This window comes from Morchella sextelata, assembly GCF_020137385.1.
Source record: "Morchella sextelata strain SCLS chromosome Unknown scls_1, whole genome shotgun sequence".
In the NCBI taxonomy this organism is placed as follows: Eukaryota; Fungi; Ascomycota; class Pezizomycetes; order Pezizales; family Morchellaceae; genus Morchella; species Morchella sextelata.
The window spans coordinates 1,733,581-1,936,548 of record NW_025408616.1 but is presented as its reverse complement, the minus strand read 5'-3'; the positions used below and the strand labels follow the sequence as shown (position 1 = coordinate 1,936,548).

The 202,968-nt window shown below is 45.5% G+C and overlaps 55 protein-coding genes across 55 annotated transcripts; 34 read left to right on the top strand and 21 right to left on the bottom strand.

Moving 5' to 3' along the window:
• Positions 1 to 736: 736 nt before the first annotated feature.
• Positions 737 to 1,743, top strand: H6S33_000485 (uncharacterized protein; the record flags this gene model as incomplete). The annotated part of the gene is made up of 3 exons (XM_044831867.1): positions 737 to 778; positions 846 to 1,578; positions 1,658 to 1,743. The coding sequence occupies 3 exons, from the start codon at positions 737 to 739 to the stop codon at positions 1,741 to 1,743; spliced, it is 861 nt and encodes a 286-aa protein (XP_044700044.1).
• A 1,297-nt stretch (positions 1,744 to 3,040) lies between these two features.
• H6S33_000484 (uncharacterized protein) lies at positions 3,041 to 4,145 on the bottom strand (the record flags this gene model as incomplete). The annotated part of the gene is made up of 5 exons (XM_044831866.1): positions 3,041 to 3,219; positions 3,282 to 3,691; positions 3,782 to 3,920; positions 3,986 to 4,037; positions 4,098 to 4,145. 5 exons carry the CDS (start codon positions 4,143 to 4,145, stop codon positions 3,041 to 3,043), a joined length of 828 nt encoding a protein of 275 aa, XP_044700043.1.
• A 170-nt stretch (positions 4,146 to 4,315) lies between these two features.
• On the top strand, positions 4,316 to 5,333 carry H6S33_000483 (uncharacterized protein; the record flags this gene model as incomplete). Its single annotated transcript, XM_044831865.1, has 2 exons — positions 4,316 to 4,732; positions 4,818 to 5,333. The coding sequence occupies 2 exons, from the start codon at positions 4,316 to 4,318 to the stop codon at positions 5,331 to 5,333; spliced, it is 933 nt and encodes a 310-aa protein (XP_044700042.1).
• A 1,453-nt stretch (positions 5,334 to 6,786) lies between these two features.
• On the top strand, positions 6,787 to 7,506 carry H6S33_000482 (uncharacterized protein; the record flags this gene model as incomplete). Its single annotated transcript, XM_044831864.1, has 3 exons — positions 6,787 to 6,798; positions 6,884 to 7,175; positions 7,313 to 7,506. The coding sequence occupies 3 exons, from the start codon at positions 6,787 to 6,789 to the stop codon at positions 7,504 to 7,506; spliced, it is 498 nt and encodes a 165-aa protein (XP_044700041.1).
• Positions 7,507 to 9,860: 2,354 nt separating this feature from the next.
• H6S33_000481 (uncharacterized protein) lies at positions 9,861 to 14,040 on the bottom strand (the record flags this gene model as incomplete). Its single annotated transcript, XM_044831863.1, has 5 exons — positions 9,861 to 10,139; positions 10,196 to 11,235; positions 11,300 to 13,613; positions 13,678 to 13,824; positions 13,879 to 14,040. 5 exons carry the CDS (start codon positions 14,038 to 14,040, stop codon positions 9,861 to 9,863), a joined length of 3,942 nt encoding a protein of 1,313 aa, XP_044700040.1.
• A 2,347-nt stretch (positions 14,041 to 16,387) lies between these two features.
• Positions 16,388 to 16,999, top strand: H6S33_000480 (uncharacterized protein; the record flags this gene model as incomplete). The annotated part of the gene is made up of 1 exon (XM_044831862.1): positions 16,388 to 16,999. One exon carries the CDS (start codon positions 16,388 to 16,390, stop codon positions 16,997 to 16,999), a length of 612 nt encoding a protein of 203 aa, XP_044700039.1.
• A 1,340-nt stretch (positions 17,000 to 18,339) lies between these two features.
• On the top strand, positions 18,340 to 20,792 carry H6S33_000479 (uncharacterized protein; the record flags this gene model as incomplete). Its single annotated transcript, XM_044831860.1, has 3 exons — positions 18,340 to 18,514; positions 18,603 to 18,714; positions 18,767 to 20,792. The coding sequence occupies 3 exons, from the start codon at positions 18,340 to 18,342 to the stop codon at positions 20,790 to 20,792; spliced, it is 2,313 nt and encodes a 770-aa protein (XP_044700038.1).
• Positions 20,793 to 21,478: 686 nt separating this feature from the next.
• Positions 21,479 to 22,518, bottom strand: H6S33_000478 (uncharacterized protein; the record flags this gene model as incomplete). Its single annotated transcript, XM_044831859.1, has 2 exons — positions 21,479 to 22,389; positions 22,461 to 22,518. The coding sequence occupies 2 exons, from the start codon at positions 22,516 to 22,518 to the stop codon at positions 21,479 to 21,481; spliced, it is 969 nt and encodes a 322-aa protein (XP_044700037.1).
• Positions 22,519 to 22,740: 222 nt separating this feature from the next.
• Positions 22,741 to 24,398, top strand: H6S33_000477 (uncharacterized protein; the record flags this gene model as incomplete). Its single annotated transcript, XM_044831858.1, has 3 exons — positions 22,741 to 23,015; positions 23,075 to 23,132; positions 23,202 to 24,398. 3 exons carry the CDS (start codon positions 22,741 to 22,743, stop codon positions 24,396 to 24,398), a joined length of 1,530 nt encoding a protein of 509 aa, XP_044700036.1.
• Positions 24,399 to 25,109: 711 nt separating this feature from the next.
• Positions 25,110 to 26,278, top strand: H6S33_000476 (uncharacterized protein; the record flags this gene model as incomplete). Its single annotated transcript, XM_044831857.1, has 5 exons — positions 25,110 to 25,296; positions 25,365 to 25,398; positions 25,469 to 26,017; positions 26,095 to 26,161; positions 26,222 to 26,278. 5 exons carry the CDS (start codon positions 25,110 to 25,112, stop codon positions 26,276 to 26,278), a joined length of 894 nt encoding a protein of 297 aa, XP_044700035.1.
• A 1,320-nt stretch (positions 26,279 to 27,598) lies between these two features.
• On the top strand, positions 27,599 to 32,541 carry H6S33_000475 (uncharacterized protein; the record flags this gene model as incomplete). Its single annotated transcript, XM_044831856.1, has 8 exons — positions 27,599 to 27,648; positions 27,712 to 27,778; positions 27,846 to 27,958; positions 28,050 to 28,454; positions 28,505 to 30,204; positions 30,262 to 30,372; positions 31,148 to 31,782; positions 31,858 to 32,541. 8 exons carry the CDS (start codon positions 27,599 to 27,601, stop codon positions 32,539 to 32,541), a joined length of 3,765 nt encoding a protein of 1,254 aa, XP_044700034.1.
• Positions 32,542 to 37,513: 4,972 nt separating this feature from the next.
• On the top strand, positions 37,514 to 40,798 carry H6S33_000474 (uncharacterized protein; the record flags this gene model as incomplete). Its single annotated transcript, XM_044831855.1, has 3 exons — positions 37,514 to 37,930; positions 38,020 to 38,321; positions 38,452 to 40,798. The coding sequence occupies 3 exons, from the start codon at positions 37,514 to 37,516 to the stop codon at positions 40,796 to 40,798; spliced, it is 3,066 nt and encodes a 1,021-aa protein (XP_044700033.1).
• A 4,550-nt stretch (positions 40,799 to 45,348) lies between these two features.
• Positions 45,349 to 48,959, top strand: H6S33_000473 (uncharacterized protein; the record flags this gene model as incomplete). The annotated part of the gene is made up of 5 exons (XM_044831854.1): positions 45,349 to 45,394; positions 45,485 to 47,783; positions 47,906 to 48,305; positions 48,362 to 48,695; positions 48,757 to 48,959. 5 exons carry the CDS (start codon positions 45,349 to 45,351, stop codon positions 48,957 to 48,959), a joined length of 3,282 nt encoding a protein of 1,093 aa, XP_044700032.1.
• Positions 48,960 to 50,315: 1,356 nt separating this feature from the next.
• H6S33_000472 (uncharacterized protein) lies at positions 50,316 to 51,431 on the top strand (the record flags this gene model as incomplete). Its single annotated transcript, XM_044831853.1, has 1 exon — positions 50,316 to 51,431. One exon carries the CDS (start codon positions 50,316 to 50,318, stop codon positions 51,429 to 51,431), a length of 1,116 nt encoding a protein of 371 aa, XP_044700031.1.
• Positions 51,432 to 52,745: 1,314 nt separating this feature from the next.
• On the bottom strand, positions 52,746 to 53,039 carry H6S33_000471 (uncharacterized protein; the record flags this gene model as incomplete). The annotated part of the gene is made up of 1 exon (XM_044831852.1): positions 52,746 to 53,039. The coding sequence occupies one exon, from the start codon at positions 53,037 to 53,039 to the stop codon at positions 52,746 to 52,748; it is 294 nt and encodes a 97-aa protein (XP_044700030.1).
• Positions 53,040 to 54,046: 1,007 nt separating this feature from the next.
• On the top strand, positions 54,047 to 55,310 carry H6S33_000470 (uncharacterized protein; the record flags this gene model as incomplete). Its single annotated transcript, XM_044831851.1, has 6 exons — positions 54,047 to 54,071; positions 54,135 to 54,199; positions 54,276 to 54,717; positions 54,784 to 54,853; positions 54,916 to 55,001; positions 55,069 to 55,310. The coding sequence occupies 6 exons, from the start codon at positions 54,047 to 54,049 to the stop codon at positions 55,308 to 55,310; spliced, it is 930 nt and encodes a 309-aa protein (XP_044700029.1).
• A 1,588-nt stretch (positions 55,311 to 56,898) lies between these two features.
• On the top strand, positions 56,899 to 58,086 carry H6S33_000469 (uncharacterized protein; the record flags this gene model as incomplete). The annotated part of the gene is made up of 1 exon (XM_044831849.1): positions 56,899 to 58,086. The coding sequence occupies one exon, from the start codon at positions 56,899 to 56,901 to the stop codon at positions 58,084 to 58,086; it is 1,188 nt and encodes a 395-aa protein (XP_044700028.1).
• Positions 58,087 to 59,561: 1,475 nt separating this feature from the next.
• H6S33_000468 (uncharacterized protein) lies at positions 59,562 to 60,634 on the top strand (the record flags this gene model as incomplete). Its single annotated transcript, XM_044831848.1, has 3 exons — positions 59,562 to 59,594; positions 59,719 to 60,133; positions 60,195 to 60,634. The coding sequence occupies 3 exons, from the start codon at positions 59,562 to 59,564 to the stop codon at positions 60,632 to 60,634; spliced, it is 888 nt and encodes a 295-aa protein (XP_044700027.1).
• A 1,688-nt stretch (positions 60,635 to 62,322) lies between these two features.
• On the bottom strand, positions 62,323 to 63,363 carry H6S33_000467 (uncharacterized protein; the record flags this gene model as incomplete). The annotated part of the gene is made up of 3 exons (XM_044831847.1): positions 62,323 to 62,616; positions 62,680 to 62,982; positions 63,037 to 63,363. 3 exons carry the CDS (start codon positions 63,361 to 63,363, stop codon positions 62,323 to 62,325), a joined length of 924 nt encoding a protein of 307 aa, XP_044700026.1.
• A 572-nt stretch (positions 63,364 to 63,935) lies between these two features.
• On the bottom strand, positions 63,936 to 65,140 carry H6S33_000466 (uncharacterized protein; the record flags this gene model as incomplete). Its single annotated transcript, XM_044831846.1, has 4 exons — positions 63,936 to 64,008; positions 64,078 to 64,102; positions 64,217 to 64,706; positions 64,826 to 65,140. The coding sequence occupies 4 exons, from the start codon at positions 65,138 to 65,140 to the stop codon at positions 63,936 to 63,938; spliced, it is 903 nt and encodes a 300-aa protein (XP_044700025.1).
• Positions 65,141 to 67,372: 2,232 nt separating this feature from the next.
• H6S33_000465 (uncharacterized protein) lies at positions 67,373 to 68,054 on the top strand (the record flags this gene model as incomplete). The annotated part of the gene is made up of 4 exons (XM_044831845.1): positions 67,373 to 67,378; positions 67,545 to 67,585; positions 67,661 to 67,944; positions 68,017 to 68,054. The coding sequence occupies 4 exons, from the start codon at positions 67,373 to 67,375 to the stop codon at positions 68,052 to 68,054; spliced, it is 369 nt and encodes a 122-aa protein (XP_044700024.1).
• A 363-nt stretch (positions 68,055 to 68,417) lies between these two features.
• Positions 68,418 to 69,752, top strand: H6S33_000464 (uncharacterized protein; the record flags this gene model as incomplete). Its single annotated transcript, XM_044831844.1, has 5 exons — positions 68,418 to 68,576; positions 68,786 to 68,910; positions 68,964 to 69,441; positions 69,496 to 69,623; positions 69,677 to 69,752. The coding sequence occupies 5 exons, from the start codon at positions 68,418 to 68,420 to the stop codon at positions 69,750 to 69,752; spliced, it is 966 nt and encodes a 321-aa protein (XP_044700023.1).
• Positions 69,753 to 70,703: 951 nt separating this feature from the next.
• Positions 70,704 to 72,627, bottom strand: H6S33_000463 (uncharacterized protein; the record flags this gene model as incomplete). The annotated part of the gene is made up of 10 exons (XM_044831843.1): positions 70,704 to 71,171; positions 71,242 to 71,319; positions 71,391 to 71,584; positions 71,657 to 71,710; positions 71,790 to 71,818; positions 71,900 to 71,960; positions 72,049 to 72,187; positions 72,257 to 72,291; positions 72,359 to 72,441; positions 72,515 to 72,627. The coding sequence occupies 10 exons, from the start codon at positions 72,625 to 72,627 to the stop codon at positions 70,704 to 70,706; spliced, it is 1,254 nt and encodes a 417-aa protein (XP_044700022.1).
• Positions 72,628 to 73,275: 648 nt separating this feature from the next.
• On the top strand, positions 73,276 to 74,026 carry H6S33_000462 (uncharacterized protein; the record flags this gene model as incomplete). The annotated part of the gene is made up of 3 exons (XM_044831842.1): positions 73,276 to 73,441; positions 73,515 to 73,843; positions 73,910 to 74,026. 3 exons carry the CDS (start codon positions 73,276 to 73,278, stop codon positions 74,024 to 74,026), a joined length of 612 nt encoding a protein of 203 aa, XP_044700021.1.
• Positions 74,027 to 75,587: 1,561 nt separating this feature from the next.
• Positions 75,588 to 76,988, bottom strand: H6S33_000461 (uncharacterized protein; the record flags this gene model as incomplete). Its single annotated transcript, XM_044831841.1, has 1 exon — positions 75,588 to 76,988. One exon carries the CDS (start codon positions 76,986 to 76,988, stop codon positions 75,588 to 75,590), a length of 1,401 nt encoding a protein of 466 aa, XP_044700020.1.
• Positions 76,989 to 78,188: 1,200 nt separating this feature from the next.
• On the bottom strand, positions 78,189 to 82,266 carry H6S33_000460 (uncharacterized protein; the record flags this gene model as incomplete). Its single annotated transcript, XM_044831840.1, has 3 exons — positions 78,189 to 80,241; positions 80,300 to 82,182; positions 82,249 to 82,266. The coding sequence occupies 3 exons, from the start codon at positions 82,264 to 82,266 to the stop codon at positions 78,189 to 78,191; spliced, it is 3,954 nt and encodes a 1,317-aa protein (XP_044700019.1).
• Positions 82,267 to 89,587: 7,321 nt separating this feature from the next.
• On the top strand, positions 89,588 to 92,338 carry H6S33_000459 (uncharacterized protein; the record flags this gene model as incomplete). The annotated part of the gene is made up of 6 exons (XM_044831838.1): positions 89,588 to 89,670; positions 89,745 to 89,815; positions 89,894 to 90,645; positions 90,703 to 90,944; positions 91,017 to 91,699; positions 91,755 to 92,338. 6 exons carry the CDS (start codon positions 89,588 to 89,590, stop codon positions 92,336 to 92,338), a joined length of 2,415 nt encoding a protein of 804 aa, XP_044700018.1.
• Positions 92,339 to 92,589: 251 nt separating this feature from the next.
• Positions 92,590 to 94,440, bottom strand: H6S33_000458 (uncharacterized protein; the record flags this gene model as incomplete). The annotated part of the gene is made up of 6 exons (XM_044831837.1): positions 92,590 to 92,941; positions 93,017 to 93,353; positions 93,407 to 93,866; positions 93,921 to 94,189; positions 94,252 to 94,282; positions 94,348 to 94,440. The coding sequence occupies 6 exons, from the start codon at positions 94,438 to 94,440 to the stop codon at positions 92,590 to 92,592; spliced, it is 1,542 nt and encodes a 513-aa protein (XP_044700017.1).
• A 3,731-nt stretch (positions 94,441 to 98,171) lies between these two features.
• On the bottom strand, positions 98,172 to 101,082 carry H6S33_000457 (uncharacterized protein; the record flags this gene model as incomplete). Its single annotated transcript, XM_044831836.1, has 5 exons — positions 98,172 to 99,424; positions 99,482 to 99,973; positions 100,030 to 100,088; positions 100,153 to 100,999; positions 101,052 to 101,082. 5 exons carry the CDS (start codon positions 101,080 to 101,082, stop codon positions 98,172 to 98,174), a joined length of 2,682 nt encoding a protein of 893 aa, XP_044700016.1.
• A 626-nt stretch (positions 101,083 to 101,708) lies between these two features.
• H6S33_000456 (uncharacterized protein) lies at positions 101,709 to 102,779 on the bottom strand (the record flags this gene model as incomplete). Its single annotated transcript, XM_044831835.1, has 3 exons — positions 101,709 to 101,990; positions 102,063 to 102,577; positions 102,650 to 102,779. 3 exons carry the CDS (start codon positions 102,777 to 102,779, stop codon positions 101,709 to 101,711), a joined length of 927 nt encoding a protein of 308 aa, XP_044700015.1.
• Positions 102,780 to 105,553: 2,774 nt separating this feature from the next.
• On the bottom strand, positions 105,554 to 106,215 carry H6S33_000455 (uncharacterized protein; the record flags this gene model as incomplete). The annotated part of the gene is made up of 2 exons (XM_044831834.1): positions 105,554 to 106,112; positions 106,208 to 106,215. 2 exons carry the CDS (start codon positions 106,213 to 106,215, stop codon positions 105,554 to 105,556), a joined length of 567 nt encoding a protein of 188 aa, XP_044700014.1.
• Positions 106,216 to 108,363: 2,148 nt separating this feature from the next.
• Positions 108,364 to 110,095, bottom strand: H6S33_000454 (uncharacterized protein; the record flags this gene model as incomplete). The annotated part of the gene is made up of 3 exons (XM_044831833.1): positions 108,364 to 108,955; positions 109,161 to 109,475; positions 109,662 to 110,095. The coding sequence occupies 3 exons, from the start codon at positions 110,093 to 110,095 to the stop codon at positions 108,364 to 108,366; spliced, it is 1,341 nt and encodes a 446-aa protein (XP_044700013.1).
• A 904-nt stretch (positions 110,096 to 110,999) lies between these two features.
• Positions 111,000 to 113,614, bottom strand: H6S33_000453 (uncharacterized protein; the record flags this gene model as incomplete). The annotated part of the gene is made up of 7 exons (XM_044831832.1): positions 111,000 to 111,827; positions 111,891 to 112,140; positions 112,203 to 112,359; positions 112,458 to 112,827; positions 112,920 to 113,287; positions 113,355 to 113,466; positions 113,519 to 113,614. 7 exons carry the CDS (start codon positions 113,612 to 113,614, stop codon positions 111,000 to 111,002), a joined length of 2,181 nt encoding a protein of 726 aa, XP_044700012.1.
• Positions 113,615 to 114,720: 1,106 nt separating this feature from the next.
• H6S33_000452 (uncharacterized protein) lies at positions 114,721 to 116,332 on the top strand (the record flags this gene model as incomplete). Its single annotated transcript, XM_044831831.1, has 2 exons — positions 114,721 to 115,258; positions 115,311 to 116,332. 2 exons carry the CDS (start codon positions 114,721 to 114,723, stop codon positions 116,330 to 116,332), a joined length of 1,560 nt encoding a protein of 519 aa, XP_044700011.1.
• A 3,049-nt stretch (positions 116,333 to 119,381) lies between these two features.
• Positions 119,382 to 120,466, bottom strand: H6S33_000451 (uncharacterized protein; the record flags this gene model as incomplete). Its single annotated transcript, XM_044831830.1, has 9 exons — positions 119,382 to 119,390; positions 119,450 to 119,542; positions 119,591 to 119,596; positions 119,855 to 119,931; positions 120,008 to 120,020; positions 120,073 to 120,091; positions 120,159 to 120,230; positions 120,295 to 120,324; positions 120,456 to 120,466. 9 exons carry the CDS (start codon positions 120,464 to 120,466, stop codon positions 119,382 to 119,384), a joined length of 330 nt encoding a protein of 109 aa, XP_044700010.1.
• Positions 120,467 to 122,383: 1,917 nt separating this feature from the next.
• Positions 122,384 to 124,060, bottom strand: H6S33_000450 (uncharacterized protein; the record flags this gene model as incomplete). Its single annotated transcript, XM_044831829.1, has 3 exons — positions 122,384 to 123,519; positions 123,577 to 123,750; positions 123,814 to 124,060. The coding sequence occupies 3 exons, from the start codon at positions 124,058 to 124,060 to the stop codon at positions 122,384 to 122,386; spliced, it is 1,557 nt and encodes a 518-aa protein (XP_044700009.1).
• A 5,935-nt stretch (positions 124,061 to 129,995) lies between these two features.
• Positions 129,996 to 130,253, top strand: H6S33_000449 (uncharacterized protein; the record flags this gene model as incomplete). The annotated part of the gene is made up of 1 exon (XM_044831827.1): positions 129,996 to 130,253. One exon carries the CDS (start codon positions 129,996 to 129,998, stop codon positions 130,251 to 130,253), a length of 258 nt encoding a protein of 85 aa, XP_044700008.1.
• Positions 130,254 to 132,951: 2,698 nt separating this feature from the next.
• H6S33_000448 (uncharacterized protein) lies at positions 132,952 to 133,311 on the top strand (the record flags this gene model as incomplete). Its single annotated transcript, XM_044831826.1, has 3 exons — positions 132,952 to 133,024; positions 133,088 to 133,194; positions 133,270 to 133,311. The coding sequence occupies 3 exons, from the start codon at positions 132,952 to 132,954 to the stop codon at positions 133,309 to 133,311; spliced, it is 222 nt and encodes a 73-aa protein (XP_044700007.1).
• Positions 133,312 to 138,146: 4,835 nt separating this feature from the next.
• Positions 138,147 to 140,993, bottom strand: H6S33_000447 (uncharacterized protein; the record flags this gene model as incomplete). The annotated part of the gene is made up of 6 exons (XM_044831825.1): positions 138,147 to 139,383; positions 139,441 to 139,867; positions 139,921 to 140,214; positions 140,273 to 140,509; positions 140,576 to 140,737; positions 140,792 to 140,993. The coding sequence occupies 6 exons, from the start codon at positions 140,991 to 140,993 to the stop codon at positions 138,147 to 138,149; spliced, it is 2,559 nt and encodes an 852-aa protein (XP_044700006.1).
• Positions 140,994 to 144,709: 3,716 nt separating this feature from the next.
• On the bottom strand, positions 144,710 to 148,964 carry H6S33_000446 (uncharacterized protein; the record flags this gene model as incomplete). Its single annotated transcript, XM_044831824.1, has 6 exons — positions 144,710 to 145,384; positions 145,438 to 145,736; positions 145,821 to 146,313; positions 146,369 to 146,484; positions 146,542 to 147,089; positions 147,169 to 148,964. 6 exons carry the CDS (start codon positions 148,962 to 148,964, stop codon positions 144,710 to 144,712), a joined length of 3,927 nt encoding a protein of 1,308 aa, XP_044700005.1.
• Positions 148,965 to 151,106: 2,142 nt separating this feature from the next.
• On the bottom strand, positions 151,107 to 151,960 carry H6S33_000445 (uncharacterized protein; the record flags this gene model as incomplete). The annotated part of the gene is made up of 3 exons (XM_044831823.1): positions 151,107 to 151,559; positions 151,626 to 151,810; positions 151,894 to 151,960. The coding sequence occupies 3 exons, from the start codon at positions 151,958 to 151,960 to the stop codon at positions 151,107 to 151,109; spliced, it is 705 nt and encodes a 234-aa protein (XP_044700004.1).
• Positions 151,961 to 155,729: 3,769 nt separating this feature from the next.
• H6S33_000444 (uncharacterized protein) lies at positions 155,730 to 158,255 on the top strand (the record flags this gene model as incomplete). Its single annotated transcript, XM_044831822.1, has 4 exons — positions 155,730 to 156,043; positions 156,138 to 156,798; positions 156,851 to 157,172; positions 157,360 to 158,255. The coding sequence occupies 4 exons, from the start codon at positions 155,730 to 155,732 to the stop codon at positions 158,253 to 158,255; spliced, it is 2,193 nt and encodes a 730-aa protein (XP_044700003.1).
• A 2,382-nt stretch (positions 158,256 to 160,637) lies between these two features.
• H6S33_000443 (uncharacterized protein) lies at positions 160,638 to 161,237 on the top strand (the record flags this gene model as incomplete). The annotated part of the gene is made up of 1 exon (XM_044831821.1): positions 160,638 to 161,237. The coding sequence occupies one exon, from the start codon at positions 160,638 to 160,640 to the stop codon at positions 161,235 to 161,237; it is 600 nt and encodes a 199-aa protein (XP_044700002.1).
• Positions 161,238 to 162,102: 865 nt separating this feature from the next.
• Positions 162,103 to 163,742, top strand: H6S33_000442 (uncharacterized protein; the record flags this gene model as incomplete). Its single annotated transcript, XM_044831820.1, has 6 exons — positions 162,103 to 162,223; positions 162,291 to 162,490; positions 162,544 to 162,711; positions 162,765 to 163,242; positions 163,310 to 163,361; positions 163,412 to 163,742. The coding sequence occupies 6 exons, from the start codon at positions 162,103 to 162,105 to the stop codon at positions 163,740 to 163,742; spliced, it is 1,350 nt and encodes a 449-aa protein (XP_044700001.1).
• Positions 163,743 to 164,359: 617 nt separating this feature from the next.
• Positions 164,360 to 165,950, top strand: H6S33_000441 (uncharacterized protein; the record flags this gene model as incomplete). The annotated part of the gene is made up of 4 exons (XM_044831819.1): positions 164,360 to 164,441; positions 164,522 to 164,674; positions 164,744 to 165,364; positions 165,421 to 165,950. The coding sequence occupies 4 exons, from the start codon at positions 164,360 to 164,362 to the stop codon at positions 165,948 to 165,950; spliced, it is 1,386 nt and encodes a 461-aa protein (XP_044700000.1).
• A 332-nt stretch (positions 165,951 to 166,282) lies between these two features.
• Positions 166,283 to 169,809, bottom strand: H6S33_000440 (uncharacterized protein; the record flags this gene model as incomplete). The annotated part of the gene is made up of 22 exons (XM_044831818.1): positions 166,283 to 166,390; positions 166,452 to 166,496; positions 166,550 to 166,646; positions 166,699 to 166,745; positions 166,799 to 167,037; positions 167,089 to 167,230; positions 167,298 to 167,339; positions 167,400 to 167,429; positions 167,497 to 167,556; positions 167,610 to 167,694; positions 167,769 to 167,853; positions 167,909 to 167,946; positions 168,011 to 168,122; positions 168,193 to 168,537; positions 168,592 to 168,704; positions 168,772 to 168,865; positions 168,932 to 169,033; positions 169,126 to 169,160; positions 169,221 to 169,262; positions 169,480 to 169,509; positions 169,594 to 169,684; positions 169,737 to 169,809. 22 exons carry the CDS (start codon positions 169,807 to 169,809, stop codon positions 166,283 to 166,285), a joined length of 2,055 nt encoding a protein of 684 aa, XP_044699999.1.
• A 3,333-nt stretch (positions 169,810 to 173,142) lies between these two features.
• H6S33_000439 (uncharacterized protein) lies at positions 173,143 to 176,028 on the top strand (the record flags this gene model as incomplete). The annotated part of the gene is made up of 11 exons (XM_044831816.1): positions 173,143 to 173,292; positions 173,365 to 173,463; positions 173,538 to 173,564; positions 173,617 to 173,775; positions 173,831 to 174,027; positions 174,091 to 174,191; positions 174,251 to 174,629; positions 174,694 to 174,879; positions 174,938 to 175,189; positions 175,263 to 175,629; positions 175,687 to 176,028. The coding sequence occupies 11 exons, from the start codon at positions 173,143 to 173,145 to the stop codon at positions 176,026 to 176,028; spliced, it is 2,259 nt and encodes a 752-aa protein (XP_044699998.1).
• Positions 176,029 to 177,028: 1,000 nt separating this feature from the next.
• Positions 177,029 to 178,445, top strand: H6S33_000438 (uncharacterized protein; the record flags this gene model as incomplete). The annotated part of the gene is made up of 5 exons (XM_044831815.1): positions 177,029 to 177,180; positions 177,237 to 177,315; positions 177,460 to 178,068; positions 178,129 to 178,225; positions 178,303 to 178,445. 5 exons carry the CDS (start codon positions 177,029 to 177,031, stop codon positions 178,443 to 178,445), a joined length of 1,080 nt encoding a protein of 359 aa, XP_044699997.1.
• Positions 178,446 to 181,202: 2,757 nt separating this feature from the next.
• On the top strand, positions 181,203 to 182,793 carry H6S33_000437 (uncharacterized protein; the record flags this gene model as incomplete). The annotated part of the gene is made up of 3 exons (XM_044831814.1): positions 181,203 to 181,632; positions 181,687 to 182,397; positions 182,450 to 182,793. 3 exons carry the CDS (start codon positions 181,203 to 181,205, stop codon positions 182,791 to 182,793), a joined length of 1,485 nt encoding a protein of 494 aa, XP_044699996.1.
• An 880-nt stretch (positions 182,794 to 183,673) lies between these two features.
• H6S33_000436 (uncharacterized protein) lies at positions 183,674 to 184,857 on the top strand (the record flags this gene model as incomplete). The annotated part of the gene is made up of 2 exons (XM_044831813.1): positions 183,674 to 184,226; positions 184,286 to 184,857. The coding sequence occupies 2 exons, from the start codon at positions 183,674 to 183,676 to the stop codon at positions 184,855 to 184,857; spliced, it is 1,125 nt and encodes a 374-aa protein (XP_044699995.1).
• Positions 184,858 to 187,363: 2,506 nt separating this feature from the next.
• H6S33_000435 (uncharacterized protein) lies at positions 187,364 to 188,517 on the top strand (the record flags this gene model as incomplete). Its single annotated transcript, XM_044831812.1, has 4 exons — positions 187,364 to 187,377; positions 187,445 to 187,577; positions 187,640 to 188,251; positions 188,326 to 188,517. 4 exons carry the CDS (start codon positions 187,364 to 187,366, stop codon positions 188,515 to 188,517), a joined length of 951 nt encoding a protein of 316 aa, XP_044699994.1.
• Positions 188,518 to 188,981: 464 nt separating this feature from the next.
• Positions 188,982 to 190,118, top strand: H6S33_000434 (uncharacterized protein; the record flags this gene model as incomplete). The annotated part of the gene is made up of 1 exon (XM_044831811.1): positions 188,982 to 190,118. The coding sequence occupies one exon, from the start codon at positions 188,982 to 188,984 to the stop codon at positions 190,116 to 190,118; it is 1,137 nt and encodes a 378-aa protein (XP_044699993.1).
• A 386-nt stretch (positions 190,119 to 190,504) lies between these two features.
• On the top strand, positions 190,505 to 190,878 carry H6S33_000433 (uncharacterized protein; the record flags this gene model as incomplete). The annotated part of the gene is made up of 2 exons (XM_044831810.1): positions 190,505 to 190,532; positions 190,601 to 190,878. The coding sequence occupies 2 exons, from the start codon at positions 190,505 to 190,507 to the stop codon at positions 190,876 to 190,878; spliced, it is 306 nt and encodes a 101-aa protein (XP_044699992.1).
• Positions 190,879 to 192,246: 1,368 nt separating this feature from the next.
• H6S33_000432 (uncharacterized protein) lies at positions 192,247 to 193,223 on the top strand (the record flags this gene model as incomplete). The annotated part of the gene is made up of 5 exons (XM_044831809.1): positions 192,247 to 192,283; positions 192,345 to 192,392; positions 192,461 to 192,815; positions 192,892 to 193,047; positions 193,100 to 193,223. 5 exons carry the CDS (start codon positions 192,247 to 192,249, stop codon positions 193,221 to 193,223), a joined length of 720 nt encoding a protein of 239 aa, XP_044699991.1.
• Positions 193,224 to 197,079: 3,856 nt separating this feature from the next.
• Positions 197,080 to 197,784, top strand: H6S33_000431 (uncharacterized protein; the record flags this gene model as incomplete). The annotated part of the gene is made up of 1 exon (XM_044831808.1): positions 197,080 to 197,784. The coding sequence occupies one exon, from the start codon at positions 197,080 to 197,082 to the stop codon at positions 197,782 to 197,784; it is 705 nt and encodes a 234-aa protein (XP_044699990.1).
• Between the last annotated feature and the right edge of the window lie 5,184 nt (positions 197,785 to 202,968).

Here is a 202,968-nt window from a genome sequence, read left to right as displayed (position 1 = left end):
AGATTAGAAATCACGACCGAGAAATTGTTGGTATTTACCATAAGTAGCTCATGTATCCATGGAGAAGTTTAACACATATTCCAATCGTACAATGGAAAGCGAGTATGCTCATTCATGAGAGCATATGAATGAGCTATCGTCTACTTTGTGACTATTTAGAACCCTATCTATAGTTCTGAATAGCTACGAGGCCTTAAGGATCGACTCGGTGACTTTATTGAGACTTTTATACGCCAAGTAAGTAATCATATACTACTATCAATACCGCTGCCTACACCCGGAAGCAATTTCCACCCACAAAAATCATATCTCACCAGTTTTGCTATAGAGCCCACGACCGCACTAAACATAATGGATATCCGATATCGGTTGAAACTTCTCGAATAGAGATAAGAGGGGCAGTTTCAGGTCGTTTATAGATCTTGCTGCGCTGACATGGTTGGGTTAGATCTGGACAGTTATGGGTGATACAACTTGAGCCAACAAAGGCATTAGCGCGGTTACCCTCCTAGCGCCAAGAACACAACATTTTGGTGAAGCTTTCTTGATTCGGTTATTATCGCCATCACCACCATCACCAGCTTGAACCTCATCACAGTCTTGCAAGACCTGAAGAACCTGCATCCTCTTACTGCGATCCCGGTCTCTTTCTTTCGCTACCAAATTATCAGTCTAAGGAATTCGAAAAGGCTTAGTTTTTTTCACATCAGCCACAGCAAACCCCCACACCATAATCATGACATCAAGCGCTACAGAACTTAAGGAATATAAACTCCAGGTTGGTCTTCTCTTTCTCCCCATCCTCTTCACTGTTCGTCACAAAATCTCTAACTCTTGTCTTGTAGCTTGAATCTGTCCAAGCTGCCCTCAAGGCCGATCCTGACAATGCGGAACTCTCCGACCTTGTAGGTGAATTGGAGGGGATGGTAAATGCCCTTGCAGAGCAACTCGCCGAAGAACAAGCCCCCGCGCCGTCTGCTTACCCATCCTCTCCATACGGTAGTACCAACAATAGTAGCAGAAAGGACACGCCTGCAACTCCTGTTGAAGGGGGTGCGGGCTCGGGAAGTAGTATCTATGCAGTTGGTGATAACGTTCTGGCGCGATGGACGAGCGGTGATAACCAGCTATATCCAGCCAGGATTACGTCCGTGATGGGATCTAAACAGAATCCCGTTTACATCGTCAAATTTACGCAGTACAATGCCACGGAGACGCTTCACCCTCAGCACATCAAACCGGCCAATAACGCGAATAAAAAACGCAAACTCGAGAGCGAACCCGCAAGCAACGCGTCAACAACGCCCATTTCGACATCAAACGGCGCTATCATCTCGCAACCAGCAACGATAAATACAGAGCTTGCGGAGGCTAATAAGAGAAAGTCGACCGAAACGCTTGATGGTCCGACTAAGCCAGCAAAGGTCGGAAGGAAAATTGCACAGAACAAAGTCTTGGAGGATGGCAAGAAAAAATGGCAGAATTTTGCTCAAAAGGGGGTAAAGGGGAAGGTAGGAAAGGCGAAAAAGATTGGCGAAAGCAGCATGTTTAGGACCCCTGATGGAGTACACGGACGAGGTACATACGATTCCGATTGACACTATTCTCCCCCGGCAGACATTTGTTGAACTCTTGGCTAATATTTGGCGTTTTATAGTTGGTTTTACGGGATCTGGTCAACCCATGCGAAAAGATGCTACAAGAGGCAAACATATCTACCAGCAGGGCGAAGAAGAAGAGTAGCTAGAAGAGAGGTTCAGGGAGTATATTCGTGATGCTGCAGATTTCTCCGCATACCATATTCGAGCTGACACCTACTTTTTGATCGCTAATCATCTAATCCACAACACTATTGTCCACGCTCCGCCCATCTTACCAATCACGGCGGTAATCAGTTTGTATAGTTCTTCAAAGATCTCTCTTTTCTTCATTGCCCTCTGTACTCCTTGTTTCTTCTTTTCTCTGCATTTTTCTTTATGGTTGAATTGTTGCTAAGACGGGTTTCGGGAACTTTCAGTTTTTTGTTTCATATGGAATAATGGTGGGAGTTTTTACGAGAGAAAAATGAATATTTTACACCCATGGAATAACTTTGAAAAAAGAAAAGAGAAAGAAAGAAAAAAAACTCAATAACTTCCCCTCCCCTTCCCCCTTATCTTTTTACCTTTGCACAATTCTGAACAATTGCTAAGCTTTGAGTGGGAGCGACGAGTGGCGGGAGACAAGAAAGGAAAATAAATATCGATATTTTCGATCAGATCAACGGTTCGATCTGGCTATGCCCTCAAGCAGCTCATTCCGAATGGTTGGTTGGTTTTTTTTCCTTCCCTCCGTGATGTTCGTTATTTACTGGCCATTTAAAATTCTAGCATCGGGTTTTTGATTTATGGCCAGTTCAACGAATTGGGTGATAACTGAACGATTTGACCCTAGTGAGCAATGCTTGTCTCCTCGTAGGTATCTTGATATGCGTATGAGGGATTGTCAGCCGCCCCCTCTCTTTTACCACCTCAACTGGGCTGCAGTGTTAGTTAGATTAAGGTTTCCGGTAGAATAGAAATGAAGATATCACAATCCAAATGGCAACCCCATATTTTTATTGCAATAAACCATTGGTTCGGGGCAGATTTTTCCGACGACGCGCGGCTCGACTCGCCGGGTGATCCTGGGTGATATCTGCCAATTCTGTTTACACTGTATTTTCTGAACAGCTAACCGCCATGCGACTGCATTTGGACTCGGGTATCCGGTTCACGTCGATTGTGTACAAGCTGTAAGGGATGTCAAAGACCAAACTGTCGGGATTTTGCTATGACAGAATACTACCAGTACAGAGAGGGTCACATTTAACACCATTACATTACTGCACATTAAGATACGAGGTCTGCATGGTTCTGGAGATTTATGTCAGTAAACTTTGGCTTTTAAAAGAGCATCGACTTTAGCCCCAACTGTTATTACCGCAACGCCTTCCCAAGTGACAAATTTATCCATATGCGAGTGATGGGTTATGAATCTATATAAACTCCCACCGTTGCAATTAATCTTCCGCTGGTTCTTCCCAGTCTTGATCAACATCTTTTATCTGAGGTTCCTGAACCTCAGACCAACCCAGACAGTCGTCGATATAGCTGAGTGTAGCTTGAACGCTGTCTTCATTCTGACTCTCCAATTGAAGAAACTGGACCATTGAGAAGTCATCAATCAAGCTCACCACACCTATTCCCCGTTAGTGATGTGTTGATTAAAATGAAATTGAAGGAAGAGAAAGATTGGAATACATTCATTCAACCTGTGAAATTTTGGATTCGTCTCCGCATGAATATCCGTGGCCAAGATGGACGGATCCGGGTCCAAAAATCTTTTAAGCTCCCTCTTGCTGACCTGGTTCCTCACAAGGTCCATCTTCGAGAGAATGTTGATGTGAGGAATTTCCAGCATGATCATGCAACTCATCGCACTGAGCGTCCCAGCAAAAAACTTTGTCTTATCGATGACGAATGTGGACTCAAGGAGATACGCCGCGCAGAGGTTGAAAGACATGTGACCTGTGAGATGCTTGGCCAGGTTCGGCAGGATGGGGACGTGCGTGTAGAGTTCTATTTGGCCGGGACAGTCGAATATTGTGAGACTTTCTTCGCCGGTTTCACCGAGCTCTGATTCTAGCCAGTCGAGATTGTCCATGAGGAATCTGAAATGGTCGGTGCGGGTTAGAGAAGGGGCAAAAATAAGTTAAAATAATCTTTTGTAAAAGGGAGTGAAAGCTCGGGAGGGGACATACTCAAAACAGGCCATCAAGCCGCCGTTGGGACCAAGTCCCATCTCGTCCATTACATCCTCAAGAGATATAAGATCTTTGATGTCGACATCGGGTTCGTATTCAAACTCTTCAGCTGCGGGGTCCAAGTTGACGTAGATACCTGCAGAAAAGCGTTCGGATATTAGGGAATTGGGTTCCAATGGAAGCTTTAAAAGGCAAACATACATGACCGCTTGATGTTCTTGATGTGGGCGATAAGTGCAGCACAGAAAGTGGACTGCCGATAATGTTAGTTTCCCTATAAGATCTGCGGAAAGTACGAAAGAATACTATATACCTTTCCGCACCCAGCAGGGCCGATTACAAGGACTCCGTACCGACTCATAATGGGAATGACAGTTGTGGTTGGTTAATTCAAGCAATGGGTGGTCGCGGGGTTCCAGATTTGGCTTTAACTAAGTGTTGCGGCTCAAAATATTACAGTCCGATTTGAAATCATGACGGCGGCGATCACAGCTTGAATTTCTAACTTCAACCTCCAGCAAAGGTTCTGAAATGGCTCCCCCAACATCAACAACTCTGATTTCTCCTGCAGAGCTCTCATATCTTCGGTCCTCTCTTGCGCTTAATCCGCCTATTCGACCTGATGCGCGCTCACCAACACAGTTTCGCCCGCTAGTGGCAGAAATCGACATTCTTCCATCCACTAATGGCTCGGCGCGAATGATTTGGGGGGATGGGGGTGAATGCGTTGTCGGGGTCAAGGTCGAGGTTGAGCCCACGGAGCTCACTACAGACGGAAAGAGGAAGAATTGGGTCGAGATTGGCGTAGAGGTTCAAGGACAGAGGGACGATGATCCTTTGGGAGTGTTCTTGGGCATGACAGTTACAGAGAGTTTACTTACGCCCTCTTCTACGCTCACGGAGAGGTTGGCCATTACTAGCAGATTCCACTGGAAGATGTACATTGATGTTTGTCTTCTAATCCTGCGCCTTTTCTGTTTATATATATATATATATATGTTCTGGGTATTTACTGATTGAGTTTTGTGCGCAGATCCTGTTAATAACACCACCTCTTTCGCATCCAGGAACACTACTATCTCTTTCTACAAATCTCGCTCTTCGTTCAACCAGACTTCCGCGACTGACCTCAGAGGCGGATGAAGATCCTATATTTGACGATGATTGGGATGCCTCAGTTCCCCTATACCAGACCTCTAACCAACTCCCGCCTATCACTCTATTGGTATTGAGTGTGGGTGACAATATTTTCTTTGATCCGACCAAAGAAGAGCTTGCTGTTGCCGATTGTGTCCTTGCAGTTTCTTTGGCTACCAATTCAGCCAAGGATACCCCGAAAGTTATTGGCGTGCGAACACTTGAGTCTGGCAGTGGAGGGATAGTAACAACCGCTGGAGCAAAGGACGTTGGCAGCGGAGGTGCGGCCGTTGAAGCTACAAGCATGGGAGGTGTTAGAAGGACAGTTGTCAAGAAGATCATCAAGGGGAGCTTGAGCGTTGGAAAGGAGGTCTTTGGAAGTTTACAAGGCGTTGTGGATGCGAACCACTAGAACCGGGAATATCAAAAAAAGAATTCTGTATAATTAAAAGGTTCGGAGATTCGGTGATCATAAACATCGAGTGTTTGATCCAAATCTCATTTTACAATAATACATATCGGCTCTTTTCCCCGGTACTTTTTCGGGTCTCTTGGTTCGTTTCTGATTTTTATTATCCTACTCTCCCTTTCTCCTCTCGAGTATCGGGAATTTTTCAAATTGGGATAATTTGAGACTTTGACGATTTCCAACACGCCTTCCTGGGCGGTGGGTTTCGATTGGGTTGCAACCGGTGTTGACCCGAATGCTCAAAGCCACAAACCAAACATGGACGGGAAAGGTCAAAGACCTGGTGTTCTTTGACTGTTCGGCCCAGCTTCCAGAATACAGAAATAAGCCTTCCTTGCTGGCAAACTATCACGGACTGCATACTCTCCAACACAGGACTAACCTCGCTGTTTAAACTTACATGTAGATACAGTACCGTACCAGCACCTACCTGACATGACCTGCGTTGCTCCAGACTGGCATGCATATTGCTAATAATGAACATGAAACTAACCCAGATCGTCCACGTTTGCTCCTTTCATGGGACCGAAGATAGTCCAATGGTGTTTATGCGTGTCTCCATGACCTCTCCCCCTACCCTAAATGTTCCTTCCGTTATACCGAACTGCATATCCCAGTGCTTTTCGTTGGGATAGCAGGTAATCCGATACTCTACAGTGAAATATCGTGTCTTATGTATATTTTAGAAAAGGCAACAGCCCACAATATGGACCGTTAGGAACTGCAGGGTATATAACCACATGTATGCGGTTTGTTGGAATCCGGTATTGGTTGATGACTGTATCAATCATGACCAACGCCTTGCCTGAGAAACGCATGTATCGACGTTGAGATCTCTGAATCCGTCAGTTTCTCCAAAATGTAACACCCTGGGCTGTCCAAAAGTCTCGAAAGGTGCTGGTACATAATTGACCACATCCCTGACGGGCCTCTAGCGCTGCGTGGTCGAGGTAACACGGCAGATACCATCCAGACCCCAATAGCATGGCCAATCGAAATGCACGCGGGCCACCAGGGGGGGGGGGGGGTTGCCATTTGGGGGTGAAGCCTTAGCCAATCTCCAGGAAAATTTAGGGCCCATAATTGGACCTGTTTAGGATTGATGGATAGAGGGGGAAGGACGTCTTGGTATTGTAATTTTATCTTTGGTGGGCAAGACCCCTACCTGTCGGCCAGTGCGCTGAAGCAGCCCTCTCTTTGGTCCCTGGGGTGCCCGCGTATTTATCCTCACACACTCCCCCCAAGTTTTTCTCCTACATCACCTTCGATCTTCTTAAACCCAGAGCTTCCCTTGATAATTCTTTTCTTCCTTCATACTCTCCTTCAGCTCCCTTTAAAGACGACACTATACACCTTTGCTACTCCAGTACCTTTACACCCCCAACACATATTCAAGATGCCTGGTGTTGTAAGTATTCCTTATATCATTACTAGTTCACCCTCATCTCTCAGCTGAAGTGCGTAAGACTAATAGTACATGTGCCCTCAAACAGCCTCCTAATACTGTCGACCTCCTGAAGAAGTTCGGCCGTTCTCTGTTTAACCGCAAGAAGAAGAGCAAGACTCCCGTCGAAGAGACCACAGAGCACGGCGAGCAGTCAAGCCAGACCCCTTCAGCTGCCCATGACACCCCCGTCAACGTTCCAGCCGTCGCTGCTCCTCCTCCTCCTGCGGCCGAGAACGCCGCCGCCGCAGCTCCACAAATCGAGGAATCCCGAGAAGTAGCACCAACAGCTGCACCCGCCGCGGAGACCATAACCCCTGCGCCAGCGCCAGGTGTCGATGGTAAGACTTTGTTCTGCTGCGTCCGGTCTAAGAATCCCCTCCCCTTTTCTAGTCTCGTTTCTTAATAGAAAGAGTGCAGAAGAGTGGTAGTTGAGGATTACAATTATTACAGAGTGTTGACTTTGTTTGTTTGATAGTGCCAAAAGAAGCAGAGACCGTACTACCGTCGCAACCAACAGCCCCCCAGCTTGACGCACCCAAGAAGGAGGATCCTATTGGAGAAATCGATCTGCCTTCAACAGAGTACAAGAAGACCGATGAGGTTGCCGCTCCTGCCGCCGCTGCTACCGCCCCAGCTGTTGCCGCTGCCGCACCTCCTGCCGAGAAATAAGCTTCTCGCTTATGAAACCTGATCTACGATTAGCTTCCTTTTTTTTTGTCGTAAATCCATTTCAATTTGTTTTAGCGGCGGGTCTTTTTTAAGCTTCACTTTCCTTTTAGTACCATAACTTATCTCCTACGAGTTTTTTTTATAATGCATAATTTATTTTTTTCCTCGCTGCTTCTCTTTCTCTGTCTTTCTTTTTTGGGTTAATTGGGAGGGTGGGGATGGGGGCTTCGGGTTGGTTGTTTCTTGCGCGTGCAAACAGAGTGATTTGAACATTGCCTCTCTTATCGAGTCTCGGTATTTTCCATAACATGTTTTGCTTTTTGGGGCTTTTATCACATCTTCTCTTGGATGCGAGGGGATGAGGGGAGGGAGGGATGAGTTCGGGTCTTCTCTATGTAACTAGGAAATGGGATGGTGGGGTGGGTTGGTGGACGTGCACAACAAAAAGAAAATCAATGATATAGATGGATAAAAACCCTTATAAAAACCTTGTTCCTAAATATGTATATCGAATGGGAGCTTGTTCAAAATATGCGGATGAGGCCCGCCATCCCTGAGCACTGCAGTATTGTTTAATATACAGTCGCACCTCGCTATGTCGTTAGCGCGTTCGAGGAGCTCAGTCCGTACGAGATAGCAAATATACGAGACAGCAAATAATAATTCCCAAGCTGACAGGGGTATGGAATCAAAAAATCTTCATTTTTGGGTGGAATTTCATGCTGAATCTATCTAAATAACTGGAATTCGAACAGGTACCAAATTAGAGATAGATACAAGTATCAGTTGTTAAAATATCCTGAAATTCATATAAAGGTTATTGAGAGGTTTAACTCCTATAAATGAGAGATGGAGCGATCCTCTGAGCCTACTCTGAGCCCATGTACAGAGCAGTGCAGAATCCTCCTTAAGCTCACTTCTCTATTAGAATAGCTGCTCCCTCAACCCCCACTATAACTACTTCCAAGACCTAAAAATCCGAGATAGCAAATACTATTTGTATGGAGACAGGGGATATCTGTTCTCAATTTTCCGTACGATCCGAAAAGTGCCAAAATACGAGATAGCAAATAGGTTTTGGTGTGGAAAACAAGTAGCAGGCCAATTCGTACGAGACAGCAAGAGATCCGGGACATCGAGATACGACATAGCGAGGTGCGACTGTATGTGCACAATATGTCATGCACGCAACGCACACGGTGGGGTACATCTAGTCTACATCTCAATATATCGCACATTACCAACGCAGTAAATTCAAGTTATATTGAATCTGTCTTATGCTTAACCCCACTGCATGTAGATGGAGTGCGTACAGGACATTTACAGTATACGAAAAAACGGGTTGAAATCACTATTGTAAGACGACGAAATTTAGTGAAGAATACGGAATTAAACAATACCGTAGTAATGCCGTATTATTGGTATTGTAGAAAGAGTACAGTCGTTCACTGGGTACCGACGGACTACGAGCACTTACTTGAGATTCAACAAAAACAAAACAGCCAAGCTCTTTCCCATTGGCTTAAACTCCCTGTCCGTCAACACCCAGTGTCTGTCATCACCCAGCGAACCATAGTAAATGTACTTACATTTTGCGATCACAGCCAGCGATTCAAGGTACTCGCGCGGGTATCTGCTTAAGCTTTAGTTTATGTATGTGATTATCAGTATCTTCAGATCCATTTATATCATAAGGAGGGACTAAGTTTATTGACCTAGCTATCAATAACCATAGCATAGCTATCCATTGATATAATACCCTAAAGACGAGTTATATATTGATATGTTGAATACTTTATGCTAGATCACCAATTGTAGCGGACCGCTGTATATAGAACCTCGGCACATTTGGCAAGAAATACACAACGCACGTCAGATAACAATTACAAATTACATACCACCAAGCCTTTGTCACCAACACCAGAGAAAAGGTCCTTGTCAGATACTACCATCAATTGTCATTACTAACTCTCTAGACGCTAAAATTAAAAACAATTTGAAGATAGGTTGTGTTAAAAGCAGGTGTTGTAGCAGTTGTTAACCTCAAGTATACTGGATATTCAGAAGAATAACGAAGCCCACACTTGTATACAACAGGGTCCAAGAGCCTCCTGTCGTAGGGACAATTTAGTCCGCACATATCTCATGTGTGCCTATTCATGACTCCATAAAGTCAGGATACACCCATTTGCATAAAACAAAAACAAAAACAAAAACAAACGCCATAGCAATAACCCATCTTCGTTAGAAGTCCATAAAAAGTATGTATGTCAAGCAAGAGAAAAAATAATAATACAAAGTTAATGTCGCTCGCATCCAAAATGAACCAAAGTCATTGACTCAATCATAAATTGTTACTCCTCTTCAGAGCTGGAGTCGTATTCTGCTGGAACCAAATTTCGATAGGTTCTGCTTCTGAGATCCTCCTCCAGACCTCCAGGGCCATCATCTGGGAGATAGCCTTCGCCTCCAAAGAAGCTTAAGGCGACTGGTAGAAATATCAATGCATGAGTTGCCCCGATAACAACGAGTGCAAGCCACATGCGGAAATAGTATATCTCAAAGATCTTTGAGCGTGTGAAAGCAAGAACGCAGACCCCGATGAGCTTTGTAACAGTAATGCCAGAGAATACCTATAAACAGTCAGTCATTTTCTCAGTCAATAGTATAAAAGGGAAAAGCAACTTACGGAACCGCCGACATTGACCAAAGCACCCAAAGCTCTTGCATCTCTACCTCTAAATTTCGCCTTTGCTCTATCCACCACACTCCTGCTAGGGAACATGAAAGCCCTGGCGACGTGTGAACAAAACTCGACACCAATCCCAACACAAATAACCAAGTTTACCAAGCTAACCGCGTTCAAACTGACTCCCCAGACAGCCATGACACCTAGAATGTCCACGACAATCATGAGCACAGTCGCACTAACCACAAACCCCGTCTTTATGCTTCCCAGAAGTATCGTAGAAACCAGGAATATGCAGCCCAAAGCTGCCAGAAGTAAGCCGCCAGTCAAATTGACTATGGTCGAGTACTGGTCAAAAAATATGTAAAATTTCGAATAAGGAAAGACTTTAATTCCGGCATTTTTCGAGATAGTATCTGCGATTCTCCGGGCGGATGCATAGGCGTCAATAAAGTCCTGTTGACTTCTCAAGGGGGTGTGCGATGTCCTAAAATGAGTTGCATTGATGGTGGTCCTTTCATAATCAGGGACAATAGCATGAGAATAAGCTGCCTTTCCAGCCAAAGGACAATCCTCTCCAGTCGGTGCTTTGATCCAAACGTTGAGATAATCTAGGAATTCCTGGCCTTGTGGCATCCCAGAGAGGGTGATATTCCAGGCCGGGTCCCTATCCTCAAAACAAATTTTGCATTGTCGGTCGTTATCAAACTCTCCGCAAAGTTGCGAAGGGTCTCTCTTTTTCACCCTGCAACATTTCTCGAGAGACGGATTGAGCCAAAGAAAATAGTCATCAATCCAGCTCGCAGCGGGCTCAGCAATGTATGAGGTTTCTGGGCGTTTGCGTTCTTGTTCGAGAACGTTCGAGAGCGAGTAAGTATCACATGTGGAAAAACGTCCGCATAGGGCCTGCTGCTCGTGGGCTTGCGTAATGTTGTACTCTTGAGTGACAAAGTAGACCGGTGGACCAACACCAAGGTAATCATAAAGGTCGTTGAAATAGCCAATAAGATATGAATCAGTTGGTATAGCAATTCTTTGATCTGTAATACCGAAATGTTAGAGATTAAATAGGCTAATAGGATTAGTTAGGATCAAATGGCTTACCAAGGCCAAGCTCTATCTTGGGGAGGAGTGCCAAGCTTGCGGTAAATAACCCAAAAAACAACATCATGACACCCCACTTTGCCTTCCTTTGCAATAAGCCTGGGGCATATTTTTTTCGAATAAAGCCTTGCAGAATGCTCTCATCCACGGGGTAGGCTGACATCCTGATATCCCTCGTTGTCAACCCATTGGGATGCCCATTGTCTCTGTTTTCTCCGGGGACCTTGAAACAAGGAAAACAATCCATCCTTGAATCTTCGACTCTCTCCTGATTGAGGGCTAGGACCGCTACAAACATCGTCACTTGCAGTACGGCATTTATGAATACCGCACCTGCAGCATATATCGCGAAATTTCTTACTGCCGGCATCGTTACGATGGCTCCAAGAGCAAAGGCAATTGTCTCGCTCGATGCAGATAAAAGAATACTAGGCCCCATTCGCCCCATTGCTTTCCCCACCCGAACCTCTACAGATTCGCCGAGATGTGAATGATTGACTCGTTCGAATTCGTGGACGATTAGAAAGATATTGTCCACACCAACTGCCAGCACAAGGAATGGAATAACTTCTGCGATGATAAGCGTTACCTTAACACCCATTGCAGAGAACAATCCCACACTGGCAGAAACACTCATCAGGACGATAATTATGCCGAAAATCCCAAGAGTGAACTTGCTCTCGATTAGAATTTTGCTGGGTTGATTGAAAATACGAGTAATTGCAAAACCGGTGCTACCCAAAGCAAAACTCGCGTAGATAAACATTGCAATATAACTGATTACGACAATCTTTGCATCGGTATTGGTACTTTTGTTGAGTTCTTCTTCCAAACTGATTTCTGTTGAAAAGCTCAACCGCAGGCCCCTTTCTTTTGCTTCAGACTGTACTGCAATCAAAGTGCTTTTTAAGCTCCTTTCCCAATCCATGCTTCTTTCAAGCTCCTCGGATCCCTCCGGATGATTCTCCAAAACCCAAGTCACAATCATTGCTTTCGCTTCTGCAACATCCCCACTCTTTTCCCAGCCACCCAACAACAATTCTTTATTCAAAGGCTGGCCAAAATCTGGCAAACATTGACTTTGAACGGGTTGTGCTGTACACGATCTCAGATCTTTTTTCCAAGTCGCTTCTTTGAGATTCCAAAAGTCGTTCCCAAAATAACCTGTGATAGATTGAACAACACATCCGGAGTCGGTAGGTTTAAAACAAACGTCGTCCAGAGTAACACCGTAGGCCAGACTCTTCATCCGCCGGATACGGTTCTCCACGTCAAACCACCAACCTAACACATCGTAATCGAGAGTTGGTGACGGTCCAGCATCAGTGGTGTCGTTAACCAAAAATGCCTGCTGAGCTCGATAAAAAGGCCCAAAGTTGTCGTCAAAGAACTGTTTCTCCATAGCAGCCTCAGAGGTAGGGCTAACCCATAGTCTCACAGGATCATTCTCGACTGAAAAGTTCAGCCAGCCCAAGCTCAGTAGACCGACACATAGAACACTGATCACTATCGTCACTGTAGGGAAAGATGCACAAGTTTCCCCAAGTCTCGAGAAAAATTTATCGATGTAGGTATTGAGGAGGTACTCCCCTCTAGATCTTTCGATCATGCCTGCATCAACGACATCACCTTCATCTTCGTCATCGCTTGGAGCACTCTCTTGCAACAATCTCAATCTTTCGGCCCTTCTATCACGGTGTACCTTCCAAGCCGAATGTGCTGAATATCCACCGACTATGATCAACAGTAATAAAGAATATATGGTGATAACCGCAAAGCTGAGACATGGAATAATCCCAACCTTACAATCTTTCCCTGTTTGAACTTCCGGAAGCTCGGGGCAAACAGAAGGACAATCCACGCACGAACATCGGTACGATACATCTGTATCATTGCACCGCTTGGGAGAGTTATCCATCTGCTCCATAGGCGCGTTCATTTCATCGCCAGCAGGAAAGTTCATTTGGAACGGCGATCCGAACGGCTTTTCATCCCCAAGGAATGTCAAGAAAGCTTTGTAGTCCTTCGCACCGCCACCGATGAGGTCCATGACATAACCGTTGGTTGCAGAAAACTTGACATCTTTGCATGAATCGAAGAATCCACTTCCAAATTTCTCTGACACAAAATAATCCAACTCTGTGACGATTGTCTTTCCGCCTCTGAGTTCTTGAGTGGATGTGACATTCAAAAACAAAGATTGGTCAGGAGAGCAAGTGAATGTGCAAAAAAGGTCGAAGAAATTAGCCTTGCAAGCGGGACAAGCTGCTATGAGGTTTTCGGCTTTTTTGAGGTTGGAGGCGAGATTTTCAAGCTGTACCCCAAAGGTCAATGGACAACCTCCTTTGTATAGGAGCACCTTGAGAGGTCACACATACCTGATCTCCGTCACAACACACTGGTCCCTCGTTCCAAGTAGCTCCACAGATATCAACTAGCTGTTTTCTAACAGATGCTTCCGGTTCCTCAGCTGGCCCGTTATCTGGGCATGGCAATTGCCCACCAAAGAACGATTTCTTACCGCACTAAAGGTTACAGTCAGCAGTGGTTTCAAAAAAGAGAACTTAAAGTTGAAGTACCTGACCGCGCAGTGCACAAACACCGGCTTTGTGTACTTTGGTCACCGGTTCCGACACGGTCGCGGCAGTTGCGGCGGGAGCTAACGTCAATAACGAACAAAGAAACAGGGTGACCAGTAACAGCAGCGGTGGTATCCGAAGCATCGAAAGATGCCTCTTCATTTTGGTGGAATCTGTTGAGCAAACTTATGTGGACGTGATGGTTTTGGTGGCGGTAAATGGATGTTGTCACTGCGGGTGGTGGATGGCGGGTTGTCTCGGTAAGTTGTGGCTTCCGAGCAACCAGTGTGATGAGCGACGGGGAATCCAACAGGTCCACCACAGCTACAGCTACAGCTACAATACTGTAGTTTTTGACGAAATTTGGAGTCCCTTATCCCCTTACCTTGAAATAAGCGAAAAGAGTTGAGCTAAAAGAAAATGGAAGGAGTGAAGGAAGGAGGAAGGGAAGGAGGAGGAAGGGCAGGAGAAGGGGAGGAGAAGGAAGGAGATGAGGAACGCCCCGGGACCAGGCGAGTTGTGGGGAGAGGTACATACAAACAATGAGTAAGGAAAGAGGCTGAACGCAGGAGCAAGAAGCCTGTGTAAAGTACATGTACCTATGGGAGCTTCAACTTCGACTGCAGTGATCTGGATTTCCAGCTACCGGGGCCACGACTGTCTCTCACTCCTAGCCTTCAATTTTGATTTGCTCGCTCATTCACTGTTATGGTCATTAACAGTCGCCTATTTTGCCTACATGTATCTAGAGTAGACATCTATTAGAGTAGAGTTCCTAGATTGTGGATTGCTCTAGAGTACATACTTGTACCTACCTACATGTAGATATCTTCGTGTCACTCGCTCAATTATGTAGAGCACCTACTCTACTTCCTTGTCTGGTTGTTCAGGGGGATAATAAACCTGATGACGTGCGGCTGCAGGATTGGTGCAAGACCACTATGTCTTGGCAGGAGTTAAGAACGGCTGTGCAGCAGTCTACATGTAGTAACCTGAAGCTCTTTGCTCCAGCTTTGATGAAATACAACTCCTCATGACACCCATAAATGTACCACCTAAAATGACAAACATCGTAGTAGCATTCCATGCTTCCCAAACCATGTATCAAGTACGTATAGCTAAAAAAAAATTCCTATTCCATACAAATACCAAAAATAAAGAAACCAGATACCCCAAAGTTACATGAAATCAAAACACCGCGCTGTTGGCCATTCACATCAAAGTCATAAGATATCATCATTGAAGGGTCTACATGATGACACATGGAATACTAGATAATAAGAGTGAGTACATGTGTTTGCATCTAAATAGATAGGCGAGAATAGCTTACCAGCAGCACGAGTAACCATCACAATCAAGACATTTCTCTCCTGGTGGCTTTCCAACGCCACCAATTGATAAGATGCCACCGCCGGTAAGTGGGCTCTTTTCTCCAGTCCTGTCAACCAGTACGGTGGAAGATGAGGAAGTGCACATTGTAGTTTGATTAGTTGGAGGTGGTTGTAGAGCGGTTGGGAAATTACTGTTTAGTGTGTTCACATAGGTCCTTGATGTCAGTGATCATCTTCTTTGGAGCATTAGAGGAAAACGTAGGAGGAGGGAAACAAATAAACGAAGGCTGGGTTTTGAGCAGCAAAATGCCTCATCAATTGAGGATTCAATTTCTCAAGCTGCTCATTGCAAAAGTTCCCAATGGTTGTGACCCCATGCAAGGATCTCGTGAAGCAACATAGAAAGATAACAGAATCAATCAATAACTCACCTGAAAATTAGGTATAGATTTGATAGCGGCGTGAATGCTTTTCTTTGTTTGAATTAGTTGGATATCGGTGAGAATAGTGAGATTCAGAGACAGAAGAGGGAAGAAATACCAATTCTTGATCACATACTCGCGCGAGTAGAGCTTTCGATCAGCTAGGGCTATACCCCAAGATGACGTACACATGTTTGAGCCTAAGCCGACACAGCCGAGTTGTACTACTCTAGGATGTGGCTCGTGAGATCAAGAGTTGGCATTCGGCGCCTATCAACCACCTCATGAGACCGAATCCCAGTTATTCGCACAGCCAGCAGGGTGCGGCGTAATCGTATGGCCGATCATGCAAGAATCGTTGTCCAGGTTTATCGCAGTAACGGCATTCGGGGTACATACTACCGGCCCTTGCTTCGCGGGGCCGCATTAGGCCGCACGCCAGCCTACTAATGGGAGTATGTAAAGCATCTCAATACCCAAACTCAACACCGACTTTCCAGGTAGCTACATACATGTACTTTTAAACTACATACTTTTGGGCAACCTAAATTCTTTCCGCGACACCGATATGACTTCTCCACCAGTTGCCATCGTGGGTTGTACAGGATTAGTAGTGAGTTGACAGTCTTTATCGATCAACCATTTCATCAGGATCAAGCTCCCAGGTTCTAATGATTGGTCGTCAATGATTTATAGGGTTCTCATATCCTACAACAACTTATATCCTCTCCACAAACATTTACTGTAAACGCATTGATGCGTCGAGCCTATCCTCATCCTATCCATGACCCCGATTCGAAGCTCAAGGCTTTAATATCTACCGATACTTCAACATGGCCAGACACACTTGCCACAACTTCTAGCACTGCTCTTTTCTCGTCTCTCGGTAGCACTCGGGCGGACTCTGGTTCCCTCGAACTTCAACGCAAAATCGATGTCGATCTCAACGTAGCCGTCGCGCGCGCCGCGAAAGAATCTGGCGTCAAAACATATGTTCTCATTTCATCTATTGGCGCATCATCAGCATCACGGTTCCCCTATATACAGATGAAGGGGGAGTTAGAGGACGCAGTGATTGCTCTTGGATTCGAAAAAACCGTTATTCTAAGACCTGGGTTGATTGTTGGTGGTAGGGAAAAGACTAGAATGATGGAGCAGCCACTCCACCACATTGCAAATCTGCTTGGCGCTGTGTCTGGTGGAATGCTGAAGAACTCTTGGGCACAGGATGCAGACGTTATTGCGAGAGCTGCTATCAGAGCAGGAATGGAAGACGCAGTATGGGATGGAAAGGGGACAGAGAGCAATGGAAAGAAGTTTTGGGCAATGTCCCAAGCAGATATTGTGGCTTTAGGGAAGGAGCCATAAAGGCTCTAGGCTTTAAATCATGGAATACTTCTTGAAGTTGTTATGTTTATATTATCTCTGTCATATACCACTGTAGGGCATGTGTAAGATTTAATATTGAGTTGTCTTGCTTATTTACGTACTGATTAATATATCAGTGTCCAAGATTAAATCATATGGCGCTACCTACAAAATCAGCGCCGCTCATGGTCGTGACCCTATTCAGATATTATCTCGTTGTGGCTGGAATGCATACATGTAATAACAGATGAATTTACGTCGTGTGTCCCATACATATGTACATGTGCATTTAATTTTATGACCAATTACTCAGTCTAACTTCGGGAGAAACCTCATCCAAGACCCAGCAGCATGAACTGTCGTTGTCTTTACGTTGTCAATCACGCTACATCAGCGCCTGACCCCGCCGGCATATCTCAGCTTCGATAATGCTCTAGGTACATACTTGAACGTTGTGAAGGTCTTCTACGAGAACACGTTAAACATGTGGTGCATGAAACAATCGCTTATCAAAAAAATTCTGGTTGAACTGCTGGCAATGAGGTTCGTTGTCGGTCTTCTTTAGTAGTTGTACCACCTACTTTAGGGTGGGAGGAATGTATGTACCAGAGCGTTCACAGTGATCAGTAACAGTAACCGCATCCAGAGAGCGTGCAACCCTGTCACGGAGTGAGGGACCCTATTGATTGATAGAGCAAAAAAAATAAAATAATTAAGACTCACTACATGTACTTACTCACGACGACTCGCTCGCGGGAGCTGTCCACTCGTCCACGATCGAAAATTAGATTCATCCAATCAGCGCAATTTCCATATACCAACTGTCCACTTAGAATAAGAGTACTAGCTGTTGCTGCTGCGTTGCCGCTCCTGCTGCTCGTGCTTCTCCTCCACCTGGCAAGGCTCTCCACATCAACCTGCGCTTCTCTGTTGTCCATTTGCGCCCTCTGCCGTTGTCGCTGACTGCCTTATTTTATTCTCTTCTCTCTCCTCTCCTTCCCTCTCTTTCCCGCCCACTTTTCTCCTCTCCATCCTTTCCCCCTCGTCTCCATCTCCCGTATTCATCTCCCACCACCCATCTCCTCGTTTTCTATCATCTACGTGTTAGTTCATAGACCCTTACGAATTCACACCAACTGCTACTATCTCATTACCGTTGTTGCCACTAGCTGCCCAAATCTCCCACATATGATGGCCTCAGTAAGTTACACACAAGTACCCCGGCAACCCCCCACCCCATCTCCATATTGAATAGCCCCCACTCCTCTTTCAATCCTCTGTTCTACATATACAACTTTGCCCTCTCTCGCCCCAATTCAATTTTAGACAGTCCTCTTATTATGATCCAGGTCCCACCACAACTTCGCCCTCAATTCGGTGCACCTCCTCATCATCCACAATACGTGCCAAATGGCCAGGTGCCTGGAGCTCCCCCTCAGCCAGTACAGCTTCCACCGCAACAAAAGATCATTGAGAAGAGTGGAGTGCGGATCTTGTGCATTGCGGATGTTAGAGGTAATCTATACACTCCAATTCCTGACGTGCTACATTCAGTTGAGGTTATTGACGTTGTTCCTTTGTGATTTTTCTTCGTTTCTTGTAGGAAATCTCAGGTCTTTAAACGAACTTGCGAAGAAAGCCAATGCAGATCATATCATCCACACTGGTGATTTTGGGTTCTACGATAATAGCTCTTTAGAAAGAATTGCCGACAAGTCCGTTCTTTCGCTTCAACCTAAAATCTGTCGACACTGACATTTCATATAGAACGCTACGACATGTGGCTCAATATTCCCCCCTTCTCGACGAACGTCTTAAGAAGAGCATTCAGAGCCCCGGTGCAAGCCATGTACCTATCAAACAACTCGTCGGAGCTGAGCCGAACCCTCTTTCCGAACTTCCTCTATTCCTCTCAGGAACATATACCTTAGATGTTCCTGTTTACACGGTTTGGGGAGCATGTGAAGATGTTCGCGTTCTTGAAAAATTCCGATCAAACGAGTACAGAATCAACAATTTACATATCATTGACGAGGCCTCGTCGCGGCTTCTAGATGTTGGTGGTGTTAAGCTTCGGTTGTTGGGTCTGGGAGGTGCTGTTGTCATGCATAAGCTATTTGACATTGGAGAAGGGAAAACCACGATCGCCGGAGGACAGGGAACAATGTGGACCACTCTCTTACAGATGGGAGATCTGGTAGATACAGCGAACCGAGTTTACGACGCTGCAGAAACCCGAATTTTCATTACGCATGCCTCACCCGCCCGCGAGGGACTGCTAAACCAATTGTCAGTTACCCTCAAAGCGGATTTCTCAATTTCTGCTGGTTTGCATTTCCGTTACGGTAGCTCGTATAACGAATTCAGTGTCAACCCATCCTTAGATCATTATCGTGGAAAACTTGCTTCTTCTAAAGCATCTTTCAATGATGTATGGGAAACCGTCAAAAACGAGGTTCTTGCTGCTGTACAACAAAACACCGCCCAAAACAAGCTTCTGGAAAACGCATTAGCAATTGTGGATAAGATGCCGACAAGTTCAAACGGAGGTAGCCCATTTGGCGGCCCCCCAGCTAATGCTGCTCCTGGTGCTGGCCAGGTTGATGAGTCTGCATTCAAGAATATGTGGAACTTCAATCTGGCTGACGCAGCATTTGGCTGGCTGGTCTTGGAGGTTGAGAATGGAAGAATTGGAACCGAAATGCGAGCACAAGGTTTCAACTTTCATCATAGGGGAGGGAAACCTCAGTTACCGACTCAGCAGCAGCAGCAGCAGCCAAAGCCTACAATGGCACCAACTACTTCAGCGGCCCCGCCTAGCACAGATTCTGGTCCGGTGAACGTTAGCGTTCCTTCTATCCCAACTACCAACAATGCAAATGCGCCTATTAGCCCAGCAGTTCCACCTGTAGGTCCGAGAAAGCAGACCCAGAACCAAGGTGTGCAACAACCTGCAGTGCCCCCCCCAGTGCCGAAGCAACCGACTCCACCTCCCCCCCAGGAAGAGTCTCTAGTGGTAAAACCTGCAACCCCACGACCAGCACCAAGTGGTCCTGCTGCGGATAGGGTTCCTACTCCCTCGGTGGCTCCTGTTGCTCCCTTGCCAACAGCCGTACCAGCAGCCACACCAGCAGCCACACCAACAGCAGAGAAGACACCTACCAGTAACGGGACAAGTCCCGCATCAGTCCCCCCCGCACTACCGAAGGTCGACACTCCTGCAGCTTCAGCTCAAAATACGGCCCCCACCAGTTCTCAGTCGCCATTAGAAAAGACCAAGCAAACCGGTCTATACATTTCTGGAGTTCTCACCGAGACCGAGGCTCGCCAAACCTTCCCACCCGAAGATGAATGTCGTATTCTCCGCGTTGAAGAGAAAACCTCTAGGACCAGAAACCTTTTTAAGTTCTACCTCGTATATTTTGAAAGTATGGAAGTGACGAAGGAAATTCTTGACAAGTTACCCGAGGACTTGAAATCAGGGCCACCAGGTCAGCGCAACGGCAAGCCGTATGTGAAAATGATGCAGGATGAATTCACCCCTGGCGATCGCATATCAAGTGGCAACCGACCTGGTATGAACGATAGTAGGTGGGGTCGAGGACCGGCTGTTGGCGGAAATACTAGCGAAAGCGACAATAATATGGGGGGCGGCTATAGAGGCCGCGGAAACTTTGGTGGAAGGGGAAAATCTAGGGGAGGGTACGAAGGGACCAGAGTATCCAGAGGAAGGGGTAAGAGGGGTTTTCACAGTGGTGATGGAGGTAGCAGTGCCACAACACCTGCCGAATAGTAGGGCTTTCTTTTAGTCAAAGAAGTTCCGGAATTTGTTGGCGGGGAAGAGGTTCTGGACTGGTTGGAAGATATGGCGTGGTTAATAAATCTAAAAGGGCAAAAAGTTTTTTCTTATTTTTTTGTGTTCCATGAAAGAAGTCAGGTGAAGAGGAAATTATATGTTTTAGTGGTTGTTATTTAGCGTTTTGGCCCCCGTCTTAAATATCCCAATATCTTCTAAGCGCAAATTATCAAGAGTGAATACGCGCGTTTCTTACATTCTCTGATTTTACCTTTTCTCTCTTTTTAGCTGAGACGCCTTCAAGTTGCCAATCTACAACGTTCTGTGCTCGATTGGTATTTACTTTCTTAATTACATATAATGTAATTGTTTCAAGTTTAAGCATCGTTTCCAGTTTAAGCATCGTTTCAATCTCCTCCAACACCATGATAGCAACATATCAGATTTGGCGGTTTTATAAACTGGTTTTATACATTATGTGAAGATGATTATCTTAATGCGAGAAAATAGTGGTGAGGTTTCATCAAGACTACATGTATATATCTCTGGTGAATCGAGAGTTGTGTTAGTTCTTTCTTTACTCTTTCTGGTCACCTGAACTCTCTATGTCTTGATATTAATGAAGAATAAAGTATCCACCACTTAATTTTTTACATATTGTCCAGAAAGCCCCGAAAGAATGGCTATCGCAAGGCACCTCCGCCACCTAGATGCCTTCTCATTTCCAGAGCAGTTTTATACGGGGGTGCTGTTGGGGGTTGTATCGGATCTATACTCGATCTCTTTTGTCCATTCTCATCGACATCTGGTAGCTGGTTTGTCGCATCTGAATCGTATGCGCTTAGATCCCCACATGCTATAAATGGTGCTATGTACCGAACAACGTCCATTCCATCTTGTCCTACGCCCTCTTCCTCCCCATCTATGCTTTCTAATAAAACCTCTCGCACCCCATCCACGAGGTTTTGATCCTCCTGCACAGTTGTGGTTTTTATCTTCGGGAATGATGTCCCTAGCCCTAGAGGTGCTTCAAGTGATGGTTGGAAACCCTGTGGTGGCCTATATCCCTCACAGACCACGAAGGCTTCGATACTACTCCCGCGCGAGCTCCTTGGCTTTGCACATGTCACCCGATCGAAAAGGCATCGCAATTGCGCAAAAACGATAGCAACGTCGCGACCCCTGAATATCTTTGCTACAAATCCTCCTCCGGGAACGAGGACACATGTAGCAAGGTTGAGTGCAGCCAAAAGCAACTGTGATTGAATGTATTCGTCAAGGTCATGCAGCCCAGTTACATCTGGGGCTCCATCAGAGATGACCAGATCTGCAGGCTGGTTCTCCAAATGTGAGAGAAGAAGTGGAAGTGTGGAGGGATGAGTTATGTCCGCTTGAAGTGTTATAACACCCGGGAGGGGTGTCATGGGCTGTAAGTCCAGTGCGACAATAGTAGATGTTGGTGGGAGGGTGCGGGAGAGCACTTGAGACCAAGAACCAGGCGCAGCACAGAGGTCAACTACACGAGTAGCATTGGAAAAAAGATTGAACTGAGAGTTGAGCTGAAGGAGCTTGAAAGCGGAACGAGCACGCCAACCTGGTATTATAAAAGTCAGCGACCTTTCCACAAAAATTACTATAAAATTCGAGAAACAATATATCTCCTACCTTGCTCTTTTGCAAGGCGATAGTAAGAGTCGCGCTTATCTTTGCTGGATTTTCCCATTTTAGAGATCGATATCTTGGAATAATTATATAAGAAGTTGTGTGCATTTGGTGGGGTTAATTGCATAAAGCCAAAGAGCCCCACTGCCAAGCTTTGGGCCTCTACGCCAAGCTATACTAGCTAGAGTTGACGTTGACGATGAAAATAAAAATCTGGGATCGCGGAGGGTATGGAATAGAACAATCAGATAATATCGACAAGTTTACAGTCTCCTTCCTCATAATGCCACCCAAAAGAAAACAACCTTTCTTATCTGCCCTTCAGTATGGCCGTAAAAACCCTCGTCTGAATCCTCGTTTTCAGAAAAAAGACGAAAAAGAGTTAGATTTTCCGACCGACCTTTCCGACCCCTCGAGTCTCCCCCCACAAGCAATTGAGCTGGTTCGCAAAGTAGTTGAGGAGAAGATAGAACATGGAAAAAAATTGGTTTTTCGCGGCCTGAAGAAAGCTAAGGGTTTCGAAAAACAGAAACTTGTGAAACGACTAAAGATTGCTAGGTGAGTGAGGAGGTTTTCCTCTAAAGAGTGAAGAAACTGATTTAGACTGTTTATTATAGGGAAAAGAATGAAGACGCAACTGTTAAGAAACTTGAGCTGGAGTTCGAAGTTCTAAAGGTACACTTAAGTTCAATTCCACGCTTCTGAATACTGATAGAAGCAAATGCTAACTTTGTACTGATGCAGACGGAAGAAATCGACCTTAACTCTCTCGCCTCAAATCATATCTTAAAAACATTTTCAAAATACAAGCCTATATCAACATCTCCTTTGTTCCCTCCCTGGCTCGCACCACGGAAGGAATTAGAAGCTCAGCTGAACGATAAAGAAATAGCGAAAAGGAATATAATTGCAAGATTATACAACTCAAACGCTGTCAAAGAAGCAATGGCAATGGTGGTTGGAAATGTCAAGTCGGCGATAGGCATAAGCGAGGGTGGTATTAAGGGGAAGGGGAAGGTAACTGAAACAGAAACAAATGTGGGATCCGAGTCTGAAGAAGGTAGTGGGGAGACTGTTGAGACAGTTCGTCTTGTAAAGAGGATGAAAATCGACAATAAATCTACTGCCGAAGAGGAAAGCGAGAGTGAGGACGAGGAAGAAGAGTGGGGTGGGATTTTGAACTCTGAAGAATCAGTAGATGCAGAAATAGATTTGGATGCCTTTGCTGCCGATTTCATGGATAGGGTGGCAGGATCATCAGACGAAGATGAGGATCAAGGCCCATTACAACGGGGTACAGATGATGAATGGTCTGGCGAAGATGACGAAGATGACGAAGAAGACGAAGAAGACGACGAGGAATATCAGGGGGTACGAGCTCAGCACGCTAAACCAACCACTTCCAAATCGAAATCCGAATCCAAACCAAACCCAGACCCACATAATCAAACGCAAGAGGCCACCAATTTAAAGGTCAAGAAATCCGAAAAGCTGAAGCCTGTTGACTCGGTAAAGTCAACGTTTCTCCCTACCCTCATGTCCGGTTACATTTCTGGCTCTGATTCCGATATTGACGCCGACTATTACAAAGATAAAAACGGAAAGAAGAAGGGGCCGGCACAGCCGAAAGAGCGGAAGAACCGGATGGGTCAGCAAGCTAGAAGAGCCTTGTGGGAGAAGAAGTTTGGGCAAGGGGCGAATCATGTCAAAAAAGGAGAGGAAGAGAAAGGTAGGAAAAAAATCGAACAAAGGATCAAACAAGGAAGAGGGGAGGACGGAAGGAAGGAGGGGAGTACTGCAGAGAAGAAAGGGAAACCCACAGAAGTTGAAGGGCCCTTACATCCAAGTTGGGAGGCTGCCAGGAAAGCGAAGGAACAACAGGCAAAGGTACAAGAAGCAGTCAAGGGGAAACCAATGGGAAAGAAGATCGTGTTTGACTGATATCTTCAGTATTTGGCATGTTCTTATTTCATTTAATTTCTTCGTCATGTATTTGCTAGGTCTACATTCTGTTCATCTGGCAAACTATCACTCCGTTGTAACGTTAATCCAAATTTTAGCATAGTAAGTACATGTAATATTATTTCCCGTTTGCGTGAAGTTGAATTATTATTGTTGGCTTAAAAGTTATATTATTGGACTTGATGTACGCGTGATGGATTGAATTGATGCTACGATATCTCTATCAATGCACCAGTACCTACATAATATGTAGGTAAATTAATATAAGTACATCATCTAGAAACTGCATCTAATAATATAGTCAACTACCACTGGCACTAAAAAAAATATCTGAGAAAGAGACCACCGATATACGACAGAGTGAATTATGTACTAATGTTCTTACCTACATACTCTACGTGCACCTATAAGTATGTCCTGCAATATTTGATCGTTAATATGAAAGCAAAATATTCGCAATCTTCATAACTAACACGTGAATTGATCAAGAACCTTGCTAGACACGATTATGAAGTGCATAAGCTCCAGCTGCTCTTGGCATATCGAGTGACAACTTATGAGATTACTAAGCAAGAAGTGGTGACTTCCCAAGGTCCGCCGGTAAAGATCATCTACCCAATTCGCCGTCATCAACCCATCAAAACCACCTCCTTCGTTCCCGTTAACTTTCTGTCGGGGAACAAATTCGCCATGTCCGCTCGGACCAACTCCACATGCGCCGTTGTGCGTTCCCTTTCTAAGGCTGCCGTTGGTGGTAGCCGCTCCCCCGCCCTCCGGGGAGTTCTCCCCGCCACTACCCTTATGAGGACCTATTACTCTGGACAAAAGAGACCAGATGGTTCAGAACTTCCTAACGTTAGGAAAGCAGAAAGACTCCGTATGATTTACTATCTCATTGACTATTTAAACCCACCCAATTACTGACTGTGGTTATATCACGATTAGCGGTTGGACCTCTCTCAGCGCCAATTGTAAACCCGTAAGGCTACATACAAATCTCGCACTCGATAAAACAGTCATCAATGATACTGATACCTACTGCTCAACAGTGCTGAAAAGTATGCCTCTGCTGGCGAATCGCTGCACGCATATGGGCGTTATCTTATCTCGTGCTTGCCAAAGCACATTCAACAGTTTTCTGTCTGGAAAGACGAGCTTACAATTTATATTGCCCCAACATCTGTTCTTCCTGTGTTTACCTTCTTAAAGAATCACACTGCAGCCCAGTTCACTCAGGTTTCTGATATTACCGGTGTGGATTATCCTACAAGGAACTATCGTTTTGAGGTCGTGTACAACCTCCTGTCTGTACACCACAACTCTCGAATTCGCGTCAAGACTTATGCCGACGAAGCTACACCAGTTCCTTCAATTTGCAGTCTCTACGATGGTGCCAACTGGTATGAACGTGAGGCGTATGATTTGTTTGGCATTTTCTTCGTCGGACATCCGGATTTGAGGCGTATTATGACGGATTACGGTTTCGATGGACACCCTCTTAGGAAGGATTTCCCATTGACGGGATACACTGAACTGCGGTACGACGAGGAGAAGAAGCGAATCGTTGTAGAGCCCTTGGAGATGACACAAGCTTTCAGGTATGCTCTCATGACTTTTTTGATACTAGAGAAAGAGTTTTAGTAGGAATAAAGATTTGACAATGGTATGTATGTAGGAACTTCCAAGGTGGTAGTAGTGTTTGGGAGCAGGTTGGAAGTGGTCGTGATTATAAACCTGAGTCGGTATGTTTCTATGGGCACCCTTCCTACTTTCGGGGGGGCTTATTCTCATTTTCTGAGCAGTTCAAACTCCCGACACCAGCTCCGGAACCGGAGAGTAAAGGTGAACAGAAGAAATGATATTATTTTTGATCAGCTAAAGTTGTAGCAAATGAACAAACCCAAATAAACCAGCGTCTTCCAAGTTGGAGAAGATACCGCATATGTATATCTAATAAGTATATAGATATACCGATATGCAATGTGTTATTTAAAGGTTTTGATTGGCCAGGTTTGAGGGGTTTTCTTTTTCTCTATCAAATATGTTTGCCAGTAAGTAGATATTCTATCAAATATGTTGGAGTTAGTAGATATTCTATCAAATATGTTTGAGTCAGCCAGTAGATATTGGTTCCAACATAACTTGAGTCAACCAAATAGTATATCAGATATGTGCACAGGGCATCTTGGGGTTTCAGTGATCTTAAGCGTTGGTAAACTGATATTGTTTAAGCCATAACAGTTCCTACTCCGGCCAAAGGCCGGTAAATGCTTGTATATATATAAGGATATGAGTTTACTTCTCTGCTACTTACATAAATATGTACATGATAGACTTTACTATCTCGTTTTCTCATCTAATCTTGTAAATTTTTGCGGGTTCAAAGTCCTAGGCAAATAAACTACGATAAAATTTCGCTAGCGCTTTTTTTTTTTTTTTTTTTTTTGAATACTTCCCATTTTACCTATTATAAATCGCAGCCTTTTGACATATAATGAGTTTTTGTTTTTCATGGGCCTCGGGATCGTTCAGAAGTTCTTGTGATAGGATAATACTAGAGGCTCCTCATAACTATGTGTTAACCCAGAGATACCTTGTATGTACATGAAGGTTTTGGCTTGAAAGGTGTGCAGCTCACTCACAGAAATAATCCGAGCGAAAACGTAGCTATATTAAAGATTGCATGTACATGTAGGTACAGATATGCCGCGTTGAGGTTCTGCTGGCTATTCGTTACATAAACAGAGGCAAAACATCGTAAAGTATTCTGGCCCTTTCTTATAATGAGCCATGTATCTTACACGTGTGCCCACATGTAGGTACTAAAGTGTAGCGAAAAGTGATCAGAATCTGATAAGACAAATACACGTATTCACCGCAACATTCACTTATCAGATTCTGATCACTTACCCTCAACACCCCCGGTACATGTACGTATGTGACATTGTAAGCCAAGGCTGTTTTAATTGGAGGGCTTACATAAGTCATTCCTGCCACGGGATTCGTTAAACAACTTAGACACCAACTCCCACCTCATCTCTTTCCCACCATCAACCCTTACTGCTGATTATTCCACTCCACTTGTACAGCGTTCATAGATATTCTTCCACACCATCACATCATCCAAATACCTGTACTGCTTTGTTCTATCTATTCGCCTTTCTTGTTAACCCATATCAATGTCGAGAGTACAACAAGACACCTTCATCGACGACACCGAGGAGTTCTGGTACCGCACTACTCCTTCCCGCTACCCCTCCCCCACCTTCACTAACTAAAGCGAGATTTACAGTCCTCTTTGTGTCGAAGAGTTGGATATCCAAGACAAGAATTTTAAACCTTGTCCTTGTGGCTACCAGGTAAGGATTCCTAAAGTAACTCTTTTCTGCTTCCTGGTGGCATCAATACTCAAGTTCTTTCAATTAGATATGCCAGTTCTGTTTCAACAATATCAGGACGAACTTAAATGGCCTGTGCCCTGCTTGTAGACGAGCGTACAACGAAAAGACTATTGAATATAAACCCATTCCCAGTGAACAGTAGGTTCCATCTTTAGTGCGCTGATACGCTGAATTCCTGCAGCGCAAATTGGAATTCGTTACTGATTAAATATTTCTTGCGATTCTATAGAGTTAGGGCCGAGAAAGCAAAGAAGGATCGTCAACAGTCGGAGAAACGTAAATATGAAGCTCAGAAACGTGAAGCCGAGGCTCTGAATCGTGAACGTCTTCGAGGTCTCCGAGTTGTCCAGAAGAACCTCGTTTACGTTACAGGCCTAAATCCACGTATCCGTGAGGAGGACTTACTTCAAACGTTAAGAGGTGCACAATATTTTGGTCAATATGGCAAAATAATCAAGATCGTTGTGAATAAAAGGACGACGGCCCAGGATGGACAAGGGGGGGGTAGCAACAGTCCTGGCCCACAAGGACCGCCGCAAGGACTCGGAGTTTATGTCACATTTTCTAGGAAAGAAGATGCACATACCTGTATTGCGGCCGTAGATGGAAGTCAAAACGGTGACAGAACCTTGAGGTATTGTTTGTGTACATGATTTCCTAGACTTATGCTAACTTGCAGGGTAGAGCGACCTATGGAACTACGAAATACTGTTCTGCTTATCTTCGCGGCGAAGCTTGTCCTAATAAGAATTGCATGTTCTTACATGAGCCGGGAGAAGAGGCTGAATCTTTTGATCGCCAAGGGCTATCTGAATACAACACCCGTATGCATACAGCATCTACACGAGGACCAGCGCCACAGCAACAACCTCCAGTTGCAGCAGCGGCACCGCCCCACCCACCGCCTTTACACCAGCATAGCGCCCAAATGACCAGAATAAGCTCACACCAAGGGCGCTCCGGCACCCCTGATGGCGGAGAATCGTCTGCTTTACCATCAACAGCAAACTGGGCCAAGAATCCACCGACACCTGCAGTAAGGTCCGCCGTTCCTGTACCTCAGCAGCAAGTTATCTCTGCCACTGTATCAAAGGTTTCAACACCTAGTCCAAAGACCGCACCCGCAGCTCCAATGGTACAAAGTCGCAGCCAAGAGAGTGGGGAAAGTGCTACTAGCGGGGGTAAAGGTTCAACATCAACGACAACTACATCCAGTACTTCCAATAACGGGAAATCTCCCAATGTAGCTACAGATGTAGCTTCGGAATCAATTTCTTCACCTCCAAAGGCGCCTCCACCCCCTCCCGTAAATAAAACTGCACCGCCACCCCCACCGTCTAAATCAATTGAACCAGAGCCATCAGCAATGGATGAACATTTCCAACGGTTCTTGAGATGTCAAAAGGCCGCTGCTAATCCCAAATTCAAATTTGTATTCTCTACCAAATTTCTTAGTCCTGACGAATACCAAGATATCGAGAACATCCCGCCAATGTTTGATCGTCATGGTGGAAAGCGTAGGAGAGAAATTGCAGAAAAGATGAGAAGTCAGCAGGATCATGGCCACGAAGAGTCAGTGGAAGAGGTTTCACAACCCCAGCCACCTGTTGGTACCATGTCAGGGGCGCCAGGGCTACCTCTGAATGTAGCAGGGAGAGGAGCAACCCCACTACAAAGGGATCCTCTTGCATTGCTAAAGGAAACCGCAGCGAATCAGCAACAACAAGGGCTTGGTGCGTTTCAACAACAAGAGAACATCCAGCAGCAACTCCAACAGCAGCAGCAGCAACAGCAGCAGCAGCAACAAAATTCAATGAGGGTGCACACTCCAGGCGGTCTGCTTCATCAGCAACAACAAGCGTTTAATCCATTCCAAGCTGGTGCTGCCTCTTTAGGTGGCCCAGGACAACAATCACACTCTGGTTCTATGCACGCGCGCCAATCTTCGAGATATACATTTGCCAATGAGAATCCGGCCTCAGCGGTAACCTCCGTCAACCCTCGTGGCAATGCTGTCCATATGGCCGAACAAGTCCGTATGATGCCTCAACAGGCACAGCAACAACTACACAATCAACAGCTTGCTGCACAGTTCTACGGAGCAACAGGGGGGGCTCCAGGTCTTGGTGGCGGAATGTTGGGTGGAAACGTTCAACAACCGCCTCCAGGATTGAAGAGTGCTCCCACTCCACCTGCACCGGGAATGGGAATACCTATGGGGGCTTTACATGGTCTTGGTGGACAATTTAGCGGGTTGGGACTGGGCGGTCATCATGGAAAAAGCGAGAATTCGGAGGTGTTATTGAGGGAGTTTATGAGGGGAAGCGGTGCCAGTGGACTTGCCAATTCTGGAAGTGGGCTAGGAAGATCCGGAGATGGAAAACGTATGCTTTCTGCTTCACTACAGAGTGGGGGAAGGTATACTGATTTGCCAAATGCAGTCGATCTTGTTGATCCTAGTATTCTCCAAGCTAGGGTCGCCCAACCCCAACAGCAACAACACCAGTTACACCATCAAGGACTTCAAGCTGGAAACACCCAAGGGCAACAAGGTGCGTACAATCAGAGCATGTACTATGGAAATGTCGGCAGGTGGTAGGTAGTGGAATTATAGGGTTCTGCGCAGGTCTTCTTTCGAAGTGTCATGGATGCTCGCGGCAGCAGGCGGGCAGGCAGGGATACTATTACTATTTCTCATGTCCTGATTATATTTTGTGTTCTCTTTTCACTCGAGGCGTTCGTATTTGGGGAATGGGTTTCTCTTTTTTCTTTTATCCAGTTATTTTGACTGTGCTATTGATTTTGTGCAACCGTTTCTATAGGGGGTTCTCTTATTTCCAGTCCCTTGCTATCTCTTACTATTTCAAAAATTTTGTTTTGGATTCGGGGGGTTTGGATGCAGGACAAGGAAAGACCAAAACCAATCCTATTTATGGGTGGAAACTAAGCCTAATGGGCTGGAAACGGTGTTTGAAAAGTCTCTTGCGGGCCTACGCTTTTCGAAAGCTACCACTTCAGCACTGCATGTATGTCCATACCTTACCTTTAACATTTTGCGATTACATTGTTGGCTGCCGCTTCTCATGTATTTCATTTCTAGTATTTATGTTCTCTTCCTTTCATTTTGCAGTTAGAAGAATCAGAGAATCATGCAGTGTAGAATAGTCCTTGCCTGCCTGCCTCCTGTCATGGTTAAAGATATGTTAGGAAGATGATTATAGTTGATGATGAAGGCCCGTACAGAACCCGCCCACAATACCTAACTACCTATCGGCTTTCCATTCTTCAGATTTTCAAAACATAAATACTAAAATATCTGTACTGTAGGTTTCGGTCTCAATATCAGTACGGGTTTCTTCTCCCAGAACCAGTCTCAAACACCATCACGAAATTTGACCCCTGGAATCATCGGCGAGGAAGATTTCCCAGCCCTAGCACCCCCTAAAACAACGGCAATAACGAAACCAACTGTACCTGTAGCCATACCTGCCATCTCCATCCCATCGAAAAAAGTAGCCACGAGTAAGCAGACAACAAGCGTTGTCTCAAAAATTCCCACTTTGCCTTCTGCATGGAAAACAAAATCAGATGAGGAGGCGTCGATGTCGGGGTCCTCAGCAGCGTTACTGCCGGCTTCATCTAGTAAAAAAAGACTAGAGTTACCCAAGGTTGATACGTTTCCAACTATCATTGATGTTGTGAAAGACGAGACAGCACCGGGCCTGCCTACAGCCCCTCGCATGATCAGAATTCTCCCGACACAAGCTGGATTTAAAAGTGCAAACTCGGAGAGCGCAGTATCAGAAACAGCATCAGTATCTGGGATGTCAAGTAGACCTGTTTCCCCTCCATTACAACCCCAGCAACAACCCCAGAAGAAGAGCAAAAGCGCACTTAAAAGAGAACGCCGCAAGGAGGCCGAGGAGAAGGAACGTGAGCTGCAGCAAGAAAGATTGAAAAAAGTGGAGGAGGTCCATGCCCCTATCATTGGAAGAATGAAGAAGAAGGATAAGAAGCGTGCTGATGGAAGTATCGAGAGTCCTCCAAGCCCTCATGCGACGGAGAAGCTGGATGTCCCCCAGATGCCTATGCCGGAGAAGCGTGATACACCTACAAATTCTGCAGTCGGCACGGCTACTGCAACACCAGCGCAGACAGAACCCGAACAGCCCCCCGCGTCAAATAAGACTGTGGCTCAACTTCTTCAAGAGATCAACGATATTCACTTCGCTACTCTCGAAATGTTTAAACCAATAGTAGGCATCAGGTATGAGCTCCACGTAACGGCGGACGAACTCGCTCAGATCAAGACTCGCGATGATACCAGTTCCAAGTCCGAACCTCAGGGGCAACAGTTGAAGCATTCTGGAATAACGGGGATAAATCTCCGTGGAGGCGGTACAATTACGATGCACCAACTTGTTACCCCCGGTGGTAATGTCCTTACTGGCCTCACACAACAGCAAGAAGATCATTTTTTGAAACTGGAAGAAAGTCGAAAGCGTGAAAAAGCATGGGAGAGGTATCCTACAACCATGAAGGAGTGGAAATGGATGCCAAAAAATACATTACTGGCGGAGATGAAGGGGGGAGGCGAGGGAAAGGTAACTTTGGAGGAATTGAAGGAAAAGGTCATAGCAGCAAGAAAAGAAACAGAGGCTTTCGAGAAGAAACTCGAGAAGTTATTGAAAAGGAATAAGAAGCTGGTTGGCTTGGCTTAATCTACCTGCTAGCAAGGAGTAGAGTTTCTTTTGATTCTTCTACTGGCGTGAATGGTTAAAGCCACTTTTTCAATTATACCCCATTGTTTCTTAGTATTGAGTAAAGAGTTTTGAGGCTGTTCTAGCTCATCTGTTCATGGAGTAGTTAAATTCGAGTCTCGTATCCCGACGCCTACGTATACAGCATGTATGTACATACATGCGCTATGGTTGCGTGTACTGGTCATCAGTTTATATCGTTAACTAAAAAGTTTCGAGATACAGTGCATTAAAGCTCGAGATAATCAACGATATTTATACACAAAAGGGTTCCGGGTGGAGCTGATAAATACGATCAAGCAGAACAAACTATCGTGATTGATTTCCCGCATATGTTGTAGACTTTAATGGGGTGCTTAAAACGCAATTAAAGGTAGAGAATTAAACAAAAAAAAAATTAAAGCTAGATTTTGGTTTTTATGCATGCGTGGTGTTCCAGATATTATTCAATAGATTGACCCTAAAGCCCACGCACGGTGTTGCAAACCTCAGCCTCCTCCTGCCTGACTACATGTAGAAATACATATATTCCCCTCAATTCTTTATTTTTGCCCACGTGGCCACTCTAGCACCGGAATTTCAAATTTTAACCAACTATAATTACAGCGTAAGATTATAGATATCCTAAGAAACCAATATTATTGATCTAGCTATAGAGGTTTATAGTAACTCCATAAGGGAAGAAGTTGTGACTGTGGTTATTGCAAAGCCTAAGCTCATTTTATATGGGAGCCAATCAATTATAAAAGTACTTGTAGGTTACACAGATATAACGGAAGGCTTAGTCAGGGCAAATATACAAAGGGGTAATCGAGCTCGAGAGCGGAGCCATACTACTACTAGTCCTCCTGACCGCAAAATCTTAGTGATAGAAACCGGCTCTGAGATCACTGATATCATGATTACATGTATTTAGATACATGGGTCCTATCTGGTGTGATTTGCTACTCAATATGTGGTATGATACTAATACGTACCTACATGTAGCTAGCTGGCTTTAGGATTGGAGGCGACCCAAGCTGTGTTGCTGGGATACATGTACAGATTCCGGTAGAATTATTGCGAAAGTGGGTTCTCCGTGACCCGATAGTCCTATTGGCCCTTAAAAGATTTTTGCTACGAGCACTGGCCAACAAAATCCACTCTTTTAGCTCTGACTTTCGCAATAATTCTACCGGAAACTGTATGTACTCTAGTTCTCGGCAAACAAATCTATTGGCTGTTAGAAACGACATATGGACGATATTCGTTTTAAAATACATGTAGTTGACTCTTATGAGTCTTTGACGTACATACATCTATTAAGCTTGTTTGTTTGCAAGGTTGTAAGCCTACATACATACAGACCACTGGGAGTCACTCCATATCTGTGCCTCTACTAGGCAGCAAGCCCACAGCAGCGGGATAGAGTCAAAGCACTGCAGGCATTAATATATGCATGGTACTCGCAATATGCAACGTACATGTAGGCCATATGGACTTACATCCCGATGCTTTGGCTCTATCAAAAGAACCCCAATTTCGATTCTGGCAAATTCACAAAAATTATGTTTCTTTTATTTTTTTTCAATCCTTTTATTTACCATATTGGCCAAACTGCCGTGATATCGGGTTTCCTACAAAATCTGACCTGTCTTGATGACACAGAGTGGCATACTGATAGACATGCAGATTGATAACTACATACATATCTACTATGTACTAGGGTGTAGCGAAAAGTGATCAGAATCTGATAAGACAAATACACGTATTCACCGCAACATTCACTTATCAGATTCTGATCACTTACCCTCAACACCCGGTACTGGATTATGGTTTTTTCTGAAGTCCTTGCAGTCTGATTGGTTGCACAAACTGCGTAGCAACCGGCTAACCCCAGCAAAAATTGGGAGCGGGCAGTGAGACTGGCCGTGGCATTAACAGGATGGCAATATTGGAGGTGTCATTAACTGGAGCTGGCATTAATTGGAGGTGGCATTGGAATTGGCCATGGGAGATACACATCTACAGGTTGGCATTGGAGGTAGCATTGGAGGTGGCTAAGTGGAGGTGGCATGAGTCGAGATACCTCATTACTAAATGAAAGAACTGGATCACTACCGGAGGAGGTGGACATTTGCGGGAGCTGGCTGTGGTCAACGGGGTGGGAGCTGGCCATGAGTTGAGATGGCTAAGGGCGAAATTAATTAACTACTGGAGGTGGTCAAATACTACACGGAGGTGGGAGCTGGCCATTAATTAGCTACTGGAGGTGTCAAATACTACACGGAGGTAGGAGAGGTTCTCAGGTGGGAGGAGACCTCGCGGTCGCGAGGTGGGTCACTACTAGTGTATACATACATACTTGCTACGAGAATGAGTTTCCGCCACCACTTTTGTCCGCATTTTCACGTACACCGCCTGGACGTAAATCACCGTTGCGGAGCAAAACTACACCAAAACGCCAAAATCAGCCCTTTTCAAATAGCCCCCCCAGAACCCACCATTTTAAGATATAACTTATACCAATCAGTAAAGGATAACTTAATAGTTAGGAGAATCCTCTGGCAGTATTAATTCCATAAAAAAAATAAATAAAAAAAAAATAGCATGGATGGTAGAGCATTTTGTTCGGTTGTTCTCAGAAAATGTGCCAAGACCTCGAATTTGTATGGGGTCTTGGCAAAATTCGCCATATCCCAAAATTTGTAAATTCAAAGCCACATAACTTCCCACATATTTAGTGAGAAGAATTATAGCTCAGAATATATGTTCTTCTAAGGCGTACCTTCCTATCCTGAAAGTTTCATGGTGTTTAGATAAGAATTGGGGCTTAGGGAGGTGGCCAATTTTGGGTGTTCCGGCGGAAACTTATTCTCGCCGCAAGTACATATACTTAATTATATATTTATATAGAGCTTGCACTGAGAAAAAAAATGCGAAATGTAGAGTATCTACATATGTATTCATGAACGGAAATAAACACCGATCATTGATAAAATGCAGTGTATTTATAGATCTGGTACTATAGTTGATGACTTGGGCGGTTTAGGTTTATAATTGCCAGGATTTTCTTATCGATAGGTTGAAGATCCACTGGGTTGTATTCGACAGGATACCGATTTTGGTGGTGTAGTAGTTATTTCCCGGCCTTATCATGATCATGTAACTAGAACATGCGTATATACTTTATATAGTACGATATACAGTACCTTCCACCAAGTTGATACCGTATGTAGATCTAAAGCTCAAGGCTCATGTGGATAATATCTATTGAGCAGCCGGATTGTGTTCTAATCCTCGAGACATAATACATGTATCTTATTGATTAGGGCACTTACTCTTCGTACAATCCTATGAGATTAGGTATGTGGATAGGGTTACGGTCTCTGTTCCAACATGTCCCAGTGACGAATTACGTCTCGATCTCAATGTCCTGAGTCACGCGAGATTGTTTGGTTGCGTCTGCAACCTGCACCTGCTCGCATACCAGCAGCGGGTTCCTTTTTTCTCACTTGCCCACACCATCTTTTATTATCAATGAGCGTGCCGTTAATTTATGAAAAGCTGTAGAGTGGAGTTTTGAAGTGGGAAGCTCGAGAAGGTGGAATTTGATCCATACATATGTGGTATTGTATGTACAGCTGTTTTGTATGTATGTAGGTACATAGTGGAGGTGTGGTTGTTACACACACCTATTGTTCGATTGGTCCTTTGAGTCAAAGCCAAGGTTCGAAGCTACAATGTCTACATAATCTGCCCAAACATCAGAAAATCAAACCTGAGGACGTGTGATTAGTAGCTGCCATCGTATCGAGAACTTCGGCAAGGGGGTTTGCCAGGCTTGCAGGTGGCATATCCATTATCTTTTGTTACAGCAGGTACAAGCGTCTTCCATCCCTCCATCCCTCCATCCATCCATCCATCCTTCTTCCCTTTCTTCAGCAACAACACCACTGACTAGTTACGGGTACATACTGGGGACAACAGGCAACCGGTGCTGTACTCCTCTGTTCTAGTACTTTTGTGCAGAACTAGCACCAGCAGTGTTCCGCGATATCAAATCAAAGGCTCTGTATTTCAGGCGACTAAAAGATCCACGGAGCCAGTGTTGGACCTGTAAGTGCGTATTCCTTGCTCCCATTTAACTACCTGTATCTCACTGTTACTTTTGTATACCTTGTTGATGCTTTTCTGCCTACCTACTCTTTTACCCTATCTCGCATTTCACCAAATTTGTTGTGTACTTAACCCTTCCCCTTCGATCCAGTAGTATATTTCCTAGTTACTCCCCCATCGCCTGATATCTTATCCGCCTAGTTATCGATTATCCTTTGCGCGTTTTCATCGCTGTCGCTCTTGGGTTTTCGAGGTGATATTCATAACCTTATTCTGTTAGAAGGTTGCCCTGCCCTGTCCGTGCCTTCAGCTAAACAGCGTTTAGTTATCCAACCCCCCACATATTCACTTCCCGCGCCCCTTCACATCTCTCCGCCACCTTCAAGATTATACCAATTTCTGTTTGATTTATCTTTTTCTGGCGCTGGCTCGCCTTCACGGATAATTTGATTATCGCCTATCGACTTTGCTGAGTATTGTAGCCACATCACCCAGACCCCTTGCCCGCTAGCTAGCCACCAAGTATCAAGCGAGCGATACACTTAGCTCTATCGCTATCGAAGCTCACCTCCCCCGGAATTTCCTAAGAACACATCAAAAGCTGCGAAAAGAGAAAGGAGGATAGGGAGAGACCAAAAAGGGATTTAAGATACTCGAGAAAATACAGTGGATTAAATAAATGTGATGGCTGTCGCAGATCAGGATTTCATAGACAACCTTGACATCTTTGCTTAGCAGCATCACCCCCCACACCCATAAATATACATACAACAGCTTTCATCCTATCTCCCACCGAGTTATTCCCGTCGATCGATTACATAACGATCTTCTCGCCATGTACGGACACGAATCACCGCTCCCTTGGAGCACACCTCCTCGACGGAGAACAACTGCTGCAGGAGCAACAACCAACGACGACCCGGATTCATCATCAACAAGACGATTCTCCGCAGGGTTTACATATGCTGGAATGGATGGTTCTGGTTCAACTTCTTCTGGGGGGTTCACGAATATCGCTTCTGGGGGTGCTACAGGAGGACATACACGTTCCGGATCGCATGGTGGCTACTCATCGAATGTGCCAGGGGGGAGTGGTGGCGGTGGGGCACCCGCCGAGAGGACAAGCAGAGATAAAGCAAATCAGATAGTGCAGGCATATTTTGGGAAGGCCGCAATGGTAATTTTACACGCAAGAGTGGTCCTGCCCCCAACATTTTCACCAAAGAGTGGACAAAAGAAAGTCAACAGATGGGTATGGCAAAAATTTCATTTGTTTTATGCTTGTGAATCAGATATACCTAACGAAGAGAGGATATTCACTAATATTCTTGCCCGAGGTAGTTTAATATCGAGCTTGACGAGACGGACGCATTTCGAGAAATCCTCGAATTATGGCGTAAGGGGGATTGCTTTGAACCAAGACCTCCTCCAATGATAATAGAAACATACCTAGACGCAACAGATTTGACAGCAAACCAATCATTAGTAATTCTAGATGGCGAAGGAAAGAGATGGAACGTAAATGAAGCCCTTGATACAGCTGCAGCTGTGGCCGGAGTAAACAATACAGAATCGAGGAAGGCTGGGCGTGGTGGTGGATCGCGCCACGAAGTGATTATGGAGAGGTGGACCGTAGATTTGAGGTATGCCCTGGTTTTCCTTAAGTTCTTACCTTCAAAAGATACCAAGCCCTCATTTGTTCCCCTTTTCCTATGCTATCTTACGGGTTATACTTCGTTTGGGAAACTAACATTATCGTAATATTGCAATCAGCCCTCCATATGATATCGCTCATGCGCCAGAGCTTCCAGTGGTATATAAAAAGGGTATCATACTCTTCCGTGCATTGTATGCTTATGCAGGACTTATGCCGACCTGGAAGTTTCGACGGCGGTTGTCGAAGGTTAAACTCAATACCAGTACGTTGAAAGTAAACTGCAGAATAATTAATGGCAGCAATTATACCCGAGCCCCCAAGGAATGGGATTTATTACAGGTACCACTATATGAGGGCGATAAAGAAGTAACAGATACATATTCTTTCCCAAGGGTCGAAAGTCCAGCGGGGTGTTTTGATATATCTGTGGAATTTAGGAAAAATTGCGAGTTTAGGGTTGATGACTCCGAAGCCCTGCTGAGCTCGCATTTTATAAATCTTGATGAACACTATTTTCGGCCATCATTAACACAAAAGGCCCCTTCAGAACAACCTCTTGGTTACGCCTCTGTTGGGAAAGAAATGAATTCGTTGCCTTCAGCTAATACTCATCCACCACCAAGACCGGACTACAATCAAACATACGGAAGCTTATCCTCATTTCATCATCAGGGAGCAGTTCCTTCGGGCGCTAGCCCGATATCCGCTTTGAGAACTGCTGCAGAGCTAGCCGATAGGGCTTCAATGAATAGTTCGCCTATCGAACGACCTCCCACTGGGCTGCGGTCAATACAGTGTTCAAAGTCATCACTGCGAAGCTTTGAAGGTGTACAACGGCGACCTTCAGTATCTTTTATGCAGCCATTCAAATCACCTTCATTGTCGGCTTCGCCCGCAAATTCGGATCAGGTGGCATCCTCACCACGCACGTCGTTAAGTCGAATCATGACCCCAGTAGCTCCTAGCCATCGGCAGCGGCCAAGCCTGGGAACAATGTCGCCAACATTTAGGAATTCTCCTGGACTCCCCGACGGGACACCTAACCAAACACCTGTGCCTGTATCTTCTTTTCCCGGGTCATCTCCCCTTGCTCAAGGCCAGCCTATTACGCGTATTACAAGTAGTTTCGGCCAACGTCGGCCAAGGATTATTTCTGGAGCAAGCCGGACTGATGATGACAATACAAGCAGTGGGAAAGCTAGCTATAGCTCATCGGCTGCACCCGGATCAGGGCTTTATTTGGACGCTGGGGCTAACTCCACTATGGACGAGGACCTTCAAATAAGGGACTTTATGTCGATGCTGGCGGACGGCCAAAGACAAACACTCAAGAGTTTCCAGCCTAGTGGAATTGCTGGTGAAGGTTCAAGTAAAAGGGCAGGAAATGCTTTATCAAAGTTTCAGAAAATGAGAGACTCGCAAAGTGCTCTGGCAGAGTCAATGTCTTCGTCCCTGTTGCTGCAGCCTTCACTGGGTTCGCCCTCGACATCGAGCAGGCACTTGACGAATGTCCCAGTAATGGTGCCATCGACAGCACTCTCATCATCTTCATCTCCTGGAAAACCAATATCTCCACACACCCCACACACTCCACACACCCCGGCAATTCCATCCCGACTTAGTGAAGGTCTCACTGCACAGTATGATCAACGCCGACATCGTTCTCCGCGCCCGCCCCGGGGGGGGCAGCAAAACAATAGGGAGAGCGCTATTGGTGAAAGAAGACAGGAGATTGGCCAAGAGATGACTACGGCCTCTAAGACATCACCACTGGACATTCCCAATTCACCCCGTCCCTTCCCACGTAGATCAAACTCAATGTCTCAACCGCCCGAAGATGGCGGTGCTTCTCTCGACTTCGATCCGACTGTCGCATATGGTCCAAATCAGCGTCAGAGTGCTAGTTTAGGGAGTGTAAATATGGTCCCACTAAGTCTAAGTCGGCTATTAGATCTACAAAATGCATCTGAAACAGCTATTTCTGGCAGGGAAGACTCTGGAGAACTTTGTGATAATGGCAGCGATGATATTCTGGCATTTGGACCGCCTGGACCTCCATCTATAGATTCTGTTGAAGGGGAAAGGCCACGATTCCAGCAGAGGTATACAAGAGGAAGTACACCTTCCGGTCCTGGATCTTCTGGTCAAACCTCGCGTGGCAGATTAAGTCGGGGACAGCCCTCAGCTGGTTCATCTAGCCTGATAAGCGAACGTATCAACAGTGGGGCGCCTACTAGTCGGATGAACGGGCCGTCATCTATTGAAAGAAGAACGCCGAGCTATAATCAGGATGACGAATTGCTTTTTGACATGAGTGACATGACTGGTACTCATCAGTCAACAAGGAGGAGCTTAGAACAGGGGAGCGGGGGCAGAGATGTATCCGCAAGTTCTCCTGGTAGACGGGGAAGTCGTGGTGGTCTTGGTGGTAGTGGAGGTATGGGCAGAGGTGATTGGAGTTGATTCTCGTGAGGACCCTGAGGTCATTTTTTGAGCTATTTCAGCAGTGGTAGGAGGCTCGCATTATTATTTATGTTACTTGCTCTGCTTTTTCCTTTTTTCCCTTTTTCCTTTTTTCCTCCCCCCTTTTTTTATTGGTGTTCGCTTTCTTTCCATATTGTCTGTAGCCTTTTGTGCGGTGATTTCTCTTTATTGTTTGAAGCGCAGGCTTTGGATAGCGCTGTTGAATGGAGGGTTTATTGTTATTCGAAGATGTTATGTGAAGTTTTTTATGGGTTTTATTTTTATTTTTCGGCATTTTTTCTTTACGTCGGTCTAATGCTACTAACGTGGCGTTTATAACTGGGCCAGTCTAACCAATTTTCCTCCGGTTACATTCTTGCTTATCTCTTCTCATCATTTACTGTCTATAACAATTTTATATTCATATCTAGGATATTGGGGTTTGGAGTTTTTCATCTGGTTTTCTTGCACGTTATTTTGATCATACCCCCTCGAAGGATCTTATCCGTCAGCTATTTATGTTTTATACACCGAAATGCACTTGAGTCCGGCCTTTCTTCATTTTCATGTGGAGCATTCGGTTTTCGGGGGTTTTCTTCTCTTTTTTTACGAGGGAGAATTGTATCACAGGCATTACATAGACATAGCGTGGCATAAAGTACAATATACTGTCGGAGCTGCATGCAATGTACTCGATTTTACCATCGCATTTGTTTTATCAGCGAGGAGATATCAGAATATTCAATGGTATATAGTACGCACGTATATACAGTGGATCCAATAGGTATTGAAGCAATGCGAAGCTGGGACGGGTGAAAGCGCCGAATCCCCCCCGCCCCCTTTTCTCTTTCTTTTTTTTTTTAAAAAAAAAAAAGCTTGGTATTGTGGCGATTTCGGCAACGTGAGGTTGTGACACAATGCGGAAACGTTATCGGGGCTCACTGTCACTAGCGAGTGATGTTCTATGTTCATATATACATGTATGCAAGACCGAAACGAACAGGGGCGTTTGTTATGAAGTCATATGTGGTAGCCTGGTAGGCGTATGTAGACCTAGAAACAGGGCTAGCTACGTGCTCTGAAATGATAAAATCGACGATGGGAAGCTACTCTACACACGTATGCTAGAAGAAAGAAATGAGTAGCCACGTGGACCTCTCCCTCGAAGAGTACTTGTACCTACGGTTGTGCGTTTACTGGCATTTAGTAGTATACTACAAACAGTTCGGAGGTCACAAATCTTTAAGGCGGTGGTGGTGGTTGGCCAAGTTCTGGTAGGCCGGGCCTATAGGGCTGTATCGATCAATGACATATCCTAGGCTGATCTACAGATTAAACCCTACTAATCGTCCTAAATTTATTCTTATTGGTGCTTCCATCTTTCGCACGAGTGAGAAACTGTGATGATAATAAGCCCAATAGTATAAGGTGGGAAGTTATGTATATAATAACCTGGGAGTCTTTAACTTAGCATGGCGCATGCGCAGCGTACCGTCTTTTGGGTAAACATTCAGATGGAATATATGCTCTATGTAGAGCCGTGGCACATGCGGGCACTGAACCACGGATGAACATGGCTCTCTGTGTTGAGGTCCAGGGATAGGATGCGTGTAACTTGGGGGCTGGGAGGCTTTGGGGTATTGGGCGGCTTGATTCATGTGACTTCAGACACAACACTCCTTTTTTAACTATCCGCAGAGCCTCCCGGCAACATCACAAGCAGCTAATTATGCAGCTCTATGATATATATCCTTCAAAGGCTGAATCTTCGTCCGAACTTGAGCCAGATCTCATCACACACCTCGTTCCAACCCCCGATTTTTCCCGCTATACACCGAGGAACAATGGAATTTCATTCGTGCGCGGATTGGGGTGATCTAAAATAGACTGACGATCCGGCACTTTCGTTACATATTACTACATATAGTATGCGAAAAGGTTTGAAAGGCTTGAATATTGAGAATCAGGCAGGTGTATCTCGCTGGTTCATCAGTTCTTACCTTCAGCATTTTACGGATATCGTTCCGGTCAAGAGCTACTGTTAATGTCATACACGTTCTCAACGTAAATCATTGTAATTGGCAGATATTGTTCTTACGGCTAACGGCAATACTGCCATTCACGAGTTCATCCAATCTCTATGCTTCCCTCTTATCAATAGCATCGTTGGCATCCGAGTCTTTACAGCTTAAGCCGGGTCTAAGAGTTTAAGCCAGACTCCAAAACTCGAATCACAACGTCTCCGAGGGCTGAGCCTTATCATTTTTCAAGATCGCGGCTGCTCTTGAGATCTCCTTTGAATACAAACTGCATATACATGCAGGTCTCGGAAAGAAGCGATGAAAGAAATCCAGGTTTCTGCGCACAGTGGGGTGGTGATGGTGTTCCACTACGAAAAATATCTATCGCTGGCGCATATATACAGGGAAGAGCCAGATTCCGAGAAGATCTGGAAGAATGATGGTAATCTACGATATGAGTCAACCTACGTTGCATTCCAGTTTGACAGTTGGACAATTAGATTAAGTCAAAAAATACTGTTTTGTGAGGAATATTGAAAGGAAAAAAAAAAATGATATAGGTGGGTTTCGTAGAGTGGGACACAACAGGTGACGTTGAAATAAGCATCCGAATCTGATGAGTGACAGACAGTAGGAGAGATCGGAATTATTTCCTTGCCAAGCCATTCAGTGCGGAAATGATTTGCTCTATGCGCAGATGCAGCAAGTAAGATAGACCGATCCCTCCATTTGGGTAAAAACACAGCAGTCCCGTTCGCAAAGACACAAAATGAAATTCATTTTGTTGGCACGTAACAAAGGGCATACCTAAGTATTTTGTTACTCCCGAATTGTGTGGGCGAAGAGAGAAAAACGGACAGGTTTTGTTAGCAAATAGATTTTGCCCACGAAGACTTCTTAATTCGGGTGGCATGTGCAATACATAATCAAGCTCGATTTTGCCGGAGTTGAACTGCCGGTAGCTACATGTACATATGTAGATTTATGTAGGTGCTCTAAGGCTGCTTGGCATAGATAATACAGGTACATGTATGTACTATTGCGTCAAACATGCACCTCATGTCGTCCCAACCCAAACTGCATGGCTTGAGTTGAGATCCAGTCTACAGGCTGACAGCTTGTGCCCTGAGGTCAGATGGAGTGGTGTGGTTCTAAATAATTAGGTGATCCATGCATGTGCATCTCATGCTCATGCCGGTCAAAAGATATTCCAGGTCTCCTCGGTTGCGGTAGAAAATCCCATGGGGAGGAATACTTAAACAGGTCTTTCCCTCATCCCAGGGCCTGGGGCTTTTATGGGATACAATTGCAATGAAATACACAGAGAGGCTCGTAATCGATATTTTTCTGCCATTGCAATTGCACCAGCCCGCGGACTGCAGATTTGGATGTGCCCTATCCGGCGCTCTAAAACCCTTTATTGCATTGTTGTCTAGATTAATAAATCCCAGGCTGGTGCGCGGGGAATTATATATTGTGCAACCGGAGATCGCGCGTGGAGCCGGGAATTAATTGTGCCTGGTAAAAGACCAAATTTGTATGAAATATATGGCGCTGAACGAATTGGGGGGAGTGTACGTGCATGCTCCCAAGCAGTGATATCATTTTTTTTCAGCGGGAACACCTAGACACAGAATCAGAGACAGAGGCTGATCTGATATATTGATAGCTGTCCTGATGGAAAACTACGTTAATGGGTACAATCAATTAATTGCTGAAGAAGTGACCCACGTCAATGGCAATCACAATTTGATGGACAGCAGAGACCACGATTACAGCACCAGTACAGGATTTTTTTCGAGATACAGACCAATATCTCCGGGAAGAATGGCAGACTTAATCGGTGTCGATTTCAACACCTTCTGCAGTTGTCGATCCTGGCTGTCAAAACCGATACTCATGCTATAGAAAACGCGTAAATTGAATACAACCTCCGGATCCTAGTGCACGATTAACCCTAATAAATCGTCCAAGGGGTGCCATTTCAAGAAATCACAAGGAATCGCAGGTGGATCGAGAGGGCACCCGGTGGACTCTCTATCTTGCATCCGCAATCAGGGAAGATCTGCGATTTTCATTATCCTCAGGCAGCGGTGCTCGAGGGCAACGACATGATATCTCAATATTATCACCTCTAGCTATATGCCCCTATAGCTAGTACAAAGACCGCGACTGCAGCTGTGTAGCGTACTATACCATTAGTTGAGCACATCTAGCGCCTGCCTAGAGAAGAGCCAGGTCACTTATCGCCGTCTCTGTTATGCCTAACTACATGTAGATTAAAATTGGGTCTATGGTCCCTGGAAGGCTGGAACCCTGTGGCAGTCAGTTCTTGGCACATTCGTTGACAAAAACTTTTTAAAAAATTACCCCGCCGAATTTGCCCCACCACTTCAAATACTGCTCGAAGCCCGATTATTTCCACCCTCAACAGCTGCTCTCTTTCGTCTCCGCTCGACTCCTTCTTCCGCTACCTTCACAAGTTTTCTTCTGTGGGGTATACGGGCCTGTGCCGTCAATAAAGAAAAAATGGACGAACAACGTCTCGTTCAGCTCTTGGAGCAAATTCTCACTCGTAATTTCCCTCAGCCGATTCCTATTACTTCTCATAAAAGTTTCCTCCTAAAAGGATCCATAAGCTAATAGAAACATTGCATGTATACAGCGGATACTAATATCGTCAAGAATGCGACAACAACCCTCCGCCGGGATTTCTACTCCAACCCCGAGTCGCTTCCGACCTTGATTCACATCCTGAAGGCTCATCCTAATCCTCAAGTCCGCCAAATGGCCGCTGTTGAGACCCGTAACTTGATCCCTCAATTTTGGGGTGTTAGGAACAATGCTCCGTCAAAAATTCCCGCAGAAATGAAGCCACAGCTTCGGGATTCGCTGCTTCAATCAACAATTGCTGAGCCCAACTCTCTAGTCAAACATTCCTCTGCTCGAGCTATCTCTGCCATTGCAAAGATTGATTTGTCGGTAGGCGAGTGGTTGGAGCTACCTGGATACCTGCTTGAGGCAGCGATGTCTCCTAAAGCAGAGGACCGTGAAGTTGGTGTTTACATCCTCTATACCCTCTTAGAAACCCTCGAGGATGCTGTAGCAGATAGGTGGAGGGACTTCCTCCAGCTTTTCAGCAGAACAATTGTCGACCAGGAGAGCATGGCTGTTCGTCTCAACACTCTCCTTGCACTCGGTAAAATGGCTGAGTCTCTCAACTCCGAAGATCATCCTGAGGGTGTTTCTGCGTTTAGAGATGTACTCCCTTCCATGGTCAACGTTTTGCGAGAGCTTGTTGCTTCGGGAGACGAGGAAAAGGCCAATCCCTCTTTTGAGGTCTTCCAGACACTGTTGATTGGAGATCCTGCACTCATCTCAACTCACTTCCGTGATCTGGTTCAATTTTTCTCGGAAATGGCTTCTTCGAAAGAAATTGACGATGACTTCAGATCGAAGGCCATCTCTTTCCTCATGTCTTGCCTGCGATACAAGAAAATGAAAATGCAAGGTCTACGGGTTGGGGAGGAGCTTACACTTCGCGCACTGGGAATTGTGACTGAGTTCAAAGAGATCGAGGACAGCGATGACATGACCCCGTCAAGATCAGCATTGGGACTCCTTGATTACCTCTCCGCATCTTTACCCCCCAGTCAAGTGGTTGTGCCATTGTTGAATGCTCTCCCGGGATACGTATCACATCAGGACCCAGACTACAGAAAGGCCGCAGTTTTAGCCCTGGGAATGTGTGTAGAAGGTGCCCCGGACTTTATCGCCACGCAAATCGAACACATCTTCCCAGTTGTTCTCACTCTTCTGGCCGACCCCGAATCTAGGGTGAGACAGGCGGCGCTACACACCATTGCCCAGTTGGCGGATGATCTCGCCGAAGATATGGGCAAGGAGCATGCTAGATTGATTCCAGCTCTCATTGCAATGCTTGATTCCAGTGACGGTTTAGATATTTGGAAGGCAGCTTGCAACGCTATCGATGCAGTGCTTGTTGGGATTGAGCAATCCGACGTCACATCATACCTCCCCCAGATAATGCCTAGATTATTCCGAATGTTTAGCCAGGAAGATCTTAAGCTCAAGGCGGCTGCTGTTGGTGGCATTGGCTCCACAGCTATGGCTGCCAAGGACAGTTTCACCGTATATTTCGTGGAAACTATGAATGCCCTGTCGCCCTATATCTCGGTCAAAGACTCAGAGGAGGAGCTTGATCTCAGAGGTGTTGTCGTCGATGCCATGGCTGCTATTGCGGAGTCGGTGGGCATGCAAGCTTTTTCTCCGTACGTAGAACCACTAATGCAATCCACTGAGGACGCATTGAATTTGGGACACCCGCGTCTGAGAGAAACAAGTTTCATGTTTTTTGCTACTATGGCAAAGGTCTATGGTGAAAACTTTGTTACCTTCCTTCCAAATGTTACACAGGCATTATTTTCGAGTCTGGAGCAAACTGAGACCGATATCGAGGCGGATATCGAGGGACTTTTTGCTGGAAATATCACCAGTGTTGGTGCTGAAGGCACTCAGAGAGCATCTCTGGGATCCGATATTAACGCCGAAATTGCCGACATTGAAGTTGAGGATGACGAAGATGACGAAGCGCTTTGGGACGATTTCACTGCTGTTAGTGCTGTAGCTTTGGAGAAAGAAGTTGCCGCTGAAGTCATTGGAGATGTTTTGAGTCATTGCAAAGAAGGATACCTCCAGTACCTCGAAAAAACTGTTGAGCTCCTTGCTGAAAAAGCCCAACATCCGTATGAGGGTGTCCGCAAGGCAAGCATCAGTACACTATGGAGAGCCTATGCTACCCTTTGGCAAGTCATGGAGAACCAGGGAATGGCAAAGTGGCAGCCTGGACTGCCGTTGAAGGTGCAACCATCACCAGAATTGCAGAAGCTTGGGACTGTTGTCATCACATGTACAATCGTGAACTGGAAGAACGAGACTGATAGGCAAGCACCCCCTTCCCCCCTAAAAATATTTCATACCAATTCTTAAAAAAGTTATTATGAAAGCCTTCTCTTTTGAAAACTGAATTTCTGGCAAGAGCGCGCTAGCTAATGGAAACTTCTAGGGGCACCGTGACTGATATCTGTCGCAACATTGCAGAGACCCTCAAGCTATGCGGGCCTGCTTTCCTTGCCGACTCAGCAAACTTAGTCGAGCTCGCTACCCAACTTGTATTGATCCTCAAAAAACAACACCCCTGCCAGTTGGACGATGACGAGGAAGACGATTTACCAGAACTCCAAGAATCTTCTGAATATGATTGGCATTTGATTGATACGGCCATGGACGTGATCCTGGGTCTCGCCACGGCTCTTGGTACCCAATTCAACGAGATGTGGGAAATTGTCGGAAGCCATCTCATCAAATTTGCCTCATCTTCAGAAGCAATTGAACGATCAACTAGTGTAGGTGTGATTGCCGATTGTATCAAGTATATGGAAGAAGGGTGCACTCCTAGGACCGAAGTAAGTGATATCTGCTCTAAAAACGTGTATCAAATATTCTAACATCTCAACAATAGCAATTGTTGAAAATCCTCATGCACAAGCTTTCGGACGCAGACCCAGAAACGAGGTCAAATGCCGCCTACGCCATGGGATTATTGTGTATCAAATCCCAAAACACCCAGTTAATCACCAGTAACTACAGCACTATTCTTCGCAAACTAGAACCTCTTTTGCAAGATCAGAGTTACAGGATGCTTGATAATGCTTGTGGTTGCGTTTCAAGAATGATCATGGCTCACCCCAACAATGTGCCCTTGAGCGAGGTCCTTCCGGTGATTGCCAATGTGCTTCCTTTGAAGGAAGACTACGAAGAGAATGAACCTATCTATACTATGCTTGTAAAACTTTGTAAGGGATTTCCTGGATACCACTACTGGCTACTTTGACTAATTCTTTTTCTGTGTAATAGACCAAGAAAGAAACCAGATTGTTGGTAGCATGACTGGACAGTTCGTTCCCATCATCGCTTCAGTACTGTCACCCCCTGACGAACAAGTAAATCCGGAGACTCGTCAAAAGCTTGTCCAATTGGTTCAATTTCTTTATAACGAAGATCAAAACCTCATCCGTGGTTATGATAACCTGGTTTCCATTGCTACTGGGGCCAATTAACGGTAGAGGTAATCTGTAGAAGGTTCAATGAGATGGGTGTCTATTGGGCGGGAAATTTGCTTTCTGTTTCGTTTTTTCTTCTTCTTCGTATAGATAGATTTGGGAGAGGAAGTGGGAGGGGGTTATTTGCATTGGCGATTTTTCCTGGTATTCAGGGTTTCTTTTAAGCGGGTCCAATTCCTTGCTGATCCTATTTTACATTCTCATATCCTCTTCAAGTCCCACCGCGGGGGGGGGGTAAAAAACAGAATGTCCCCCTTTTCACTAAGGACTAAAATGTTTGCTATCTTTGGGTCATGTCTGATTTTGCTTTTTGTAACTTTCGTTGGATGGTACGGAGTAATTAATTCGATCCTTCAATGGATTGAGAAACTCTACGGATGCACCAAATTTCATATCTTGCTTACAAGTGCTGCATGTGACGATATCTAGTACATTTCAAAAGAATTTCTCTACCACTGGATCTCTTCAACGAACATCGCCTCTCACAAAGGAGATGCTCAATGGGATATTAGCCAGCTGATGGACATACCCGGGAACCACCTACTTGTACTCTTAAGTCTTTGAGTTGTGTTGGGTGATAGAAATTCTCAGGCCTCATAATATATATTCACGTATGTATTATGTACTGGGTCTCTATAAATACATGTGGTTGTAATTCAACGATTATATTTCCCAACAGCAGTGCCAGAAGAGAAATTGTATGATCGATCAGAATACGTACATACCTGTATGTAATGTATTGGTTTTTAAAATCACGAGCCATGGCAGAAAGCTACATGTATGTAGGCCCGAGATAAACAATCTCTCAGACCTTTCATTACGTACAGAGTTCTAAACTCTATGCGGTCTATGAGATACCTCGATCGAGTTGTCTCGATGTGTACTGAGAGAAAAAAATTCCATTATCTAGAGCACAAATACATGTAGTAGCTCAAAATCCTAGGGTTTGTAAACTTAGAATATCCAGTGGTTATTGTTTTCATTTTCTTGCCACATCATGCACACTCACCCAAGATTTTAAGTCTCAACCTACACTTATATTATATTGATACATGTATTTATAAATTCTATTGTATCATACTGCTTGATCCAACCTTATTGAGATATATACATAACATCCGAAATCCTTACGTATTTCATGTGTGTCCCGAGCGGTAAGTACGAACATTGTCTATTATCAAGGGCTAAAAAAAGAGACTAAAGTGTAGTATACCGAGTAGTCGTAGGCTGCAGCCGTTATGGTTCCGTAGACCGAGTGATCTCATATGTAGGCGAGTTTACTTCTAACACCGACACCACAACCCTTCTTGATACTTTCTCACACGACAAGATACCCACATATAAAATCCCACGATGTCCACCCATAACCAGAACAGGCGGCCCTTCAACCCAGCACTTCTTCCTTTTTTCAGCCCTCAGGCTATTCTCCAAGAACTTTCGGAGTGCAGGAAGAGCTTTCTTCTGCGGCTTCCAGCTGCCTACCTCCAAACCTCCAACAGCTCCCAAAAAAACAACCTTATTGGCAATATTTCTATCGGCATGGAGCTCGAGATGATTATTGTCAATCTTACTCAAGCGACCTTGAGTCAGCTGGCTATGGAGGAGGCAACTATCTTTGAAGTTGTCAGAGACGCCATGAACGCAGCATCGATCCAGACAGATGTCTGGACCCAGTTTACTGGGAGCTACCCGAACCGTAAACGGTTCATTGTCACTGACGAAAAGTCGGTCAGTAACATTATTTATGATGAGGACATGGGGGAGGAAATTCCAGGATACGCTGTCGAAATTTGCACACCAATCCTTCGTAATCGATCGTGGAAATACATCATCCCCACGGTGATGGAGCATCTCGGGGCAAGTTTCGATTGCCGCTTCAACTTCACGACTGGCCTCCATGTCCATGTTGGATACGGAGAAGGTTGGGGTCTGGACCACCTCAAAAAAATAGCAAAGGCCATTGTGATTTTCGAGTCCTCGATAGACAAATACCATCCCGCCCACCGCCAGGCGGAAAAAAACTGGTGTCTCTCCAGCAACCGCCATGGCGACAATCTCTCCAGCTACACCAAGCTCGAAGCTATCGAGCTTCTCGAAAACACTCTCACACAGCATGAGCTCCTCAACCTCATCGGCCCCCACAAGTTTTTCAAGTACAATTTGAATGCGGTCAAGACCCATGGAACCGTGGAGTTTAGGCAGGGAGACGCAGCAGTCACTGGAGAAATGGCGGTTGATTGGATCGACAGAGTGGTCAGGTTTGTGGGGAGGGCCATAACCACTGACCACTCCTCGTTCCAAGGATTTGCAAGGTCGGAGGACCCAAGGCGCTCCTGCTCGAAGAAGATCTTTGAGGAGTTTGGGGTGCCTTGGGTCGAGAAGAGGAGAATTAAGCCGAGAAAGATTCCTATGCGAGCCAGGCTCGATATGAAGCGAAGAAGGGTGTTCTTTGGAAGTAAGAACTGGTAGTCCTTTTTCTTTTTTCTTTCGACTTGTTTTATCCGCTTTTCTTTGAAAAGTAGAGCCAATGCCTTCTGTGTCTGTATACACAGTGTAGATCTATCCGCATAGTATAGATCTGTGAGCGTAGTGTAGAATGAAATAAAAATTGTAAACTTTAAGCTCCTCTATGGGAATCAAACTACCTTTGGTGATTCTTTATTTCTCTATCAAAATGGTAGCCTTTTAGTCTATACCTATATTAACTAATAGTCAACCAGCTCCAAAAGAAAACACCGAATGGGTCCGGAAACAAGACTAGGCCCATGTATCACTTGATTAACTCGAAAAACTAGGGCAGCAGAGTGCGTGGTAATTACGCGAGACGTCCAGTTTTGTACCACCGCACGTAGCACCAACCGAATCAAACAGGCACTCTATCCTTAAGCTTGCCATGCGTTTGATATGTACCATGGTAGCGGAACTATTTCTGTTTCTAACTGAGGCTATATATGTAGTACAAAGTGATCTTGACAATATAATCAATGTTTGCTCTAAGTGAGGCCAAACTTACTCACGTGAGGGGAAATATTACGTACTTGATGATCGTATCCCGCACATACATGTAGTCCTAATCCAGGGTGTGGGGCGTGGTGCCGCCCATACATACATGTATGAAATCAGCAACCAACTTGCATGTAGTTTCAGAGTGCTCCGAGTGATGGTTGGTGAAACAGGAATGACGAGTGATTATCTATGAATGAATACCTTTCGTCTACTTCAGTTATAAATGAACCTTCCTTGTGAGAAGACAGCTACACATATATGCAGATATATGACAGTAACTAATAGACACGCATATAAGTACTAACGTACTAATCATTAGAGCTACACGAAACTATATGTGCATGTACTGCATTAATAACTAATACATGTAATGCCGGATGAAGCTGTGATATGAATTAGAAGGCTAGGAAGATCTCAAGCACATGTATTAAGTACATTTGGGCTCATAAACTTTGAACCTCAAGCTTGCCTCGTTACGCAAGTATGGGATATGGGAATACCTGTACTTTATGTTCGACAAACACGTGACCATAGGTTTTCGAGTGATAACTTGTGAACATGACTTCTTGCTGTTAGTAATTTGGAAACAAAAATTAAGAAATCACAAGGATACATCGTCACCATAACTACATGTAGTACCCAGATTAAGTTATTGTTTTCAAATTATGACAGAAATCTTTGCATAGACTCATGCATGAGTCTGATAGTTCGAATATCTTTTAACTATTTGCGTACTCCTCAATTTCGCGCCTCGCCTGGTACGTTGGTATACATGATTTAATACACCTTATAAGCCGCATAGTAATCGTTAGGAACATTATTGTTCCCCTTCTTCCCCTTGTATACTTCGTCCTTGCAGCCATCCTCACCGTAGAGAACAAAGGTATCCGCCAACAACGAAGTGTCGAAAAATACTGAAGTGATCTCAGAGCCCGTCTTTTTGAATTTCGTACACCCAGAGTTGGTATGGCCTTTAAGCTTTACAGTAGCCCCGTCGGCGTAGTTTACGTCCATATGCCAGCCAGTGCTGGCGACGATCGTAGAAAGCATAAAGACAATGAATAAGAACATTGTGGTGATTGAGCCGAACATTTTGACTGGCATGTGGGTTAGCTTGGCTTGGAGTTTGTAGAGTCGGGACATGGAATTAATAACCTTTAAAGTATTTGAATTTGCAAAAAGAAGTATGAGTTGGTACTGAATAAAAGGCTTGTCTGCGCATTCATCTCATCAGATATATATATGGATTGAGGATAAATATTGAATCATGGATATTATTCCTTACCAAGCTGTACTCTAAAGGCTGAGGATCGAATATACTTCGAGAATGAAATAAAACACGGTCAAATCGAAAATGGATGCCTTATATCCAATATTTCGTGGCAAAAGATATCAATATCAAAGAGGCGCAAAATCGTTACGCCATTCTGTAATATCACCCCAATCTCGGGCCGGGCGCGGAGTCCTAACTTAACGCCATCGGCTGTGGAGCGCGCTAAATATATGGTGGCGGTTGCGGGTCTTTAAAAGAGGTTCGATCAAATATTGCGTAATGAGAGAGTTCTAGGCCGGAGGTTCAGACGAGAGTTTGGTTTCACAAGTTGAAGAGGTTTCATCATTTCGGAACAGATATGTATACGTATCTAGAGTACGTACTTGATGTGATCCGATAAGAAAGATGAAGCGGGGATCTTATCAAGATCTCGGCCTTGCTCGCAAAGCGAGTGAGTTTGGGCGAGGACAGCAAGGCTTTACGGTTGCCTACGGTTGCCTACGGTTACGTTCCTTCACCACAAAATAGCTCGTTGACTTTTCAACTAGCCCGTCGGCTTTTCAACAATTTCTTCTGAATCTATTGCTAGCGCTAGTGTCCATAGCTTTCGAGTCAAGATTTCTAATCGTCTAATGGCTTGGCTACATACATGTATTCAAAACGGCCGGGTAACACTTGTACCTTGTTGTCCAGGTCCAGGTTCTTCTTGTAGGCCGTGCGGGGCAATATTTTCTGGTAGAATCTCGTTCAAGGTCGAAAATTTGTGCAGTTGACTGGCGTATTTTATTCTTTCTCAAATAGCAAGATGTCGTTGCCAAAAACCTACTCAGGTATATTTCTTCAACTATAACCGAAAATCCCTATATTGCGTGTACTTACTTGCCATAACGAAGATCCTGTTAGGATAGCTGTGATTGGCGGTACCGGAATATCACATCTTGAGCACGAAGGCTTCACCGTGAGTTATTTCTCTCCCCACCCTCCCTCATTTTATAACCGTCGAAATCAATGCAATAACTGACTGTTCCTATTAGGCTGTTGCGTCGCTAGAGATCGACACTCCGTATGGAAAGCCGTCCTCCCCGATCACGATCTTACAAACATCTACCGGAGCCCCCATTGCTTTCCTCTCCCGACACGGTCTCCACCATGAACTTACACCCACAGAAGTTCCCAACCGTGCCAACATTGCCGCCCTACGCTCCATCGGTGTCAGGTCTGTGATCGCATTTTCTGCCGTCGGTAGTTTGCAGGAAGAGATCAAGCCCAGAGACTTTGTCATCCCGTCACAAATTATCGATCGTACGAAGGGAATCAGAGATTTTACTTTCTTTGAGAAGGGTGTTGTAGGACATGTTGGTTTCGCTGATCCGTTCGATGCTGCCCTTTCGAGGGTTATCGAAAGGGTTGCCAGCAACGGTGTTCTCGAAGGAACAGATGTCAAGCTTCATAGCGACAAACTTTTGATTTGTATGGGTATTGATCACCAGAGAATTTTGAACCCTTTAGGTGTGAATTCTTGATACTGATTTAGCAAAATAGAGGGCCCTCAATTCAGTACTAGGGCGGAGAGCAACCTCTACAGATCATGGGGCGGAGATGTGATTAACATGTAAGTGAAATCGCTTATGAGATGAGATATATATGTTGATTCGTAACTAATTTATCCCCCAGGTCAGCTCTTCCAGAATCAAAGCTTGCCCGCGAGGCTGAGCTTGCTTACTGCATGATCTGCATGTCAACTGATTATGATTGCTGGAGTTTGCCCCCATCCCCATCTCCATTTCCAATTAGGACTACCACTGATAAGTTTGCTTTTGATCATAGAGGTCGGCGAAGAGGCCGTTACTGTCGAGACAGTTATGGGTAATATGCACGCTAATGGTGCCAATGCAAAACGTCTTGTCGCCGCTGTTCTTCAGGAGTTGGTCAAGGAGGAGCACCAGGACCTTGTCAACGCCAAACATGTGGAAGGTTCCTCAAAGTTCGCGTGCTGCACTGCACCGGCTGGGAGAGGTGCGGAGACGGTGAAGAAATTGGAATGGTTGATGCCCGGATACTTTTCTTAAATAGTGCAGGCGGTAGTTTGTTTCTATTTTCCTATAGCTTGTCTAGATACCCAAGGGCACAACAATATATACCGACAAAATGAAGGTTTTGACGACTTAGCTCCCAAGCGGACCAAATGTTGGGGACAAAGGACCGCTTGTAAACTAACAAGTTCGACTCTTACTTGGGTGCCACACAGGCCTGATAGCCTAAGAGATACACTCAGAGCCTGCTTGGGAGCGGGCAGTTACAAAAAAAAAAAAAACGGAGAACCTTGGGACAGTGTTTAAAAATGATGCGCCGTTTAGTGCCCGGCTTGACCAGTTCCTTCTCGCCGCCTGCCCACGATATGCATCTATCTTTCCCCTACCATCTACCTATCCATCTAGTTCATGCTCAGCTTTATTCGACAACCGCTCCGCCTCCATAGAAGCTATCAATCTTAGTGAGACCTATTTGGGAGCGGGCCACTATAGGAAAACGGAAATCTTTTAAAAAGGCTTTTTGAAATGATGTATACTGTTTGGGAATAGTGGAGCTGTCAAGGTTAATAACATTTATGGTTGTCTTCTAGATCCATGGACCTACACAGAATAGCCTACTAAACGCAACTCATTTTCTCGGAACGGCAATTCATTCCGGACAGCTCCTTAACGGGCCCTGAATTTCTTATTAATGCCGAAGACCTACTGTCTTCGCCACCGGTAGACTCAATTTATGAAGCCGCTTGCTTTACACATTGTGATAGGAGGACTTCAAACATCAGCCCGGTGCTAAGACCTCATAGCAATTAACCATGACGTTCACGGAAGTGCAGAATACCAAAAGGAAAGTGGGAGGGGCATTGCAATATTGAGTGCCTGCCAAAACAGACCATTTATGCATTAAGCTAATTAAATATTGTGATTAGATGTGTCTTGATTAATTCTCTCTTTACCATGTCTGTATGCGTCTTGTAGAGTACTCTTGTTATAGCGGTTTTCTATCACTTGAAGGATCTACCCAGAGAGGTCGGTGTTCGGTTGATATCCTTCCAGTGCCCAACATCCGGGATCTGCGGGGTATATATCGATGCCCCCAAAATGCCAGGACTTGTCGTCTGGGATGTTGAGGTCTCGAGTAGGTATTCTACTTATCTGAAACATACCTACCGAATTTGTATTTATGGTACCACCCGACCGGGTGGGTTGCAGGGGTTTGACACCGGGGAAACCAACGCTAGCTCGGGTACCTGAGCCGAGAACCTTGGCTATTGCTTGTCCTAGGGACAATGCTTGTGTAGTACTGTATTTTAAGTGCAGGTGTTTGACGGTCCTGCACTATCAAGCCTAATGGGTATCTTCGGTGATATTAGTTTTCATGGTATACTGGTGAAACAATTCGGCCCTTCAATTTACTAGCTAAAACTCACCAAGATACGGAAAGTTAATTTCGATAGCCGTGACCGATTTTATATGTAAGTTCAGGGTCGAAGGTTCTTGTAAATTAGGCTTTTTATTAACCAACAAACGCATTCTTTTTGATTTCTTGTCCATCACTCGGGTTAATTTCCAAAATCTTATAACTATCTCTCTTAAGTTCCATCTATTCTACAGACGGTTCGAGGCTATGAAAACTTCAATCCTTCAATATGCTGCTCTCCTGGCAGTTACCTCATTACCCGCCTCATGGGCATGGCTTCCCCCCGTCGACAAGATACGCGGTGTCAATCTCGGCGGTCTTTTTGTCATCGAGCCTTGGATGCAGGCAACGTCCTGGAGCACCATCGGGTGCTCAGCATACAAGAGTGAGTTCGACTGTGTCATGAATCTTGGCCAGGAGGCTGCAAATACGGCGTTTCAAAAACATTGGGATACCTTCATCACCCAGGACGATATCACTCAGATTGCGGGGTTGGGTCTGAATACTATCCGAATCCCACTTGGATACTGGATAAAGGAGGACCTTGTTTACTCCGATAGTGAACATTTCCCCCAGGGCGGATTCACCTACCTTGAGAGGGTCTGCGGGTGGGCGAAGGATGCGGGGCTCTATATCATCCTCGACCTTCATGGTGCCCCAGGCGCTCAACAAGCCGATCAGCCGTTCACTGGGCAGTATGCGTCGACCCCTGGATTCTATGTCGACTATCAGTATGAGCGTGCCTACAAGTGGCTCGAGTGGATGACGAATGTAACACACACCAACTCTAATTTCGACACCGTATATGCCATTGAAGTTGTCAATGAACCTCTTCAGACTGCCAGCTCGGTCACGACAATGATAGATACATACTACCCGACTGCCATGAGTAGGATCAACTCCATGGAGGAGGAGCTTGGTGTGGCTACTTCTAAAAAGCTTCACGTTCAGATGATGAACCAAAAATGGGGGTCCGGGAACCCGACAAAAGCGCTCACGGATGAAACCTATGCATATTATGATGACCATCACTACGTTAAATGGACCTCTGGCGTCACTGCTACGCGCGACGCCTATATGCAACATTCTTGCACAAATGATCGTGGTGGAAATACTCCAGTCGTTGTTGGTGAATGGAGTTTGAGCCCAGCAGATGAAGATGGCAGTGAGTTCAGCATTGATGCTTCCGATGCTGTTTCATGGTACAGCAAATGGTGGGCGGCACAGACCATTAGCTACGAGAAACAGGCGGGATGGATCTTTTGGTCGTGGAAGGTTGAAAAAATTGGTGGCAGGATAGACTGGAGATGGGGCTACCAGCAGGCCGTTGCGGCGGGTGTCATTCCAAGTGATGCTTCAGAGGGAGCCAAGTCTACAGTTTGTGACGGGTATTAAGATATGTCTCTTTTGTAGATAATGTATTTTAGAGGGTTTTAAGTAGTTTTAAACAGGGTTACTACGTCGACGTCCCTACACAAACGCCACACGAAATTAGAACCGATTGAAGTTATTTAACATGTTGGCAATCCTCGAGTGATGACACATGATCGTTATGTTGTATCATTCGCTTAATATGTAGCTCAAAGATCTGAACCCAGGTTTCGAGCGGTCGCATTGGTTAGTAGATCATTACATGTAACTAATACACATACTTCGGCTATTGAAAATCAAGCCGGGTGATATTTCAATATACCTACGTTAAGCAGATGTACAATAGGTACTTAGGAAGGCCAACTAGAAATCTTTATGATTCCTTGGAGCCTACATGTATGTGTTACCTACGAGAAAGTACGTTATTTCCGACACATATGATGGATGTATGGAAGGGTATGAATTGAAGTTGAGGTTGAAGTTGCAGCGTTGGCTCAGCAGTAAACCTAACCCCGCCATCTAACTACACTCTGCAGGCCATCGTGACTTATCTTTGAGAGGCCTGCATATACTTTACGTGGGGTATCAATTACTCGGCCGAGGGGTCTTTCCGCGGCGCGGGATCCTTCCGTCACTGGACAGTAGAGCCTCTTGCATGAACCACATCAGTACAACCCTATTATTTCTCACCCCCACTTGCTGAGAAATCAATTTGTAGATTTTTAATGGCTTATCAAGCAACAACCATTGCGTGACAACACAATCATCACGCTGTACCCCTCATATTTTGTCACGCAGGAAAATGCTTAGCTATTCTGATACCGAGCCGCACGGAATTCTCGAGTTGACGATAGATACAAGTCGCGATAGAACACAGCTTGTTTCGATGGTTCTTTCTAATTTAGTGAGATTATGAGGTTCTCCAAGCTTACGTGTGTAGTCTTTGATGCCTACCTATTTGGGCTGCTGAAGTACTGGAGCACAGGCAGTCTGAGACAGGCACATTTCCGAGCCAAGAATAGTCCTTTTTTGCACTTTATGGTACCTCAGGTAATTCAAACGGATTACTATGACCAAACATAGTGCTGACCCGAGAATGTGCTTATTTTACCCCGGATGAATAGCAAGGAATACGTACTCTACATGTGGGTGATCTGCCGGTATCGCGGCATCTTCAGTAATATCACACGTAGTATTTAAAATCCAAAGGTAGCATTTGTAAATGCTTCGAAATCGTGAATATCGCGATATCAATGGTTGTTGATGTTACATGTGAAGAATTGCCTCATATTTCGTGATTCTTGCATGCGGGACACAGAGTAATTCGCATATCGTTGACTATAAAAGGTTAGGTAAGGTAATATTCAGAAGTATATATATTCACCACTTCTTCCTCTCTTTCTGTCTCATCACCATCACTCACATCTTCACCTTACTACATCATCAGTAAACAATCTCCCCAACCTTATTCAAGCCTCTAAAACATTACAATCTTCGAAATGTCTCCCATTAAGAACGTCATCCAAGTCGGTGTAAGTACACACTTCTTATCAATTTCGATCTCTCTCTCGGAATTTCCCTCGTCTATAAATCGGTGTTTAGTAGTAGACGAGCGGAATATAAACAAAGACTTAAAAGATATCTAACGTCTTCTAGGCCGCCGGTAACCTTGGCCCCGCCGTCCTCAACGCACTCAAAGCAAACCCCGACTTCAACGTCACAGCTCTTAGTCGCAAAGATTCAAAAAATCCACCCAGCGGAGTTAATGTTGTAACAGCAGACTATTCATCGCATGAAGACCTTGTCTCGGCACTCAAAGGACAAGATGCCGTTGTCTCAACTGTCGGTGCCACAGGTCTTAATGATCAAATCAAACTCATCGATGCTGCCATCGAAGCAGGTGTAAAGTACTTCATACCCAGCGAGTTTGGAGGTGATATTTCAAACGAGAAGACCCGGACGCTGGCTGTATTTCGTGGAAAGGTTGCTGTACGGGAGTATCTTGAGAAGAAATCTTCAGAGGGCAAGATCAACTACATTATTATCAACAACGGGCCTTTCTTTGACTGGGGTATGTATTCGCGCGCCCCAATGCTCTTTGGTCACGATTAACGTGAAAATCAAATCAATAGGCCTGAAAGTTGGTTTCCTTGGCTTCAACACCGCCGAGAAGAAGGCCACCCTCTACGACGGTGGTTCTGTCCCTTTCAGCACCACTACCCTGGCCTCTACTGGTAAATCAGTCGCAGTTGCGCTATCAAAGCCCGATGTGTTCAAGAACCGTGTTCTCTATATTCACTCCGCTGTCACCACCCAGCGTAGCCTCCTAGGCTATTTCGAGAAACATACTGGTGTTAAGTGGACAATTGAGGAGAAGAGCACAGCCGATGTCGAGAAGGAGACCAACGCCAAGCTTGCCCAGGGAGATTTCAGCACCATCTGGAAGCTGATCTACAGGAGTCTGTGGGGTGAAGGATACGGTGGAAAGTTCGAGAATGTTAACAACGAGGAATTGGGAATCAAGGTATTGAGCGAGGAGGAAATTGAAGAGCTTGTCAAGGGAACTTTGTAGTTTTAGATGGGCTGTGGGGCTGTTGCTTGTGTTATGTAATTTAGTGGTTGCGCTAAATGACTACAAGAATGTTGCTATGAAGAACAAGCAAATGTTTCAAGAAGGGTGCATCCATGTACCAAGGCGATGTACATCGTGATTGGGCAGGGTATGCTAATTAGAATTCAAAAGTTGAACAAACCCGCTGGCTAGGGGCAGAAGTATTGCATCATATACTATCACTCGCTTGACCGGCTCATGATCATACCTTGCATGCAGGCAGCTACAACTACTAGTACTGTCTATCCCCCGAAAGAAGAACCCGGGTTTCGTTCAAAGTAGTTACATACTTAGTACGTAAATAAAGAGAAGTGATATAAGAGGTTTATCCAAAAGTGACTTTGTTCACCAAGTACATAATGCCCTGAACGAAGTGATCATGATCGAAGGGCATGGGGCCGGGGGTAAGAGCTTATCGCTCTCTGATTGGCTACTCCACGTGGATCAACAGCCTCAACCTAAAATAAAGTATCAATCTTCCAAATATTATAATCGGATCAGTAATATGAGGCTGCGTAACTGCCCCTCCTTATAAGTGAGGAGGCACTTATTAAAAACTAACTCAGGGCCTTCGTTCCCCGGCCGCGGGCCCCGTAAGATAAGGTCACGTCAGAGTCTGGGGGCGTCGTGCCGAGTATTAAGAGTATATGAGTATTGATTGCGTGGTTGCAATTGGTTTATTCATCAATTACGTATTATAGATGGCTTTGTCGATAGACGCCACCAGCTTTGTAAATCTCTGATTGGTATCTTTGGCACTTTTATTTTAGAAATGGCAATTGTAATCTAATGGCATGGGCCAATCTCCAATCTCAACACTTCTAGGCTCACAGTACTTATCGGATCTTCTCAAGGTTACGGTCCGCGTGGTATTTAAGAAAGCTCTTCGCTCATGATTACCTTATCGATTCCCGAAAGGAGGGTATTGTGACATATTGAGGCATTGTTTTACTTGTATATTCCTCGTAAACGAGTTGTGTAGTAGTATATGTACATTATACCATAGCTATAGAGCCGAATTGCTAGCGATATTCCATAAATGATTACTGCTTATAGAGCTATTATAAATTGATGGAGGTAGCTGGTGGAAGTGTATATGCAATGGAGTTGAAGAAACGGTAACATAGCGAACACAAGCATAATGATCTATACATATCTAATAAGTATATAGATATACCGATATGCAATGTGTTATTTAAAGGTTTTGATTGGCCAGGTTTGAGGGGTTTTCTTTTTCTCTATCAAATATGTTTGAGTCAGCCAGTAGATATTGGTTCCAACATACCTTGAGTCAACCAAATAGTATATCAGATATGTGCACAGGGCATCTTGGGGTTTCAGTGATCTTAAGCGTTGGTAAACTGATATTGTTTAAGCCATAACAGTTCCTACTCCGGCCAAAGGCCGGAAAATGCTTGTACCAGCTACATGTATAGGTTACATATCTGTTTAAAACTACATGTATGTTCTAGACAACAGGAAATCCGCCCTCCTACGTATACTTAACACAACCATCTAGGGAAATTACTACATGTAGCTGCACACAGCTACGAAAGGTTTAAGCATAAAAGTACACATATATGCATTGGATAACCTAGACGAACGTTCGCCCAAAGATACCAAAAGTCCCCCGCATATAAGGTTCACTCTCACGACCACTCTCTGAAGAACTCCAGGATTCTCGGTGTCGCAATGACCAGATCGTCCCCTGTCTGCTCTGTCCCCGGCCACTTGTGCGCCAAATCAGTCTCATTGTAGGCCACCAAAACTCTCTTTCCATCAGTCTCCCCGCAAGTCCAAACATCCTTCCAAACCAATCCATCCTTTAGGATCTCCCTAGTATCAGGTGCTTTACTACAACCATCACGAGAAGCTTTATCTTCGAGCCAGCTCCTGATGCTAGGTAGCGCGCCACCCTTCCCTGTACCTCCGTAATATGGGATCTTTATGTGAAACAGATTAGTGAACTATCATTCATGGGCTATGCCGAGAGTTGGAAAACCCACAGTAGTATCGTTCATCCCATGAAAGTCCATAATCGGCACATGCGCCCTCTCCGTAGTAGGATTACAAGGTATTCTAGTGCCAGGGTAAAAGGCCCCTGAAACAACCGCGAAAGCGGTGATTCGAAGCGACATTGCAGAGTCGCATGTTAGTAATCCTACGAAACCTCCACCGTTGGATTTTCCGGAGGCATAGAGGCGATCAGTGTCTATGCATAGCATGGACTCGAGATGGTCCAAGAGGTCGCTGGTAAAGGAGACATCGTCAACCCCGGCAGCAGAGTAAGAGGCGCCTTGCCAGGAATTCTGGGCTAGGTTAGCTTAGATTTAGAGGGTGAGCATTGTACGAGCAACACATACATCAACTCCATTTGGATATACAACGACAAACTCAGTATTCCATTTTTCCAATGAAAATTCTGATATTCTTTCTTGATCATCCGCTGTTCTTGTATTCCCGTGGTACGAGAGTATCAATGGCGCCGCAGTGCTGGATTCGTAGCTGCTTGGAATGTATAATTTGTAAGTTCTTTCAATACCTCCGGATGTGATTGAGAACTGCTGGCTTGCACCCCCCGGGGTTGAGTTTGTTGGAAGGGCAGCTCCACATCCTGCTGATTTCGTAGCAGCAATGAGATTGGAGGAGAGGAGGACCAAAAAAGAAGTTAATTGAAGTAAGGAGAGCATTTTTACTGAGATGTAGACTCACTGTTGAACTTGGGAATTTGTGGGGCTTATATACCTCCAGCAGACTCGGATGCCGTGTGCCGAAGTGACTCTTACCAGTATTTGTTATGATTAGACGTGAAGATCGTTGACCGAGATGATTTCATTTAGTAGAGCTACAGATGTATGCAAGCGACGTCACACGAACGATTATTACTATTTTAGCAGGTAATATCAGTATAGGGGTAACGAATGGGAAGGCTCGAGCACCTGGTGAGTGATAGTTGGTGAACCTAGACTTATTTGAATGTTACATCATTAATTGTATGCGTAATCCTGGATTTAAAGTAATCTCTGTTCTTTTATACCCTGAAGAACTGCATATATTGTGAAAACTAGACGCACTATTATCTTGATTTATGCACTGAAACAACGAATGTAGGTATTTAAATGGCTATTTGAAAAAACAACTGCGCATATCACGGTCGGATCTCACAGGTAATCTTACATAACGATAAATTGAGATCGAAACAAAAACAGAAAGGAAAAACAAACAAGAAATAGGCCCCAGAGTCCTTATCCGAGGATTTGATTTAAATGGGATATCTATGAGAAATCTTCTGGAGTATCTGCGCGGCTTCGGTATTCGCGGGGATTTGACCAATTCTGGGGGGGTTAGTTTCTAACATCCTAAGTGATCAACTCTCATGGTAGAGCTCTCATCACACAACTCACCTTTTAAACTGCTTACTTGTTGGCCCTACCACAGATAACTACTGCTAGGCCCTAGTAGACCTAGCACTATGGTATCTATCCGCAAACTCTTGCAGTGGGTCTATCACTTCCACCCCGGGGCCGCTATTCTCAGGCCTACCCCACAACTTCTTATCCAGCCCCCTCTCCTTGATCAGTGCTGTAATCCTAGCCATCTCACTCTCGGCCTTTTCATTCCACTTATTTATTTTATTTAATTCCTTCTCCATCTCCCTTGCCTCCTTTGGGCTAGTGGTATGATCCGGGTTTACGGTAGCAGCAGCGTCCTTCACAAGAATTGGAAAACATGCCCAACTCCATGGCGGCTCGTTGAGTATGCTGACAGTATTCTCCCAACTGTCATGTCGGCTAGGAGAAATGATTATCTGCTTCCGAAGCATTGATGTGACACCTTCAGGGATTGAAGTCCAAGCCCACTCTTTCCGGTGGTGTTCATAAAGCTTGATGCGATCTTCTATTTCCACCTCTCCATCCTCCGAGTTCGTTTGCTTTTGAGGTGGCAAAAGATCAAATTCTCTGCAAAACAATTCAAACAGTGCCTTGTCACGTGAGTCGCGGAATATGTTGTATCGCGGTTGAAGATGTAAGTTCTATGCAAGAGAAAAAGGTCTTAGTCACACATGTGCCCAGAATCAAAGCCGATCCCACACGATGTATATTATAAACACATTATGATTAGGATAGATAAAGAGCTATTTTAATGCCCTACCTCTGTTTGTAAACGCTGCTGCAAAAGTTTCATGCGTACAATTTCCAGCACCGGCATTGCAGGTCGCCTATCGCGACCTGGTTCAAGGAAGTGCGCCAGAGTATTTATGAGAGTGGGAGGTTGGGTAAGTCCATTGGCAATAAGAGCACGGTGGAGATGATTTCTTTTAGCCAGACGGGATCTTTCGCGTGCGGCTTTACGCTCAAGACTTTTCGAGATGCGGTCCGCAAGAAAGGGTTCAATATCATTGCCAATTCCGACATGAATCCGCGTTGCAAGCTCACGAACCTCAGGTTCTAGGAAAAGAGTCGTCATTCCATTGACACCATAGTATTGTCCGCGGCGAATGCGTGGAGTGAAAAGATCTTGTTTCTTCAAATGATATCTAGGAAGTATCAGCCGGCGAGTATAATTCCTGATGTACGGAAAAGGAGGAAGACCTTTTCATAGCGTCTGTCATGGTAATTTTTTCATCCCACTCTTGCTTATCACAAACCTTACAGCAAGCTAGAGAGTTTGCCATAGTAGCACGGCGTGTAGTCTTTCTGCCACAAAATTCACAGTGACACCATACATGACGCAATAAACGCTGCCTGGCGGTTGGCCTTGCGATAGGCACGGGGCCAGATGTATTCACAAGGCGGGTAGTGAGGATGTGGGAGCTGTAGGTTTCGACAAGACCATTAAGGTTTTTGCAAACGGCTGATAGGGCTAGGTAAGGATGATGAGAATCCCGTGTTCCTGCATAGAGGTAGGAGAGGATATTGTAGGAGACATCGAGAGGAAGTGATTCAAGAGTCGGCCGAGACATGCAGACTATAGCGATGATGCCAGTACTGTAGCTAGATAAAGATAAAAGAGAGCTGTTGAGAGCTAAGAGCTACGGGGAGGGGTGATGTGAGCTGCAGGGTGGCCCACAGTACTGCATGTATTTGCCAGGGCTCTTACTCTTAGACAGGCGTTGCAACGGGGCGATTTTTCACTGAACGCCTAAGTAAAGCACCTCCCATATCTAAGGGTCCGGGTAACTAGCGCCAAGGCCTGTATGTCTCTCATAATAAAGGGGTTGTACAGTGTTTTCTGGGTCAATGGCGAACCCGAGTTAATGGAGATATGACCAAACAAGCCAGCCCGGTGTTACCACCGCAAAGAAACGCGTTGCAATCTGGTGCCGTGTGAAACTGAGAAATCGGTCATTGGCATACAAATTTGGTTGTGAATAAATTTGGTTGTACGTGATTACATGTAGGCCTAGGTCTGACGGTGCTGGGCCTGGTAACAGTGACATTGAGCCTATGACTTTGTGAGGGGATTTACCCTTCATTTTTAGCTGAGAGCTGACTACCCTTTCTTATAGAGATTGTGCTAAGAGTTCGTTTGTTGGACTCATAGTTAATTAATCTCCCTTTATAAGGATTTACTATATCGATTAATTCTTACAGCCGAATCCCTTCGGCAAGCTCTGAGATTGGCCAATGCAAATGCAATCAGTCAGTACCCATCTATCATTTTTATTTTTCGTTCTGACCTTTTATATTATAGGAGATACATGTAGTATATACTTAAGCCTCACTAATTGATACCGCCCGCTAATAAATTGGGGCGCTCTTGGCATATAGATACATGTAGCCAAGACCTCATTAGGTAACCTCACTTGCCTGGTTACAAGACTCCCGGCCTGCGAGGTTAGAGGGTTTATGTTAGGGATAGAGCGATTAGGCCTTGAGGTACCTATGTATACTCGCTCACCTGGTGACGGCGGATCCGACATATCTGATGCTCGTATTTGGCCTTGGCGTCACAAAGTCAACTCTACTAAACGTATGCCCATCAGACTGGATCCGCCTTCTCCCCGTGAGCGGGTCAAAGAGAACGGACGATGGTGATTTTGTAAATAGCAAAATATATGTATATAAATTTATCGACATCTTGCGAAAACTAGGATTCAGTCATGAAAATACAGAACATAAGGATGTAGCTTTTCTCATATCGATTTTTGAATATTAGAGCTTTTCATCACATCATTCCTTTCTAGAATCTCGCTAGGCGTCATCGCTTGTCATTAGCGCTCTCCACAATCCTTATCATCCAGGGGGTCAAAGCTTATTACCCCGCGTTCCACTGATTCCCTCGGCAATTAGCGGCCCTATCCGAGCCTCTAAAGAACGCATCGTGGTTAAGCACGACAGAGAACGTGCACCGCTCAGATTTTTGCGGGAAGAACAGGATTCTCAGTAGTTGCCTGCTCTGCCTGGCATCATTTTTTGTTATAAAAGCCCCAGTCTCCCGCCCGACTTTGTACACTTTGTGTGTTTGGTTTTGTTCTTGTAAAGAGCTTCACCTCTACATAGTGCACTGCCACCGGAACCGGATGAGCTCGGGATTATGTAATCAACTGGGATTACATGTAACCCCGAGTCATTATCGTTGGATTCCCACGCCACTACCGAATTCCGGTCACTGCTTCAAGCCTTCGGCCAAGCTCGCCTGAACTCGGTGAGCTCCCAATTGCGGTTTTCATCTTCTCGAAAACGAATATTTGCCGGTATGAAGGTATGAAGGTGAATTGAAGGTTTAGTTAAGTACGGTACTGTAGGTTTTTAAAAATACATGCATACATACATGAAAGCTTTTTGGGATGCTCCTTTAAATGAAACAGCGGGGAATCACTCGGTTAAGATATTGCTCTTATATTACTTTCTCCAGTGTTGTACTTCAGCCGAGAGGGAGAGGTAGAACTTGGAAAGTGGTATCATGCACGTACGTACACAGCTTATCCATAGCTACGATCGACATGTTCAGCGCTCAATATACAGAACTCGTGTGACCCTACAGTACGCAAGAAACCCCTCATCCTCAACATCATGCCAATCCTATATCTGCTAGTAATATATCGAGGGGCCGGCTGTTTGTGTTCTCCATCCGCCCCTCCTCTCCTGCTTGCTCTTTGCGTCTCGACACAACTCGTAGTCGCAGCATCAGCTCAACGTTCTTGATCTCAACTTTGACCTCAACGACTCAACAGTTGGTTGCTACCGCAACAAAGCACAAAGCTGAAAGGATTGGGCCCCGGAGAAAGAGAAAAAAGCAAAGATATCATCACTCTTGTTCCGTGTTCGGTTCGTATACCGGGTTGGTCTCTTTTTTTTACCGAGGGTCCAGACAGAGCTGACGGAACCGGCTAACTTTAGGACAGTTCCTACCTTCAGTCCGTAGATTATCCGATTGACGGTTCTCGGGCAATTCTCAATTCTGGTATGTTGTTATATTTTTCCGTCTTCTTCCGTCTCTCTTTCCGTCTCCCCTCCCTCCTTGTTTGTCCCTCTTCCTTTCAAATAAGCCCTCTCCATCCTCTTCACCAATTAGATTCTTTGTTAGATCTACTATTGGGTCCCAAGTTCTTATTCACGCATATCCTTAAATTATATCTATATCGCTCTTCACTTTATCCGATATAAATCCTCTGAACCTCCTCCATATCAGATATCCCCTTCACTCCCTCAGGATTCGCCTAAGACCCCCCCTCCCCTTCCCACCGGAACTAATATCTGTCACTCCGAGATCCAGATTTAACCAAACAAACACTTCAAAGATGTCTGCAGCTGCTACCGCTCCTACACGTTCAGTTGGGCGTGGGAGCAAGTCCGATTTCCTCCATCATCCTATCACCAGAAGTGTACTGCCGTTCCTGAATGGTGGTGCTGCTGGAATGATCGCGACCAGTGTTATTCAACCTGTTGATATGGTTAAGGTATGTGTAATTGAATTTGCTTCTTTGCTTCTTCTTGGTTGCATCTAGTAGATAAAGCTAGAAGAGTATTGTATGTAGTTGCGGCCGGTTATAGATTTATCCGGGTTGGGTTAGGGCCGGCTAGCTCAGATCCAATTGTTACTGCTGCCTACCCTAACCCTTGCAATTGACAGCCAGTACCGGGTTGGGGACTCGCTAACGAGATGCAGGTCCGCATTCAACTTGCGGGGAACCAGAAAGTGTCCCCCCTGAAGGTCACCAGCGATATTATCAAGCAAGGTAAATTCCTTGACTTGTATTCGGGGCTTTCTGCTGGTCTTCTGCGCCAGGCTGTGTAAGTCTCGACTCTATATCTATATGCATAAATTCCCATTAATATCTTTATAGGTATACTACAGCCCGCATGGGTTTCTTCGGAACCTTCATGAACAAGATTAGCGCTAAGGCCAAGTCAGAAGGTCGTGATGTAACCTTTGGCGAACGTACATTAGCAGCGCTGAGTGCGGGTGGCCTTGGTGCCATCCTTGGGAATCCGGCAGATCTTGCACTTATCAGAATGCAGTCTGATGGAATGCGCCCGGTTGCTGAGCGTAAGAACTATACCTCAGTGCTCAATGCGCTCAAGCGTATCTCTGCTTCAGAAGGAGTCAAGGCTCTATGGAACGGGTGTCTGCCGACGGTTGCTAGAGCTATGGCTCTGAACTTTGGGCAGCTCGCATTTTATAGTGAGAGTAAGGCTAGACTCGCGAAATACGATTTCGAGAAGGTTTTGGGATCGAAGAAGAATGCAGAGGTTGCCACAGGTATCGCAGCAAGCGCTGTTGCGGGATTTTTTGCCAGTTTCTTCAGCTTGCCGTTTGATTTCGTATGTCCCCTCATATCTATCTCAATTGATCTATCCTTACACCGGTGGTTGTAGGTCAAAACAAGGTTACAAAAGCAGACTAAGGGTCCCGATGGAAAATTGCCATATAAGGGAACTCTCGATTGTGCGATGAAGGTTGCTAAGGAAGAGGGATTGTTGAGATTCTACAGAGGATTCGGAACGTAGGTGTATCACTCCTTGTGCCCGCATGGAAAGAAGCTAAAGTTTAGATTAGTTACTACGTCCGTATTGCGCCGCACGCAATGTTGACGGTTCTGTTTGCCGATTGGTTCATGAAGTTGACCAAATAGATGCTACGCTCAATATGCGGGTAGCGCAGAGCAAGAATGGTGATAATGTAGGATCAGAGCATTGAGAAACGAGCCGACTGAAGGACTGAGACATGTGAACTCTAGTAGAGGGTTGAATGTGTCTGAAGACATGGCAAGAATTTTGCCATCAAAAGAGGTGGATGAACCTCTCACAAAGGCGTCATGATTTTTATGTGTAGCCACTTTTTTTTTTCTTCCTTTTTCCCCCTTTTTTTTCTTTTTTTCCTTGGTGTTTTTATTGGTATCTTGTTTTTCTCGCGCTTATTCCTAGCGAGCTGCTGGTGGTTTTATCATTTTGTTCATCCCTGATTTGTTTATTGCACAAACTATTTTAGTGAGAGTTGTATCTATTCTAGATTAGGAATGATATATAGGAATCGAATGTTTGCTGGAAAACTAACGGAGGCCATAGCGGGCTCGAGATCTGTGGGCGGGGCCGATTTTACCCCAGGCTCGTGTACTCTATGTGAGAGAACATTTTACCCGGAGACCGCAGAGCCTGAAAACCCGGAACGGCTTGTGGTACAGAGTGTCCCGATGGGGTGTTCCCGCATATATCGTCCCACTTATTGTGAAGTCCTTAACGGCCACCGACCAACTGGGGGCGGTGAATTGATCAGGTTCTCGCAGTCACAAAAACTGATACCCCTCTCACACTCAAAACGCGCGCGCAGGTTTTCTTAATGCTTCTACTCGCGCGTTTAGGTCTTGAGAAATTTTGAGGTCTCGATTATGATAAGAATTTGGATCATAGTGTATCACTCGCTTATGAGCCACATACATACATGTCGTTACCGCAGTCCGCAATCAGCATAATTAAAGTTACAAGAGACGAATCAGGGTAAAATTTATGCACGACGCTTATTCACATTTTTAGAAATATACAGTCCCTTGATCCGACTACATAAATATAAGTGAAGATACCTACTTTCACCTCTTCTCTTTCGTCAACTTCAATACCTTCGTCTGAAAGTACTTTACCCCCTCCACCGTAACCCCCTCACTTTTTACACCCAAATCCTTCTTTTCCCATATATCCCTTACCCTCCACTTACCCACGGGTAGACCGTCAATATCCTCCCACTTTATGGTAAGATCCTGCTCCGTCTTGAGCTCGTTCGTCATCAGCACAACCCACCCGTCGCTGAGCGGACCAGCCCAGTACTGCTGGTTCTTGTCGATGCTGATGCTAGCGATATAGCATGGGGCCACGGTAAGATTGTCCTGGTTTAGGGCGATGATCTCGGTGTTTTTGAGGATCTCAACGGAACTGTTGGAAATAGTGGCGAGGTTGGCACCAATGATAAGTGGGGATTTGAGAGCGGCCCAGTAGGAGAAATGTGTTTGCTCCTCGTAGATAGTGGCATTGACGACGTTGCCAATCTCGAGCATGTCCATCTGGTAAAGTCGAGCGGTGGGTTAGTCTTTGGGAGGAGAATTATTATATGAAGCATGAGGGTATAATTACATCGGCCCATGAACCTGGCTGCTGATATTGGGTGATCTCGCGCATCTTGCGGATTATGGTGAGGACAGAACAACCGCCCTACAGCATCAATAACAGTTAGAAGCGGGATTTGTTTAAAAATAACCAAAATACGGAGAATTGACACGAACATCGCCAGTAGTCAACGAATATGCCGTCTTGCCACGGCATCCAGACTTGTCAACGGTGTAATGTTGATATATATCGCCGCTCATACGATAGGAATGGCCAATTTCGTGGGACCACAACCAGGGAAACATATAGCCCCATTCGCATAGCGAGAAGAGAATCTCTCTACCGGTTGCTTTTAGGGCATCGCGCATCTCTGTGTGGGTAGGATTTAAGTCAAACAATTCTCGTATATATATATCAGGAAACTATATAAGGGTTTTCAAACCTCCAAAGCGGACCTGAGGCGGGTGGTAATAGCTTTCGGCACCCGCGCAGTTATCTTTAGGAATTAACTTTTTAGCTAATGTCTCGACGGGATTTGCACACATATATATATATAGCCAGGGAGGGTTAAGTACCGTATTTCAGATAGTCGATTCCCCAGTCGCTAAAAGTAGACAAATACGTATTTCAGTAAGCTAGATATTCGATACTAGCTATTTCCATAGCTAATTGAAGAGGGACTTACGCGAAATCCTGAGCATCCTCATATTCATACCCGTAGCTCCCCGGGTTCTTGAAGCAAGACCCTATGCAGCACATCATATCACTCAGCCAAGGATCTCAAGACCCAAAGAAAAAAACCATTTCTAAGTCGAAGGTGTGTATAATACTCACAAACTCCCGCATCCGAGTAGATGCCAACCTTCAGTCCCAGATTATGTATTCTGTCTGTAAGATGCTTGATCCCATTTGGAAACCGTGTAGAATTTGCCAAAAGCTTTCCGCCTGTCTCCTCTCGGGTGTAGTTTGCTTGCTATCCTCGATATTAGAGCTCAATATTCTTATCCATGTTGAGTCGTAGGATTCAAAAGGAAGTACAAACCCAGCCCTCGTCCATGTTGGCGTAGATATATCCAACTATTGAGACATGTAAGCTTCAATTAATCAATTAGCAATATTGAGAGGATTCCCGCCGTTAACCTACCATCTTTCAGACCCAAAGACACGAGCTTCTCGGCTGCTGTTACCATAACGCTCTCGTCGATAGTTGCTTTGAAGGAGTTCCATCTAGCAGATACAATATGAGTGTCAAGATTAATCTCGACCGTTGCAATTGTGTTCTTCTCAGAGGGCAACAAACGTGTTAAAGCCCATCTGCGGTTTCTTCGCAATCCCATCATTCAGCGCCGCCGCCGGCAAAGCCAGGCCCGACAGAACCAGGACAAAAGAATATTTGGTGCTCGAGAACTTCATGTTTACCGCAGTAACAATGCAACCGGTACCACTGCTAGCGCTACTGGCTATAAGCTAGTATACAACAAGAACAATTGCAAGATAGGCGGAATCAGAAGAACCGTTCTCAGCGACGAAACAATCCAGAAAGAAGAACACTCTGCAATTTATTACGGAAAGAGTTTATATTTCCCCTACCAGATCCCGCAGGCTGAATGATATCATTACCCCGTTTGGGATTATGCAGGGGTGGGCTCGGCTTCGGCATAGGTTTATCCTCCGCCGAGCCTGTTGATTGTTCATGGCGGGGGAATGACCGGGGATACTCCCTCTAGGGCAAAAATGTGGGGTATTGCAGCTCTTTAGGAGGATCGATGTGCGGAAGAGAGCAGTAATGGTCGGGGGGGTATCCGGCGCCATTGATAATTGTTCCCGGTGGTCTGCATATATTCACAGGCTACATGTAGTGCTGTCGCACGCGCAGGCCTGCAGGCTATATACATGTAGTATAGTACTGTACCGGCCGGGTTTCCATATAACCAAATAGATACCCGCCAGGCCGCTCAATTGAAACGTTTGGTGCTAATGTGGAGAGAAGGAAGTCAATATATCTTTTTCTATCTTGACAGCTCGCTCATCATCAAGTATTAATCATTGACCGCCGACATAATGCGCTTTGCCACTGGTACTGGAATATTCATGCTCCTAGCACTGAGCTTCACAGTTTCAGCGCGAGAGAATTACACTGCACCATCATCTGGCACTACGATAATGGACTACCTGAACTCTAACCCCGACCTTTCCAGTCTCGCCGCTGCCATGAAGCTCCCACTTGGTAAAGCCCGCAACCGCCAACTAAAACCTAGCTTGATGTATAGTTAATACTAACAAAACTTTTTCGCCCACAGGCTTCGAAACGGCCTTTAGTCACACCCCCGAAACCAATAACTTCACTTTTTTCGCACCCAACAACGCCGCCTTCGCCTCAATGTCCCAAAACCTAAAACGCTTCTACCTCACACCCTCTACTAGGGGCCGCGCCTACCTTGGAAACACATTGATGTACCATTACCTCCCTGTTGACGTGTATAAGACCGACGGCGGTGTTCTCTTCACAGACACGTTCTCGCGCGTGCAGACGGCGACGTTCTTATTCTTGGGTACGCAGAAAGTAGGCGAGGATTTTGTACTGAATAGGAGGGTAAAGGTCGTTAAAGGCGATATCCCGGTTGCTGGGGTAAGTTTTGTTTGATGCGTGGTTAGGTGAGGAGGGGAAAAAGTGACTAATTGGTGTCCACTATAGGGGGTTATACATATTGTGGACGGTATTTTGGACCCGACGGGCATGTTCTTTGATGATGAGTATGCGGTGCCAAAGGTTAAGCAAACTTTTATGGCGGGGTGGGAGCTCCCTTATTAGCGACTGAACTTGACAGCATGCGGAGGGGTAAGTTTTTGTACAGAAGGCGGGCCAGGTCATTGTAAATTCCATATCACATTAAAAATGACGACTAAATAAAAATCTCGTGCGTTTATAAGTCAGTGTTTATAGTTTACGTATTATGGAGCGGTAAATGTGTCAAAGGTAATTTTACCAACGGTAGTAAATTATTTACCACCGGTGGTATAAGCACTGAATTTCAGTCATTGTATCTGCACGCTATCCTACATTAGTACATTTCCACCAGTATAAACACCGAGTTTCGGTCTTTATGCTTCGCTATACTAAATAAGTAAATGTTTAATTATTAATGCCAAAACTTATGAAAATTTCCTACCGGTGGTGAAATACCGCCACTGATGGTGAGATTCCCCACCGGTGGACAATTTTCATATATATTGGCATTATATGGCCCCTTTTGGCCAAAAGGTCTGTGCTTTTATCATAAAAATTAGCATTATAGGGTATAAATACTGGTATTATTTTCACCACCGGTGGTAAAATTACTTTTGACACATTTACCGCCCCATAACGTATATGTGATTTGCTCCTCTAATCCCGAATTTAAAACGTACATACAATGACTCCTTCTAGCTGTAAGTGTATGAATGCTAGTAAGCCTTGATTCTCTCAAAAGTGGTAAGGTTGATTTCATTTGATCTGCCAAGACTAATTAGTAGGAACAACATTTCCCCGAAAACCTAGCACTAGAGTACATGTAATTACGTCAACCAAGTATACTAAACTGTACTTGACTAATTAGCAGACCGGCCTAGAATCTTCCTGTACTTACATGTAATTTCCACCGGCGAAATCATCATAACTACATTTAACAGTAAAGGGTTAGGGCTGTGCTTTTCGGGGCGGCGGTTTTTCTTATATTATAGCTGCATGTAGCTGTAGCTGTCTATATATAGCTGGACAGCGAGAGATAGAATTATTGGAGCAATAGGGGTCTAAAAATAGGGTTTGTATGGCTGGTTAAGCCAACAATAATCTTACCACAAGCTGTATACCATAAAACCTCGAAAGATGAGCCCGGGCTTATATAATCCAAAAATACAGGGTGACTAGTAAAGTAGTGGTGAGACGTAAAGCGACTAATCAGACAGCTTAGATTCGATAGATGAGCCAGGGCTCTTCTTAATTCGCGACTTTACGGCACATACATATACATGTACGTACTTATACTACGTACGTTATTATAATTCCAGCTTCCAGCCGGGCGTATATATAATGAGAATATGACAGATACATACTGCGTACAGGTAAGGCTGGGGTTCATTAATTTATGTGCTTTTGAGAGTGTTTCTTTCCATGAATCTTCTGTACTGAGATCCAGTTGGTTCATAGGTTTTCATAAAGTTGGTACCATGGTCTGGTCTGGTCTTTAGACTGGTATTACGGGCATCGATCAATATATACCGCGACTGCGTAAATGAATGATAGAGTATACATGTAATTATGAAATAAAAAACCCTTCCAAAAATTGAATCAAAACTCCTTAGTCCCTAACAATAAAGAAAATCGTGGGCTCCGACTATTTCCTCGACCGCATCCCCATTTCCCCGTAACTATTTCTCCCATTCTCCAGCAGCACTTCATCCTCCACCATCGCCCCAACAACATCCAACTCCCCAAGCTCACTAATTGCTCCCAATAAAGCCGCCACAAATATCCCAATAATCCTGGGACCAAAAATCTTTCTGGCGGGGCAAACAAGTGGCATCATCCCAAACGGGATAAATGCCGCCGCGATGGTTCTATCCATTTCCGATTTTCTCCACCTTGAGGGCCGAAAGGTGTTCACATCAGAACCCCAGGTCTCAGGGTCTCGGTGGATCTGCTCGATGTCAATAGCAACATCGGGTTGGGTTGATTCGGTTTGAATCTTGCGGTAGACTCTCTTGGTTGGTGGATAGAGTCGTAGTGACTCATTGATAATGTGAGAAACGGAAACTCCCCGTGTGTCTTCTCTCATAAAAACAGTAGAGGTGGGAGAGGCGAGATATTCTGAGAAAAGTGATTTATTGAGAGCAAAATTCTCCTTATCCCGGAACTGGACCTCCAAGAAACCTCGTAACACAATACGCCACAAAGTCTCAAATGCAGGAAGAATCAAGTTGAGCGGATTTTCGACTCTTGTGTCGATTCCCGGAAGCAGCTTCTGGCAGGCTTCCATCAACGATTCGAGGTCTCTGGGGTTACTTGTGATTTCCGTGCTTTTAGACTCGATCCACAGACTGGTAATCTTCTCTGCAACCTCGTAGGCGATGGAGTCTTGTTCTTCTTCAGATAGCTGTGGTGTACCACAGTTTGGAAAAAGAACTGATAGAACCGCCCGTAGAACTGTAATCTGCAGCAGTCGGGAAAATATAACCGTGCGACTATGGCCATCGAATGATGAGATCCGTTGGCGCTCGACATTTCCTTTTACTAGTGTATCGATGTGTTTTGCGAGTGATTTCCACCGACTGTTGCTAAGGTTCAAAAGATCTGAAGCTCTGTTTACAAAGTCTCGGTGATGTTGGGGATCTGAGGTTGTGAAGGCGTTATCGATTCCAAAGGCACGGATAAGTCGGCTGTTAGGTTCTGCTCTGGATTTAAGTATTGTCGAAATGTCCTCGAAACGCCTGAATTTTCCATCAGAAGATCCATTCAGGATTACTCTAGCTTGTTGTAAGCTTTGATAGATGAAGGTTTTGTTTTTAATATCTTTTGCTTTGCGGCCTTTGGCGCAGAGGAACAAAAGATTTGGGGAGATCGAGATGATAGAGAAGCTTAAGACGAAAAGGACCACAAAAATCGTGGTAACAGGGTGAAATTCGAGTAGATGCATTTTGGAGGATAGTACTGAGGATATGAATATGTTGTCCGTATCGTGGTCGTGAGTGTGTATCGGTGTACACGTAAGGTTCTCACGGAGGATTTCCAAGTACATAGCTGGCGCCGCTGGTACTTATAATATAGCTTTGTTTGCTACTTAGGTAGTAAAATATCCCTCGTATAAGGAAGTAGAGAGTTCGTGGTGGGCCTAGGATAAACGAGGGAAGTAGGAATAAGTGTATATATATATGTGACCAGTGCAAACTCGGGCTTTCTAGTAGTATTGGTAGCACTAGTTGCTGTAGTTAGTCTCAGGAATATTTACGGTAGCCTTAAAATTTACACACACACGCACGTATTTACAGATACCTGAAAATTAGATTTTGTTGTATGTAACTTTTATCCTGAACAAGTCGAATGGTATGCCTGAAGCTAATCTACTTGATTGGGTGCGCTGAATATACACTGCGCTTCAGGCAGCCATCAAACAACACCCTCAATCGATCAAGTACTGGAGTGCTTAGAGTTGGTATCAGTACTAACTACATGCATGTATTAGCTAGCTACTCTCTCGATCTCGCTGTGATTGGGCCCATGGGCACTGCCCTCTTTAGCTGGTCTCTTGATCCTAGTTTGAGTACTACATAAACAACGGTAGAGACAGTTCTAGCTTTCGTAGCTACTGCGTGGCACCATATGATACCAAACGACACAGCAAATTCGAGTGCCAGATTAGCGAGAGATTGATTCAGACTGGGTAGTTGATATGTAGGAATAATTTGCTAGAATTCACCCACCACCATCTTAGGTGGAGCAGCATTTGGGTAGCAGAGACATAAGTTCTGGGGGCAGCTATGTATGTACTCGTAAATTCCTGACGTTTCCGAACACGACTGCTATTGCATACCACACAGAAAAGCGCCAAATACTTACCTTTTTGTATGCCATGCAGTATTGGTCGTGTTCGGAAACGCTATGAAATTACGAGTATGTGTGTTAGTGCATGTAGCTGTATGTATCTATCGGGATGCTGCAGAAGTTGAGGCCTGAATTTTTGGGGCCTGAAGTTTGCATGGTGACACCAACCCTAACACTTACGCGCCGAGTCAGGTTTGCGGTGGTTAAGACATTGGTTCGTAGTAAAGTAATCACGAGTGGATTGAGATATTCAGGCGCACGCATCCAATTCCAAATTCGATTAGAAATAATAGGTCCGTTACAATATCGTATCCATTTAATCGTCATGAGAGCTCCCAAAAAACACGAAAAAGAAAAGTAAAAATCAACTACATGTATACACGGAATCTACATATATTTACAGACTCCCCGTAGCGGCAACAATAATATTTACCGGTCCCAACAAACCACTTTCATATAACGGCTCATCACTCTCGAAATGCCTCCATGACGTAAACGTAACCCTCTCACCAGTTTTTGGTTGATTATTCAAGTACCAATCAGGGAATTCTAGGACCGCAAGATTCTCATTCGTCGAATTGAACGCCGCCTCCACAGGTAAAGATTCATCGCCAATCAATCTGTTAGGCCAAAGATTTGTAACCTCTACTGCTAATAAGTTGATTGCCGAGCCTGATTTGACGTAAGAGGTGATATCGATTTCATAAGGGGGTTTCCATAAAAGGCCTGCGTCCTTGCCGTTGACAAAAACCTGGGCAATATTATCCACTCGTCCGAGGTTGAGGAGTATCTTGCTGCTAGTTCTGGAGCGACTGGAGAAGTTGAAACTTGTCGTCCAGGTCGCAGTACCGGAGAAGTGTGCAACGTCGAAATCATCATGCTTATGGAGGGATTGAAGTTTATCAAAGGTTATGTTTGAATTTACACCATAACCCTTGGGGAAGCTAACTGTCCATGGGCCAGAAATAGCGGTGCTAGATACGCCAGTGATATTAAGGCTCTTGGTTTTACCATCACTAAGGCCGAATTTATATTCACCGTTCTCACGGAAAAGAAGACTATTCTTTTGATCTAGTATTTCGATGGTCGGTGGGGCTACTGGCTCTGGCAGATCGTTTTCGAAGAGAGCACTGATATCGGCGATCGTAAGGGAGGAAGAGTGGACTTTAAGACCAATCTGGTCTCCTTCAAATCGACTCATCATTTGGGAAGTGGAATCCGGGGTTCCCACACCTGGATGTACGATAAAAGACGACTTTTTTCCGGTCCCCGCAACTTTCCCATTAATGTAAACGACCGGAAGATTCGCGGTGTAGACGATTGCAAAATGTGTCCATCCTGAGATGGGCGTAGCGACCTCCAGGACAGTAGCGGGGGTACTTGTTGAACTCTCGGAAAGTAGAAATCCATTTGTTCCAAGCCCAAAGCCTGCGGCAGTATGGCCGGATCCATATGTCGTCGCACCAACAGGTGGGTAGAAAACATATCCGGTACCTCCTCTTCGATAGGTTTCTGGCTTTGCCCAAAACGTGATTGAGAAGTCCACAGAGGTATTTCTATACAGCGCAGGATTTGGAGAAGAGAATGGTGTTGTTTGCAAAAGAGACACCCCATTGTGTGATGCTTGAACTAATGAGGAGGAAGGGTTCGCCTGCCGAAAGATAACAAACACTGATTCGGCGGGATTGAATGTCAACGAAATAAATGTCCTATTATTTTTACGCTCATAGGGTGCAGAAATTCGTCTTCCGGTCTCTGCGTACCAAAGTTCCGGTACGCCAGCTATCATTCTCAAAGACAAAACCGATTGAACTGTTTTTCTGAGTCCGTTGCTAACGAAGTAAACATCACTGTCACCCACAACGCGGTGAATAGAGTAGATGGCAGCATCATTTGTGTCTGAAGTGAACGTGAAGTCCGGCTCGATTCCGAGTGATAGCAGGGTAGTGTTCGTGGCTGTTCCATTGAATACATTGCCCTTGCCTGTCTTGTTCCAGAGTTCAGTTCCAGCTGTAATAACGTTTTCGTCCGTGCCGGCGCCAGTAGCAATATTCCGGCCTAACCCTCTTGATGGAGGGCTTCCAGATAATAATATCCCTACACCGGCATTGGCAAGCTCGCTAATCTTTTCCAGCACTTCCTTCGACGCTGCGTTCATTACAGGGAATACGATCAATTTGTATGAAACGCCGCTTGGAAGCCCAGCTCGCCCATTTGAAGCTGTCATCCCAAGCAGTTTACTTTTGCTAAGAATGTCGGCTCCGTAGCCTAATGGAACGCTGCAGGGTGCAAGATAAGTCTGGGTGACTTTGGGGTCGGGTTCCTCTCGACCGAAGCATGCTACATCAACCACTGGCTTTCCTTGTTGCAATAGCCCTTGTGCTCTTTTAAGATAGGTTGTCCATCCAGTCGCTTGATCAGTCCAAGTTATCCTTCTGTCAAAATGTGCACTAAGTATATCTTGTTAGCAATGGACTTTGTGGCCTTCCTCACAGGACGAATTCATACCCAAAAGGCCCCATAGTCATTCCTGGCATAGCGTGATCTTCCGGCTGCATCGCATACGAATGTAACATAAGTCTGTTCACCCCAAGGGTAAACATTCTGTCTCCCTCCGCTTTCAAACTGTAAGGATGCTCTGTCCACCTCGCAGTCATGGGTTGACCAGTGAATGCTTCAGCCGGATTTAGGGTGTAGCCTTCTTGGTGCGACATTGAGGTGCCGATTTGAGGATACCCGTCACTTCCATAGGTGTACCTTGCCCAGAATTCCCCGAAAGCAAGATCGGCCTCAGCTGCAACTTCCATTGAATCAAAAGGCCCGTCTCCGTATGGTTCTGCGAGTAATAAAACACCCATATCATTCAATACCTTCCTGAAATGGGCATAATGATTCTTTGCAACAAGGTCCGCGTGAGTCGTTCGGAGATCAAAAAGAAATTTTTCGGTCTCTAAAGCAGAAGTTAAGATTCTGCCGGTAGTTGCCAATAACCATGACCCCATATCGTATCCACGATACTTCTTGAACTCCTCTCTGAGGTTTGTAGACCAAGTCTGCAAACCGAGCTCATAACTATCGATTTCCAGTCCTCTGAATGACCGTCCAACATGACCTTTTGCAGCTGCAATGATTGGCTTGACGTGTTTTTCGATATGGAAATCCAATGCTTCAGTGCTGAAAAGGTCAACGGACAATCCCTCACCGGATTCAGGGGCAGCAGGCATCTCTTGGTCGGTAGCAGTGTGGCCAAATCTGACAATGGTCCATCGTCCCGGAGGTGCTTTCCAATTCAGTGTACCGTCTTCATTCATGAACTCCGTTATGTCGATTACTTCATCAGGGTTTATGACTGAAGTGGTGGTCGTGACAATTCTAGCTGGGTCCGCCACAGACCCTGCAGATGCATGTGCTTTCAAAGCCCAATTGTCAAGTCGTGGACCTGAATGAATCTCGATACCAGATATCCAACTTGCGCGATTTGGCTTGAGGCGGAAGTAGCGCGCAACAACCGGTGAGAATGTTACAACCGCTGGAGCATCGAATTTTCGGAGAGCAGGACTGCTAATTGAAGCCACAGTTTTCCATGTTGTGAAATCGTTTGAAGCGGTCAAAGTCCAGGTTGGTGGATAATCCCGAGCTCCGTCAAACGTATCTAAAGGAATTTCTGGAAAACGGAATATACTAATCGCAGAAGCTGTGAACAAGGACTTCATAGTAATGTCAATAGTTGCACCGGCAGACTCGACACGCAGCATAGCATCCAATCTGATCCCCTGAGTAACATCAAGGGGAACCTCCGTGTCATTGATTTTAATCGTCTGAATTGCATTCCTGAAAACTGTACCATTTTCTTCTGGTAAACTAGGATATGCAAGGGCTGCTATATCTTGGTAATAACCTAGCTTCCTCAATGGCTCTTTGAGTGTGATACTAGAGTTACTTGAAGTTCCGTTAAGCCCAACTTCCAGTCTGCTTTCCGTCCATACAAGCTGTTGCATTGATTTTTCGGGGGTGATCCAGGGCCCGCCGGCACCACTGTACCCGGGCGAGTTATGCAGAGAGATCTCGATGCCGTACTTCTCTGCTTCATTGAAGGTATGCTCAAGGAGCTCGAACCACTCGGTACTACCGTATTCCACTTTACCAATTGGAATCCCGACACCAACGTTGAAGATGAGTGCTCCAGTGTACCCCGACCTATTCATGGCTTGGAGATCTTTTGTGATAGCATCTTTGTTCATGTGCCCGTTCATCCAATGCCAGAGGACATGACAACCAGAAGAGCTTTCAGGAGCTGTAAATGACGCCAGCAGGATATCCGATCCCACAGGTGCAGCGTATGAAAGTGCCGAAGCGAAAACCACGGGAAAGACGGCCCTCAAGACTGATTTCTAACCAAACGTTAGCTAATTGCGCCTACTGAATCAAGGTATGCATATGGTCTCAGAAGCACTAACGATCACAAAAAACTTCATCGTATCTCAATGTCCGTGTGGTATCGTTGGATTTTTGGGCTAGGGATTAAGATACTACTCAGCCCAGAGAGCACATATTTAAATCATCGAAGCCGAGTCATGAGCAAATCTACAAAGATACTAGTACCGAATATCAAATATGGAGTGCAGAAAAATTACCCCAGATTATAGTGAGATACCCGCGGCCGGGGACAGGCCGGAGATACCCCGACCAATGGATGCTCGGGATATTTAAAAGCGAGTTATCTTGCAACGTTTTATGATAAAATGTTGACCATTGTACTGATTAAACTACATTGAATTATCTTCTTCGATCATGCAAGTCCACAATCGTGGGTGAAATATTACCCCTTTTCTGTGATACAGAGTTGGATGATCAATCATCAACGAGGGTGGTAGTATTGTGGGGTCCTAACGCTCCTAGCCAACCCTAGCCGGGTAATGGTTTAAGGTAATGGTCATATGCATCTGACCAGATATTTACAGACAAATGAGATCGGTTTGGTCAATACCTTGGGTTTAAAAAAGAGAAGTTAATCTCGATGCAAAACACAACTGGAAAGCTTCAAAGACTTCACAGAGAAATAACTGGTACGTGATATATACGTTACATTACTATCACTTATTGCTAAAGACCTATCAGAAACGGCTCGCATTTATGTTCGAAATCAAGTATTTGATTCACCTTCAATGTTTATGGGTCTGGATATTACTACATGTGCACATGAACACCCAATAGTGAGTTTTAGTATATTCTGGCTCAAGCTCCCCGCACCAGATGATGTATACGCACTCAACGAACCTAGAAATGAATTTCCGGTTGCTATGCACACCCAATAATCGTTTTCAAATGATCATCGGGGAGCGGAGTTATCACCGGGCCTACTCCGGAGTGTCTAGGCCTTCGAGATTTTCGTCTCGTAGACCCCGCAAAAAGACTTTAAGCGAAAACTGGGGATTTTGTACTACATAAATCCTGGGTTTAACGCTCGATTTTGTGTAGGTGCTCCTGGAGATGGCTAAACTTCCAATGGTTGCCAATGAATCATCCGCTATGCTCATCTGAAGAAGGCGCCACCCTGGATTGTCTTGTATGGCGTTTTTGTTTGCATGCAGCATGCAAATCCTTATTTTATAGAGGTTGCAATATATGCAAGATGCACGAGTTTGCGCGACCGTGACCGTGACTGGGCGTGATAAACACTTGGAGAGCGAGAAAAAAAGGCTTAGTAGGTGGCACACAAGCACTACGTGACTGGATTTCTCGATCCGCTCCCTCTGCATGCAGCTTTATAAATCCAATTTTTCTTCTCCTTGAACTTGGCGCCATACTCGAATTCGTGGGATCGTGGTGGTTGAAATAAGGTGCGTCCCTGGGGTAGAATATGCACAGCACCCGAGAACCCAGTTACTGACACATTCTGTCACTGTTATGCCGGTAAGGTTAGACGATATTGCATGCTAAGTCTTATTGACATGGAGCCCACGTTTGTTTCATACACGTAAAGGATCTTGGCTGTTGATAGGTTTCCAATACATGTACTATACATGTAGTCAATACCCTTTGGTAACCTCCACGCCGGCCATTGTTTTTAATGTACAGCGATTCACAGGCATTTGGCGAATACACCCATTTGACGAACAGGGGTCACGGCCAATAAGAATCAGGATATCTTAGTCAAACTCGCAGTTTGACTGGTTGCTGGCTGGTTGCTACATACAAATTCGCCAAATGGGTGTATTCGCCAAATGCCTGTGAATCGCTGTATATGTATATACAAGTGTGTATATGTGTGGGAATGGGCAACACAACGCCACATGAGATTACAAAAGATCTATCCTCTGCTGACAATATTTACTCCATATCGATATATTTATCCCTCGGCTACTGTTTCTCCCTACGAGCTCGTCAAATCACAAGCCCGAACTACAAATCCATACGAACATGTAAATGTAGTTATATAACTTTGAGTTATATATTAGTATACAGATACTAACGATGACGGCATGTTGGTATAAAAGTCTGAAGCGGCGACATACACAGCAAGGGTGTCTATACATCAGGAATTATCGGTGCTTATCGACCTACAACCATAAAATCGATTGTCTCATAGAACCCTGAGACCTCATAGAGACTGACACAGCTGGGCGATGGCAATATACTTAACCGGATGGTAAAAAAAAGAAGTACATGTGATGAAGTCAAATCCGCCTTCGCTTACTACTGGGAAGCCCCTTTTCGATATGTAGTACGTCGCATTATATTATACCGTGCTAGGCACTATCGATCAACCAGGATAGCCACGCCGGTACTGTAAATTCCTTTCTAAACGAGCTGTTATACAGTGTGTATATTTATACATGTACCTAGCATTCCCAATAGAATGGTTCAGGAGAAAATGTACGTTCTAGTAATACATGTATTTAAACGAGTGATATTCAATGACTAAGAGCCATGCGTACAGTCAAAATATGTATGAAGAGGGACGGATGTTCCCCCGCCCTTCGGAGTTGGAAACCCTTCTGTACTATAGATAACAAGACTCTGATCGACTGGATATATTACTACATGTAGGCAATCTGTGGTCCAAAATATATCTAGTTGAATTCCTGTGATTGGTTAGCTCAGTTGATAACTCGATTCTCTTGCGAGCCGCGTATGTAAATTTACATGCATGTATACACCTTTACATGCAGGTGTGAGTGATATGGTTGGGGACACCTTGAGCCGGAGTATGCGACATTCGATCCAAGAATTAACCGGATGTTAATTAGACTCTTGGCACAGATAACTGCTTCTCGTTTACAGTTAGCTAGTGTGTTAATACTAATTAACATGGCCCGCGACATTCATCACCAAACCCCGACCCTAATAACTCCACCCACAGAACAGCTAAATTAATTTGGACTATGTAGGGTGATAGATCAGATGAATACTAGCCGAATAACAAAGAGATAATTAAAATAGGGTGTGGTTGTGGAAAGTTATTAGCTTGGGAAATCTTGACGTTGGAAGTGCTCCGGCTCAAGGTGTCCCCAACCATATCTTTGCATTCTCTTCTCAAGCACGTTTTCACACTCTATCTGTCTTCCCCATGTTTCAAGTTTACGTCGAGAAGCTATCCCGGCTAAATTGCTGTCCTTGCATGTTACGCAAGATCTGTATAAAGTATGCATGCATCTAATATATTCCCCCTTTTGGGCCCTTGGACTTTTACATGGAAATGATCGATACACATAACTACTCGCACATATGATAGATTAAACTATCGAGCTCGTTACTAGTAACAGCTCTTGATATCATTTATTCCGTTGTATTCTACCACTTGCCGAAATCCGAGTAAAATATATCTGGCTTGTTTTAGATACATACAATTATGGCGTGGTGTCGCGTAGATCAGCCGTTAATAGATATATCAAAAGGAGGCCTGGGCGAGACTTTGAATTATATGTATCTTACCGACTCTTCAAAACCGATCAAAAGTAATCTACATGTTCGGCTAAGGCCCCAAGAGGCCTCTGGTTTATCATTCCTTGAGCATATTCATTCAACAAGATAAGCGATTGACAACGGAAGAAACGAGTGACAATTTATGAAGGAAGCCTCAATCGCGAAATGGATACAATATATATATGACCAACGCAATAGTCCATTAAAAAAAAAGGCTCTTTTAGTATTAATAGCGTCTTATACAAAAGCCAAAATAAGATAAAGAGATCTAGAGCTCGGAGATAATTGTCTCCCCGGGTATTAATCCTCGCCCGTTCCGTGCAAGAATTCACCGGGACTCCTCCGGCCGACCTGGCCAGATTTCTGGCCTTGAGACGGCAGGTGCGAGTTGAAGAGTAAATGGCTCATTATTGTCTGCCCCGTATACTTGAGTTGCTTGGGTTGGGGTGGCATGTATTGGTGGGCCGGAATGGCACTCGTCAATTGCTCCGCTCATGTTTGTCCTTCCCACAACACTTTATCACCTCAAAGGATAGAGATCATTCAATCAATTTGACATCTCCGACAACTCCCTTCTTTCTGATGCTTGGCCAGAATCTGCCCTCCCCTCCTCCCCCGTTGTTGAGAATTGATACCTTGTGAACTTATAAATCTCCTTTGATTATATATATAACTATCGGCAAGCCAATATTGCTTATAATTAGTATCCAAAATAGCTCGTTTTAACTTTCTTAGTAGAGCTACGGCTTCAAGAAACACTAAAAACCCCAGAGAATAGGGTCGCGTTGTCTGATACAATGATTAATGTAATCAAAGGTCAATTGTCATCAAGTAGAACCCGCAAAAAGCGAAGAAGGATAGACAGGAGGTCGTGAAATTGAATTTAGCCTATGATTTATGGTTTCTATGCTGATTAATACGAGTACGTACGTGTATCTATGCACATGTATAACATACTACTGCTCTTGATGTGATTCTCATTAAATCCCTCTAGATCTGTAACGATTTTGATCCGTGGCCATCGACACCATGTACCGTCTTTAGACTATGTAATACGAAATGATTCCTTAGTCCTTCTAATCGCAAACTCTCGAGTCCCTAGGCCTCGGGGTAATATAATGTTCTGCTGTCAGTGCACACTGCGCCGTCCAGCCAGCGAATCGGGGTTCTCCGCCCAACTTTGAATATGTATGTACATGTAGTGAAATGCCTATTTTTCTGAACTTGTTAGCTCCTGATTAATAGAATTATGTATTATGATACCAAAATAAAACTACGCGAATATTATCTCTACAAAGTCAGAACGTAGTTGTGCTTAGCTCCTAACGGTTCGAACCCTAGAAAGCTGGATTAGTTGGCGTATAAAGAAGGTCTGGCCTGTTAACGTTTAGAGCACGGAACTCCTAGATTCCTAGGTATAACCTACAATTATAGTCACTGCAGCTTCCTTCATCACACGCATATAAAGTATAAAGCTTAATTAAGTCCACATTGCACATTCACAACAGGCTAATAAAGCAGAAGAAAAGTGGGGCAGGTAGCGCCATCGTACCCTACAAGTAAAACGTGCTTTTCCCCGCCGATCTTCCTTTAACTAACGTTAACCCATGTGCATGAGGGGGATATGAAACATGGAACGGAAAGAAACGATGGGATGATGCAGCTGCCGCTACATTGATTGGATGGAGATCTAGACAATGGAGATGACCCGGGCGATGGATGGATGGGATGAACCTCGAGCCTCCACAAAACAACAAACCCCAGAAGGTGTTCTAGCTTCCGCTGGTTATACAGTCCTAATTTGCGCAATTGCGTTTAACTACATGTTGCACATGCGTTCTGGCTTGGCCTGTGTAGATTTCACCTCACTTGAGTTGGTCTGATCAGCTGAGTGGTCAGTAAATTTATTAACATACCGCTTTCAGTGGGTTTTATATGAAATTTCAATAGGCTGCTATATCTAGAGCCCGATCAAGTTTACAAAATATACCTACGTATACGTCGACGTCGTGTTGAGGCCTGATTCAATTGATCAAGGCATCAATGATGAAGTCCAACCAGTAGAATAGATTGAAGAATTATCAAAGCTAGGCTACAGACATGCCAAGTTGCAGCTCATCTACCCAATTAAAAGCCTAGCTCGGTAACTCCGGCCGTACATCTGATTATCTTTTATTCCAGGTGCGTATTAATTCCTTACCATTTAGGTTTTTATAATTAACAGTAGTGTTTATTGAGTATAGTTAGATCCAGCCGTATGTATATATATACATACCTAGTACTACTCTATATAATTTATATAATTTAAATTATAAGTGGCCATTCTCGGTGGGAACTTCCGCAACGCCACCTCCGTGCACTGCCAACCGTATCGACATGGTCGTTCATATTCAAAAGAGTGGAGCCGTATCGAGTCTGTCTAGAAAGGCTTCTATGAAGTTCAGAAACGCTGTTTTATGTGTCGTTGCAATTGCTGGATTCAATTTTTCGATGATCAGTTGAGGAGTTGCGTTATAATTCGCAGAAATGATCATTTAGCCTTTTTAGAGCTCTATCTTCCTTTAGTACTGGGGATTTTGTGTGTGCGTGTGTGTGCCAAATATGGCCATTCCGAATCAAGAGGTTCTTTATTGATGATTGACTACATACATTAGCTACATGTACTCGGGGTAAGGTAAGAAGAACCTGAAAATGACTTTTGATGGTAACGACCTCTGATTCGCGGCTGGCGAAAAGCTACACCGAATGAGCCCCTGCTTGCAGCTTGCATTTTCGGGTTCTTGTTGCCCCGAGTATGTATCCTCTGAGGCCAGTAGACATGGGCTGGGCTGGGCCAGCGCTGAGCAACGGCTGCTAGTCCGTACTACGAATATTACTATCACATTGGTGCCGAGGTGTGTACTGTAGCTAAGTGTATACGTAACCTTGGTGTTCTCATCACCCCAACGGCATTCCGACAGCAATTGTGGTAATATTGCGGATGCCCACTATCAGTACACCCTCAGGTTTATTCTTTAGTAGAGATGTATTCCAATAGCCCATGATTTTATTCCAAGGCCCCTATCAGCCTACATTGCAGTATTGTTTTTGTTGCTAGTGGTACTCATGCGTTTATTAAATGGTCGGAATTCTTAGTAGGGATTTGGTTGCAACGATATCCGACCATTTAATGAACGCCCGAGTAGTGTACCAAAAAAACAGGATATGAATCGATACTAGCGTAGTCACATCACGCACTCCAGCTATTGGCCCGGCCGGGACATGCATACATAAACACTCTATCCGTCATCCCATGTCAATTCTTCTGCCCACACGCTGGGTGGGTAGAGCATCGATTCAGTTCGGAGTAATACCAGGCACCAAACAGGACTCGATGAGCTACGAGCTACGTACTCATGTATCCCCCCATAAAACTCCGGTCAACACCATCATTGTGGTTAAAAGGAGGCCGGTTAAATTATATTCGTGTTCCCCGCATTCCACAGGGATTCCATGCGTGTAGGACAGGGGCAGCAAGTCCTGGCAGTTGTGGAGTGTGCAGGTGTGTAGAGTACATGTATGTAGAACAAATTAATCAGTACCCCAACAGTCCCCGCGCGCGCACCGCTTATGCTTTCGCTAAACTCGATTTGATATTTATTAGGGAGAAAGGCCCTGCAGTAGGAGTAGGGTGGTGGTGTAAATGTCACACAGGTAAACCGTTACATCTCGGCGATCCATTGTACCTGGGCATCCATATCTTCTTCCTTTCCTTCGGACTATATCTCCAGAGCATCTTGTCGCATTTTGACCTTCATCCCTCGGAAAATATTCTCATTAGCTTGGGGCATCTATTGTCTTCTCTAATCAAGATTAATAACAGTCATAAAAATGAAGAGAGCTGCTTCAAAGGATAAAGAAAAGGACAAAGGCGAAAAAGAAAAGGATGAGAGTGTTGAAGATGAGGGACCAGCGTAAATACCCACCAGCACTTTTCTTCCTTTAGAATTTCTGAACTGCCTACAGCTGCTAATACGAACGTTTACAGATGCCAGTCCTGCCGAAAGAAGAAAGCCAAATGCTCACGAGAGCAACCATGCTCCCATTGTGCCCGCATGAGTTAGTCTCTCTGGCTTCAAATGATTCCTTAACGAAAAACCTCATGATACTGACCGACCGGGTGTACTCCGATACCAGATATCGAATGCCAGTATGATGAGTCGCGTTCACGACCGGGAGTAAAAGCCGGTGTGATCGAGTCGTTAAGTCAACGCCTTGATACCTTAGAAAAGATGTTCATTGGTCAAACTCTCGTAACGCGCCAACTTCTTTCTGCAATTCGAGAGCTCAATCCAAATCTTGGACCTAAATCACCTGGGAATCTTGCCCAGTTGTCTGACTGCGGGTCTCCTTCAAAGCCATTGGACTTACTTACTGCTGAAATATCTGGTCTAAAAAGAGAATTGTTACAAGCGTCATCTCCTGCGACTTCAGGTAGTGGTGTTTCTGCAAAAAGACAACGTTTGAACAACCACCACGATGTCTCCCCTCGATCGTATCAACAACCAACATCGGATCCAGAGCTTAGCCAACAGCGGAGACCAACAATTGTTGATCTCCTTGACTGTGAAGATTCTTCACTCCCACCTGCTGATCTGGTTGATATACTGGTGCACCTGTATTTTGATTTGATCCATCCATGGATTCCAATCCTGCACAAAACTTCCTTTTTGCGGCGTCTTGAGTCGGTAACCACGCGACCGGCACTCTCCACGATCCTCCATGCCATCGTGGCGGCAACGGTCCGGTTCTCGGCAGATAAGCGGCTGGAGCGAAAAGAGGTCAGGGATCGATATTTTAGGATTTCGAGACAGACAGTGATTTTGAAAAGTATGGAAATGTTTTCCGTTGAGAATTTACAAGCACTTGTAATTATAGCTTTTGATACTGTGAGTCTTACCAACCCCAGCTGATTTAGGTGAATTAATTTTTACTAAGTTTCATAGATTGGCTCAGGAAGAGGTCCAAAATCATGGGCCATAGTGGATTCCATGACAAGAACGGTCGAGCATCTACAACTCAGTTTCGAGGATGATGCAGAAGGAAATACAGGAAATGGCTCAGCGCATCGATTGATAAATAGGATGAACTTCCTCGGACCCTCAAAAACCTGGACCGAGGGTGAAGAACGAAGGAGGGTATTCTGGAACGTTTTTCTTCTCGATAGATTTTGTTCAGTCGCGACTGGGTACGTCTCCTAACCGACCGTGATTCAAACCACTTAGCCTAGCTAGCTAGCTAACAAGATATTGACATCTAGATGGAATACCTCCCTCACAAGCGCTGATGTACGCCGACGTCTTCCCTGCGAAGGCGCCATATGGGAAGCAGAAAAGCCTGTTCGAACTCGTTATTTCGGTATATCAGATAACTCCGGCACACAAAACATACGACGACAAAACGGAGGGGCGCCACTTATAAGTGACCCCTTTCCTAGTGACTCGGCTAATAACTCTAATGGATTCTATTCCGACGAAGTAGTCAATCTTGGCGGGTTTTCTTACTGCATTGAAGCTACTGAGTTACTTAGTCAAGTCACTAGGTTCTTTCTACAGCAGGCAGTAGATCTAAAATCTCCTGAGGAGGTACAGCAGTGGCTGATGCGCTTCAAGGAATTGGATCTAAGGTTGGTTAGATGGAAGTTGTTTTTACCTCCACAGTGGAGAGAGGCAACTGTCGTGAATGGAAAGATGGATCCCAATCTCACATTGGCACACATTACCCATAACACTTCTGTCATTTTATTGCACCAGGGAATTGCCTACCCATCCATTCAGTGGCAAACACTTTCCATAAAGTTGCCATCATCGAGCTCAGCAGATACCTGTTTATCTGCTGCTGTTGAGATTACAACCATTACGCAACAGTACTTGATTCACAACACTGGGCTTACAAACCCCCAGTTTGCATTTTGTTTATTTGTCTCTGGCCGAGTGCTATTAGGTTAGTTGACTTGAGCCCTCTAACACAAGCTTGTCTAACAAAGCTCCAATCATAGCACATGCTTCATTCTACAACACTGAGCTCCGACCTGAATTCGTCACTCTAGTCAAAGCGCTGTTCGACATCTCCAAACGCTGGCGAGGTCTCTACGCAGACCATGACAATGCCTACAACCTTCCAGCGGGCTTTGCTCAACGCCTCCTTCAAGCACAAGCACAAAGTGATCCTAAAAACACACTGTTCAGCGATTCTACTGCTACAGGATCAGTCGACATTTCTAAACCAGCATACTCTGATCATTTTGACTCAGACGAGTTCCTTCAAATGACAGGTAAAGGTATGAATGGAAAGAATGGGCAGCATATGGAGCCGGAACCACTAGAACTTGCAAGTCCACCCATGCCATTATCTTTCCAGGCGCCTGCGAGCCATGTGGGCAACGTCAATTATCCCTACGGCGATAGTCTCGAACACCAACAAGATGAACATCAACATTTTGATAATGGGTATAATGGGGTTATTGATCACTCAGACGGAGGTATCTTCACGGTAGAGCAGCTGGCAGAGTTCTCAAACCTATTTTCAGATCCGCAGTTCGCCGGATTTGACCGAGTTCTTACGTATGGCGGCGGGATGTAAATGGACTGGGGTTTTGTGGCTACGGGGCTTCTACTGGCGTTGTTTATCGTTTATCATTGATCTATTGGCAGAAGAAAAGTTCCTATTGGCAATAATAATGTTTTGAGCTTACACTGACTTTTATTTTACATACTCTCCTACTGTTTTTGGAAGGATAACGAAACCTATATTGAAAGGAATTGGGTATGTAGATACCAGGTTGAGGAATCGGGAAATAAAAAGAAATAATACCATACATAGTCTATCGAGATCTACTCTAAAAGTCCCAATGACAATAACTTGTTTCCCACCTGCAACAAGAAATAATCCGCATAAACAAGCCCATGATCGGCCCACCTCCTAGGGGCGTATTCATAGTTATTAATAGTAGCGTTCTTCAAGATGGCGTCGAAACCTCCCATGTCGACTTTACCATCCTTCAAGAATTTGGCACGGGGAGATAATGACATCTTGAGTACTGAATTTATAATCTTCTTCGCGGCATATAGCCATTCGGCTCCCTCGAGTGGTCCAGAACAGTGTTTGTAGATCTCAAGGACGCCCGAAACAAATATCATCGCAGCTGATGTGTCACGATAAGTCGGACGAGGCGCGTCGAAATCCCTATATCATTGATTCAAGGTCAGTAACTGCAGTACCTGGGCGGCGGTGTTGAAGAAAATTATGAGATATACTAACCAATGGGGAACACCATCTGCCGGAAGCCTGGATAAGAAATATCTTGCCAACTTTTTTGAAGCATCTAAGAATTCTTTTCGTTTTGTCCATCCGTAGACCTGAGCAAACCCGAGAACACCCCATGCCTGTCCTCGACTCCAAGTGCTATCATCCCAATATCCCTGATTGGTGAATTTGTCCTTTACTTTCCCGCTATGCTGATCAAAGTTGACAACATGAACTGTAGACCAGTCCTCCCGAATGTGGTGCTTTAATGTTGTTGAGGCGTGCGTTATTGCGATATTTGCTAGACGTGCATCGCCAGTTTTAAACGCTACATAGAAGAGCAAGTCAAGATCTTTCTGGTCAGTAAAATTGTATGGAATTATTTGATCATGGAAAAAAACTTACTCAACATGTTATCTATAATGACTAGATAGTCTTTCGACGGATCTTCAAACCTATACCTCTTGGTTCTACACACATCCCAACTTCTAATAGCTCCGACTCTTTCATCATATCTACTGGCCAAACTTTCTGCGGCGGTCACAAGCGTTTGAAAACTTCTATCGTTCCCAGTCAACTCGTAATCTTTTTGAAACGACGGCTGTATCATGAATCCAAGATCATGAGTATCGGTTCGTTTTGCCTGAGCGTGTAGGTTTTCTGACCACCAACGACTGGCGTATAGAAGTTTTGCTTTATGGAGCTTGGCTTGGGGGAAATGGTTTGGATAGAGCTCGGCTCTTTCCAATAAGAGGTAGAGACTTCCGGGGAAGAAGCCGGAGGTCCAGAAATCGATGTCGGTATTTGAGTAGGTTGTCCCGTTTGGAGGTTGTGTGTATTCCGGCGCTGATTCTGGCGGGTTGTTCTAACGAGCAGTTCAATATCGGTTTTAGATTTAGGTCAAGGCATGATAAGTTACCTGCCATAATGCCTCTGCGGCTATCCCCCAAATCTTTGCTACCACGTTTTCTGAGAACAGTTCAGGCAAGAAATCCTCCTGGGCTTGCGTCCAAAAGGGCGAATGGTCTGCATCATTTGAGGCTACCTCAGAACGAAGTGAACCTTTTCGACTCTTTGCTTCATCCCCGGTAGCGGCAATACTGGACGGAGGTGTCTCGGAAATCTGAGAAAGATTCTCCTCCATCATTGTTGAAATAGGTGTTTGGAGGGGAGATTGAATGTCAAGTACTTTTTGATACACTGCGTTAACCTTTTATGTTCCTCTATCGTAAAACATTGAGGTTACATACTTGAATCACGAGCCTCTCTCTCGGATATTGCCTATTATCAGATTGTATCAGCACTTTATCTCGGGATAGCAGCTAATCAGAAACGAGGATACGTACCAGTTGCTCTGGGATACACATTTCAATTGTCTTAGAGAATGGTACCTTCTCCACTATAGCCTTCGGCTTTCTTTGCAATCCGCCGCTGCTCATTGCTTTCTTATGTTCTCTTTGTCAAACTATACAACTGAAAAAGCAAATAAGAGTATATTTCGAAATATTTATCCAAGAACTCAAGAATCTAAAAACCGGAGCGGAAGAAGATATATGCGAATTGAACTTGAAGTAACAGCAATATTATACCAAATCAAAAACCCCTGAAGAGCGCAGAACATCAAAGATCTCGGTAAGTAACAATCTGTTGTTGGGAACAGGAGGAGCTATACCTCTCTAAGTCCTACTCTCACGAGCGGAGGGTATCCGGACTTCTCCCCCTCGACATTCCGAACATGTCCGGAGCATCTCTCGGAACCTGTCCGGACGATTATATAAGCAATTGTTTGGGACCGTTTCAACAACGACCCCTCATCTCTTCTGGTCTTCATGCACTACCGAGATATCCGTCGAGCTCCATCTAGATATCCGTTGATATTCGAAGTAGAGATATTGCTTTGGAGATTTGAGAAGCTGAAATGAGCGTGGGGGTGAGTGAAAAACTGTGTGCAAGGATGGCCGATTTCAAAGCCGTGGTGTTGAGCTAGTCACAATGTATGTAGCTACATCTTAGAGGGACACATCATCAGTATTGGATCAACTCTAAATATGTGTTCATCGATCCTCTCTATCCCAGAGAGCTGGTTCTCTGGAAGGACTCTTTTTGATCTTATCTGCCGAGGAACCCAGCATAATCTGGCCGTCCCCCATGAGCGAGTGATATTTCATGAGTACGGACATCTTTAGTCGCTTCAAGAGTGTTGTCCTTTTTTTCCTCTTATCACAATTGCGCAAAGCACAATATTCGAGTTTTTTATTATTATAAATGTAGTCAGCTGCAGTAAATTACCCGCATTCATCTTAAGAGATTGCCTCATCTCTCTTGATTATTACGCCAAATTGCAATTACCTATTATAACAACAATACATTCATACACCACGAAATCAAAGTATGGCCAGACCGCGAGTATAAGAAGCTTCTCAGGACTAAATGTATAGTTACAGTTCGATCTTTTATACTTGGTATCCGGCCAGATGTTCACAACTGCCATCTGTTGTCACGAACTCATCCAAGAAAGGAAATTAAAACATCACCCCCACGTCAGAAATCAACAATGACTCTCTCCGACCAATGAATCAAGTTATGATCTCTTCAAAATCAGGAGGTATTCTGCCGATCGAATCGGAATACCGGCCCGGGTCTGAGAGATAGTCTTCTTCATTCCTTTGGATGATTTTCGATAAAATAGTTGTATATCATGTGGACCAGAATTGAGACGAGGTTGTAAAACTGGGATCGCTCCTAGCCGGTGATTAATATAGCTCCATCTTTCAATACTGAAACAGTTAATGTTTGAAGAAAGAGGGACCCAACGAGAGCAGGGTTTTCTGTAGATATTTCTCTTGCAAACTCGTTCCATATCCCCGCACGGTGAGGGGAACAATTCCACACTTTCCTCCGCTGCCCGTTCTTCTACGGTATATTATGAAGGTTTACTGCTCTAATTGATTATCATGAATTCATGCGTCATTATACGTGGAGATAACTATGGTTTATTTGCCAGTCTTAGACCATTCACGTACACTCCTCGCCCAGCGGACGTTTTGTAATGTAGCAGGTATAGTGAAGAGTGTGGAACACGTTAACAAATCTTGGTATCTCTACTATCAATGAGTTGATCTTACGCCTAGATTCTAGCATTCTGTTACTTGGGGGCGGTGTTGAAGGATAGTTCTAACTCGTCATAGAGGATTGAGAGCCGCTGCATATGGTTTACTATATATATACCGCATCCACAACTTAAATGCAATCACCGGTTATATTTAACTGGCATAAATCTGGGGTGAACAATTTAGAGAAGGATTATCGGTGCATGCATAGCCGAATAAGAATGAGGGGTATCTGTGCTCTGTCTGCTCCACCGGTGCGGGCCATGGACGGATGTTCGGCACGAGCCGAGAAATCTGAAAATCAGCCATTTAAGAGTGGCCTCTCTTCCGTCCTTTTCTCGCTGGCTCATCATTAGCCATTCAACGCTCACTCACTTGGTGTCATCCCGTGCTATTCAGCATCGACTTATCACCACAATAGTTTGACCAGCCACTCAACAATCGATGAATTATATTATCAATTAATCAATCAATCATTATTGGCCAGCCACTAATTCCTCCAATACAATAAGAGGCCTAGCACATCGAATTTTCCCTCACGGAGTGGGGAGTGGACCTGTATGGGCGGAAGGATGGAATGACGGAAGGATAGAAGGGCGGAAGGATCCGGATGGAAGGACGGAAGGATGGAAGGAGGCATAGTAGTCACCGGTACTGGTGAGAATAGCCGATTTTAATGCTAGCTGCGGGCTCTCTATACAGTGTACACTTCTAAAGTAGCCGACCACCACCACCACACCTGTACCGAAACCCCCCCCCCAAAAAAAAAAAAAAAAACTATATAACTTTCATCTTCAACCATCAATTCAAGTATCTCACAGAAACAAAAAAGTGGCTCAGATTCCCACCATACTGGATAACATACATCCACTCTTCTGGCTGTATTTTCAGTAAAGCTCAGAGGTTTAGAGGAATGTGCCATCTGGATCTTTGCGATTTTCAAAAAACTAGTGGAGTTGACGGGAATATTTGATCAATGGTCAAATTTCGTTGGAGTGATGGTGATGGTACATCAACTGGTGAAGACCTGACCGAGCTGTCCCTCTTCCAAGATTTGTTTTGCCTCGAATTCGGAGAGGCGGTGTTTTCCCGTGAGTGAGTTTTACAGGAGCTCGTGGTTCACATAGTGAGGATGGCATTGTGAGAAGGGGCGCACAAAATCAGCTCCTCACAACGTCAGTGCTGGCTTTGGAGTACTGAAGTGGGAAATCTAATGGTATTTTACGTCGGCATGGCGTACCAATTAAAGTTATCGGCCATTACGCCCATCTTCGTTAGATTCATGTGGTTCAAGCTTGTTTCATGAGCGCAGTTAGTTACATGTATTTGAAGGTATTTAGTAGACACAGTGCTCATTCGATACCGATCCCACGCCCATCAATTTTCTCATTGATAGTTTCTTTCCTTTCTGAGTGAAATGGTTAGCCATATGAATGAGGCTAGCACTGTAGTGCTCTGGATTTTGATTTGGACTGGCCCGTGCATACATATACAGTCGTTCGCCGACATAACGAATGCCAAAAAAGCCACAAATTTGCTATAACGAACGGGTTTCGGTGATCTGAATCTAAATTTCACATAGAAACTTGCCTGCTATACCGAATAATCTGCTGTATCGAACGGAAAACTTTGGAATATGCACGTTCGTTATATCGGCGGACGACTGTATATTCAACTGCATGCGCAGGCTTCCCACAGCGCGCATTATTAATATCCCCACGTGATATCACTTAAATTTTGGAACCAGTGGAGCTCTCGCGTTTATCTTATTGCTTATTATGGGACTATAGGAAATACATATACATGTAGCTTTATAGACCCAAAAGGCTGACGAATAACAATCTCATTTCGGAAAATTGGGTGAACCGAGGTCGAGTGATATCTCATGATAATGAATAGATGAATTCTGCGAGACTTTATATTTGAAAATTCGTGTGCTATATATGATGTACCCCATGATTTACGGGAGAGTTTAATACATGTATTTGAAGAACCACGATTAAGGATGCCAAAATGAAAAACGAAAATATACCTCCCATCACCCTGAAATTCCTTGGCATTTAATCCACATCAACAATCCAATCAACAAATACAAAATCCCCCAACTCGACACCAGCCACGTATTTCACAAATATCTTTCCCATCTTTGCCAAAACCTCATTTCCCTCCAGCGATTTCCCCTCGACTTCCAGGTCTAAGGCCAACTTCATGACATTGTTATGTACTGCTGGAGTCGGCCCAACCGGGGGTCCCAACGGCCTCGGGAAATGGTTCGTTCCCTCATCAAGTTTCTCAAATACCTGCATAAAAAAGCCTAAAAGCGCCGAAAGGTTGAGTGATCCATTCGGAACTGAACCGTTGATATCCAAAATCAATGCACGTCTAAGTGATAGGAGGAAATCCTCGTCGGGTTTTTCTGGGTGATTGATTTTAACTTTATCACTCGGCATATTTTCAGATCGTCTCATAAGCTCGAAAAGCACCTTCTCCTTTTGCCTTCTCTCTTTCTGGGCCGCGGAAGTATCATTGACGATAGGAATTCTCTCCTTAGGCAGCCTCTCGGGAATCCAATCTTCATCTTGAAGGGCACGGAGTAGACTCTTCCGATGGAAGCATCGGATCTCTGCGCGACGGTATAGGCTCGACATCCGTTCCCCACTATCAAGTACGTTACCACCTCTGTTCATGCGTTTCTTTCGTGGATCCGCCAGAACCTGTGCCTTCACTCCAGCAGCCAACATCCAAGACTTGAAAAAGTTTTTCTTGGGTCTTTTTCCACCGGTGAAAAGGTCGTTTCCAAACACTGTCAATAGGTCCTCCATGATGTTGAACTTGCCTTCGGGAATATGGCCGGTAGCGAGAAACATATTGTAAAGATGAAAAATGCACAATGCAAGGCCTGATTTATCCCACGCAGAGATACCGAAATCATACACAAAGTTCATTGCTTCTGCTAAACCAGTTCCACAAAGCCAAGGGTTATAGGCCCACATCCCGTTGGTCTTTATGTACTCGAACCTAGATGCTGGGGCGCCTTCCGCCCGTGAGAGCATAGTATCGCCAAGGACGAGCTGTATTTCAGTCATGATATTTTTAATCTCATCAATTGGGTACTTGTGCCGCCGAGGATCCCCATAACGCTCTTGGTCAACCATGTATTCATGCGCAAGATCGCTTGTCCCCTTCAAGCATTTCGATTTGAATGAATCCATCTCCGTAAAAATTTGCTCCCACGGCTTCGGAGGCGAAACACTGTCCCCAATCATGACATCAAGATGCCAGCCTCTGAATGCAGTCATCGAGTCGAGCATGACTTGAGTTTGAAAAACGTGATGTGGTTTGATAAGCCTTGCAAGTGGTGCGTCTTTACGTTTCATCGCGAGGGTTGCAATTTCGCTTACGAATTCTACAGGGCCCCAAAGCATACGGCGTGTCTGGCGTCCCATATTTTCTATACTCCAGTCCCATGTTTCTAGAGTTTTTGGTTGGAACGCTCTAGTGAGAAGTGTAGAGGCATAAGAGTTCACAAAGTCGTAAAACCACAGCATAGAAAAGTCTGAACGCCATTGCCGCCGCTTCTGCGCGCTGAGTGTTCCCAGCCCCAAATTCGGATCCCATCTCAATGAGACATAGGCAGGTGAGGGTTTGCCGTTTCTGTTGATTCGGTAGTCCGTGATGAATCTTGTAAGATCCTCATGTGCATAAATACAGAAATGTTCGCGGAAGTCTACCACGGTGGTTTCAAGGGTGCCTAGTGGACCTATCTTTGCAAACTTGAGTTTGCCAGTCGACCCTTCTAGGTCTCCACGGCAGAAAATATGGATGATGTTGTCAAAGCTGCTGAATTGAGAGAATTCTGCAGCTGCATCATACTGAAGCTGTTTGACTCTCTCGCTACAGCCACGTTGCTAAGGGCACCTGCGACAGCTATGTGCAATTCATCTTCTGCGACTTGTCGCCATAGGCTTGCGGTATATCTTCATTTGCTGCGTCAGCAAAATAATGATAATGATTGCAATAAAACAATTTTATAGATTTTACCTCCTGAGGTCAACCATATCCTTGAGGAAACAGAAAGCACCAAAAACGGCCTCTGTCTCAGCTCCTGGGTCATCCTTGAGCTTGAAGTCCTCCAATGGCCACTCCTGTGGTTTCGGTTCCGGCGCCGCTGTAGGCTTCTTTTTCTTTCCTTTGCCCTTTTTGTTCTTTCGCTGAGCCCGTTGTGGTGCAGGCTTGTCTGGGTTATTAGATGCCTCTCCGTCAGAAGATAGCATGGCCACCTCAAGCCCTTCGAACCGATTTGCAAGCTCATGATCATCTGTCACCTCATCGCCAGGCTTTTGCTTCCGCTCCTCCGCTTCTCGTTCTTCCCACTCTGGGCCGCCTAGAACCTTGTACGCAGTGTTCAAGGCATCAAGAAAAGCCTTGTGGGCCTTGTTTGCTTTCTTGATTTCCACGTCTGGATCCCCCGCATATATGCTAGCCCAGAACTGATACGCACTCGTACGGGCATTGATCACATATCGGAAGAGCCTAAACACCGTTGTTGGGATAGTTTTTTCTGATTTTGCAATCAGCTCCGACAATGATATGAGCGATGCTACAGTGATTGCAGGGCTGTCTATCTTCACCAATTGAGGCTTGCTGGGGTTATCTTCAGCCGCCTTGGAGGAGGGGGGGGAGGAGGGGGGTTGGGAGGCGGTCGAGTCTGAAGAACCTTTCCGCTCTTGCTTCTCCTGTCTTCGTTTGATGTTTGATGCCGTGGTGATTATCCAGCGTATTATCTGGGCGTTGTCGCGTTTGTACTCAAGGTACGAGTTACGGCTTGGGGGGGGGGGGTCGACATCTGAACAAGCTGTTTTGAGCGTCTGAAGAGATTTTCGGTTCTCTGGTTGAAGTCACTTAAGAATCTTAAAGCTGTGTTGTGTTGGCAACCTTACCGACTTGGTGTGGAGGCCAGACGACCTCCATTTCATAACGGTCTAGACTTTGGCAGAAGTCAAATTTTTGAGACAGATTCCTCCACTCTCCGTCCCCCATCCAAATATAACCATATGATTCCAGTAACACTGGAAATGATATTTTGAGTGAATATCTCAAAATATTACTTAGGCGTTCACAACATTTTACTGAACGCCCAAGTAGTCCATGACGTCGATCAATTTAAGCAACTAACATTGTGTACTAAGCTCAATCTGGATTAGTCTAATACTAGACATCACGACTACAGCAAACACTCGGCGCACCAACGTTAACCGCATGTACCCACCCGCACCTACATGCGAATTCGGTTTACAGTCGTCCGCCGATATAACGAACGTGTTCGATACAGCAGATTATTCGGTATAGCAGGCAAGTTTCTATGTGAAATTTAGATTCGGATCACCGAACGACTGTACTTGACAACTATGTACAGTTCCAGTCTCTCTTCTAATTTCACAGTGTGATAATATTAAAAATATATACATTAAAATCTCTAAATTCATAACGCGTATCTAAACCCCATTAAACATCAAAGAAAAGCACCCTTTTGATATTGGTATATGTGTCCAACATAGGAAAACCCCAATCTTCAGTAGTACCTACAATATCACAAACTAGTATCCTTGTAGTCTCCTTCGATTCCTAATGATATCTCTTAAATACGGCGCTGTTCCATTCCCCGTGATGCCAGGAACCCAATCCTCCCGCCTTATCGCAACCCACAAAGCACCAGCGATAGCACAGATCATGGTAACAGTATCGACAACGGTTTGCGCAACATTGATGCGCGCCCAGGGATATACGATCCCTCTAAAGGACATCAAATCGACAAGAACAAAAAACGTGCCATTGACGATTATCGCTGTTGAAACAAGGGCCAGCAGGATCTTGATTTCCTAGATGCAGGGGGGCAACTGTATCAGCTTCTTGTATCTCTACCTAGCTTTAGAGGAAGAGATGATATTTACCCTTTTGTCTTGATTCAGCTTATCTGCCCGGCGTAGCAGGTGTGATGAGAAGTTCGAAAAATGAAGACCGCATATAAGCAGCATAAAGTCATACACAAAAACGACCCTATCCCAGTGTATCTGATAACGGCCCACGGAGTTCTCCCACGTGACGCCATTTCTTCCACGATAAATATCATTTGAATCCATGGTGTACTTGATATTGAACCCCATTATCGTGATAACAATCGCAAACATCACCGCCACGAAAAATCGATCCAGATATATCATAAGTAACGCGGCCCTCGATGTTCTCCCGGGGCTGAGGGCGCAGAGGCGGTTATGCAGGATTGAAAATATAGACTCCAGCAAGCACAGCTTTCCAAGGTAGTAGCCCATCGTGAAGAAGCCCCGCATTATGTTATATGTCTGGCGGACGCTTAAATCCTCAGCAAGAAAAAGTGTACCGGTTATGATGTTAAAGATTGTGGAGGAGGTGAGGAAAATAAACGTAAATGGAAGCTGGGCGAGTAGGCCTTTCCGTATATCGCGGTTGGTATACCTGTAGAATATGAATGCGGAACTAAGGAGCCCAACCAGATAGAGACTATTGATTGCTACTGGAGCCTCCATCATAGCGCGCGGACTCTTGCTATAATCGATGATGGGATATATGACCTCTGGTGAGGGCTCTGTAGGACCCGTCATCTCTCCAAATGCACCGCGTCGGGGAGCCATCTTGTTATCGGCCGAAGTCCTAATCTAGTTGATTGTTTTCGAGGGAGACTATATCAAATATATGGTGCTGCTGCTAGCTTGAGGATATTCAAAGGCCTGTATCTTGGGTGTTTCCAATACTCAAGATAAAGCGGTTATCAGCATTAAGTAGGGTTTTCGTTCAGTGATATATCCATCGGATCTGCCTTATGTATGATTGGTTGCTGTAGCGGTAAATTCAAAGCCTTGCGAGTACGTGGTAAACCCCATCACAGCCTAGCGGTCTCAAGAACGCACTTTAAATCCTCACACTAATGAAGCGTCCCCAATTAATGGCCCCAGAGATAGGGAGGCAGTGTTACATGATGCTCTTATATAATAAGCGCGCGCGGGATGTCAATAAGATCTACTGCGGTTAGTTGATCGCAAAAGCTCAACCTGGATTATTATCGAAGCATCATGTATTTGATGGCGGCTTGTATATTAGCTTGAGCACAATATCCCAGAGTTCAACCAGACACAAGATAACAAAGACAGAGCTCTTTTATTCTTTGATGAGAAGGATGTGGCTCTAGAAGTGTCGTTCTAAGCACTGACATGATCCAACAGCCGCAGATCAGTCAACGTGAGACCACGAGACTCCTCTATCCTCAAACGACAGCACGTCCCCTGCTCTGGGAACACGGGGCGCAACAAAACGCCCGATCTCAGAGGACGAGAGCTTAACCTTAAGACGTTTCATTAATTCAAGTCGACTGATACAGTTCAGCGCTAGCGAACAAGGTCGCTGAGGCTGTGTACCTACAAACGATGCGTGTCTTGGCGTATGTGAGTTTGCTGTAAGTACCACCTAGACCTACCGCAGAATCTCAGGAATAACGAGTCGGACTGGGCTGGAATACCCGTTGGTCAAGACGACCAAGAGTTACGCTTTGGGTCTGTCGGATTGAGGCTCAACACTCATTTGACCAATCTGAAGCCCAGTATTCTCAGTCCAGTTCGATTCGTTATTCCTGAGATTTTGCGGTACCTTATTGCCTTAACGTGCATTTATCCAGGTTGAGAATTTCGAGGCCTTCAATGAGCAAGTGTCATCTGATGAAATGAAATTTAAAGGTTGATAGAACTCAGTAGATGAAATTGGCGTACCGTACGTTGACTGCACGCCAGTGTGTAACCAGTACTGGTGCAGCCTTGCTCGAGAGTGATCGGCAACTTAAGAGTGATCGTGGGTGACTACGGCCCAACCGCAATTTATGCATTTAAGCCCCTTCCTCCCCCCTTCCATCCCACATGGCCACCCATTTCGAGCCCAAGGCGACTTACTATCTACCTCTAGGCTGATTCCATCCACTCTCACCATGATAGAGTATATCTATCGCATCGATTAATTGCAACCAATTAATTGCAATGGGGCTGGTAGTACAATAGTACAGTACCTACATGTACTCTACAGTAATCCTCATCCCTCTGTTTCGTGATCTTCGTCTCGAGGTATCCTAGGTAGCATACATATATGCAGATTTGCAACAATACCATGGCTTCTTGTACCCAGCCTAGTGTAGGTCTCCCAACCCGAGAGCTACCTATACCTATACTATATATCGGTTCAAATCGTAACGAGTTGCTGGCCTAGGTATAAATTATATAGCCCTGGGGCATACATTCCACAACCATACTAAATTACATGTAATAATATGGCAACTAACCTGCCTCACAACAAGCACGGTCTTATGTAATAGCTATCCAGCAGCCTCACGGAATATTGTGCGAAATATGCCGCACAGATGATCTTGATATCCGAGTTTAATGGTGCGAAAGAGGTTTCATTTTCGTACCGCAAAATTAACTATAACTGTGTATAGTTTCCCAGGAGACCGAAAGGACGATCCTCGTTACTACTAAAGTTCACAATCCTACATGTATGTTTAAATTTACGATATCTCTTCCAAGATTTGTAGCTGGCGCTAAGCAAAGTACTCTAGTTAATTACATGTACGCAAAGCGGATACGTTATCATCCACTCTACTTAAGTTACTCAAGTTCTCTACACTAATTAGAGCAGGCCTACCTCGTGGTACTGCATGTACAATAGACACTAGAAGCTTCCCTGACTCAGATCCGGCCCCGCAAATTTTTACTGTTCCCAAGTGTTCGGATTGGAATGGTCAGGGTAGTGTAGTGTAGCTAGCCATCTAGAGCTCGGCATTGGTACGGTTGGCTAATCGGAAAATAAACGATCGGGAGAAGAAGCAAAAAATAATTCTAAAGTACATATAGAGTATGTACCTGGAGCCTATAATTGCTTTTGTTCGGAGAATTTACAACAGAGCACCAAACACATGATTCCGTGCAGGGCTGTGCAACATGTGCATGTGCAGCTAATCAACGTTAATCGAGTGATGGCTGGTGTCTGAAGTGCTGAGAGGATTCGAGCCGATGCCTTGAAGCCCATTGATCGTCCCCCAACAACACCAACCACCTGGAAAAGAAAACTTCTGGTAAATTTACCAAACATTGTCACAATGAGCACAGAGAAACACTCGAATATGCTTATACCCGGCACAAAATTGTATCATCTATTTGATGCAAATATACGAGAAAAAAGAAGATCCAAACTTCCCACAACCCCACAAGTCCACCCACCCCGCAACCCTCATCCGCAATAAAAGAAAACTCCCATCCAAACCAGAGAAACAACGAAAAGAGTCACCAAAGAAGAAAACCGTCCCAAAGAAAAAAAAACAAGACCCTAACTGTATAACTGTAAAAAAAAAAAATGTCCAACCCTATCTCTAGTAATGGCCGGAAGGACCCCTCTCGCTCTGGTGCCTTTGCGGGGCGGGGCGGTATGTGGTGCTTGGGTCCTCGTCGTCGTTGTAGAGAGCGCGGACACGAAGAGAGCCCTCTCCATCGTGCTCCTCAACACGGTCACCGCTGGTGTTGTAGCTGATAGTGGTGTTTGTACGTTGAACCTGGCCAGGGCGGGGCTCCTGGTAGGATCCAGTAGGACCGCGCTGCTGCTGCTGCGGCTGCGACTGAGGCATGTTGCTAGGGGCCTTGCCAGGCTCGTCCCAGTTGTAATGGGCACGCATCGCAGGGCCCTCGCCCTCGCCGGAGTACTCCTCGATAAGGTCGCCGGTCAAGGGGTCGCGGCGGGAGGTGGTATCCTTGCGAGTGATTCCTGGCCTATCGGGCCCTTGTGAGTAGTTTGAGGTTGACGCCTGTTGGCCACCTCCTGCTCCTCCTTGGCGCTGGGCTTGCTGCTGGTTTGCATGGTCCAGGAGTGCCTTGTCGATGGTAGCCTGGGAAAGAACGTTGGAGACACGCTCGTCATTTCTCTCGTATCCACCGCTGTAAAGATGTCAGTTAGGAAGGTTCATGAAAACAAGATATTTCCTTTTCAGTAAAAGAAGAAAAAGAGAAAGGTAACAAGATATGGAACGTACCTAGACATTGTGTATAAAGTGTTATGGGTTTTAGAGCTTAAAGCCTGATGGATTAAATTTTTGAATAGAACCGTGAGAAGATTCTAGTAGATGGTTCAAGAAGCTTGTGATATTGTGTGATGAGAGTGAAGAGTAGAATGCAAAAACTGGTGCGGGAATCCAGCGGATTTTATACCAAGTGCTCATCCAGCTAAAAGCCAGAGAGCTAGCCAGCAGCTAACCCTCCTTCTCATCCCGCTACCTGGATTTTTCCCTGCCCCTCACCACATCAACCCCTCACTAACCAACCACCAACCCACTCAGTCAACTCTCTTACCTCTTCCCGCCGCTATCGACGTGTCGAGTTTGCAGCTATTCCAGTCATGGTGAGGTGGTGGATGTGGTGGTGGTGGTGGTAGCGGTTGTGGTTGTGGTGGTGGTCCGTGGGTAGTATGGAGGGAAGCTCTACATGCTCTACTAGACAGGCATGGTGCAAGCCCCTTCTGTTCTGGGTTATTGGAAGTCAATTGGCCCTTCCTTGGGGGGGTACCTTCGCCACTCTGGGTCGGGTCTCTGGTAAAACAAAACCAAACACCGCCAGTGGTTCGTCCCGGATGCATGTGCTGTACAACAGACTAAGCTCGATCAGATCTGCCCTGCTGCGGAGAAAGATGGAGGCGAGAAAAAGAAGCATGGGTAAAACCATGGCTTCTGGAACGGCGAGCGAGACGTCCCCTCTCACTGGACTGTTGGTGTTGTGGTAGGTCCTATTTGTGGTTCTGATATAGGGTATCTTGGAGCTGTAGAGCAGTCGGTACATACTCTACTTCCTAGTAGACCCTACATACAACTACATACATACCTACCTAACTCTAGCTCACATACATAATCTACATAGATACTCCAGATTGCAATGCGTGAATGTATATGCAGGCTCGTATGTATGTCGAGCAAATGCAATTCCTCCCTCGAATACCCCCCCAAGTACTCTACCAGTGCCCCACCACCCGAAAGCGGGGCGGGACAAAGGAGGGGCAATGAACTCGCGATACCAAGGGCTCAAAGCTCCATCCAGATATGCGCTGGTTCAAACGGATTGGCCAGGAGGGGCCAACAACTCGACAGAGAGAGGGCGGTGGTGCTTGCATCGAGGCTAAACCCACAGTTGCAAAGACCTGCCCGACGTGAGGATGCAGCTATTGTATCTTACCTGCATCTGGACTAGATGCTTGGTATCGCCAAGTCGGTTGGCAGATCGTTTGCGAGGGTGATTCTGATGTGTTGGCGGGCAGTTGCAGGGGTCATGATACACGGTAAGTAGCTTCACTATCTGAGGGCAGACATGACAGACATGAGGCAACCAAGCAGGGAAAAGAGGCAGCGGCTGATGGAGGGGCAACACGCGCTGAGGGGTGGAGAGAGGAGGAGGAAGAGGAGGAGAGGGGGGGGGCTGTGGTGAGGGGCATCACACAAGAGAGACATTTTGGTTCCTTTTCGCTGGTGTCTGAGACACAGAACACGCGGGCACTGGCTCAGGTACAGGAACAAATGATGTCGCGGTGCGGCAGTATCAAGGTACGGGCAGTCACGAGAAACACTAGTACTAGCAGTAAAGCAGTAACGGCGAGACTTCAACAACGTCTCAAGCTCTCTCTAGCTCGGCGGGTAGAGAGATGCTGGAGAGTAACTACATCATGCTTCTTCTTCTGAGGCTGCTGCTTCACATAAAAGGGCGCTTCGAAAAAAAGGCACAGAATCAAGACATGACTGAAGCTGAAAAAAGTGCCAACTGTCCAATTATCTATCTACAAACATACATCACGCTCTACTCTACCAGGCCAGGACAACTAATCGCATCCCCAAGACCTACACAGGGTTTTTTTTTTTTTTTTTTGTTTTGAGACATTATCCACCAACCAACCAGCACCACAACGTTTTCTTACTGGGAAAACGTGTTTCCGTCGAATGGAACAACGAAAATGCGATCTGATCCCTCAACTCCCCGTCGGATTAAAAAAAAAAACACAGATGGGGGAGCTCGGAAGGAAAAAATAATGGAAGAAAGAGAAAGAAAGAGAAAAGAGAAAAAAAGGAAATAAACAAAAAAAAAAAAAAAAAAAAAAAAAAAAGAGGCAAACGTCGGCACTGTAGCTAAGCTAGAGCTAGCTCGCCTTCTTTTACTCCCAGCTTTCGTCGGCGCCCCAACCAATAATCTCACTTGTTGATAACCGCATATCATTGGCAATAGCTCCCACACCCGCGATAAATCCCAAGGCACTATCAACCGTGGGATTTCCAGTCTTTGGGGTTCTCACCATTTCTCCCTGCGAACCGGCCGCGGCCCGGTTCAAGACCTCCTCGAGGTCGTGACGGGTTACTTTACCTTTCCGTCTGGCCTTTGCGGCGCGCTTGATCGCCTCACCCCAACCCAAGTTGAGCCAGTCAGCCTCAGTGGTAGGCGGTACTCGGCTGCCCGGGCGAACATAGACATAATTCCACACCGTCTCCGCTACATGGTATCGCTTGGTAAAGCACCACAGGTAGGGCCATGAGAACGTCCAGAGAAAGGTCACGTAGAAAAACCATCTCCACCACTCGTTCTTGCGCATAAACGAAATACGGTTGGCAGGGAAAACTTCTACACGAGACTCGAACACTGGGAAGTCTACGTCGATACAGCCGCGATAGTTTGTTGCGCGAATCACGGCCTCGATATTGCTTTCCAGCCATTCCAGATCCCAGCCCACACAAGACTTCTTCATGATGAACCTGCGATGCAACATGCAGTGTCAGTGTCAAAGCACAAGTAAGAAGAGTGTTTGGGACCCTTTATCAAGATACGATCGTGTATCATGTAGCGTATCTCGATACGATGTCGAATCGGGATCGCTGTGGATATATATCTAGTGGAGGATGCAGGTGGGGGAGGGAGGGGGAATAGAGGTAGGATAGAGAGGGAGGGGCGCAAGCATACTCTTTCAGTGTTGATTTATCCTCACAGTATTGGTCGGCCCAGCTACGAACCGTTCTTGCTTCCTCCAGGTCGGCAGCCACTGTCTTCCATCTTCCACCACGACTTGTTTTCTTTGTCGGATGGACTGTTTTCAGCGGAGGAAGGATTCCTCCGTTTGAATAGGCTTTCTCGAGACGGTAGCGCAGATTTATCTTCAAGTTAAAATCAGTCACCGTGGACGTCTCGGTCTTGTCGCCATTCCGCTTGCTGACCGAATGGGATCCTTGTATGTGGATTTCCGGTCTGGGTGGATTACGGCTCTCTTGCAAGAGCCATCTGTAGTAGCAAAAACCAAAACCATGATATGAATTAGCTATATAACTCAGTAAAACAAAATGGCTCATTCCCCCCGGGTGAGTTGCGCAGCCAGTCGTAGAAGCTGCACACACGCATATATACTTGCCGCATCCATCACAGAATAAAGCAAAAAAAAGAGAAACAAGTGCTATTGATTTTACCCACCTATAAAGCGCCTCGCCATCAGTGTTGAGGTGTTTGTCGTGGGACACGAGCAGCGTATCTCCCATGCCAAGCTTTGTCCTTATCTTCTTCACCACCGGGCGATAATCCTCAAAGCCTGGCGGGGCATCGTCAATGTCACCGTCCCCACCAGCACCACCAGCACCACCACCAACATTACCATCCCCACCAGCAGCAGCAGCAGCGCCAGCACCATTCACGGCCTGAGCAACACCACCGTAGTCGCCGCCCAGGTCGTCATAGCCAGGCAGCTCCTCGTCGTCGTCGTCCGCCCTCGCATTATCCTCGTAGTGGTCGAGCAGCGGGACGGCGGACGAGGACGAGCCCGCGATGTCGGGCTCGTCGGTGTAGCGCTGCGGGAACGGCTTTCGCGGCGCCTTGGGGTCGCGGCCTTTGATGTCGGTGGGTTCTGACATTGTGGGTTTCTCGTAATTCTGTAGCTAGCTAGGCAGGTGGAGTATGTGATCCAGAGTGTAGAGTGCCAGAGTAAGGCGGAGAGAGTAAGGCTGCGCAGCGCAGTGCAGTGCAGTGCAGTGCAGTGCAGTGGGGGTGTGTGATTGTGATCAAAGATGTCAGTCAGGCAGCGAGTGTATGTTTGTAGAGCGGGAGTGAAAGGGCCCAAATCTCAGCCAAAGGATCGCGATCGGCACACACGTCTTTTGCTTAGCAGGTGGGGAGACGCGATTCTCTATATAATATCCCCCACTTTGAGGGGGCGCGCCTTGTCACGCGTAGAGTTATTGCAGAAAGTCGCGAGACCCTGGGAATAATCCCTCCCTCTCCTCTAGCTACTCTAACCTTCGCACCTTCGCACCTTCGCACCTTCGATCCCTTCATGAGCAGAAAAGGGAGGGCGTGTGACTCACGCAGGCCAGCAATTTGCTGTAGGTACAGTGCTCAGTATTCAGTTAGACAGAGAGCGGGGTTAAAGTACATAGATACAGTGCTGCCTGCCTACAAATGCAAAAAGCGTTCACAAAGAGAAGATCGAGAGCAATTTGCGCCAGGTCGAGCGGCCGGCTAAGTAGGCATCGAGCCCTAACCCTGTACATTGATTGGATCATGCGACATCACTCGGATGTCAAGAGCTTCAGAGGGGTTGATTACTTCAGAGGGGAAATGTTGGACGACGTGCGAAACGCGGGGTGTGAGGGCAGGCGGTGATATATGTGATATTTGTATCTTTTCCAGATCTACATGGCAGTCATATAGTCGTTCTTCATCGATACAACAATATTCTCTTATTTTATTTAATTGGCTCGATCGAACTCTCAAGCCATATAATATAATCTATACACATAAACACCCCCCCTCCCCACATCAAAACCTCACAACTGGCAACTCCGCCATATGCACCTTCGCCGTCCCATACGGACTGAGCGTCACATTGACCCTCTCCCCCACACACACGGGACTTAGCGGCGGCAGCGCGGGCGAATCCAGCGTCACATCCCACGCCACTGCGCACGCGGCAGCAGTGATACTGACGGGCGCGGCCCCGCGCGCAAAGATCGGGCTGGGGAGATCGGCCATCTTTAGGCCTGCGGAGTTGTCGGTGACGGTGAGGCTTGTGGGGTCGATTGCGATGCGCCATTCGCTCGGTGTCTCGAGGATGTGGTCACGGGTTTCGGGGAGGGTCTGGTCTTCTGGCAGCGGCTGGGTATCGGTCCAGTTTAGTGGCTGGAAGGACTCTGAGGAATACTCGAGATCGAGAGCATATAGTAGTGGTCCGCGGTACACCGCGACACCGCCGGAGCCCCGGGTGACTACATTGATCTCCATTCCCAGCCTCACCTTGACCGTCGTCTTCCCGCTTCTCACCACCACCTTCTGCAGCGAGTTCTCGTCTGGGGTTAATGCCCCCGCCTTCTTACCATCTACAGAGATACTCGAGGAGGCAAGAACAGTCCATGACGGAATGCGGATATAGAAGTCGAACGAGGACCTGGCGGTGATGGTGTACACTAGAGTGTCACCGAGCGGGTATATCGTGTCTACAGACACAGTGACCTTATTGCCGTGGGCGAGCGTCGTCGTGGCTTCCGACGGGCTGAGGAGGGCGTGGATGAGCCCGTTGGAGCCGGCCTTGACGAACGATGTTGCGAGGAACTTGGGGTATCCTTGCGGGTGATTGACCGTGCAGCAAGGCTGTTTAAACAATTAATCCGCCATACCAGATACTTCACTTTAGGTCAATGAGATAAGACATACAAAGTTTGGTTCCAGGCCAAAAGTGTTACCATACGACACAACGTTATAGAACGGCTTTGCCGTCAGATTCCTCGACCACGGCTGGTTGGTCGGCGTGACATACTGGTGGCTCCACCAGTCGGGCGAGATTGCGGCCGGGAATGCGTTGAAGGCGGCGCGCTCGACGCCGTCGGCGAAGGCGTTGTCGCCCTGGAAGCGGTACAGGTACGAGAGGGAGAACATTGTCTCCACGGACATGCACAGCTCGGATCTTGCGGGCAATGATTGTTAGTGCGTGAGAAAGGCTCGATGGGAGAATATCTATCTACATACCCTCTTTGTGGTGAGAGACCGCCGAGATGTTCATCTGCAATGATAGTACCAGAGCTGGACCCATGATATGTATAAGTCCAGTTCACGGCATTCCTGGTCTGTGTCAGGAGCCCGTCCTCTTTCGTCATCCTATACAGCACCGCCGGATATCTCAAAGCTTCAAACACCACACCGTCAGCCCAATCCTCCCACTCCACTCCCCCTCCCCTCCCCAAAAATCCAAAACCAAAGCCATCCACCCAGAAATACACATACCTTGCGCCAGATTCACCCCATGCGTAAACCTCGTATCCTTAATCGCCGGCGTCCCCACCTTCGGAAACACCCCCTCCACGAAGAACGTCGTCCAATCCCTCTCGCCCACCCTCCCGCCCTCAAACATGAGCTCCATCGTCTCCCAAATGACCTGCTCCTGCCCGCGCGGGTGGTTCTCATACAGCCACTGCAGCGACATGACCAGCTCGTGCGTGCGCGCCAGCCCAAACCGCCACGGATCGAAATTGTCGCCGCTCTGCTGGATCAGCCCCGTGAAGTTGCTCGCCAGCATGTCATGCGCCAGCACAGTGAACTTGTGCATTGACGACACGATGCGCTCGGTCTCGCTTGGGTCCGCCTCCGCGTATTGCTGTGCATCAATCAGCACTACCCATTCACCACACAAGTGATCATTGACCCCAGGCCGACACAACAATCATTGACCCTAGTCAGACTACATACCGTCATCCCAAACAGCACCAACGCCCTGGCCCATATCCCCCTCGTCTCCCGCGTAGTCTCGGGCCCAATCCACCCATCCTCGGCCTGGTGGTCGAGCACATAATCCAGGAAGCTCTTCGCCTGCGCCTTGAGGCGCGCGTCATCGAGCACGTATGCGAGCGGGACTATGTAGTTGAACCAGTAGGGCGCGGACTCGTGGAGCTCACTATACTCCGTGGACCCGCCGAGCCAGGTGCTGTCGGAGACGTAGCGGTAGAAGTCGTGCTCGTGGCCGGCGAGGCCCGCTGCAGAGAGGTGCAGTTGCGAGGAGAGCCAGCCGCGCGGGCGGATGGCGGTGAGGGGGAGGGGCGTGTAGAGGAATGGGGATACTGTGGGCTCGTGGGGTTAGTTTCTGTCTGTGGACTAGAGCTGGGGGTCTGGAGAAGGAAAGCTTACGGGTGTTTGTACTATTCGACACCGCGCCATCCGTGGCCGGTATCAAAAGACTCCCGACAAACACAGTCGCCGCCGCCAGGAACGCAGACGCAGGGACAATTCGGCCAAACATCTTCCACGGTGTCTATCTACAGCGCGACTTGCAATTCTACATTCTGGAAAACTTGGTTCTTAATAACTCTCGATACTGCGACAACATTGGCCCGAGAATCGCAGGCCCGGGGGCTGTCCGGGAGCTGTTCCAGCGACCGCTCGGCCATTTCAAGACGCGTAGATTACGGCCGCGGGGAATCCCTGTCATTGCGCAATGAAATACCCCGGAGAGCCCGGTTATTTAGAGTTGTTCTTGGCCCCGGGAACGGAGTGAAGGGTGTCCCGGATGTGCGGTGGGGTGGGATGTGCTGCGATGCTCATTGGCTGTCACTCGGGGTGGTCAGCTGCGGCTGTGGGCCAGTGATCGATAGGTCCGGATCAGACATGGTGAATCATTCGACGTGCGAGTGACGGGCTGTGACGAGTACAGTGGGATCTCTGTGTGTAAACTGAGCCCATCAGCACCAGTCACTAAATAAACACAAGTAGTTCTGCACAGCCCAGAATGGTCTGACCAGGCCTTTCTACTAAACATCCCGTCTGTCCGTATTGGGCCCAATCAGTAGCACTTGCCAAGGGGATCTAACCTATTTAATCTGTTTAGTAGAATCGTAGAATAGTAGAATTGTAGAGATATCAACGCCGCCTTGCAGTTCTGCGAATCTGCTCTATCTACTCCAGTAGTAAACGCCCTGCTTTCTCAAATCCAGCAGAGCATCATCACTCTGCAGCCCCATGTGAAATGATGTCATCTCCACGCCGTCAAAAAAAGCAACATCACCGACCGCCAAGGCCATCGCCGTTATTCCGCTCCACTCGAGCGCCTACCAAAGCACAAAGAGTCTCTCTCTCCCACCTTGCCCGTGCACAGCTAAGCTTTCCCTCCATACTAATCACCGCCGCCAGTGGGGAAAGCCACTTTCTCGAGGGCCCAGATCCGACGTTGCCGGCCAGGCTGCACAGATTCGGCAATTTCGGGTGGCCTGGGCGCACAAACAATGAGCCGCAAGGGTCGCACGTCCCCCTCCTCCACGCCTCATCAGAGTGTGATAGTGATAGAATCTGCGGTAGGGCGCATGTGGAAATAGAACGACCGACCGAATGCCTGACTGTCAGCCTTGCTGTGAACCTGTAACCTCCACCCCTCTCTTCCCCGTAAACTGCACCTCATCGCTCATCCTCTCTTTCCACTCCTCCAGTTATCCATCCATCCATCATCACCACAACCATCATCGTCGCCATCAGGGCTCATCCAGCTTGAGTCGCATTCACAATGCCTCCAAAAACCTATGACATAACAATCACTTTCCGCTCAGCTTCGAATCTCCCTGTCGCTGACCTCGGCACCCTTGCCTCAGACCCGTATGTTGCTGCAATCCTAACCACAGCCGTCTCAATCCAAGACCCAGAGAAGAGCCCACCACTACACTTCCGTACACCCACAGTGCGTACTACTACCAACCCTGCCTGGGAGTGTCGTTGGGACCTGGGCAATGTTCCTAGAGAGGGTACAAAGCTACGGATCGATGTCCTGGATGAGGATGTCAGGAATCGTGATGATAGGTTGGGACAAGCAGTCATTGATTTCCAAGAGCTGGAGAATTGGGGCTCGAACCAAGTAAATGAAGGGAGCTATAAGCTTCGAAAGAAGGGTGCTAGTAAGAAAGCAGCAGTGCTAAAGCTGTGTGTCGCGGACATGAAGAAAAAGAAGAAGGTCACGACCATGATTGTCGTGAGGATTGAGATAAAGCGCGAGACGAGGCTGGCCGAAGGGTTTCATGACATCAAGAGAGCTTTTACGTGTGGTCCAAGTACGCACTCCAAAAGACCCTGGGATATGACAATGTTAACAGTATATTCTAGATTACTGGTCCAAACACTTCTCTCCCCTCATCGGCAAAGTAGTCCGCGCCAAAGACTCCCCTCAAGAGGAAGACAAAGCCACAAATTTCTCCTTCGAAGCCAACAAGCTCCAACTCACCGGCCCAGTCCCACCAGAGCTCCACCACAGATACGTAGACTTTGCCCCCTTCGTCACAGCGTACTTTTCTGGCAAAGGCCTCAAGGGCCGTGTCCTCAACCAGGCTTTGCATAGCCAGTATAACCATCTGTATTGCTATGACCAGAACACAGAGTATGGCTATATCGACAACTCTCCAGATGGTAGAAAGGAGGACAGCAATGCACTAGCAAGGCGATTCCTTGAAATGACCCATTGGAGCGAGGGATACCGCATCTTCACATATGTCATTACGCTCGACGCGGAATGGCGCTTTACCGAGACAGGCGACGAGTTCGCGGTCGACCTATTGAGTAAGCATAGCTTACACAGCGATGTCAGCAAATACATTGCTTACTCGGGCGAATTCTTTGTAAGGAAGAGACACAGCCATCACGAGCATCATAAAGCTCACGGGAATGACGCAAACCATCACGATGGGGAAGCAGCTCACGGTGCAGACGTAATCACGTCCCCCAACGGGGAGTCCAAACACACGGACCACCACCCGTCTCACTACGAACTCATCATCGATAATGACTCTGGCACCTACCGTCCCAAAGAGGAACTCCTTCCAAAGCTTAAGAGCTTCTTGGAATCCAACTTGCATGGTATCGGTGCAGTTACCACCTACCATTGCTTCGATAAAAAACTAGAAGAGCTCAAGAAGGAACGGAAGGACGCGAAGCACAAAGAAGATGGACACCGAATCTTTAGGCAGCGCAGTATGTCTAGTAATGGAAGCAGCATTAGTAGTGGCGATGAGCAAGAGCTTGACACAGGAAAGGAGGGGAACATATTCAAGAGGCAGTGGTCCAAATGGATGATGAACGGCAGCACTTCACCGGCTGCACCGGCTGGACAGGGTGGGGGAGCTTCGAGGTGATGGTACGGGTTTAGGGAGTGGTGGTGGGGCAAAAAGGGGGAGCAGGGGTGGAGAGGTGAGGAGTGGTGGGGTTAGTGAGTGATCGTGTAACTTTTCGGAGTTACTTCATGGATTCGAGGCGGTAATTACGGTGCTTTGGTCTAAAAGCCATGTTTTCTTATTATTATTTTTACTTTTTTTCTCTGGCCATTTGTCTACACACCTTTTTTTCATTCCTTTTTCCCTGTTTTTCTTTGTATATTTATCCACTGATTGCTTGTATGAGATACCTTGATGTAGTATGTTGGTTCTGAGTTTTAATGTCTAATGATCGGGAGGGCAGGTTGATAGCCATGTAGTTCTTTACTGGAATGGATATACTTCGTATCCTTCGAACTACTAGATTAGCATAGCTAGATGAATTCGAGTCATAGATTGTCACTCGAGCACTTCACTACTAAAAAATCGTCTCCTCGTATTTCCAGACCAGGTTCATATTGGACTTGTGGTAAGAGAGCTCTTCAGTCGGGTCCTCTGGCGGAGAAGTTGGTCACTTGGTGGTAAGAGACGGACGGGGTCTTTCTTCATGCCAGATTTCTCAAAACGATCTGTCCCTGTCTAAAGCGCAGTCTGCATCGCCTATCGGGGCTTGGCCCCGGTCTGTCAAGAGCCACGGTTCGACGGATTGTGACAGTTTATAGCGCTTGGCTAGCTCATCTCGTCCCGGACCAAACCGGCTCCAGCCGCAGAGGGAAGCACCACGAGATCGAATAGCCGAATAGCCTTTCTCCAAGGCCAGACAAAACCAACGGCTCATGAAGCTACGATTCACACCTCAATGTCACCGGTAAACTTACCCCGCTGACCCGTTTTAACAGCGGATTTCTACACAGTAATAAGCTCGAGAATCGACTTGTTCCTTCGACAAGATCAAGTGTGCCGCGCAACCAATGAGAGCTTTGATTTTTGAAGTTCACTTTAAGAACCCGAACTATAACAACAACGAGATCAAATTGAAAGAGAATTTGTATGTATTTCTAGCTTTCCGTTTTGCGCAAGGATAGCGTCATTTCCGTTCAGAAAAGCATGTGTAGAGCAGGTCACAGCATGTCACTCGCGCGCCAAGCCCCATTACCCCAGCAGTTACGAGCACAAAAGAAGCGCAGTCCACGGGGCCAAAGAACGATATTTTTAAAGTTTATTCGTTACTGTGCTTTACCAAGTCTAGGAATTAACTCATTCCTCCAAATGAAAATAAAAGGCACGCCCGGCAGTCCCGAGCCCTCAAGGTGTCTTAAAACCAAAGCGAAAATTTAAAATTTAAAAGGGCCGAGCTGCCTTGAGGGCGCAGCCTTTCTTCGTTGGGACTACATCAACCTGGATACCGAATTGTCTGCCTATAAGATAGCACTAAAGGCGAAATCTAGGCAAGTTCTGCTCCAACTCTAGATGCTGAACACCCAGTGCCACGCTGTACCATGAATGAGCCACCACTCTTCCAATCTATAGCCCGTACGTATTACCTTTCAGGTGCTGGCTATCGCGGTTTCTCCAATCCATTAAGGAAGCCCTAGCCTCGTCGGAGTTTCGCGAATTTGACCAATGGCGGCGGTATTGACGAAGGTTGCGTTATTCCACTCGTAGTCTTACCTCCGTGTGGTCATCATGCGCCAAATTTGATGTCTCGGAGACATTCAAGAAATCTCTCTCGGTCTTACACCAATGGGTTTTGTTCAAGCAGTACCGAGACTGAGTGTCTCTGCTGAAAAGAAGCCGTAAATTTCAAGATCTGGAGACTCGAGATATGATCGACACGTGAAGCATCCCTATCAAAGAAATATCACTGTGCCCTAGAGGAGGGAGGTGTTGCGGAAGACTAGAACTGAGGGGGAAGCTCAACTAGCTGGGCGACTTACAAAGCAGCCAAAAGAAAGGGCAAAAATTGCTCAATACCTCGGCCTAGAGGCACTGATTTCAGTGGGAGGCTGAACTGGTTCGAAGCTCCCCGTCTGCAGCTTTTCTAATATGCAGACTGGTGATATCTAACGACGTTGTTAGTAGAGGAATTCATGGAGATTTTGTGTCCGGAGGTATTAAAGAACAATGGCTACTGTACATGTAGTCATGATCATTGCCGGTTCTCATGCATTTATCATACTCTGGAGACTATGGCTCAAGCGGGGAAATGTACATGTAGTTGAATGTTAGGGCTCGGACCTTCGAAGACGGATGGGTATTCCACTGTTTGCTCTTGGCCGCTACGTGTCGTCCACACTCAAGTACTTACCCACTCTTCCGGGTGGTCGCACGCACAGTCTCCCCCACAAAAAAAAGCATTTAACGTTTTCTAATCAGTGCGTCACTCAGCGGATTCTTTTCCAACACTCCGAGGCTCTATATATCTTCACACAATATCACTCTCATACCTCTTACACGACAAATCTTAGATGCCAGTGATATTCGCTTCAGATCGTTTGCTTTGGATGCTCTGCTCATGGAGCTCTTTTCACCTTCATGCATCCGATGAATTTTTTCACCCCGGCCTAGGCCAGATAAAAGACAATGTAGGCTGAAAATGTTCCCCGATGAAAATGACAACAAAACAATGATACATGTAATTAGTATGCTACATGGGGAGAGGTACCACACCACCTCCAGGCAGCATAGAGCTCACGATGGGGAAGCTACTCCATATATAAAAAGCCACCTGCTCGTGTGGAAGACGGGGAGATATTCCACGAGAACGATGTTCTTGAGAGTTGTCGCATCAACTCCCCGGACTCTACTAGTCCGCGCATAAGCATCTCGCTGTGGTTTTCTGCGTCCTGTCATCGCCCTAGCTATACACTTTGAGTGGCAAATTTAGGTGATTATAAAACCCTAATTTTTTCATGTGTTAACTAACCTTTAATTTCATTCACGCCCTATCACTCGGATATCCGTCCTCTATGATAGGCACCGGCGATTACCATTCTAGGTGACGCATATGTTCCATCCCAGTCACAAATATTGACTATTTGCCAACCGGAGGGTCCAGTGGCCAATTGAGGCGATTACCAAATAGCATTATCTATTTCGCCTACACAAGACGTTGTTAGGTTTCACGGTTTTGAATACGAACTATTCAATCCCTATTACCGCCAACAGATCCTCAGTGTCTTTCGAGCAAACTCTAGCCACCACTGACCAACTGCCAATCTTGGCCAACAGGACAACCGAATTGTCAGTGGGCTGGCCCTCTAGTCAATGATATATTCGTGACTGGGACGGAACACATACTCTACTCTAGTACATGTATCCACTGAATAATATAGCATGTAACCTTCAAGCCTTACTTTATGCAAAGGCCGAAAAGGTGCGGTCATTGTTTGGGTGGCGGGCTCGGCGACCCCCCGAAATTACCGACCCCACCCCCGCCCCCTTAGTCTAACATGTATCGCCCCGGTTGACCCACGTTGCGGCTTACCGGACGCACGACTAAGCCGAGAGTCAAAAGACTCCAGATAGCCACACAAGGGATCTCTGAGGCTTTGTGGCAAATACAGGATCTTTAAAACAGAGGGAATGATTGTCGTAGACAGATCCGGCGTCATAGCGAGACGAAAATTCGCGAATCATATCTGCTTAATACAGTTAAACGAGTGATCCTCCGTGATTTAAATCGATCTGCATACGAAACCCATCTGGAACTCAAACCTGCTATATTTGACTAAATGATCCATAGGACTAGGAATCTCAGATCAATCAACTCTGATCTGCACCCATAGGAGAATATCTTTCCTGGTGCTTCTTAGCACCCTCTTCAACATTTACAAGTAGCGATAATTACCACATAGGTACTACTTACTCATCGTTCGATTCTTTTTTCCTTCCGACAAAACAAGAACACAATGGCGGAAATCGCCGTCGGCTTACCGCGCTTATTGACGTTAACATGATGCGGCGGCGGCGACAGCGGCGACAATTGAACAATCGATACATACGCCCAGGATTCAAGATGCGGGAACCGTATCCTGCAAAATTAGGGTGGTTGGTCCTAAGTAGTAATCGATATGTAGATATCTTTGAGATGCAGATCCCCCTTTTCTGTGCTTCTGTTCCTCCATCCCGTGCGCGGTGTTAGCTGAGATGTGGACAACGGCACACTATCTTCATTTTGCTGATAGCAGCTTTCGATCATGATTCGTCCCAACGCCGTGCGCGTGTGCCTACAGGTTGTTGGTTCCGCATGTCCAGGCCACGATTTAGGGTAATAACACCTGCATTCGGAACCGATGATCACTGGAATGAAAACATCAGAGAGGGACGACTTATTTGCGCCCCCACGATACACAGCTACATGTTACTGAATGTATTCCTTGCCCCACGTCACTTGCGCAACTGAAATCGGGTCTCACGGAACCACTCTTAATACGTTCCTGGATTACTCAGCTGTGGCCATAAGCGAGCTTAAGGGGAACATCACTACATCGAAATGCCTATGTAACGACCTGTAAGTACTGAACTTGAGGCACGCGGCATTTCTCACCGGCCAGGAATTCGATACTTACCTACTTTGATGCCTAAGCCACCTTCGTCATCTGGGAAAGGGAGTCCCAGCGGCGGCAGCGCAATACCTACATCAACACAGGGCATAATTCCTTGGGCTTGATGGCATCTTGGCGATTCCAACGTGTGGCGATGGAGTTCTCCGAGCAGATGAAGGCATCGTGATTGGGGAATTTGAGACCTTCGTCATGAGATTAAAGTTGCCCATAATCCAGAGGATCGACAGAGGCGCTAATGAATGCTCTGCAGTGTGCGCAAATCAGAAAATGCGGGGAAGCTTGTGTAGCACAGAGAGGTACTCGCGACAGGCATGAAGTACAGCGATTCACAGGCATTTGGCGAATACACCCATTTGGCGAATTTGTATGTAGCAACCAGCCAGCAACCAGTCAAACTGCGAGTTTGACTAAGATATCCTGATTCTTATTGGCCGTGACCCCTGTTCGTCAAATGGGTGTATTCGCCAAATGCCTGTGAATCGCTGTACCCGAATATGCAGCTGCAAGTTTTTGGTGTATTTTTGACTTCTACTCCAATGGAAATTGCAGATTAGGACGTGCATTTTCGGGTACTTGTTACCTGCTGCGAGTAACTCTACATGTAGCTACGCTGCTCTAGGTACCCTAGATACCCCTGCCCAATCATCAGGCCCGAGCACTCAATGCACATCTAACACATCTAAGACAAAGGGACAAAAAGAAGAAACAAGCAAACTGTCAACAGGATTTGATCATTCTGTGCTTTCTTTTCTTTTCTTTGGTGGTAAAAAAAGCCACGGGGGGAGAGAACAGGTTCGGGTGACTTGTCCGATGGGCTGAGTGTCCCGAGGAAGTGCTGTTCCAAAGTAGTTACAGTGATCGTAACGTAAGCAATGGCAATGACTGACAGCTGTAAGTAGGACATGCCTTCTTGGACGCAGTGGAAAGTCCATCCCCAGGTACGGGTTTTACCTCCGGGGGAGGAGCTCTTCCGGGGTTTGTAACTACTGGGTACAACATGGCAGAGTCGACACAGCGTCTGTCTGTCGTAGGACGTCGGCGCGGGAAGGCAGCTAGGTCCTAAAACATCTCCTACCACCACACCAAGAGCGGATTTGGTACCTTCTTGGCACGGTCTTGGCAAATCCAAAAAAAGAAAGTAATCACCCGACCGCACTTGAAACGTTCTGCGTTGGAATCGAGATCGTCTAAAAGTAGATTGCCGATAATAGATGGATAGACAGACAAGGAATTAAATCCTGAAAAGATCGTTGGTTTTGGACTCGCAATTCACAATCACAATGGGGGAACATTTGAGGACCCGTAGAAAATTCCGTTTACACGTTGACTTCTTGAAGTTACATCAAAAGTAACTAGCTGCTAACTAAATACATTACATTCACCAGACATGAACCAAGCATTGCTCATCCTATAATAAAACCTGTAGAGAAAATAAACCCAAGATACAAGCGAAAAAAACAAGGGGTCTCAGGCGAGTTTGATAAACCAAAACAAATAAACAAAGTGGGGTCTAGGCGCAAAACACTTAAGCACGGTCAATGTGAGCCGCCTCAGCAGACTTGATATCACCAGCGAACTCATCCTTCTGGTGGTGGGCACCAAAGTTGACCTCAGGCTGGAAGCCGCGTGACTGCCAGGCCTTGTCAACCTTCTCGTACATCTGGTCGACATCCTCGAGGGAGAGACCCTTGGTCTCGTAGATCATGAGGTAAACGAAGGCGATACAGATGAAGCAGCATCCACCCCAGACGAAGAACACCTTGGCTCCCATGTTGGCGTTACCGGGGCCATCGTCGACCATGTAGGGAGTGGCGAAACCGATGGCGAAGTTGAGGAGCCAGTTGGTGGCAGTGGTCATGGAAAGACACTTGGCACGGACCTTGAGAGGGAAGATCTCACCGGTAACGACCCAGGCGACGGGACCCCATGAGATGGCGAAGAAGAAGATGTAGAAGCAGACGAAAGCAATGAGGACCTTGTTGGCAACACCAGTGAAGACGGTGACACCGACGATGGCGACGATGAACTCGCAGACACACATTCCAATGGCTCCCATGAGAAGGAGACGACGACGACCAAGCTTCTCAACAAGGTAGAGGCCGGGGATGGTGGAGACGACGTTGACCAAGTTGGTGATGAGACCGATCAAGAAGGCATTCTCGATACCAGAGTTCTTGAAAAACTGAGTTCCGTAGTAGAAGATGAAGTTGATACCAGTGAGCTGCTGAAGAGCCTGGAGACCACATCCAGTCAAGAGCCTCTTGAGCATCTTCGGGGAGAAACAATCGGCATAAGTAGCCTGGCCAAGAGACATCTCATACTCGTGAATAGCCTTGATCTCATTGAGCTCCTCGATAATGGCAGGGTGGTCGGGGGGGAGAGAACGGAGACGGCTCATTGACCTGGCGGCACCTTCGTAGTTGTCCTTCTTGATGAGGAAGCGGGGGGTCTCGGGAAGGATGAACATTCCGATAGAGAGGATGATGGCCCAGATGAACTGGATGGCGAGAGGAATACGGTAAGAGCCGGTGTCATTGCGGTTGTGGGTGCCCTGGTTGGCGCAGGCAGCCAACAAAAGACCGATGGTGATAGCCAATTGGTAACAACCGACAATTGTTCCTCTGATCCACTTTGGTGAAGTCTCGGACTGGTACATTGGCACTGAAAGACTGTTAGTAGACCATAAAGAAGTATATACCAAAAGATGTAAAGACTTACCAAGAGCAGAAACCAAACCAACACCGAAACCAGCGAAAAGACGACCAACGACCATAAGTGGGATGGCAGTAGAGGCAACCTGGAAGGCAACACCGATAGAGAAGACACCACAGGCAGCAATGAGACCCATACGACGACCCAACATGTCTCCAACTGGGGAGGCAGTAAGAGCACCTAGAAATCGACTAGTTAGAAACCATAATTGAGTGATCTAGTGTGAAGTGATTTTCTACATACCCAAGAAGGTACCAGCGGAAAGAATAGAGACAACCAGTGAGGTCTGCGAAGAGGTCAAAGCCAGCTTTCCTTCGGAGTTGTGTTCGGTTCCGAACTCGTTCTGGAAGTAGTCCATGGCAAGAATACCGTTGATACTACCAGTATCATATCCGAAAAGAATACCTCCGAATGCCACGAAGATACCAATCAAGATGGCCGGGAGGGTCTTTCCCTCCTCACCGGCGGGCTTTCTGATCATGAAACCCATCGTGTATGTAACAGCGGTTGCGAGCTGGTTTGAGTTGTCGAAAGAGAACGATGGAGTTGGCTGCTGTCCTCCTCTCTTAAGATGCTTGACAAGTTGGCAGGTGGAATGGTGATTCAGAGGAGGAAGGGAGCGAGGAATATATAATGATTTCAGAGATACCTCACACCCCCCCCCCCCCCTACTGACCGCCTGCAGTGATCAAAGAAATCGCATTAATCCATGGCCTGGCCGTGGAGCCCCGCATAATTTGGCTTGCCCCCTGTTAGTCCAGTACAGATGTCTTGGAACTAGAGTGGTAAATATGCGGAGAGCGCGTGATGGTATTTTCTTAGCTTAGGTGGGGGAAGTAATTGCCTCTAGAGCAAGCTAAAGCAAAGTACCACTACTCTACTGAAATGAGACCCTGCCTCTTCCATCTCTGATGGCGGGGCCCCCGAACTCTGCTCTACGCAAACCCATGTCGATATACCCGGAGAGAACGAAAAAAAAACTGATTTCCCAGCCGTCAGGATATTGCAGACCCTACGGTACGGCGAGCTTGAAACCCAACTGGTTGAACCTATTTGTTTCACTACACGTGACCTTAGCTGCTTTTGATGATTCTCAACCTTAAACAGGCATAGTTTTGAGAAAGCATCCGCGGCATCTACAATTTGGAACAGGGAGGCTGGGTCTCTTGCCACAAGAGTTCCCAAGACAGCGTCTAGAGCTCTAACTGTGGAACTGCATACCTGCTCGTTTGGAGGATCACGATGGCCCCAGGCAGTGGGTCCACTCACTCTGGAAGCAGAGTAAGAAGAACACACAGACACAGACGCTGTCTAAGATTTGAAAACTCGAAACTCGACAACTCGAAAACTCAAAACCTACGATGCCAGAGAATCTCACGACATTCGCCAAAAACATAGGAGAACAACTGAAAATCCCGCGGCGGATCTTCGGTCAAAATAACCCTAAGCATGCACCACATACACTTACTGACACAAATATTATTATCCAGGTACGTCACTTCATTAGGGAGCTCATTTCACATAACAAAAGCAGCATGTGGGTTTTGCTGTAGTGGTCTTAGTTAATGCTAGGTGGTAGCACATTGATATTGTGGCTTTTCCGTACCAAGCAAAAGCTTGTGATGAATGTGGTGCAGCTCAGGTTGAACAGGTTGAACCGGAAAAATAGCATTGAAGCTATTAAAATCCACTGTTAGATAGTAGGGGTAGCGGAGCTATGAGTGTAGGTAATTTGAGTAATTGGAATTCGAAACTAAGGATGAAATGGTAGGTATCAATGTCCAGAGAGAGCGCTGGAGGTTACTTTCTCCACGATACTTTTCCCCTCAAATCGATCCCAGAAATCCCCACAACATCTTCTCTCCATGATTCTGGGAAAACCTGGGAAAACCTGGGGAACGAAAATCGCCACAAGTGTGTGTGAAGGTGAACAAGGTCGCATGTGTTGATGGGCGGGCCATGCATTGGCATGGGTATGCCGAGGCCGTAGTAGCCCTGCTCTGTTCCGTTGCACAGAAAGTCAAGACTTGTGTTTCTCACCTGCAGCTAAAGGGAAGAGGTTCACACGCACACCCTCAAAGCAGTCCAAGCCACGAACGACGGGGAGGAAGTTTTTCCTTGAAGGACTTTTCTCCGATGTTAGCTGCAACCAACCAACCAACCATGTCCGTTTCCTTCTCCTTCTTTTCTTCCTTTTTTTGCTTTTTTTTTCTTACTTTTTTTCTTAGTGTGTATCGGCTCCGGTTTCCCTCGTGGCCGCAGTCGGTGGCTGCGCTGTCTGTCTGCTTAGTCCGTTCTCGACCCTTAAGCGCAGGCGCTGTTTTTGTGTGGCGATATTTGGCAGGCCGACGGGAAAAATCGATTTCGTGATACCCCATTCTATGTAAATAACGCCGCCACAGAGATGAGAAATAATTAGGCCAAAAGGTGGTCCTGACTTGCAGTGAAACAGACAAGACACATGACGAAGGTGGTACGATGGCGAAGGTCAAAGAGCAAGCCGAGGAGCCGCATGGTCATTATCACCATCTTTGATATCAACAACATCACGAAACCAAATCCCCGCCGGTGAATTCAAGCGAAATAACTTCCAGGACAATATCAGGGTTTCAAGGCGAGACCCAAAGAAAAGGAGACGCCAATTTTAGGTTCAATTTGTTAGGTGGTAGGCACTTGTCGTCTTGCCCCTTACCTGGGGTCTCCCCCATACCCCAAATTATCGCTATTAGATAACTTTTTTATGGTTATTCCGACCCCCTGTTTGCAGAAGTCGCAGGGGTGTCCAGGTCGAATTTCCCCGGCCGGCCGCAACACCGGTGTCGGCTCCACTTTTATCCGTTATAGTCGTTAGCTACAGTTACCAGGTCTCGGGAGCATAGCCTATGTGCCCCGACACACGCATATGGAGTAGCAGAACCAAACAGTTCGTCGATTTAGCTACTACTGTCGTTGAAGTTGCGTGAACGGTTGAATTATTTATGGCTTACAGCGCCATTGGTAAAGAGGTTCCCTGATATCTAGGATTTTGGGCGGGGTACCGCGCGAGATCAATGGGTACCTGGTCGAGTGGGTGTTTGATACTCTACCGCGACAGCCTGTACCACAAACTACAGATGTTCGCGTACATGATCTGTTCGCTACCCCCCTCAGGCCCTCGCCAAAGTCATGGAGAGATAGAAAGAAAAGAAACTTTTTGCACTTTGAGCTCGGATGGTCTGCTGGGATTGACGGACGTTGTCGATTTTGCACCAGCAAAGAGCCAAGTACCACGCAAATTTCCGGCCGGCCGGGTACAAAAAAGCCACTTCCTGTCCGATCTCGCAGGCCAAGAAAAAGAACAAGAAAAAACACTGTGATGGGGGTACGTATATGGGCACGATGAGAGTATTGGCGATGATGGGAGGGAGGGACGGTGGTCGGTGGTCGGAGTTTTTGTTTTTCCCCCCCGCATAACCGCTTGCATATGCATAGCGCAAGAGGCAAGCGAGAGTGAACCCCTCTGGAGAGTAATAGAGCAGCATCATGTATCTCGAGCTCTCCATGGTAGGCAGTAGAGCCGCTCAAACCCTCACCACGTCTCACCACTCTCTCCACTCTCCACTCCCCACTCTCCCAGTCTCCACAGTTTCTCCTCCTCCTCCCTACTCTATCTTCAACTCTAAAGGTTATCTGGCTACGAAGCGAAATGAGGGGTTAGCATGTCAGATTATCCAGGTATTCCTATAATCGGAGTACGCATGTGTATTATATTAACTAGCATGAATCATGATTAGTTATCTATCATGAGCATGAGGCATATCGATATGAGGGGTAAAATAGAATAAGATTAAAGAGAGGCTCTACTACGAGCAGATTAAGAGACGAAAACCAGAGTAACATCCAAGCCAAGGATCCCCGGCCGGCCGTTATCGGCACGCTACTTTGAAGGGGGCATTTCTTGTGACACTTGATGAGAAGGAGACGAAAGGCCCCCAAAATTAAAACCCCCAAACCTCCAAAGGATAGGTACAATTAGAATAAGGCAAAACGCGTAAGCTTTCGTGCCAGTCGATGGTAGATTGCATACATCCAAGTTTCCAAGAAAGCCTCCCTCTCTGTTGACACTTGACATCGCCGTTATCGCTGTCGTACCTACATGTAGCTGTCGTTCGACGTTGGCATGAACGGGCCTTAGTACTCTAGCTAAGTCAGATCTGGATCTGGAGCAAACGAGCGAAAACGCGGGCAGGCCCCAGACCCAAACCCAACCAAGAAGCTAGTGCATAGTGCGGAGAAAGTTTTTTCCCCAGCCTGTCCGGTACAGCAAGGAGTGGGTTTGGTAGCTAACTAGGACAACGCTCCGCAACCGGCACCCTGTCCGGCGGCGACCAAATCCTAGCAACCCACTCAACTCGACTCTACTAATCCTTAGCAACAATCCCAACCACCACCAACACCCCTTCCTCGACTCGACTCCATAAATCTTCACACTAAGGGTAGCACAGAACAAATGACTTTTGTTCGTCTCTCTCCACAGCCTCCAAAGGGTCAGGCTTTCTCCACTTCTCTCCGCACTTCAAGGGGATGAAGTGAAAAAAAAAATTCACACTACCAACCGCACCCCAAATAACGTGCCTACCATGAACTTCTGCCCTTGTTTGTGGGGAGTTTGGGGAAGCGCTATCCTCACTAATTTCTAAGCATAATATTTTGGGGGGGCCTATGCGAAAGAGAGCATTACTCTAATTTATCGTCGTCGCAAGTAATTACCTATTCGAGACCAAATACGTATGTACATTTCCCTATAGTACAAACAAAGGAGGCAGGAATAACATCGTGAGATTTCTTTCATGAGAAATAAAGGTCATCTACCCACCTGCCTTGACGGGCCAGGCTGGGACGGCTGTGAAGGGACTGTGAAACAAATTCGATCCTAGGGAGTAGAAACAATTTCTGCTAGGCCTAATTATACACATATCAAATTCTAGATCTTACGATCTTGCACCAGCTCTTCCCCGCTTATTTACGGAGTTGCCGTAAGCACTCCAGATTTCAGAGTTCCCAGCGCCCAGGAAAGGGAGGATTTCAGTAAGACAGGGTGGTATACAGATAGCAGAACCTACTTTGACATGTAGAGTGATTTTGGTAGGTTGATAAGTTCCCCAGATCGTGGGAAAGCCCCATGTTGTGCTGGTGGAAGGATATTCGCGCAGATATCTGTACTGTGATCATGAGTGCAGCCTACGTGCCTACACAAGCCTAAGTTCTAGGAGTGACAGGTTGACGGATTGATTGATCCATTGCTTACCTTCCTGTTGCTGTGTTTGACCCAGATATTCACGAGCCGTGGGACTGGAAATGGTAGATCAATTGCCAGAGATGTTGGGGAGGTTTCATTATTTCCTTCTTTTTCGGAGGTGCTGTCAAGAAGGAGGTTTATGCCCGTGGCCATATTTGTTAATTCTGCACCACACTTTTGTAACGATCGATGACGCAGCTGCATATTCGATCAACTCATATGATTATTATATTTGGAAAGCTAATATTGGCTGTCCTTCCTCGTAATACGATGTTGCTGTGATTAGATTGGATGAGGGAGATAGCTATTATGTAAAGTTAGTTCTGGTGCTATGGCAGGGACTTTATGGACATTACTGCATGTATACTTATGTCGTTCGTCCAAACGTGTACCTGCATATATCATTACTCACGATATATATCGATATACATCCATCCATACGGAAACAAGGCTACCCAAACGTTAAATGAAGCCTTAAAAGGCTAACCAATTGCATTTGAAGTCGATCCCGCCGCAGGAAGATCTCGCGAAAGCCATGTGGCCACAGCCGGAGATATGTGCACCGAACCTGCTTGCACGTTATATCTGGTTTCTTTTTCCTAATTTCTCCGGCCCGAGGCCCAGGTGCGGGGGAATTTAAAGTTTAGGATAGCCCATTAAATTCCTTTCCCCATAATATGTATGCATGCGTGCCACGAGGGAGGCGTCTCCCCGACTTGCTGTGATATAGGTATTTATATACCTTGAGATGGTGTCTGGCTCGGAGTCTATAGCTTCACCGGAACGGTTACTGAGTTAGGAAAGGTACCCGGATACGGAGGATTTGAAATTCTCCGCACGTTTTTTTCTTTGCAGCGGGGAGTGGGGTATGTAGATCTGTTGCTCCGGCACTGCAGAGAGCGCTTGTAGAAGTTAGCTTTTAAGCATTGGTTGGTTGTTTTTCGGCTGATATCAAACAATACAACACCGATGTGCGATTGCACATGATTCCCAGGCATTTTGTGGGCAGTACACAAGGACAGACACTAGCTCACTCTTATTGAATTAATTCTCTCGAGAACAAGTCGTAATGTAGGTTATTTAAGCTCCCACTCCCCTCCATGTGCGAATGCTTCCAATGCGAGCTCTAGTCGAGTGATATTCCATGATGCGCGGCTTCGCTGTTTCGCCGACATATGATCCCGCTAACACCCGATTCGGAATAGGCCCAGTGGCCGTGGTGGCGACGCAGACCTGTTTTGGGGCTGAAAAATCTCGGCTATTTTCAAGTGAGAGTCGCACCGACATATGGGTTATGTACCAAGTACACGACGGCGAAGGTATGATCATTAAGGCTATCGAGGGCTGCATTTGGAGTTTGAAGGCAGCGATTACCCGTGCGGGCAAGAGAATGGACTTTCGCTGACAGGAATACATGCGCAGAACTATAAAATACCCGTTATGTTCATCTGACAGAGAGATCCCTTCGTCTGTAGCCGGTTTTCACAACTTATACGATGCTTTGCGAAACATCGTCTGTCGTGTTACAATATCGTGGTGTTTACCTACTGTGTCCTCCTAGGCGATACTGTCTACCGGGAGTCCCAGAGTCTTTCTTCGTTAATTCTCTGTTCTACGCTACAATCTTGTACGTGCTATAAATTGATACCCCGAGAAGGGGAAATACCTGTGGCTTCTTCAAAAAGCCCGATACCGGAGCCCTCGGGGAGTTTAAATTCGACAGCGGGCACGATGTCGGTATTCCCGAGCACTAGATGGCCGCTAACTTGGCAGGCATCTCTCAACCCAAGCGATATATACCTTAGTATACGCCAAGAAATTCAACCATCAAAGATCACTCGATGAATCTTTGATTGTTCCGCTTCGGTGAAATTGGATTGAACAAGGAAGATCTATGGCGTCGGGATATAAGCCAAATCATGAGAAGAAATTTTTGCGCTATCGAAAAAGACATTGCGCCAGTGAACGAGTCGTCCTGTGCGAATTGTGCGTTTTAATCCGCTGAGCGGACTTGAAGTGAGAATGCCGAGCACACCAGGCACAGATATCGCCGATTGAACGAGCGCCATGAAGACGATTAAGATGGCGCACAAAACGGAAATTTTACGTCTAAACCCGAGAGGATAGTCCTTTAGCTAGATCTTTGCACATATGTAAGTTCATGCACCGACCGACCGCCAGCTCAAACTTAGGTCGGATATATAGTTTTGATCCCTCCAAAGGGTTCAATGTTACCGACACTGTATAGTAATTCTAGCCATGAATAGTCGAAATTTGCGGATAGATCAGGCTTTCCATGGGTTCTTGCTCCCAACGAAAATATCAAAGAGGATCCTAATTTCTGACTTATCCGTTCGTGAGTGGCGGGCTTTCTCGAACGAACTGGAGCATCGGCTTGGCAATATTTCTCTGACTGAGGTGCTACCCATGGTATATATGGCTAGAAAACTAATCATGCGGCGACCCAACCCGGATTAGATACCTTCCTAAGGAGTAGAAGAAGTATACGTAGGAAACTTTTAAACTTTCGCACGCCGGAGATATCGGCCAACTATGTCATTTCAAGTCCCCGGGGCTCAGCCAAGATATAGTCAATAGGTGGGCCAAGAATAGTACTTGATGTACATACTATCAAAAAGATAAGTGACGTATATTAAGCTTAAGCTAGGAGATCGAAGAGTCCTGGCGGGCCAGTGTTAATTGGCGAGCATTATGTGCAGCGCGGGGGTGCACTTGTTAACGGAAAATATTATTTTGGCTAACTACATGTATTTGATAAGGGGGTTCTAGGAACGATGTATGTGTCTGGGATTTATAGATTTCCTCTCATTTTAAGAATCAGTGATGAATTGAGTTTTCCACAGGGATTTTGGTGAAAAACACCGAAAAAGAGGGCAGGGATTTATACATTTTCCATGTTTTCCTCCTGCTACTCAAGTCACCACGATCGGTATCAAGTTGTCTTAAAGATCCCCTCTATCTCTCACTTAGTTCATTTAGGCTGAATCATTCTACTTGGGTAAGTTGCCACATGTAGTCGAGTCGAGTGATTGCTCATGAACCTATTTGATCTTATTCATGTGCAATCACTCGACTATGATAAACTGTCAGACCCATTTATCGTGATGTTCATAGATAGGACACTGTAGCCGTGGATATTCATCGGTTCTATGCTGTATTCATAGACTCACTGTCATTAGCCGGCCAGTACAGAAGATTGAGATATACACAAGGCTAGGCAGGGAGAGTACGTATGAATAAGATTCAACCCAACCGGAAGTGTGGAGAAGTGAGCGTAAGGTATCAGTTTAGACCCCTTATTTGGCCAGTACACGCTTAGACTGCGATCGAAAAGGCCAATTCGGTCCACTGATAGTGATTCAGTTTATATGGGCTTTCTATAAGATAGAAGGTATTCTCGTAAAGAGTGTCATTCGCGGACAGTGCAAAGATCAAGGGATGTAGTAACCCAAATTAATATCAAGTCTTTCCCTCGTGAGATATAGGCCGCGTCCCTATCCTGTAAAGCTCTGTGGATGAGACACGTTCGACGTTGAGTGAGACCAGTTTCCGAACATTGATAGTAGCGGTCAAATGAGACCGTTTTGGTGATACGTGTACATGAGAGTAGTACGACGTTGGCACTGGCTTGATCTCGCACAGAAATCCACATGATGTGTTTGGTGTTTGTGATACCATGCGCGGGATGGTATTTCCATCAAACCACTGATTACCAACGCAGGGGATAAGATACCTCTTGGATTGTTGTTTGATTGTTGTATGCAGCCTATGCCTCTTTGATGATTGAGCGGGCCCTTCCTACGATTCCTCCGGATCCCGCGTCTTGGGCTGCGACTGTTGTATTCTTGGTACTGATTATCAGATCTGATCTGTGTGCTAGCAGGGATATCTCGGCCCGAACATCGCTAGCCCGCTTAACCGAAACAAAAAGCTTGAATCGACTTTACCAACAATCACGTCAGTTATAGATGACAAATCTTGGGTTTATCTGGCTAGGAGCCGCGGTACTTCAGGTACCACAGCGCTTCAGTATATAAAACCCCTGGTTGAGTCTCTGATCAACTCCTCAACCTTCATCCAAAATGTCTACTCTCGAAGCAAACACTCTATTTTCGACCAAGGGCCTAGTTGCGGTGGTAACCGGGGGTGGAACAGGTATAATTTACCCCGCGTAAGCCATGGCGGGGCAACTTGGCTCATTGTAGTTTAATCACATAGGTATCGGATTGATGATTGCGGCTGCTCTTGAGCACAATGGTGCAGAAAGGGTCTATATCGTAGGAAGAAGGAAAGAAGTCTTGGAGAACGCAGCGAAGGAGCACTCCGTGAGAAGTTACCCCCGATTAAAATAATTATAGCTGCTGCTTATATTTCTGTCTCTAACGCTTGGGGCTGTCCAGAAATACGGCAAGATAATCCCACTCGTCGGAGAAGTTACATGAAAGGAATCTCTAGAATCAGTTGTTGCCCAGATCAAATCAGAGGTCGGCTATATAAACTTGCTCGTCAACAATGCCGGTACTGTAGGAAATAGAAGCCACAGCCAACAGCCATTGCCAGAACCGTATGTGTCGAAGCCGGAATCTGAGAATTATCGGAGTATCGAAGATCTTCAGGCATATCTATGTAAGGATTCGGTTGAGAACTGGGATAATGTCTTAGAGTGAATGCCACTGGCGCTTGGTTTACAAGTGTAGCGTTTCTAGCACTGTTAGATGAAGGTAACAAGAGGAAGACTGTGGAACAAACAAGTCAGGTACGCAATGTCCAGCAATTTCGTAAATGTTACCTTTAAAGTTTTACGGTTACAGACCTAGCGAGTGCGAAATGGCTGACGAAACAATTAAAGATTGTTACTATTGTCTCAATTGCAGGCTTTTCTAGGTTGTTAGGATCTAGCTATATCTATGCCGCAAGTAAAGCAGCCATGACCCATATTGGAAAGATGATGGCAACAAATTTAGCCTCATTCAATATCAGATCCGTACGTTCCTACTAGTATTGACTTCCTAGCTTTGGATTCTCCTATGGGTATATCGACTAACAGTATATCAATATAGATAGGATATGATCGCACCAGGCCGTGAGCTTCCATGAAACCCTGAGCCTATTGATATATATTGACATGCCCGAAGATAAGTTTACCCTTCAGAAATGACTGTTGGCCCAGGGAAGATGGATACTCGTAACAAGAACACACTCCCAGACTATCCGAGTCATCATATTCCAATGTTGCGCCCCGGAAAAGAAGAAGACATGACTGGTGCAATTTTGTACCTTGTTAGCAAGGCTGGAGCTTATTGTTCCGGAACGGTGATTGTCAGTGATGGTGCGAGACTATCAGTATTGCCAGCAACTTATTAGATACAATAGCAAAAAAAGGGCTGTTATTGATACCACTTTAGTATCGTGTTAACACCGTTGTTAAATAAATACCGTTTTAAATAAATTCTAGATTTACTACCACAGTCCAGGGAAAATTTATTTTCCTTAAGTGCCGCCTGGCATGACCAATGCGATGAAGTGTACAATTCAGCATTCTTTACAATCAGTATTCAAGTGGTATTGAGGTGCCCGCCCTGCCCGCCACCCCTGCCAGCGTTGACCGCCTGACCACCTGCCCGCCCTTCTACTAGTGCTGGCAATATAGTGCTGGCCATATAGTGCTGACCGCTGTTTCCAATTTCACAAACTTCATCCACCCCAACGACTTCACGAACTTAACGGTTAACTTCATCAATCCCACCATAGACACACGTTATTTATTCATCAATACATACAGGTGCCTGTGGACAAAATAGAAAATTATTTTTCAGAAGTAGATCGCGATTGTTTCAAGCCAATTAGCAAATGATAAGAATTGATGAACTTGTGGGTATATTTATATCTGGTGATCTTGATTTGTGAAAAGCTTCATCGCCTAGATTGAAGTTTCGGGAAGTAGTTTTAGTTTTCCCTAAATACAACAGCAATACCGTAAGACTGCTGTATTGTTTGAATTTAAATGCCGCAGTAGAGGTAAACTAGCAGTTGAAGCTAGTGCTGGTAGTACAAAATACTGTGTCATTGCAGCCTTCTTATTAACACATATTATACAAAAAATAATCTTTATTATAATGCTGTTTAGTATTAGCTACAGCAGCATTACAGCACCACGTCCTATGCAGTCGCGTAACGGTACTGAGATTATCCCATTTTTTGCTACTGTAGTTTAGAAAGTAGCTCTATAGATGGCAGCCAGTTGTTGCGTATAGCCTTAAGTGAGAGTCATAATACCACAACTGGCTTGAATGAGAGACTAGATAATTGAAAGGAAATTTCTAGCGCTCGCCACTCCTTTCTTGCTGCTATGTATGTAAAGCTGTGAACATATCTACTATACTATAAAAGAATATTGTCTGAAAAAGTCTCGCTAAACCGGCCCAATCCTACATCCGGTCCTGACCATAGGGGGGAGAGGGAGACCAAATTATGAAGCTAAGATAATCAAGTTGGCAATAAATTTACAAAAGAGTGATGCTATGGCCATATACCCTTCGCGGGGGTATGGGCTCAATTCGCGGACTGTTGGGATCAACTGTCCGGTATATTGTGCTCCGCATTTCCCGGTATATAATATACACCCCACAGCAACACTCCCACCCCCGGAATTGAACCATGACTTACTGATGGTCATGGGGACTCAACCCACTCGGTGTAGTAAGACGAGCTGTCTACCACTAGACCACGCTCGCCTACACAACTGTCAGTGGCTCGGAAGTAATACTTAACGGGGCGGTGTTGGCGAGGGTAAGAGGACCTAGGGAAACATAACCCTGCCATGACAATCTACCACGACGTACAGCATGACCCACAGCTGGCCACCCTCTTGTATTACTAGAAAAGCGATAATACCTAGGCTTGGTAATAGACCATTAAGTGACTTTTGCTTGTTGAAACAGGAGAAGATACTCGAACTCACTGGAAGCTGTTGTCTTATGTAGACAATATACGCGCATCTCAGTATCCAGATATCTCAAAACTTGGAGACATATACTCAACTACCTTGCTTCGGTACCTAAATACCTCAATATAAAACTGCTACATATATCTCCAAATCCGGCGACCACATCTCAACACCCAACCCAGAAGCTAGTTTGATAGCGAGTGATATACCGTGATCTAAATAAACTAAGAGGTTGATCGCCGCGGAGCCAGCTTAAAGTGCCCGATATAAGTGCCTTGCAAATAACATATACCTACAGGCACAGATAACCCCACCCCCTCTGGGGTTAGTGTGGATTCGGAGGGAAGCCTATATAGCGGCGTTGAGGGTTCTAGAACCAGGCTCAAGTATCTAGGAATCATAAGTAGACGACATTTCTATGGGAGCTCTAATTGATAATGGTCTTGTTTACCATTTGACTGAAATATACTCATTTAGTTTATGTTTCATTTCAAGCAGGATCCGGCGTGGTAACGAATGAGTAGTACCACCAGCGCCGATTTATTGATGAAGTATTATAAGCCTCGATACTAATATTTTCAGGATAGTTAGATTGGAGCATCTTTCACGTTGTTATAGTAATTTCCTTTCCACTCCTTCTTTCTCGATATTTATCACAAACTCCGCTCTGCAAACCAAGGACGATACCAGGGCGGAGAAACATGCCTATCTTGAGTATAAGGAATTATCGTTTATGGGGGCTAATAAATAAAGCTAGTTATCTTCTTTGGCCTTGGTATATCAGTAAGTTTTTGGGTGACCCCACGGTCAAGCGCCGAACTATCCCCTCTAATCTTTGTCTATCGATTCAGTAACAATTGCAATCCCACCGCCAATTGCTGGATTACTGGATCCGGGTTAGATGTTTTAGCTGTCGTCACAGTATATCACTCGCTCTAAAATCATGGCTACATGTAGTAAGTAGGGGTTAAACAAACCATTCTCTTGTTCGAGTAGAACATGGGGACCAAGATAAAACACCTCAACACTGGTTCCCGGACCAAAACCCGTTGGTACCACCTTTTTTTTCGTTTTCCTTCTTTGCTTTTTCTGATGATATGTAGAGCCAGCCATCTGGGGAACCGGCGGGCCTTTCAACCGGGACGATATCATCCCATTTAGGACATACCTACCTGCCAATCGCAATCTTACTTCTCGTTTCCAAAAACCGCAACCCAACTTCATGCACAGAATCGCCTCGGAGCTTGTTTTTTTTCGCGGCCGGCCGGGGAGGAGATGTGCTGGATAGAGTAACAGGCAGGTGGACAAAGTGGTGGTGATGGTGGTGGCTGGCAGTGACGATGAAACGGCCAATCTAAGCATAAATAGCGATACGATAGCGCAGAGCTTCGATGTGGGGTCAGTCGTCTCCGTTTGTTGCTGCCGTTCTGTCATGCGGGTTGCTGCCGTGGACTGGTCTGTGTAACGTGGGGTATCTTTGTCTACACTAAGCGGATGTGGTTACTCTATATCACATGTTACTAGGTGCATTGGTGTACCTGGGACTCAGAAACGGTGGAATTGCGGGCATCTCTAGAGTCCCGCTCTCCCCGTATTCCCAGTATCGATACTTGGCTACTATGGAGGGCTTCTACTTAATATACCCTACATGTAGTTAGGTACATGTGCTCTAGTACTGATCCGAGTGAATTGCCGGAGAAACTGAAAGGTGGAAATCTATTGGATGGCCAAGGCGGGAACACATCTGCTGGTACTCGATTCTCTCGATTGAAGGATAACCACAGGTGTGAAGATGTATTCCTAGGCCTAAAGTTCATACGGCAAAGTAGAGTTTTAGTTGGCTACAAACGGCCAGGAAGAAATATTCTACCGGTTGTGTCATGCACCTAAGGGCGTGCAGAAACCTGCTCGACTTTGTGTCCAGGCCACTACTACTCGTAGTTTTTTGGCGTTTCTGTTGGCGTTTCTGGACGCACTGCTATTGCATGCCATACAAAAGATAGCCTTGGCGAGTTTTTTCTGTGTATGCAATAGCAGTTGCGTCCGGAAACGCCAAAAAACTACGAGTAGTAGGACTACCTACTCTAGAGTATTTAATGAGTGGATCGAGTGGATCTTTCGCCAAGGAGATATGCATGTTACTTAAAATTTATTTAGTCCACATACAATTACCTACATGAACTCTTGGTTGCACGATAAAGAGATATTCCTTTCTACTGTTAGGTAGTTAAAAGAAATGTAATTTGGCCTATGTACTTATTTCCCAAGTCTCTAATAGACTTCCCTCCTCCTAATCCTACTCGTTACATATTAAAAAATAAATGAGTGTAATTAAAATCCATATCGCAAGGCACCCCTCAAGTGCAACTTCCTTGAACTCTGCCCAATTGCAATTCCAATTCCACCAGATGGGATCTCCCAGTTCTCAATAGCAGCATTATAATAACTCAAGTCTCTCCTTGTCAACTCAAAGCAAATCTGCTTACATTCGCCAGGCTCCAGGTAGACTTTCTCAAATCCTCTGAGGACTCTGACGGGAAAGTCAATATTCTTGTTCTGGAACTGGACGTATAGTTGGGCGACCTCGGCTCCGGCAACCTCTCCAGTATTTTCAATGGTCATGGTGACCTTGTACATAACTTCCCAAAGCGCAGGATTACCTCCCTCGGCACCACCAGCAGGCATAAGCGGGTGAGGTGTTTCGTAGCCCTCGGGGTATGGGTAAGGGCCAACGGTAACATTGGGGTTTGTGGCATTTAGGTATGGGTAAATCATGCGATCAATTGGCGTGAATCCTTCGGGAAAGAGGACCTCAGAAATATCAGGCATTTCTGAGTCGTAAGTCGGAGGGGTGGACTCTGGTTCAGGACGAGGAGCAGGAAGAGGAGTCAGTGGACAGATAAGCTCAATGTCAAGGTCGCTGAACTCGAAGGTAGTATATGAGAGTCCAAAGCCGAATTCGTAGCGGGGTGTGATATCATGCTTGTCGAAGTATCTATAGTCGATGTAAAGACCTTCGGTGAAATCCTGCTGCGGAGGGTTTCCGTTTGCGACGTACATAACACCGGCAGTCGGGCCATAATCTGCAAGAGACTTCCCGATGGTGTATGGAAGCTTTCCACTGGGGTTTACATCACCGTAGAGAACATCTACAAGCGCATTTCCACTCTCCTGTCCAGGTAGATGGGCCCAAAGAATGCCCTGGACCCTGTGAGACTGTGCCCATTGCTCCACGATGATAGGTCCAACTGAGTGTACAACAACGATTGTCTTCTTGCAATTCTGAGAAACAGCCGCGATGACCTCGTTTCCACCAAGTTGAGTTTCGATATCGTTCCTGTCACCCTCAAGGCCATTCCAAGTGATGTAGCCTTCACCAGAATCGGCATTGACGAACGTGAGACAGATATCTTGCTCTTTAGCAGAGGCCTTCATATCATCAAGCTTTGTGTTGTTCAAGATCGCAGTGACTACGGAACCATCTTCGGCAGCACGGGCCTGAATGGCTTCAAGAGGGGTGATAAGATAGGTGAAGTCAGTGGCACCACTTCCCCACCCAACGGCAAGTCTATTTGAAATATCAGCATTTTGTATTTGAATTCGTTACTGGGTAAGTGTTACTCACGTTCCCTGGTTGCATCCTCTGTCGATACAGACATTTGGCCCGTTTCCAGGACCAGCGTCTTCACCGTAAATACCGATCTTCATCGGCCCTGCCAAAGGCAAAACATCTTCGTTTTTGAGCAAGGCGATGGCATCTGCGGCAATTTTTCTTGCAAGAGTAGCATGATCTCCCCTGACATCAACATGCTCATTAACAACACCCGTGGTGTTGTCGTTTGAGCCATAGTAAATTTTTCCAACGGTAGCATTAGTCCATGAGTTGAAATTTGGTTCAGGATAATCCTCATCCTGGCCAAACTTGTACCAGGTAGCAACAATACGGGTGACCATATCATCGAGCCTTTCCATTGGTACGGAACTGTTCATCACAGCTCTAGTAAGTTCGGGTCCAAGAAGCGAAATACGATCGTCCCAAGCCAAGCCATCGCCTGTACAAAGTCAGCCTCTTAAGTCAAGAATACGTAAATCTCTGTAGACTTACCAGGCATGGTCATATCCATTCCGGCAAGAACACTAGCAACTCCGCTGTACTGAGCGAGCCAATCGGACATGATAAATCCCTCGAAACCCAACTCATCTTTCAAGATAGCGTTCTGTAACCACGAATTCTGGCAAGAAGCGCTGTTGTTATTCTGGTTGTAAGAACACATGACCGCCCCGACACCAGCTTTCACTGAGTCCTGGAATGGCCATAAGTAGACCTCATGAAGAGTTCTAGCATCGATGTTGGCAGAGATTGCGTTAGCGCTTTGTCGGAAATGTTCCTGTTCATTGGCTAAAATAGTAGGGTTAGTACTCAATAAATGCTACAGTCTTGGCAGAGATTCGCATACCAATATAGTGCTTAGCAGTTGCAATAACCCCATTATCCTGGATTCCCTGGATGGTAAGAGAAGCACCAATGCCCTGGAGATAAGGATCTGAGCCAAAGCCCTCCCAGTTTCTTCCACCTGCGGGCATACGACCAATAGGACCCATTGCTGGTCCCAAAATAACGTTTATTCCCTTTCCACGGAATTCAGCGCCCAAACCGTCTCCACGTGCGTACATGAGCTCCTTGTCCCAGGTTGCTATAGACAGACATCATTGTTAAGATCCTCCAACCCTTTTTGTATTTCTAGATGTAGGCTACTTACCACCAATTGTAATTCCAGCAGGCCACGCCGTATTCTTGTCCGCAAATCTTACACCTAGCGGTCCATCCTGAAGACAGATGGAGGGGAAGCCGAGACGCTCAACTGGACCAGTATTTCCTACACAAGGGCCCATGGCCCAACCAAGACCAGTCGTGATATTCACTGTATCATCTGTTAGCACAAATCCCCCCACAAGAAGAACGTTTGAGTACAAACCCTTTTCAACCAATGTCATCTGCGAGACAAGCTCATAGGCCTTGTCATAAGCATCAGCCCATGCTGCCGAAGAACCACCCTTAGGAGCAGGGTAATAAGGTGGACTCCATGAAGCTGCTCCAGACTGTCTCTTTTCCAGAGGAGCGGATGAGCCCAACCCCAATTGGGCGGCGAGGAGAAATGCCGAGTAGAACCCGATCATTTTATCAATCAAGTACAAAAGACAATTTCAAAAACCAGCGTAGATGGAACTCAGACGAATTCCCAGCAGATGGTTAAGAGATGAAAATATGGAAAGACCACGATCCTTAGTAGCAATTGCCAGAGATGGGGATGGGTGTCCATCTTATACCACATAGTTCATGGCCCTTCGCACTAGCCACCCAGCTCTCGAGCATGAGACAAACTTTTTCTGCACTGTTCCCCCGATAACCAATCACCGTTGGACGAACCACTGAGGTGTTGACGTCGGTGAAATTACTTGCGTTCCCTCACCTCACGGCTTCGGACATCAACAGCGCATATGTTTTGTGCACCCGGTCATGCCCAATTTGAGATGCTACACTGTCTAAATGCGTCATGTTTTCCGAAGAGAATCTAGATTTCACCTAGGCTATGCCACTGCCCAGTGACCAGGAGTATCGTAGGGGGTACCGATATCTGGGAAATGTGCCAAAAACTGGGGTAGCAAATACTTAATTTCTTGATCGTCACCCCGGCCTTCTGGTTAAGAAGATATATTTCCACGTCTGGAAGGAGCACACTCTATGTACTCGATCAACCCAGGTTTTTACCCGTGTTTAACCAACGGCCGTCGGGAATATGCACTTACAATCCCGAAAGTACCGAAGGGATATCGGTCGACTCTTGGTACTATGTATACTTGCAGTTACTCCACGAAGGTACATGAAGGTATGTACATATATGTACATTAGTACTTCATATATATTCGAGTGGAGAATGTTTACCCACTCAATTGATGGCTAATGACCGAAATCTCGCGGGCTTGGTGCCCATGAAGGTTGGCAGGAGTACTTGGAGATATATATGTTAGGTTTATAGATTTAATTTCATCCTATCGCACGAGCGTGTGTCTGCCTGCGGCTCTTTATTGTCTGGCTTTACAAAAATAGAATCAAGACTCAAGAGGTGGAAGTGGCATCCCGCAGAAAAGAGGGGGAGAGGTCTGGAAATCAGGCACCAGGCGAGGAGTGTAATTAATTAAGCTGTGTCGATCAATGTGCAACTTAACATTCAGGGGTGAGGTCTGTGACCAGCCGTGTAACTGACAGTGCAACAGACAGTCAGCACGTCCTGGTCTGTGGTAACAACGGGTGATGGGCCATGATGGGTGCTACTTCCGATCAGGGGAGAAAAAAAGTAAAAGTAATCGGCGGAGAATATTCGGAGGAACTACAACCTTGACCAATTGATTGACGGGATGTCGCGACTTTTCGGTAGCCGATTGATGTGGTGAATCACGGCCAGCAGCGGGATCATTGTGTACCTACATACTCGGGGGAGGTAAAAAGTACCGGACAATGCAAGTTTTGTCTCTGGGCTTTTTTGCAGTAGTTCACGCCTAGCACGCGCACCCATTGGTGAACCAAAAACCTGCATTGTCCGGTACTTTTTACCTGCCCCGAGTACATATCTACGCACTCTAGGACATTATTCGTGGAGAGTTTGGGTTGGCGATACCTACAGATAATCCGTAGCAGTTGTCTGCTCAGCACATACTGAGTCCTACATGATATGTGGATACGAGCACCTTCTCAGCTGATAAACGGGATGCGCATTGCTTTACCTACTTGAAATCGCATCATGAGACGATGCATCGTGATTGTTGGAGGTAGTGTACCTATCGAACAGCCAGCGCTGTGGCTGTATTGGGACCTAGCAGAATGCCTACGCACGTACTACTCAATTACAGAACTTTAAAACACGCTCACCTAATTAGCTAAGCGGTCATTTCAACCCACCTACACGGCTATTATTAGCTATCAAAATCGTCATTTCTGATCGGATCGCCGCTCCCAAATCTCATGTCTCGCCGGTTGAGCCTCGCTTGAGTCGACTCATGTCGGGGCTCAACTTCAAGAGTTTGAGGGTGGTTACGGTTACGGAATGAAAAGACATTGATCATACACCCCTCTAGATGCCAGTATCATGCAATTGCTACATAACCTCAGTACGTATATGATTCTGTCTTCTAGAGTACTCTACTCTAGAGCACCTATATCACAGTGAATCATGCATATAAAATACGTCTAATATCGTAGAATACGCGTATAATTATCTGATCAGCCGAACAGTAAATACCTACAATCCCTCAGGACAACAAATAAGACATCGACTATCCGGAGCACATACAAAAGAGACTTAGATCAACAATAACAACTACGTTAGAGTATCTACAATCCACACGAACGACACATTACGAAATGAGCATGACACGCACACATTTGGTATGACAAGCGCGACCTTAAATACAGGTATCCGCGGCCGAAGACTTATGCCAGCGTGCTAATAACGCGACCCCCACGTAGAGACCTTACACACGTAGTTGTTCCCCAAAAACCTATAAACCCGTTATTCCAGAACACAACACCGCTTTTTGTGTCTTTGATACCCGCCGCCATTCTTCTCTCCTTTGGCAAGGACTGAATTCCAAATTATAATCCAACTCCAACCCCTACAAGCTTAAAAACGATATAAATGTTAAACCAAGTATATAGCTATCAAAGGTTAGATGGGTGATCCAATGTGTAGATGATCGAAGCGGGTTTCTAGAATCCTATGATTTCATAGAGCTGGGCGCTAACTAATCCTGTTTCCTAGAAATTTGTTGCGATAAAGCGCCTAACTAGGATCTATGAGTATTCAACTCTACACTCAGACCTACAGAATTGACGTTCAAAGAGTCTCTGGTTGGCCTAACCCCTGCTGAGGTGTAAAGAATTTTCAGTCATTATCATCATGCAGTGGTACCTACCGTGGTCCACGAGGTTATTTGACTGGGGAGGCCGAGGACTAGAAGAACTTATTAGATAAATAGAGGGATTACTACATGCGATCCCCCGTGGAAACAGATAAATAGGAGAACTTTACTTTGAGTTCACTATGTAATATAGATACTTCCATAGAGGTAGCTATTAACCATATATGGTATATATAGCGTAGATTAAAGTCCTGAGAATGCACTGATATATAAGATGCCAATTACATATATGTGCCTAAATTCTACATGGTAAAGTATACATCTTATCCAGGAACCAGTGTCACATGAATCGATGTATATACACAGAGTTCCCAAAATGGGTGATCATCACTACTCAAGAGTTCGTTACTACAATCATTATGGTTATGATTTAGAACCAAGTATCTTGGTTTACTAAACATAATAGATGGAACTGATCAATGTATACTTGGCATAATGATATTGTTTCCTACAGATCCTATCGCATTTAGAAGGTAGGGAGCAAAGCACTGATGTTGAAATTCGAAATCTTTGTAGATGAACAGTTTCATTCATTTATTATATAGCTATGATTAAAAGATATAGGTATGAACCTATATATGCGAAAGTAGAATACTGCCTGAAAGCAAAGCTACTACTCTTTTAACATACGCGATTAATCCCGTAAGCTAAGTTTTTAAGACAAAGCCATTGCTGCTGGCGCAAGCGTGCAGAAATATCCCATGCTTCCGTCTTGAAGGACTAAAGAATCCTGATATACCAGCTCGAAGCAAGTGACTCAAAACAGGAGTATAAAAAGGACAGAAATATATGTTGACCAACTCCCAACTGATGTTGAAATCGAAAAAAAAAGATGTAGTTTTGGAAATTATCAAAAAGGGAGTCATACTTTTTAATATGCCCAAGTTCGGCAGCACTTTCTCTCACTGATAATTTTCTCAACCCTCCCATCTCAGTTTTACTTCAACATTCTCTTGTTTGTAATTCATCAGCGGTACCTCATAATCTGCCAACAGCAAACGTATTTTCCCACTGGCGGTGATCGCCATCAATTCTGATGTTTCACTTAACAGTTCCTTCTGAAACGTTTCGACCAGTCCCTGGATAGAAGTTACAGGGATCAATGGAATCCCAGATAAAGTGGCGGACTGTCCTCCCATAACCGTTTCTTTAGAATGCTCCTGGCTAGTGATGGCAGCAATAACCCCGTCTGCAAGCACTAACTCCATATCAACAGAATCCAAGGTGAGAACTACGTCAAATGGGTTTTTGAGACTAATTTTAGCCATCACGTTGTGTTCACCGATAATCAGATCGATAGAATCAAATAGACGGTAGCTTGGAGAAACCCATTCGGCTCCAACTTCAAGTCCAGTAAATCCCATGACTTCGTGGCTGGATGTCGTACGTAGATTCAGGTCATTTTGACCACCAGTCATGAAGTTGGAAAGAAATTCTGCCAGTTCTGAGGCATTGCAATGGGGGGCGGTAAGGTCAAAGTTTCCCGTGACATTATTGGATCCATAATCCAAGGTCAATTTCTCGACACTGATGGTTCCAATACATCCGGTTGAATTCTTTTTTTGGACAACGTCGAACACAGTATCCCCAAACTAAAATCTCAATTAGCATTTTGCATAGGAATCATGAAGAGTGTGAAACTCACGTCCACAAACATATCAGACGGGTTCTGTATTTGCAATGTGATGGTCCAAATATTTCCTATCACTGTCTCGTTCGAGATTATCACCTTACTTTTACCGCCACCATCGAGACCATGAAGGCCCTTCATTTGCCAGATATGATTTTCAACCTTGATCCCAGAAATCCTCCCTTCTCCATATGGGGTTTCCAGGTCAGCAGCCATGCTGCCGCTAACCTTGAGGGACAACGTTTCTGCTTTGATAAAATCAGGCATAAAAACGGTTTTAAGAACATTTTCTTCGATGATGCTACTATTTGAGCCTACAAGACTACTGTTAAAAGTATGAATCCCGGATAAAACAGTCTGATCGTGGGAATTCATTGTACTCTCAATACGCAGAAAACCTGCGTCATTGGGGGGCAATGAGATATCCAGAAAGTAGCCTACACCCCGAACAGTAATGAGGAAATCTTCAGACTCGAAAGGTAATTTTAACTTGCACTCGATGCTACCCCGTTTTAATTTTGTCTTTCCATCCGGAGTCATTGTTAGGAGTATACTGGTGTTGAAGGTACTGAAAATCTGCTCATTCATAGCCACTGGTAGATCTTTGTCGAAGAGCTGGATAATCGGTTGTAACCATCCGATACCAGTGCCATCAACAGTTGTATTTTTTCCGTTTAGATGTAAAAGTTTCTCCCTGGTTGGTCCAACCTCCTCCAAAGTAATTGAAGAAATCAATTCTCCAAGGAGGGTTTTATTGCTTCGAAAGATATCTCTATCAAAGAGCGAAGATGAAAGATGCGCATGATTATATCCAGGAAATATTTTCATTGAAGAAATTTTGGCATCGCCAATTGGGAGGTCGCCGAGAAAAAGGTCGAAATTCACAGTTCCCTATTATTGAGATGAATCGATGCTAAAGTCAAAGGATTAGGGGACTTTAACTTACCATATCCATTGTCACGACAGACGGGTTAAACCAAGAAATATTAGCACCAATAAACCCCTTCTGAGGCTGAAGAAATTTGTATGAGTCGATCTTAAGGTCTTGAAACCCACCCATGGCTAAAACGACTAATTAGCAAGAATAGTGGAGTTGTTCATGAAGGGCTAAATACTTACAGTAAATATCAATTTTTTTCTGTATATCTACCCAAGTTGCAAATCCTCGGGCCTGTACGCGAACATCGCCTTGAATGACTGAGCGCATTCCTGTCTCATTATTATAAGCCCCCCAGACCAATATTTCAACCATGTCCTCAGGTCTCCAGAAGCCAGGCTTTGTGATATCGTGATTATCGTTGCTTTCATGATCATCATCACCTGCTTCTGATGTAAGGATCATATTCCCATTGCCTTTAGAGAAACTGAGGTCTTTGTGTAAATAAAGATCTCCTATGGGCGTGTATTTATGGCCCCTGTATAATTCGGATTTATTTTTACTATCTTCTTTCTTTGAATGGTAAAATTCGTAATTGTAGTCGTTATCGGACTCTAAACTGAACGATGCGGGATTGATATTTACTCGTATTCCCGCGTTTGAAATTACCTTGAAGTCAAGTGTGACCGTAGTATAATTATACGAAATATCGCTGATATGAAGTGCTGTGACTTCAAAGATGGCTCTATCGGCCCTTTCCCTCATAATATTAGGGATTATAACAAGGAGTCTAGAGCTTATTAGCTGATGTACATATTCCTAAAAAAGAAAGGTTGAAAATATCAGTAGGCAACATATATAAAACTTACAACAGGATCATTGACAACAATACGGAAACCACAACGGTCACCGCGCTTACGAGCTTCCAGTTCCCGATCAAATATTGCACTGCCTCGCGCTTGAATCTCATGAAAAGAGTTTGGATGACCCCCTTTGTTCTTACGTGTTGAATAGGCCTCAGAGGCTCTGTATGGAAGTTTGGCGCTATCGCAGAGGCTGACATAGGCTCAATGTCAACCATCTCGTAAATACCATCTGCACCAAGATATTGGTGATCTCGTCGTGTGCCGGGGTGAGAGCCCTCGCCCAAATCGTCGGGGAGACGGATCAGACCTCTTGAGCTCCTTTTTCCTAAAAATGAAGGGCGGCCACTCAAAGGATGACGTTTAATAATTCCCTTAGCCCGGTTATGAGCATCTTCTTGGCTCTCTTGGTATGGATCTCCATCATATTTGTCATCAGTATCATTTTCCACTGCGTGTTCATTATCACCAGGCGACAATTCCATTCGAATATTGAGAGACTGTGAGCCTGTATTGACACTCCCCTCTGCTTGATCAAATCGGTTCGATGGCCCGCCTAAGTTACCACTGTCGTTCGAGCTATTGGAAGATCTATCCAAATATGTGGGGTAATTATTGAATGGAAACCGCCTATTCGATGTGCCCTGGTAATAGTTACTTGGGCCTGGCTGTCCAACTTTATCATGTTTTCCCAAGAGATCTTTCATGACATTATAGCTCGTCGGAGCTAAGGATTCTTGAGGAGCAGAAGATTTCCCTTTGATATCTTTGTGGCCTGGCGGGGAGGGGGGCGGTGTCAGTGGTGGTGGCCCAGGGTTCTGTCCACTGGGTGCGTAGAGCTCTTGAGCTCCAACTGTGGTAGTAACAGATGATCGTGGAGACGGCTGGGGTGGACATAAAATGCACCCTTCATAATGTCTATCTCTTGGTATTATTTCTTCAAGGCTCCTCTCTTCCAAGTTGACGGTCTTCGTCGCTTTTTTCCAGCTCGTAAAAAACCCATTCTTACCAAGAATCTTAAATCGAGAACCTTTCTCTGTCACTGCTAAGTTCTCTGGAACAGCGATGTTAGAGACTGGTTCATGGATCGATGAGCTATGAGGATAGTTGTTTGTTTGATCTTGAGGCCTTTCCCCTAGAGATTCGTTAACAGTAACCGGAACATATTCGTCACTCGAAGGGCCGGAGGTTGAGGTTGGTTGTTTTCTATGGCCGTACGCAAGACCATGGCTGATGTCTTCTGCGAGATCATCAGATTCGTATTCGCACCCAGTTAGGGAACTTTCTTCGCAGTCATCATTTTCCTCCTTGATGCTTTCCTCCGGATCCTTAATGCGGCCACTTTTTCTAGGCCATGTGTAGTTGACGTTCTCATGGTTACTCAGATGTCGATTTAGGCTTTTCAAAGCCTTTGGACCTGCCATAGATCTAGGTGGGGATACTGGAAGTGCTGGAGGCACTGACGGTACCGGTTTATTTTCGTCCAGTCGATTATTCGGGTTACCAGCGTCACGTCTTGGAGTCTCAACGCTCATATGGTTCCCTGCCGTCTGTGCTGATGCCAGGGTTCTACCACCGTAGTGGAGACGTTTGCGTCCCCCACTCAGTCGTGGTAGCCATACTTCTCCTCCGAGGGAGTCTGTTGCTGAGAGTGGACTATCTGGCAGAAGCACAGACTCACTCCGCGAATTGTGTGATTTAGTCCCTACCAAAGAATCTCTATGGTCGTAGGTGGTAGGGGTTGACGGTGCAGATGTAGGGTCAATGATTGGACTCCCCATTTGGGGCTGATCTGATGCCATTTTAAATGACAATTATCTATACGATTCAAATTGAAAGAAGAGTTAGATAAATAATCAGAGGGACGTTTGTAGAGAGATGAGAATTTTCCAGTTAGAACAGTGCTGTAATTTGGATGATAAGAACCAATTACAAGGCTCAATGGAATAAAATGATAACTTGATGAATTTTATTTTGGGTAGTAAATTTTGGGAAATTGAGTTGAAAGGGCAGTATATGAAGGAATTATTAAATTTAAAATGAACTAACAGGTTTTCTGGATGGTAACCTCGATGATTATCGTATATTTGATGAACAATTATGGATGCTCTCTGATGAATGGTGGATGATGGGTAAAAGACGAAGATGTGGAGATGTGGAGATGTGGGGATGTGGGGATGTGGGGATGTGGGGATGTGGGGATGTGGAGATGTGGGGAGGTAAGTGGGCGGTGGGATGTGTGATGTAGGAGGTGAGAGAGTGATGGTGGGGTAGTAAGTGTTGAGAGGACATAGTAGAATACATTACATCAGACGAGAGAAAAGGAATTGGATTACACTAGTGATTCGAATTCTCGGGTAAAAGTACGGGATATGGATTTCTAGATACGCTAATGGACGGGCTACTTGATGGCTACTGGACGGGCTGCTAGAAAAGCTACTGGCTAAGCTATTCAAAAAGTCGGCTACATGTATCAAATTTCAGTTGTAAAATCATAAATTGTAAGTACGTCATGTATGAACATACATGTACTACATGTATAGTACGAGATTGAGATCTAGCAGGGAATGTACCCAGACTCCTTATTCTATATCCCTACTACATGTGCTTGTATGTATTCATTATTTAGTTATTTAAAGCTCCAAAGTAGAATGATCAATATTCTTCTTGATATTATATTACCCGAACAACAAACATAAACATCCTTATTTCAATATTATATCTAATTACGGCACTCTCATGATGGGTCTGCATTTTAATCAAGAGAAGAACAATCACTACTGTTATCCAAACAACTCGCTTCGTACCCGTTCTTCATATAATGGGATTAAATAGAAACAGTATCTAAAGCTTCCTTATCCCCGGTTGCGCTTCTCATTGGCTATTACTTCCGTCATGAAACATGATTCGGCATTAAAGAAGGGGTTATCAATAGGCATATAGACAACTAAATACAGTTTAACTACGTAACAGCAACTTAAAATACAGTGGAATTAATAGTAGTACTGGTCCCCAAGTGCGAACTTTCATGGCACTTCTCGCTTGGTAAAAATAGCCCATATATTTATACTACGTGCGAAGATAAATACAAACAATCTCAGATATGAGCATCCGCAGTAAGCACGAGACCCACGCGCCGAACACACACATGCATCGCACACAAGTAATCTTTTCACATTCAATTACATGAATCTGCTAGAAGTATGCCGTTTCATGATCGATCAGGCATGGTCATCCTTCGGTGTAACTTGCAATTGTATATTGATCGATCCGGCACAGATTATGAAATCACTTTATATAAGACTAAGCGTTTTTAATTCTTCTTAGTTAAGCGTACAACAATCAGTTTGCTGAATTCTGTACTTCCTCTCTAGATCTTGATCTAGATCTATCATCGCAATCTATATATATCAAGATCTCCTAATATGTCTCTTCTATAAATAAATCATATTCATTGATCCAATTACTCTACTCAGCTACCCAGCACCAAGTAAGGTCGACGCGGGGTGACTTGGGTCAATGACACAGGCGGGAAAAATATCATGTATTTAATTATAAGTATATATATCATACCGATCGTAAGATAGATCAAATGAGCGACAGCCAGTCATATTTTCGCCAATAGGTTTAACTAAAGTTTAGCTATCTGTACATATAAACCTCTCCCGAGCCGCTATTCTTCGTCTTAGGAATAACATACATGATATCGTACTGTCCAATAGAATTCCTCAATACCGTGCCATACATACCGTACACCCAAAGCAAAACAAACGGAAAAAGTGCGATCAAAGCAAAGATGTCCCAATCAATCAACCGAGCAAACAAGCCCCTCCCATACTTGCATCAGCACCAACTGTTGTGCGTGAAACCCCTTCTTGATTATTCGTCATAATCATTTCTATTTACCTGCCTGCCTCCATGTACACACCCCGGGCGACTCATATTTAAGCCGTCTTTTTCCAGATGGCCTGGAGCCCGATCAAAGAGCTGACAGTTCCTGCCATTCCTACAATACCATCATCCAATGCAACATATCCCAATGCGCTGGCCGGGATAGTCACGTCGCATATGTCCGATATCATTTGGGTAACCGTCGCCTGTCTTTCTTTGACTAATTTTTCTCCTTCCACCTTTCCCTCTGCAATCGTTTTTACGATTCCCCTCTCCCTCTCACGGAGCGTATACAGGGTGTAGCCCCCACCAACAAGCGAGAATATTAGACCCACGAACCAGGCCCGGTATGCTTCCGCGGCTAGTTTCTTGCCGGCGGCAAACTTATAGATTCCACTGCTATCGAGGAACGAGAGTGAATCAAATGTGAGGTAGGTGAAGTATCCAAGCTGACGGCCGACGGCGCAGTAGCGGAGGATAGGGTCTAGGGATTTGTTGTCCATAGCCTTTGTTATCACATAGATATCAGCTCAACTAGCTCGTTGCTTGCCACAGTATCTATGATATCATACCTGGGATGCAGCTTTAAAATGCTCGATGTTTTTTCCAATACGCATCACCTTTCTTGCTGAGGCAAACTGCTTTTTCATCGCCTCGAACGGAGCGATGACATCCATTTTATACCCCTTCCTAAGGAGATAGAAAGAGAGGAAGCGCGCTAGGTACTGCAGCGTCCTCAACGCCTTATCACGACCAGCTGTTTTCCTCCCACACCGTCGTCAGCCTTGATGACATCTTAATACTGGGCTTCAGTCCCAGGCTAGACAGGGTTGAAGTTACCGGTCGTTGAGACGAAGCGGATGTAGTGCGCAACCGTGGGGTGGTATACGAGCGAATCTGCGACCATTTTGAGAGTTGTTGTGAGGAGAGTTTGGCGATGTGGTTCTGTTGAAACTTGGTAGGGTGCGAAGGTTAACTTGAGCTCACACTGTGGGCGGATAAGCGACTGGATCTGTATGTATATAGACGATACCCTTTACGAAATAAAGCAACTACTGGAGGAACAGAAGTTGAATAGTAAGTTAAGAGGTGGTGAAGTGGAAGGTTTGTCTGGAAACTCGGAAGAGAGCAATGAATCGTGGGTCGATGTGGTTGGAAGTCCGAAGCACGTGAAGCTGCCACAGCCATACAAATTGTGGGGATAACCCGAGGAAGGAGTATTTCTTGGCAAGCTGTGTGAGCGAGCTTCGGAGGGGGACAACCGCCGAGACACTTTATCCGAGACCTTAACATTGATGATATCCGTGGTGGGCCGAGGTACAGAGATTGATTGCGAGAACTTGAGAGAGCTGCACTACATGTACCTAAATTACATGCAATTGGACTACTTTGAAGTATCTATGTACTCTGTATAAATTACCATGTCAAGGCGAGCAAAGGCAGAGTAATACGGTGTAGCATCGTGGCAGATCTGAGTGTTTGAGTGTTTGAGTGCTCGGTTACATGCATCACGTGTATGTATACTCACGGTCAATCACTCGTCCTGCGACGTCCACGTTATCTCAAGAGCGGCGATCAAGGTCCTGCATGCATGTTTGGTGATCTGTGCTAGCGAAAATGTGGGAAATGATTTTTCAGCAACCTTTTTTCGCAACGAAAAAGATTGTGCCGATATTACCGGTATGGACTGGGGTTTCCGTGTGAATCCCATAATATGGCCCGATAATCCATTTGAGCTCCTCTTACAGATTCTGGTAGAATTAATGCGAAAGTGGGTTTTCCGTGACCAGATAGTCCCATTGGCCCTTAAAGGAATTTTTGTAGTGAGCACGGACCAAGAAACCCACTCTTTTAGTTCTGACTTTCGCAATAATTCTACCGGATACTGTAACTTGTAAATGTTAACACATCACAAAACCAGGGGTGTTGGCCGAAATGCTTCTGGAATCTCTACACCTAGAGTACGTTGTTATGACTGATTGAGTTGCTCACATATGTTCATAAGGTCAAGAGTAGTATTTTTTGTTAATAAATCTTTTTATGCATATATGTAGATAATTAAAAGATATATATGGAATGGACCTGTCAGACGTCCATCCCCACCCACCCCCATCTCCAGCTCCCCGAAGGAAACAGATGAAGACAAGGGTCGAGATCATAACCACCTCCGCCGAAGCAGAGGTAACGCGGCATCACTCTTGGATGGGGAGGATAAACCTCATCCCCCAGGTTGGAGATTCTGTGGCTCTGGTAAAGAGTTCAGAAGAGGCGATTTACTATAGAAATGATCCTATGAAGTAAAATCGCATAATGAGGAAAGAGGGACGCGGGGAGAGGACCAACTTATAGTCCTGAAAAGGCCCCTAGTGCGTCGGCCAAAATGTTGACTATCATCTGCCTTATGCGGCTTGGTGTGACTTGGCTGGCGAAAATTTTTCAATAGTGATTGACTAATACGAATATTAGTCGCCAAGCAAATATCCCAAGAATACGACAACCGTCACTCGAATACCTATCAATGCTAGATTGAGTTCAAATAACAGAGCGGTGAATACCATAATCTTCATGAAATTTCTTATCCTACGCACGGTCTCATATCTATCCGTGAACACGATTTGAATAATCTCATAATATCATGAGTATGGCCCCGCGGTACTATCAATTACTTATCATTACTTATCATGATTTTTATTTACACTTTCACTAGTAGAGTGTAGAAGCTTTCTTACATCCACTGTTAGTTAAGATATCTTAAGAATTGGCGAATGGACTGGGTGGTTTAAAGATCTGAGTATACCGACCGAAGATCGAGAATGGACGGTAGTAATTATATATACCCACCACCAACCACTACTACTCTAGTGGCAGTAAATAAACAAACTACAACATATATAAAATTTACCCGCAAACAAGTAACACTATAAATTCAGACCAAAGCCTCAGTATATGCATGCTTTTCTTTCCATCGATATACCATATCGGTATTACGCTTTCTCGAAATATTAAGAATATAACATTAAATGAGTTGTGATATACACACGTATATTACTCATGTTAAGAGTGATAGGGCTGCAAGACTCGGGAACTGCATAGTATCTGGAAATTGGATTAATAATATCATCTCACTAGGGGCCCACGTGTTATAAAAGTTCATAACCACAAATTCATATGGGGAATGATATATCTGCCAAAGTTTTGACTACATGAAGTATACAACCACAAATATGAGGTCGAAGTGATCTCTCATTCCACACCATGTCATTTGTACCTTTCGTATAAGCCTTTCCTCGTCGACAGGTTTGGGTGCGGGTCTGGTGTTGCAGCGTTGATACTAGAGAAACGGCGAGTTGCAAAAGGCGAACACATACATGTATATATATGAATTTTCGATATGATGTATATAATGTACGATGAATCGGGCCATATGTCATCACCCTAGTATACCGGTTAAAGAGAGTCCTCATTCCCAATGGTTTTAAAAGGCCATGTAATAAGAGCAAAAGAAAGCTCTCGATCTGTTTGAGCAGCGAGCTAGAATAGATTGACGAAATTAACTTGACAGGTGGCATATTTTGGCAAATGACGTATGAGCAGTAGCTCGTGTCCGCTATTCTAGGAAAGAATAATATAAACACTCTATTTTAATCAGTGATCTCGGAAGGTTGAAGAATTTCCTGGGTGCGTTTGATATATGGCAATAAAGACATGTATCAGAGTTAATTAAAATATCGACATACTCTCGGAATTCGTATGTATATACTTCGCTGACTAAACATCGGAATAACCTCCGGTACCGCACCCGTACCCCGCGCGTTTTTTTATTTATCCTCGGGATCACCTGTCACAGATTGTCATTTCATCTTTAATACCCAGAGACCATCCCCATCCCTTCAGGAGAGCACATCCCTCACAAACACATCTTCTCCCTTTCAAACCAGACAACACATTTTTCTCCCTCAATTGATAATAAGACAAATGCCTTATCGGTGTACGACAATTCTCTGGCCAAGGCTATCGCCACATGATTGGTGGGATACCACCCCAGTCCTATACTGTAATGGTAATTCTGACAAACACCTCTCGGAATCAGGCCCTAACTTCCGTGTGTAGTTACCACCTCCTGGAATTTTGAGCTGCAAAGGGGCTATGGGGCTGGAGCACTTCCATCCACAGCTCTTTAGATGTTCCTTCTGTTGGGCCAGTTGTTTGTTTAGTGATATTTCATGAAGTACCAATAGAGTCTTGGCACTCGCCGTGGATTACAACAACCAGGTTCCAAACATCATCTTCAATCAGGATGTAGAAACATGTCTGCTTGAAGTGATATCGAAACACCCTCAGATAGATCAAAAATCAAAGCTTGACAGGGACAAAGGGGGCAAAGTCTCTTTATTTTCTGGGGGTTGTGCTACCCCGGGGTCTCGGCATGGGGAAACTTTAATACAAGGCTACGCGATGCCGCATTCAGGAACAGCGCGGACCTCCCGGCCACGGGGTGAAAAAAGCGGGGAGCGGGGAATGTCGGCTTTTAAACTGAGCTCCAACGCGCTAGGTTGACCTCTATCACACGTCTACCGACTTCAGTGGTCAATTGAGCGAGTCCCGATATCACCCTTACAGATCGCTTCCCTGCCCGGTACAGCATCAAAAACAAGACTGCTATCTTCTTTGATCAGATGGATCCACGTTATTATCCAACGCCGACCGCCCCCGAAGGATCCCTTCCTCCTCCGCCTCCACCTCCACCACCACCTCCTCCTCCTATTGAGCAGCAGCAGCAACAGCAGCAACAACAGCAGCTAGGAACAAAGCGCCCTCATGCCTCCGCGGTAAAATCAAGGTCTGCATCCAGCTATCCACGAAAAAGAGCTGTCAGCGCGTGCCTTGTGTGTCGCGGCAGAAAGACGAAATGTGACAACCAGCGCCCACAGTGCGGGTTCTGCCGACAGAATGGTGCCGAATGTGTTTATGAGGCCGAGAAGCTTGCTACGTATGGAAACCAACTTCTTTAAACTGATTAAGATTTACGTGTGAGCTTCCAAGCGTGGTAAATTTATGTTGACGGCTTGTTATTTTTTCTTCAGATTCGACGCGGCTTCTCTGGCCATTTTGGACAGGCTCTCGAGGATAGAAGCGCTGCTAGATGTTCCAGCAAACAACCAACCTCCGAGTCACCCTTCGCCCCATGCATCATCTACGAGTGGAGGTGCTGTGATGCCGAGTAATGCGACCACTATAAGGACGCATTCACCAGGACTCAGGGGCTCAGATCACCCAGCAGAGGCGTCGGAAATATTTCCTATCTCTATATCAACAGCTGCGGCGTCGAGGGTAGAAAATGTTTTACAATGGCCCGTCTTCCAGGGAAAGATATCAACAGAAGATATCTTGGCACCTGTTTTCGCGAACAAAGGAGATGACTCGGATGATGAAGATTCCGAGGATGGGGAGGCACAAGGCTGGGGCAATGATTACCGACCGGATAGACATTCGATGGAGCATCAGAACGGACAGCATGAGCACCAGGATGGGGATGATTATAGTCCTAGCACCAAAAAGGGGCCGATGTATATCGATGAAAAGGTTTTACTACAAACCCGGGGGGAGATTGCCATTCTGGTCAAGAGATTCTTCCGAAACGTACACACGAAAAATCCCATCTTGGATTCAAGTGAACTGGAAAAGTACGCCAACCATGTGGAGCGTGTTGGGGAATTTGGCTGGACCGGAAAGGCTTGTTTACTTGTGAGTACAGCATACTGCTTTCGTCTGATGGTTGGTCCTAACAAATTCACAGCTTCTGGTTTGTGCCCTGGGATCTCTATCAGCGTCCTATAACCCGAAATCAATGCCTCGTATGTCAGAGACACCCACAGCTCGGACGGTATTCCCTTCTGCAGAGATCAGTCAGCGCTATTTTGCGGCCGCCAAGAAACGATTGGGGATCGTGATGTCGTCGAACCAGCTTGTCGCAGTGCAGTGCCTGTTCTTGACGGGCATATACCACATGTACACTTTCCATCAGTTTGCGGCTTGGAAAATGTTCAATGCCGCTTCTGTTTCTTGCGAGGGTTATCTGCACCGCAAGGAGAAGGCCAAGATCGCCGAAGCATCCTATGGTGCGCCATCCATGTTTTCGTCAAGCGAGCCAACGCGACACCTGGAACAAAGGATATACTGGAGTTGTCTCAAATCAGAACTGTGCATACCCTTCCCTTTCAGTGCCGTTTTTTTTTTTTTTTAAAAAAAAAAAAAGATTTCAGCAGAGCTAATTCTATCTTCGCCCTTCAAGCGAACTGTGTGCAGAACTCGACATCTCCCATTCAGGCCTCAATGAAATCGAATATCCACACGCATTCCCTTCTCCACCGCGAGAGATCTCAACATCGCAGGCATTCCAATCCTCAAACTCGTTTTTTGAGCAACCCCGCAGCGCCTATGCCACCGAGGATCGGGCATCGGAAGAACAATTGGAGGACCAGAAGACCTGGTTCTATTACTTGGCGGAAATTGCGCTCCGGAAGGTTGAGATTCGAATGTCGTGCACATTCAGGCAACGCACGCCACGATCAGCAGGGAACCATGACGGGACATCAACGTCGACCTCTACAGGCGAGGATGAGGCTACAACTCAGCCAACCATAGATGACCTCCTGCACACAGCCAACGAATTCGAGTTGCAGCTCGACCTCTGGTTGACCTGTCTTCCCCAGATCCTCAAGTTCCCGTCGGATCCTAGCCTGCCCTGTGGAGATGAAAGGTTGCAGTACCTGCGACAGAGGTATTGGTGGAATCTGTCGCGCGTGTATCGGCCGTTTATCTACTACCTCCTCCACGCACCGCACGCACGGCACCACCGTAGGTACCACAAGATGCTGGATTATGCGAAGAAGGGGTTGGAGATTGATATTAATTTCATCCTGTCCAACGTGATAATGCACCGACACCACGGAGCGTGGTTGACGTTGAGAGCGTTGACAAGCAACAGCGTGATAATCCTGGCGGTGAAGAAACTCAGGGTGCTGGAACCTATGCCGTATAAATGGGGCGAGGCGATCACTCTGGCCAAGAGCTGCTTATCGTACTGGGAGAGCGAGGTTCGGGACGCGGGGAAGCTGAAGGAGGCAATCGAGAAGGTCGAGATTAATATCCCGGAGAGAATACCGGAAAGATGGAACGGGAACGAATTGACGAATCAATGATGAATGAATACGTGGGACGGGGCGGGTATGCCAATTTCATTAGGTTTTCTTTCTTATTGCAAGTTTATCTTGTACGCACATGGGGATGGAGGCGGGGCGTTCAGGATTTTTTGTAGTGTTTGGGTGATTCTGTTTTTTTTTTCTTCTTCATCTTCTTCTCTTTCTGGCATCTAGGTCATTTGATTTTTCGGTCCCGAGAGGGGGCAGAGCTTCATTTGCGAGAAAATCCCTTTTAATGATGATGTATAAGTACCTAAGTAGTCATGACATGTATTGTCTTTTTCTCTCTTTTTCTTATTTTCACTTCTTTCCTTCATACATACCTATTGTTCTTTTTCTCGTGATTGGAAACAAGATACATACATGCAGGTAGTCCAATTGAATCGAGATAACCCGCACTGAACAAGAACTCGGACTGGGGGGTGGCTCATGCCGCGTAAGCCGGCCATATCAAGCATATCCAGCTTAAGCTTCCCTGATCTTCCCCCCACGGCCTCGCCATTGATGTCGAACGGGAGTTCCGTCTAGGTTTGCTTATCCCATTTTCATTTCATTTCACCAGCGCAGTCCGGTCCAGTCTCCCATCAATCGTAGAGTTTCCACATGTTTGACCCCCAAGTAACACCTCAAAGGGTTCCAGAAGCTCCTTCTCTTGGCACCCTGCCTCTTGGAGATGCCCAATTCAGGAGTCTTGCTACTTTAGTCTGGCTGTGTTGTGTGTGTTCCTGCATGATTGCAATGCACGAACGGGATGGTTGTCACTTGTCACCCGTTCCATCGGCATCTCCATCCATCTTGCATCCATCCGCGGCCCATGGAAGGGATGGTTTCGGATGTGATGTGATGTGATGGGGATGCTGTGATGAGGATGGGGATGGGGAAGGGGGATGGCCACCGACATCCCGATGGAGAGAGGTCTAGCTCGTTTACCCGCACAGTTCAGAGTGAATGTGGGATACGGAGGTACACTGCTAACTCCATTCAGAGAGAAAGCAGGATCTGGAGCATGTCGTCAACTCTCGGGTACTCCATTGTAGCACCAGTACTTGTGTTTGAGGATGTCTAATTTTCCGCTCATTCACAATTCCGATAATTTCGATTATTTATTGTTATTATTGTTATTATTGTGATTGTTTTCGCGGTAAAGTGATTATCGACAATCGTGTACGTAGCCTGCGCCGCATCCATCATGACCCTTGTTCATCTCCGCCAAACAGGCCAGGGCGGTTACCTATCCGCGATGTTTCTGACCTGGAAGCAGTTGAAGACTTGAAGTAGAGAAGTGCAAGTAAGCGGGACTCGGCAAGCCCAAGAGTCAAGACCAGTCCAGTCCCAGCCACCCGAGAGAGCAAGTGAATCCTGTACGGGGGCCTGGTAGTCGTCGTCTGTGTTGTGTTGTGCTGCTGTGTTGTTGCTGATGTCTGCCCAGCCCTAGCTAGGCATCGTGTCTGCCTGTAGCTGCCTGTAGACAGCGGTGATTACGAGGATGAGACCCCCCTCTAGCTCTCCCTCCCCCGGCTAGATCGCATCGTGCCTTGCAGGGTAACCAAACCCCCCTCTCGCCCGTGGTTGACTTCGCGCCGGTTTGAGATTTTGTGCTGCGTCATTTTCGTGCAACGGCCGGCATATTCTGGGCAGGTTTTTGTTTGTGCAGGGGGAAGGGTGGGTTTTTTTTACCAGCCTCTCTGATTTCTTGGGGAGCTGGGCGCGGTGATGGAAATAGATACATGTATATATGGTGAGGGGTGCGCGCGGTTTGTATTTCCGCTTTTTGTGTGTTGATGCCTTTGACGACTTTGAAGTTATACGGTTGATTAGTTACGAAGTGGTGTTTCTTTTACGAACAATCGGACGAACGAAGGACGAAAGACGAAAGACGTGCTGCAGCTACGACGAACATTTTATTACTACGAGAACGTGCTACTGAGACGAAGAACGTGATACTATTACGAAGAACGTTTTATTACTACGAGAAACGTACGAAGAACGTCTTATTGTTTCGACGAGCGTACTACTGTTACGAAGCACGCACTGCAGTTACGAAGAACGCACCACTGAGACGAAGAAAGCACTGGAACGAAAAGAACGAATACTATTCTTTGAAGACCATTACGATCTCAATTATCACAGCCACGAAGTCAAAGAACGAGTTTCAGATTCTATTGCCATCACGATATTCATAACGAGACTCTATCCACGTCCCATCATTCTACGATCACTGTCACTTTTACGGTCGATACTATTTACGAAGTCGAGATACTCATTCTTATAACGGACATTTACGAAGTTTAAACTCTCACTCACGAATCCCACAACCTTATAACGAGCGGTCCGGACGAATACTTACGAACACGAAAAACCAATATCATAACCCCATACAAAATGCATTTCCCACTCTCAGCCGCCCTCCTCTCCCTCACCCTCCTCCTCCCCGCCCTCGCGAATCCCGTCTACTCCTCCCCCTCCCCCGCCGCCTCCACCTCCCCCCGCGTCACCCCCGTCCCGCTCGACACAACGCCCGTAATCCACGGCCTGCACATCCGCGCCCCGCAAACCACCTGCGCCCCCAACTCCGGCACCGATAATACCGGCTGCGGCAACTCCGGCACCGGCAACTCGGGCACCGGCAATTCCGGCATCTGCCTGTCGGGCACTGGCGAGTCCGGCGTCGGCGACTGCAGCAACGCGGCCGAAGCCGTGGCCACGAGCGTGTATGTGCTGCAGACCGCCACAACCATATATCTGGTGTCGACGGTGACGCTGGAGGGGAATTCGGTGGTGACGACCGTGCAGAGCGTGTTTGCGGCGGGCGCGACGGCGACGCAGACGATTGTTGTGGATGATGGACGGTATAATCGCCCAGGTTGCGCGTACTGGAGGACGCAGGGGTATATTTGCTCTGCGGCCGGGAGGGGCGTGGAGGTGTCGAAGTTGGCGGCGGCGGTGGTGGTCGGTGTTGTTGGGTTGGCGGTGATGTTGTAAGGAGGAAGCAGATGGTGATGTTGATGTAAATGAGGTTTATGGGTTTTTTTGTGAAGTTATGGGGACATGATAGATCGAGGCATGAGCATGGGACATGGCGTTTTGATTTATGTTATTTTTTATTTCTTCAATGTTATGGCTTCTGTGTTAATGTTTATGCTTCATGTTTATAGTTATCATGGCTTTTTCTTCATGTTTGGTTTTTACATGAGCTTGTTATGGGTGGAAGTTCCTGTTACGCGCTCCGAGCACTATGAGATAATGCAATAATACCATTTATGCAGCCTACTTACATCCTCTTTCTTCATCGATCAGAATCGTGATAACAATGAATCCAGCATCGATGGCAGTACAAAGCGCTGAAATCCAACAACTTGTACGCATGTTCACTTGAATTCAACACTCTGTAAGCTCTTTAATACCCAGCTTACCACTGATAGTAAATTCGCCAAATATTTGATCGCTGGATACGCCTATAATTGTAATTGTAGTTGTTGTGGTTTGAGAGCCCCGCAAACAATAGTCTTTTCACATCCCTAGACACACCGTCAATGATCACAACCGCCCCATTTTCAACCGCGCCTTCACCATCCATCACTCGAGCCCCACTAACCACCATTTATCACTCGAGGCGCACTAGCCGTTAACCACAATAACAACGCTAAGCCTCCCAGAGCCTTATGAAGTCACCCATTTCTGCCTTCAAGAGCACGCCACACCCACGGAAGCCGGGATAATGATGTAGTATTTCCATCATGATCCAGATCCAGTGCTGGTTATAGAAAGGGTAGATAGACCCGAGCCCGAGCTCCTCGAGTTCCCAAAAGTTCATACAAGAAAACGAAGGTAAAGCGAGAATCGAATCATGGAGACGATTAGGAAATCACTGCAAGCGATTAATGTCACCGGCCCTGACTCGGATGATCAAGAGGAACAACAACAAAAGCGTGATCCGATACGAGCCGGCGATAGGGTTCTTCTTACGGGTATATCATGTTCCTGCGTTGCGATGTATGAATATGTTACTAATAAACCACAATACTCATGTGATAGGTGCCAATGGATTTGTCGGGGGCCATATCCTCAAAGCCCTTTTGAAAGACGGGTTTAAAGTTAAGGCGGTCGTTGGTACTCGAAATGAGGAAATGAAGGTTAAGCGGCTGTGCGCCGGAAGCGAGGAGCGAGTGCAGGTTGTAGTTGCAGGTGGTATTGTGGGAGATAAATCTAAGGATGTTGTGAGAGGTGTTTCTGGGGTTTGTAGTCATGTACCGATTGGGTTTGGAGGGTGTATACTTACGGAGAGTAGGTTATCATCACCGCCTGTCCCTACAAAAGCTGGGATCAAAGACAGGAGACAAATATCGTAGGGATACTAGATTCGATATGCAAGCATAACCCAATGATAAAACGGGTTATACTTACCTCCGTTATGAACGATCTAAATAAAGATCGAGAAAGCAGCGATTGGGACCCTGTATGCACTCTCCTCCTCCTTTGCCATAATTTAAGGCTAACACACCGTGTTAGACCACAGCCCTCAAAACCTCACCTCCAAAAACACCAATCGAGCGTGCAGCATGGAAATACATATCATCCAACTCCCCAAATTTCACCCTAGCGTCAGTTATTGTGCCGACTCTGTTCGGGCCTTCCGCACATGATCCACCCACAACAGAGCCTGCGTCAGAGATACTTCGTCTCATCAGAGGCACCGACACGGTTCCTGTAAATACCACTGGACCATGGTCAGACGTGAGAGACGTTGCCAAAGTACATGTTGCAGCATTGATGAGAGGAGGAATCAGTGGGGACGCCGGAGAAGACCGTTTCTTTGCTGTTGCAGGGGTCTGTAGCTCGAAGCAGATCTGCAAGGTTGTGGAAAGATGGTTCCCACGGCTTATTGCGGAAGGACGAGCTCCAAAGGCCGATAGTGTTCCAGGGGCATTCGAGGAGGAGGAAGATGAGATGTTTGGTGGTCGATATGAAGGTGATAATAGGGTGACTAGTGAGCTGGAAGTGAATATGAGAGGGCTGGAGGAGTCTGTAGTTGACACTGTGGACGGTCTGCTAAGGTTCGAAGAGAGGGTTAAGGGGCATGGCAAAGGAGCACCTCAGGAGGCGGTGGTGGGGGGTTTGCCAATTGGCGGTTTAGCATACTCTTGTCGTCCGGGCAGCTGTACATGCGGTGAGTGCGCGACCAAGATGAGGCACAGAAGGACTAGTGTGGATGAGCTCGACGAGAGTTTTGAGGATAGTTTGAATGAGGATAAGGATAGCTTGTACACACTTGTGGAGCAAGCATACGAGGGCTCAATGTCGAGTATCGAGCCTACTGGCTCAAACATTCCGCGCAGCTTTGCGAGGGGTGAGGCCCTCTGTGCTTGTGCTCCCGAAAAGTGTACATGTGCTGGGTCAGCGGTGGTGGAACTCGAGGAGCGACCAAGGACGAGAACCAGTGTTGTGCTGAACAAGCCTGACATGGGAGAAATGTTGCACCACTCGTGAGTATTGAGTATACAATTAATCATGCATGATCATGAGGTTTGTTTTTACAATTGTACTCGTGTGTGTAGGATATTAATGTATGTATGTAGGACTGCAAGTCGAAAGTCGAATTAATGTTTCTGTGTTGGCTGCTCTTCTGAGTGTATCTTCATGTCCCCCATCTTAGGCTCGTCCCCAATCCCCCTGCTTCCATCCTTCCAGGGAGCAGCTTGCTGCTAAGTAGGGGATGGGTACGAGACTACCCCCATCACTTGCTGTTTCGTGCTTTAGGTAAGTTGCATGCTCGACCTCCCCACCGGCGGACGCCATTAACAAAAAAACACTGGCAGACATCGACAGTGCCGCCGAGTGATTCCCTGTGTCCCGCCTACCAAGACGGATAACGCCGGAAGAGCCTCCAAACGCCAAGCTGCCAACTACACACCCAAACCCCCGTGCAGCTACGGACCACCAGGTGTGTGCATGATAAGGGGCCCTTCAAATTACTTTAGAAAACCACACGGGGGTGCTTCTTATTCTGTCTGTTACCAGGTAAACTCTCCCTGTGCTGGCAGGTAGAATTGTATATTAACATTTACCGAACTCATCGTCGATCCTCTGAACCTTCGTTTATTACCATGTCCGATCTTAATGAATTATCTCTGGGCCAACCTCTACCTGTTCAAGTCGAAGCTCCTGCTCAGCTCGCAATTGATGATGGTATTGCACTCACACCACCTTTTTTTCCTCTCGCCTGCTCGCCCCCCAGGTATGTCAGGAATTTGTGCTTACTCAAATAGGCCAAACGGATCGCAGTGTCGAGGCGGCAAATTACATCACAGACGAGCCTGCAAATCACTGTACTACTGACATTGATGCCGTCGATAGCTCGTCGGATTTGAAAGATATATTAACACCAGCCTCAACGCCTTCCATTCACGGGGGTCGTGATGGTGGGTATACACCCCTAATAGCTACATGAACTCGCCAGCAGGAAAACATCAAACTAACCGCTCATTTAGAATCCACGACGGGTGAACGAGAAAACACATATAGCTCGGACCACGATCCAATGGCGACTGTCGATGTTGTACCCTACGGCGACTTGATCCTCGAAGTCAGCTCCGACGCTGGAACTGCGCGGTTCAAGGTATCGTCTCAGGTGCTTTGCATAGCTTCACCAGTATTTCGCGCAATGCTGGGGCCGTCATCAAGCTTCAAAGAGGCCTGCGAGCTACGCGCATCTGCGATATCGTCAGAACCATATGTACTCCAACTCGGCGAAGACGACCCACAAGCTCTCGTAGTTGTCCTGAACGCTCTCCATCTCCAGGGCTCGAAGGTGCCAATCTCAATATCGTTCCAAAACCTAGTAGATTTGGCCATCATCTGTGATAAATACGACTGCGCACCTGGGGTCACGCTCTGGGCGGATGTTTGGACAGAAGTATGGAAGAAGTATGCGCTTGAGCCAGGGTTCGAGAGATGGTTGTTTATATCATGGACGTTTGGGATCGACGAGATTTTCATGTCGCTTTCGAAAAAACTCATCATGGAAGGGGAGTTTGAGTGGAGCAACCCAAGGTCTTTACTGTTGAAAGGCCACCCCATAGATGATATGCTTATCCCTGAACCTGTTATGGGTAAGTCTCTAGCCAGCAACTACTACGCTATCCCCGGCTCACATAGATCCAACTAGCTTCGATACTCGAGCAGCGGAGCAACACACTTAGGGATATGTTGCAGTGTACACTATCCTACATAGAACGCTACACCCTCGCCTGGGGCCGCACATTCTGCAAAAGTACCCGGACAGAAAAGTGTGACACCATGATTCTAGGCTCTCTGATCCGAGAGTTCCGATCCAAAGGTCTGATTCCCACCCACGAGGAGTTCCTCCTCCGAAGTATTGCCGACGTAGAGAAAACAATTCGAGGTTTAAAAATCCAGTTTTTTGAGAGTGTGAGTGAAAGGCAAGAGCCGTGTACACCGTGGACCTTGCATGGTCCCGCAACCCATCCGTATTGTTTCAAACACAAGGAGATATCAAATTGTCCGATGACGATGATATCGCATGAGGCCACATGTAGCTTTTTACCAGAGTTGTTTGATAGGATTGATGATGCGCTGTCAGTGATCGATGGATTGTGCTTAGATGATTTCAAGTCAACTGAGGCGAGATCGAGGGAGATTGGGGCAGCGAGGTGGGAGTCTTTGGTTTACAGGTAGACATGTGAGGTTTTAGGTGCATTCCGGAGTATGTGTATTGTGTTTTGCGGGAAAGTTTAATTGGGTTCCATTTGTTTTATCGGGGAGGTTGCATTCATACATACAGATAATACCATTGAATTAATCATTTTAAGAAAGAAACCTCCTTTTGTTTAGTATTAGAGTAGTAGGGTACAGAAGTGTTTTTAGGCTTTTCGGAGGGTGAATACTAGTGGGAAATATAAGGGGAATTCGAACGATTATAGCTAGTTGACCATATACGGCCAGGCAGTGTATCAAGTTATTAGGGGTAGATGCCATGTCTACCGTGCCGTGACCGTTAACACAATCTCCTAATCCTCCGCGATATGAACGCTTTGTCTAGAGTTTGTAATTCGCTGTAAACGTGTACCATCGGGAGCAAAAGTTGAGTCGGGTGTGTTGACGCTAGGAAGCAAAACCTGAAGCAGCCAAAAATCAGTAGCTGCAAATTATGTCAACTGTCTCAACAGCATAACTCACAGCTCTATCAACATCATATGGAAGGCCTCTGTGGCGACCTCGAATCTATAATCTAGTGTCAATAATGTATTTTAGTAATAGTAATCATCAATGCTCACCTCCATGGCAATTATCACTAGTTTACTGAAAGGAGTAAAGGTGCCGGATAGTGAGCAATTGAGCCCAGGGTATCCTAAACTAAGACCAACAGTTCCACTTGGAGGGAGTAAGCTACTTTTTAGATGAGAATAAGATATGATGTACTTACTAGGCGCTAACAACCTCAAAGAACACACTGAAAGCAGTGAAGGCCTTCTAAAATCAGAAAAAAATCCTACCTGGCTGGAGATTTGGGATTTGGGACATACATAATCATTCGCATCCGCGATACGCCCTCCTTCAGCAACACAAATCAGGAACAACCCCAGAAATACATACCACAGATCAAATTCGAGTTGTCGTCTGACGTGTGCCATAATATATTTCCCTTCATCTCCATCACTCGCCTGTGGTGTATTGTCGACGTATATCCCCAGAGAGTGCTCTTCGTATACGTTTGTTCTTCTAATGCTAATTGCAAGCGGTAAAACGGATATATACATCATCACTATTTGAGGGATTAGAAGATTCATGAAGATTTTTCAAGAGACATATCTACCAAGGTAGCTGCATTGTATGCCTGGGTGAAGTTCGCCCAAAGGAATTGATGCTGTGCCAGACGTTCGGGTGGAAACTGCTTGGAAAAATGCATTTACGATTCTAAGACCAACAGGAAGAGATTTGACGACAGGTGTTTGATACTATGCGTGGTTCCCATTAACTATTAGTCGACCTCATTCAAGAGGAGAAGGCAAAACGTGTACTTACGTCCAGCACAAGAAAAAGGATGACATCTGCAAGATTCAATCCCTATTGACTTTAACTTTGAAATTCGGATAAATAAAGCTGGGCGCGTGCGGATGTACGTACCACCAATATCCCGAAGAGCCACCAGGTGGGCTAGAGTAAGGAGATAGTTAGCCCCCTAAACTTATAAAGGATGATGATGTGGCTCTGCAAAACGTACCCTGCTAGGAAATAATAATGTAAAGCATCGGCGAGGGTGATCAAGGAGGAAATTCAGTTCCTGTATTGATTCTTAGCCAATCGGGTTATCTATTTTGTAAGGTGTATACCCACATCTTTTGTGTCGACATATTTCTCTGGACATAGAACGAATAAAATCCAGATAATAAATCTCAGAAATAGAGGGAATCCAGTATTTCTAGAGTGGGGGAATAGTTAGTTAGCTGATTATAGTATACTGAATTTTGGCCTTGTGCATATATTATTACGTACCCAACCACAATCAGAAGACCGCAGAAAATTAATATAAAGGCTGCTTTCTGAAAGGAGATGAAAGAATCCGGTGTAAGGGTGAATCCTAAACCCGGAATGAGCTAGATATCTCCGAGGGTAGGTTAAGGCTAAGTGCTTACCAACATCATTAAAACATGTCATAGCAGTGTAAATTCCCCTGATTTATCTTCGGGTTAGAGTTGCTTTCATTGAATCTTAATCAAGGACCGAGTAATTCATACCACCAGACTTTGTTCAGCGCAAGATCTTTGACAAGGTCTCCATATTCCTGGCTTCGTAGAACCCATGGTACAAGAACGATAATGCCAAGAAAATGGATAATCACGTAGTACCCTGGCAATTGAGGTTTCATCATTAGCTAGATAGCCCCAAGCCTAGGTTATAATTAATCCCTACGGCGTACCAATAAGAATCCAGGATAATGTTTTTAACGACCGATATTCGATTCCTCCAAGTTCATTCCGTTGGTCATCATTAAGATCGTAGAATTGCGAGTTTCTACCAATGCTTGGTGTATATGAGAGATATGGGGTTTTGATTGGTGACGCTGATCTAGAACGGCCACGGCGAGACCTTGCCATTGATCTTGAAGTTGAATTGTCCCGGGCCCCAAACCTAGATCTGGAGCGTGGTCTAGATCTTCGACTCTCGACACGAGAAATTTCAAGGTCATCTTGAATTGTATCAAGTGAACTTCTATTTACTATACTCGATTGTGGTGGCTCGAAGTTGATGGGCCTTTCGATATCTGCCTAGAGATTAGCTTGCTACGCAAACGTCAAAGGATAGTAGAATCACGTACCGTTTTTCTCCTCTACCCCACCTTCTGCACGGGCGGGAATAGGTACATCCCATATAATACGCGGTGATGTTGGCTCTGTAATACCAGGTTCATCCAAGGTTGTTCTGGTAGTACTAGCTCAATTAGATAACGTTAGATTGACATATGTATAGATAACTGACAGGATACATCTGAACTAACTTGACAACTACTGCATGTGATGTCTCAGTTCGTTGGGCCACACCAACTGGCAGAGGTGGGAGGACACCAATATCATCCGGGGACCTTGGATGAGCTTCGCACGAAAAGGCGTCAGATCACATGAAGTTTAATTTGGGACACAAATCCAGGCAGAACAAACATATTCCACGCTCAATAAAGTGATCATTCCCGATCACTTCCTTTGAACGTCGTGCTAAGGAAATCGTACGACGAAGCTCTCGATTCTCCTTGGCCTCTAGGACTGTTTAGATACTCTAGTTAGTTTTCTGTCTACACTAATATTAATTGTATAGACACGAGATTTGAAATAAGGACTAGAGGGTGGTCCTGTACCAATGTGCTCGAAACGCTTTTCAAACCAATGTATCCTAACAAACACAACGATCGTATGAATAAATATCGGCGTTGTTATAAAAGGTATGATGTACGTTATGATTTGCTGGTATGTATTGACTTTGTTTAGGTCGATGCTTTATCATTCAAGTCAACTTCATGCCCCTAAGAATATATTCTAGCTGTATGTAAAGTCTCAAATAGCTATGGTAGTTTATGTTTGATGGCAATATGGTCGAAGAATTAACATCCCCATAAAAAAAAGGCACATAAAACTAACTGAGACACTGAAACAATAGGGCATGGGGATATATATGTATGGGAGCTGGGAAAAGATCACAAACGTTAACTTACGTGTTCAAACCTGATTGTGTTGCAGCCCCACTATAGAAGGAAACGTTAGAATATTCTTCAAAGTCATAATAAGGACATTCAGTATCCGGGAGGTATGAAGCAATTGCGTCTTACGAAGCAAAGAATATCGCATCAACAAACGGTACACCCCCAGGGATGTAAATTAAGATTGACCCGAGAAGTATGCAGAGCCCCAAGTAATAGTCTAGATGTATCAGCGTAGCCCGAGACTCCCCAGAAGCTTTTAGTGGTCGTACAGTGCATTGCCATAAAGTTAGGGCGTGTCGAAAGCAGCCGCTTTATCCTCCTGGTGAGCGACCTGTACCCCATTTCTGGCAAATCCCCCTACTTCTTGCGTGTCAGTTAGTGCTAGGTTGCTTGGTTGCTTGCAATCAAAAGGTTAAATCGGACGCGTGGTATGTCGGAGATGTGCAGTGTTCATTGATGACAACCTGCTATTTATCTATGTTCAGTAGTTCAGTACATGTAGCTTCTCGTTCTACGTGAATGGATTCCTCCCCCACCGGGGCCCTCCGAAATATTGCCATCATCTTCAAGTGGCCAAATGATGCTCCAATTTCTTTTGATCAGGAAAATGTAAATCCCTCATTTGTTTGGTCTTTATCAAGCCTGCAGTGAAGGCAGTGCAACCACGGCGGCACAGGGTGTGGTGCGGGGTAATGGATGGAATGCGAGCAGTCAAAGTCGTTTTGGGGTACATTATGTACTTATTTAAAGGTTGGAAGATAATGAGCACAAATCAATGGTAATGATGTTGGCTAGCGGTAAGCGTCCATCGCGAAAGCTAGTATGTACTACTAGAAAGTATTTGTACTTACAGCAGGAAGTAACCCTACCAAAGATTTGTCTTTTTGTTTTAAGCAAATAAAGCTAGTTCTAATTATTGAATATCTAAAATAGACTGGATTGGGTTTGCATGGCGGAAATATGGAGTTATCTAAATTGGAACATTATCATGAAGCATGCTTACATTAGGTATTATTATGGGACGACTCCATGTACATAAGTGCTTGGATCCTATGATTTTTGGAACGATGTTGACTGTTATCTTTTCAAAACCAAATTGAAGTTCCAGAACGTATGTCCAACGGAGGACTGGCCGCGCTGATCTGTCCAGGCTTCTGACCCTAGAGTAACATGCATGTATGCGTGCCCCTGGGTATGGCTATGGCTGGTTGATTCTCTCCGGCAACTTCCCGAATCTGAGCGTTTTATCGGCATCCTTATGTTTAGCCCGAACATATATACCGGCACATGTGCCTCTCGATAAGTCTAGCTGGGCCCACAAAAGCGAATTGCTGTTTCGGGGATTGCTATCTCTCTTGCGCGATCGTATGTAGTCACGCAACATTCTGTCAGCAAGTTTGGTATTTGAAACAGGTTTTGTGTGACAGGATCGAAAAATTGTGTGCATTAAGATCTGGCACAGTGTAGTTAGTGGCAGTCACGGTGTGATACCTACCTAGCGAGAGGTAGCGACCTGGTGCTACGTTAGTAACCTCGGATCACAAGTTGCATGAAATTAACGCACGGTAAGGGTTCAAAATTCAGGCTTAATCCTACTGCCTCAAACATTGTTGTGAATGTAGGTACGCGCGGACGTAGGACGTAGGTGAGAAGTTTCAGGTAATAAACAATCCTCTAAACACGAGGAATAGTTAGTTGGGCATTGAAATGTCTCTTAACTCATCATCTGGTCGGATTGTGTTCACAGCCCAAATTGTGTTCATGTGGTGTGTGGAGTTGGGCAGTGGTTGTCGACGCTGCCAGCTGGAGTAGGTAGATGTACAGCGGTAGGTAATAAGTGATGGAACGGGCTGACACAGTGATACCTGTTTTGGGTAAAACGCCACCAATATACGGTGCTTGCAGGTATAACTGTATCTCAGGGCGTTCCATCACTTATTACCCATCGCTGTACCCAGGGTGTTGGAAAGTGATGCACATTTTGGCCTGGCAACGCCCAATTACCCAAATACCTATATTTTGGCACAACGCAACACGCTCCCTAAATTCAAACTTCGAGTGTAGGACATCTCTGTAATGCCCAAGAATACATTTAGTGTTATTTGAATGTGAAATAACCATTCTTCAGGCAAGCAGTCACTATTAGATAGCTAAAACCAGTAGTAAAAACTCAAAAAGTATCAATGACAGACCCTCCCACCCATTTTTTCATTATGAAAGGAATCCGCACACTTAAATTGACCTCAAGATAGACTTGTGTGAAGATTAATTCTCTCATGGTTGAGATATCACCAAGTGTGCATCATTTTCCGACACCCTGGGTACATGTACGAGAAAGTGTTCGAACTGCCTCGGATGGCGTGCGAGGAGCCGCGACACCCGCGGGACATCCAAGTATACATACGTAGGACGGTCCGAGATGAACGTCAAACGCTACATCCCGATTATATATTATTCCCCACAGGTCCCGGATCCCCAGATTTCAAACATCTGTGTGACGATAATGTAGTGTTGGTCCTCAAACAGAAAGGGAAAATATGTTTACCAGGTACTCAATCCACCCTTGCAGGAACTTATGCTCTAGAATACCCACCTGTTTGTTCCTGGGCATAGATATATGAGGCTGTGGAGTAGCAGTAGCACTCTAGAGCATCTACACCAGGGGTACTCCGCGTATTACCACCATACATACAACGCTCGGTAGCGTTCCGGGTTTCTCACCCCCGAATGAGTGGTAGCCGGGCTCGTCTGTATTAAGCGAGACTTCAAAAGAGGGAAGACTAGTCCGAACTGAAGAGGCCTTCTTCTATCAATATCTTTGGTATCCTTGCAAACTGGGGCTTCTTATTCATACCCAGTTCGGTCAGCAGTCCGGGACCTCACATTAGAGCCTAGGGATTCCTGGGCTTTTTACTCTTACTGACCTGGATGCTGCTTGTAGTCATAACCAATAAGAATTGGTTGTCTGCTAGAATTCATACAAAATCGGCAGCTTCCCACGTCCAGAAGCCGATCAATTTAGACCCTGAGATACTCGCCGTACTCCACGGTGTATTCTACTCTACAAGTCAAGCTTGGCCGAGCTCCGGGTTTGTGAATTCGGAGCAGTTAACTCTATCCCGTTACCAGTTATATATCCAAGTTCATTATTGCAAATTTCCAGGAAAGGCAAATCACTTTCTTCAGTGGATCCAGAGAAGAGGGTCTCAACCTCATGAGGTTCTGGCGCAGGCTTGTAATATAGCGACGCTGATCATCGACAAGCCGGTATTAAAACTCCACCCATCCCTTGGCACTGATTCAGAAAAACGTTTTCTTTCGCGTGAGCTGGAACCCTCTTAGAACATGCTGCATTGATGTCGCAGCAGGCATGTTTTACAAAAACGACTCCGGTCAGTAATCTTATAACGACTGACTCTCTTGAAGGATTCACAAAGATCTCATGGAGATCCGTGCAGGCCTGAACGACAACAAAGGACTCCCCCCGCTATTCTTGCCGCTGTTGACCGTCATCAAGCCCTTCAACCAGAAAAAGGGTCCTAAGGGTCGACCCACTTCCCCGGAAAGCTTCGTTTTCCCCACAACCCCTTTATAAACCACGGATGTCCCTTGGATTGACTGATTTCTGTGGTTCCTTCTACTTTGAGGGTAACGCCTCGATCTTACGGTATCAACATGTCTGAAAAACACGATACGTCGGTGGTGGTGATGGTTATAATGATATGTTTGGGATTATCATTTACCGCTGTAGTGCTTCGATTTGTATCGAGAGGACTCATTTTGAAGAAGGTTAACGCCGATGACTGGTTGATTGTGCTTTCCTGGGTATGCGATTATAAATGACACTCGTGGAAGACAAGAATCTGAAATATTTTGTGCTAATTTCAAACCATATAGATACTTTCTTTCGGGGTTTCTTTCTCCATATATTTGGGCACTACATATGGCCTAGGGCACGACACTCTCTCTAAAGAGAACCAAGTGCTGGAACGGAAGGTAAGTTCTCTTTAAGTTCTAGTTTTCACCTCGGTGATTTGAAGACTCTAAAGCTTCGATGGTCGTCTCTATAGACACAATTTGTATATACTTTGCTTTATGTAAGTGTCCTGATAACAGCCGCCCGGTTTCAAACATTTTTAACAATAATAGCACCCTGCACTGATGACAACAAAAACCTCGATATTGCTATTCTATCTCAGCATATCCCAAAATTTCAGGGTGGTCCAGTGGGGGAACTGGGCAACATTAATTGTTGTTAACATCGGTGGTCTTGTTATGACATTTCTTGTTGCTTTCCAATGCAACCCGGTAATCACTGAAATAAAAATAAAATTCTAAGAATAAGACTAATCAGTGCTTCAAGCTATCCGCCACCTTTTTAGCAGATATGCCTGGGACGACCAGATGCATTGAGACATATGCACTTATCTATGCATCGGCACCTCTCAATGTCATTACCGACCTGCTAATCTTGATTCTACCAATGCCAGTTTTGACATCACTTCGCCTACCAAAGAAGCAGAAGATTATTTTGATTGCCGTATTTGCTGGAGGTGGATTGTGAGTTTCCTCAGTAATTTATGGCTGAAGCATAGCGTATCTTATAACCTTGAGTGAATATAGGACCTCGATTGTTAGCATCATTAGGATATATTTTTTTGAGAGGGCACTAGCGAAAGAGCACATTCATTCTGGAATAACGAAAGATACTCATGTAAATTCTTGTAAGGAATCTTCGCTGTTCTTGGTGCTGGACCAAGGTTTAATTAATGTCTGGATTTAGGGAATGGTGCGCTATCTTTCATGTGGAGTAGCGTCGAAATTAACGCCGGTATCATTTGTGCTTCGGTACCAATGATCAAGCCTCTCATCGCTAAATTATTTCCCGGTTGCATCGGTGTCTCTGGATCATCCGGATCAGCTTCTTTTGGTGACACGATTGACTCAACTTTACACTCCACTGAGTTCATAACCTTTGAGCCACCAAAGTCCGCTATTGCTCTCACATTTAGGGAGTCCTTGAAACCCTTTTCCTTAGTCACTGTGTTATTCTTCTTATGGGGATTTGCGTATGGATTTGTCAATACAATAAATCAACGATTCGAGGATTTGTTGAATATATCAGTATCAAGATCACTCGGACTCCATTCAGCATACTTTAGGTTAGTTCTTGTACAACCCAAGTTGATACTATTTTGGCTTTCTAATTATTGACAATATCCGAAGTGGATACTTTGCCGCTCCGCTTTTATTATCAGGGTCCCTTTTGAAAATATACGGATTTAGGGTCACCTTCATTGTCGGACTTTGTATCAATGGTGCTGGGTGCTTGATCTTCTGGCCATCTGCGGTATTGAAAAGTTATGCCGGATTCTGTGTTTCTATGGTGGTCTTGGGGCTTGGCCTCGCAACGTACGTGCCTACCTTAGAATACAAACGAACGAATGAATTTAGCTAAAGAACGGTAAAGAATCGAACTTGCAGCAAATCCGTTCATAGTCTTGTGCGGCCCCCTGAAATATTGCGAGTCCCGCCTCTGTATTTCACAAGCCTTTCAAGCTGTTGGAGCTTTAATAGGGCCTCTTGTGGCAAGTCAGGTCCTACCTGAATTACTAGAAGGCGAAACCTCACTTGGAGGTGTGCAATGGGTATACCTGGGAATTGCATTCTTCGTTTTCCTGTTAGCGATTGCGTTCTATTATTCAAAAATCCCAGAGATGAAGTATGTTTAATTTGTTAATTCATTGTCTTTGGTCTTGGTTTTCACTGGCTGACATGACTCCTGGAACTTCTAGGGATACAGACTTCCCTACAGGTCCTGAGCGGCATGGTTTTACTTCACTATGGAAGGGTGAATATGCTGTGGGATTTGCATGGAGTGTTGTAGCTCAGTTCCTATACACTGGCGCTCAAGAGATCTTTTCTAGGTTTTCGGGTACATATCTTGGTCAAGGCACCTCAGCAGTGTATAGCTCTTCAACAACCAGCCATGGCTTATTCGTCGCTGGAAGATTTGTTGCAGGCTTTGCAATGCTCGCCTTACGGCCACGTTATATATTGCTTGCTGCTCTGACAGGCTGCACTGTTACCACGGCAGTTGCTCTTATCACACAAAGTATGAGCACAGGAACTGTGATGATTCAACTGATTTGGTTTTTGGAAGTAAGTCTTATATAGTGTTCTTTCGACGCAGCCCTTTTGCTAAGATATCTGTATCAGTCATCCATTTTCCCGATTGTTCTTGCTACAGCCATCCGTGGCCGCGGGAAGCTCACCAAAGATGGCGCAAAGTATCAAATTTCTTCCACTATTGGAGCCATGCTTTTCCCACCTCTATACTACGCGGTTCTCAAAAAAAGCAATCCTCGGTACGCCATGAGTGTTCCACTCTCACTTTTTTCTATAGTTGCAACGTATCCTATATATTTATGCACCTCGTCAAAAGAACGAAAACGGTTGGATAAATTAGATTGCACAGGGGACGTACCTGAGGAGAGAGAGAGACCTATTGCTCTACAAGATATAAAGCCTGGTAGGCGACAATATCTTGAGATGACATAACTGTAATAATCTTCTGTGTTATATATTATGAGTAAAGTGCCATATATGCATGTTTAGTGCTTAATAATGAAATTAATGATATTACAGAAAGTTATACAAAGTCATGGATTTAAATTATTGGTCAGTACTCAGACGGTTCTTTATTACTGATCCAACATATATGTAGGTATAGTACTAGGACAGAGGTTTTGGTAATATACCCTTTTTACAGCCAAAGTAGCCATGTTTCGCTACCCGAAACAACCACCCAACCTCATCAAAAAAATTCCAACTTTTCAAGGATAGTTCAAAATTATCTCAAGATGGAGCTTAGAGAATTCTAGAATTTTGAGTCTATTCTTCAGGCATGTGTGGTCTAATTTTTAAGTCATTATTTGAGTGTTTCTGGTTTTGTATGGTGTTCCCATACAAACTCTGTGTTGCAACGGCAACCAAAAGTTACCAAAACTTCTGTACATATATTCGGGCATTAAAAAACGGCTTTAAACACTGGATTTAACATCAAGCCCGACTACGATTCAAAAGGAGTAATTAAGCTAATAGGAAAATGGCCGCCATGATCCTTTTCGGGATGGTTAATACCGGGAAATCCGCAGTTCCCCACGGATATATAGCGCTTGTGTGCCTGATCTTGCAGATCCAAGGCTTTTGGCGATGTCAGACCCTGGTTGAGCTTAATACCCCGGAAAACCGTTAGGCTTTATTGACGGTGACAAACAAATAAGAGCAAATAAAGCAACGGGAAAGGTATATCATCATAAATCCGGTTGACCGAATGCTGTGGTTAAACGTTTTCTTTTGCCCTAGGCTGAATACGAACCCTGCTTTGAAATTAGCCAAGATTACAAAACACAGAGCTCCCGTGTCACAGTACCTCCTCGGATGAGAATCCAGACAGACCATATTTATATAAAGAGGATCCCAAGAGTATAAGAATCTGAATTTTGCTAAGTCAGTCCCCCCCATTCATCAGATTCTTTCAAGAGGAAATTTACTTGCGATGTTTGTCCAAATACCCGTTCTTTCAACACTTCTTCTGGCATTATCTGCCTATGCCAGCCCATTGAACCCAGAGGAAGGAGCTGTATTCTCCCGGGATTCAGCAGCATCATCATGGGGCAAGTTTAAGAACTTGGTTGTCTTTGGTGACAGGTAATTCCCTTCCGGATGTCCATTTGTGGATTAATAGTCTAACAACAGACCATCAGCTACACGGACGAAGGCCGATTAGGTTACTTCTCCAGTCACAATGGATCAGCACCACCTGTAGGATATGTTCAGCAGGATGTCAGTATTTTCCTCTTTAGTTATTTGGTTTTCATACTAAGGGTGGCTGGGTCTTGACACATACCACTGCCGACCCTGATCTAACACCCGCCAATCCGCTAGCTACATTCATAGTTGTCTTATATATACTGATTGACCAAACAGAGTGCCTCCACTGCTTCCGGCGGCCGAAGCTGGGCTCGTTTCGTTGCACAATACACAGGTGTAACTCTCTACAACTACGCCGTTTCTGGCGCCGTCTGTTCAAACTCGCTCACTCCACGTTATCTAAGTTCTATCAACGGTCTATTCCCAGACATCCTTGGATACGAGGTGCCAGCATTCTTCGCAGACTTCCCAAAAGAATCTCGGAAGCTTTCAAATGATGAAACACTCTATGCCATCTGGATCGGAACCAATGACCTCGGCGGCGACAACATCATCACCGGCCTACCGAATGTAGGACTGACCAACTACACGAGCTGTGTCTTTGAAACAATGTCCAAGCTCTATAACTATGGAGCAAGAAACTTTGTTTTGCTAAGCTTGGCACCAATTGAGCACGCACCACTTTATGCGCCTTTGAGCGAAGGCGGCAGTGAGGGACCCCATAGATTCTGGAGAGGGAGAAGTGGAAACGCGACTGTCATTAGCACTAGGATGAGAGATCTGGTGCAAGGTGGAAACGAAATCTTCAAATACAGAATTCCAGTGGAGATTCACGGCGGAGCCCTGAAAGGTGCTAAAGTAGCCATGATGGATACCTATGGACTGGTAAGTTGCCGAGCGAAGCCTGCGATTCAGAAATAACGAAAGATTACTAACTGTGAATAGTTGACTGACATCCGCATTAACCCTGCAAACTACCTGAATGGATCTCTCCCATTGAACGTAACCGGTTTCAACCTTCATTGCGTCCTTGATGGACCATGTATGCTTAACTCCCCCTTTTATGAGAATGAAAGACAGAAACTAATGCATTTTTTTTTTTTTTTTTTTTTTGGATAGGCACCACATACCGTCCCAATGACCGTGATTCCTTCTTCTGGTACGACGAATTGCATCCATCAGAACAAGTTGGTCGCATCGTTGCAAGGGAATTTTCGAAATTCGTTCAAAAGAAGTTCACAGAGTGGATGACAGTTTGGTAAAAAGGTTTTAACTAGTCCACCCTACATGTACATGTAGTTGTATATAAATGTTGTGTGCGTGAAGCATAAATCTCGAAGTAGACTATCGGATAATTAATGGCATACTTGGCCGCATATCTTAACTATGTATTGGTTCTATCGATATTCTGCCTGCATGTATGCATGTGTGCGTGAAAGCTCATTTAAAATGGATTTAATTACTTGGCTAGCCCTACGATTACTCATTAATCAATATGCTGCCCATGGCAAACAAAACCGGGTTTCTAGAACACAACTTACTTTTTACAAGCGTTTACTATCGCCTGGTGGGCCGAAACATGCTCAGAATTTGGTGCTCTGCATGCGCAGCCTTGGCAAATTTGGGCCAAAAGTTACTGTTTATGGGAGTTTCTTGTTGAAATCTCAACTGTATCACTACCCTATATGGCAGCAAGCACCGGGTTTGTACAATATGCAGAGCACCAGATTCTGAGCATGTTTCGGCCCACCAGGCGATGGTAAATATTACTGTTACTATAACAGCTTAGGGTGGTACATGGCCAGCCCAATACCTTTACGAACCAATATGCCTTTTAGAACTCGAGTTTTTGATTTTTGTGATATACCTCGAGCCGGTGGTCAATGATCAAAAAAGTAACAAAATATTCTTCTGCCAAGTTTTGTAGGTGGTATTTGTATGATGGACTGGCGCTTTGAGCAAATCTTTCTTCCCCGAAACCAGTACCACCACCACTCATTATATTTCCTTCAAAGAGAATTATATTAGCGTAACCTAGCTCCGGATTATGAAAAATCATATAGCTCCCTTTGAAGAAGCACCGAGCTCGAGTCGGCTCGGCTCATCGACCTACTAGACGGTCAAGATTTTAGTACAGACACCGAATCTTCCACATGGTACATGTAGTTATAGCTCCTGGTCTTGTTTGACCTGGATCCATGTGAAGAATGTCTATGCCATTAATCAACTCGCAGAATGAGTAATATGTGAAATTCAGACAGTCATCGGCATTCTACTACTAAACCTTGAACCATGGGATCGGAAAATCAATCTGGTGCCACACACATACACACGCAATCTAAGCACTTTTACGCAATCCTTTCATTTAAATTTTGTTTATTCACCCAAGATAATCATAATATACACACATGTACCTAAAGTACTTTATCCTGTGACCGGCTACCCAGAGTACACGAAGGAACCCCCGAGTGGCTATTAATCAAGTCGGAGGTTGGTATCCTGCTGATATGATATCGTGATTAACCCGAATCCAGGCTTTCTTCTCCCTTTTGTTCTTTCTTTCTTCGATAATTCACTATTGCCGGCGATTCCTTGACTAACAACTACATGTTATGATGTAACGTTATTCTCTCCGTTTTTTCACCACAAAGTCTTGGCAATATTTCATAAATGTCCATAATGTGAAAACATACATGTATGTGCTCTCTCTCATGGGGATCTTAAGAGACTAGAAATGGGTTTCTTTGGGGGTCCTTGTCGATGATTAAGAAAGTAACCGCCTATCCCTGAGAAGAGTACAATACCGGTGGGATCAATTACTTGATGCAGTGTGTCAACCAACCAGTTACTGTCGAAAAACATCGCAACTCGATCCGCAGCCTTATGAACATACAAAGAACCTACAAATCAGACTCTCCGGGTCCTATCACCGAGTTATCACGTGTAGGGGGGTGAGTTACGATGTGTAATTTCTAGAAGGAATCAATTCTTCCTTTCCCCCACGGATATTTACTAGTCAAATCCAGCTTTCGGTATCAGCCGAGGATCTCTACGGGTTCTGCGGATCGGGACCAACCGGTGACACGATTTTTGAATCTTCCTCTTTCGCTCAAGTTGCGCATTTCCCCGCAACTCTAGTCTGAAAGATACTGTGGGTACATGTAGGTACTTACAGAGCACGAGCACAGCAAGGGGGAGGATGATAGAGGTAAAGTATGTAGGTACAGTACCTGTAGGTAGGTACAAAGCAGTCTTGGAGGTGGTTGGTGGTGGGGACCCTTCTTTCTCTTTCTCTTTGCAGACTGGTTTTGATACGATGTGGGGCACTTATGGCTTGCATGATAAGCGAAGAGCCGAGATTTTCACCCCGCCCTGCCCACCAGGATCCCACGCTTTTGTTCCCGGCAACTCTTCCACTGACTGTCTTGTCTGACTGACATATCGTAACTACACCCGTTTCCCTATCTAATACGCGTGGGCTGACCAACATCCCATCCATCCTGCTTCCCATCTCTTTGCACCCCTCTTCCCCATGCATTGAACCCTCTGCACTGCATCCCCTCCATCCCTTCCGCAGACAGATTAGATTACTAGTAACCTCATACTCGCAAGTATTTAAGAAGGTCGTAGATCGCAATGGGTTGGTCTCCTGTTACCCGCAGGATCGCTACTACTCGAGGTCGATTGAGCTTGCACTATTCCTCGCCGATACCGTGTCTTGTAGGACTAAAGTTACAATATACCAGTGCTGGTAAGCTCCATCCCATATCGTCAGTTCATCACAGTTGGATCTGGGTCTCGGGGATTGCCACGAGTGCGTCGCTGCGATGGATAGGCTCTATCAACCGTCCTCCGTGTCTATGCACAGCGAAGCTCTCTCAAATGCTCAGACATCCTCCTACGCCGTCTTCTTCTTAATGCCACCACATCCTTCCCCTACTCCCCAACTATACAAACCAACGTCATTGTTCGTATTCTAATGAGCAACTTGGACAGTTCATCAGAATCAAACCACTACAATGTCTACCTCTGCCCCTCGTAAGGCTCTCAACCTCTCAAATATCAATCCCCACGTCAAAAAGGCCGAATATGCCGTGCGTGGAGCAATCCCCATCAAATCAGAAGAATACCGGAAACTACTTGCTGCTGCTGGTACCGTCTCTGCCTCAGGCAGTGATTCCGCTACCCCAAACCACAATCTTCCATTCAATAACGTTATTTCTGCAAACATCGGAAACCCGCAGCAGCTAGGCCAGAAGCCCCTTACATTCATCAGGCAGGTTCTGAGTATCCTCGAGTACCCCGCTCTATTGGAGCATGAAGGTCTGTTTCCGAAAGACGTTAGAGAGAGGGCAAAATGGCTTTTGGAGCAAGTGGGGAGTGTGGGTGCATACTCTCAGAGCCAAGGTTGTTTCGGTCTCAGAAAGAGCGTTGCAAGGTTTATCGAAGGTTAGTAAATTACTTGTATCTGGTGATGATAAGATTGTTAACTTGATTCCTTAGAACGTGATGGCCATCCGGCCGACCCAGATGACATTTTCCTCACCGCCGGCGCATCATCCGGCGTTTCTACACTTCTACATACCATTTGTGCCTCTAAAGAAACCGGCGTTCTGATCCCCATTCCGCAATATCCTCTCTACACTGCTACACTTGCACTCGTCGACGCTACCCCAGTTCCATACTACCTGGATGAACCTTTGTCCTGGGCTACCAATGTGCCGGCCATTCGTGAAGAAATTACCAAGGCAAGAGCTGCTGGTACTGAATTGCGCTCCATCGTTGTCATCAATCCCGGTAACCCAACCGGAGCCACTCTGACAGAGCAAAACATTGCCGATGTTATCTCTCTTGCTGCTGAAGAACATCTTGTCATCATGGCCGACGAGGTTTACCAGACAAATGTTTATCAGGGCGAGTTTCACTCTTTTAAGAAGGTATTAAGGAACCTCCAAAAGGAGAGTCCTGGAAAGTATGATCATGTGGAACTAGTAAGCTTCCACTCAGTTTCAAAGGGTATGATCGGCGAGTGCGGACACCGTGCAGGATACTTTGAACTGGTAGGGTTCGATAAGGAGGTACAGGCACAAATCTACAAACTTGTTTCTATCACACTGTGCCCCCCAGTCATTGGCCAATGTTTAGTCGAACTTATGGTCAACCCACCAAAGAAAGGCAGTGAGTCTTATGATTTGTATGACAAGGAATATAATGGTAAGCCGATTGATTTACTTCCTTATAAAACATACTAACACTGCCATCATAGTCATTTTTGGAGACCTTAGAGAGCGCTCCCAAGCTCTTCATAAGGCATTTGGCAAGATGCGTGGTGTCTCATGCCAAGATCCTCTTGGTTCTATGTACCTCTTTCCCACCATCACAATACCACCAAAGGCCATCGAGGCTGCCAAAAAGCAAGGCCAGAAGCCGGATGAGTTCTATTGTATGAAACTACTTGACGCTACTGGTATCTGCACTGTTCCGGGATCGGGCTTCGGGCAGAAAGAAGGGACATGGCATTTCAGAACAACTTTCTTGGCACCTGGGACCGAGTGGGTGGAGAAATTGGAGAAATTTCACGAAGCTTTTATGACGGAGTATGAGGGTTAAGATTTCAGTTGATCTGAAACCTTGGTTGCATAGATTTTCTTTCTAATAGTCTGGTTTTTTTCCTTCTTTTTTTCTCTGGGTTTAGAGCGGTGTTTTGGGGAAGATATACCTATCACTTGCACTTGCTTTATGATTCTTACTTTTTGGAAGTAGTCTTTCTAGTACCAGTAGATACGTTAAATCTCACGGCCGAAATAGATCATACAGCCTAACTATCACAGAATACTTGAAGCCCGAAAAATTCTACAGGATAACTATAAGTGTATATACTTGAGCGTTCGATAAATCAGTGCAACTATCGAAACATAAATTTTGATTCTCCACTCAAAATTTCAAATGAATCTATTCAAATTATCCCTGGTACCGCTTCGCCCCGTTGCACTGGTTTTGTTTTTAACTATTGACACCAATATCTGGTATCATACCCATGCAGGATTTTGACATATATAATTATTCATAGAAGAGTTCTACATGTATGTACCTACATGCAATCCAGAAACGTCATGGACGTCACTCCTTTGATTAGTTCGGCTACGTACCGTTTGATGATTAAGCTCAAGCAACCGGCTCATAAATAGTAATTGGTTGTTTGTTCACCGATAAAGCGGGGTATTTCCAATAACACGTAGGTATTGTGCCCGAGGAAGCGTGTGTACGAAGCAAATGAGTGGTGCCAGATATCCACTAGATGAGTACCAAAGCAATATCTTTTTGCCTGGGTAGATAACGTTGGGAGGTGTTTCTCCGAGCTTCCTGTTCCTTCCTCTCGTGAGATAAATTCGAATTTACAGTACTCTCTTCCTCTCGATCCCTACCTATATCACAAATACTCAACACTTTAGCTATTAAGACGTGCTTCCGTTACAAGGCGACCAAACTCATGACTTCTTTATGGCCACGTTTCCGTGGTCACGGTGGTGACACCAAGCCCGCGGTTACACAAGAGAGGTTACAGCACCTTGAAAACGTCGAGGTGCAGTTACAGAAACTCGAGGCCGAAAAGCAAGAGTTAGAACGGAAAATCCAGGACCTCGAAAAGAAAGTCAAAAAGGAAGAAGATTTAAAACAACTACAAGAGCAAGAATCTACGAAAGGCAAAGATGACGACTCAAAATCGCTTGAGAGAATTGTCCAGTCACTCGATGCAGTATTTGACAGCTCAATTGAATGGGCGCGTGAGTACTTTGAGATCGACGTCAAGGGCTTCAAGATCGACAAGTTCCCGCAGTTTAAGGTAGAGCTTGGTTGGGTCACGTGGAATGATAGCTGGAGGACGAAGGACCACTTGAATGTCAGCCATCTCGTCCAAGCAGTGGTTGCGGACCGCTTGGCTATGGAGTTCTTTTGGCCCGGCGCGCACGGGAAGCCATTCCAAGGGTGCGAAGAGGGATTCCAGAAAAGTTGTAATGAGATCTTCCAAGTTATGCTCAAGGGTTAGTAGTGTTTGACATCATTTCAATATGACAAATTCACTGATTTTTTCTTCTACTAGAAGATAGAGGAAAGGCGCACAGGTGGCGAGCCACGACTTTATCAGCATACGAAAAGTCTGAGGGATGGTGTCCTACGTCTACCACTTCACCTACCCCTCCTTCCTCCCGCCCAGGGTCACATAAAGATATTGCCCAATCTGTAGCCTTTTACCGTGATCAACACTATGACCGTATCGTCACGTCAATCGAGCACGCTGTCGGGCCAATATCACAAAAATATTTTCCACGACGGAACGAAGCAGAAAGGCTTCGGAAGTGCAAAGAGTTTGTCAGGACAGCGGGCGAATTAGCATTCGAGCTGTCGAAACATCCGGCAGAAGTAAGGGTTTTGGAGAAGCAATGGTTCGACGCTAAGTGTGCACGTACATTTGTGTATGGAAACGAACACATGAAAGAATCATCTGGAGAGCATGTCGATCCTGAGGAAAAACTGCCCATAGACATCATTCTTAGGCCTTGCTTGAAACAATATGGAGACGAGCAAGACGAGAACTACGACAAATCATCTGTCTGCATTCCAGCTCTCGTGGATGTTAAAAGACCTACAAATCCTATTGTCCTCGCCGCTTAGATCCGAAAGGGCTTGGGGGCGTTATGCAACAGATCTATCCCGACCAGTCTCAAACGTACGATGTAACAATCTTATCAGTTCATGTGGTCACCCGATTATTCAAATGGATTTCTACCCTCTGTTGGAGTTTCCTCAATTTCTAAATCTTCTGTGGAGGCTTTAGATCTTATTCAAACGTTGGAAGATATTTCAGTAACTAAAACTTAACACTTTCATTTGTTTCCTTCTTCTTTAAGTCCAAGTCACGATGTATCATTCTGTTCGGTTTTGTTTTGGGGCGATCATTTTCTGTAACCAGATAGTTATTTGTTTTTTTGAGCGAGTGATACCACATGTACGCATAAGTTATACGACGCAATCATACTTCCTATAAAATTAAATATCACGACTAATTAAACAGTGCATATGATAACTAATCATGAAGGGCAAAAATTATCTTCGTGATAGTAGATACTTGTATGCAAGGCTAGAAACCTATAGAATTTTTATCCATCTCATTCTACAGTACGTCAACTGAATGAAGTCCACACTAGCCACAAATATGAAGCCTTGATGATTGATCACGTTGATGAAGAGACTCCGAGAGAGCCTATTGATTGGTCTACGCATATGATGAACCGTACATATGCATATTGCGCGCCTTAATAACGTATAAATGCGCCATAGTACATGTATGGTGGATATCGATAACCTTTACATACCAGGGATTTTGGGTGCATCACTTAACCAATTAATGGTAAGCATAATTCATTTCTTACAATCACCAACTTGCTGTAATCTATCAAAGAACCGATAAAATTACTACTGTACATGGGCATGGCAGCATGTTTGGGGGCTACGGTAGTGCAACATTGGCTTTGACAGAATGCAGCTAACGTTCCCACTGGACATTCCCATACGATGCGGCGCCTTCATCACCATACAAATTAAACTCGCTATGCTCCCCGTACGTAAACTAATTATCAGTTCTAAATCAATTGCATTAACCCGCATGAGCGAGTCCATCTTTGCATTCGTCAAGCGGTGCATGATAGCGCCTCTCAGTGTGGAGATCGATCGATGATGATCGACCTGGGAATCCAACGTGTCCACAGACTGAGTCTACTCTTCAATATGACAGAATTAGATATCTATGTGTGTAGATTCTAAAAGGCCAGGCCTCCTCCAGAACACACGTGGCAGACAAGAACTACATGTAATATCATGGTATGACTCCTGGTGCTCCTGGTGCTCACCCATATAAATGAAGCTTTCTACCTTCAATATGCATACAGAAGAGGAAACCCGATACAGTCAGGCCACAGCAGTCAACCTCCTTCCAATAATTTGATTCTTAAAACGCATGTCTTTTAAGCTCATACCCATCAATTTGGCGCTTGGGTGCTGCCCTACAATGTGCAGCATGCTTTACATACAGGGCTAATCACAGGACCACTCCACATGTTGATATGTGGAGTATTGAAAATGATATGCGTTTTCGACTACTCTACATCATGCACATAGGACCTGCCAATTTGAGAGATTTTCGCCCGTCAGATGCCTTCTACTCAGTCCTATATATTCCTAGCGCTGCAAATGTTCTCCGGATCTGCAGCTCATAGAGTAAGACCTCAATTGTATCAGATATACTCGCTATTTTATTCAGATCACACCTGGCAGGCCCTTCGGTTGTCGGGACATCTGCAGCCTTGCTCCGAGTAACGCAGTGTTGACTCGCCGTTGAGACATCAACTCTTACAGAACGGACTTCTAATGGCCCGAACAAAGCGGCGGTGACTCTTGACCGGCATTTTGTGAGTCCACAAGCCAGCTTCGGCCCGTGGACTTCATACATTGTATTATCAGCATCCCCAAAATAAGAGTTGTGTACACCATGGCCAGCATTGAGAAGCAGAGCCTGTACCACAAAACGTACATCATGTATGCAGTTGAGCGCAGGGGCTCTTACTGCCTATACATTAGCGCATTGCAGCCGAGCATGCTACCCGCACCAGTCATTCTTTATGGGGCTTTTGAAGCTTCAAATTCCCCGGTCATTGGATATGAAGTCTTTTTTTCAGTGAGTCAACAGCTTGAGCTGGCTTACTTCGTGGCGTATCCAACAGATAATCGTACATATGTTGGATGGAAATCATATCAATTGAAGTTTCAGTCGACCTATGTGAGTGTCCAAGACTTTCGTAGGGCGGCGAATGACACCCTGTGAAGTGGCTCGAGTGATATTTGGTGATTTGCCACATGATCGTTGATACCTCGCAGCGTTTACTGCAGCCATCTAGAGAAACATCTCTAAAGACCCGATGAGTTCTTGCATAGAGCCGAGGATAAACTTCCTTACACCAGTTGGTTATCCCAAGGGTTAGGGATTATCCTCCCATGCTTGGCAGGTGCATGACAGTTACCCGGAACTAAACCCTCGAAAAAAAGTTTGCGACACTCAGCTAGAAATCCCACCAGTCTGATTCCCACAGATAGGACCAACCTCACCCCATAAAAGATACCGGTCATGATTCGCACAGTGTAGGTACGGCCCTGCTAGTTATTTTTAGCATTTGGGCAGTTTAGTGAAATTACTAACACCAAGCAGAAAACCTCGTAATGCGCGCTCAAAACGTGCGCTCGATGATCGCGAAGCAAAGCTTATTGAGAATCAAAAGAAGACCTTGTTCCTCTCTGGTACAACCACTAGTGAGCTGAGCAGACAGGCTCTTGGAGATCTTGTAAGACTTCTTTCGCTTCAACTATCTCCCAATTGCAACTCTAACAGTTCTGGCAATTTCAGCACGCACTCAAGAAGCCCCATGCAATCAAGTTCACCAAGAAAAATGCAGTCCACCCATTCGAGGATGCTGCCCCCCTCGAGTTCTTTTCTACCAAGAACGACGCCTCTTTTCTCGTCCTTGCTACACACTCCAAGAAGCGACCCCACAACCTTACTTTCGCACGCACATTCGACCACAAGATCCTAGACATGATCGAGTTCGGTATCGACGAATCTAGCTTCCGCCCTCTCGAGTCTTTCAAGAACGCCAAGTTCGCCATTGGAATGAAGCCCATGATCTCATTCAGTGGGAGCTTGTTCGACTCTGCGCCAAACTACAAACTCGTCAAATCCATGTTCCTCGACTTTTTCAGAGGTGAAACAGTGAAAGCAATCGATGTGGAGGGGCTACAGTACATCGTCAGTGTTGCGGTTAGTGAGCCAACGGATCTGGTTCCTAGCCCGCCAGTACATATTAGGGTGCATATGATCAAGACCAAGAAGAGTGGACAGAAGTTGCCGAGAGTGGAAGTGGAAGAGATTGGGCCCAGAATAGACTTTAGGATTAGGAGAATCCAGGAACCGGATGAAGGTATGATGAAGGAGGCGCTTAAGAAGCCTAGACAGCTTGAGGTACGCATTGCGCCATTCCTTCTCGTTTTTACGGATGTATTTGGATCACTAACAATATCATTTCTGGTAAATAGGCGAGATCGAAGAAGAACATCGAGACAGATATCATCGGAGACAAGCTCGGACGTATCCACACCGGAAAGCAAGACTTGAACAAGATGCAGTCAAGAAAGATGAAGGGTTTGAAGAGAGGCCCGACTGACGATGAGGAGGCGACACTCGTAGACGAGGATGACGACAAGGCTAAAAAAGCACGTTTAGCATAGTGATGGGGATCGATAGTATACTTACTTAATGGAGTTCATGAGTCGGTGGTCATAAAAGTCTGTACATTTAAATTTTCTTTAGGGACATTGGTTTCTGTTGTCCTTTGTTTTTCATCGGAAGCTCTTTCTTTGCCTTGATGTGTGGATATATTCAGCGAAGGGAATGTTTGGGCTAAGAATCAAGAATGGGCCAATGAATGTGACAAATTCATCAGTAAACGTTCCATTGCATGAGACGATGTATTCAGAGAAAGCACGATAGCTGAATTCACGCACAGCATGTAACCTAAGAAGCAGTCTGACGTTCTCTCTGCGATAAAAAAAAGACCTCCTGGCCCCGACAACCACTTCCACCGTCCGGGTAATACCTCCATGTCCGCCAAGACTGAGGCTCAAAGAAATCATTTCATCCACCAAAAAAAAGATCTTGAAAATCCATATTCCCAGCAGATACCCCAGGAAAAATGGCCGCCCTTCTAGAAACGCTCACAACATTGATAACCTCCATCAATTCGGCCTTTACCTCCCTGACATCTCCCGAATTCCCTCCAGTTGCCACGCCCGAAAACGGAATCTCCCTTCTAGAAGTTAAAAATGAGCTCCTGCTCTCGTACCTACACAACGTCGTTTTCCTCGTGCTCATCAAGCTCCGCTCCGGCTCCCTAGATCCTACCAAAAAAAACGGCCAGTTTGGAAGTGAGGTTGTCAAGGAGCTTGTTAAGATCAGACTCCTTCTCGAGAAGGGTGTCAAGCCACTAGAGGCGAAGCTCAAATACCAGATCGACAAAGTTGTCGCCGCGGCCGTCGATAAGGAGCTTTCAAAGGCTGGGAATGCAGCATTAATGCCCGCCGCCGCCGCTGGCGCAACAGGAGAAGAATCCGACGATGGGGTTGAACACGACGACTACGGAGTCTACTCCAAGAAGACTACGGTAGCAGCGGCGCCCGCATCTACGATCGCCAACAAGGAGCTCTCGTTCCGCCCGAATCCGATGGCGCTGGCAAAGCCAAGTGCGGCGGCGCTTCCGAGTGTTGGCGAGACAGAGGGTAAAGAAGGAATCTACAAGCCGCCGCGCATCTCGGCGACAGTCATGCCCGGTTTTGCAACAGCAGCGAGCGAGAAGATTGACGGAAAACGCGAGAGAGAGAATGCAGGCAGGAATAAGAGCCACATGCTGGATGAGTTTATCGCGGACGAGATGTCGGCTGCGCCGATGGCTACACCGTCTATTGGATCTACTATTGTGGCTGGTGGAAGGGTGATGAAGAGTTCCAGGGAGAGAAGGGAAGAGCAGGAGAGGAGAGATTACGAGGAAAGCAACTTCGTGAGGTTACCGCAGCTAAGTAAGAAGGAGCTGCGGGAACGGAAGAGGAAGGGCGGGGACAATGTTGGACAGTTTGGCGGTGAAGACTGGAGAGACTTTGCCGGCGATTTAAATAGATTGACCAAGGGTGCGGGGAAAGGTGGCAAGAGTAGTAGACTGCTGGAGAACAGCAGGAAAAGACAAGGTGATGATGAGGGTGGGAGAAATGGTGGGAAAGAACTGGGCTCCCTCTTTAACTCCAAGAAGAAGATGATGGCGAAGAGAAGGAAGACTTAGACGTATTCTAATTTCCTTTGAATAATTCTGTATAAATATCAAAAGTTTAGGTCATTAACTATCAAGTCTTAAAGGAAACTAGTAGCCAGAGCAGAGACACATTTATTAAAATAATAGCTATATTCCAATGTACAAAACGTTGATTTCCAACTAAACAATCACAAAGCGTGTATAGATCTGACAAGGGTATCAATGATTGCCTCTGCAGAATTATTGGCTGTCACCTAGCGTGCTCGAGCCTACCTCATCCCACCGAACCCCCTATCACGAAGACACTGCTTCAACCTCACCTACCACAACCCCTGTCCCACCAACTGTCACGATAGAGGCTTCCTCCGCTCTAGATCTCCTCTCAATCCCCACGACGTCACCTCAAACTGCCCATCATGTCGAATCTTCAGTCTTTCGTTAATAGTAAGCACCTTCCTACCCCTTCCTCCACTTCAATCTACCCCATCGCTAACCCCCGATAAAAACTACAGAGACAGTCACAATCCTCACCTCCGATGGCCGTACTTTAACCGGCAAGCTCCTAGGCCACGACCAAACTACAAACCTAATACTCTCCCATACAATCGAGCGTATCTTCAGCCCCGCGTCCGCAGGTCCAGACGAACCAACCCAGCAGGTCGAGCACGGGCTATATCTGATCCGCGGAGACAATGTGGCTGTCTGTGGGCTTGTGGACGATGAGCTGGACTCGGGAATTGATTGGGCACTGGTTAGAGCCGAGCCCTTGGGTGGAATGAAGCACTCGTGAGCTTGCTTGCGTAGTGATGATGAGATCGTGCTAGGGTTAGGGTTAAGAGATGGGCTCTTAAAACGAATAATTTCCAATTTTATACCAGTATCAACCAGGATACGATGCGGCTTCTTCTGCTACAACTTCTTTGAACAACGCAATGTGAGGAACAAAACGGTCACGAGGTGTGGAGGGATGAAAGTAGCTAAATGAGACATGAGGGGTATCAATCTTCGTTGTATATATATATACTTTTTTCCTAAATCTGGGTTTTTGCGTGCGGGGTCAAATTTGGCGAATAAAGCTTGTTTTATGCCTTTTTTACTGATTATAATTAACTCTGTTCAGTTGTAATATAGCTGTTTTAGCTCTCCAGGCGGACTTTGGGGTAGGTGAAACTACTTAGCGCCATCCCTGAAAACGAGTGAGAATGCAATCGAGTGATCCTTCATGACACATCCATGTCTGCTGCCTGGCCGTGGCACATAACGTATGTGCGTAATAATCTACCAATCCATGATGCCTATCGTTAAAGATCATGTGCATCACCGAAGCGCGCGACTTTGAAGCTTAATCCACTCAAGCTCGACCCCCATATCATGCCGTATTGCGTTAAATACCAAGCCATTAATATCGTGTAATATTTCCCAAAATAGGTCTATCGATCCTAACAACCAATCCGATTTTGAATATGGTCATAAATAACAATGACCTCCTCTCTAAGATTAATCCTTGAAATAACCTTGCGTATGCAGCAAGGAGGAACGCATTTCTTTGTTTATATCCCGGCGCTGTTGTTTTTGTGACTAGAGTACAAGGTTTTTCGAGTGAGGGGCTGTGTGCCAGAATGTATCTCCAAACCGGGACCACTATTCTCTCCCTCTGAGCTTACAGCGATGGGGAAAATTATTGTAGAAGTATGGTAAGAGTCCTATTGGCCGGGGCAGCCACCTAAACCCTGTTTTTAGACCCCTGTTTCTACAATAATTTTCCCCATCGCTGTAAGGCCCTGTAATGTACATATACATACATGTATTTAACGTTCGCTTGCCCTAGGTTCCATTAAGCCGTTTTAGGCATCGTAACTGAAGAAACAAATGAAAGAATTGAACACAAAGAACGCTAAACAAAGCGCCATCAAGCTGACATTCCGAGGCCAGATCTGTATATAAGGCAACATTTAACCGCAGGCCTAAATCATCGCGTGGACCCCAGCCTCAAAAAAGGAAACAAAAAAATTACATGGTGCAGCTTATTGATGATCTAGGGTTACTGGTTCTGATCTTATCTTATCTGATCGGTTCATGTATTCTAATATTAGCGATTGAACTCTTCTGCACACATGCACCACATCCACATGAACCACATCCACATCCACTAAAAGCCATGACAACAGCACCTCCACCAGACGCTTCGATCGATCGTAAGTGTATAGGAGCTCTGAAAGGTCTTTCATGGGAATATTCATGCTAATATTTATGTAGAAACAAAGTCAATCGAGTATTGGAACAGCGTTGAAGCCACTCCAAATGGTTATAACATACCCCTTCGATCATGCCAAATCCTGCGCAGTGCAACTAAATAGTGCGGGTGTTGATAGGCATGCTTGGAGGATATGAATACGTCTCCCGAATCGATATCCAGGGGTCTAAAAACTTCCTTGCAAAGTTGCGACTTAAGACTGCGTCTAGCCCTGAAATATGGAAGGTCGCGGACTGCGGCGCGGGGATCGGAAGGATCACGAAAGAGCTATTGACAACTTTGAACAAGGGCAAAGTTGTTGTAGATATCATAGAACCGGTGGAGAAGTTCACTAAGGAGGCGATTGAGGGCAATAATTTAAAAGAGGAGAGAGAAGATGGGAGGGTAGGCAAAATAGTTAACGTGGGGTTACAGCAGTGGGACCCTGTCAAGGCGACAGAGGAGATGGGAGAAAAGTACTATATTATCTGGAAGTAAGTTTCTTCGGACCTTGGCGTGTCCGGCTTGGTATAGATGGGGTTTTGGGCGAAGTGACTAATTTTTGTGAAGTCAGTGGTGCGTAGGGCACCTTTCGGACGTGCAACTAGTAGCCTACCTTGCGCGCTGTAAAAATGCTGTTTTGGAGGGCGGTGTCATCGTTGTGAAGGAGAATATCACCGAGACAAAAGATGACATGTACGACGAGATAGATAGCAGTATTACCAGGTATGCCCTCTCCCTACAATATTTAGATAGCTGATTAATGTGAATTCGATAGGACGGATCACAAGTTTAAAAACTTATTCAGGCAAGCCGGATTGCGGGTTGTAAGGACTGAGATTCAGAAGGGATTTCCAACACAACTGTATCAGGTCCGTAGTTATGCGCTGAGGGCGGTATGATGACAATGCGTAGATACCCTAGAATATTGCTTCCATAGTTTTAATTTTTCATTTGCAAAATTTTCTAGAAATGGTAAGCGGTCACGTGAATACTTAGGCAGAGCTTACCAGGGTAGTTTTATGAAAAAGACTGTGGTTAGTCAAAACTAGATCAGGCTCAGGCGATAGCTTCATAAACATATGCTGTGGAATACTTTGAACTTTGTGCTTTGGGGTGAATTTTAGGCTTTACGGGGTCTCAGAAGGAAAGTACTGAAAGTAGGTGGGTCCTTTCCTTTGTAAGTGATTTCCATCAGCTTTGACCGCATGCGCAATGGAGGAAATAGATGGCTCTTATCCAAGCCCGAAATCCACATTCTTTTATTCACCTTTAAAACCAGAACCGAGCTTAAAATACAATCTATTAGCTTTAGTTACAATAATTCTATATGAGTATGAGCTAAATAGAGGATCAAGGAACCACTTATCAAGATTCCCTCATATCTCATCATTTCTTGTCCCGCTTTTATGCAGTTGGCATTTTCTAACTAACCCCGTGTCCATCTTGACAAGTTAAAGAGTAAGTTGTCAACTATCCACATAGGCCCCAAACCCGCAGGGCGAAAAGGGTTGGGGCTATTGGGTGGTCTGCCGCGCGCTACTCTATTAATGGATAGATATGAGCCTTGGGTAGTTACATGTGAAAACCCAATTACACTGCTAGACGTATACGTAGTGCTTGTATATCTTGGACATAGCTTTGATTATTATATCGTGCCCGTACTCTAGTTGTGGGGGTTTGGCTCTGCTCTGTCCTCCCCCCTTCAGCACTCGATCTGTCCTTATTAGGCTTAATCTCTCCCCTAAAAGGGACTGATCAGCGCGTGGAACTTTGTTACTTCTGCCAAGACCGACCCCGTTGTCAGGACCCCGCGCTATGTATATTCCCTTTGCCCACAGTTTGGACGACTTGCAGCTCTCAGCTCGTATATCCGTGCTACTAGGACCGGGTTCCCCCCCCCCCCCCACCAGCGGGACCCCCTCAGTCCCCTCCATATCAACTCTCTTCAGATTCTTCTCTTACCTCACTCGCCACAACCTCCGGGTCCTTCAATGTTCTTTAGACGAATTAAGAAACGTACTCCTTGTTTTTCTGGTTTCCTGTTTCCCTCACTTCTTTATACTAAAGTAACTCGCCCGTGCTAGGCCGGGACGCTTATATATTTATGCTCTGCTTTTCCTTTCGTTGAATGTCAGGGTTCGAGTTAAGGATGATGCTTTATGTTTTATATGTACTTGTTAGGTTTTGTTCACGCCATAGCGTTAACTGCATGCGACATTCTTGTACCTAGAAATCAACGAAACACTGATTTAAAAAAAAACACCGACCCTGTTGACGTGTCCCCACCATAGTATGCAGAAGAGTGGTTAAGTTGGCGGATTTGTCAGTTGTAGTCGAGGGTGTACTTGAAGTCGAGGAGAGCAGAAGAGTGACCGAATTGATATGCTTGGTGTTTACATTTTACCCAGCCAGATCGCTACGAGTTATGGTAATATGGTAATGCTATCGCGCCTAGGTATCCAAATCCTCTTTCTCTTTGGAAGTACATTGACGGCCTTCTCAAGATATCATGAGATCTCACTCGAAGACTACATATCACTATACGTTGAATTGAATCAGGAGTGACATAACTGCTCTTGTCGCTGTTCCAACAGACCGACACGCTCCAAATATAGCGCATATAAAGCACGCCAAAATAGGATAAGACGAGACGAAACTTGACAGTGGCTTCACGATTGATTTAGATTCCCAGTGGCTGATTTCATGGAAGGTTTCAAGAGAAGCGTACTTGCTTATTCTTATCAATACTTCAGTACTGAAGGGTCTATGGATACCGGCTAGCTGTCAAGGGGTAAGTATGTAAATACCAGTATATATGTATCGCATTGGTGGTGGCTGCAGGTAATGTTGGTGACGAAAATAAAGCAACTGGCTTCCGCCGGACTGATCAATCTTGGTACACATTAGCACAGGACTTGAGATCCCAAGAGCGGGTAGGCACCGTTAAAAAGAAAGAAAAGAAAGACTGTCTTACCTGAATCCAGCGTCCTGACTTTCAAGACAAGGTGACGTCTTTGGCGAGGGATGTAAATAGGATGCCAAAATTTGTAAGAGAGAGAATCTCACGGCCTATCTACATATGTAGGTACATAGAGCTTCAGAGTCTAACCACATTCAATTGCCTGAAGGTTGTTGACCAATCACAAACGCCCCTCTAGGCGCGGGCACTAGTCTCGCTAAGAGCTTAAACCCCTGGGCAGTCAACCTACGCAGCATCTCTCCTACATGTACCTACCCTGGACACAGAGATCAAAAGTGGGACAACTTGATAAAGATCTCTATTCCTGGAGCCTCCCGGAAAAAGAAATGAGCGGCGATCAGCTGGGTGGATGTCGCGGGACGCGATCCATGGTTGATTTCCCCGTTTTCGTTGTTTTGTTTGCGTGATTGAAGGAAACACGTGCTATTTTCGCTTATGCATGGCCTATGTGGTAAGGATGTATACATACGGTGCAAAGATGTCAAGTTCGGAGCTCGGCCTGAGTCAGGTGTTGAATCCCATTCTCCTGGACAATATTGCGAACTTCTGCCGGTTATCACGGTCTTTAAACCTAATGATGGATGAACTCCACCGGAACATCGGCGGTTTGTCAACATAAGACAATTCCTATGTGGGTTGCAAATAGACATCTAGTCCCATGATGAGATGATAATCAATAAGGAATTGACTGCCTGCCCGGGGAATAAACAAGTTCCCGGCCCTCATTTATCCTTGCCTATAGAACATCTATCACCATATGGCCGGTTTGGAGATTGGTCCGAGAAGCTGCTCAGTATCGATTGTTAGGTCATTAAAAACAAACACTCCTCAATAGGTATTCCCACAGAACGAACAGAAGGCCCTCCTGGTATTTGAAACGAGTTCTAGAAACTTGTCCGCTGTCACCAGCTTTTTCTTTTTACAGAGATTCGTCGAAGGCTTTGGCGCACAGTCCATCTGTTCCGTCATATAAAACCCCCAACAATAGATGACAGATCATGTGGGGAACTTTCTCCGTTTTTCCCTTTCCGCGTACATATACGTCTCCACCTCCAAAATTGGAGAAGCCTCGTTTCAGGTCCCTAAGGTACCAATCCGGCATTATTGGTTCGAACCAGATGATTATATCCAGGAAGACCATGGAGCTAAACACATTTGAGGTGAACGGTGTGGCAACAAATATGGGTAACCACTGAAAATGCGTGATTTTCCAACTTTCAGGTAGGTACCTTTAATCCCCGTTATGAACTAACGACAGCCATTCAAATTGATTTTTGCCCTGGTCTTTTAATCGGTTTAGATAAGGTCTCCCGCATGCAAAGCGCCTAACCGCCCAGGCACTGACCAACGGGAGCGCTCATACATGCCAAGACGCCCCAAATAGTAGCCAAAATAGTAACCACCTTACCTGGGCCAATTGATCCAACAGCTTGGCACAGTTTGAGCCCCTGATGCTCTCGCTTCTAAAGAAACCTTTTTTTTTTTTTGGTAGCTCAAGAAATAGGCGCTGGTGAAGGGGCGACATTTTGAACAGGAGATAAAGTCAACTCGATGCCCTCCCCTCTGGCTGTCACATTCAATAACACATCTACCGTCTAAGAGAGGATCTGGAGGCTCGAACATCGATCTCAAACCTCCTCGCCAGTATTTACTAGAGCCGTGCTCTCGGGATATATTTACATAAGAAACAGTATTGATCATTCCTTAAAGACTTACTTTTCTTTTTGAAAACTACTCTCTACAAAACAGAAAGGAAAAATTAGCAATTTCCCAATATGGTTTCCCAAAAATACACCTTGATTGCCCTTATAGTGGCCGCTGCTTTCTCTCCTCTCAGTGCAGTATTAGCACAGACCACCACCGGCGCTGTCTCCGGACCTACCCCCATCAATAGTCTCCAGCCATCTGCTACTGTCACCAGTATCGAGTCAGCTACTCCCACCTCAAGCTATTCCGAATCAGCGTCTACAAGTGCAGCCGCCAGCCAAACGGATGGACTCGGCTACTACCCCACGGTCCCGGGACAATCATACGACGATCCCAATAAGCTCATTGACGAAACAGCGGAAGATAGCACTGCCGGCGCAGATGGATCCTCGGATACTTTCATCAACATCCCTCTTGGAGCTCAAATCGGTATCATCTCGGTCGTTGTCATTGCTGGTATTGGGGGGTTAGTGGCTAGCTATCTGTGGTACATGCGCCGTCGTAAGCAGTGGGAGCTACAAGGAAGACGCCGTTCTCTCGTACCAAGGTTCTCTGTCAATGCTCGTGGAGAGCTCAAGATGTCAAGGCCGATCATCACCCGACAGCCTGCGGTTCCACCGACTCCAACTGCGATCAGAAGCTCAACGAATAGTGTGGCGAACTTTATTCCGAGAGATTTGGAGAAAGGGACAAAGCAGGGAAGGGACGAGTTTGAGGTTGAATCGAAAACTGATGGCGGGTCGAGCTGGAAGAAGATGTTCTTGAGGAAATAAACAGTCATCTTGATTGATAAAGTTGGCTATAATTATGTCTTTCATGATAAAAAAGAGGTGGGATGCGCTTTCATTGATATATACTAGGGTTTCTTTACTTTGTTTTACTTTATGACGATCGTTTGTTACCCACAAGGAAAAATTGTAACTTATTAAACGAATTTCTGTACGTCTAGCTGGTGTTTTTGGTTATTTCTGGGACATTATTTTCTTTTTTTCTTTTATGTTTGCATATTACTTTCAGTCGTTTTGCTAGTGCAATATTGGGGGGTTCTTTTCTTCTCTTTCTTCATATCTGCAGCTGCGCTCGTTAATTAGGCTGGCGTCTAACCCTATTTTTGTGTATAATTATTACTTACATTCGTTAGAACCCCTCATCTTAGATGGGAGGTAACATCATCGTTTCAAATGATACTTTCTTTCTAGTTATATTAAAACAAATTGGTTTCCCACAAGTTTAGCATCATTTCAAGGCCGTGTGAGAAAGAAGGATCGAATGATGTTGATAATAGGCTGAACGCTCTTGCCACATAAACATCCTTGAAACAATATATGTACCTGGATAGTTTGGTATCCCGGCTTGATCTGAGATGGGGAAAGCGATACCAACATTCTTGAGGGGGCTCACTATAGCTAGCCACGTACTTGGACGCTATATAATCCATGACCCCCAGTAATTATAAAGGAATGGGCGTTAAAAAATCACTACTGGAGCGCACAAGATCTTGGCTTGGGATTCCCTCCTATCATCCTAACATGCGAAATCGCCTGGCGTCCGTTGTAATATCAGGCCATGAAACTTCACTTACGTTAGAAATCAACACACGTAGAAATATCAGCCGTCTCCACGTGTATTGCCAAGATGGATTGGTAATGGCGGTACTCTTTTACAAATCCTACTACATGTACATGGAAGAGGTTTACTTCACTTCATTCAGCTACAAATTGAATCCTGGAATTAAGCTCCGTGCTTAGATAAGCCTTGAGGGCGAAAAGGCTAAAATATCGAAAATGTGTCTCTGAAATGTGTCGAGTGATAGCTGTGATGCGGGGAATCACGGGGAATGAACCGATACCTATTGCAGGCCCAATTCGGTCTTAGAACCAATACTGTGAAATTCTTTTTAGGCTTCTGTAAATAGTTCTGACTTTAATGAGGATTAGCTATCGATTCCATACAGTGGGGCTTTCATATCGCAGGGCGAAACTCAAAGTACACCTTAGTATACTTGTTTACAGTACCAAAAAAGGGGATGTAATATATAATATGTAGTGTAGAAATACAGGACTGTGTCAAAACCTCCGAATCCTAGCCATCATAATATCGTAGTCTCGCGCGTGGTATTCTGCCACATATATATATATATAAGGTACTAAATATATCCTCTATTTTGGTACTGTAATTAATATTACCATTTAGAGATCAGGCTACATATATAGCCAGAGCGTCAATTTACTCGAACATAAATCGATCATTCACATGGAAACTCAAAAGTAGGATAGAGATATTTCTCCTTTATCTTGCTCTACAGTACTAGAAGACCGGCTCGAGGTTTAATCCCGAGAAATCTTGCCTTGTGCCAATCATGACCACTATCTAAGACCTCAATTGATCAACTGAACGAACGTAAACTCGTAGCTCTATATTTGGAAGCAAAGGATGGGGCAGCGGCGGTAGTATTGATATGGTACTTCTGCTCTCAGTATCGTGGTTCTTGACTACTATAGGACCATCCGCTCATGGCTCTTGGGTTCCTACTACATAGGAAATTAAAGAGCCTAATAATTTAATCAGTCGATCAATACTACATGTACATAGCAAATATCTCAAGCCTCCGCGTCACGTCACATGTAATTGTCCCCTGACAACACGGTGTTACAGAATGAAACAGATCACAGGACTGGGAGTCTTTGAGTCTTTGGTAGTAGACCTGAGATATAAGGGACACACTAGCGAGAAGAATTCGGGATGACTTGGTGCCACATATGTTTCGGTAAATACAATCATTTAAACCTATACATAGTGCAATTAAGTCAGTTAATCATCATACTCGTTTTCAACAGCTGTGCTCTCGATCCTTTTAGCAACTCCTTTCCACTTTGCATTGTAGAATCCAAGTACCAATTGCAATAATACCTCCTATCCATCTACGACGAAAACTATATGATTCACCATCCCCGTTTCTGCGATGATTTCGGATTCAGAATGAGAACTCTGAGCCGTCGGGACTCATTCGAATTACCAAAGCTACACTTCAATCCAAATAGGGACTCAGAGCATGCAGTAGCACAAGCTATCTTTTCAGCTTTGGTCGTCGATCGTAGTCATCAACCTTTCACCACAGAGATTCTGAAAGAATAACCCTAACCCATATGTGATCTTTATACTGCCATTACAACAATAGCTGATAAAGGGGAGTCACGGATTCGCTGCATGCTGCATGCTGCACACCGGGCATTTATTCCGAAAAGACGTACTACTCTACTCGTATTTTCCTGACGTTTGTGGACGCGACTGATATTGCATGCCATACAAAAATACGCCAAGCTCATGATTTTGGGTGTATGCAATAATGGCCCAGTTCAAAAACGTCAGGAAGATACTAGTATGTATGTATACATACATACCTACCTGCAGTGCTCTCGCCACCACGCGCAAAGTGCAATTTGTTATGCACATGCAGCCACTGTTATGTCAATTACATCAGCTGACCGGCTGGCCCGAAAAGGCTGACCTAACGAGCTCCTCAACTATTCAGTGAGCTAACCCAAGCACGCGAAAGGATTAGCTCGGGATAACACGTAAATACTTCACTGGGTAGCGTGGGTTAGGGTTGAGGCGTAAAACACAGTAGTCGATTAGCTTCGAGAAGGAGTCATCAAGCCTCAAAGCAAAGTACAGTGCCGTATCTTACTCCCCAAAGTGAGTAATCCAACTGCTTTGTGGTTAGTCATTTTTACTGCGGGATTATAGCCAATGATCGAATATCCACCAATGCTTCCTGCCCCCCTGTCTATGATATGCATATCAGGAATAACTTCACCAGTAGCAGATCGATTATGCATTTGGAATATCTGGATTAGCCACTCTTCAATTGGAAGGAAGGAGAATACTCGAAGGTGAAGCTAACCAAAGCCACCTAGCTAGGCCTATCGAATACTAGATCAATTTCAAACAACGACAGGAACGTCCGAGTCATTCGATATCAGGACTACATATAAGGCTGAGTTTCTTGAAAATAGCTCACCGCACCTTTCAGTCGTAAAGCTCGCCGTATTGGGCGCCCCTTCGGCGGCTTTTTCGTCATGATATTGAAAAGATTATTTTGGGGGATATACCCCTAACCCTATCCAGGTTTCTGATGCTGAGCCAAGATTCTGTATGTCTTGGAAGCTTAAAATTCTGGGGCTTTCCAACCAAGACAAGTCTAAGGCCAGATATGATTCGTGTTCTGAGGCAATTGCAAAAGAAGCTGCGGTAAACCTGCGACCAGTCCGATCCTCAATGGGTAGACTGTAGACTAGAAGCCGGTCGTACGATCAACGCAAATTCGAAGCCGTAGAAACGATAGCCGTCAGTAATGATGGCGACGCTCAGGGACAAAGCGCACCTCTCTTGATAAACCCCAAAACGTTGTGAACACGAACACATAATTTGAACGAGGATATGTGCCTTTTTCCACTCATACGACTTAGATTTTCTAGGGCAGAAATGTCGATTATTATCATATTAGCCAATAGAAACTATCCAAAATAAAGGCAGAAATTCAAGGAGGAAAAGCATCAGTCAGCCTGGAGAAGGCTTGAAAGTGCTATTCATGGTGGAGGCGAAGATGGGATGAACCAGAGCTGGGGCATTGTTCCGATCTAGACACCGATCGTCCTTAATCATGGATAATCCGATATCGTTCGTGTTTACAATCAGAATAAGAGTATAGACACAAAAGAAGTTGCGGCAAACCCTGTTAGATCCTCCCTTAATTGGGCTATTGGTGGATGATCGCGAATTCGAACCTATAAAACATCATGGCGATGCTTCGGGACAAAGCCCCTCCGGAAAAGCTGTGAAAACGAACACGTAGCTTGAGCGAGTTTATGTGCCCTTTCGTCTTTTCTTTTCTTTCCCAGGCATAGGCAGAGGATATATATGGCAATTGTTGCTCTGCCAATCAGCAGACTTCTCCAAGGTCAAGGTACTAGTAGTCCGAATAAAACATCAGTCATATTCCTGAGAAACCTCGCTGTTTTCCACGTGCAATAACCGCGGTAAATTGAGGCGGAGATGGATGAGATAGAGTATGTTACGTTAGAGGGTTATTTTTCAAGACACAGAGAGATGAAGAAGGAAGGGATGGATGGAGGGAGCAAGACGTTAGCACTGTTTTGAACCACGAACAGCCCGATGAGTCTGAACTGCACTCGACCTTTTCTCTACACTCGCTCACCTGGTGACGGCGAATCCTTTCTGGTGGCCGTGTTTGCAGTAATTTAGCCTTAGCGTTACAAGGTTAACTCTACTATTGCAATTGGTCCCAAATCCCCAACCGCCTTCACTCCGTGAGCGAGTGTACATCCGACAACTCCATTATCAATTCGTCAACTGACTATAACAGGCCAAAATTACATTACGAATTCACCCTCCGACTCAGCCTCCACAGGACGTATGCTCTTCCCTTTTCATAAACCCATCGCCTTGTTTGTGCCTGCTGGGCACTATAGGATAACATACGACGTTAATCTTCCACAAAATCTAATCCTGACCCCTCAAATGGTAAAGCTTGTATACTACCCTTCCCCCACCCGGGACATGCAACTAATTTATATTATACAATGTAGGTACAGATGAGAGTTTACAAATAATCCCTGAGGGTGAGGCGCAGTCAGTACCTACATTTTTCTCGGGCCAGCGCAGCCTATCATATCATGGCCTCACGGCTTACACCGGCCCCCACGTACACTCAAATAAGCATATAGGCTGATTGTATGTAACTACCCCCTTCTAGAAGTCTACTTTGGTTGGTGGTAGGCACAAGATAATCCCTCCAAGGCGGGATTGGTTGGAGGAATATTGAAAAGAAAACACGGACCATGGCCACACATAGGATTAGATGTTTCAAATAACGTGGGCACTCATAGAGAAACACTTTAAACCCCGGCCCTTCATACCGTGCCGGAGAAGAGCTA